At 41.3% G+C, this 288,358-nt stretch overlaps 1 protein-coding gene across 2 annotated transcripts; it reads left to right on the forward strand.

Moving 5' to 3' along the window:
- The first annotated feature begins 5,352 nt into the window (after positions 1-5,352).
- On the forward strand, positions 5,353-241,337 carry LOC110492721 (chemokine-like protein TAFA-5). Of its 2 annotated transcripts, none has more exons than XM_021567187.2 (4): positions 5,353-5,924; positions 107,413-107,562; positions 175,602-175,729; positions 238,333-241,337. In XM_021567187.2, the coding sequence occupies exons 1-4, from the start codon at positions 5,813-5,815 to the stop codon at positions 238,339-238,341; spliced, it is 399 nt and encodes a 132-aa protein (XP_021422862.1). In that variant the 5' UTR covers positions 5,353-5,812; the 3' UTR covers positions 238,342-241,337. The 2 variants fall into 2 exon arrangements, with proteins under 2 accessions (XP_021422862.1, XP_036807809.1); XM_036951914.1 differs by lacking the exon at positions 5,353-5,924 and adding an exon at positions 63,640-64,559 and having other exon boundaries at positions 238,333-241,336.
- The last annotated feature ends 47,021 nt before the right edge of the window (positions 241,338-288,358 follow it).

Below are 288,358 nucleotides of genomic sequence, written 5' to 3' on the forward strand. Positions count from 1 at the left end.
GGACTTCCTGACAGCAGAGGTTACTCGACCAGTCAGCAGCTGATATGCTAGTTAAATAATTGGTGAAATGTAGCTTGACTCTAAATTGTTTAATGTTAATATCAGTAGTGGGTAGGTCCTCAATATATATAATCAATATCCTACAACGATGTTTGTGATTTAGTGTCAGTATCAGACTAACTTTTCTTATTTTGTTTGCAGAGCATACAGGATGGCAGTTTATCGCCAGTTAACCCTATTGGCTCTAAGCGAATTGGACGCGGTGTACGGCATCTCATCCCTGCATGTGTTGTTTCTTCCATAAGGCGCGCATAGCCAGAGGCAAAGGCAATGAATAAAAGTTTGAATAAAAACAGTTAACTTAGTAAATCTAGCCTAACGTAAGACATAGACCTAATAGTATTAGATAGCTTGTCCACTATAACAACAGGTTCAAGCGTAACCAGATAAACTTGCTTTGAAGATAACACTACTTTCAGTGCGCACTTCTCCCGTGTCCCTGTCGCTAGAGTAGTGACTTCAACTAGCTTTGGCTGCCATCTATTGGAAAGGAACGGTAACTACACTGGGCAACTAGTTGGCAGAGTCAAAAATAGACTTTAATAATATATGCCATTTAGCAGATGTGTCACGGTTTTCTTCCTCCTCTTCCTCTGAATAGGTGAAACAGGGATCGGACCAATACGCAGCGTGGTAAGTGTCCTGGGTTTTAATAGGAAAACTCAAACATGAACACAACTACAAAACAAGGAACGTGAAAACCCAAAACAGTCCCGTGTGGCACAAACACTGACACAGGAAACAATCACCCACAAAATACCCAAAGAATATAGCTGCCTAAATATGGTTCCCAATCAGAGACAACAATAAACACCTGCCTCTGATAACCAATCTAGGCAACCATAGACTTACCTAGACACCTAAACTGAACACAACCCCATAAATCTACAAAAAACCCTAGACAAGACAAAACACATAAATCACCCATATCACACCCTGGCCTAACCAAAATAATAAAGAAAACAACGATAACTAAGGCCAGGCCGTGACAAGATGCCTTTATCCAAAGCGAACTGGATACATGGTAGTGGAAACAATTACAATTACAATTTTGATATCATGGATGGTCAGTCCTTGCATCTATAACTCTGTCTGAATTTGTGAGTGGTTACATTTCTCCGGCCCTATCCCTCAGCTTTTTACCAAAAGAGGAGCAGGGAGCCTGTATGTTATTGTTTCTACTGCTGATTGCCACTTTAAATTAAGATGCAGATTAAATAGACACCATGTTACAGATACTATAAAAATGTCCCATCACTCAGACAGTTAGTGAATACACAGCATCCAGCACAGCAAACAATCAATCAATCAAATATATTTGTACAAAAGCACGTTTTACATCAAAAATAATAACCACAGTGATTACAGAGGGTGTAACAGTTCAACACCTCAGGAGCAAATGTCAATTGGCTTTTCCTAACTGAGTGTTCATAGGTTGAGAGAGAGAGTCGAAAAAGCAGAACTGGGACAAAGTAGCACATCCATTGAAATGGGTAAAAAAAAATATATATATATATATGTGGAAAAACCATTCCACTCGGATTCCTTTTATGGATGGGTGTATCTTTGAATTGGCTGTTGAATGGCCTGCTCCTTCTCCATTTTCAGAACACCATCCTGCTCCCCCAAAGTGATCGATAGTATATCTTGGCTCACACTGAGATGATTGTGATTCTGAGCTCTCAGGTCCATACAGCGAGTTATGGTCTTCACTGATCTCACTCTCCGTCAGCTCCATCTGTGGCGTATAGGGGAAGGACTCGATTGTATACTGATGGTTCTGAGCGCAATCTAGCTGGGCCCAGAGCTCTTTGGTGATGGTCCCGCTGGACCTCTTCTCCACCGCAGCACAGGAACACTCTGGCACCAGGTGGTCAGTTTGGCATGCTGCACTAACCGTTCTTTCCTGTTGGAAGAAAACAATTAAGGCATCAATTAGGTTATAGTTATATTCAAGAATCACTGCATATGCTTGAAATAAACAATAGCCTTGCAAATCCATGTACCACCTGCCTCCTGCACAGTCTCCACCAGGATGAAAACATTTTCAGGGATGAAGATGTCATCCTGAAAACAAACAAATCAAATCAAATCAAATCAAAAGCCCTTCGTACATCAGCTGATATCTCAAAGTGCTGTACAGAAACCCAGCCTAAAACCCCAAACAGCAAGCAATGCAGGTGTTGAAGCACGTTGGCTAGGAAAAACTCCCTAGAAAGGCCAAAACCTAGGAAGAAACCAAGAGAGGAACCAGGCTATGAGGGGTGGCCAGTCCTCTTCTGGCTGTGCCGGGTGGAGATTATAACAGAACATGGCCAAGATGTTCAAATGTTCATAAATGACCAGCATGGTCAAATAATAGGTCTGGGACAGGTAGCACGTCCGGTGAACAGGTCAGGATTCCATAGCCGCAGGCAGAACAGTTGAAACTAGAGCAGCAGCACGGCCAGGTGGACTGGGGACAGCAAGGAGTCATCATGCCAGGTAGTCCTGAGGCATGGTCCTAGTGCTCAGGTCCTCCGAGAGAGAGAAAGAAAGAGAGAAAGAGAGAAAGCGAGAGAGCATACTTAAATTCACACAGGACACCAGATAAGACAGGAGAAGTACTCCAGATATAACAAACTAACCCTAGCCCCCCGACACAAAAACTACTGCAGCATAAATACTGGAGGCTGAGAGAGGAGGGGTCAGGAGACACTGTGGCCCCATCCGATGATACCCCCGGACAGGGCCAAACAGGAAGGATATAACCCCACCCACTATGCCAAAGCACAGCCCCCACACCACTAGAGGGATATCTTCAACCACCAACTTACCATCCTGAGACAAGGCCGAGTATAGCCCACAAAGATCTCCGCCACGGCACAACCCAAGGGGAAGCACCAACCCAGACAGGAAGATCACATCAGTGACTCAACCCACTCAAGTGACGCACCCCTCCGAGGGACGGCATGAAAGAGCACCAGTAAGCCAGTGACTCAGCCCCTGTAATAGGGTTAGAGGCAGAGAATCCCAGTGGAAAGAGGGGAAGACAAACATTTTGTTAAGACAACTGAACCCAAATATCAGTTGGCATTAACAAGCTACCTGTCTTGTATGCTTTCTCAACACACAAATACACCAAATACAGGGACATTTATTTTTCTGCAAACATTAGCTATGTCAACTTCAGTGGAGCTAACAAAAGATTACAAAAACAAATCTGTCAACAAAATGTATTACAGTACTTGACTATATGAGGAGGAAGCTAACTACAGTAACTAACGTTACCTAATAACAGGGGTACACAGATAAACTGTGTTGCAGTTGAGTTGCTTGCTAACGTTATTTGCTGGGGCGCGTTACACGGCACTTCAGACGCAATTAGCTAGTTAATGTAAACTCACCCCATTCCATACAAATGTGCGCAACCGCAACATTCGAACGAGGCTACAAAGAAAAGTAATGGGACTGTAGCGACTGTGTTGACGTCAAAATCGGGGGCGGGGTGAACTAGGTTTCTATTCAAGTGTTGATCGACATGGTAATGGCTCTATGGTGTTGGATAAAAGTTGAAAAAAACTGACCCTCCGTTACATCTTGACGTGTCACGTCGTAACGTACAGCACGCATAAAGCAACTATTTTCTGTCTCACAATCTCTCTCCACCAGGTGTAGCACTTCTATCATAATTTAAAAACAAGAAACGGACAGTGACGGGGGTAAGGGGGGATACCCAGTCATTCTTTTCGTCATCATTGCATGCGATCATCATTCTCAAAGCCGCTGTTTACTTCTAAGATCACTTTATCACCGCCCTAAAAACCCGGTTTATGGTATGTAATGACACATTATATAAACTCTTTATAGTGTTTTATTTATATTTTAGAGGCGATAACGTGATAAGTTGGACAGATCAAGTGAAAATAAGCTATTTTCCCAAACAACATCTCCCCTTCTCACTATCACGCATTAGTTTCGCTTCCCCACCCTCCATTTTTAAAAAGACCCGACGGGGCTCATTGCCTGCTTGAATTATGCAGAAACGGGCAGCGTTTAGGTCATGTAATTGATTCTGTTGGAAAGGGGAGAAATTGTGCTTTACAATGTTATTGACATTACAGTTGAACTGGAAGTATTACGTTTTTGGGGAGCTAAAATAAGGGTAATTGTACAGACCAAGGCGGTGTACGAGTTTACGTGAGTTTGCGTTACTTTCAATTAGAGTTGCAACAGTGTCTAATGCTAGCCTAGTCAACAACAGTCATGACCGGTTAACGTTACCTCGGGCTCCATTGCATTGACTCGCATTGCCTCCTCCGTTCAGTTGCTTTTGCTTGACTCCAAGGTCAGCGATGTTGATAATGGTCGGTCAGTAACCCCTACACCAAAACCCTCAATGTCAAATGGAGGCACAAGCAGAGGGCTTCAACATAGGCCTATGACTCCTTTCCATTCGGAAACTCCCGGTTGCCTCGAAAGTGCCCTACACCCCGTGAAGTGCTATTTGCCGATCCTGCAAGCTCGAGCTGGCAAGTCCTTCCTCTTCAGAACATGGAGCCACTTCTTCAAAAGTTGTAGGTCCTTGGGCAGTCGATGGTAGTTTACAGAGTTTTTTTTTGTTGTTGAGCCAATTCATTACAGCCTGACGCTTTACAGTTCATGTTTGAAATATTACTTGCTGTTGCCATCTTTATTGTCCTCCCCTAAACTCACTCTCTTCTATTCACTCTACACACAAACTCAATACCACAGACAATTTGCTGATTCCTGCCAGTTACGCACTGGCATCAGTCATTAATATGGCAATTTAAAATGGCGCTGACCATAGCTCAAATAAACCTTGTGGTTCGATCAAAATACTAAATATAGAGATGTTTTTATGCTAATTGCTTAGATTTACTTCCAAAGTATTTCCATTCCCCTTTAAGGATTTGAACAGATACAGAGTTAATCTAACACCTGAATCAACATTTTACACTGAAAAATCTACACTAGGTAACACTGGACAATTGACTGTGCATGTGCGCAATCAACAGCCTTTCTGTGTGCCCAACGGAATGTATTACCATAGAGTGGAGACTGCCATATTGAAGCATTTGGTCAGAAATTAAGCAGTTTAATAGGCACTTACAATTATGGCAGGATTATGCTCTTTCCCATGTGCCTGAAGTCAAAACTTCCCCGATACCACAGGGCGGAAGAAGACCTTTGCTTTGCACATTATTTTAAAAAGCATGTTCTCTCGCTTTTCATGTTGCACTGTTTTCACACGCACTGTTGTGCCAATCTGTCGTCATTTGAATATCACTATATTTCTTCCCTTTCTTACTTCAAAGTATTCTACAAGATTTCTCCACTTTGTTTCAATCTCTGTGACCAAGATTGCCTCGAGTGAGTGGCACGAGGTTGCGGGAATATTTCCTCCTCCAAAGCATTTTTTGGGGGAAATGTCAACGACCTGCTTTGAATACATTGTATCCATTCTCAGAGAAGGATACGTATAAGACTCAGCTTGGAATCATTTATGTCCAATTTGTGGTTAGATAATATGCTATCTAAAGAACATTTACCATCGTAACGGATACTCATCACGAACTAAACAGCATTCCGTTTCACAGTGCATTACGTTTACTCGGACACAGGGGTATATCTGGGACTAGTGCGCTCTGGAGATTGTTGGCGGATTACTCGTGGCGAGAGCCGTTGCCTTCGAGGGTGACCTGGCTGGTGAATTGTTCAATTTCCTTTCACTCTGGGGAACTAGAACTCAATGGCTTCGTCTTGTAAACTGGGTCGGTGGAGGAATGTCACAGCCTGGCCAAGAATGTCTTCAACTTTCTGGGCTGTGGTGCTACTGACCAGCCTGCTGATAATTTACTGCGGTAAGAATGGTCGGTTTCAGTAGGCTATAACCAGTTTCAGTAGGCTGTAACCATGTGTTTTGTTTTTATTGGATTTATGTTCAGAACGGTTTTTGATTGGCTGATTACAGTCTTGGGTAGAATTTATGCAGATTGTGTGGATGTGAACACACACACACACACACACCTCCATTACTTTGAATCTAGTTCTGAATCTAGTGACATGGTCTTATTAGTGCAAATAAAAACGTTATAACCTACTATCAATTTGCTGTATGAGGAGTGTTATACAGGTTGTCTCTTTACTTTCTAAACCAGATTAAAACCAGATTAAAATGTAAATCTGTGACATTTGGTGATGAGAATAACGCTGTGCTGATGCTGGGTTTTGCATTCTGTATGTCTCCCTGAATCTGAATGTTTCATCGTTCCCTGTCCGCAGCTCTAGTGCTGAAAGATGGCCCAGTGGGAAATTCCTCCCAAGTCCTAAATCTGACTTACCTTGTCAGCACCAGCTCACGATTCCACTTGAGGATTGCTGCTGTTCAGCTGAGCGTGCAGAGTTTAGGAACAGCAGTCACTCTCAATACAATTCTTTGTCACACATTGTTCCTTAAAAAAAGAGTTATAAATCATAGTCTGCAATGTTAGGGTATAGCCAGCCCAAACTTGCGATAGGTTATCAATGTGTATAGTCCATAAATACAGAGGGGTTTTGAAATGTCACAGGTTTTTATTGTGCAAACATTAAGTATGGCAGGCAAACTGAAACAAATGGAGAATGGTATGACCTAAGACAGAGAGACTTCTAGAATGTGGGTCTCATTCAACCTCTGACAACTGTAAGCTCTCTCTTGCTCTCTCTCTCTCTCTCTCTCTCTCTCTCTCTCTCTCTCTCTCTCTCTCTCTCTCTCTCTCTCTCTCTCTCTCTCTCTCTCTCTCTCTCTCTCTCTCTCTCTCTCTCTCTCTCTCTCTCTCTCTCTCTCTCTCTCTCTCTCTCTCTCTCTTCGCTCTCCTTTGCAGTCTGTCTCAATGAATGCTGTTGGTTGCGCACCTCCTCGTGTACTTCTGCTTTGTCCACTGGGACCTGCAGCAGAGGTCTTTCTGCATCATTTCACACAAACAAAGAGAACAAAAGTCTATTTGACAGAGTGGTGGCACCAGGCATGGCTTTTATCTCTGGGTACCAATGCATTTGTTTCATCACCAGATTCGTATTCAGTATGGTACAGCTGGATCTTGATTGGTATTTCATCCATTGTTTATCCTGGGGCTAGAGCTTTGTTCAAATCAAACGATATTCGTTAAATGCTTCGTAAACCACAAGTGTTTAGTGATAAAATGATACGATGTAAATAGTAGCAGCAATGTATGGGATGAGTAAAAAAAGTTTGTGCCAAACGTGTCAATGCAGATAGTTAACCAAATAGCTACCCAGACTATTTAACTAACTTTTTCGCAGTCTTATGGCTAAACGTAGAAGCTGTTCTGGGTCCTGTTGGTTCTTTGCTGTTGGATGCCAAGCAGTTGCCATACCAAGTGGTGATGCAGCCAGTCAAGATGCTCTCAGTGGTGCAGTTGTAGAGCCTTTTGAGGATCTGAGGGCCCATGCCAAATCTTTTCAGCCTCCTGAGTGGAAAGAGGCATTGTCATGCCCTTTTCATGACTGTGTTGGTGTGTTTGGACCATGATAGATCCTTATTTATGTGGACACAGTGGAACTTTCGCTGTAAAGCATTTTTGAAATCGGACACGATGGGTAGATTAACTTGATGTTTATCTTTCATTTTCTGTATTGGACTTGTTCATGTGTGAAAGTTACATATATTTCTAAAAAATATTTTGGAATTATTTTCAGCAGAATGCTGTCGAGGGGTTCCGCTAGCAGAACGCCTGCACTAGAAAGGTTAAATGTCTTGGCCTAGTCAAAGCACAGACCTCAATCCAATTGAGAATCTGTGGTATGACTTAAAGATTGCTGTACACCAGCAGAACCCATCCAACTTGAAGGAGCTGGAGGGGAGGGATACAAATGATACAAACCCCCAAGAAGTACATTTTTATTCCAGGTTGTAAGGCAACAAAATAGGAAATATGCCAAGGTGGGTGAAAACTTTCGCAAGCAAGCCACTGTATATACACACAGTGGTGTTAGAAAACCCCTAGAATACAGGCATATGAGGTCTACTAGGTCTACACATTATACTGGCTTGCAAAGTGATCTGTAATAACTAGCATAATCCACACAACCCTGCATGTAAAATAACTGCCAGGATAGGAAATATTTATCAATGAGTCTACCTAAATCATCTAAACTGGAACAACCATCTCAGGAATGGGTGCAATAAGTACAACTAACAGATATGATGTTTAGAAAAATGTATTATTTATGTGTGTAGCATACAGCCAATCAATGTACATGCAACAACACAGATATTGAAACAAACAATTCTGAAAATCAACCTGTAATAGTGTATTGTGAGAAATATAAGTATGCATGGTTGAGTATTTCTCCACACAGAGTAAAAAATAAATAACACAATCATACTCAATTCTGGTTATTCACAGCACTGAGTGTTAGGTTAATTTAATCAACACTAGAAATGCTACACTGAAATCAACCCCAGGTACAACTGGCCAGTTTGATGTGTATCATACAATACATTGCTGGTTCACATATATTCCCCTTCCTGCTCTCTGCTCAATAAAATGACAAAAAATATTATTTTGAAAGACAGAAATCATGGCAAAGATATCAACTATGTCAGTACTGTATATGTAACATGATCAAGGGAATACCAGGTACATGCACAAATATTCACACACAGGTAGTTTAAATCATTCTCACCTACTGTACATGTTAAACTTATCACATTACTCAAATGCCTGATGTTAAAGTTGAAACACTAACGTAAACATTAATGCTATTTAAAATAATGAAAAAATATTATTCAGATTCAGAAGAGTTATGTTGAACCTTCTTGCCTTCAAATAATATATCTTGCTTTCCAAAGAATCATCAAAGAACCCTTTTATCCAAAAACTGTTCTTAGGATGGGTGAACGGATCAGCTCGTCCGAAACACCCTAACACAGACGGGAGGCAAAAAAAAATGAACAGACCAGAGCCAGTGGGACTGATTCCTTTTCTTGTAAATGTTTACTAAACAGTTTTCCTTTTGCCCAATAAAAGAACTCCAGTACACGGTAACATTCAACGCTGAAACACCAGCGTACCAAAACAAATAAACTTAAACTAAGCCTTTGACCTAAAAAATTTAAACTAAAACAACAAATGACTACTATCGTCTACAAATAACAGTAACAGGAGGAACACTTATCTACCTAAAGCCTTCCTTTGTTAACAGAGAGCCAAGGTGACCCAGTAAACAAAGCTTTCTCTCTAAAAATCCGCATCCTCCCAGGTCCCCATCTCTATTCCCAATTCTCCCACAGCTCCTCTCCTGGCACACCTATATAGAGTTAGACACAAAGCAATTATTGGGCCCAGGTGTGTACCAATTGGCTTTACACTGAGTACCTATTTCCTGAGGAGGGTGCTGTCGTGTCGTCTTCCTCCGGCTGGTCACTGAACTCTCACAGATGTTAGATGTTCTAGGTAGATCCCTTTGCCATACAAATAACCCTTGTCTTCCAACAAGGGTCCTTCAGATGAAAATGGTTCATGGTAAATGTTTTTTTCTAAGAGTGTACCTATGAATAGTGTACCAATGGCTTTAGGCTGATATAAACAAAGCCTTGATCTACAGTGCATAGTGTATGTCATTAAAGATACGTTTAACAAGTGTCTGAGAATTATGTTAGTGGGTGACAGTGAGTTTGAACTTATGTAATTTATAGAAGAATATCAAGAGTATGGTTGGAAGCTACCCACATGGTCAGACACATGGTCAGCCCGCCAGCCTGCTAACACTGTACCTTATGCCCTGGTGTCAGCCGCAGTAAATTGGGTGAGTGAAAAGGGCTGTTAGGTTCCACTTGGATGTCTTTGATGCTAGGATACAGCAGCAAACCATTTTCACAGCTGTCTGAAAGCAAAACCACCTCTGCTCTGTTTGGGATTATTTTAGCCACTGCTCTCAAAATGGCACTGAAAACACATCTTATCCATGAGACCTGTCAATATGGAGCAAAACCACGCACGCACGCACACACACACACACACACACACACACACACACACACACAATCCACCTCTATCCCTTAAAATGCATTATAGTTGCTCTGAAAAGCAATGGGAGGACTGTCAGCTTGTTAGAGAGAAGGGTTCTATTGATTTAAGTGACTTCGGCTATTTCAGCCACACCCGTTACTGACAGGTGTATAAAATTAAGTGCATAGCCTTGCAATCTCCATAGACAAACATTGGCAGTAGAATGGCCTTACTGAAGAGCTCAGTGACTTTCAACGTGGCACCATCGCAACACCACAACAATTTTATTTTATTTACAATGACATACTAGATGATTCTGTGCTTCCAACTTTGTGGCAACAGTTTGGGGAAGGTCCTTTCCTGTTTCAGCATGACAATGCCCCCATGCATAAAGTGATGTCCACACAGAAATGGTAGGTCACACAAGCTCACAGAACAGGACCGCCGAGTGTTGAAGTGTAGCGCATAAAAATAGTCTGTCCTCAGCTACAACATTCACTCCTGGGCTGTTTTTATGGTTCAGGCTAGGGCCCTTAGTTCCAGTGAAGGGAAATCTTAATGCTACCGCATAGAATTTGGCATAGGTCCTCAGGTCCTCCAAAAGTTCTACAGCTGCACCATCACCGCCTTGTATGGCAACTGCTAATCGCACAACATCATTGCCCGACCTCACTAATGCTCTTGTGGCTGAATGGTAGCATGTCCCCGCAGAAGAATGGAGTGCTGTTATAGCAGCGAAGAGGGGGACAAACTCCATATTAATACCCATGATTTTGGAATGAGACGTTTGAAGGGTACATACTCTTGGTATTGTAGTGTATTTGACAACTTTAGGTGTGAATGAAATACATTTTAGAATGCCTTAGAAATCAAAGCATATACAGTGGTTCCTCCTTTAAAAGTTGCTAGCTTACACCGCGGGACTTAGAGGTACCCAGCGTCATGACTTCATTGCTCCAGACCACCACAAGAGTTAGCACACTCATTATACATTTGGGTCCCAAGGTTTTTATATGACCAATCATATCGAGTGGTTCCAATGACAAATTTGACACGAGCCACCCGTCCCTGGTGACTTTCTTCAGCAAAGATGCCTGACAAAACATTACGAGGGAATCAAATGTAAGTAGTTTAAACTCATAACGAGTCAAGCTGAAAATGTACAATTGAGAGGAATATGTTAGTTAATGTAGAGACAAACGATTGTGCATATTTTTTTGTCATAAAGTTAATTTACAAAAATCGCTATTTAGCAAGTTAACTGACAAGCTAACATTAGCCAGCTAGCTAGCTGGTGTTATGACATGGGTACAGTATGACATTGTTATTTGTGTTGTTTAATGTTTTAGGGACTCTTGAGAAAACCAGCAAACCAGGCTGTCGTCTTGGGAAACAGTGGATGTAAAGAATCTAGCTAGCTAAAGCAGTTACTGCAAATTGAATGTACAATTGTGTAAATGTGCCGTGCAATGCAGCTGAAGAAACATAGCTAGCTATGTAGTGGAGGATAAAAATAACTGTATGCCTATGGATGCTAGCTACAAAATGTAGCCGATCTCTGTATGGACCCTAAAACGTTAGGTTCTGAACTAATATTCATACCAATCTATGAACCTCAGCTATCATAGTTGTTGTATCAATTTCAAGTCTGAATGGCATTAATGAAGCCTATGGATTGAATAGAATATAATAACTATTGTGCCAAGGATGCAAGTCCTATATACATTTACTGTAGTTATTACCACGCATGAGATCCCCGCATTGTAGCCTGTACATTGAATATATTCACTGATCATGTACTCTTCCTTGGCAAATATGGGCTGTATGATGAGACTATAGGCTATTGATGATTTGAGAAAGTCGCGAAAAAAGCTTGCACTCTCTTCCTTGCCTCATGCTGCACACACTGTTCTCTCATCAAGTGATGACATTCTCTCGCAGACTCATGGATATACATTTTTGGAGACCAGCATAAGGTAACCAGTCCATCCAGTATGCCTAATAATACAGTCCACACTCAACGGCGAATGATTACTAGAATTTGTTTAATTTTGGAGAAGAGGCTTGACCAATTATATACCAAAGACCGTTTAAATCAGTTTTCTTTCTGCTTTTCTGCTGAGTGTAATATGTATAACACCACAATCATTATTTGAATTCTGTTTTTTTTTTCTGGGCTTGGATATTGGCTTACAGTATGTATAACCTCTAATATGTGTGTGGGTGTTTCAAATTAATCATTACTTTAGAAAGCGCTGTCCATTTTGTTGTGTTACATGCTGAACCACACAACGTTCGTGCACATGTTGATTTTGTCCACCCACACCAGACGCGATCACGACACGCATAAAACAAACTCTGAACCAACTATTTTAATTTGGAGACAGGTCGAAAAGCATTAAACATTTATGGCAATTTAGCTAGCTAGCTTGCTGTTGCAAGCTAATTTGTTCTGGGATATAATTGGGTTGTTATTTTACCTGAACTGCACAAGGTCTTCTACTAATTAAGACAAAGATAAAAAGGTCAACCGAGTTTGTTTCTAGTACTCTCTCCTCCGTCAGGCTTCTTCTTCTTTGGACTTTATGTGGCGGTTGGCAACCAACTTTAAGGTGCATTACCATCACCACTTAATCTTTCAATCACCCATGTGGGTTTGTGCTTAAAAAAAACAATGAGGAGATGTGGGAGGACTTGCAGCTCATCAAGCGCCACAAATAGAATCAAGTTCTATTTTAAAGCCTGGCTACGCAGATACGCGCGAGCAGTGTGGGTGCAATGATTGAATAACACCGCGGGCGGTGTTAACACAACGCAGGCGGTGTGGTCAGCATGTTAGTCATTGTGCATGTTGTTTCAAAGCCTATGTTTTCCACTCAGTTTCAACCTGTTGTTGAACTTCTTTTTTACAAATGGATCATTCACAGTGAGGTGAGTTTTAAAAGCAAGATACTGTTTTGATGACAATTATTTTATGTGATTTTGGACTGCATTTATGTCAGAGTGGTTAGTTAGAGGGACAATAGAATACCAGGCCACTGACTACCTGATGGTTGTTAGTGAGTTGGGTACTACCAGTGCATGTCCAGAATGCATAAGAGGACATTCTCTCAACGGTTATGTGGAATTTTACTGCGGTCATGACTCATGACTGCCGGTATGGTGGCAATAAGGTCACTGCAACAGCCTTAGATGTGACAATGGCCATGGATTAAGAATATGACATTTTAAACATTGACAAGCTTGGCATTGTGGCCTTGTGTGCTGGCTCCCTCCCCTGGTTGATACCCGTCAGGCAATCTTATCATTCCATTGTGTTCTCCTCGATCATGTTAGCGGCAATGAAGGACCTGCATTTGTTTTAGATCTGGAAGTTGATGAAGAAGTGTTAGACAATTCTGTCATAAATCTAAAGTTTATCCTGAACCCACAATGAATGGAAAGACATTCATTGACACAATAGTTAGGGCTTAAGGGTATTTTATGACATTGTCTTAATTTTGTCCTTATCATTTTTCAGGATAAGACCAAATGCCTTGACACTGAATTAGTTGCAATACTCTAAATGGCTGGCTTCCATTCTTAGGGTGAAATGTGTCTTCAATCAAGTGCTCACAGGGAGCAGTGTCCAGTCATTTGTCAGACTGTACCATTCCTCAGTTCACAATCATTTGCTTCTGTTGCTGCAATGTAATTGGTTTTCTGAAATCAGAAAAAGAGATTCCACAGTGAAAAAAGCTCTCACCATACAATGACCATGAGCCCCTTGAGGAAATGATACCGGATGTATAGAATCACCATTGTCAGGTGGTGTTGGATTTTCTATTTCACACCTGGCAATAGGCTGGAAAATCACCTTCAGATATGGCCATATTTACTTTCTCCTTCCTTATTCTCTGGCCTGTTTTACTCTAACCCATTCAGACAGAGGCGGTGTAAAGGGGCATTGATGTAAATCCTTAACCCCGACTTTTACCTCAGAGGCATGAACATAATGTTCCTTTGGGCAAGACGAGGATGTAGCAGAGTTATTCAATTAATGTTTTATCAGCTTGGAACACTTTATGGCCAAAGATGCCATTTTTGGAACAAACTGTTCTCTCCACTGAGAGGTGCACTGAGTGTACAAAACATTAGCCTGCTCTTTCCATGACAATGACTGACCAGGTGAAAACTGACACTATCATGCCCAGACCATAGAGAGCTTTTTATTCTCTATGTTGGTTAGGTCGGGGTGTGACTAGGGTGGGACATCTAGGTGATTATATTTCTATGTTGGCCTGGTATGGTTCCCAATCAGAGGCAGCTGTTTATCGTTGTCTCTGATTGGGGACCATATTTATGCAGCCATTTCCCCTTTGTGCTTTGTGGTATCTTGGCTATGTATAGTTGCCTGTTAGCACTATAGCAGCGGCACGTTTCGGTTTGCATTCATTGTTTTCTTTGAGTTTCACTTCAAAATAAAGAGGATGGAACCATACCACGCTGCATCTTGGTCCACTCATTGTAACGATCGTGACAGATACCTTAGTCACTTGTTAAATCCACTTCAATCAGTGTAGATTATGGGGAGGAGACAGGTTAAAGATGGATTTTTAAGGCTTGAGACAATTGAGACATGGACATGGCACAGCGGTTTGAGTGTGTCAAGAACTGCAATGCTGCTGGGTTTTTCACACTCAACAGTTTCCTGTGTGTATAAAGAATGGGTTTTGGACCAAAGGACATTTAGCCAACTTGACAGAACGCTGGGAAGCATTGGCATCAACATGGCCCAGCATCCATGTGGAATGTTTTCACACCTTGTAGGGTCTATCCCCTGATGATTTGAGGCTGTTCTGAGGTCAAAAGGGGGTGCAACTCAATACTAGGAAGGCACTGCTAATGTTTTGAACACTCAGTGTATATTATTGTCACATACACCAGATAGGCGCAGTGAAACGTGTTGTTTTACAGGATCAGCCATAGTGGTATGGTGCCCCTGGAGCAAATTAGGGTTAAGTGCCTTGCTCAAGGGTACATGGACAGGTTTTCACATTGTCAACTCAGATATTTGACCCAACACTCTAAACACTAGGCTACCTGCCTCCCTAACGATATCTGCCCAATGTGGGATTAGAACCAATTATTTTAGCTGACTGCACCACCAATCAGTCATAGATGTCACTGAAAGAATATTAAATGTACTGAGGTAAATGGAATGTGAAAAACAGTTGTGTTCCATATAGAGTCAAAATGTTCTGGTGTGAGTGGTATTTGGTTAGTGTTATTGAGCATTTTCAGGATGGTTGAACATCATTGTGGTCTGTGCACTTGTAGGTATAGTTTACTCATCTGCATTGTCCAAGACGTGAATGTCTATGCTCAGACAACCTTGCACTAAATCAAATCATCCAGATGTATCACTCAATTAGCACGCCACCCAGCTTAGTTCTTTATTTCTTTTGTTAGATTGCTTCCTTTTTCAGTGTGTCACCCTGATTACGTTGAGGAACACCACAGGGACGTGTTTGATGATGTTCCCTGGCACACCATCCATCTGTGGACTGGGGTAAACAAAAGAGCAATAACAGCTCAACAAAGATAAGATTTGATTTACTACTGTTCCCTTTTATCACTAGATATTACAATTACCTTACATCAAGCCATTATATTTTAGAAGTCGTTGTTGGTCCTCTGTATACGTCATAATACTTATCTTTCTCAAAGTGCTGACAGTTTGTTTGCTCTACCAGGGTGTGTGGATCGCAATCATTTCAGGTTTCCAAGACAGAATGATGCATGCTCAAGTAGGGTTGGGGTCAATTCCATCTGAACTCAATTCAATGCGTGAGAGTCGCAAAATGGTTTGAAACATTGTTCATGATTAGGAAGATAAATGGTTACCCTACTTACTGATTTTAAGTACATCCTCTCCCTGGAGATGATGCCTGATGTTATGTTATATAATATACAGTTGAAGTCGGACATTTACATACTTAGGTTGGAGTCATTAAAACTAGTTCTTAAACCACTCCACGAATTCAGGATCGGTGTCCCGTCCACGGGATGGTTGAGTTAACGTAGGCTAATGCAATTAGCATGAGGTTGTAAGTAGCAAGACATTTTCACAGAAAGTTAAAATTCTTGTTAATCTAACTGCACTGTCCAATTTACAGTAGCTATTACAGTGAAATAATACCATGCTATTGTTTGAGAAGAGTGAACAGTTTGAACATGAAAATATATTAATAAACAAATTAGGCACATTTGGGCAGTCTTGATAAACAATTTTAAACAGAAATGCAATGGTTCATTGGATCAGTCTAAAACTTTGCACATACTCTGCGGACATCTAGTGGCCAAAATCTAAATTGCAGCTGTGCTGGCCTTTCTCTTGCATTTCAAAGATGATGGAACAAAATAATGTTTTTTTTTTTCGTATTATCTTTTACCTTTCATATTTCCACAAACTTAAGTGTTTAATTTCAAATGAACCAAGAATATGCATATCCTTGCTTCAGGGCCTGAGTTACAGGCAGTTAGATTTGGGTATGTCATTTTAGGCGAAATTTGAAAAAAAGGGGCGGATCCTTAAGAGGAGACACTAATGTACTAGTCTTCTTGCTTAGTTGTGCACCAGGACCTCCCACTCCCCTTTTTGCGCTGTTCTGTGAAGGGAGTAGTACACAGTGTTGTACGAGATCTTCAGTTTCTTGGCAATTTCTCACATGGAATAGCCTTAATTTCTCAGAACAAGAATAGACTGATGAGTTTCAGAAGTAAGGTCTTTTGTTTCTGGCCATTTTGAGCCTGTAATCAAACCCACAAATGCTGGTTCTCCAGATACTCAACTAGTCTAAAGAAGGACAATTGTATTGCTTCTTTAATCAGAGCTACAGTTTTCAGCTGTGCTAACATAATTGCAAAAGCGTTTTCTAATGATCAATTAGCCTTTTAAAATTATAATCTTGGATTAGCTAACACAACATGGCATTGGAACACAGGAGGGATGGTTTCTGATAATGGGCCTCTGTAGATATTCCATTAAAAAAATCTGCCGTTTCCAGCTACAATAGTCATTGAAGAGGATCCGCCCTTTCTTTTCAATTTTCACCTAAAATGACATTCCCAAATCGAACTGCCTGTAGCTCAGGCCTTGAAGCAAGGATATGCATATTTTTGGTACTATTTGAATGGAAACACGTTGAAGTTTGTATAAATGTGAAAGGAATGTAGGAGAATATGACACATTAGATATGGTAAAAGATAAAAGAAAAAAACAACCGTTATTTTGTATTTTTGTGTACCATTTTTTAAATGCATTATTCCAGCCCAGATGCAATTTAGGTTTTGTCCACTAGATGGCAGCAGTGTATGTGCATAGTTTTAGACTGATACAATGAGCCATTGCATTTCTGTTCAAAATTGTCTATCAAGACTGCCCAAATGTGCCTAATTTGTTTATTAATAACTTTTAATTTTCAAAACTGCACTCTCCTCAAACAATAGCATGGTATTATTTCAGTATAATATCTACTGTAAATTGGAAATTGTAAATTGGACAGTGCAAGAATTAAGATTTCTGCCAATATTGGATATGTCTCTGTCCTGGAAAATGTTCTTGTTACTTACAACCTCATGCTATTTGCATTAGCATACGTTAGCTCAACCATCCCGTTGACGGGACACCGATCCTGAAGAAGTTGTTAAACAATGTCTACACTGTATTTCATATCACATTTCATGTATTTTTATTGGATACAAAATTTGCGTTTCTTTCAAAAACAAGGACATTTCTAAGTGACCCCACTCTTTTGAACAGTAGTGTACAGTGAGGATTTTTTTTTTTTGATCCCCTGCTGATTTTGTACAGTTTGCCCACTGACAAAGAAATGATCAGTCTATAATTTTAATGGTAGGTTTATTTGAACAATGAGAGACAGAATAACAACAACAACAACAAAAAAACACATGTCAAGAGATCAGACTTTTCTTGTAGTTGGCCACCAGGTTTGCGCACATCTCAGGAGGGATTTTGTCCCACTCCTCTTTGCAGATCTTCTCCAAGTCATTAAGGTTTCGAGGCTGACGTTGGGCAACTCGAACCTTCAGCTCCCTCCACAGATTTTCTATGGGATTAAGGTCTGGAGACTGGCTAGGCCACTCCAGGAGCCTAATGTGCTTCTTCTTGAGCCACTCCTTTGTTGCCTTGGCCGTGTGTTTTGGGTTATTTTCATGCTGGAATACCCATCCACGACCCATTTTCAATACCCTGGCTGAGGGAAGGAGGTTCTCACCCAAGATTTGACGGTACATGGCCCCGTCCATCGTCCCTTTGATGCGGTGAAGTTGTCCTGTCACCTTAGCAGAAAAACAGCCCAAAAGCATAATGTTTCCACCTCCATGTTTGACGGTGGGGATGGTGTTCTTGGGGTCATAGGCAGCATTCCTCCTCCTCCAAACACGGCGAGTTGAGTTGATGCCAAAGAGATCCATTTTGGTCTCATCTGACCACAACACTTTCACCCAGTTGTCCTCTGAATCACTCAGATGTTCATTGGCAATCTTCAGACGGGCATGTATATGTGCTTTCTTGAGCAGGGGGACCTTGCGGGCGCTGCAGGATTTCAGTCCTTCACGGCGTAGTGTGTAACCAATTGTTTTCTTGGTGACTATGGTCCCAGCTGCCTTGAGATCATTGACAAGATCCTCCCGTGTAGTTCTGGGCTGATTCCTCACCGTTCTCATGATCATTGCAATTCCACGAGGTGAGATCTTGCATGGAGCCCCAGGCTGAGGGAGATCAATTTATACCATTTTTGACATGCGTTTTTTTGTTGTTGTTATTCTATCTCTCACTGTTCAAATAAACCTACCATTAAAATTATAGACTGATCATTTCTTTGTCAGTGGGCAAACAAACAAAATCACTGTATGTACATTTAAAAACATGAACATGTAGTGTGTGAATATGTGTGCATGTATCAGTTATACATACTGTACATGTCAGTACATACAAACAACAAGTAGGTCACATGACGAGAGGTGTTGTGCCATGAGGTGTTATTTTTAAATTAACGGCACCCATGCCAATATATCGTCCAAACACTGTTTGGATGCTGGTCTGATACTCCTTCCATTTCAATATTATCGCTTGCACAGTGCTCCTTGGGATGTTTAAAGCTTGGGAAATCTTTTTGTATCCAAATCCGGCTTTAAACTTCTTCACAACAGTATCTCGGACCTGCCTGGTGTGTTCTTTGTTCTTCATGATGCTCTCTGCGCTTTTAACGGACCTCTGAGACTATCACAGTGCAGGTGCATTTATACGGAGACTTGATTACACACAGGTGGATTGTATTTATCATCATTAGTCATTTAGGTCAACATTGGATCATTCAGAGATCCTCACTGAACTTCTGGAGAGAGTTTGCTGCACTGAAAGTAAAGGGGCTGAATAATTTTGCACGCCCAATTTTTCAGTTTTTGATTTGTTAAAAAAGTTTGAAATATCCAATAAATGTCGTTCCACTTCATGATTGTGTCCCACTTGTTGTTGATTCTTCACAAAAAAATACAGTTTTATATCTTTATGTTTGAAGCCTGAAATGTGGCAAAAGGTCGCAAAGTTCAAGGGGGCCGAATACTTTCGCAAGGCACTGTAGTTGGCTAGCTAGCAAAGGAGAAGTAGCAAGCCTGCATAACTTTTGCCAATTATTTGTTTAGCATAGCAACCATTGCAAATAGAATGGATAGAATGAACAACCAGGCCATTTGGCGAGCAACTTCAGAATCTCAGTACTAGCAACTGGCTTATGCCCAAACTATTTTGCATGGGGAAGGATGAAATACAACAAATTTACTCAATATAATAATGTTTTTAATGAAATAATGTTGATAATATTTTTTTATATGTTGGAAACCATTTTATAAAAGCAATAAGGCCATGTAACCAGGGAATATCACCCTCCCAAGGGCTGTTTCCCTGGTCCTTGTCTTTAGCTTGGGTCTAAGAACAGCCCGTAGTCTGGTGTTATTTACACAATAATTCCTGAGTTCTCATGCCTTATTGCTTTAATAGTTCAACCTCAAAGGATGGAGGTGGTGGTGTACATTGGACCGGCAGGCTAACAAAAGCAGCTTTTTATTTTGACCAGTATATTCCCCATTGTCATCATGACTACAATAATCTGACTTAAAAGACACACGCAACATTTGATTGAAATGCATTTCAACTTTGTTTCTGAAGTAAAGTAATCTTCTGTAATGGTGTTGTTACGTGATGAGAAGTAATTGTGTGTTTCACAAGGAATGGTTGGCTACTCCATGACTCAGCCTCCTATAACCTGCAGACCTACCATGTACACCAACCACGTAATTACCTCCAGGTTACAATTTCTGCATTTTTCATACAGAATGTGAACACATTGTTAACATTGTACTATGTTGTTTTTGTGGTGGTCAATAGTAAACAAATCAAATCAAATGTATTTATATAGCCCTTCTTACATCCGCTAATATCTCAAAGTGCTGTGCAGAAACCCAGCTTAAAACCCCAAACAGCAAGCAATGCAGGTGTAGAAGCACGGTGGCTAGGAAAAACTCCCTAGAAAGGAACCAGGCTATGAGGGGTGGCCAGTCCTCTTCTGGCTGTGCCGGGTGGAGATTATAACAGAACATGGCCAAGATGTTCAAATGTTCATAAATGACCAGCATGGTCAAGTAATAATAATCACAGTAGTTGTCGAGGGTGCAGCAAGTCAGCACCTCAGGAGTAAATGTCAGTTGGCTTTTCAAAGCCGATCATTAGGAGTATCTCTACCGCTCTTGCTGTCTCTAGAGAGTTAAAAACAACAGGTCTGGGACAGGTAGCACGTCCGGTGAACAAGAAATGCTCATTTAAATTGATATTGTTAACAGAGCAATGTTTACAGTTGCCTTCCACACACACACACCACACACATGGGTGTAACGTGTGCCTATGGTTCTATTTAGTCATTTCCTTTTCCCTTGTGTGCTTTATTTATTTTTTTACGTAGAAGTGCTTTAAAATGTATTTATTCCTAGCATGTGCTATTTTGGTTTACTTATTTACCCGGAGTGACTTCCTTTTCTTTGAATTCGTTAACCCCTTTTGAGCGCTCCTCTCGTTGTGTGAATGAGGGAATGAGTGTGCTAATTAGGGACCTGAGCCACACCCCCCACACCTGATGAGTATTGATGTTAATGAGCTGCCTCTGCACAAAGAGAGCTCTCATACAATGTTCAGGAGATTCAAGCAAGTTCAGCCACACTGCTACCACTGCGTCTGTGGAGAAAGGACATGATGAGTGTGACCCTGATCGGGATGAAGCGGCGAACGATGTGCGAGGGCGTACCAATGATTTCCAGTATGATGACGTTACTGATGAAGCTTTTTCCACCCTCTCCGGACTTGGCCTGCTATGATGAGGCTGCGACTATCGCATTGAACCCCATGATGCCAATGCCGACGCAACGAACGCTCCATGCCAATCAGCTATGGATTTGATCGTGTGTGTTCCCGAGCTTCTCTCTGTGTTTTGTTGTGTTGCTTTTATCCTGTATACCTTTTTTTTATGCTAGGAAAAAAATGTTGATCTTAAAGAACTATATAAACTGACTGTGCTATTGGGATTTAAATAACTTTTTTGACACAGGCAAACAATCACTCATGGAGAGGGAAGGCTTTATTCACATTGGAGGATGCATGTTAAACACATTCACACACCCTTAGACATTTATGAATTGACTCATTCAATATGAAAAGGCAAAACCATTTGCTTGGAAGAATCCAGACAAATGCCACTCATAATTCCTAGAGGGCCACATCAATGGGATAGGAAACTGCTTTTGCTGCTGTGGCAGTTTCTAAAGGAGCAGATGAGGCGGGGAGGAGAGAACAGGACATAACCCGTCAGAGGAAATTGTTTAGTCCACTGATCCAACAGCCAAGGGAATTAACACATGTAATACAATAAATAAATGAGGCTCAAACATTCAAAGAAAAACATAGCCTCATTATATTTGAGCGGATGTGTCACAATGGGACAGATGCCAACCATATTTTATATTAATTCAACTTTCTTGTATGCAGTAGACCTTGAATATGGAGATTTTACCTGAATGTAAGGTAAGTTGTAGTGAAACCTAAACTAAATCCATCAGTGGTAGGCTAGTAACACATCTCTTTAAAGAATACAAATTTGTCAATGGATAACTGACCCTATATATCAGCATTGAATTAATTTACGTCATTCATTTCAATGGAGTGAATCCACTGTCAATGGCAAGTCCTATATATGGTATTTTTAAAAATATATTTAATGGATAGGACTGAGGGCATGCATACCATCCTGCCCACACACATATGTGCACACCTAAGTTATTTTATTGCACAGAGGATTTTTTTTGTTCTATATTGGTGTTTTCATGGTTAATTTGTACACCAAAACATAAAAAATAATACTCTACGTTAATTAGTAATATAATTTTTTCATCTGTTTAATGGAAAGGTGGAAATTGCAATCCTCCTGGCATACATTTGGGGGACAGAAAGCATAATACTGAAGTGTTTCATGCGGGAACTGTGCCATAGACTGCATTAACCCCCTCCCAGGGCTGTTACTGTGGTCGTATTACCGCCACACAAGCAGGCTTGAGGGCAGTCAAAACACACATGCACGTTGTAAGGCGGCAGGTAGCCTAGTGGTTAGAGCGTTGGACAAGTAACCAAAAGGTTGCAAGATTGAATCCCCGAGCTGACAAGGTAAAAATCTGTCTTTCTGCCCCTGAACAAGGCAGTGTTCTAGGGCTGTCATTGAAAATAAGAATTTGTTCTTAACTGACTTCCCTAGTAAAATAAAAGTCATGGTAATTAGGCTTCTCCAAGCTCTGATGCTGCTGATGGTCATTAGTAGCATACCAAACTTGCTAACTGCCTGGTACTCAGCATGCTAATCACTCTGACATCAAGGCAAATGTAATTAAAAATCTAATCAAACACTTCATAAGAGCTCATGTTGCGCAACATTTAGGCCATGCAATTGTGTGAGAAACAGAGTGATGGCCTCTTAAAAATAGGTTCCCATCAGCTTTCTATAGGCTAGGCCTACTATATTCTCAAATGTTCTAATATTAAACACATTGGCTCTCTTTACAGCAGTATAGCCTACCTATTTGGCATAAAAATGAACCACGGGAAAAGTATCCTCCATTTACTATTTAAGTACATAGATGACATGTATTTTTTTCCCACCGCCTCTGTTTCGAGTGCATGATAATAGTCCATTCTAAGTCAAAACATATTTCACACATATTATTTAATATGTAAAGACGAGATTAAATCAAGAATAGCGTGATGGGTGACAATATTAGCCTATCACTTGTGAATAATACCCAGTTTAAGGCAAGAAACAGTGCATGCCTCATTGTATGATGAGGAATGGAATGTATGATGAGCCTAGGGAGAACCTACCTCAGAACAGTAACATGCAATAAATGGACATTGGGACAATATGTTTTGTCAGCCAAAATGGTGGTAATAACGATAGATGGAGTATGAAAAGTTATGTCATTTTTGTTATGTTATTAAAAGTTAAATGACAACATTAAAATGAAAACACCAACTTGAAGAGTTTTTACAATATGTACCTGATGTTTGCATACTGTACGTTGTGTGGAAAATGTCCAGATCAAAAATAATGTTTTTGTGAAGATTATGTGAACTTAGTTGTCTAAATTGGATCTGAGTAAAATCTGGACCTTGCCTCGTAACTATCAACGCCCAGAGAACGTGGCATGAAGACGGAAACGCCCTTTTCGGACCTACAAATGAGTTGACCACGCGCTGCAGCTAAGGTCTGAGTTAGTCATGACGCAACACAAGGTTGAAGAAGACAAAGGAACCTTTTAACAATCTATGCTACATATAAGTAGTTGTGTCTAAGAGGGTGAACTCAAGCAGGACCACCTGGTTACCACTCTCCAAGGAATCGTGTGTCTACACTGCTTTCATTCCTATGCTGGAGCCCTGAGCTACATGGCTGACCGTACTCAGAAGACTCCCTTTCAGAACAAGGGCGAGGAAACCGACCACTAAGAGAAAGGACACTAACATCGTGTGGACAATCGGAGAGTTACACCCGGTAACGAAAGAAGTGCCGTCATGAGAGGAGTAGGCGAACTCGAACCGTGAGGAGATGTCCCATCGGAGACATTCAATACGTAATTACATATATGAAGGCTGCTTTTCAGGTTTTGATGTATGATCAATGAGGATCTCCATATTGCAAATGTACGGTCCCTTACTAGACGTATGGCGATGGACTCGGGCCGTGCTCCAGGGTCAGATCTTCCGGGAAGTCTTTGAATGAAGTTTCTCAGACATCCGGTTTCCGTTTTATAAAATGTTCTAATTTTGGTCATTTATCTGCTGTCCCGGTAAATTCCACCAGATGGCTTCTTATTGCAAATGTACACAACATCACCAATAATGACATGTCCATTTCTCCTAAACGGAAAAGACTTTGAAGACGAAACTTGGTGAGCATAGGTTTGGCCTAATGGGCTGTTGGCCCGGAAAAAAGATGGCATCGAGGCCTTAACGTCTTTTGAGTTAAGGCCATTTTCTGGGATTAAAGGTCAAAAATGAAAATAGAGTGCTAATTTGACCACTTCCCATCAAAGTACATGAACCGATGGTGCCAGATAAATGGCTGGTTCTTTTTTTCCTACCGTATTTTACGAGAAATCGCAAAATGTACAATTGCGGCATGTTCAGACAAATCTGTTAAGGTTGGTTTCGAAGCTCTACGTGATTTCTGTGATTTTCTCTGTAAATAAGTCAGTTCTTAACGTAAAGTCTTAAAACTCAAAAGTCTGTAAGAGCCTACCCCAAGGAGGATATGTGTTTACTTTCAGCTTCCTGTGTTAGCCAGCAGTTCCCTAAATTGGGGTCATAGGGGCTGTTTCGAAGGGTTAAAAAAGTCACATCTTTCCAAAACTTCATAAGTGTGGTTAGGCAACCCTCATGAACTGTAAATTAGCCATTTCTCCCATCAGATTTCCAAGAGAAACTCACACACAGCAAGGATGGAGTGACACAGTGTGGGAATTACAGACACATAGAGCCTGCAATAGTTACTTTTGTTCAAACAATCAAAGAACCGTCAGACCTAGAGCTCTGAAACGTTAGAAACCCATTCTAGAGCGCAAGACTAGGTGCATTGAAACTGCCTCGGCCCATAGAGACGGACCCTAATGTTTCTGTCCGATAGCTAATTCAAGGGCCCTGTAGCAACGGCTGGAAAAAATGGATTTTCAGCACCAACTAAGGTCGACGCTCAGGCTCCAAATGGCCTATCGAGCCGAAACTCGGGATTCCGGGTCGCCTCAGCTAGGCCTACACATAATGTCAGAACTGGATCCGCAGCTAGAATGTAACTACGTGTTTTATGTTTCATTATAGTTTACAAAGAAGGCAATGGGAATTTTGGGCCTGCTCTGAAATATGTGATAGTTGGCTTCTAAACGAGTTGGAAAAAGCGGGTTTGGTGTCATTTTGGAGTCAGAAGGATATCTAATTGACTGATGGACGCTGACTTGCTGGCTGACTTTTGTCCATTTGCAATATGTTTAAACAGTGATAAACCATCAACAAATTGACATTCTGATCAAATCGACACCAACGAGCGATGGAGACAAACCAGAATCACTGCCCGGCCATCCCGAGCTCATTGGGCCAGTCAATTTTGCATTTCTGCAGTATTTTTGAGCATGTCAAATTCGTGATGGTAAATGCCCATTGAAACATATTGCAAATGGATAGCCGTGCGCCTGGTGATTGGAGCAGGTTACCAGGGGCACATTTTTAAAATGTTTTTTAATGCCTTTAGGGGCGTGCAATGGGTCCACGGTTGGGTAGGGAGCACCCCCCACACGTGGCAATCCAATAGCACCCCTGGTCATAGTCCCACTTCTCTCTATCATACATGACAAATATACCTTCTAGGTTGATTCAGGGCTTAACATAGTTATATATCATTTGAGCAATATGAATGCCATTTGGACATGGTTCACTGACTTTTGGGTTCGGAAGCCGACTTCCTATGATCATATATGCACTTTCAATACTTACTTTTGACTTTGACTTCCTATGATATCATATTGCAAATGGCCATAACATGCTGATTTGGCACTTTAAATACTTTTATATATTATATTTGGACGTTTCTGATTGCATTTGGCAATGGTTCACTGACTTTTGACTTCGACATTTTGACTTCCTATGATAGCATATTGGAAATGGACAAAACATATGCCTCATGGACAACTCAATAAAACATGATAAAGGTATGTTCATACAGTTCTTATACATGTATAATTGACAAAAAAATCGACCAGAAAGCACTTTTTTAGAGTGATACATTTTTCATTTTTTTCAAAATGGATATATTAGGCTTTTTAGACATGTAGATGTTCCAAAGGTCTGTGTCAGTGGCTTGTAGGCTGTGCGTGGAAGGTGGGGCGGCAGCGTAGCCTAGAATCTGTCATTCTGCCCCTGAACAGGCAGTTAACCCAGTTAGCTGTCATTGAAAATAAGAATTTGTTCTTAACTGACTTGCCTGGGTTAAAAAAAAAAAAAAACGTATTTATGCTAATTGATGACCGCATCCTGATTTTTTAAAATTGTATCTTTATTTAACTAGCCAAGTCAGTTAACAACAAATTCTTATTTTCAATGACGGCCTAGGAACAGCGGGTTAACAGCCTTGTTCAGGGGCAGAACGACAGATTTTTACCTTGTTAGCTCGGGGATTCAATCTAGCAACCACGAGGGCAGGTAGCCTAGTGGTTTGAGTGTTGGACTAGTAACCGTACTAGTCCAACACTCTAACCACTAGGCTCCCTGCCACCCCTCAATAATCATGATTAACCATTTCCTAAGGTATTCACTAAGTTTGACTTAGGCTTGCAAGTACATTTAATTTGTTGCCCCTCAGCAATCTGGCAGACAGGCGGAGAAAGGTAGACAGCAAAGCATAGGCTATTTACTTTTCTTAGTCAGCTGGCTGGATAACTTCTGTAGTCCTTTGCTAGCTAGCAAATCTTTCCTTGACCTTTTTACCATCAAACCGCCACATTACTTACAAAAGTAAAACAAGAATGCCAGAGAACAGGGACTACTGAGCAGTTAAATCCTTGCATTTTTTGAGAAACTGTTGTTTTCCAGCTGTTGTGTTGTATAGCTTACTGGGCTCTCTGTCCCAACTGCCGAATGGAAAGTTGATGGATGTGCTCAGGCAGGCTGCTTGCACGCGGAGATCTATTGCTGCTTAAACAATAGGTGGGTCTAATCCTGAATGCTAATTGGTTAAAACCGCATTCCAGCCGGTGTTTATTCCACAAGTTACTACAGGCTAAGTATATGATGTTAAAATGGCTATTTACTCTGTTCCATCTGACTGCGCAATCCAATGTCTCATCAGCCCAGCTAGGCTATTTATAAACTTGATCTCCACTATAAAAATCAGCTAGACATTATCTCATATTTCTTTTAGTTTTCAACAGCAGCTATTTGTATAAAACTTGCTGTCTGTCGCTCCGACATTTGCAACATTGTGTCAATATTCAAATTCGTTCAAATTCGCTGTCCCATAGTAATGAACGTGTCGGGACGAGACAGACAGGCAGGCTGTAAGGGGTGTGTAACTGGTGGCAGGGAAGTCAGACGCAGGAGAGAAGAACTAGGTAATAGCCGGAGCAGTTTAATTGTAAAACCAACGGCATAACGAAATAAACAAACATGGGTACAAAACCCGACGCGCATCAGTAATATGTGCACAAGCACTTACAATAAAAAATTTCACACAACGGCATGGGGGGACCAGAGGGTTAAATACACAACAATAAATGAGGGAAATTGAAACCAGGTATGTAGGAAAACAAGACAAAACAAATAGAAAATGAAAAATGGATCGACGATGGCTAGAGGACCGGTGACGCCAACCGCCGAACAAGGCCCGAAAAAGATGAGGAGTCATGACAGTACCCCCCCCCCCCCCCCCCCTGTAATAGCTGTGTTATTGCATGTACATTGCTTGGTTGATTAATTTGATGCTACACAAATATAAATAACATACCGTTTTCTAAACTAATCCAATATGTTAGTAATTTGATTTATTCCACCCATTGCTGAGATGGTTGTTTCAGTTTAGATTATTGAGGGAGTCTAAATATTGATGATTACCTACTGGCAGTCAATCTGAATGCAGGTTGCAGATGATTAACAATTCCTCTTGTTGGATATCCTAACTCTGTCTGGATTCCAATAGGAATTACACATCACTTTGCAAGCCAGTTTAATGTGACCTGCAGGCCTGATGAGGTCATTGAACTAGGAATTCCTAACAGTCCTGTGTTAGGGTATAATTAGGTCCTCAAATAAAGGCCTTACTATGATATATGTAATCTATTGCTACAAATACACGTTATAGGCCAATAAGGCTGGTGGAACCATCCAAAGATTAAAGGGTTCTCGGTAGAACCCTTCACAGACAGTTCCAGGAACAACCTTTAGATGATAAAATGGTTCTAGGTAGAACCATATATAGGAGGTTCTGTAAAAAACCCTGCATAGAAGGTTCTTGATCAAATCCTCTGCAAAGGATTCTACCCAGCACCAAAAAGAGTTCCCCTATTGGGACAAACCAAAGGACCCGGTTCAACTTATCATCTTTTTTTTCTAAGCTTGTATCTTATTCTTTTCATCTGCCCACAGAGTTTATCCTGCTAATGTAATGGGCATATTATCCAACCTACATCGATTTAAAGGCACACACTCTTGGATTTATAGCCCAGGTTTAAGTTTATTGTTAAGGAACACCTTAGGCAGATGATTTTGCAGTATGTGGGATGATTAGAATAGAGGGGGAAGGCTGGCTAAATTAAATGCAAGGCATTGGTTATACATCAACAGGTTCCTCGAGCAGTCCACTTACCCTGGACTGGTCTTATACCAGGTAGCTGCAGGCTGATGAAATTTCAAATACTTTTTTGTAAATAATAAATACAACTCCAAGCCTGAGGTTTTACATTGAGTAGCTGTGGCTGCTAAGTGGCTAAATCTCAGACTTTGTGGAGTGTTCCTGAAAACCTAATCTTTCAATCAGAATAGCCTTATTTGGCAACTACATTTACACATACCCAGATTTTGCCTTAGTATGATGGTGCTGCCAGCAATAGACAATATACATGCATAATACAGACATAAGTCCACCTCAAACAGAACATACAATATCAGTACATTAAACGTAAAACAAAACTCTGGAGTATAGACTGAATGCAGTTAGAATATACAATTTACAGAGAGGAAAGCATGCTGCCTTAACGAATACATACAATGCATATACAGTATTTTGTAGACGTGTACATAGTGCAAATGCAGCATAGTGCAGATTAGTATTTGAGGTCATTAATGACAAGGTGCAGTAATTGACCCAACAACCTCAAGTGGGAGGAAAAAAATCACAGCAGTGACCAAGATGGCTCGACAGAGGATGTACTATCTGTGCCAGCTGAGGAAACACAAACTCTCTCAGACAATTCTGGTTTGGTTCTACACGTCCATCATTGAGTCCGTCCTCACCTCTTCTATCATCGTCTGGTTCGGGTCTGTGTCTGCCCTATGCAAGGCCAAACTGCAGCGCATCGTCTATTCTGTGGAGAAGTTCATCAGCTGTCACCTGCCCACCATCAAGGACCTGCAAATCTCCAGGTCTTGGAAGCGTGTCGGTTTTCCGTCTATCTGTATGTGGGTATGAATTGGAGCATCACATGGTCAGAGTTCCCAAGTTACGGCTGGGGGCAGCACGGTATGCTCTTTTGATGGTGCCGTATAAATGATCCAACGAAGTCTGCTCTCTAGTCTTGCATTTCACCAGTTGTTTGTATCTGGGCAGCTCGTCGCTCAAAAAGGTGTAATTAAAATCCCCCAGGATGATGAGTCCGTGTATTTCTTTACACTTCCGTGATCTGGTCAGCCAATATTGTAATGCTGTATGGTCACATACACTAGGAGGAATGTAAACACCCGCCAGGATTAAGGAGACAAATTCTCACGGAGAATAGAAGGGCTTGCAGTGGATAAAAGGATTCCAGATCAGGACAACATCATTTAGAAAGTTCAGTGACATCATTACACCATCGCTGATTGATGTAGAAGCACACACCACCATTTTTACACTATTTTTTTACTGAGTTCAGGGATGTGATTAGCTCTGTACACTTGAAATCCGGGTATATGTATTGCTTCGTTCGATGTAGTGTCATACAATCAGGTTTCCAGAAAGCAGAGGTGAGAGAAAAGTATTTATTTTGCAATTTCATCAGTTTTGATGACGAGTGAATGCATGTTGGAGAAGAACAAGCCGGGAAGCGGAGCACAGAGCCCCATCTCCTAAAGCGCACACGAGTGCGTCTCCTCCTCCCGCGTACAGTCCCATTTTCTTGGATAGTATTCCAACTCGTAGTCGAGGTGTCCTTACATAGTATTCTGTTGTCTGGGGACAGAATTTAGGGGGGATGAAGCCGGTCGGACGCAACCCAGGCAACATGGAGATGCAGGGATTCAAGGTCGGGCGAGAGCCAAAGCAACCCTCCCGACCCTCCCAGCCCAGCCCCTGCGCCGAGGGAAGGGAGAAGCGGAGGGCGTGGGTTCGTTACCGTACCCAGTCCTCAGAGAGTCATAGATACTCCCGCCTTCATCGGATGAACGGCAGCATGTCGGCTGAAGCAATTTAATTAATTAATGCGTTTGAAAGTTTTTAATAACGTGATAGTGAAGAGCAACATTCCTCTCAAGAGAATTAACATTACAGTTACACCAACTGGTAGGTTAATCACACATTTGTACAAAATGGTAAGAGAACTTGTGAAGAAAGTTATCGAAATGAAAATACTGGCAGATCCAAAGAAATTCCTTGTACAGTAGAAGATCTAATTACATTTAGAGGATTCAAAATTGATATCTAAAGGACTTTTATACAATTTTAATGCAGGGTTAATAGAAAAACTGTTTTAAAACGTATATGTTTATTAAGTAGTCTTGCTTGTCTCAGAGCAGTGCATAACGGTGTTGAAATAGTTGTCCACACTTTGGTAGACTATTGCTTGTTGGGGGGGGATTTTCTCACAGTAGCCAGGCTATTAAACTAATCATTGGATAACAGATTGGCTCTCGGAACTCATTGACATGCGTTAGTGTGTGTGTTTTGATATTTTCTCTCTCTCAATGTCTTGCTCAGCTATGAAAAGCCAAATGACATTTACTCCTGCACTCTAAAAATAAAAGTTTTCTGGAGTATCCTTTGGGTCTTCTTCAAATAGAAACTGTGGGGGAACCTCTATAAGTTCTTTGAAGAGCCCTTGAAAAGGTTCTTCGAAGCAACCCTTATAATGGTTCCTCAAAGAACGTTTTTGGAGTTGATGTTTTTAACTCCCTGTCCACCCAAAATATTGGCATTATTGATTTAAATAATTCTTTATTTATTTAGTGGAACCACAAATGTTAATTAATATTTACAAACAATTTACCAAACAATTTATTTAACCTTTATTTAACTAGGCAAGTCAGTTAAGAACAAATTCTTATGTACAATGACCGCCTACACCGGCCAAACCTGGACAACGCTGGGCCAATTGTGCGCCGCCCTATGGGACTCCCAATCACAGCCTATTGTGATACAGCCAACCTAACTAAGAAATACATTTGATGATACAATTCTCCCCCTACCCTCCTCGGCAAGAGTCTAATGTCCTGCTAAAATCCCATAACGGCACTGTACAATGTGACCAGTTGGGAGTAGGCTACAGTACCACAGTAAGAGCAAACACATTTTTTTACATTTCCACACCCTAATTGAAGTCTAACCAATACCCAAACGGAAATTCAGAATCTCATTGATTTATAAAGACCTGTCCCCATGCTTGTCTTGCTCTCTTTTCCACCTTCCACTTGGATGGACTGCTAAATTCTTTTAAATTATTTTGGAGGCAGTTTAAGGTAGAGATATTAACATTCAATTCTCTGGCCACGGCGCTGGTGGATATTCCTGCAGTCAGCATGCTAATTGCAAGCTCTGTGGCATTGTGTTGTAACAACTGCACATTTTAGTGGCCTTTTATGGTACCCAGCACAAAGTGCACCTGTGTAATCAGCATCTTGATATGCCACACCTGTCAGGTAGATGGATTATTTTGGCAAAGGATCAATGCTCACTAACAGGAATGTAAACAAATGTGTGCACAACATTTGAGAGAAATAAGCTTTTTGTGCGTATGGAACATTTCTGAGATCTTTTATTTCAGCTCGTGAAACATGGGACTAGCAATTTACATTTGATATTTTTGTTCGGCATAATGGACAAATTAGTGAACAGAGTACTTTCAAAAATAATTTTGTTATCCAACCATAGATTATTCTTGCTGTCAAAACTGAGAGGACAATACAGTGCTGCTGCGAGTCATTACGTTTTTTGGGGGTCAAAGTGGTTCCATTCATAATATGGAGCTGGCGCCCATCTCGAGATTATTCAATTTGAAGATTCCCTTCAGAGTTTACCCACAGTATTGTTTTGCACCCGCAGGCCGCTACAATTTCAACACTGTAACCCTTGTAAATTGTGTCCCTTACAGTGAGCAGAAGTGATATTGCCGAAAATGTATCAGTATGATGGTAAAGCAATAGAAAAAAGCAACATACCTTTGCCCTACAATAGGTCGTTCATCAAAATGAGGAATTGTCAAAGCAGAGCTCTATGACTTCTTCCTATCTGCAAGGCATTTGTTGTGTAGGATATCACTGTTACTGAAATTGTTTTTCCCCATACCGTGTGCAGCCAGCCATCATGCCCTTTGCTCTGAGCTTTTCTTGTAAACTAAATCAAGTTAAAGTTAAATGTACGAGGCATGCCAAAGCGGAGTCTTGAGGACCCTGAATAATGTAAAGAAATGGTTCATTTGGCTTGTTCAAGAATCTGCTAGGGGTTGAACTAATTTATAGAATGCTTTCAAAACAGTCACATAACCATAATGGCTGTATGTGCATGCTTTTCCAAAGTTCTCAAAAACAAGTTACCGAATGCAGAAGACCAGACCTTATATCCTTTCATTTATTTACATGAATCTTTTTCATGTCTATTTTGCAAGCCCAGATTGCTTTGTGGTTTAGCTGTAGCCCGTTTAGCTGTAGCCAATCACGTAGGCATATTTTACACAACAATAGGCTTTTAAGATCAAGTGGAACTCTGAACCCTGTCCATTGGGCTCACTCTGAATACACTGGGCCAGCAATGTGAGCTGTGTGTGTGTACTTCTACATTACATATTATAAATATAATTTTTTTTTTATAACTCGGTTATAACTCTCCCAACATTGGGACGTTCATTGGCATTTGAGGAACTCACACTCTTGGATACCCCTTATAAAAGTCTGTGCTCAAAATATAGACAACATATGAACTGGGATGACGTTTACTCTCACGGGTGGCTAAAATAACTTTCTGAAACCACACCTCCAGTCTTCTGCTCTGACCCAGCATCCCTAACGCAACAACCAAACTGAGTGACCCAACTGGCTGGGTCAAAATAGTGCAACTTGTTTTCTGTCCAATATTTACCCCAATTGGGTTGCTTTTAACCCAGCATGTTTTAGAATTTAGCATTTTTTTTAGATTGCCCCCATGAGATCCATTCAATGCAGTAATAATTAGACTATGGGGCAAAAAGCCAAAGTCCTAGTGTCACTTTCTAATCATTTTCCCTTAAGTATTCTAAACAATTTGCAGCCTTCTACACACTCCAAAAAAATGCTTGTTTAAAAACAACCCAATTTGTGTAAATACTGGACAAAACACAAAGGAAGTTCAGTCACAAACAGACCATTGTTTTTAAATTGGGTTGTTGATGCTGGATTATTGAGCTATGATCCACCAGGTCAGAACAGAAGACTGAAGGTGTGGCGTAGTTTTTAGATAGTTATTTTTGGCCACCCGTGAGAGTAAATATAATTCTGGTTAATCTGTTTTGTTGTATTGTCAGTTTATTCTTTAAGCTGTGCACTGACCCTTTTGTTGCTTTAATAAGGGTTACACAAGCCTATGAGTTCCAATGTGTACCCCAATGTTAGAATATAGTTAAGGGATTTTTTTTATCAATAATGACTAATTTTGTATACATTTCAATCAGGACTGACTAATCAGAATACTATCATGTTACTGTATATGTATGGATTTTCTTTGAATCCTAGTACTGAATATAATGTGTGTAATTATAATCAAGAATTAGAACAATGACTGTCTGTTCCTTGGTAGAAATTAATTAACTTATCGTCAGACTGGCTAGAATGCTTATCTACACAGGAAGACCTTGGCTCAGTCATAAATTATCTAAATTGGTGGGAGACTATGTGGGAAGGCTTGAGAACTATACTGCCATTGTACTGGAGTGGGGAAGAGACGGGACAGTTCGAAAAATAATGATGTCATTTTCAGTTTATAACCTGTGGTAAATTGTATCGTGTTCAGTACTCTTGAGAATAAACGCTACTGATTGATTTTGAGACTGGTCTCTGTCCATTTTATGCAAATAAGGGTCTTACAAATTCTTAGGAGAGGGCAGAGTGCTTAATGGAATTGGTTAAATAAAACATAAAGGAATTTAATTCCTGTAACAAATAGTCACTGCTTTGCTATAAGATTATATTAATGGTGATTTCAGTACAATTTTCCAAATATCAATACAGATTCAAATGTTTCCTCAATTTAAAAGGAAATTCACATAATTTAATACACCATTAAGGTCAAATTCAAAATAATACACAGACTAATAATAATAATACACAGAGTAATCAATCCAACTTAGGCAAATCAAATGCTATAAAACATATTTTTTTAACAACAACAAAAAACCAAATGCAATCAATCAAAAGGGAGTGGTTGATGGTGTATGTGTGTCTTACTGTTGGGAAAGGGGAAAGGGGCTGTGTCTGGGCTGGCAGTTGTTGGATTGAGGTGGCAGTTGTGATTGGTCGGTGCAGTGTCCAGGTTTGGCGCTGGTGTTGTGGCTGGGACTGAGAACCTGGGTTGGTACTGGTGTTGGGACTGAAAGTCGTACTGGGAATGAGACTGAATACCAGGGTATGGAGCTAGGTCTGGTGCAGGGATCGGGAAACAGGAACTGCGGCTTCTGCAGGTGTTGGATCAGGATCTATAGAGTGGAGGAAGGACAACCTGAGAAGCAAGCCGATACACAAGGAAGACCCGGAGGTCAGTGGTAGCACGCCCTTGTGGCCTGCTCACTCCAGGTGATGGTCTGGTGTGCTGATGAATGGTTCCTGGTTCTGGTTTGGTTCTGTGAGAGAGATGGGTGTAGTGTGAGGAAGGGGAGAGAGTTAGAGAGGGAGAAGGGGGTGGGCGCGGTGGAGGGTATGTCCATCAGCCTGTGCTGGAGAAGGAGCAATGTGACGGAAAATTTGGGCGGTGCCTGTGTTAAGGTCTGGGTCTGGTTCTGGGACTTCGTTGTTGTTGTTTTTTATGGAGGAGGTAAGGGTTTGGGATTTGGGTTAGTGGGGCTGACGTTGGCGTTGGCCCTTGTCCTGCCGGCACAGGAATTGGTGCAGGTTTTAAAGAAGTGCCTCCCAGGTCATGGTTTCTCGTCTGGAGGTTGTTGATGCTGCTCCCCGGCAATTTGCGGCTCCATCCTCGGCAGCCTCCTCAATGGGGATTAGTGTCAGCCTCACCGCGTTGTAGCGGCGCATCGCTCCTGGGCTAATCCTGGACGGTGGTGGCCAAGGATGGAGAGTGTAAGGCTGTTATTATTAAATGTGTGATGTGTTTGGGTTTTTCATCTTCCTCAAATTAAGGGAATGATGACGCAATTATTTCAAGAGGGAATCTTATTTCATTTGTCTTCAACGTACGGCTCAGTCATTTCATTCAGGGTAAGTGGAGTTAGCCTGCCCTGGAGCAGGTTAGTTCTGAAAAATTCATTGCCATAGAAATTTACCTGGTTGGATGGTGAGCCACTTTCCTATGACTAGTTATCACGTGTTGAATCAGAGTTGACCAAAACGACCTTACTAACTACTCAAACCTGCTTTGTAGGATACCCCTCTGGGTACCCAACATGTGTTCTGTCCACTATTTACCCAGCACTGTTGGTAAATAGTGTTGATTTTTCAGTGCCAACAACTCTAGTGTTGATTCAAGTGTTAAATTAACACTCATTGGTGTATAATAACCAGTGTTAATCCAAATAATGCCCATCATTATCATATTTCCCAGCATGCTCTATTGCATGTTCTCTACAGCTAGCGACTGGAACGATCTACAAAAATAACATGTGTTACTGAAATGGTTGTTCCTGTTTAGATGCTTTAGCTAGTCTCATATTTTAGACTACCCCACCTGGCAGTCATTCTGAATGCTGGGGGTGGGTGAATTAAAAATTCCAACTATTGGCTATGCCCACTCTCGCTGGATTCCAATAGGAATTACACATCACTTTGCAAGCTAACATAATATGACTTGCAGGTCTGAATGCCATGAGTTTCAGGTCACTGATTTAGGGTAAAGCTATGCTTTCCAACACCAACTTTTTCTGTAGAGTTTAGTTCAGTGAGATTGTTTCTCGAGGTCGGTAGCCACTGGAACAGGTGGTTTATGGCTTGCCTTGAGAATGTCCTTGTGTTCTTTGCATAGCAATGACTGGAAACATATATAAATTCTGAGCTGAATTTGGAATAAATGTATCCCATCCCATTTGACCTCCGGCAGTAAAATTCATTAACGTGTCCTATCTTTAATGGGTACATTAACTTTTTCCCCTTCGACTCTCAATGCAGTGTGTGATGTTAGAAAAGGAAACTTAACTATCTTCCGAGGAATGCTATGTCATTACATCTCTGGCCAAAACAATATTTTAGCCAAGGCAATATCTCAAAAGGATAAAGGACTTTTTTACCTATTCACAACCTCTGCTGAAATCCACTGTTAAAATGTATCTGAGGATCAGATTTGCAATTGGATTGTTAAAACACACAGTTGAGATTCTCTGCAATATGTTTCCTGATATTTTTATATGGCATTACCATAAAAAGTCTTAGTTACTACATATTTGAAGTTAGGTAGGTGTAAGCCAGACAGTTCCAATCTTTGGAGCAGACACTCCAGATGCTCTACTCCAAGAGGCAAAGATTTATTTTATTGAGCTACATGCTGATTGAAGCATATTTCTTCAGCAGTGTGATTTACTGTGCTGTCATGATTGTCATTGGTTGAGTGATGACAGAGGCGATTTATCATCCAGGTGTTTGGATTGGTTGTTGCCTCTTGTCTCTATGGGATCTTTGGTTAACATAGTGCGGTTTGCGCTTGTGAGGATTGCGCTTGTGGAGACAGGAAGTAGGTACAGGGAGAACATTTAATAAATAACGGACTTGAAACAGGACAGGAACAGCGTCTGGACAGGGGACAAAATAACAACATCAATGCTGACACGGGGATGAAACAGAGGGAACAGACATATAAAGGGGAGGCAATCAAATAATGGTGGGTCTAATGAGGTGCAGGTGCGCGTAACAAAGGTGACAGGTGTAATGATAGGCAGTCTGGCACCCTCGAGCACCAGAGAGGGAGAGCTGGAACAGGCGTGATAGTACCCCCCCAGGGACGCAAGCCGGGCGTCCCACCTGAGCGAGCCTGACGGGCCGGCAGAGACATTGGCACTGGACAAGCTGGCTGGGGCGTGGGAGCCAGATGAACCGGCTGAGGCTTGGGAGCCTGGCGAATCGGCTGAGGCGCGGGAGCCTGGCGATCCGGACGAGGCATGGGAGCCTGATGACCCGGCTGAGGCGTGAGAATCTGACGATCCCGCTGAGGTGTGGGAGCCTGATGGCCGGCTGAAGCATGACGTGGGGGTTCCATCGACAACGGCACCCGGAACCGTTGTCACCAACAAAAAAACATGCCTCCCTGATGCTTCCAATTTTGGTGACAGCATTCTGAGAGGATCGACGCTGGAGACAGGAAGCAGGTACAGGGAGAACATTTAATAAATAACGGACATGAAACAGGACAGGAACAGCGTCTGGACAGGGGACAAAATAACAACATCAATGCTGACACTGGGATGAAACAGAGGATACAGACAGATAAAGGGGATGCAATCAAATAATAATAGCATTCAGGTGGGTCCAATGAGGCGCAGGTGTGCGTAAAGAAGGTGACACGTGTGCGTAATGACAGGCAGTCTGGCACCCTTGAGCACCAGAGATGGAGAGCGGGAGCAGGCGTGACAGAGCTTGCAGTTGACTAGTTCAATTTATAGAAGAAAAAGCATGGATCAGTTTAGTTGTCAGTCTTTAGCTATTACTGTGTAGCCAAATCTCAGAGCCCATGGCCAAATCTGCCACTAGCTAGCTAACTCATTTAACTTATTTACTTCTTGGAGCAAAGGTTGCTGTCAAAAATATAAATAGTCAAGGAAAGGAGCAAATACTGTTACTCATCCTTTGGAAAAAAGGATTCATTTTGTAATTCTGTAAAATAGCCTAATCACGCATGCTTCCCTGCCTCTGTCTCCATGGCAGCATTGTAAATGTATTTGAATAACATTATAAAGGTAATTCTCCAGAGCAAAGGATATGTAGTTTAGAGATCTACAATTTTGGCCAAAATCAAAAAACTTGTAGCTAATTCTACATATACACGATACTAGTAACAAATCAGCATTTACTTTTTTAGGTCATAGGAACGTTGTCAAAGATCAGGATCAAAATGTCAACACAATTGTTTTCTCAAGAAATGTAATCGTGATGATACCTTGCAGAAAATGTCTCCTTGTGTGGGGCAGTTTCAGTTACAATCAATGTCTACTGTTGGTTAAATTATTGTCTTTATTCCCAGGATTTTTTTAAGCAATTGACTATTGAATACTGTAGAGTGTAGATGTTCTCTAAGGCTTACACCACTACGGTAGACTGAGTAGTCTAGTGATAGTTGTAAATTCATAATGCATTTTTTATCCCACACCAACCTGTGTCCAATAACGTGTGTATGGATTTACAAGTTGTTGGGTCAAAAGAAAATGACAAACATAAATGCATATTCCCTTGACATACATCCTATATGTCTAACCACTACTATTGCCAAACAGTCTGCTTTTCTGCAGAACCAAGAAATAGCCACATAGCTAGCAATAGAGTGTGACTGTTTCATTAGGCTCATCACATTACCATATGTTCCAGTGCTGCCCCTCTGTCCCTTGTGAGTCTTTGCTACAGGCCAGGCTTCGCTATCCCCACAGGAACCGGAAGGGGCCCAATCAGCTTCCTGGGAGACCTCTGATCTGCCATCCCACAAAGTCTTATGTTGATTCTGGATGGCTAAAACTATCTGGCCTTGCCCTGATAAAGTTGAGTCTGGGGTGCCCTGCGGGAGACAAGGAGGCAGACAGGGTTATGGGAAAGGATGGCTACAGTAAATAGACAGTGGGGTCAATTATAGTTCAACACGTTAAATACAGAATTTAAATTGGAATTCTATTAACGTATTGGGAAGAGTCCATACGTTTCAATTATGTTTTTTTCCATGAAGTGAATTTCATCTTACCACATTAAAATGGATAATGATTGCAATGCTGTTAGATGCAGAGCTCTCTGTAGGGTACAGGTAGGGGACAGTTGATGAGCCCCAGTAGTCATATCTCCCTCTATGACCACTGACTACAGACAGGACTGGATAGGCCTCCACCAGATAACACTCACCTCTCTAATCCTGTCTCAGTAGTGGCTGTGATGGAAAGGACACAGGGAAAGTAAGCGTGGAAAGAATTCTAGCTACAGACTCTTGGGGCCCATCTCTACAGATTTAACCACCAGCCACTTTATCCAACCACCTCCTGCTATTCCTAAATTAGAGCAGGAAGATTGATCACAAAGCTTTTCAGGACAGGAGATTTAAGAGAGGCCCAGACGCTTATCGAATCCTTCAACAGTTCCGGATCTGTCGCAGAAACTCCATCAATGTTCCCAGCCACCCTTTGATTGTGATCTTTTCTATCAACTAGTGTCCGGGCTTGCAGGAGTTATTATTGCCTGTGCTTTTTTCTCATTGATTAACTCTAACTCTGCTGTCCATCAATGGCCTCTTACTTCTTGTGAAGGAAAGTGAGACATCAACCTGGACACTTAGACATCATCCATCTTGAAATCATGAAGGAAATGGAACTGTCCAACCCTCCACATGTTGGTGCTATTTTATTGCATTCCATGTCTCTGACATTTACAGATTTCTTGGCATGAGGAAACCGAGGCAGTTTTCAGAGCAGTCGACTTGAACTAGATTTGAGTGTCCTACACTTACTGCAGAAAGTTTCAAGGGTAGACTATGTGTGAGGATGAAATGATTAACTGCATGGAAATGTGTGATATTTCACAGACCATATTGCTGATATATTGCTGAAAGAATCCACTGCATAATTTGCTCAATGGAATATGCAAACAATCTGCATACACTTCCATCACCATAAAATGTATGTAAATGTGAGTGTATTGCACACAGTAAATTAGTGCGGGTGCTTTGCGGAAAAACTGGATTTATTGAAATGGGGAGCATGGTGCATTTATTAAAATTATCCCAGGCACCAACCAATGGGGAGGTTTAGAGTAAGGCTTTGTAGAGGCAGTAACAGTACACTGAAGATTAGAGTACACCTTTCTTTCCTTTCCTTCTTTTCTGCCTTTTGTTCCTCTAGGCACTATGCAATTAATTTGTGGCAGTGTGAGAATCCTCTTGACTAATGGCATTTAATTGGCATGTGGTTTTCACCGGGAGGCCTGGGAGCCGGTGGAGAGAACACCTGCATTTAACTGTAATTACAATGGATTGGTGCAAGCAGGTTGGTTGCTAGGTAAAGTGTTTACACATTACAGCATATTAATGAATATTTGGTGTTTTCACTTGCACTTCTTGAGACATTATTAAAAGCTTCCACACTGGCAGTGACTACAGGGCAAAACAGACCAAAAGGACACGCAAAATGCTCAACCTTTTAAGGTTTGAGGTTATTTTATTTGGTTATTCTCAAGTCAATACAGAATTCAAATATCAATCAAGTTTAAAAGAAACAATCATTCATGAGGGTCAATAAATATGAAGCAATTAAATCAAGTCATCAACTCAAGAAATCATCATCTCATAGCTAGAACACACAGATCAAGTCAAATGGAAAATAAAATCCAATAGTTGATAGAAGAAGAAAGAAAAAACGAATAAAAACGAATAATAACTTCAAACTAAAATTAAATTAAATGTAATTTGTTGCATTACCGCCCTCAACTGGACTATGAATCTTGAAGGATTTCAAACATATGCTCAGCACTTGTTGGCTGCCTTTCCTTCACACTGCGGTCCAACATATCGGGTGATTGTGGTCGGGTGATTGTGGAGGCCAGGTCATCTGATGTAGCATTCCATCACTCTCCTTGGTCAAATAGCCCTTACACAGCCTGTTGTCCTGTTGAAAAACAAATGATAGTCCTTTTAAGCTCAAATCAGATGAGACGCATATTGCTACAGAATGCGTCTTACAAAGACACGGCGGTTGTAACCAAAAATCTCAAATTTGGACCAAAGGACAGACTTCCACCGGTCTAATGTCAGATTCATCATAGCTCTTGATGGTTGACTGACCTTCATTTTAAAGTAATGATGGACTGTCATTTCTCTTTACTTATTTGAGCTTGCCATAATATGAACTTGGTCTTTTACCAAATGACTACTTTGAAGAATCTCAAATATAAAACATATTTTGATTTGTTTAATTTTTTTGGTTACCACATGGTTCCATGTGTGTTATTTCATAGTTTTGATGTCTTCGCTATTATTCTACAAAGAAAACCCCTGCAATGAGTAGGTGTGTCCAAACTTTTGACTGGTACTGTATATCACTCTTTGGCCTATCCCTCTGTCCTGGCACAGATCTAGTACTCACAGGGATCCTTTCAGGATCCCTCAACCTTGACCCATCATTCACTACTTTCTTCACTGCTTCAGCATAAGACACCTTCTGCACGACTCTGAGTCATGCCACCTCAACCTGCCTCTCGCACCGGAGACTTCCGATTCCCAGCAACATGGGCACCCCTACAGTTTACTTTATTCACCGAAACTACACAGTCCTCTATCCCATGCCTTCCTGGACACTTCTCACATCTTGGAACCTCCCTCCTACAAACTGCTGCAACATGACAATAAACGTTGCACCTGAAACAGCTCAGTGGATTCGGCACAACGCTCTAACAGGATAACTGATATATCCTAACATGTCAGGTAAAGACTGACTCAAAACACAAAAGGACTGACAGTGACTCACTTTGTTTCACCACGCTCACCTCCGGGTCTGCTTTGCACCAGGAATCTTCCATTTCAATTGCGCCACCTCCACACTTAACGCTACCCCAGAAATCACTCCTTTCAAATGGCAAAAGCAAATGGCAAGCAAGAAACAGATCTTGACCCAAAAACACATGCAAATATCACAAGTCCACTACAGGTTACCTTACCTTATTTATCTGCACCCAACTCCTTTCCCACCCACCGTGAAACCACAATTGGTCCGCAAAAAGGCAAGGATCCACTTTCTCAAAAAATATCACTTCTACTGGACCAGATTCTACTTTGTCATGTCCATTGATACTAGGCTCGGGTTCCGGGTTCCACCTGACTTAACTCGCCCTCATTCACTTCTATTTCACCTCCAGAACTCAGTCTGCGCAAGGCTAACTGTTTGCACTTGACACCAATCTTCTTCAACACCCCCATCTACATTTGTATCGCCATCTTCCTCAAATTTAAATCCAACCTCTGTTTTCCTCATTCTCGTTGACTTCTTCTTCCTCTTTTTCCCCTCCATTCCTCCTCAGAAATCCCCCTTTCTATGGCCCTGTCCCAATTTCCACTTCTTAAGGTCTTTGCTTGTGGCCCGGTGGCATCCCGACATAAGTCCATCTCATAAACTTCCTGCTCACCTCAGAAATGTTTCTTCTCCGGGAGCCAACATTTTGAGAGCATGAGCAGTGGCCACACACAGAAAAACTGCCCCCAAACTCAACTCTGTTCTACTTCCGTCGCAGAGTAAAACCTTCAGATCTCTCTTAGTTCACAGCTCAACCACAACTCTTTTCCTGTTACTGTTTAAGGTCAATTTATCTGGTTATTCCAAAATTCATTACATGTAAAAATGTCAAATCAAATGTTGTTAAAATTTCAAATCAGAAAAAATTCAGACAATAAATATTCAATCCAACTTAATTAATGAAATCGAAAGAAAAACAAACAATTACCCCCTTGAAAAAAATATACAAATGCATTCAATCAAACAACATGTAACAATCATCAGTCCATCAAATAGTGACTGCTTCATTTCATTTGGTCATTTCAAAATTAATTACAGTTTAAAATGTTCAACAAGTAAAAATTCAATTAGTTATTCATTTAAAATCCCAGATATTAAACAATAAGTGTACAATTTAAATTAGGCAAAAACAAACAAACAAACAGCCATCCAATCAAACAAACAATCAAAAACAATCAATTAATCCCAAAATAATCGAAAAAAATCTATCAGGTAATTCAGTCAGTCCACAATGTATCTTGTGAAGGGAATTGGCACTTGTGGTTGTTTGGTCCTGTGTCGGGTTGGTGCTGCTGTTGTGGCTTGGTCTGGTGGAGTGTTTTGCGGTCTGTCTGTGTTTCTGGAGGGGAAGGGGTGGGGTCTGGGATGGCAACAGTTGGATGGGGTGGCAGTTCTGGTTGGTCGGTGCTGTGTCAGGGTTTGTGCTAGTGTTGGTACTGTAAACTGGGAACTGTGCTGGTGCTAGGGCTGGGACCGTAAACCATGGGTTGGTGCTGGGCCTCGGGACTGCGAACACTGGGGCTGCTGCAAGTACTGGGTTGGGATCTGGAACTGTAGAGGAGACTGGACAGAGATCAATGTTGGCACTCCACTGTAGTCTGCTCGCTCTGGGTGAATGTCTGATGTTTGGTCCCTCGTCTGGTGGTCTGGCATTGTACAGGAAACCGCAAACTGGGTTGGTGCTCGGGGAGGAAGGACAACCTGAGGAGCGAGCACACACACACTTGGAAGACCTAGACCCGGGGGTCAGTGGTGGTGCTCCCCTGTGGTCCGCTCACTCTGGGTTTAGTCATTTTATTTGGTTATACATAAGTCATACATAATTCAAATGCTATTCAGTATTTTTTTTAAAGATCAAAGCAAGGTATTCAATCAATTCAATAAATGTTAAGTCAACAAATCATACGAAATCAAATCAGTTGTTAAATCAAAAATAGACATGAAAAAAGGCAACAAAACTAAGCATAAACAATCAATAAGCAACTTCAAATAAGGAATTGTAACTTTTACTCTTTTTCTACAGTTTGCTTATTTGCTTTTGTTTGACAGTGTTAGAGAATAGATCTTGCCCTGTGTGAATTTTGGTGTTTTTGGTTGAGTGGTTGGTCTGGTGGAGTGGTTGATGGTCTGCATGTGTCCTTTTATTCAGGGAGGGGAAGGAGCTGGAAGCCGTTGTCTGGGTTGACACTTGTGGTGGCCGCTGCTTTGTCCATGGTTGACAGAGGGGCTGTTGCTGGGACTGGAATGTGGGAACAGTGCAGGGGCTGGGACTGAAAACCATGGGTTGGTGCAGGGACTGGTGTTGGGACTGGAGACCGTGAAACTTGGGCTGCTGCAGGTGCTGGTTCTGGATCTGGGTCTGTAGAGGGGAGGAAGCACAACCTGAGGTTGCAAGCAGACACACAAGGGAGCCCTAGACCCGAGAGGTCAATGGTGGACTGCTAGCACCAGTTGAAGGTCTGATCTTTGATCCCTCCTACACGCCTCATCTGGTGGTCTCGGACCGGTGCTGGAAACCATGATCTAGATTGGTGCTGTTGCGGGGACTAGTACTTGATCTGCAGAGGGGAGGAATAAAACCCTGACGAGCAAGCAGTCACACAAGGGAGCCCTAGACCCAGGCGTCAGTGGTGGCACTCCCCTGTGCTCCTCTCTCTCAGGGGGGAAGGTCTGGTGTTTGGTTCCTCCTCTTGACCTCGGGCCGGTGTTCTGGTGCTGTGACTGGGTCTGGTTCTGTAACTGGGACTGGTGTTGGATCTACAGAGGGGAGGAAGGATAACCTGAGGAGCAAGTAGACACACCTGGAAGCCTAAGATGATGATGGTGATCGTACTCCGCTGTGGCCTGCTCGCTCTGGGTGTAGGTCTAGATATGTGGACCTTCCACCGTGCCTCTTCTGGTGTAATGATTAATGGTTCTTGGTTCTGGTCTGGTTCTGTGAGAGAGATAGCTGTAGAGGAAGGGAGGGGAAAGGGATGGAGAGAGAGCAGGGTGTGGTGGAGGAGCTGGAAACTCAAACTGGACCAAAATGACCAACCGGAAAAGACTAGATAAACAACAGACCAAGAAAAGACCAGACCAGAAAACCATCCCAGAATCTTTTTCGTTTGGTCATTTTGGTCCAGTTTGGGTCGCTGTCTAACAACTGGAGTTGTGAGCCGTGCATTTCTTCCAGTTATATGGCCTCTTTCCAAATCAGAGGGGGAGGGGGGGGGGGAAGAGGTGGAGGGGCCAGCAGGGGTGGCGGCTGTTTCTGGGACATCTTGGGTGGTGGCAGGGGTGGGGAACATTTCTGGTAGATCTTGTGTGGTGCCTGTGGAAATGTTTCGGTCTGGTTCTCGTTCTGGGTCGGTGGGTTTGGGATGAGGGTTAGTGGGGTTGGTGTCCCCCTTTCCCGCAAAGGTTGCAGGGAGTGTGAAGGTACAGTCTAAGGTGGGATGGTTGTCTTTACAAATCTTACAGGTTATGGCTGTGCAGGCTGCAGCCAGAAGAGTCAGTTGTTTGCAGTTCCTGCACAGTTTGGGCATGCCATAGTAGTGGACGGAGCCCATGTATTTCTCCAGCGTGATTGTACTGGGCAGATGTTGGACTCCGCCCTCTCGGGTCTGGTCTTAACTGAACCAGCCATTTACGTTCCCAAGTCCAGACATCATCTTCATCCAGGACCCTCCTAGCCGCTGACTTCTATGTCATACTGTTGGATGCTGTCATTGTGAAATTGAACTGTAATTGTCTGAGAGTGGAATTACTGTAAACTTTACAATTTTTGTATTTTAACCAAAACTGTTCTAGTAACTTGAAATTGGCTTCAAATGATTTGTGGCACTGGGGGTTTCACTAGGCAGTTCATGCCAGATGGCACAAAGCCCATACCTCTCTAGAGAACTGCCCTGCTGAATTCCAGGCTGGTCATGATTTCTGGTTTGGCGGTTGTTGTTGTTGTTGCGTCTCCTGCTGCTCCCCGGTGATTGGCGGCTCCATCCTCGGCAGCCTCCTCATTGGGGATTAGCGTCAGCCTCACTATGTTGTAGTGGCGCACCACTCTTGTTCAGATGGAGGGTGGTGGTTTTGGTTCTGGTCTGGTCATTGGTCTGCTTTGGTCCTGCAGGGGGAGGAAGGACAAACCTCAGATTTAGCAGACACACCTGGGAGCCCGTGACCCAGAGGTAAATGGAGGCACTCCTCTGGGGTCTGTTCGTTCCAGGTGTATGTTGGTGTCTTTGGTCCTTCCTTAGCGCTGCTGGTTTGGGTGGGGAATGTGTCTGGTCTCTCCTTCTGTTGGTCTGCTCTGGGTGGTTCGCGGTCAGCTGGTCCTGGTCTGGTCGGTGGTGGCCTGAGGAGGGCAGATGGAAAAAAGAAAGGCAGGGGAGGAGGGTTTCAGGCCAAGGGTAGATGGAGTAAGACTCGTCTCGGCAGCACTCTACTCGCCTCAAAGGCTGCAGTCTGTCGTCTCCTCAGGCAGCTGAGTGCTGGATGCTGGGGTCCTTGCAGGTCTGTGGACTGGGGAGTCAGGTTGGGCCGCAGTCAAGCCACTGTTACACTTCCCCAGTGATTCCGGCATTGTCCGCTGGTCAAGCCACCGTTACCGTTGCTGCCTCATTTGTCCAATGAAAAGGATAGCTAGAGAGAGTAGAAAGGGGGACACAACCCCCATAAATCTCCACCACATATGGTTATGTATATTGAAGAGAAACTAGAGTCATAACCTACCAGGTAATGGGCTGGTGTTTAAGACTTCCTGTCAATTCAATCTGTCCACTATACATCTTGATTGTACACTATAACCACATATCAGTTAAATTGGTACAGTTCTCACTCATGGGTGCAGCAAATATAGCTTCTTACAACACACACCTAAAATATGTTAATGAGCCAGAAACAACAATACTTTGCACTCACTATTGGTCAAAACGTTTTTGACACTCCAAAGATATGGTCTGGTACTTGGTGGTCTGGTCATATTTGTTCTTTGTTTAATCACTAACTGGGGCGTAGGTTTAACTGCTTTCAAAAAACAGATACTTCAGCTATCAAAATCACTGTGTGCCCATGCAAGGCATACTTTCCCCCGACCACTGCATTGCCTCCTGGGTAACATACTCTTAATGCCATTAACAAAACAACACAGTACTTTATTCTGTGGGGTGGAATTACAGTACCATTCGAAATAAAGCAATATTTTCCCCACCCACCATAATTTACTATATGCTGCAGTAAAACACTTCAGAGTATTTTACTGTTGATAAATACCCACAATTACTGTATAATTTACAGTTTTCCATTACAGTGTACAGTTGCACATTTGTGACTGTAAACCTTTAGTTAGGCACAAAACTTCAAAGATGTTGTAGGATCTTAATTTGAGCCAGTTCGCTAGAGCAGGTAAATAATCCTGCAGCTACAGGAAATGTGCATTTTTACGTGGTTTATAATTAATACAAATTTTGTAGGGGTTGATACATGTTTTGTAATGAAACATTTATTTTTTTATTTAAACTATTTAAACCTAAAATACACTACACTTTTAAAATGTACTGCATTGCAGAAAAGTTCTCCTGCAACAGCATGATCAAATTAAAATCCTACACCTGTACATAAGCATTATGCCCAACCATTCACCTCCCCTCTCTGGACAATTCTAAATGTATTTCCAGTGCACGTTGATGACAGGCCTCATCTTTATGGTGTATTATAATATTATGGCCATTGGCAAAACTACTATACCTTATGCAGTACTTGGCACTCTGGGTGTCTCATTGTCAAAATGAATTAATGATATCCAGCCTAGACATGGGCAAAAAACTGTTGCATTTTATAGTTTATTTTTAAATACCACCTTTTCAAATACTCAAGGTAGTCACATATAGTTAATATAGAGTTTCAACTAAAATGCAAGTATTTTCTTTGATATTCAAATAAAAGTCTCAGAAAAACAAATAATATTTGAAAGTATTTTGAATACCTTTCAGAAAACCCAGTAATATTTGAAGGTATTTCAATATAATGTCTGCAAGTAATTTGATGGCTGCCAAATGATGAAACTAAAACAGTTATTTGAATTAGTATATTTCATAATGAGTGAGACATAAGGTAATACTTGACATCAAGTTCTTATACATGTGTAGTAACTCTGTGATTATTACAATAGCAACATTGTTGTTACAAAGGACATAGGAAATTGCAGAAGTGGATTAAGGAACAGTCACTATACCTACATTCAAAAACTCTCAGCTCATTCCTATGCAATTAAAGTACAATTACCAAAGTATTATGTAACCACTTACTAATAAAACATTGCTCCAAAAGTAATTACAATTTTATTGCACAGGCACAATCACAGTTTAACGGTAAGTGTTACTGAGAATACTAACAGTAACAAAATATGGCTATTAAGTATTAAAGGGAACTAAATATTCCAAAACTACCTTCTTGAATCAACTACATCCAAGGTAGGTGGAAAGTCAGAGTAAACTATCCCTTTAAAGATGGTATGGTGTGTATCTGAAACAAGAACACTTACCCTCAGATGGACTAAAGTTCAAAGTAGTTTTTTTAAGCATCCAACTACATTTTTGCAAATAGTTTCAGGTATCATAAAATTAATTGCAGCTTTTAATTGCAGCTTTCAACCTTTCCAATTGGCGACAGATTTTCATGTGAATATTCTAAAAGCCACATATACACTGCATTCGGAAAGTATTCAGACCCCTTGGCTTTTTCCACATTTGTTACATTACAGCCTTACTTTGAAATGCAGTAAATAATTTTTTTTCCACATCAATCTACACACAATACCTCATTATGACAAAGTGAAAAACTGTTTTTTGGAAATTTTTGCAAATGTATTAAAAATAAGAAACAGAAACATATTATTTACAAACAGTAAGTATTCAGACCCTTTGTGAGACCTGTGTGCCTTTTCAAATCATGTCCAATCAATTGAATTTACCACATTTTTTAAATACAAAGATAGGACAAAACACACATCACGACAAGAGAGACACCACAACACAACATAAAAAAGAGAGACCTAAGATGACAAAATAGCATGCCAGCAACACAACATGACAACAACATGGTAGCAACACAACATAGCAGCAGCACCACATGACTTAATGCACACAATGTAATTTTTTGCTTCAGCTTTCATGTACCGAATATAAATCATATGTTCAACTCTACCTATAGTTTTGTCACATAAACTGTTGCGTTAAATATAAAATGTGCCTACTCAGGTCTTGAAACATCCACTCTAGTCTACATGATGAGATTATTGTGGATAAGAGTTGATAAGCATATTTGTATTTATACAACTGGTGGGTATAATCCTGAATGCTGATTGGTTAAAACCTTATTCCAGCCGCTGTCTATTCCACTACCAACTAAATCTATGATGTTATAATTCCTATTTATTCTGTTCCATCTGACTGAGCGTTCCACTGTCTCATCAGCCCAGCCAAACAATTTACAGTGCCTTGCAAAAGTATTTATCCCCTTTGGCGTTTTTCATATTTTGTTGCATTAAAACCTGTAATTTAAATTGATTTTTATTCGTATTTCATGTAATGAACATACACAAAATAGTCCAAATTGGTGAACTGAAATGAAAATGAAATATATTGTTTCACAAAATTCTAATAAATAAAAAACAGAAAAGTGGTGCATGCATATACAGTGCCTTGCGAAAGTATTCGGCCCCCTTGAACTTTGCGACCTTTTGCCACATTTCAGGCTTCAAACATAAAGATATAAAACTGTATTTTTTTGTGAAGAATCAACAACAAGTGGGACACAATCATGAAGTGGAACGACATTTATTGGATATTTCAAACTTTTTTAACAAATCAAAAATTGAAAAATTGGGCGTGCAAAATTATTCGCTATAAAAGCTATTGCTTAAGAAAAAAATAAGTGTTTGGTGTTCACCAAAATGCATGTTTGAGACTCACCAAACATAAGGAAGAAAGTACTCTGGTCAGATGAGACTAAAATTGAGCTATTTGGCCATCAAGGAAAACGCTATGTCTGGTGCAAACCCAACACCTCGCATCACCCTGAAATCACCCTGAAGTGAAGCATGGTGGTGGCAGCATCATGCTGTGGGGATGTTTTTCATCGGCAGGGACTGAGAAACTGGTCAGAATTGAAGGGATGATTGATGCCGCTAAATACAGGGAAATTCTTGAGGGAAACCTGTATCAGTCTTCCAGAGATTTGAGACTGGGACGGAGGTTCACCTTCCAGCAGGACAATGACCCTAATAATACTGCTAAAGCAGCAATCGAGTGGTTTAAGGGGGAACATTTAAATGTCTTGGAATGGCCTAGTCAAAGCCCAAACCTCAATCCAATTGAGAATCTGTGGTATGACTTAAAGATTGCTGTACGCCAGCGTAACCCATCAAACTTGAAGGAGCTGGAGCAGTTTCGCCTTGAAGAATTGGCAAAGATCCCAGTGGCTAGATGTGCCAAGCTTATAGAGAAATACCCCAAGAGACTTGCAGCTGTAATTGCTGCAGAAGGGGGCTCTACAAAGTTTTGACTTTGGGGGGGTGAAAAGTTAAGCACGATCAAGTTCAGTTTTTTTGTCTTATTTCTTGTTTGTTTCACAATAAAAAAATATTTTTTATCTTCAATGTGGTAGGCATGTTGTGTAAATCAAATGATACAAACCCCCCAAAAATCTATTTTAATTCCAGGTTGTAAGGCAACAAAATAGGAAAAATGACAAGGGGGGTGAATACTTTCGCAAGCCACTATATAAACTTGATCTCCACTATATAAAGCATCTAGACATTAACTCACATTTCTTTTAGACTAACATTTTGTTATCAGCAGCGGAGATTTTTATAAACCTTGCTGTTAGTCTCCGACATTTGCAACATTGTTTCAATATTCAAATTCAATCTCCAGCTGTCCCGTAGTAATGAACGTGTCGGGACGAGACAGACAGGCAGGCAGAATTTCTCATCCAGTCGAAATCATGAATTAGCTGGCATCATTTTTATGGATATATACAAAGAAATGTAAATTGAAAAAAAGACAAATTAAATAAAGATGCAGCTAGTTTGCAATCTGTCCAGCTTCAGTTTGAAGCGATTGTGTTAGCTGTATTGTTTGTCAGCTCCTCTGAACAATAGTGTCCTGATGAGTTAGCACATTTTCTATGCCAGGCAAAATCATGCCTCATTAGATCTTTGATATGGATATATCCAAATAAATGTCACTAGAAAACATCTTAAACAAATGCAAATGCAGCTACTTTGCTGTTATTCTGGCTGCACTTTTTGACCTGACTGTAAGTTAGCCGTAGTTGGCTAGCTAGCAAACAAGGGATAAACGAACGTTGCCATTCGTTATGGCAATGGAACATTTAGAATGACTAGGTCATGTCCATAGATACAGAACAAAAAGACAGAATGACTGGGTCTTGTCTCCATCAACCAAACCGAAAGAACGAATGACCAGCCCGCTTGGGTAGCAAACCCTACTTTTGTGTCAGGACTATATCTTGTGGAAGGTTGTAATAGTATGAATACATTTATCAAAATAAACATTTGAATGAAAATAAATTATGTCAATCATTATTTCAATATGTTGGGAACCCGTTGTATAAAAATTATAATGCCCTCAAAACCAGTGTTTGGAGGATATTATCACTTAATTGTCAAACGGCAGTCAAGCATCGATCACCATGTCACCAGACTAAGACCCTCAAAATATATTGGAAGGAGCATCAAGATCACCATGCACTTTCACCACCCTGTAAAGTTCTTTGTAGCTTATTTCATTTGTATCCTAATAAACTGCATGGTTTCCAGAGTCGTAGTGGGAAGACCACACCATATAATTTAGTGAATACAAGTTAACTATTACTTTGGTTACATCAATATTTGTACATACAGTTGAAGTCGGAAGTTTACATACACTTAGGTTGGAGTCATTAAAACTTGTTTTTCAAACACTCCACACATTTCTTGTTAACAAACTATAGTTTTGGCAAGTCGGTTAGGACATCTACTTTGTGCATGACACAAGTAATTTTCCCAACAATTGTTTACATACAGATTATTTCACTTATTATTCTCTGTGTCACAATTCCAGTGTGTCAGAAGTTTACATACATTAAGTTGACTGTGCCTTTCTAACCGTGAAGCATGGGGGTGTAAGCATCATGTTATGGGGGTGCTTTGCTGCAGGAGGGACTGGTGCCTTTCACAAAATAGATGGCGTCATGAAGAAGTAAAATTATGTGGATATATTGAAGAAACATCTCAAGACATCAGACAGGAAGTTAAAGCTTGGTCACAAATGGGTCTTCCAAATGGACAATGACCCCAAGCATACTTCCAAAGTTGTGGCAAAATGGCTTAAGGACAACAAAGTCAAGGTATTGGAGTTGCCATCACAAAGCCCTGACCTGAATTCTACAGAAAATGTGTGGGCAGAACTGAAAAAGTGTGTGCGAGCAAGGAGGTCTACAAACCTGACTCAGTTACACCAGCTCTGTCATGAGGAATGGGCCAAAATTCACCCAACGTATTGTGGGAAGCTTGTGGAAGGCTACCCGAAAAGTTTGACCCAAATTAAACAATTTAAAGGCAATGCTACCAAATACTAAATGATTGTATGTAAACTCATGACCCACTGGGAATGTGATGAAAGAAATAAAAGCTGAAATAAATAATTCTCTCTCCTATAATTCTGCCATTTCAAATTCTTAAAATAAAGTGGGGAACCTAACTAGGATTAAATATCAGGAATTGTGAAAAACAGAGTTTAAATGTATTTGGCTAAGGTGTATGCAAACTAACATCTTCAACTGTAAATGCATTTCCACTACCGTTTCTTGTATAATTAACTTTACCGACACAACAAGATCCCACTGTTGAACAAACAAATTATCTGTAGGCATTCATTAAAATGAGTTTTGCATATGGTATGACTTTATTCGCATAAAAACTGTTGATGGAAACGTGTTGAAAGAGTCATACAGTAGTTGAGCATCACAACTTATTTATACTTATCTGTAAAAAATCTTCAACATGCAGTTCCAGACACAGCCCTGCAATTAGTTGAAGGCAGCCAATTCAATAGTTTCTGAAAAATAGTAATTTCCTAAAATATGTATTCACTTTCTCCAATCTGGATTAAATATTGTTCAAAAGTAGTTACAGAGGGGCAAAAAAGTATTTAGTCAGCCACCAATTGTGCAAGTTCTCCAACTTAAAAAGATGAGAGAGGCCTGTAATTTTCATCATAGGTACACTTCAACTATGACAGACAAAATGAAGAAAAAAAATCCAGAAAATCACGTTGTAGGATTTTAAATTTATTTATTTGCAAATTATGGTGGAAAATAAGTATTTGGTCAATAACAAAAGTTTGTCTCAATACTTTGTTATATACCCTTTGTTGGCAATGACAGAGGTTAAACATTTTCTGTAAGTCTTCAGAAGGTTTTCACACACTGTTGCTGTTTTTTTTTGGCCCATTCCTCCATGCAGATCTCCTCTAGAGAAATTATGTTTTGGGGCTGTTGCTGGGCAACACGGACTTTCAACTCCCTCCAAAGATTTTCTATGGGGTTGAGATCTGGAAACTGGCTATGCCACTCCAAGACCTTGAAATGCTTCTTACGAAGCCACTCCTTCGTTGCCCGGGCGGTGTGTTTGGGATCATTGTCATGCTGAAAGACCCAGCCACGTTTCATCTTCAATGCCCTTGCTGATAGAAGGAGGTTTTCACTCAAAATCTCACGATACATGGCCCCATTCATTCTTTCCTTTACATGGATCAGTCGTCCTGGTCCCTTTGCAGAAAAACAGCCCCAAAGCATGATGTTTCCACCCCCATGCTTCACAGTAGGTATGGTGTTCTTTGGATGCAACTCAGCATTCTTTGTCCTCCAAACACAACGATGAGTTTTTACCAAAAAGTTATATTTCGGTTTCATCTGACCATATGACATTCTCCCAATCTTCTTCTGGATCATCCAAATGCTCTCTAGCAAACATCAGATGGGCCTGGACATGTACTGGCTTAAGCAGGGGGACACGTCTGGCACTGCAGGATTTGAGTCCCTGGTGGCGTAGTGTGTTACTGATGGTAGGCTTTGTTACTTTGGTCCCAGCTCTCTGCAGGTCATTCACTAGGTCCCCCCGTGTGGTTCTGGGATTTTTGCTCACCGTTCTTGTGATCATTTTGACATCACGGGGTGAGATCTTGCGTGGAGCCCCAGAACGAGGGAGATTATCAGTGGTCTTGTATGTCTTCCATTTCCTAATAATTGCTCCCACAGTTGATTTCTTCAAACCAAGCTGCTTACCTATTGCAGAATCAGTCTTCCCAGCCTGGTGCATGTCTACAATTTTGTTTCTGGTGTCCTTTGACAGCTCTTTGGTCTTGGCCATAGCGGAGTTTGGAGTGTGACTGTTTGAGGTTGTGTCTTTTATACTGAAAACATGTTCAAACAGGTGCTATTAATACAGGTAACGAGTGGAGGACAGAGGAGCCTCTTAAAGAAGAAGTTACAAGTCTGTGAGAGCCAGACATCTTGCTTGTTTGTAGGTGACCAATACTTATTTTCCACGATAATTTGCAAATAAATTCTTTAAAAATCCTACAATGTGATTTTCTGGATTTTTTTTCTCATTTTGTCTGTCATAGTTGACGTGTACCTATGATGACAATTACAGGCCTCTCTCGTCTTTTTAAGTGGGAGAACCTGCACAATTGGTGGCTGACTAAATACTTGTTTGCCCCACTGTACTTTCTGAGGTTCCTGCCAGTGTTAGTGTAGACTACATTAATGACACCATGACATTTGAGCGTCTCAGAGATAACAGGAACAGCCATCAGTGCCCTTGGTATTCTAAGGAGATAATACATGGTGAGTATATGAAGATGAGGCAGGTGGAGGGAACTTAAATATGTTAACCAACACTATCTGATAAATAGGGTGCTTTACACATAAATCACCTTGTGCAGGGTGGGTTATTATTTTTTGATGCATAAAGGAGAATCATGTGGTTCGATACAATTTAATAAATTATAACAGTTGAAACATCTGTCTGTGATACTTGCTGAATCTCATATCACCCTTAGAAAAAAAGGGTTCCAAAAGGGTTCTTTGCGGAGGGATAGGGATCTACCAAAAAAAGACAAGAAGACAAGAAAGACGACAGTTCTTTGTATGGCAAATGGTTCTACCTAGAACCTTTAACATTCTAAAGAACTATTTTTGGTAGAAAGGGTTATTTGATTATTCTTAGGAAGGCAAGCCAGATTCTTCAGAAGGCAAGAAGGGTTTTGCATAGAACCATATATAATATTTCCCAGCATGCTCTATTGCAGCGAGATTTTCAGAATCGCTTGTTTTTCTGTAATATCTCTGTTTTTGCATGTACATTGTTTGACGGATTAATTGTATGCTACAAAAAGAAAAACAACATACAGTTTTCTAAACTAATCCAATCTGTTGGTAATTGGATTCATTGCACCTGTTACTGAGATGGATATTCCAGTTAAGATGATTGAGGTAGTGCCTGTATTCAATTTTCCCTACCCTGACAGTCATTCTGAATGCAGGTTGCAGGTGATTAACAATTCCACTTGTTGGATATCGTAACTCTGTCTGGATTCCAATAGGTATTACAGATCACTTTGCAAGCTGGCATGTTGTGATTTGCAGACCTGATGAGGCCTGTAAACCAGGAGATTCCTGACACCACTCAAATAAAGGCCTTATGATATACACAACCGGTCAAAGGTTTTAGAACACCTACTCATTGAAGGATTTTTCTTTATTTTTACTATTTTCTACATTGTAGAATAGTAATGAAGACATCAAAACTATGAAATAACACATATGGCATCATGTAGTCACCAAAAAAGTGTTAAACAAATCAAAATATATTTTATATTTGAGATTCTTCATATAGACACCCTTTGCCTTGATGACAGCGTTGCACACTTTCGGCATTCTCTCAACCAGCTTCACCTGGAATGCTTTTCCAACAGTTCCACATATGCTGAGCACTTGTTGGCTTTATATATGAGTGTAGCGTGGTGGTGAAAAGCAAAGCATCATTGAATATTTTTCCACAATAGACAAACATAGGCTCATTCTGTTCAGAACAACTCCGGATATAACTTTACATCAAACATAGTGATCATAAACGTTGACACTGTATATGACATGAGTTTAATGATATAGAAATGTTAAGTGCACATTTGGAATTATGGGCATTTGGCTTGTTTGTATGACTTCAAAACAGTGTTTATTATAATCCTCAACATTTCATCTATCAAATCATGTCCTCTTAATTTACAGCATTTACCTCACATAGACAACAAAATACAGTGCCTTGCGAAAGTATTCGGCCCCCTTGAACTTTGCGACCTTTTGCCACATTTCAGGCTTCAAACATAAAGATATAAAACTGTATTTTTTTTGTGAAGAATCAACAACAAGTGGGACACAATCATGAAGTGGAACGACATTTATTGGATATTTCAAACTTTTTTAACAAATCAAAAACTGAAAAATTGGCGTGCAAAATTATTCAGCCCCCTTAAGTTAATACTTTGTAGCGCCACTTTTTGCTGCGATTACAGCTGTAAGTCGCTTGGGGAATGTCTCTGTCAGTTTTGCACATCGAGAGACTGAAATTTTTTCCAATTCCTCCTTGCAAAACAGCTCGAGCTCAGTGAGGTTGGATGGAGAGCATTTGTGAACAGCAGTTTTCAGTTCTTTCCACAGATTCTCGATTTGATTCAGGTCTGGACTTTGACTTGACCATTCTAACACCTGGATATGTTTATTTTTGAACCATTCCATTGTAGATTTTGCTTTATGTTTTGGATCATTGTCTCGTTGGAAGACAAATCTCCGTCCCAGTCTCAGGTCTTTTGCAGACTCCATCAGGTTTTCTTCCAGAATGGTCCTGTATTTGGCTCCATCCATCTTCCCATCAATTTTAACCATCTTCCCTGTCCCTGCTGAGGAAAAGCAGGCCCAAACCATGATGCTGCCACCACCATGTTTGACAGTGGGGATGGTGTGTTCAGCTGTGTTGCTTTTACACCAAACATAACGTTTTGCATTGTTGCCAAAAAGTTCAATTTTGGTTTCATCTGACCAGAGCACCTTCTTCCACATGTTTGGTGTGTCTCCCAGGTGGCTTGTGGCAAACTTTAAACAACACTTTTTATGGATATCTTTAAGAAATGGCTTTCTTCTTGCCACTCTTCCATAAAGGCCAGATTTGTGCAATATACGACTGATTGTTGTCCTATGGACAGAGTCTCCCACCTCAGCTGTAGATCTCTGCAGTTCATCCAGAGTGATCATGGGCCTCTTGTCTGCATCTCTGATCAGTCTTCTCCTTGTATGAGCTGAAAGTTTAGAGGGACGGCCAGGTCTTGGTAGATTTGCAGTGGTCTGATACTCCTTCCATTTCAATATTATCGCTTGCACAGTGCTCCTTGGGATGTTTAAAGCTTGGGAAATCTTTTTGTATCCAAATTTGGCTTTAAACTTCTTCACAACAGTATCTTGGACCTGCCTGGTGTGTTCCTTGTTCTTCATTCATCACAGTGCAGGTGCATTTATACGGAGACTTGATTAAACACAGGTGGATTGTATTTATCATCATTAGTCATTTAGGTCAACATTGGATCATTCAGAGATCCTCACTGAACTTCTGGAGAGAGTTTGCTGCACTGAAAGTAAAGGGGCTGAATAATTTTGCACGCCCAATTTTTCAGTTTTTGATGTGTTAAAAAAGTTTGAAATATCCAATAAATGTCGTTCCACTTCATGATTGTGTCCCACTTGTTGTTGATTCTTCACAAAAAAATACAGTTTTATATCTTTATGTTTGAAGCCTGAAATGTGGCAAAAGGTCGCAAAGTTCAAGGGGGCCGAATACTTTCGCAAGGCACTGTATGTGTGTAAGGCTTCGAAGAGTAATGGGTGTGGAGTCAGGCGCAGAGAGCAGAGGATTCTGAAAAAACATTTATTCTGTAACAATCACAGCGAACAAAAGAGGGTAACACCGCACACAGGCGTAGAACACTCCAAAATGTACAACACCGGTACATACGCTGTACAGCGGAAAATACAGCACCCCCATACCTCTCCCAGTCCACGAGGTACTGCAGGCACTTCACCCGGCGTCGAGAGTCCAGAACGGCCCGCACACTGTACGCCGGGGACCCCTCGATGTCCATAGGGGGCGGAGGGACCTCCCGCACCTCACCTTCCTGCAAGGGACCAGCTACCACCGGCCTCAGGAGAGACACATGAAACGAGGGGTTAATACGATAATATAATACGAAGGGAGTTGTAATCGATAACACACCTCGTTTATCCTCCTCAGGACTTTAAATGGCCCCACACACTGCGGACCCAGCTTCCTGCAGGGCAGGCAGAGGGGCAGGTTTCGGGTCGAGAGCCAGACCCTGTCCCCCGGTGCGAACACAGGGGCCTCACTGCGGTGACGGTCAGCGCTCCTCTTCTGCCGTCCACTCGCCTGTCTTAGTGATTCCTGGATGGCCCTCCAGGTCTCCTTAGAGTGCTGCACCCACTCCTCCACCGCAGGAGCCTCGGTCTGGCTCTGATGCCACGGTGCCAGGACCGGCTGGTAGCCCAACACGCACTGAAACGGTGACATGTTGGTGGAGGAGTGGCGGAGTGAGTTCTGGGCCATTTCAGCCCAGGGGACGTATCTCGCCAACTCCCCTGGCCTGTCCTGGCAATACGACCGCAGAAACCTATCCACCTCCTGGTTCACTCTCCCCACCTGCCCATTACTCTCTGAGTGATACCCCAAGGTCAGGCTGGCCGAGACCCCCAGACGTTCTATAAACGCCTTCCACACTCGGGATGTGAACTGGGGACCCCGATCAGAAACTATGTCCTCAGGCACCCCGCAGGTTCCCCCCTTAGCGCCCGCTCGATGTCTGCATCCACCTCCCATACTACCGGTGCCACCAGCCTAGCAGCCGGAATGATGGGAGTAGGATCGATGGACCGATCCTCGGTGTCGTAGTGGTCTTTTCGAGTTCGTAAATCTGAATCTGATGTAAAACATGGCCAACCTTGTCTGACAAGGATTCAGTCTCCTAGCTGCTCGGATATACTCCAGGTTGCGGTGGTCAGTCCAGATGAGGAAAGGGTGCTTAGCCCCCTCGAGCCTGTGTCTCCACACCTTCAGGGCTTTAACCACAGCTAACAGCTCCCTGTCCCTCACATCATAGTTTCGCTCTGCCGGCCCGAGCGCTGTGAGAGCACAGCTCCAACCCCAGCCTCGGACGCGTCCACCTCCACTATGAACGCCAAAGAGGGGTCCGGATGTGCCAACACCGGAGCGTCGGTGAACAGCGCCTTCAAACAGAGGAAAGCTCTGTCCGCCTCTTCCGACCACTGTAAACGCACCGGCCCCCCCTTCAGCAGTGAGGTAATGGGAGCCGACACCTGACCAAAACCCTGGATAAACCTCCGGTAGTAATTGGCAGACCCTAAGAACCGCTGCACCTCCTTTACCGTGGTCGGAGTCGGCCAATTACTCACAGCCTTGACGCGGTCACACTCCATCACCACCCCCCGAGGTGGAAATGCGATAACCCAGGAAGGAAACGGCTCGTTTGGAAAACTCACATTTCTCAGCCTTAACGTACAGGTCATGCTCCAGCAGCCGCCCAAGTACCTTGCGCACCAGAGACACATGTGCGGCGCGTGTGGCGGAGTAGATCAAGATATCGTCAATATACACCACCACAACCTGTCCGTAAAGGTCCAAGTGAGGTTGGATGGAGAGCATTTGTGAAGAGCAGTTTTCAGCGGAAACGCAGGTGAATCGATAAGGAACAGACTAATCAGCTCCTTATGATCCCACTGTGTAATCATCTCCAGTGGAACCATGGCCTCCCTGACCAGCCCTGACCCTTATGGTCGGCTATTTAAGGAGTGCACGGGGAAGGGGGATCGATCTGTACTAACGGAATCCTCAACCTCTGGGCGAGTCCGCGATCCATAAAGTTCCCAGCTGCGCCTGAATCGACTATCGCCTTATGCTGGAGAGAAGGAGAAAATTTGGTGAAACAAATTTTAAAAACATGTGACCAACAGGAAGCTCTGGGTGAGTGTGGTGCTGACTCACCTGGGGTGACCGAGAAGTGTTCTGCCTGCCCTCTCGACTTCCAGATGGACTCCTCCAGCACCGACCGGAAGTGTGCCCTCTCCGGCCACAGCTGGTGCAGGGGGAGCCTCCTCCTCCGGTCCCCCTTGATGCAGCAGTGCGCTGGTTCCGGATACCGCTGGAGGAGGTTGTAGCATTGTAGGTGGGGGGGTTGGAGGGGAAGTAGGGAGACCCCTCCTCTCCCATCGGTCCATCGTCTCCATCATCTGATCCATCTCCGATGCGATGGAGGATGGACGTATGATGAAGGACATGCTCCTCCATCGTTGGGAGGGGGGTGGTCGCTGCTCCTGCTGACTCCAGAGTTGATGGTGCGGCTTCTGTAAGGCTTCGAAGAGTGATGGGTGTGGAGTCATGCGCAGAAAGCAGAGAATTCAGATTTTTTTTATTTATTCTGTAACAATCACAGCGAACAAAAGAGGGTAACGCCGAACACAGGCATAAAACACTCCAAAATGTACAACACCGGTACATACGCTGTACAGCGGAAAATCATTGACAGGACACTCCTGAACCAAAAACAGCAAACAAGCCCGCACGAACACAGGTGGGCTAACTGAACTTAAATAACCCCAACCCCAACCCAAACCCTCAAACAAGAAACAGGTGAAACCAATTAGACCAAACAAAATTAAAAGGGGAAAAAGGATCGTAGCAGCGACAACCGTGGAGCACCACCCGAAAGGTAAGGGGAGCCACCTTTGGTGATAGTCCTGACAATGTGCAAATTTTGCCCAATTAGCGAGAGAGATGGGGACAACTTCATGTTGCATGCGGTGCTCAAGTTCAGAGTAACTGTCAGTCAAAACCCATACAGTGTAGAGCCTGAGCTCTGACATAATTTATAGCATTTTGTTAGACACAGTTCCAATTTATCCGTGCGCAAATATGCCCTTTTTCAACCCTATATGGGTATGTGTGTAAAGGGCTACAATAACCAGTAGCTTCGGACAAGAGCGTAAAAACATGCAGTAGTGCAATAAAAGAAAAGAGCCTAACAATACACAGTAGTGCAATAAAAGGAAAGATCCAGAGAGACCATCCAAAGTTTGAATTACCACTTCATGAACCAATACATTGTGCAGCAGACCAATTCATTATATCACATTTTTGCTGAGACAAGATGAAGTGAATATTAACTCTTAGGCCAGTAAAATCTATATTATGTGAGGAATTCTTCTGAATATTGAAAATAAAGTATTGCTGATGAATAGGGCAAACTTTTTAATGTCCAGCTTAACGAAGAGCCTTTGTGGCAGGTGTTAATTTACATAAATATGGAATCAAGCATATTCTGAGAAAGTACAGTGTATCCCATTGTGTGACGTACTGAAAAATACTTTCCAATATGCACTCTTAGAATGAGTGGTGACTTGAAGAACCCTTGAGATCCTTTGAGTTCCTAAAGAAACAATTGCTAGTCAATGGTTCATATTTGCACCTTTGGTTAGTTGAGGGGTTCTTGAACTAATCTTTAAAGATGTCATCTGGTGATTTTTTTACTTTTAATTTTGAAAAGCAATATCCCAAGTATAAATGCACACAGTACATTCTCAGGTGTTAAAATCTCGGTGTTGAGGTAAAAAGTGTTGTGAGTTTTATATCTGAATGTTGATTTTAGTGGGGTTAACACCACTGGCATTGAAATTGATGCGACCTGAGATAAATACATGTTTTAACCTAAGGGGTATCCAATGAAGCAGGTTTGAGCAGTTACTGAGGTAACTTTGGTGAACTCTGAGTACAACTCGGGATAACCGGTCATATGAAATTGGCTTACCTTTTAGACAGGTAAATTTCTTTGGCAACAAATGCTTCAAAACGAACCTGTTCTCGGGCAGTCTAATTCACGGCTAACTCCACTTACCCTGAAAGAAATGACTGAGCCGGAAGTTGAACACCAATGAAATAATATTCCCTCCCTCTTGCAAAGATTGTGTCATCATCCCCTTCATTTGAGGAAGATGACTAATTCAATATTATATTAATCAAATGGTGGTTTTTGGTGTTACATTTATTTTATGTTTCTTTTATGTTAAAATATATCACGACACATTACAAATTAATAATGACAGAATGCCTTTTAAATTTCATGCAATGTAAAGCTTTTATATTACTTAAAAAATATATAGATAGGAATGGGGGTAAAATGCTTGTGCATTGATAAGCACACTAAAGCATACCAAAGATGGCATTAACGATAAAATGAAGGCTGCAATTTTAAAAGAGGAAGGTCCTAAAAATTGTCAAAGACTCCAGCCACCCTAGTCATAGACTGTTCACTCTGCTACCGCATGGCAAGCGGTACCGGAGCTCCCAAGTCTAGGTCCAAGAGGCTTCTGAACAGCTTCTACAGCTAATCAAATGGCTAACCAGGCTATTTGCAACCCCCCCCCCCCCCCCCCCTGACATACAAACTGTATGAGTAATTGTTAGTAATGACTTCATACATTTGTCCTTCCCTGATTTTCATATGTTCCAACCCTTATCTTACCCCCTCTTTCACCTGCTCCATGTTTGTCCTTGTTGTCCAGGATTCTGGCAAGGTTGGTTGGTCTTAATCTGTGTGTTTGTGAGTGTGTGTGGATTTTCTCAAAATCCTGACTTTGAATTAGTGTGTCCTTCTGCCCATTTGTATGATACTGTTTAATTAAATCTTTCTCATATACATACCATTTTACAAGTCAAAATATAATTTTACTGGCACTACAGTAAATATTGTTCAAATTAGTTGTGGTTTGCATTAAACGTATACACATATCTATGTTTAAATCGGAGCCTGCACCGTTTATACTTGCAACAGCTAACTGTTGTATGCCCCCCAATGTGCCATCAATCGTAAACGGTCTGTGGAATTGCTCGGAGATAAACACTTTAAATTGCGTGGACGTCACGGTCAGGTAGAGCGCAGTGAAAGTCGCTCGTGAACCTAGAACCGGGCAAACCTAATAGGTACAGTGAACAGCATAGTGACGCAGCAATGTCTCGCACGAGCTTCCCATCATTCATTTCACAAGTTATCAGGGGCTTAGCATTGAATAGCACTGGACCTGATGCTCAGCGTTGTCGGTGAGCAATGAGGTCCTATTAGATGTGGTTTCATCTCGACTTCATATCTATCAGTTGTGGGAATTTACAAGGAAGGTTGATCTAACTTGGAAACAGCGAAGATGGACGTATCGCAAACCAACTACTGTCTATTTAGTGATATCTCAAATTCGGTAAATATCGAGACAAAATTAATTTTACCGAATTGCTGCAAAGTGGTCCGGTGGCGCAGCCGTGTCATATAGGCATCCTGGAGAGTGTGGCTAGCCGAGTCACTGCGTTCGAACCTCAGAGAAGAATTTGCGGTGACAAGCAGGTTAATTTGAATAGCCCGTGAGAAAATCCCTCACTTGTAATTATGTGAGTGATGGTCCAACGACTTGAACTTTTCTCTCCGCTATCTTTATTAAAGAACGAAAAGGTTGCATTCATTTGGAATTGAAGGGATCATATCAAGTCTCTCTCATGGATTGTGCCGATGTTGTATTTTACTTTGAATTCAAGCCCACAGAGTCGCCTTAGGGACTTGTCAACTGATATTTGTTTCATTTTTAATTTTTCAACACCGCTGCATTGGATCAAAAATGGATTTGTCATTGTAGACTACTCCTGCTGCTGAAGACCGCGCTCTCCTTTGGGTGTTTTTGACTTTTCTTTCTCAACGATGCAGCTCATCCGACTAGCGTGGGCTTTAACGGGAGCTGCAATCTGCTGTTTCGTTATCCTCCTTATTCACTCACATGTTCTAAAAGAAGGTAATTCCTTATTTATCTCTTCTTGCCTTTGTATACCATTATTCTGAAACACATGTTCTATTTTACAAAGACTATGGCATCCTTTTCAAAGACTTTGTATTCATGCCATTTTATTGCATACCGTTTGGTCTGAGTACTTGGTTTGTGAAGATGATTGGTGGTCTGTGTTTCAGCTATAAGACACCTCTATGTCCCCTAAAATAATGATTTTAAGTATGCATAGATTTGTAAGCTGTAGTTAATAAAATATACACATTTCAACAGGTAATATTACAGTAAATAGCATGCCTGGTGCATATATATGACGTGTGTGTGTGAATGATGAGAGAGAGACAAAATGAGGAAAACAGATAGAAAGACAGAGAGAGAGAGAGCAATGTTTTAGGGCAGTGGGTTGAGAGCTAGAAAATATAGGTCTTTGTTAAAATGATTGATTTAGCTATTCTTCAATAGATGACACCAGAGTCATACTGATGTGCAATGCCAGGGGTCAATTGTAATGATATGTTATTAGATTTTTTTTTTTGGGGGGGGGTGACTAATACATACAGTACTCAGTTCGATACACACAGTACATGCAGTTCGATGTTGCAAATTACATTCACATTTGCAGAGAATGCCAGCCACATGTTTTGGCTTTTGAAAGAGTATGCTGTAATCATACGTTTACAGACAACAGTGGTTGCACACACTTAATGGTCATCATTTTAATTCACAATAAGATTGGTGTCCACTAATGAAATTGTGCCAGAAAATAATTACATCAAATTTGGAGATTGGAGTCCAAAATGAATGTGATGGCGAGAGCTGTTGCAAACAATTAACTTGGCTTGTTCCTGGTGAGTGGGTAATCCACTGCTTTGTGACGGGTGCCTGGAATGGAAGAATGGGTGACGCACCGTGTCTCTTTCCCCTGCAAGTGGGCTTTGTAGGAATAAATGGCACAACCATCCCTTCATCCCCCTTCACCCCATGTTCCTGCTGAATGTTTGTGAGAAAAGCACACTGGTAAAATGAAGTGCTTTGTAACACCAAAACTAGTGGCAACTGAGCTGCCACTGACTTGAAGGAAATCAAACCTTAACTTTGCTGGAGTATTGATACACATCGTGCAGAGATGTTTTGAAACATAACATGGTGTGTTGTAACACCACTTAATCAAGTGTTGTGCAACACCTTGCCAGAAACTGGGAGCACTACTGGAAAGGCTTGAAAACATTATGTTGGTGTTTCGAGTCCTGTGCAGTGCCGAATTAGATACCTTCTTTAGTGGTGTCTTTTCCTCTCTCTGAAGCTTCTAAACACCGTTATAATGTTTTGAACAAATCATTGAAACGACTTGCATACATTTAAAATATATTTTGGGGGTATTTTGTCACTGTATTGAGACAGTTATGAAATGAGAGAGGGGATAAACAGATTGAAGAGATGGAGTGGTGAATTGAACCCTGGTTGACGGTGGAGAGAGGGGGTGCCGTGTCTAAGCCGTTTGCTTTCTCACTTGACCATGGGTTCTGCACGACTTGCATTTTTATTAAGTATATGTTGGTTGTTTTTTTTGTTGTTGACAATTTCATTTCACCCCAAAATTAATTTCTTACAGTGTGGCTGTGTGGGTAAAATTCCAACGAAATGTACAGCCGTACTGGCCCTTCCGTTTATAATCTGTCTAAATAAAGCAGAATAAATAAAGGTGAAATATTCTCAGTGGGCCCTTAAATCATCAATCAATATTTAAACCATTAATTGTATGAGAAATACAGTTTTTGTGTTTTGATGCTACATTTTACCCTCAGTGATTTCACAACACTCTTAACAACACCCATATTAAGGTTGAAGAACCACTTTGGGTGTTTCAGGGTATGTCATTTCTATTTTAAAACACATTCTGTGCATTAAAACACGTACTTTTGGTTTATATTCAAACACCAGATCTCATCTTAAGTGCACTACTTTTCATTAGCAATCATGGTGTTTTGAGACCATTCTATTTTTACAGTGCAGAACGACCCATTGTGAACAGTAACTGCTCTCCCATGCCTGCTCTCCCATGCCTGCTCTCCCACGCCTGCTCTCCCACGCCTGCTCTCCCACGCCTGCTCTCCCACGCCTGCTCTCCCACGCCTGCTCTCCCACGCCTGCTCTCCCACACCTGCTCTCCCATGCCTGCTCTCCCACGCCTGAGATTAAGTGCGAGTTCCCAATTTTGTTTACGAGATTAGAGACATTTCTTTATAAAATTCATTTGAATGGACGAGGTTAGTGGGTAGTTTCCATAATGGCCTAAGGTCATTTTCATATAAAAGGACACATGAGCACTAACATGGGAAGTTCATGGGAGCATGTCAAATGAAAGATTAGACTATATTTTTCATAAATTAAGAACCCTGCCAACTAATGAACACATATTAAGTATATGATATATTTTCTGCCTTCTGCAAGTTAAAAAAATATTGCCTTGAAATGTCATTACAAAAACCCCACATATATTTAAGATATTTTCCAGTTACTGTAATGTCAACTGTAATGATCTTCCCTCTTGAGGAGGCAAGATAATGAAAGTTCAGATTACAGTAACTGTTTTCGTTCTCTTTCTGTCATCTGGTGGTCAATGCAAGAGTGTGAAAAGTCTGGACTGTCTCTCTCCAATTGTCACATTTTCTGTCGCTTTCTGACAACTACTAACACTGATCACCGACCGACAACGGTCAATCTGAACCAATCATAGATGTATATATTTCACAGGTTTGGACAGCACAGTGCAGTACATTCTAGTACAGTAGAGCACAGTAGAGTACAGTAAAGAAAAGTCCAGTAGAGTTCAGTACAGTACACAGTAGAGCATAGTAGAGACTGTAATGTGCTGTATTGAACTATACTCTACTGCAGCGTTTCCTAAAGTTGGTCCTGCCCCCCCCCCCGGGTGCACATTTTGGTTTTTGCCCTAACACTACTAGCGCTGATTCAAATAATGAAAGCTTGATGAGGAGTTGGTTATTTGAATGAGCTGTGTAGTGCTCAGGCAAACACAAGAATGTGCACCCAGGATCGACTTTGGGAAACCCTGCTCTACCATACTGTACCGCATGGTACACTGCACTATACTCTACTTGACTATACTGAACTCCACTCTACTGTTTTGTGCTGTGCTGTACCATACTGTACTCTACTAAGCTCTGTGAAAGGTGAAACATAGACGTTGATGATTAGTTCAGATTTGGTCCGGTCTGGACCAACCAAAATGTTGTTTTCTTTGGTGGCGGAGCTGATTCAAACAATAGTAGATTGATACCCAAGTATGCAAAGGAGGATATTGCATATTTCTACCTTTCTACCTTTGTTTTTGACATTCATATCCATAATTATGCATTTCTGTGTAGTACAGATCGGGGACCCAAGATTAAATGCCATTACTGCAATTCTGTTACCAGGTGTAAATCCACTTCACTTAATGTAGTTCAATATCCAAAATATTAATTTCATAGCTGACACCAGATTCTTTCTGCAGACATCTTTGAATCCTAATTCGGAGTAGATATTTAACTGAGTTTTTGGAAAACATGATCACATAAATAACTTGAGGGAAATTTACAGAAATTCTGTTACCAAATGTTGCATCAGCACAGTTCTTCCAGTAAGTGTGTTTTTGTAACATTTTCTGTGTAAATTGTTAAAAGTAGTCTATTCATAGAGTTTGAAAACAACATTTAAATCAATGGTTTTTGTTTGTCTCAGCGCACTTCCGTTACTGTGGAATTTTCCACCAAACCAAAAGACAAAATATTCTATAATTAAGGTAAAAATAAATAGTTGGAAACAATGTCTAAAGAACTCAAAATGTTATGTGGCCACCATCAATTTTAACAAACCATTTCATGCAATAGTGCGTTGAATTTGTCCTCTGGTGTGACATCATTATTAATGTCAAAATAAAGGAAAGTTAATGATTCAGAAAAAGACAAAAAAAATATTTGTACACATTATTAGTTACTTCTGTATATAAATCAGTCCTCATATTCCAGAATTTCAATTGAAAAACACATAATTTCCTTGTACAATGACGGTAACGAAGTGTTTCCATATTAAATTATGTGTAAGATTATTGAGAATTTAACCAAACGTAGATAAAAAAAATGAAATAATAATTTACTTGTGTATTATGATGATGTTACCTGTCATATGCTTAACAATTATTTTTACATTTTGTCCAAGACAACACATTATTTTCCTTTTCATTTATCAGCGTCTCTACATAGGACAATATGTCACACTGTTGGACAATACACAACAGGCAGTCAAATTTTACAGTTAAAACATAATGATACTTTCAGAAGTTTCTGATCACTGTAAAAGACAACTTCTAAACATTAGAAATGGATCCTCGTCAAATATTTTAAAGTGTACTCATTCCAATTACAGAGCCACGAGAGAGAGTGCTGTTTTGTTATTTTTAGTAAACTTCCCAGTCGGCTGTGGGTAATTTGCACGCCTGCTGCCTTAATCCTTGGGTATTGTAGCCATTTCTCAGGCTTACACTCTGGAATCGAACCCTGATTCCCCATTTCCTGTGGTCACCACAGTATCACAGAATTAGCGTCAAAAGTTGATAGGGATGCCACAAAGGGCATGCAATCAGCTTGAGGTTATCTAGAGTCAGAAACAATTTTGGGAAACCCAAGACGACCCCACAAGGGTTTTGGGTTTGATAAATGCACCCATCATCGAAGGTCATTGTTCTTTGGCATGTAAAGCTCTAGAATTGCCACAGTTAATGTTGGAGTGATGAAAGGATCCATAACTGATGAGCCATTAGCAGTTTCAATGTACTGGTCATGTGATTTCAGACTTGCATGGCATAATCTTTGAGATAAGCATATGCTACTGGTAGGATCAACCAGGTAGCCCCTAGCAGCATTGATGTTAACCTGGGGGCACAGCAAGGTGCAGGGTACTGTGTGAACCCTGCAGGAGGCCTCGACCTGCCCACAGCCGAAGCCGTGGGAACCAAGTCGCCCCTTGAGAGGTGATATATTAGAGAGTTGGTAAAGGAGTATACCACACTATGGAGCCAACGACAGAGTTTTAGAAAAGTAATGTGTCTCTGATGCTGGTATGTACTGAACTTTACTGCCCTGCCCTGCCCTGCCCTGCCCTGCCCTGCCCTGCCCTGCCCTGCCCTGCCCTGCCCTGACTTAGGAATCGCTGCCTGGGCGTGCCATGCCCTGCACAGATATAACATCGGAGGACCACAAAGATAGGCGGGTTGACTGGGTCTCGCTCGGAGTGAGGTCGGTCAGGGCATATTGGAGGCGGGGTGAACATTCTCCAAAAGAGGCCTTTTCGATGGGGGCCCTCCCAGGGTGTATCACATATGTCAATTGGTCAGGAGAAGTGAAGCTGTTGGGACAGTCAGAGTGGTACCAAGGAGATGGTTTGTCAAACGCAGGACGTGAGAACCAGGGGTGTGAGCAGCACAGCCAGGCCCCAATATCCACCTGCACAATCAATAGGGCCAGGTAAAAGAAAATTGAACGTCCCCAGGTGGCAGAGACATTTCCCTAAGGTCGCTGGAAGATTAGTCACCTGCATGGAGTGAGAACCAGGCACGGGAGAATAAGACAACTTAAAAGGATCAAAATTGCAAAAGGATATGAATAGGTATCATACTGTAGATTTTATTTGATGAATAATAAGCCTAAAAAGGTAATTTTATACGTTTTCTGATGGGTTATGTCCAGAGTGACAGCAATTTCCTCTGGCGTGAGACCATCTTCATGTTACACCAATGAAAGAAAGCTGTCACACCATTGGACATCTCATTCTGTAAGGTCCACTTGGGTTTTATTGTGAAGGGATGAATCGAAATGTACAGAAACTGTACCTGGAGGAAATTGAGGGAGAGTCATGCTTTTTACATTTCAGTCAAGGAAAAGGTTTAGTATTTTTTTCAGTCTAGTCCAGGGGAGCGTCATGTAAATTGTAATTGATGAAATGTCAATATTTCTCAGTGTTTTAGAATTAGTTGCTTATTTGGCTACATCGATGTGCCCCTCATCTCTGATTCTCTACTGGGTGTGCAATATCAAGTGTGCCTATAGGCTCTATAGTGTGGTCTCAATTAGAAGTCGACCGATTATGATTTTTCAACACCCAGACCGATTATTGGAGGACCAAAAAGCCGATACAGATTAATCGGCCAATTTTTATTTATTTATTTGTAATAATGACAATTACAACAATACTGAATGAACACTTATTTTAACTTAATATAATACATCAATACAATCAATTTAGCCTCAAGTAAATAATGAAACGTGTTTAATTTGGTTTAAATAATGCAAAAACAAAGTGTTGGAGAAGAAAGTAAAAGTGCAATATATGCTATGTAAGAAAACTAACGTTTCAGTTCCTTGCTGAGAACACATGAAAGCTGGTGGTTCCTTTTAACATGAGTCTTCAACATTCCCAGGTAAGAAGTTTTAGGTTGTAGTTATTATAGGACTATTTCCCTCTATACCATTTTTATTTCATTAACCTTTGACTATTGATGTTCTTATAGGCACTTTAGTATTGCCAGTGTAACAGTATAGCTTCCGTCCCTCTCCTCGCTCCTCCCTGGCCTCGAACCAGCAACACAACGACAACAGCCACCATCGAAGGAGCGTTACCCATGCAGAGCAAGGGGAACAACTACTAGAAGGCTCAGAGCGAGTGACGTTTGAAACACTATTAGCGCACACTAACTAGCTAGCCATTTCACTTCGGTTACACCAGCCTCATCTCGGGAGTTGATAGGCTTGAAGTCATAAACAGCGCAATGCTTGACGCACAACGAAGAGCTGCTGGCAAAACGCATGAAAGTGCTGTTTGAATGAATGTTTACGCGCCTACTTCTGCCTACCACCGCTCAGTCAGATACTTGTATGCTTGTATGGTCAGTCAGATTATATGCAACGCAGGACACGCTAGATAATATCTAGTAATATCATCAACCATGTGTAGTTAACTAGTGATTATGATTGATTGTTTTTTATGAGATAAGTTTAATGCTAGCTAGCAACTTACCTTGGCTTACTGCATTCACGTAACAGGCAGTCTCCTTGTGGAGTGCAACGAGAGTTGCGTTGGAGATTGTTAACTGTAAGGTTGCAAGATTGGCATCCCCGAGCTGACAAGGTGAAAATCTGTCGTTCTGCCCCTGAATGAGGCAGTTAACCCACCGTTCCTAGGCCGTCATTGAAAATAAGAACGTGTGACTTACCTAGTTAAAAAATAAATAATAATAATCGGCAAATCGGCGCCCAAAAATTCCGATTTCCGATTGTTATGAAAACTTGAAATCGGCCCTAATTAATCGGCCGACCTCTAGTCTCAATCAAACGATCCATAGCCTATAGGCTATAATCTACAAAGTGCATCCTAGGAGAAGCACAGAGCAAAGTTATATTTCGAAGACAAGTATTTTGGTGTAAATAAAACTGGGCTGCATTACACACTGCAATGGATATTCTCACCCTGAGCCCTGGCCTGCTCTACTCTTGTTGATCCAAACTTTTTTGGCAATTCAGGAGTCAAATTTTTAATTAGGCCTATTTCCAAAATAGTATCTTCCACTTAGACTAATCTATAGCCTATGTGCGGTTCAGTTTGAAAAACAGTGTGCGAAGATGAGAAGAAGGACCGGAGGTTAACTTTGATAGCTTGCTACTATTATAATTGCTTTGAATAAAAACTATATGTTTCTTGCCCATGATGTGTTTATCAGAGTTATTGAGTAACTTACATTGTCGTGCTGAAATATTAAGCAACTGCCACGGCACAATCAATCAGAAATGGACAGCTCATGGTGCGGAAAGTAGGCAAATTCGAGGAAGCATAATTCATTTAAACTGTCTTCATTTTAATGAGACTTTACTAACAACAAGAGGGCTTTGTGTTGGCACCTAATTCTTCATATTTAAGAAATAAGAGGTAGGCCTACCTGTGAAAGAAGAACATGCTGAAAATCTGGTGCTCTATTTCAGCGGTTTTGTAATATTTCAGTCTTCTGTGATGTATATAAAGTGTAATATTGGGGTGCAAACTCAAAATTGAATACATTTCAACTCCATATCTGACATGGTACAGGTGTCTTCTTTTTTAAAGACCATAACCATGTGTGTGAGTTGTATACTTTTGTTTCAAACCACCAAGAAACACTGTGTGACCCTGATTTAGCCCACTGCAGTAAAAGGTTCTTAAGTTAAAACCAGGATTCGAATTGAGGTGGTATGAGAGGGTATGCCATAGGCCTACCTTTTATTCAAGAAAAAAGGTAAAAGGCACAGGCCTACCTACTTAATATTTTGAAGAATTTAAAACAGGGCTGGTTATATAAAGTGATCTATAACAGTGCTTCAGTCCGTGATGCTTTATGCTAGAAATAAGCTGTCAAATACGTGACTCCGATGCATATGGGGATATCATTGTTTAGTTTCTTTGACATTCAGAAGCTGCACTTCAACCTTCTATAGCCAAGGAGACAAACAATAGACTTGGCTTGGGAAGTAATCTAATGCTGTCACTATCAATTGATTAAGCTATTCACTTTCTGTACAATAGAAGATCTTTAAACCCAGACAGCTTTTAAGGAAACTCTTGTGACCTTCTCTCATTGGGTTAAGCCAGGGATATCAAGGCACAAGGCAAGACCCAGATGCAGACACAGGAGGCAGATGGTTGGAGTCTTACAATGTTTACTAATCCAAAAGGAGTAGGCAAGAGAATGGTCATGGACAGGCAAAAAGGTCAAAACCAGATCAGAGTCCAGGAACAGAGTGGCAGACAGGCTCGTGGTCAAGGCAGGCAGAATGGTCAGGCAGGTGGGTACAAAGTCCAGAAACGGGCAAGGGTCAAAACCAGGACTAGAAAAAGAGAAGCGCAAAAGGAGTACAGGAAAAACACGCTGGTTGACTTGACTAAACATACAAGACGAACTGGCACAGAGAGACAGGAAACACAGGGATAAATACACTGGGGAAAATAAGCAACACCTGGAAGGGGTGGATACAATCACAGGTGAAACAGATCAGGGCGTGACAAGGGAAGCAGAGTAGCCAACAGTTAAAGCTTCCATTTTTCTGCATCTGTGGGCATATGGGGTGGAAAGCTAGGCCTTTGAAAGTACCATGCTTGTGTTCCTAATTACATCTCAGATGTAATTGTTTGCAAACATGTACAGTTGCATTGCAAACAAGAAGTGAGGGTATACAGTAGGCGTGTTCTCTGCTATCCACTTTGTTTAAATTATATAGTCACACCAAAGGACCAAGAAACTAACCCCTTTTATGGAACTGGCAGAAAAATGTAACATTTTGATTCATATTTCTAATAAAGCTTAGTCTGTTCAGACCATGTGCTCCAGCAGTGTCTTCTGTACTTCTTCATTGCAAGGGAACCCTCACAGTGCAATGTTGCACAAACTCTTTTTTTTTGTCACACCATTTTGTGACAAAACCAAATCAGAACTATTTTTGAAATATCATGAATTGACTTGAACATTTCATGAATTGATTATTTCTTGAAAAATTCTAATGTGTTTTGATTAACAGAGCAGAACAGGGGAATTGTATTTGTTTTTTAATTCATATGAAATGAACAGCATTGGAAAAGTATCACATTTGGTTCAACATTTGGGAATATTTGTGCAAATATCTGGTATTCCCTTGATCATTTTACATAAACAGTACTGACATAGTGGATATTTTTGCCATGATTTCTGTCTTTCAAATGAATATTGTCTGTGATTTTATTGAGCAGAGAGTGAAGAATAGAAGGGAATATGACGTAAGCAGCAGTGTATTGTATGGTGCACAGCAAATCGGTTAGTTTTACAGTGTGGATTTTTCAGTGTAACATTTATATTGTTGATTCAGGAGTTAAATTAACAATCAGTGGTATTAAACAACCCCAGTGTTGGTGTTAATAACCAGTGTTAAACCAAACCACGCCCATCATTATCATATTTCCCAGCATGCTCTTTAGCATGTTGATTTTCTGAATTGTTTGTTTTAATATCTGTGTTTTTGCATTATACATTGATTGGTTGATTAGACTTATGCTACACAAAGATAAATAAAAACACTAAGCTATTCCAATCTGTTAGTAGTTGGACTTATTACACCCATTACTGAAATGGTTGTGCCAGTTTAGATGATTTAGGTAGTCTCATTCAGCAATTCTGGTGCTACTCCTGAATGCAGATTGTGGGTGATTAACAGTTCATGTTTTCTGGATTTCATTAGGAATTACGCATCACTTTGAAAGTGAGAAAAATGTGATTTGCAGGCCTTTTTTTAATCAAAATGTTTTTTTTGGCAGAAATGCCTTCTGGAACATTTAAACTTTGATGGGCCTTAATAATAAACTTGTATGCCATCTGTAAATACGAATAAAATTGTTAAATAACAAACAGTTGGTTTAGCTACAGAAAAAGCGAGCAACCTTCTCGCTAGACATGATTTACTGAGATAATGAGTGGGCTGGACATGCTGAGAGATGAGTTCAAATTGGTCTGCCATGTAGATCAATTCTGTCTATAACATGAGCTGGTCAGTATGTGTAGGTAATACATTCTAACACAGCTTTTTTGAAAGATATTACGTGGTAGAACTGCATAAGTGTTGCTCTCCACTTTCTGAAGGAACGAGTTTTGAAATTAGTGGAATTTGTCACGAACCGGCTCAAAGCCCGTAACAAAAGGGAGACAACGTGGAGATAAGGAGTAACAAAACATATTTATTAAATGAGTAACTAAGTACAATATACAATGGTGTGTGTAATTAGTAATCAGTAGTGTAAGTGAGTGTTTTGCATGGATGAATGTGATAATGCACTGTGTTGAACGGTGCCAAAGCAAACAACCAAAAACCACCAAGATGCACAACAAAATCTATAAAGGTGTCTGCATGGAGAGTATATCTTCCATGAATGGGGAAGTGGTGTATTTATCCTGGGCCACACCGGGCCCAGGTGTTTCCCATGTAGCTGACGACCCTCCCAACTCCGCCCACCGGCATCCTAATAAGGAAACAAGAACAAAGAGAGAATACTGCATACAGAGTTGGCGGGTCCTCACAAATTAGACTATGATAGAGGAGATGGAGAAACATTCTGCAATTTGATTGCAAATAAGCAGACAGAGTTGAAAAGAGAACACACAGAATGCTGTTGTATAAAACACCTGTGTCTGGATTACATCTTCAAAATAAGGGCAACCATGGCATCCGTGACAGAGATTGAGAAGCATCCATCCATGTATACAGGTAAGAAAGTATAGCTAGTTACATTTTCAGATATTACGCGTTTCTATTTTCATTTCCAGCTAAAGTGTACTGTTAGCTAGCTGGCTAACGTTATGTGTATGACCTGTGTAGTTATATTATTCGTATCTCAGAGACATTTGCATTGCTAGTTATAGCCTAATGTTAGTTAGCTAACAATGAACCTGGTTGGTTAGTTACATGTAGATTCATTCAGGGTAGTAACGTTATGAGTTGGGATTAAGTTTCATGGTTTGGCTAGCTAGCTACATGTCTAAGCAAAAGACTCCACTAAGCAAGTAACCATTTCAATAGAATGTTCATAGACATAGCTGGTAAATTCGCTCTGGCTATCTACTCCAATTTCAGAGCACTCTCTTCTGAGTGTGTCAAAGCGCAGAATAAATGATGAATTTACGAATGCTCAACACCCGTTGAATATGGTTATTCAAACATGGGCAAAAAAAGCATAATTAAATTGTTGCCAGCAGCACAATTGCAGTCACCAATGCTCTGGACAACATAAAAGCAGCCTAACCAGCTCTGCTAGGGCAAGTAAAATGGTCAGTGTGCTGTTCTCTTATTTCTGTCTGGAAGTAGCTAGCAAGCTAGCCAACGTTAGCCAGTTAGCTTTGGTGCTTGTCTGCTGTTGTTCGGTCAGAACGGTCGGATCAATCCTACTCCTCCAGTGTGCACTCTGAACGCCCCGAGAGTGAAATGCTCTGAATTTACGAACTGACAATCCTGAGAAAACTCTGAGTTTACAAACCCCCAGAGCTCACTCTGAGCACACTATAGCACTCTAAAATAAATTTACAAAAACAGTATCAGTAGTATCAGCCTTTAGTCTTAAACTTTGGTTGTTTAGTACATGGCCTCACATGTGAATCCTTAAAGAGATGGGTAGGGCTAAGACTTAAGATGGTGTGAATGATGCTGAGTGGGTTTAGACAAAGAACTCTCCAGTAGATGCACCAAAACATTCAAGGGCCATTTCCTCAAAGGTTTAGCCACTTTCAAAGCAGAATTACTTTCCCATAGTTCCTCAACTGTAGTGTATGATATACCATTGTTCTAGCTCTGAGTTTCTCTTTTATCCAATGTAAAAAAGCACAATTTCAAAATGTTCTACATAAGACCACATTGAGCCGGTCGGTCACATATGGACTGTGCAATGCTTGCTTAGTAAAAGAAGAATGTGGCAATTTGTTCTGGAGTAGATCTTATGTTTAAGTGACATACTGATAACACTTCATTTAGAGCTTTGGCCGTATGCTTTCTTCACACTCCAACAACTTTGGTAACCAATGCCTCAGTTCAAGGACTATATCAGCTTTAAGGATCTTTAATGGCCCTCCATGATGGAGAAAAGTGGCATAGCTGAAAACTGGTTTCTTGTTGCAGCTGTGTTAGCTTTCCTTTTAGGATCCATTTAGTTGGCAGTCCCCGTCTTTGTAGAACATAGGTAATTTGCTAAGCTGCTACCAATTATTTATGTTAAAAAACTGGGTTGACAACCTGTGATCTGTCCTGATACTACAAAGTGGCTTCCTTCCCTTGTCTCTTCCTGCACCGATCATAAATAATTGGGCAGTTAAGTTAGTGCCTTGGTAAATGTATGATATATTTAATTCACCATTCCTGTATTTTAAGACCACTAGACCAGTGCACATGTGGGAAAGGAGATTCGGAGAGAATGCCATACACTGTTGTGATATGACAGGGCTATGTTCCACACTATGCTGTGAGTAGAGTTGGCACCACAGGTCTCAGAGTGGTGTGGCAAAACAAAAATTCTGGGACCCATAGATTTTCCTGATCTGGTAACCTTAACAAGTAAAACTCTGGACATTATACGGTATGACATAATTAGTCTGTAAAAAGGTTTCATGTCAGCTATGATGGGACCAGAATGTTTCTAATCAGGTCACATGGTTTAAAAAGAAATCCTCAAATGACTCCTGGAGGATGAAAACCCTGTCAAACTGTAGCAACCTTGTACTTGTTCATATGAATTGTATTTTGAAGAAGGACTGGGGGGGGGGGGGGGGGGGGGGGGGGTCTATACACAGACACAGAGAAAGCAACATGGTTGGACAATAAATGCATCGTTTAGTCCTGCCCTATGCAAGTGTAGGCCTAATTACAAGTTAAATTACAGTCTGTCTGCTATTGTGTTTATTGATTAATTCCAGTTAGTCATTTTGGATTTTAAAAGTCTAGGATTTATGAAGTCTAGGTAGTCTAGTCAGCCCAAGTTTCTCACAAACATTTTCTCACAAACAAATGGGCTATAACTAAATACACAATGTTACTGCTTCGTTTTCCCTGACCAGAGCAACAGGGTGCATAGCAGGCAAGGCTATGCAGCTGCTGTTAGTATGCCAACAGTTGATCAGACTGAAATATAGTCTTGTTTCCACGCAATGTTTCCACGTAGCATGTCAGATCGCTAATGTTTAGGTGTTTGGCTGCTACATTTATGTAAGAGTTTTTGTTTGTGTCTATCGGGAGTGATGTGTTATCAGGTTTGCGCACCTTGAGCTTTGTGCGTTGTGCCTGTCATGCAAGACTTGTGGTTTCCCATGAATCTGATGTGAAGGACAGAGAAATTGTGCACGAGTTGACAAATCATGAGGCAAATCGAAAGAAGGCAAGCAGCCCTTTGCCCTTCTTTTTCAAGCTTTTTATCAATATATTATATTAAACCAAATCAAGTGGTGTGGAGCTGCCACACTTGATTGAAAAGTGCTGTGGCAAATGCCGCCTCACCACACATATTACGGCAGCGAGGCTATGTTGAACTAGTTGTGTGAACCTTTCTTAAGTTGCAGTTACACCTCCAAAACGCCTGACTTTCCATGTGTTTCCACTTTCCAAACTGCTTTGACTTTGGGATCAGGAAGCATCATGACATAGATGATAGGGTCTGGGTTTGTTTATACGCCATGATAATAGAGATATTAACCATTATAAGAAGAACAGCAACCGACGATGCATGATGTCAAAAGCAATTTCAACCTAATCATTTTTTTCCCGGTCTTGATTTAAAGGCCAAACCAGGGAACCTTAATTTGTGGCATGGCCATGTAATGCAGAGCGTGATTGTTATTCTTATTTTCAATTTGGAGGGAATAAAAAAAAAAAAGAAGCTGTTTAATGAATATCCCGTATCAACTAATGTCACTTTCTCTTATTCCCTCATCCTTGAATAAATTGCATGCCAGTTGCAATTGTATTATGATGTTATGATTCAGGCTAAGTGAAAAGCAATATCATCATTTATCACTATTCATTATTTGTGATAATGAGTGGGCCTGGCTATAGCTGAGATGTTCATTCCACAATGTAGAGCATCACATTTAGTTAATTTGCTCTCATTGCCTTTTGCATTTCACCAGTTGTCTTCCTAATGGATCATGGGCGCCATGAATCACATCTCTCTACCTGAAATAGGAGAAATGGAAATGACAGAAAGTGGACCTGATTAGGATTTGTAATAACTAGCAGTTGGTGTAGATCCTCAATAACCACCTGGAGCCTCTTTGGATCCTTAAAAAAAAGACCTTTTTAGTTGGGTTGCACTGAATATTTTTTATATTGATAGCAAAGTGACCTTCATTTGAATGAATTAATATACCATCAGACCTTAGTTGGTGGAAATGCTTGAATTTCATTCTTAAAATATCCTTTGTACAGCAAATTATTTTGTCTCTTTCTCTTTGCGTATCTGTACATAAACTTTACTTTTTATCTTACATTTAAGATCTATATAAAGTAGTGCATGCGCAATGTTAGATAGTTCCTATATTCAAGAATAAATCAAAGGCTTTCTCTGCTAGTAAATGTCACACTAAAACAAACTAGACAAGGAAGTGCCCTTGACAAATGGCTCTGAATTGCATAGCTGTATTCACTTATCTATCCTGCGTATCATCTATCCACCCAACTTTTTTTGCCATACATCTTTCAATCATCCACCCATCCAACCTTCCTCCATCCATCCATCCATCCAAGAAACCACAACATTTATTAGGAAATGCTATCTTTGTTAATGGTGGGGAAACATGCAGGTGCACATGTACAGTATACACCCTGTATTGATTGTGTAAAGTTTAAACTCCACGGTCCATTTGTCAAAATTATTGTCATACTGTTGCCCACAAATGGTTTGTGGTAAAATGTAAACAAATGGTCAGATTCTTGCTGAATGATCTCAACAGTGGCTCACTTTTATAATGACGTTCACACCATAAACAGAAATATGCCAGGTTTGCATATTCTAACAGAGTAGATTACTTACTGTACGCTGCACAATACAAATTGTTATACTCAACAAAAACTCAGAATATGTCTTTGGAGATTAAGTGAATGTGCCCTTGTCAAACAAGCAATAAATGTAATTAAAAAAAACAGTACAAATGATAGACTTTAAAGTCATATGGTCAGTCAGTAAATACAGGCGCATACGCAAACACATACATCAAATGCAAAAGTGTTTGTGTTTATTCCAAGTTCAATGCAGTCTTGTTGCTTTTCTTGATTCTCAGTCCTCTGAGAACTCTTTCTGAATGTCCCTACAATATAAAGGCTAGCCTTTAATGAAACGATCACGTGATGAAGAAAGTGACTTGCCAAAAATCACACGCAACATTTTAACTTAAAGTGGTTGTGAATGTGGGCTTTAGCATTTCTTCATTAGCTGCTGCCTTTCTTTTATCTTGTTTACACCTCCCTATTGAATGCGTCTTTTTTCCCCCCCTATATTTATTGTCTGTTTAGACTTGGAGACAACAACTCTTGGTTTCTAGCTGTGCAGCATGGTAGATGGAGGAGTGAAGGACAGCAATGAACTGGAAGTAATGAGCAGACAGAGCAGAGAGAGATGGGCAGATAGAAAGAACGCTACTGCCATTCTCTGTGGTTACCATGGGATACCCATTACAGACTTTCATCTTTGGCTCTCTGACGCATCTTACATCATCTAAATGTTGACAGAATGCCAATTACTGCAAATAACTACCTTTCTCTTGGGCTTCAACTGGTGCTGAACCAGGTCTTTTCTGCGACATGTGATGCAATATAATTGAAGTAAAAAGATCTGCTTGTAGCATTCAGAAATGTATGGGGTATAGAGCTTGGTATAGACAGCAATTTTCCAATATGTCTGTTGACGCCAATTCCTTTTGGATGGCAGCTGGTTCTGGAGATGGCAGACAGGTTCTGGGTAGTATAAATAAAGGTTTGGGTGACCTGGTAGGTCACAATACATTTTCAAAGCTTTATAAATGTCACAATATGTTTATGCAAAAAATAAAGACATTTCTGTCAATTTAGATTTCTTCATTGAAACCATGTATTGGTAGATGGAGTGCATATTCTGATGAAACATCTTTCATGTTTACCTTTAGCCATGTACACACAAGCTACATGAAAAATTAATTTTCACTCGAATGCAACCCTTTTGAAATGTTGACCTCTATGTCACTTTTCTTCATGGAAATAAGCTGTCAAGCTTTGATATCTCCATGTGAGCAGTGAAAAGAGGGAGATGTGATAACCGCTATCAGACTCTCTTTCACTGGCCGCCTGAGCAGTGGGAATTAGAGTGATAAGATACACTACATGGTCAAAAGTATGTGGACACCAGCCTCCACTCGTCTGGGATAGCATTCCACTAGATGTTGGAACATTGCTGCAGGGACTGATGCTAGGCGATTAGCCCTGGCTCGCTGTCAGCGTTCCAATTCATCCTAAAGGTGTTAGATGGGGTTGAGGTCAGGGCTCTGTGCAGGCCAGTCAAGTTCTTCCACACCAATCTCGACAAACCATTTCTGTATGAACCTCACTTTGTGCACGGGGGCCATTGTCATGCTGAAACAGGAAAGGGCCTTCCCCAAACTGTAACAAAGTTGGAAGCACAGAATACTCTATAATGTAATTGTATGCTGTCACATACATGAAAAACAGCCACAGACCATTATTCCACTGCAATTTACAGGTGGCACTGCATTCAGGCAGACAGGTTTCTCCTGGCATCTGACAAACCCAGATTAGTCTGTCGGACTGCCATATGGTGAAGAGTGATTCATTACTCCAGAGAATGCGTTTCCACTGCTCCAAAGTTCAATGGCGGTGAGCTTTACACCACTCCAGCCAATGCTTGGCATTGCGCATGGTGATCTTAGGCTTGTGTATGGCTGCTCGGCCATGAAAACCAATATCATGAAGCCAACGAACAGTTCTTGTGTGACGTTGCTTCCAGAGGAAGTTTGGAACTGGTAGTGAGAGTTGCAACCAAGGACAGATGCTACGTGCTTCAGCACTCGGCAGTCCCGTTCTGTGAGCTTGTGTGGCCTACCACTTCGCCGCTGAGCTGTTGTTGCTCCTATATGTTTCCACTTCCCAATAACAGCACTTACGGTTCACCGGGAAAATGTTATGAACTGACTTGTTGAAAAGGTGTCATCCTATGACGGTGCCTTGTTGAAAGTCACTGAGCTCCTCAGTAAGGCCATTCTACTGCCAATGTTTGTCTATGGAGATAACATGGCTGTGTGCTCGATTTTATACACTTGTCAGCAACGGGTGTGGCTGAAATAGCCGAATCCACAAATTTGAAGGGTTGTCGATATACTTTTGTATATGTACAGTGGGGCAAAAAAGTATTTAGTCAGCCACCAATTGTAAGTTCTCCCACTTAAAAAGATGAGAGAGGCCTGTCGTTTTCATCATAGGTACACTTCAACTATTACAGACAAAATCAGAAAAAAATACAGAAAATCACATTGTAGGATTTTTGAGGAATTTATTTGCAAATTATGGTGGAAAATAAGTATTTGGTCAATAACAAAAGTTTCTCAATAGTTTGTTATATACCTTTTGTTGACAATGACAGAGGTCAAACGTTTTCTGTCAGTCTTCACAAGGTTTTCACACACTGTTGCTGGTATTTTGGCTCATTCCTCCATGCAGATTTCCTCTAGAGCAGTGATGTTTTGGGGCTGTTGCTGAGCAACACGGACTTTCAACTCCCTCCAAAGATTTTCTATGGGGTTGAGATCTGGAGATTGGCTAGGCAACTCCAGGACCTTGAAATACTTCTTACGAAGCCACTCCTTCGTTGCCCGGGCGGTGTTTTTGGGATCATTGTCATGCTGAAAGACCCAGCCACATTTCATCTTCAATGCCCTTGCTGATGGAAGGAGGTTTTCACTCAAAATCTCACGATACATGGCCCCATTCTTTCCTTTACAGGGATCAGTCGTCCTGGTCCCTTTGCAGAAAAACAGCCCCAAAGCATGATGTTTCCACCCCCATGCTTCACAGTAGGTATGGTGTTCTTTGGATGCAACTCAGCATTCTTTGTCCTCCAAACATGACGAGTTGAGTTTTTACCAAAAAGTTATATTTTGGTTTCATCTGAGCATTTGACATTCTCCCAATCTTCTTCTGGATCATCCAAATGCTCTCTAGCAAACTTCAGACGGGCCTGGACATGTACTGGCTTAAGCAGGGGGACACGTCTGGCACTGCAGGATTTGAGTCCCTGGCGGTGTAGTTTGTTACTTTGGTACCAGCTTTCTGCAGGTCATTCACTAGGTCCCCCCGTGTGGTTCTGGGATTTTTGCTCACCGTTCTTATGATAATTTTGACCCTACGGGGTGAGATCTTGCGTGGGGCCCCAGATCGAGGGAGATTATCAGTGGTCTTGTATGTCTTCCATTTCCTAATAATTGCTCCCACAGTTGATTTCTTCAAACCAAGCTGCTTACCTATTGCAGATTCAGTCTTCCCAGCCTGGTGCAGGTCTACAATGTTGTTTCTGGTGTCCTTTGACAGCTCTTTGGTCTTGGCCATAGTGGAGTTTGGAGTGTGACTGTTTGAGGTTGTGGACAGGTGTCTTTTATCCTGATAACAAGTTCAAACAGGTGCCATTAATACAGGTAAAGAGTGGAGGACAGAGGAGCCTATTAAAGAAGTTGTTACAGGTCTGTGAGAGCCAGAAATCTTGCTTGTTTGTAGGTGACCAAATACTTATTTTCCACCATAATTTTCAAATAAATTCATTAAAAATCTTACAATGTGATTTTCTGGATTTTTTTTCCTCATTTTGTCTGTCATAGTTGAAGTGTACATGTGATGAAAATGACAGGCCTCTCTCATCTTTTTAAGTGGGAGAACTTGCACAATTGGTGGCTGACTAAATACTTTTTTGCCCCACTGTATATTAGCTACCATGTAGCCCCGAGGCTGGGGAATCACAATAGAAAGGACCTGCACCGATTGGAGTGGCCCAGAGTCATATCTTAATACAGGCTGACAAACACAACTACGAGGTTAGTTAAGGTTATGGCAAGACAGACACTCACACTGCAGATTTCGACATGCTTTTTGGGTTCGTATTGGAAGGAATATTATGAAAGCCAGGAAGATTGCTCTCTGACATCGAAATATATGTTTTGCCACTTTTGCTGTGGACTCATCCTGCTGATTAATTTATCGTATAATGTATTTTTTATGCTGCATTTTGCTTAAGAATTTGATTTGAAGGCTGACATCACTCTTTTCAAATGTGTCTTGGAATAGCAGTCAGTATTGGCTATAGACCCTAGGAGTAACAATAGATGGCTTTTTTTAACTCTCTAGTCTGCAGTCTGTCCACCAAGTCCTAACCAATGTCTACCTCTCCTTGTTAAATATCTACTCAACAAAGCTTGTTAGTTGGACATTGGCATTGCATCTCCTTGGCCTTTTCAATAGGAGTGGGACCTATCGGCAAATAACTGAAGTACTCAAGTGATGTCACTCTCCATTGCAGAGTATGTCACATCTCTCCCTTTCACATAGATATTCAATGAATTTGAATATACCTTTTTTTTTTTAAATAAACAAACCCTGATTTTGTGCTTGATTAACCTCAAAGGACAAGCTACTTAATGTCCTAAATCATCATGAATGCATACAATCTTGGTGTCCTTGCTGTTCTCCATACGTCCACACAATACAGTACATTTTATACTCAACAAGTGTGTATGTGGGTACATGCATACATACTTTATATGTCTATGTCCTTTGGAACAAAAATATAAACGCAACATGCAACAATTCCAAAGATTGTGCTGAGTTACATTTCATATAAGGTAATCAGTCAAATTAAATAAATTCATTAGAGCCCTAATCTCTGGATTTCACATGACTGGGCAGGGGTGTAGCCATGGGTGGGCCTAGGAGGGCACCCACTGGGGAGCCAGGCCCAGACAAGCAGAATGAGTTTTCCCCCCACAAAAGGGCCTTTATTACAGACATAAATACTCAACTGTATGGGTGGCTGGTCGCAGACAATCCCGCAGGTGAAGAAACCACATGTGGAAGTCCTGGGCTGGAGTTCTCACAAGTGGACTGCGGTTGTGAGGCTGTTTGGACATACTGCCAAAATCTCTAAAACAAAGTTGGAGATGGCTTATGGTAGAGAAATGAACATTAAATTATCTGACAACAGCTCTGGTGTACATTCCTGCAGTCAGCATGCCAATTGCACGCTCCTTCAAAACTTGAGACATCTGTGGCATTGTGTTGTGTGACAAAACTGCACATTTCAGTGTGGCCTTTTATTGTCCCCAGCACAAGGTGCACCTGGTTAATGATCATGCTGTTTAATCAGCTTCTTGATATGCCACACCTGTCAGGTGGATTATTTTGGTAAAGAAGAAAATGAAAACATTCTGAGATTTTATTTCAGCTCATGAAACATGGCACCAACGTTTTACATGTTGCGTTTATATTGTTGTTGGGTCTATATATATTCGAACACTTTACTGTGTTAATTTTTGCAATCCACTTCTGTGGGAACTAGTATCACTGTCAGTGCTGGCTTATGGCTGTGGTAGCCCACGGATGTCTGCCAAAATGATCTGGCAAGGGGAAAGATAACCGGCAGACTCCCGCAACAGTATACCCAGGCCTCCAAGGGGTCACCACGGAAACGTCCTCTTCTACGCAGCCCTCTCTATATCCCAGCAGTCAAATCAGGAAGGCTGGTTTGGTTTTCAAGCTTTATGAACTTCCTGTAGCATCCATGTTCGATTGTTGTATTCCATCCCCATGATTGTTGTTGTGTCAGATGAGGCTATTGGAGTGTATTTTCTGTCTGTACCTCCGTTTCATATAATTGTCCTTGACTATTTCAGTAAGCGCTTTACAATGGATCAGACACACTAACACACATGCACACAGTCAACACTGCTGTTTTATTACGTACTATTTAGTCCACTGCGTGACCAGTTCACTACTAACTTTATATTTGTAAATACAGTTCAAATACAGTCCAATATTACTATGCATACTACCTCTCTTATTTCTTCTGTTACTTATTATTTTTTACTTTACTCTATTGTTATTATTGATATCAAATCACATTTTATTTGTCACATACACATGGTTAGTTAATGCAAGTGTAGTGAAATACTTGTGCTTCTAGTTCCGACCATGCAGTAATATCTAACAAGTAATATAATCTAACATTTCCACAACAACTACCTTATACACACATGAATAGGAATATGTACTTAAAAATATATAAATGAGTGATGGCCGAACTGTCAGGTGCGTGAATGAGGACCCAAAAGCGAATTAACAAAACAGAGTTTCTTTAATAACGAAACACACGTAGGCTCAGAAGGACAGGCAGATTCCGACAGGACAGGACAAGGTTAGATGAACAGGCAGATTCCGACAGGACAGGACAAGGTTGCAGCAAACACGACGATAGTCTGGTTCAGGCATGAGTAACACAAACGAGAATCCGACAAAGACAGAAGCAGAAACAGAGAGAGATATAGAGACCTAATCAGAGGGAAAAAGGGAACAGGTGGGAAAAGGGGTGAACGAGGTAGTTAGAGAAGACAAGGAACAGCTGGGGGAAAGAGGGGAAGAAAAGGTAACCTAATACGACCAGCAGAGGGAGACAGGGTGAAGAGTAAGAACAGGAACAGGACACAACATGACAATACATGACAGTACCCCCCCACTCACCGAGCGCCTCCTGGCGCACTCGAGGAGGAAACCTGGCGGCAACGGAGGAAATCATCGATCAGCGAACGGTCCAGCACGTCCCGAGAGGGAACCCAACTCCTTTCCTCAGGACCGTACCCCTCCCAATCCACTAGGTACTGGTGACCACGGCCCCGAGGACGCATGTCCAAAATCTTACGGACCCTGTAGATAGGTGCGCCCTCGACAAGGATGGGGGGGGGGGGGGGGGGGAGACGAGCGGGGGCGCGAAGAACGGGCTTAACACAGGAGACATGGAAGACCGGGTGGACGCGACGAAGATATCGCGGAAGAAGAAGTCGCACTGCGACAGGATTAATGATCTGAGAAATACGGAACGGACCAATGAACCGTGGGGTCAACTTGCGAGAAGCTGTCTTAAGGGGAAGGTTCTGAGTGGAGAGCCAAACTCTCTGACCGCGACAATATCTAGGACTCTTAGTTCTACGCTTATTAGCAGCTCTCACAGTCTGCGCCCTATAACGGCAAAGTGCAGACCTGACCCTCTTCCAGGTGCGCTCGCAACGTTGGACAAAAGCCTGAGCGGAGGGGACGCTGGACTTGGCGAACTGAGATGAGAACAGCGGAGGCTGGTACCCGAGGCTACTCTGAAAAGGAGATAGCCCGGTCGCAGACGAAGGAAGCGAGTTGTGGGCGTATTCTGCCCAGGGGAGCTGTTCTGACCAAGACGCAGGGTTGCGAAAAGAAAGACTGCGTAAGATGCGACCAATAGTCTGATTGGCCCGTTCTGCTTGACCGTTAGACTGGGGGTGAAAGCCGGAAGAGAGACTGACGGAAGCCCCAATCAAACGGCAAAACTCCCTCCAAAATTGAGACGTGAATTGCGGACCTCTGTCCGAAACGACGTCTGACGGAAGGCCATGAATTCTGAAAACATTCTCGATGATGATTTGTGCCGTCTCTTTAGCAGAAGGAAGCTTAGCAAGGGGAATAAAATGAGCCGCCTTAGAGAACCTATCGACAACCGTAAGAATAACAGTCTTCCCCGCTGACGAAGGCAGTCCGGTGACAAAATCTAAGGCGATGTGAGACCACGGTCGAGAGGGAATGGGAAGCGGCCTGAGACGGCCGGCAGGAGGGGAGTTACCGGACTTAGTCTGCGCGCAGACCGAACAAGCAGCCACAAAACGACGCGTGTCATGCTCCCGGGTGGGCCACCAAAAACGCTGGCGAATGGAAGCAAGCGTACCCCGAACGCCAGGGTGGCCGGCTAACTTGGCAGAGTGAGCCCACTGAAGAACGGCCAGACGAGTAGGAACGGGAACGAAAAGAAGGTTCCTAGGACAAGCGCGCGGCGACGGAGTGTGAGTGAGTGCTTGCTTTACCTGCCTCTCAATTCCCCAGACAGTCAACCCGACAACACGCCCCTCAGGGAGAATCCCCTCGGGGTCAGTGGAGGCTACTGAAGAACTGAAGAGACGAGATAAAGCATCAGGCTTGGTGTTCTTAGAGCCCGGACGATAAGAAATCACGAACTCGAAACGAGCTAAAAACAGCGCCCAGCGCGCCTGACGCGCATTAAGTCGTTTGGCAGAACGGATGTACTCAAGGTTCCTATGGTCAGTCCAAACGACAAAAGGAACGGTCGCCCCCTCCAACCACTGTCGCCATTCGCCTAGGGCTAAGCGGATGGCGAGCAGTTCGCGGTTTCCCACATCATAGTTACGTTCCGACGGCGACAGGCGATGAGAAAAATACGCGCAAGGGTGGACCTTGTCGTCAGAGAGGGAGCGCTGAGAAAGAATGGCTCCCACGCCCACCTCTGACGCGTCAACCTCGACAACGAACTGTCTAGAGACGTCAGGTGTAACAAGGATAGGTGCGGATGTAAAACGATTCTTGAGGAGATCAAAAGCTCCCTGGGCGGAAACGGACCACTTAAAGCACGTCTTGACAGAAGTAAGGGCTGTGAGAGGAGCTGCCACCTGACCGAAATTACGGATGAAACGACGATAGAAGTTCGCGAAGCCGAGAAAGCGCTGCAGCTCGACGCGTGACTTAGGGACGGGCCAATCAATGACAGCTTGGACCTTAGCGGGATCCATCTTAATGCCTTCAGCGGAAATAACAGAACCGAGAAATGTGACGGAGGAGGCATGAAAAGTGCACTTCTCAGCCTTCACAAAAAGACAATTCTCTAAAAGGCGCTGGAGGACACGTCGAACGTGCTGAACATGAATCTGGAGTGACGGTGAAAAAATCAGGATATCGTCAAGGTAAACGAAAACAAAGATGTTCAGCATGTCTCTCAGGACATCATTGACTAATGCCTGAAAGACAGCTGGAGCGTTAGCGAGGCCGAAAGGAAGAACCCGGTATTCAAAGTGCCCTAACGGAGTGTTAAACGCCGTCTTCCACTCGTCCCCCTCCCTGATGCGCACGAGATGGTAAGCGTTACGAAGGTCCAACTTAGTGAAAAACCTGGCTCCCTGCAGGATCTCGAAGGCTGAAGACATAAGAGGAAGCGGATAACGATTCTTCACTGTTATGTCATTCAGCCCTCGATAATCTATGCAGGGGCGCAGGGACCCGTCCTTCTTCTTAACAAAAAAAAACCCCGCTCCGGCGGGAGAGGAGGAGGGGACTATGGTACCGGCGGCAAGAGCTACAGACAAATAATCTTCGAGAGCCTTACGTTCGGGAGCCGACAGAGAGTATAGTCTACCCCGGGGGGGAGTGGTTCCCGGAAGGAGATCAATACTACAATCATACGACCGGTGTGGAGGAAGAGAGGTGGCCCTGGACCGACTGAACACCGTGCGCAGATCGTGATATTCCTCCGGCACCCCTGTCAAATCACCAGGCTCCTCCTGTGAAGAAGAGACAGAGGAAACAGGAGGGATAGCAGACATTAAACATTTCACATGACAAGAGACGTTCCAGGAGAGGATAGAATTACTAGACCAATTAATAGAAGGATTATGACAAACTAGCCAGGGATGGCCCAAAACAACAGGTGTAAAAGGTGAACGAAAAATTTAAAAAGAAATGGTTTCGCTATGATTACCAGAGACAGTGAGGGTTAAAGGTAGCGTCTCACGCTGAATCCTGGGGAGAGGACTACCATCCAAGGCGAACAAGGCCGTGGGCTCCCTTAACTGTCTGAGAGGAATGTCATGTTCCCGAGCCCAGGTCTCGTCCATAAAACAGCCCTCCGCCCCAGAGTCTATCAAGGCACTGCAGGAAGCTGACGAACCGGTCCAGCGTAGATGGACCGACAAGGCAGTGCAGGATCTTGAAGGAGAGACAGGAGTAGTAGCGCTCACCAGTAGCCCTCCGCTTACTGATGAGCTCTGGCTTTTACTGGACATGAAGTGACAAAATGACCAGGGGAACCGCAATAGAGACAGAGGCGGTTGGTGATTCTCCGTTCCCTCTCTTTAGTCGAGATGCGGATACCTCCCAGCTGCATAGGCTCAGCACCCGAGCCGGCAGAGGAAGATGGTAGTGATGCGGAGAGGGGGGCAACGGAGAACGCAAGCTCCTTTCCACGAGCTCGGTGACGAAGATCAACCCGTCGCTCAATGCGAATAGCGAGTTCAATCAAGGAATCCACGTTGGAAGGAACCTCCCGGGAGAGAATCTCATCCTTTACCACTGCGCGGAGACCCTCCAGAAAACGAGCGAGCAAAGCCGGCTCGTTCCAGCCACTGGAGGCAGCAAGAGTGCGAAACTCAATAGAGTAGTCTGTTATGGATCGATTACCTTGACATAGGGAAGACAGGACCCTGGAAGCCTCCTCCCCAAAAACAGATCGATCAAAAACCCGTATCATCTCCTCCTTAAAGTCCTGATACTGGTTAGTACACTCAGCCCTTGCCTCCCAGATTGCCGTGCCCCACTCACGAGCCCGTCCAGTAAGGAGAGATATGACGTAGGCGATACGAGCAGTGCTCCTGGAGTAAGTGTTGGGCTGGAGAGAAAACACAATATCACACTGGGTGAGGAACGGGCGGCATTCAGTGGGCTCCCCAGAGTAACACGGCGGGTTATTGATTCTGGGCTCCGGAGATTCGAAAGCCCTGGAAGTGGCCGGTGGATCGAGGCGGAGATGGTGAACCTGTTCTGTGAGGTTGGAGACTTGGGTGGCCAGGGTCTCAACGGCATGTCGAGCAGCAGACAATTCCTGCTCGTGTCTGCCTAGCATCGCTCCCTGGATCTCGACGGCTGAGTGGAGAGGATCCGAAGTCGCTGGGTCCATTCTTGGTCGGATTCTTCTGTCAGGTGCGTGAATGAGGACCCAAAAGCGAATTAACAAAACAGAGTTTCTTTAATAACGAAACACACGTAGGCTCAGATGGACAGGCAGATTCCGACAGGACAGGACAAGGTTAGATGAACAGGCAGATTCCGACAGGACAGGACAAGGTTGCAGCAAACACGACGATAGTCTGGTTCAGGCATGAGTAACACAAACGAGAATCCGACAAAGACAGAAGCAGAAACAGAGAGAGATATAGAGACCTAATCAGAGGGAAAAAGGGAACAGGTGGGAAAAGGGGTGAACGAGGTAGTTAGAGAAGACAAGGAACAGCTGGGGGAAAGAGGGGAAGAAAAGGTAACCTAATACGACCAGCAGAGGGAGACAGGGTGAAGAGTAAGAACAGGAACAGGACACAACATGACAATACATGACACGAACAGCATAGGCAAGACGCAGTAGATGGTATAGAGTACAGTATATACATATGAGATGAGTAATGTAGGGTATGAAAACATTATATGAAGTGGCATTGTTTTAAAGTGGCTAGTGATACATTACATCAAGATGGCAAGATGCAGTAGATGGTATACCGTACAGTATATACATGAGGTGAGTAATGTAGGGTATGAGAACATTATATAAAGTGGCATTGTTTGAAGTGGCTAGTGATACATTTAATTACATCAAGATGGCAAGATGCAGTAGATGGTATAGTGTACAGTATATACATATGAGACGAGTAATGTAGGGTATGTAAACATTATATAAAGTGGCTAGTGATAAGTTGATTACATCAATTTTTCCATTATTAAAGTGGCTGGAGTTGAGTCAGTATGTTGGCAGCAGCCACTCAATGTTAGTGATGGCTGTTTAACAGTCTGATGGCCTTGAGATTGAAAAACAGCTTCTATCTCGGTCCCGCTTTGATGCACCTGTACTGACCTTGCCTTCTGGGATGATAGCGGGGTGAACAGACAGTGGCTCGGGTGGTTGTTGTCCTTGATGATCCTTTTGGCCTTCCTGTGACTTCGGGTGGTGTAGGTGTCCTGGATGGCAGGTAGTTTGCACCCGGTGATGCGTTGTGCAGACCTCACTACCCTCCGGAGCAGCTGCCATACCAGGCGGTGATACAGCCCGACAGGATGCTCTCAATTGTACATCTGTAAAGGTTTGTGAGTGTTTTTGGTGACAAGCCAAATGTCTTCAGCCTCCTGAGGTTGAAGAGGCGCTGCTGCGCCTTCTTCATCACGCTGTCTGTGTGGGTGGACCATTTCAGTTTGTCTGTGATGTGTACGCCGAGGAACTTAACTCTCAACCCTCTCCACTACTGTCCCATCAATGTAGATAGGGGGCTGCTCCCTCTGCTGTTTCCTGAAGTCCACGATCATCTCCTTTGTTTTGTTGACATTGAGTGTGAGGTTATTTTCCTGACACCACATTCTGAGGGCCCTCACCTCCTCGCTGTAGGCCGTCTCGTCGTTGTTGGTAATCAAGCCACTGTAGTGTCGTCTGCAAACTTGATGATTGAGTTGGAGGCGTGCATGGCCACGCAGTCGTGGGTGAACAGGGAGTACAGGAGAGGGCTGAGAACGTACCCTTGTGGGGACCCAGTGTTGAGGATCAGTGGGGTGGAGATGTTGTTACCTACCCGATGTTAATGACGAGTGTGGAGGGTACTATGGTGTTAAATGCTGAGCTGTAATCCATGAATAGCATTCTTACATAGGTATTCCTCTTGTCGAGATGGGTTAGGGCAGTGTGATGGCGATTGCGTCGTCTGTGGACCTATTGGGGCGGTAAGCAAATTGGAGTGGGTCTAGGGTGTCAGGTAGGGTGGAGGTGGTATGGTCCTTGACTAGTCTCTCAAAGCACTTCATGATGACGGAAGTGAGTGCTACAGGGAGGTAGTCATTTAGCTCAGTTACCTTAGCTTTCTTGGGAACAGGAACAATGGTGGCCCTCTTGAAGCATGTGGGGACAGCAGACTGGGAAAAGGATTGATTGAATATGTCTGTAAACACACCAGCCAGCTGGTCTGCGCATGCTCTGAGGACGCGGCCTGCAGCCTTGTGAGGGTTAACACGTTTAAATGTTTTACTCACGTTGGCTACAGTGAAAGAGAGTCCGCAGGTTTTGGTAGCGGGCCGTGTCAGTGGCACTGTATTGACCTCAAAACGAGCAAAAAACTTGTTTAGTCTGTCTGGGAGCAAGGCATCGTGATCCGCGACGGAGCTGGTTTTTCTTTTGTCATCCGTGATTGACTTTAGACCCTGCCACATACCTCTCATGTCTGAGCCGTTGAATTGCAACTCCACTTTGTCTCTGTACTGATGCTTAGCTTGTTTGATTGCCTTGCGGAGGGAATAGCTAGACTGTTTGTATTCGGTCATGTTTCCGGCGGGGGAGGGCCTTATATGCGCCGCGGAAGTTAGAATAACAGTGGTCTAGGATTTTGCCAGCCCTGGTAGCACGATCGACATGCTGATAGAATTTGATACTGACTAATGTACTGCATTGTTACAGGAGCTAACACAAGTATTCCGCTGCACCTTTTATACCTGCTGTATACTGTGGATGTGATGAACAAAATGTGATTTGATAAATACATATAATGTTTGAGTGGGTAGCATTAGCCCTTTAACAGTAAGATGGCTTTTCATACTGTAACGTCTTTTGAAATACATGACATTGTCAGGGGCAAAAGCCTCTTTTGGATGACACAGTTCTGTCAGTTTGACGTCCATGTGAACGATGGGCTAACTGAAGTGGAGTGTGGTGGTTGAGGTAGCAAGCAGTTTCACTGTCACTCGGTACGTACACACACCCAAGACACGTTTGTCTTGTCGAAGTTGCCGTTATCGTCCATCAGGACTTTGGGGTACTTAGTAGGGCTCAGCTTTATCACTCCAAGCCATTTGGGTGGATTAGTGTCTGTTTGATAAGCTACATGGTTGGGCTTATTTTCCCTTCCAAACAACATGGTCCTTGACATCTATTTCTACAAAAGAACACAACAGCTTTTTTTTCTGTGGAAGAGTGAACAACTGAGTGTTTGCCATTTTTAATATAAAATACTTGGTGTGTTTCCTTCGTCATTCTTACGTACATAAACTGTACAATAGGGACATCTTAAGGGGTTTGATTAGGTAAGCAGCTCTTTTCACCAGTGCCACAAGATAAATAATACATTTTAAGCATCTTACATGTTTCAAATAAGACCCCCCAAGCAACTTAAACCCTGAAGTTTAAAGCCTGTCCTTGGCAAGCACTTCAGATCTTTCCCAACGTTATGTAGAGGGACGCTTTATTTTAGGAGCCTATACAAGGTCAGAGCTCACCAAATGTTCTTAATACATGCTCTTCACATGAAATGCTTATGGAGTGTTGCTCTTTGGTCTCTTACTGCTTTGCACTGTGATTTTTCTATCCAGAGTTATAGGGAGAGAAGGGATTGAACAGTGAGAGAAAAGGGAAGACAGGGAAAGTCACACGGGAGAAAGTACTAAGACAATGTGTGGAAAAGAGTTAGAGATGGGGAGTAAAAGAGGAGGGGCAGAGAGAGAGGAGGAAAGAGGGAGGATGTGTTTGAGTATATTTACCATACAGCTGAGCCAAAGCACCATGGCTGAGTCTGAATGAATGGATGAAGGCGAGATGAGAGATTAAAGGCATGGGGAAGTCTGCATTCAGTCACTGCAGTGACCGCAGGTGCCCTCTCGCATGCTGATGAACTCCCATGAATGGCCCCATGGACTCTCCCCACTCCAATATCTACCAGGCCCCAACAGCTATGGCCTATATGCAGCAAAGGACAACAAACAATTGGCAGTGTTTCTCTGTAGAGAGACCACGGTTCCCCAGGATCCAAATAAGGTGTTGGAAAAAGCGAACAACAACATTTCTCATGGAGTTCAGTCATTGTTCTTCTTGTCCCGTCTTTAATGGTGTTTGTAGTTGTATAGCTGTTTCTTAAAATGGAAAGGTATGCTGGGTTGTTTGGTTGACCGAACTGCTGGGTTACTTAGTTGGACTGTTTTTTTTTAAGAGCAAGGTAGGGTTGTTGATGCTGGGTTATTGGAGCTATAGTATTGTGATATGACCCAGCGGGTCAGATCAGATGACTGGAGGTGTAGTTTAGTAGGGGCGTGGCATTTAGATTGTTCTTTTTAGCCACCCGTGAGAGTAAATATCCTTCTTGTTCATCTGTTTTGTTGTATAGTTATTACATGTGAAGGTTGAACATTGACATGATTATAGCTTAAATGAGGCTTACAGACGTGTTTCCTAAAAGTCTATCTGAAAGACACACCCCTAATACGCCACTCCTGAAAATAACCTAAGGATTATGTTAAAGTCCTAGCTGCTAGGGTCAACCCAGCATGAAAGTAAAAAATACCCAACTAGGTGGTGGGCTGAAGCATTGCATCTGCTTTAGTTTTCGAGATCAGTCCCTGGCAAGGGAGGAGCTGGTTTTTAACATATTGTGTATATTTATTGATTCTGAACACTTTTGTTGGCAATTATTTTTATTATTTTTATTTTTCAGGGGGTGGATCAGTTTTAATATTGGGAATAGATTATCGCTTCCATCAATGTAATTGTCTGCATCGTTTCCAATCCCCCATGTATTTTTTGGGTATATATATATTTATATACAGTTGAAGTCGGAGGTTTACATACACTTAGGTTGGAGTCATTAAAACTTGTTTTTCAACCATTCCACAAATTTCTCGTGCTAGGGGGTAGTATTTTCATTTTTGGAAAAAAAAACGTTCCTGTTTTAAACAGAATATTTTGTCAGGAAAATATGCTAGAATATGCATATAATTGACAGTGTTTTCTATCCAAAGCTAACATTTCCAAAACTGTAAAGATATTGTCTGTCTGTGAGTATAACAGAACTGATGTTGCAGGCGACAGCCTGAGAAAAATCCAATCCGGAAATGCCCCAGGTTTTGAAAGCGCTGCGTTCCAATGACTCCCTATTCAGCTGTGAATGTACCATCAACGAGCTTACACTTTCTACGTATTCCCCAAGGTGTCTACAGCATTGTGACGTAGTTTTACGCATTTCTGTTGAAGAATAGCCGTAGGCGGCCACATTGCGTAAGTGGTCACATGGTAATTTCAAGTGTACTGTCTGGGTAGCTAGCTAACGTTAGCTGACTGGGTTGCTAACTAATGTTATATGTATGATCTTATTCTTCGTATCTCAGACACATTTGCTTGACTAGTTATCGCTATAGAACCTGGCTGGTTAGCTACCTGCAGATTCATGCAGGGTAGTAACATGATGAGTTGTGATTATGGACCATTGTTTAACTAGCTAGCTAGCGACATGTCTTAACAAAAGACTCCACTCTAATTTTGACAAAGTATTTTCATTTCAAGTTAGTGTACTGTTAGTTAGCTGGCTCGCTAACTAACGTTACATCATGTGTTGGGATTCATTGTTTACCTAGCTAGCTATCTAGCTACATTTCTTAACAAAAGACTCTCTCCTTGGTGTGCCAAAGTGCAGAATAACTGATGCATTTGTGAACTCTCAACAACTGAGTATGTCCGGTGTCAGTAAATGTTGGCAACAAAGCATAATTCAGTTGTTGCCAGCAGCACAGTTATGGTCACCAACACTCTGGATAACATGACAACTGCCTAATCAGCTTTGATAGGGGGCTCATTATGTGTCTGGAAGTAGCTAACCCATGTTAGCCAGTTAGCTTGTGTGCTTGACTGTCGTTGTGAGGTCAGAGTTTTTGGAACAACCCTACTTATTGGCCAGAACATCCACTGTGCGCTCTGAACGCAAAACGCTCTGAATTTGCAAACGGACAATCTGACAGCACAGTTGCAGTCACCATCGCTCTTGATAACATAACAGTCTAACCAGCTCTGCTAGGACGAGTAATGTTGAGTGAGCTGTTCTCTCTCTCTCTTAATGTCTGGAATTAGCTGGCAAGTTAGTACAGAACGCACAGATCAACCCTTAAAGAAGTAAAATTGGAAGCAAGTGAACATAGTTATTTCAATGAGAGATACTTGGTTTAGGTGAAAGGGAAAGAAGAGAGAGAAATCAAATCACCTCTTTGAAAATCTTTCAATAATCACTGAAGTGCTGGAGAAACTCAGCCTCCCAAAATAGATTGGATTGAAAGTACTTTCAGTTTTATGATGAACAGTTGCAACAAGGTTTGTCCAGAGAACGTTTTAGATTTTCTTTGGCAGCTCTGATAGAGGTGTATTATTTATTAGCCGTTGTGAATGTTGGCTGAATTATGATGAGTAACAAACTCTGCCTTGGATTAAGCAGAATGGTTGATGAGGCAAACAAAGACATCAGGAACTTTATTTGTTGGGTTTTGGGATTTATATGATGTATGTATCATATTGTTACTGACATTGTGCACCATTGTGGAAATGGGCAGTAGTGAATGCAGCCTCTGACAAAAATGATTTAACATTGAACTATGAGATATGGGCAATTCTACAGTAACGGAATTATGCAGATCGTCCAATTTTTCATTTTAAAATGTATACCAAACCAAAAGCAGTGATTTTAAAAAGTTTAACAAACCATATTTACAAGGACCTCTTTTAACAATTTCCATTTCCATTTTTTAACAATTTCCAACAGTTTACAAAAACACATTTACAGGACGAACTTTGTATCTGCACAATTTTTACAGTAAATGTGTATTTTTTATTAACTGTGTAAATTGTTTAATGTAGTCATTGTACATAGAGTTGTATGATTTGTTAAACTTTGTTTTTGTTTGGCATACATTTTAAAGTGAAAAATCTGAGGCTCAGGGTAATTCCGTAACTGTGAAATAACCCATATGCCATTGGGTTGCATGATTTACCAAACATTGCTATTGCAATTTGACTTGCGATAGAGAGAAAGGGAAAAAAAATGTATGCATGTATATAATGATTTATAAAGTGGAAAAGAAGCAAATTGGAGAAGAAGCATCATTCTTGTTTGGAACAATCTGTTGACTGTATTTGACCTAACAGAACAGCATGCAAATATAGAGTGAATTTAACAATGAGGAGCTTGAGTGACAGGGGGCGAGGCTTGGTGTGTGTGTGGGAAGCAATCACAAGACACAAGGCTGAGTGGAGTTTGAAATATTGCATGCTATATGCAACACAATCTCCAAAGAAAATGCAGTCGACCTCTGTAACTGTAACAACAGAGATATGACATCGCTGGCCATTTTAATTATGACATGTAGAGCCCTCTGTGGTAACGTCTGTAGATTATGTACTGTGTAGCAAATTTTAATTACTGAATATTTTGCCGTAGGTTAGCTGTTAGTCAAATTGCGCAAAAGTGAAACCGAAGCTTACTTCGACAGTTACATTTTGGAAATCATTCCGAGATTTTGGTTAAATTTAGGCATCAGGGTTAACCTGTTTAAGGTAATGGTTAAGGCTTGAAAAAAAATCTATGCCTAGCACTAAACCCACTATCCTCTGAGCGTTAGCTCACAGTTCAAACCTATCCTCGACCCCAGCCACAATACCTTTGCTCGTCGGGAGCCCACTAGATGGTAATAAGCACCCACGTTGCCGCTAGTGGACGGTAAGAATTACACATAATGCAGTAATTTCACCAATTCAGATATGCAGAAAAATCCATAATCCAGTAGAGTCTGGCCTGGCGATATGGAGCTCTTGCAATATGGTTATTACACATAAAAAAAAAACTTTGTTTAACAATGTTTGTTGAGGTGCTCAGCAGGCATAGGACAGAAATAGACAGCAACAATGGAAAGCAGAAATTGCGCACCTGAAAAAGAGCCTATTGGATCAATGCATGGAATGATAAAAATGACATACCTTTTCCCCAGTGTGCGGCCTCTTATTTTCAATTTTGACTTTTGATAATGTTCCAGCTCTGGAAAGTAAGCATGTGAAGCATGGTCATAATGGTCAAATAAATGTAAGCCATTACATTAGATCTAAACTGTTCATGATGCGACAGGGATTTTTGAGCAATATTGAATACAGTTACTCCCGAAGGTTTAATATCCATATGAAATTGGATAAGATAATGGCCTTTTGTGGTTTATGATTTAGTCGATTAACAAGGTAGAGTTAAAATGGGAGCAGTATTTTACTCAACTGTACCTCAGAACATGTCAAAGACCTAATACGAGATTGCTAACCAATGTTTTCTTATTCTCAATTTGAACAGCAAAAGGACAAATCAACCCCTTTTTGTAGATAGGCATGCTGTGATACTAAATAAAATAATCTGCTTTCATTGCTGAAGGCTGTTTTTTTTTGAAGCCTTGAGAAGGAGAAACAGTATGCAGCATAAAACAATTTTCATGGACAAGAATGGTAGTTTTTATTTGCAATCTACCAATCAATCCAAATGAGAATGAAAGAAAAACAAGGCAGGGAATGTAGACATACCCACAAAGCGCCCGAGTAAAATGTCAATAATCTAAATGACAGAGTTAAAAGGAAGCCTGTACAGAATAAAAAAATATTCCAAATCATGCATGTTTGCAATAAGGCACTGAAGTAAAACTGCTAAAATGTGGCAAAGAAGTTAACTTCATGTCCTTGATTCAAAATGTTATGTTTGGGGCAAATCCAACACAACACATTACTGAGTACCACTATTCAAATTTTCAAACAATGTGGTGGCTGCATCATGTGATGGGTATGCTTGTCATTGGCGAAGACTAGGGAATTTTTTAGGATAAAAAGAAACAGAATAGAGCTAAGGTTGAGAGCTTCAAATTCCTTGGTGTCCACATCAACTACAAACTAGATTGGTCCAAACACACCAAGACAGTCGTGAAGAGGGCATGACAAAGCCTATTCCCCATCAGGAAACTAAAAAGGTTTGGCATGGGTCCTGAGATACTCAAAAGGTTCTACAGCTGCAACAGCTAGAGCATCCTGACCGGTTGCATCACTGCCCCGCCTCCGACCGCAAGGCACTTCAGGACCTCTACGCCATCCAGGACCTCTACACCAGGCGGTGTCAGAGGAAGGCCCTAAAAATTGTCAAAGACCCCAGCCACCCCAGTCATAGACTGTTCTCTCTACTACCTCATGGCAAGCGGTACCGGAGTGCCAAGTCTAGGACAAAAAGGCTTCTCAACAGTTTTTACCCCCAAGCCATAAGACTCCTGAACAGGTAACCAAAAGGTTACCCGGACTATTTGCATTGTGTGCCCACCCCCAACCCCTCTTTTACGCTGCTGCTACTCCCTGTTTATCTTATATGCATAGTCACTTTAACTATACATTCATGTACACACTACCTAAATTGGCCCGACCAACCAGTGCTCCCGCACATTGGCTAACCGGGCTATCTGCATTGTGTCCCACCACCCGCCAACCCCTCTTTTTACACTACTGCTACTCTCTGTTCATCATATATGCATAGTCACTTTAACAATACCTACATGTACATACTACCTCAATAAGCCTGACTAACAGGTGTCTGTATATAGCCTTGCTACTCTTTTTTCAAATGTCTTTTTACTGTTGTTTTATTTCTTTACTTACCTACACACACACACACACACACACACATACCTTTTTTTTGCACCATTGGTTAGAGCCTGTAAGTCTACACCTGTTGTATTCGGCGCACGTGACAAATAAACTTTGATTTGGTTTGAAGCACAGGCAAATTTCCAGAGGAAAACCTGGTTCAGTCTGTTTTCCAACAGACACTGGGAGACAAATTCAATTTTCAGCAGAACAATAACCTAAAACACAAGGCCAAATATACACTGGAGTTGCTTACCAGGATGACATTGCATGTTCCTAGTTACAGTTTTGACTTAAATTGGCTTGAAAATCTATGGCAAGACTTGAAAATGGATGTCTAGCAATGATCAGAGCTCTATGAGCCTTACTCAGAAAGACTCACAGCTGTAATCTCTGCTAAAGGGGATTCTGACATGGGTGTGAATATTTATGCAAATGAAATCTGTATTTAATTTTCAATAAATTTGCAAAATGTCTAAAAGCATGTTTTCACTTGGCAATTATTATATAATCCATATTTCATCCGTAAACACAACATGCAACAATTTCAATAATTTTACTGAGTTACAGTTCATATAAGAACATCAATCAATTGAAATCAATTTTAGGTCCTAATCTATGGATTTCACATGACTGGGCAGGGGTGCAGCCATGGTTGGGCCTGGGAGGGCATAGGCCCATCCACTGGGAGACAGGTTCAGCCAATCATAATAAATTTTTCCCAACAAAAATGCTTTATTGCAGACATAAATAGTTCTCAATTTCATCAGCTGTCTGTGTGCTGATCTCAGATGTTCTCGCAGGTAAAGAAGCCGGATGTGGAGGTGCTGGTTTAACGTGGTTACATGCCGTCTGGGGTTGTGAGGCAAGTTGGACGTACTGCCAAATTCTCAAACAGCGTTGGAGGCAGTTTATGGCAGAGAAATTAACATTACATGCCTTGTCAACAGCTGGACATTCCTGCAGTCAGCATGCCAAAAATTACGACCCCTTGAAACGTGAGAAATCTGTGGCGTTGTGTGACAAAACTGCACATTTTAGTGTGGCCTTTTATTGTCCCCAGCACAAGGTGCACCTGTGCAATGATCATGTTGTTTAATCAGATGCTTGATATGCCACACTTGTCATGTGGATTATCTTGGCAAATGATAAATTGTCACTAACAGGGATGTAAACAGCTTTTTGTGTGTATGGAACATTTCTGGAATCTTTTTTTGAAACATGGGACCAATACTTTCCAAATTGCATTTATATTTTTGTTCAGTATATATTTTTCTTAAGGGTAGCTTTAGTGTAACTTAACTTCTTTCATTATTAAGTAATTGGTAGCTTGGTAAACTATATTTTCAGAGTAGCTTCCCCAACACTGATGACTACTGTATTGAGTATTGGTCTAAATACCAGTGAATCTACATATTCAGGTACTTGGATCTAAATGTAATTGAACTACAAAGTAACGTATCTAATGAATATGGCACATACAGTACACTGTAAAAAGGGAATTGTTCTGTTAACAATTTCAAGTAGTAAGTAGTTCTGATTAGTAATTTGCAGTGGTGGTGTATCAATGTTTAGCATTGTTTTATTTATTTGGTGATACACCTTAGCAGGCATTGTTAAGCGTATTTCTCATTCCTCTAACAATAACTGGTGGTAGAACTGTAAGTGTTTTAGAGTGATGCGTGAGGCTCTATCATTAAGAACGTCTCATTATTGAACATCGGTTTGTCCAAACGTTTTTATATATCTGTTCCCATTGAGCAATTGCACCTCATCACGCAATAAACGGCTTAATACTCTTTTAGAAATATACTTTTATTTCTTCAAAACGTACATACAACATTGTGTACCACGTGACACTATTACGTATTCATAACTTGCAAAAAAAGAATACCTCTATCAGCACAACCAAATCAGGTGTTTATGACTACTACCTTATGATTTTAAGTAAAGACATAAAACGTAATAGAATCAAGTAAGAACAACTTGTTAATAAATGTTACATTGCCTATTAAATAATCATAACTTGTAAAAACTCAATCATTTAGATTAGCAGAACACAAATACAAAATGATTTCCTCAATAACCTAAAAGTTGTTAACAGTACTCAAAAACATTAAGTAATAAGAAATCTTATTGACATAGTACCACTTTTTTTTTTTTTTTGAGTTCTAGTGACCTTTGTAAATGTAGCACTAGTCAATTTCTTTAATGAGTTAGGCATTGATTTTTTTTACAGTGTACTAACAGGTGTAAAACAAGTCAAATACAATGTCTTGGAACTGCGTTGTATGGAAGGCCAATTCCAATGTATTTACAGTGCATTTGAAAAGTATTCAGACCTTGACTTTTTCCACATTTTGTTACATTAGACTTATTCTAAAATGGAATAAATCAAACATTTCCTCAGCAATTTACACAGAATACCCCGTAATGACAAAGTGAAAACAGGTTTTTTGATTTTTTTTGCAAATGTATTAAAAATAGAAAACAGATACCTTATTTTCATAACTATTCAGATCCTTTGCAATGACACTTGAATTTTAGCTCAGGTGCATCCTGTTTCCATTGATCATACTTGAGCTATTTCTAACTTCATTGGAGTCCACCTGTGGTAAATTCAATTCATTGGACATGATTTGGAAAGGCAAACACCTGTCTATATAAGGTCCCACATTTGACAGTGCATGTCAGAGCCAAAACCAAGCATGAGATCGAAGGAATTCTCCTTAGAGCGCTGAGAAAGGATTGTGTCAAAGCACAGCTCTGGGGAAGGGTGACAAGAAATGTTTGCAGAATTGAAGGTTCCAAACAAACACAGTGGCCTCCATCCCATCATTCTTAAATGGAAAAAGCTTCGAACCACCAAGACATTTCCTAGAGCTTGCTGCCAGGCCAAACTGAGCAATTGAGGGGAGAAGGTCATTGGTCGGGGAGGTGACCAAGAAGCTATGGTCACTCAGACAGAGATGGGAGAAACTTCCAGAAGGACAGTCATCTCTGCAGCACTCCACCAATCAATACTTTATCATAGAGTGGCCAGATGGAAGCCACTCCTCAGTAAAAGGCACATGATAGCCCGCTTGGAGAAACAAGATTCTCTGGTCTGATGAAACCAAGATTGAACTCTTTGGCGTGAATGCCAAGCGTCATGTCTGGAGGAAACCTGGCACCATCCTTACGGTGAAGCATGGTGGTGGCAGCATTATGCTGTGGGGATGTTTTTTCGGTGTCAGGGACTGGGAGACTAGTCAGGATCGAGGCATAGATGAATGGAGAAAAGCACAAGAGATCCTTGATGAAAACCTTCTCCAGATCGCTCAGTACCTCGGACTGTGGTGAAGGCACACCTTCCAATGAGACAGCGACCCAGCCAAGATGTCCCAAAGTCACTTCTGCGTTAAGTCTCTGAATGTCCTTGAGCGCCCCAGCCAGAGCCCGGACTTGAACCCGATCGAACATCTCTGGAGAGACCTGAAAATAACTGTGCAGTGAAGCTCACCATCCAACCTGACAGAGTTTGAGGGGATCTGCAGAGAAGAATGGGAGAAACTCCCCAAATACAGGTGTGTCAAGCTTGTAGCATCATACCCTAGAAGATCAAGACTGGAATCGCTGCCAAAGGTGCTTCAACAAAGTACTGAGTAAAGGGTCTGAATACTTACAGTACCAGTCAAAAATGTATACACAAACCTACTCATTACAGGGTTTTTCTCTATTTTATACACTGTAAAAAAAAATGTGAATACATAAACTATGAAATAACACATATGGAATCATGTAGTAACCAAAAGTGTATTTTATATTTGAGATTATTCATAGTAGCCACAGCTTTGCGCACTCTTGGCATTCTATCAACCAGCTTCCTGAGCTAGTCACCTGGAATGCATTTCAATTAACAGGTGTACCCTGATAAAGGTTCATTTGTGAAATGTCTTTCCTTCTTAATGCGTTTGAGCCAGTCAGTTGTGTTGTGACATTGTAGGGGTGGTATACAGAAGATGGCCCTATTTGGTAAAATACCAAGAACAGCTCACATAAGCAAAGAAAAATGACACTCCAACATTACTTTACTTTAAGCTGAAGGTCAGTCAATAAAGAACATTTGAAGAATTTTGAAAAATTCTTAAAGTGCAGTCGCAAAAACCATCAAGCGCTATTGTAATGGTTCTCCTCGTCATCTGAGGATGAGTAGTCAAGATCGGACCAATATGCAGCGTGGTATGGTGTCCATGTTCATATTTGTTAAACAGAGAACACTAAACAAGATAACAACGGCGAATGAAAGGAAGCAGTTCTGTAAGGTGACATACACAAAACAGAAAACAAACACCCACGAAACACAGGTGGAAAAAGGCTACCTAAGTATGATTCTCAATCAGAGACAACTAACGACACCTGCCTCTGATTGAGAACCATACCAGGTCAAACTCAAAAACGAACATAGAAAAACGAACATAGACAACCCACCTAACTCACGCCCTGACCATACTAAAACAAAGACCTAAATAAAAGAACTAAGGTCAGAACGTGACAGCTATGTAGAAACTGGCTCTCATGAGGACCGCCACAGGGAAGGAAGACCCAGAGTGACCTCTGCTGCAGAGGGTACGTTCATTAGAGTTACCAGCCTCAGAAATCGCAGCCCAAATAAATACTTAACAGAGACCAAGTAACAGACACAATTCAACATAAAATGTTCAGAGGAGACTGCGTGAATCAGGCCTTCATGGTGAAATTGCTGCAAAGAAACCACTTCTAAAGGACACCAATAAGAAGAAGAGACTTCCTTGGGCCAAGAAATGCAATGGACATTAGACAAGTGGCAATCTGTCTTTTGGTCTGAGGAGTCCAAATTTGAGATTTTAGGTTCCAACCACCATGTCTTTGTGAGATGCAGAGTAGGTGAACAGATGATCTCCGCATGTGTGGTTCCCACCGTGAAGCGTGGAGGAGGAGGTGTGATGTGCTTTGTTGGTGACACTGTCAATAATTTTTTCAGAATTCAAGGCACACTTAACCAGCATGGCTACCACAGCATTCTACAGCGATACACCATCCCATCTGGTTTGCACTTATTGGGACTATCATTTGTTTTTCAATAGGACAATGACCCAACACACCTTCAGGCTGTGTAAGGGCTATTGGACCAAGAAGGATAGTTTAAAAAAAAATGTTTTGCTTTATTTAACTAGGTAAGTCAGTTAAGAACAAATTCTTATTTTCAATGACAGCCTAGAAACAGTGGGTTAACTGCCTGGTTCAGGGGCAGAATGACAATTTGTACCTTTTTACCTAGATTTTTACCTTGTCAGTTCGGGCATTTGATCTTGCAACCTTTCGGTTACAAGTCCAACGCTCTAACCACTTGGCTAGCTGCCGCCACAGGAGTCATGGAGTGCTGCATCAGATGACCTGGCCTCCATAATCACCCAACCTCAACCCAAGTGAGATGGTTTGCGATGAGTTGGACCGTAGATTGAAGGAAAAGCAGCCAACAAGCGGTCGGCATATGTGGGAACTCCAAGACTGCTGAGAAAGCATTCCAGCTGAAGCTTGTTTAGAGAATGCCAAGAGTGTGCAAAGCTGTCATCAAGGCAAAGGGTGGCTACTTTTATGAATCTAAAATGTAAAATGTGTATTGATTTTTTTGACGCTGTTTTGGTTACTACATGCTTCCATATGTGTTATTTTATAGTTTTGATATCCTCACTATTATTCTACAATGTATAAAATAGTAAAATAAAAATAAAAAGGGTGATCCAACTTTTGACTGGTACTGTATATAAATGTGATATTTCCGACTGGGTTTTTGTAATATATTTGCAAAAATGTCTAAAAAAACAGTTTTTGCTTTGTTATTATGGGGTATTGTGTATAGATTGATTAGGGAATAAATACATGTAATCCATTTTAGAATAAGGTCTTTAACATAACAAAATTCTGAAAAATGTAAGGGGTCTAAATAATTTCCGAATGCACTGTATATGTAGATCAGCTCTTGCTTTGTGGATACTGGCCCACATGTGTTGTGCTCCTTTTTTAACTTGGAAACCTGTGAGAGACTTGAACATTTCTCTCTGTACTTTTGAATCACTATCCTAGACAGCCCACTATTACTCCGAATGTGTCTCTGCAGTAAACTTAATTAACTCCCCCGAACCTCTACACTGTGACTTGGGGCCAGATTAAATTACCACACCACGGTGCTTGCAAATTATAATCACTGACTCTGAGAACCCACTGAGTCCCTATGGAGAATGCCCCAGGGCCAGTCCACTCACACAGGTTAATGTCCAATCAGGAGATAGGTCAAAAGGTCCCAGGACTTAGATACATCAACATCTCTGGTGTCTAATCAAACAACTGGTCCACCTCATCCATGCACTGAGGAAGGGAAATTAAACAGTCTGAAATATGACTGGGATGTATAAATGGATATCTAGGGAATCCTCTATCAGCAATGTTATCACGTGTGACGTTGTCAGAGATGGTGTTAGCCTATAGGAGGTGAGGGGAAAGGTAACTGGAAAGGACCTTTGTTATTAGTTGGTGGTGAATGGTTGATTGGTGGTGAATGATTGGTTGGTTAATGTTGTTGCTTTGTATCTATTCAATGCAACCTTTCACTTAAATGTTTCTACACTGGAAATATTTTTCTTGAAATGGTAATTCCACCATGTAGAATAGACTTCACTTACAATTGTTATCTCTCTCTTACATCATTTCCTTTCGCTCTTCCTGTCTTTAGGTCAGTTGGCAGCAGGTACTTGTGAGATAGTTACTCTGGACCGGGACAGCAGTCAGCCACGGCGGACCATAGCACGACAGACGGCGAGGTGTGCCTGCAAAAAGGGTCAGATTGCAGGCACCACGAGAGCCAGTCCGGCTTGTGTAGACGGTAAGAACCAAGATCCACCTCCATCCTTAACTTTCAGAGAGAACCCCGAAACATGGGTTTTGAGGGGCTTAAAGAGCTTTCCTCAAGGGCCTCTTGGGCCACCACCCCCTATGCATCTAAGACCATTTCTGATGTTGTGGTTTACTCCGTTATCTCTGTTAAGGTGGTTTAGGCATCTCGAATGGAGTGTTGCATTGCATTTCATCACCTGCTGTCCTTGTCCTGGGTGCCATCTGGGGAGAATTGGAAAGCAGCTGCTGGATGCACATCGAATTGCCTCTCTCTGTGGGGTTGCATTGTGCTTATATTACTTTTTGTGCTTCAGCGGGAACACTTGGATGTTTTATCAAGTTGAAATACCTTCTCTCCCTTTGCGCAATACTTACAAAGACTATTGACAAAAGCCCTCATGGATCAAAAAGCCCCCATGGATCAAAAAAGGCTGACATTTGCATTTTTCCAGTGATTTGTATCCTTTCTATAATGTTGCCTGGCACCATAGCGATTATTTTAGGCACCCTCAACTTTGTTTTGGCATTTTGTGAACGCTGTGACCTGTTTTTCCTGCTTTACTGTTGACAACTTGCCTTTGACACTCTTCCTGCTGCAGTTGTTGCTATGATACCCATGTACCTGAGTGAAGCACATAACACAACATCCTAATAACAGGTTTAACACCTGAGGTGGCTGGTGGTTGTCATTGCGTTTAAAAAGATGTTGGCAATACATCTTGGGTGACCTTTACTTACCTAGAGCATGGCACATCTTTGCAGGCTTGGTATTTATGTCAGGTCGCATCTTAGCTCGGGCACTCACTTTCTTTTGTTGTTTGTTCCAGAAATAAACATTGGTGAGCCATAGAGCAGTGTTTACTCTATCAGTAGAAAAACAAGTGAGATTTCAGTTATTTTTAATCTTCCCTTCAGTTCTCAAAGTCCTCAGGCTGCAGTACCAAATGCTACAAATGTCTCTTTCCTCTATCTCCATTCCACAGAGGTCACATCTCAAACAAGATAATCCATATATCCATCACAGTTTAAATCCTCTGCTTCAGCCAAACTGCAAGGATCTGGGCCAAAATTTCACAAAAATGTGAAAAAATGTGTCATCTTTCATGCAGTGTTGTCTTTTGCTCATAATGAGTTGGATTATATTTAGAAAGGCTCAATCAGAGAGTAGATTGCTTCTGCCTTTGTAGAAATGTTGCCATGGAATGGTTTCACCTGTGACCTCGATCTCATTGAAAGACCCTCAAGGTATTTTTTAATCACACAAGGAACAGCTCCCATTTGCAGTCGCAAATTACTCTAACGAGTGAAACATTCCTTCAGTGTATAAGTTCAGAAGGAACTAGAGAATTCAACAGAATCAACTAAAAGCAGTGGTTGGTATACACTCTTGGTAATAAAGGTACGCTTAGGGTACAGTATTGTTCCCTGGGGTAGAACAAGATTGAAATACTGTCGTGACATGACTCATTAATGTGATGACTGTTATTTATCGAATTAACTAACTGTGTTTTGTTGCTCGATTAAATTAATCAAGAAGAAGTTGTTTAATGAGTTACCATCTCCCAAATTAAACTCGAAGATATATAAATTATATATCAATAACAGGCACGTATTAATCATTACCTCATATCAGTCTCATTCTGAATGTTGCAGACTTCTTGAATCCGCAAGAACCCCGTTCTACACAAATGTATTTCATATTTTTTTTTCTAACTAAATAATAACACACATACACACTTACATGAGACAAAAGTCCCTAGTGGACTGACAAGATATGACCACGTGTTACACATATGGAGAGGGAGAGGCAAAGAGTCAAACTTATCGTACATTTAGGAACTACCCTCAAAGTAATTATAATACTTTGCTCACGAACTGCCGCCCGTTTGGGTAATAAATGCAATGTAGTTACGTGTCTTTGTTCGTTGTCTCTCTGTTGAAACCAACCAACCCTTCTATGAGGAAGGGGCTGGATGTGTGCAAGGTTCTGGTTGTCCATCAGAGGTCACAATGTCCTCCTTAGTTTTTCCAGCTTATAGGGGATGTTTCTTCAGATGCACCAATGATTGTCTGAGATGGGATCTTCTGCTTCCTTTCTCGGGTAGATAGTCAAGTTCTAGATCCTTTTACATGCACAGCTGTAAACTGTCACATTTTCTTGTCTTTATCTTCACTTGTGTTGAGAGGTTCAGAGTTTATAACCATTTCAACGTGTGGCCAATGCTCCACACTTTTCTGGTCTGATAGGTGAGGTTATCTTCTCACCTCATGTTGAGTCTTTGAGATTCAACCATTCGTAACTTTCAGCTCATGCTGTCCATCTACTGGACTCAGCATTTCAAACGTGTCGACTACCTTCTCACGTTTTCTGGTCTGAATGTAAATGTCGTTACCAAGGCTTTTATCCTCGGGTAAAAAGGCTGGTGCTCCATCACGCCGACACAATGTTTGCGCTCACTTGGGCGTGGTTACCGACTGAGCAAAGTTATGAGAAACTATCTCATTTAGAAGACTAAAATCGCATTTCTATCTTAACCAAAATACTCTCATACTTAATCATATATTTTATACAACATTTAGATATAAACTTGACAAATAGAATTTCAGAGTTACCGTTATTTTGTTACACCATCCTTACTTGCGACTAGCAATCCCGGATCCGGGAGCGTAATCATAGCCTCAAACGAATTAGCTTAACGCAGCGGACATAAATACCCCTAAACTTTTCCTATTCATGAAAATCGCAAATGAAATATATTCAAACACAAGCTTAGCCTTTTGTTAATCACACTGTCATCTCAGATTTTCAAAATATGCATTACAGCCAACGCTAGACAAGCATTTGTGTAAGTTTATCATGGCATAATGCTATGCTAGCTCTGCTGGCAGCAGGCAACATTTTCACGATAATAAGAAAAGCAACCAAATTAAATAATTTACCTCTGAAGAACTTCGGATGTTTTCACTCAGGAGACTCCCAGTTAGATAGCAAATGTTCCTTTTTTCCAAAAATATAATTTTTGTAGGCGAAATAGCTCCCGTTTCTTCATCATGCTTGGCTGAGAAATCGACCGGAAAATGCTACAACTATAACGGCAAACTTTTTTTTCAAAATTTGCTCCATAATATCGACAGAAACACGGCAAACGTTGTTTACGATATATATCCGTCGAGGCAATTGGTTTCTCATAAGAAGCTATTGGAAAAATGGCTACCTCCAGTATTTTACGCAAGATTTTCTGCGGGAGACACCTTGTGACCACTTGCTAAATATGGTCCCTTACGGCTATTCTTCAATGGAAATGCCTAAAAAGACTTCACAATGCTGTAGACACCTTGGGGAATACGTGGAAAATGTAAGCTCATTCGTGGCCCATTCACAGCCATATAAGGAGTCATTGGCATGAGGCGGTTTTAAAAAATGCGGCACTTCCTGGTTGGATTTTTATCTGGGTTTTGCCTGTAACATTAGTTCTGTTGCACTCAGACAATATATTTGCAGTTTTGGAAACGTCAGCGTGTTTTCTATCCAAAGCTGTCAATTATATGCATAGTCGAGCATCTTTTCGTGGCAAAATATCTTGTTTAAAACGGGAACGTTTTTTATCCAAAAATTAAAATAGCGCCCACTTTTAATGACATCACAAAATAATAACCAATATCTCATGATTATTCTTTAGATCCCCACTCACCATTCCAAACATTTGGATGTCAGAAATAATGTTCCAATGTTCACTTTTTTGAGAAAAAAGTTTTGGCGGCAAGTCTCTCTCTACACACAGCACAGGTCTGGCTATCTGTCAACCATTTGCCAAGCTGATCTAGCACTTTTTGATCCTGACGCAGGAGAGTCATGACAAGAGGTACAGTACACATAATGATCTCACATGGTACAGTTTATTGCCTTTTAGGGTACATAAAGAGTATAACAGTACATTTTTGGAAATAATTATTTTGAATATAAATGTAAAATAATCACTCTCACTCGCAAAAATAGGGGTACGGTTTCAAATCAAAAATCTAAGTTAATTGGTCATGTACACACATTTGCAGATTTTATGAAAGGTGCAGCAAAATGCTCACGTTGTTTATCTCCAACACTGCAGGGGTATCTATCAATACAATAACAATACACGCATTATCAACCAAAAGATAAATAACAGAACAAACAATATCAGAACGAGCAATGTCAGAATGAGTTCTGGGTGTTGCTAAAATCATGATTTGGTCAAACAGTAAAAGTGCATTATCTCTAGGATTCCTTTAATGAAAGTGTCTGCCCTGCCCCTGTACCTGTGCCTTTGCTGGGACCTGTTGCTCTGATGAGCGAGCCACTCTCTTCTCCCCCATGTGCTCGAGAGAAAAATGTATTCTGATTGTATAGCATTTAAAAATTGAAGTAATACTTAATCTCTATTGAACACATTTTTTGTAAGATATTCTAGAGTCTGATTTTGACATTAAAATGTAGCAAATATAGCCCTGTAATATTATTTTCCACTTAGGGTAGATGTTGTTTTACTTTTTCACACGTGAGTTCCAAATATCTCTAATGGTCGCCCCAGCATCAGTATTTTAATAGACGTGACATCAGAATGCAATCACTGTTCCAAAATGTGATTGTTACGCAACAGGACTGTTAACCTGCGCTGCCTGCAAACCAAGTCACAAATGATTTTCTAACAAGTTTAAGTTTCTAACAAAAGTTTGAATTGAGGTGTGTTCCGCCTCCTCATTAATTCACTTAGAAGTAGCCCATTTCACTGTTGCGGAAATGTGTGTTTGAGGCTTTACTGAACTGGACAAACTTATCTCTTCAATGACAGCCCTATCACCTCCCCAGTGTTTACACAGATCAAATATGCAGACATTAGTGCAGTCTAGCACAAACTTTTTTCCCCTGGAACATTTTCTGGCTGGCGCTCACATTGCCTTCATTGTTGTTTTCCTTACAAATAATAACTTTGGACATGTGTGCATTCCAATCAAAGTAAGTGCCTTATTTTCTGTATATTGTGTTGTCATTTCTACTGTAGTATGTATGTATGTATGTATGTATGTATGTATGTATGTACAGTTGTAGTCGTACGTTTACATAAACAAGTTTTAATTACTCCAACATAAGTGTTTCAACCTCTCCACAAATTTCTTGTTAACAAACTATAGTTTTGGCAAGTCGGTTAGGACATCTACTTTGTACATGACACAAGTCATTTTTCTAACAATTTTTTAAAGACTGATCATTTCACTTAAAATTCACATTTCCAGTGGGTCAGAAGTTTACATACACTAAGTTGACTGTGCCTTTAAACAGCTTGGAAAATTCCCGGAAATTATGTCATGGCTTTAGAAGCTTCTGATAGGCTAATTGACAACATTTAAGTCAATTGGAGGAGTGGATGTATTTCAAGGCCTAGCTTCAAACTCAGTGCATCTTTGCTTGACATTATGGGAAAATCAAAAGAAATCAGCCAAGACCTCAGAAAAGAAAATGTAGACCTCCACAAGTCTGGTGCATCCTTGGGAGCAATTTCAAAGGTACCACATTCATCTGTAAAAACAATAGTACGTAAGTATAAACACCATGGGACCACGCAGCCGTCATACCGGTCAGGAAGGAGACATGTTCTGTCTCCTGGGGATGAACGTACTTTGGTGCAAAAAGTGCAAATCAATCCCAGAAACACAGCAAAGGACCTTGTGAAGATGCTGGAGGAACAGGTACAAAAGTATCTAAACCCACAGTAAAACGAGTCCTATATTGACATAACCTGAAAGAGCGCTCAGCAAGGAAGAAGCCACTACTCCGGTTTGCAACTGACAAAAATCGTACTTTTCTGAGAAACAGAAATAGAACTGTTTGGCCATGATGGCCATCATTATGTTTGGAGGAAAAAGGTGGAGGCTTGCAAGCCGAAGAACACCATCGCAAATGTGAAGCACGGGGGTGGCAGCATCATGTTGTGGGGGTGCTTTGCTGCATGGGGACTGGTGCACTTCACAAAATAGATGGCGCCATGAGGAAGTAAAATTATGTGGATATATTGAAGCAACATCTCAAGACATCAGACAGGAAGTAAAAGCTGGGTCGCAAATGGGTCTTCCAAATGGACAATGACCCCAAGCATACTTCCAAAGTTGTGGCAAAATGGCTTAAGAACAAAAGAGTCAAGTTATTTGAGTGGCCATCACAAAGCCCTGACCTCAATCCTACAGAAAATGTGTGGGCAGAACTGAAAAAGCGTGTGCGAGCAAGGAGGCAACAACCCGACTCCGTTACACCAGCTCTGTCAGGAGGAATGGGTCAAAATTCACCCAACTTATTGTGGGAAGCTTGTGGAAGGCTACCCGAAACATTTGACCCAAGTTAAGCTATTTAAAGGCAATGCTACCAAATACTAATTGAGTGTATGTAAACGTCTGACCCACTGGGAATGTGATGAAAGAAATAAAAGCTGAAATAAATAATTCTCTCTAATATTATTCTAACATTTCACATTATTAAAATAAAGTGGTGTTCCTAACTGTTCTAAGACAGGGGATTTTTACTTGAATTAAATGTCAGGAATTGTGAAAAACCGAGGTTAAATGTATTTGGCTAAGGTGTATGTAAACTTCTGACTTCAACTGTACATGTACAAACCATGCATGTTTAACGCTAGCTACACGTTGTTAGTGCCGATTTGGACATATTTGTATAAAAGACAGAACATACAGAGCTCCATTTACGTTTGTGTAAATATATTAAATATGAATGTATTTGATGAAAAATTAGGTACGTACCTTTTATGATTTATATTCACTTGATTGAGATATATTCATTTGTTATTAGTGCAACTTAGTTTTTGCCCCCCAACTCTTGCACCTTCATTGTACTGCTGTAAGTGTGTTAGGATAAAAGCAGGAAGTTGGGCCTTCGAGGGTAGAAGTCCTAGCTAGACACGGGAGCGGTATAGTCTTTTGACCATACAGACAGGTCATATTATGTATTTTCCATGCCAAGCAATCTATGCTTTTATTTGAAATATAGAATCTTTTTTTTGTTAGATATAAGAAGAATAAACCTTTGCACCATATCCCTGGATCTCATTGAATGTTTTGGCCGTTTGGAAACCTTGAATGTGGACTGTATGCGTACAAAAAAAAAAAAAATGCTTTCAGGCTAGGACAGTGGCTATGGTAAAGAGGAAAGGAAGCCACTACACACGTGTTTCCTCTTCATTATTATGCATGCCTCAAGCGACATGCAAGCAACCTTCTTTCTGGAAGAACCTACCATACTGATGAATGAAGTGATGACTAAAGGATTTCCTCTTTGAATAAATGTAGTTATTTACATGGAGTATGCTTCCTAAGTATTTGCACAAAGCAACAATTAATCTACACAATGATAAAGTGTTTGCAGGTGTTCAGGTGGGTTCAGACCAATTTATATATACTGTAAGATTAATCAAATGTGGATGCTTGACTGCAGTTAATTAGTTATGCAATTGGAGAAGGTTGCAATGCATTATTATGCAGTGTCGTCAACACATTGTTTACCCATTCTCTTTCATTTCTTTCACTCTATTTTCCTCCATATTACAATTATTATTGTCTGTAGTGATATTAGTCTCACATCCTCTACCACACAGCAAATTGGCCAGTGTAACATTTATAGTGTTGATTCAGGTGTTAAATTAACAGTCATTGTTGTAAAAGAACCCAAGTGTTGGTGTTAATAACCAGTGTTTAACCAAAACCACGGCCGTCATTATCATATCTCCCAGCGGGTAGATTTTCAAAATGTGTTTGTTTTAATATCTATGGTTTTGCATGTACATAGATTAATTAATCTTATGCTACTCAAATATAAATAACATATATTTTTAACTAATCCACCTGTTACTGAAATGGTTGTATCAGTTTAGATGGTATAAGTAGCCTCATGTCATCATCTTTCCAACCTGGCAGTCATTTTGAATGCAGGATGTGGGTGAGAAAAATTTTGCATATCCAAACCCTGGTTGATTACAATAGGAATTACACAAGTTTGCAAGCCATCGTAACTTGCAGGCCTAATAAACATGAGTTTTAGGGCACAGATTTAGAGTAAAATAGTGATGGGTCATTCGCGAATGATTCGGCTCTAAGAGCCGGCTCTTGTAGGTGAACGTTGGGAGCTGGCTCGCATATTAGAAGAGCCAAATCTATTTATAAAAATATTTTAAAAATGAGATATGAATCATATTTAAATTAATAGAATGAACTAATTCAAAGAACGAAAAAATATATAAAACAATATAGGTCTAAATGCTCAAGCGCACACATTCATTCTGTCTGCTCAGACTAACAGCCTCACCTGTTGTTCCTGTCAATCAGACACGCAGTGCCAACCAATGAACCAAAGATGCGTGAGGGAGGGCCGAGCCAACTCACTGTCACACACTTAACAGCTGTGAAAACAACAGCTGGAAAATGAGTCAGAAGCACAATAGCATTTGGATGCATTTTAATAATGTAGACAATGTTAGAGCACAGTGTAGAATTTGCCAAAACCAAATCTCATATATAGCCGGTTCTACGTCCAACCTACACCGGCATATGCGAACTGTGCACCCAACTGTGAAGCTTGCTGTAGCGGAGCTTCGAGAAGCTAGCGGGCCTGCTAGTGATAGTGGTGGTGGAGATGTATCCACTCAGCCAAGTAGACCTACTCCGCGACCCACAGCAACGCAGTCTTCTATGGACCAGTTTATGCCATAGTCTATGTCTGTAGCAAAACAAGGCTAAATTGATATTGCATTGACTAAAATGATTGCCACCGATTTCAAGCCATTTTCGATCGTGGAGGACAGAGGTTTTAGCAATAATCTAAATCCAAAGTGCACAATTACAAGCAGGAAAACCCTTTCAAAATCACTAATTCCACAACTGTACAAGAGCACACAGGCTTCAGTGCGGGAAAGAGTCCAAAAAGCAACTGTTTGCCTTAGCACTTACTGCTGGACATCAAGGGTAACCACGTCTTACATGTCGGTTACATGTCACTTCATTGAAGATCTTTCAATGTTTGAGTTCAGCGACAGACACACCTCATAACTTGGCAGAGGAACTGTTGAGTGGCCAGAGAATGGAAAGTATATGGAAAATTGATCTGTTGTGTTAGCGACAATGCAGCTAACATAACCAAAGCCATTAAAATATTTAAATGGACCCAGTGATGCCAGAGCGATTGATGAGGCTCTTCAAAGAATAACCTCAGCAGCAGGGAGGGACAGCCCCAGCAGTCAGCTGGCTCAGCTACCAGGGCAACAGGAAGAAGAGAGATCAGATGGAGCAGAAGCACCAGAAGCAGTGCCACAAACATCTGCTGTTTGTATGCTGTTTGAGGAGAGAGCAACTGGGGATGCAGCATGAAGGAATCCCTCAGCAGATGCCATAATGGAGGTCCGATCCTATTTGGAGGAGGTCCTCCAAAGATCTGCAGATCCTCTGAGCTGGTGGAGGAGCAAGGCCTCTGTCTACCCACGGCTTACTAAAGTCATGACAGGGAGACTCTGCATAGTGGCCACAACCATTCCCTCTGAGAGGGTCTTCTCGAAAGGCAGCTTGCATTTCTGAATGCAAATCTCTCACAAAAGCTAAATATGGTCAGCATTGCTGTGTGCTGCTGGTTATAACATGGCAATAAAGAAGAGAGAAAAGAGGGACCAGTTTCATGTTTTAAGTGGGATGCTGCAATTTTGAACATTGTTATTTATTTTTCTTTGATATGGTGCAAAATTATATTATTATGTTGTTGTCAATCGGGTGTATAAGAGGCGAAGTCAAGTGCAGGAGAGTTCCGTGAGGTGAACAGGTGCACTTTTATTTTAGTTCCAAAACGAGACCACTACATAAATCAAATGTGCTCAAAACACGGTACATAACAAAAGTAAAGAGCGTAATAAGAAAGCACAATAACATGAAACAATTACACACAAAACATGATGGGAAACAGAGGGTTAAATACAAGTATATTGATTGGGGAAATGAAAACCAGGTGTGTATGGAAACAAGACAAGACAAATGGATATGAAAAATGGAGCAGCGATGGCTAGAAAGCCGGTGACGTCGATCGTCGAACGCCGCCCAAACAAGGACGGCGGAAGTCATGACAGTAACCCCCCCCCCTGTAATCTATAACATACCTCGTTCACCCTCCTCAGGACTTTAAATGGCCCCACAAACTGCGGACCCAGCTTCCAGCTGGGCAGGTGGAGGGGCAGGTTACGGGTCGAGAGCCAGACCCGGTCCGGGGTCTCACTGTGGTGACAGTCCGCGCTGGCTTTCTGGCGACGCGCGGCTTGCTGGAGATGGACACGGGCCACCTCCCATGTCTCCTCCGCACGCCTAAACCAGTCGTCCACCACAGGAGTCTCGGTCTGACATCCGTCTGGTACCCCAATACGCACTGAAAAGGGGGAGAGGTTAGTCGAGGAATGGCGAAGCGAGTTCTGTGCCATCTCGGCCCAGGGCACAAACGCTGCCCACTCCCCCGGCCGGTCCTGGCAATAGGACCGCAGAAACCTGCCCACATCCTGATTGACTCTCTACCTGCCCGTTACTCTCTGGGTGAAAACCTGAGGTAAGGCTAATCAAGACCCCCAGACGTTCCATGAACGCCTTTCAAACTCTCGACGTGAACTGGGGACCCCGATCTGACACCCCGTAGTGACGGAAGACATGCGTAAACAGGGCCTCAGCAGTCTGTAGGGCCGTAGGGAGACCAGGCAGAGGGAGGAGATGACAGGACTTAGAAAAACAATCCACAACGACCAGGATCGCGGTATTTCCCTGTGAGGGAGGAAGTTCCGTTAGGTAATCCACTGACAGATATGACCAAGGTCGTTGTGGAACAGGTAAGGTATGGAACTTACCTCTGGGCAGGGGTCTCAGAGCCTTACACTGGGCACACCGAGCAGGAGGAGACATAAGAGATCAACTGGTCATGGACAGCAGACGGAACGTACATACGCTCAACGGGACACTGGAGGGGAGCGGGCTCTATGTCCGCATCCAGATCCCACACGACCAGCTCTACCAGGCAGGAGGCCGGGATTATGGGAGTCTGATCTATGTGCCGCTCCTCTGTGTCATACAGCCGGGACAGTGCGTCTACCTTCTTATTCTGGGAACGTGGTCTGTAGGATAGGGTACACACAAAACGGGTAAAGATCATGGCCCACCTTGCCTGACGAGGATTCAGTCTCCTCGCTGCCCGGATGTACTCGGGGCAAATCCTAAAAATTGCTGCACCTCGCAAATTCCGTTCGGCTGCAATGCAGTCACTCTCCATCTCCACGCCTAATGTGGAAATGCGATACCCTAGGAAGGAGACGACCTGCTGAAAGAACAGACATTTCTCAGACTTGACGTACAGGTCATGCTACAACAGTCGTCCAAGTACCTTGCGCACCAAGGACACATGCTCGGTGCGTGTAAATCAGAATGTCATCAATATACAGTGCCTTGCAAAAGTATTCGGCCCCCTTGAACTTTGCGACCTTTTGCCACATTTCAGGCTTCAAACATAAAGATATAAAACTGTATTTTTTTGTGAAGAATCAACAACAAGTGGGACAGTGGAACGACATTTATTGGATATTTCAAACTTTTTTAACAAATCAAAAGCTGAAAAATTCGGCGTGCAAAATTATTCAGCCCCCTTAAGTTAATACTTCGTAGCGCCACCTTTTGCTGTGATTACAGCTGTAAGTCGCTTGGGGTAAGTCTCTATCAGTTTTGCACATCGAGAGACTGAAATTTTTTCCCATTCCTCCTTGCAAAACAGCTCGAGCTCAGTGAGGTTGGATGGAGAGCATTTGTGAACAGCAGTTTTCAGTTCTTTCCACAGATTCTCGATTGGATTCAGGTCTGGACTTTGACCTGGCCATTCTAACACCTGGATATGTTTATTTTTGAACCATTCCATTGTAGATTTTGCTTTATGTTTTGGATCATTGTCTTGTTGGAAGACAAATCTCCGTCCCAGTCTCAGGTCTTTTGCAGACTCCATCAGGTTTTCTTCCAGAATGGTCCTGTATTTGGCTCCATCCATCTTCCCATCAATTTTAACCATCTTCCCTGTCCCTGCTGAAGAAAAGCAGGCCCAAACCATGATGCTGCCACCACCATGTTTGACAGTGGGGATGGTGTGTTCAGCTGTGTTGCTTTTACGCCAAACATAACGTTTTGCATTGTTGCCAAAAAGTTCAATTTTGGTTTCATCTGACCAGAGCACCTTCTTCCACATGTTTGGTGTGTCTCCCAGGTGGCTTGTGGCAAACTTTAAACAACACTTTTTATGGATGTCTTTAAGAAATGGCTTCTTCTTGCCACTCTTCCATAAATGCCAGATTTGTGCAATATACGACTGATTGTTGTCCTATGGACAGAGTCTCCCACCTCAGCTGTAGATCTCTGCAGTTCATCCAGAGTGATCATGGGCCTCTTGGCTGCATCTCTGTTCAGTCTTCTCCTTATATGAGCTGAAAGTTTAGAGGGACGGCCAGGTCTTGGTAGATTTGCAGTGGTCTGATACTCCTTCCATTTCAATATTATCGCTTGCACAGTGCTCCTTGTGATGTTTAAAGGTTGGGAAATCTTTTTGTATCCAAATCCGGCTTTAAACTTCTTCACAACAGTATCTCGGACCTTCCTGGTGTGTTCCTTGTTCTTCATGATGCTCTCTGCGCTTTTAACGGACCTCTGAGACTATCACAGTGCAGGTGCATTTATACGGAGACTTGATTACACACAGGTGGATTGTATTTATCATCATTTGTCATTTAGGTCAACATTGGATCATTCAGAGATCCTCACTGAACTTCTGGAGAGAGTTTGCTGCACTGAAAGTAAAGGGGCTGAATAATTTTGCACGCCCAATTTTTCAATTTTTGATTTGTTAAAAAAGTTTGAAATATCCAATAAATGTCGTTCCACATCATGATTGTGTCCCACTTGTTGTTGATTCTTCACAAAAAAATACAGTTTTATATCTTTGTGTTTGAAGCCTGAAATGTGGCAAAAGGTCGCAAAGTTCAAGGGGGCCGAATACTTTCGCAAGGCACTGTACACCACTACACCCTGCCCGTGCAGTTCCCTGAAAATCTCGTCTACAAAGGATTGGAAAACTGATGGAGCATTCATCAACCCGTACGGCCGGACGAGTTACTCATAATGCCCTGTGGTGGTACTGAACGCTGTCTTCCACTCGTCTCCCTCCCGGATATGCACCAGGTTATACGTACTCCTGAGATCCAGTTTTGTGAAGAAGCGCGCCCCATGCATTGACTCAATCGCTGTGGCGATACGAGGTAGCGGGTAACTGTACCTCACCGTGATTTGATTGAGACCTCTATAGTCAATGCACGGGCGTAAACCTCCATCCTTCTTCACAAAAAATAAACTTGAGGAGGCGGGTGAAGTAGAGGGCCGGATGTACCCCGACGCAGGGATTCAGAGACATATGTATACATAGCCACCGTCTCCGCTTTCGACAGGGGATACACGTGACTCCTAGGAAGCGCAGCATCTGCCAGGAGATTTATCCTACAATCACCCCGTCGAAGAGGTGGAAATTGAGTCGCCTTCTTTTTACAGAAGGCGAGAGCCAAATCGGCATATTCTGGGGGGATGCGCACAGTGGAGACCTGGTCTGGACTTTCCACCATAGTAGCACCAACGGAAACCCCTCACACCTCCCTGAGCACTCTCGCGACCACCCCGTGAGAGCCCTCTGTTGCCAGGAAATAGTGGGGTTATGCAGAGCCAACCAAGGAAGGCCTAGTACCACAGGAAACACAGGAGAGTCAAGGAGAAAGGGACTAATTCTCTCCCCATGATTGCCCTGCATAACAATGGCCTTAATTAGCCCGGACCTTAATGTTCGACTATCTAGAGCGTGTACCGGGAAGGGACTAACTATAGGAAATATGGGGATCCCTAACCTAATGGCTAATGCTCTGTTGACAAAATTCCCAGCTGCGCCTGAATCGACGAGCGCCTTTCTGCTGGGATTGTGGTGAAAACTCAGGGAAACAAACAGGCACAAACAGTTGATCAACAGAGGACTCTGGATGAGTGTGGTGCAAACTCACCTGGGGTGACACCAGAGTGCCCTACCTGTTGCCTCGACTCCCAGGGGAACCAACACGGCACCGAATGGCAGTGTGTCCTCTGCGGCCACAGATGGCGCACGTGATTGCTCCTCCTCCAGTCTCTCTATGAGCAGCCCCTCCTAACTCCATAGGCACCGGAACGGGGGTGCCTGACGATGGAACCGACAGAGCCCCCTCTGGACGTCCGCGGGTGACCAGCAGGTTATCCAACCGGATGGACAAATCCACCAGTTGGTCAAAGGAAATGGTGGAATCCCTGCAGGCCAGCTCATGTCGGACGACCTCTCGTAGACTGCATCGATAGTAGTCGATGAGGGCCCTGTCGTTCCAGACTGATCCGGCGGCCAAGGTCCGGAATATCCATGGCGAAGTCCTGGGCCCTCCTCGTCCCCTGTCTCAAATGGAAGAGCATCTCCCCCGCTGCTCAGTCCTCAGGTGGATGGTCGAAGACAGCCCTGAAGCGCCGGGTGGACTCCTCGAAGTCGTCTGGCGCCGTGTCTCCTTCTCTCCACACGGCGTTTGCCCACTCCAGCGCTCTTCCTGTGAGGCAGGAGACGAGGGCGGCCACTCTCTCCCCTCCTGAGGGAGCTGGGTGCACAGTGGCCAGGTAGAGATAAAGTTGTAACAAGAATCCCTAGCACTGTGCTGCCGTTCCATCATACTCCCTGGGAGGGGAGAGACGGATCCCACTGGAATTCTCTCCGGATGGAACGGGTGGAGACAACCCCAGTTGTGCTGGTCGAGGCACTGGAGAGACTTCCTGTCTCTCCCAGCGGTCCATGGTCTGGACAACTCGATCCATCATGGCACCAAGATGATGTAACATGGCCGAATGTTCCTGGACGTGCTCCTCGACTCCTCTAACTGGGGTACCTGCTCCTGCTGACTCCATTGGAGGTGTGTAATTCTGTCAATCGTGTGTATAAGAGGTGAAGTCAGGTGCAGGAGAGTAGCGTGAGGTAAACAGACATACTTTTATTTTAGTTCCAAAATGAGAGCACTACATAAATCAAATGCACTCAAAACACGGAACATGACAAATGTAAAGTGCATAATAACCCAACACAATTACACACAAAACATGATGGGAAACAGAGTGTTAAATACAAGTAGATTGATTGGGGAAATGAAAACTAGATGTGTATGGAAACAAGACAAGACAAGTGGATATATGAAAAATGGAGCTGCGATGGCTAGAAAGCCGGTGACGTCGATCGCCGAACGCCGCCCGAACAAGGAGAGGAACCGACTTCGGCGGAAGTCGTGACAGTTGCTCAGATTGTATTTGTTTGAATTGTTACATTTATATGCACTTTGTTTATATACATTAAAAAAGTTATACTTTAAATGCACATGTGTAATAACATCCTGTTTTACATTTATTTCAATTTGTGGGATGCTGCAGTTTTGCATATTGCACTGCATAATGTAGTACAGTAGATGCCAGGCACACCGGTTTGAGTGTGTCAAGAACTGCAGTGCTGTTGGATTTTACAAGCTCAACAGTTTCCCATATGTTTCAAGAATGGTACTCAACCTAAAGGACGTCCAGCCAACGTGACACAACTGCAGAAAGCATTGGAGTCAACATCATCCAGAATCTCTGTGGAAAGCTTTTGACACCTTGTAGAGTTCATGACCCAATGAATTGAGGCTGTTCTGGGTGCAACTCAATATTTTGAAGGTTTTGTACACTCAGTGTATATGTTTCCCCTTTCATATGTGTCTGGTGTTAGCTAGTGACTGACTAGCTAGGTCTTCAGCCAGCATGGAACAAAATGAGGACAAAACTCTGATGCAATTTTCAGGTCAACACATGCATCTGTGCTGCTGTGAACAGCATCATCAGTGACATGCCAAAACTGGAGATGTATATGTATTTTTAAAATTATATAATTGATGACATTTTGATGTTTGAGTTTCTTTGTGTATCACCAAATGTATTTTAGATGATTTACTGCATCACTGTTCGCTGCATCCAAGTTGCTTGACATAGGTGTTTCAAAGAGCTGTCAGTCGAGTTTATGCATGTAAGCTTCCCGACCACTCCGGCCTGTCTTTTCAAACTTCTTGGTAGTTACCCATGAGAGAAAAAGTACTTTTCAGAATGACTCTTCAGGACCTTTAACACTGAAAGTGTGGACCCATATAGACATTGGACCAGTATTACAGTACATTTATCACTTTAGATTTTGATTTAACCATGGATAATTTGCTGTATAATTTCTCTGCTAAACCAGTGAGCATAGATGCAAAAAAGTAATGTACAGACATATACTCTAACATCTGTCTATAAGAATCCCCACCATATTTTATTTACAGGCAAATTGTCATACTGAATAAAGCGTTAAAAACTGAACAACAATTGAGCATTTAAGATGAGTGAACCTTGAGCATCGATAGCAGTGATAGCATTTTTGGCTTTCAAGGCCAGGGTTTCAATGACGTCATCCCCACAGTGACCGTACGTACATATCCCAACCAGAAGTCATGGATTACAGGCAACATCCACACCGAGCTAAAGGCTAGAGCTGCCACTTTCAAGGAGTGGGACACTAATCCGGACGCTTATAAGAAATTCCGCTATGCCCTCAATCGAACCATCAAACTGCAAAGCCTCAATACAGGACTAAGATTGAATCCTACTACACCGGTGCTGACGCTCGTCGGATGTGTCAGGTCTGGCAAACTATTACATACTACAACGGTAAACCCAACCACGAGCTGCCCAGTGACACAAGCCTACCAGATGGTCTAAATGCCCTTTATGTTCTCTTCGAGGCAAGCAACAATGAAGCATGCATGAAAGCACCAGCTGTTCTGGACGACTGTGTGATCACGCTCGGGGCCAGACGGATCACCAGGACGTGTACTCAGAGCAAGCGCAGACAAACTGGCAAGTGTCTTCACTAATATTTTCAACTTCTTCCTGACTGAGTCTGTAGTGCCTACATGTTTCAAGCAGGACCACCATAGTCCCTGTGCTCAAGAAAGCGAAGGTAACCTGCCTAAATGACTACCCCCCGTAGCACTCACATCGGTAACCATGAAGTGCTTTGATAGGCAGGTCATGGCTCACATCAACACCCTCATCCCGGAAATCCTAGACCCACTCCAATTCACATACCGCCCCAACAGATCCACAGATGACGCAAATTAATTTGAACTCCACACTGCCCTTTTCCACCTGGACAAAAGGAACACCTATGTGAGAGTCCTGTTCATTGACTACAGCTCAGCGTTCAACATCATAGTGCCCACAAAGCTCATCACTAAGCTTAGGACCCTGGGACTAAATGCCTCCCTCTGCTACTGGATCCTGGACTTCCTGACGGACGATCCCCAGGTGGTAAGGATAGGTAACAACACATCAGACATGCTGATCCTCAACACGGGGGCTCCTCAGGGGTGCGTGTTTAGTCCCCTCCTGTACTCCCTGTTCAACCGTTGACTGTATGGCCAAGCACGACTCCAACACCATTAAATTTGCTGACAACACAACGCTAGTAGGCCTGATCACTGACAATGATGAAATAGCCTATAGGGAGGAGGTCAGAGACCTGGCCTGGTGCCAGGACAACAACCTTTCCCTCAACGTACGCAAAACAAAAGAGAGGATCGTGGACTACAGGAAAGGGAGGGCCAAACATGCCCCTATTCACATTGATGGGGCTGTAGTGGAGTGTGTTGAGAGTTTCAAGGTCCTTGGTGTCCACATCTCCAACAAACTATCATGGTCTAAACACACCAATAGAGTTGTGAATAGGGCATGGCAACGCCTTTTCCCCCTCAGGAGACTGAAAAGATTTGGCATGGGTCCCCAGATCTTCAAAAAATTCTACAGCTGCACCATCGATAGCATCCTGACCGGTTGCATCACCACCTGGTATGGCAACTGCTCAGCATCCAACCTTAAGGCGCTACAGAGGGCAGTGCATACAGCCCAGTACATCAATGGGGCCAAGCTTCCTGCCGTCCAGGACCTACAGTATATACTAGGCGGTGACAAGATTTTGGGCCTTCCTCTGACAAAGACTCCAGTCATCCAAGTCATAGACTGCTCTCTCTGCTACCACACGGCAAGCGATACCAGAGCACCAAGTCTAGGTCCAAAATACTCCTTAACAGCTTCTATCCCCAAGCCATAAGACTGCTGAACAATTAATCAAATGGCCACCCAGACTATTTGCATTGACATCCCCCACACTGTTGCTACTCACTGTTTATTATCTATACATAGTCACTTTACCTACATGTACAAATGACCTGAACTAACCTGTACCCTCGTTGACTCAGTACTGGTAACCCCTGTATATAGCCTCATTATTGTTATTTTGTATAACTTTTGTTATATTTTTCACTTTAGTTTATTTAGTAAATATTTACTTAACTCTATTTTCATACAACTGCATTGTTGGTTAAGAGCTTGTAAGTAAGGATTTCACGGTAAGGTCTTGTATTTGGTGCATGTGACAAATAAAATTTGATTTGATTTTATTACAAAGCTACACATGCTTGCGCTTTGGGAAAGATTACACACATGCACACTTGTATTGCTGTCATTTGTCATTTTGACATGTTTTTTCAATTAATTTAGCAATCTTCAGAGAGGATCTTTGGAAGTGCTTAAAATGTGACATGGAGAGAAGCATGTTGACTCTTCGGGGCAGTAAGATAATGGTCTGATAGCACTGCACACAAGGCAGGATTTGAGGATTTTATCTCTCTATTGAAAATAAGCTAAGGTCTTAGTCCTTTCATGTGATTATGTTTAGACAATATGAGGAGACTCCCTACAGTTTCTAGTCATTTGGAATATGGAACGATATTGTTTGTTAGGCCATTAGCGACATCACAGAGATGGTATTTTTCAGAAAAAGCCTAGTGTACAGCTAAATGATGTTTACATATGGATCTCATTCAGCAGGCACTCTGCTGTAACACAAATAGCCAAATTATGACCTGCCTTTTGATTACTTTCTGTGTTATTGTAATGTAGTGGACTTTTGACATTTATTTAGTGTTGTTGTTTAGTGAAGTTTCTGGGGAAACTATTTTCTTGAATATCTTACTTTTACTGTTGCCAGTATTCAATCAATTAAAGATGTATACAGCATTGTATCCCAGGGAGGGAGTTGACACTTGATTGAAAAACTGGCAGTCCCTTGTCCTGTCCTTTTCAGCTCTGATGGCAAACCTGTCTGCAAAGTCACACAACACGACTGTTTCAACCAGCTGTGTAACTGGGAAGTTGTTGCCTGTACTTTTGTCTTTACAGCCTACAATTATGCTCTTTTGTTATCGGCAAATTATGTCCCAAAACACGTTGGAATATTAGGTGAGCAGACCTTCGTCCTTGGGAATGTTGACAATGAGGACATATACAGTGCCTTGCGAAAGTATTCGGCCCCCTTGAACTTTGCGACCTTTTGCCACATTTCATGCTTCAAACATAAAGATATAAAACTGTATTTTTTTGTGAAGAATCAACAAGTGGGACACAATCATGAAGTGGAATGACATTTATTGGATATTTCAAACTTTTTCAACAAATCAAAAACTGAAAAATTGGGCGTGCAAAATGATTCAGCCCCCTTAAGTTAATACTTTGTAGCGCCACCTTTTGCTGCGATTACAGCTGTAAGTCGCTTGGGGTATGTCTCTATCAATTTTGCACATCGAGAGACTGACATTTTTTCCCATTCCTCCTTGCAAAACAGCTCAAGCTCAGTGAGGTTGGATGGAGAGCATTTGTGAACAGCAGTTTTCAGTTCTTTCCACAGATTCTCGATTGGATTCAGGTCTGGACTTTGACTTGGCCATTCTAACACCTGGATATGTTTATTTTTGAACCATTCCATTGTAGATTTTGCTTTATGTTTTGGATCATTGTCTTGTTGGAAGACTAATCTCCGTCCCAGTCTCAGGTCTTTTGCAGACTCCATCAGGTTCTCTTCCAGAATGGTCCTGTATTTGGCTCCATCCATCTTCCCATCAATTTTAACCATCTTCCCTGTCCCTGCTGAAGAAAAGCAGGCCCAAACCATGATGCTGCCACCACCATGTTTGACAGTGGGGATGGTGTGTTCAGCTGTGTTGCATTTACGCCAAACATAACGTTTTGCATTGTTGCCAAAAAGTTCAATTTTGGTTTCATCTGACCAGAGCACCTTCTTCCACATGTTTGGTGTGTCTCCCAGGTGGCTTGTGGCAAACTTTAAACAACACTTTTTATGGATATCTTTAAGAAATGGCTTTCTTCTTGCCATTCTTCCATAAAGGCCAGATTTGTGCAATATACGATGATTGTTGTCCTATGGACAGCGTCTCCCACCTCAGCTGTAGATCTCTGCAGTTCATCCAGAGTGATCATGGGCCCCTTGGCTGCATCTCTGATCAGTCTTCTCCTTGTATGAGCTGAAAGTTTAGAGGGACGGCCAGGTCTTGGTAGATTTGCAGTGGTCTGATACTCCTTCCATTTCAATATTATCGCTTGCACAGTGCTCCTTGGGATGTTTAAAGCTTGGGAAATATTTTTGTATCCAAATCCGGCTTTAAACTTCTTCACAACAGTATCTCGGACCTGCCTGGTGTGCTCCTTGTTCTTCATGATGCTCTCTGCGCTTTTAACGGACCTCTGAGACTATTACAGTGCAGGTGCATTTATACAGAGACTTGATTACACACAGGTGGATTGTATTTATCATCATTAGTCATTTAGGTCAACATTGGATCATTCAGAGATCCTCACTGAACTTCTGGAGAGAGTTTACTGCACTGAAAGTAAAGGGGCTGAATAATTTTGCACGCCCAATTTTTCAGTTTTTGATTTGTTAAAAAAGTTTGAAATATCCAATAAATGTCGTTCCACTTCATGATTGTGTCCCACTTGTTGTTGATTCTTCACAAAAAAATACAGTTTTATATCTTTATGTTTGAAGCCTGAAATGTGGCAAAAGGTCGCAAAGTTCAAAGGGGCCGAATACTTTCGCAAGGCACTGTATGTATCATTATCCCACACAACATCCATCTGGTCTGGGGCCATATAAAAAAGTGCACCTCCTTTCCTTCTGTCACTCCAGGCAATTTTCATAAGGAGGTGTTCATGGCATATACAGAGTTGGGGGGCTCACAAAGTGTGTTTCATTACCGCAGCGACAAACCCATAAGGAGAAATAAGTGAGGGGTGGCAAAAAGACAAATTATTATAGATGATATCTACAAGTAGAAAGGATAAATGATGTGTGAATGAATATGTACTGTAGCATCATGGCAGATTATTTCCCCTGTGACCCCCTTTCCCAGAGAGACCTCTCAATGGATCCAAATCAATCAGCATAGACTCATGAGCCAAGCGCTATAAACAGACGCCAACATTTTCACTATCATAACACAGATGAGCTTAGCTTCTTTGCATGGGTAACAGGAATTAGACACAAACAAATGGCATGAATACAAATCAATAATTGAAAAGGTATTGTGTTAAAGGATTTATTCAGTGTTGCAAATTATGTATGCCAATTAAGTGTATATACAGTACTTAGTGAAAGTCTGCACACCCCTTACAGAGTCTACATTTTGCTGCCTTACAATTTAATCTAAAAATGGATTCATTGGATTTGCTTTCATACAGGTCTACACAACCTGCTCCACATTTTCAAAGTGAAATATAATTATAGAAAATTGTCCAAATAAATAAAATAAAAACCTAAGATTTCATGATTGCGTATGTCTTCACAGTTAATACTTAGTGGAAGCACTTTTGGCAGCCATGGCATCTGTGAATGATTGTTACATTTTTAACATAAGATTCTACCAGCTTTACACCAATCTTACGGTAACAATACTTTGTTTTTGTAAAAATGTCTCAAACTCAGTAAATTGGTTGGCAATTTTTTATTTATTTTTTATTTTACCTTTATTTAACTAGGCAAGTCAGTTAAGAACAAATTCTTATTTTTAATGACGGCCTAGGAACAGTGGGTTAACTGCCTGTTCAGGGGCAGAACGACAGATTTGTACCTTGTCAGCTCGGGGGTTTTGAACCCAGGGAATCATTGATGGACCACAATATTCAAACCTTGTCTTTGTTTTTCAAGCAAACGTAAGTCATGACTGAGACTGGACCACTCAGTATCACTCAACGCCTCTTGGAAAGCCAATCTGGTGTGTCTTTTAGCATTAGCATGTGTTTAATTTTCCCTCTGATAAATACAACTCTATCCCAGTGTTAGGTATTCAGAGGATTGATGCGGGTTTTCCTCTAACATTTTACCTGGGTGTTGCTCCTTTCATGTTTCTTTTGATCCTTACAAACTCCCCTCCCAGTGACAAGCATACCCATAACATGATTCTGCCAACACAAAACAGAAGTTTTCTTTGTGTTGTGTTGTATTGGATTTGACCGAAACATGTCGTTTTTAATTTGGGCCAAAAAGTTTATTTCCTTGCTATGTTGTCTTCCAGTATTACTTAATGACCTTGATGCAATTAGAATGGATGATTTGGAGTGGATTTTTTTTAAACACAGGCTTCCTCCTTTTCACTTTGTCTAAAGGCCAGTAATGTGGAGTTGCAATGTTCTTGATCCTCTTTATTCTCAAGTATTGTGGTGGCAGCATCATGTTATTGGTATGCTTGTCACCGGCAGGGACTGGTGAGTTTGGTGGGATCAAAATACATTTAAAAGGAGCAAAGCCCAGGTAAAAAGTTAGAGGAAAACCCACCATAGTCTTCTGAAAACCAAACCCTGGGATAGTTTTATTTTTCAGCGGGACAATTACACAAATTGAAATGCCAAAGACTTCCAATAGGTGTTCCTAAACAGTCCAGTTTTAGTCCTGACTTGAATTTTCTTGAAAATCAGAAACAAGCTTTGAATATTGATCTCCATCAATGATTCCCAGCCAAACTTACTGAGTTTGAGCAATTTTGATAAAAACAATGGATATATGTTGCCCTAGAGGTATGGGAAGTTGGTAGAATCTTATTCAAAATGACTCCCAGCTGTAATGGCTGCCTAAAGTTCTTTCACCGGGGTATTAACTCTGGGATGTGAACACATACGCAATCAATACATCTTAATTTGTATTTTTTTATTAACTTCGACAATTCCATAATTGTTCTTTCACTTTGAAAATGTGGACCAGGTTTTAATTATAGTAGCTTTTCTTGTGCTTCAAATTGAATCAACGAATACATTAGTCAAGGAAGGGTCTTTCTTCTTCCTGGATAACTTTGATTTTAATTTGTACGTCTATTAGAAACATGAGATTTGAAGCCCGAGCCCTACCCATGCCCGCTTCGTTCAGGCCTTACTCTACCCAGGTTCGATTGCTTGTGCAAAATTTAAGGCCCTGCCCGAAACCTGAAGTAACTTCCTTCGTTAGTAACTCCATTAGCTGCTCCAATCTGTCTGTCACTTGCTTCTGTGCACTGCTTGCTCTGTATGCGCTCTGCGTTCATAGCAACGGCTCCGCTTGGGCTGTTCTGCTCAATAACAAGATATTAGAGAGCAGTTAGCCAATAACTACTTTTCGTCACTCCAAACTCGGACAAGGAATATTATTTTTTTCTGTGAAATAATCTCTCCTGTCTTATATTTGACGAGGAACTTCTTCTGACATAAACGTTTCAGCTTCGAAATGTTAGTGATCAATTTAGTGATACCCGAGCCCTCACTGTACCATAGTTATATATTTAAAAAAACAGCTCAACCTGTCCCTAACCTGATGTACAATGTTGGGGCCTGTCGAGCTCAGCTCGGGTAGCAGAGCTCTAAGGTGTATGAATGTTTGCATATTTGTGTGATGAGTAACCTTGCCTGACATCTGATGACTTGTGTTAGTTCTCTGAGCTAATACCTAGGCTTTAGATCAGTCTTTTGACGCACAAGAGACCCTGGTTCAAAACCAGTCGGACACACCACTGGTGTACCGGGTACACCTCCGTAGCCCTCGCAAGCCGGTGGGCCCACGTGCCTGTCATTGATGTCTATTTTATTTAATAACCTCCAAACAGTAATTCATAAACCTTTTTTAATGTTCATATATACTAAGTGTTTGCTTCTTGGGCCTCAGGAATGTGACTGAACAAGTGCCTCAGTCCTTCAAAAATGAAACATTCAACTGGGATATCAGTGAACAAATGATGTGGTGAAGGCTGCGACGGCGCCAGTGCAATGAGTGGGGCTTACTCTGGTGTTAAAAATCGCATATCAGACTGAGAGCTGTGATAGAAAAAGTATGTATTTACCTGATTTATTTGATATTAATGATTAACAGTTAATATTTAACTAATAGTAAGATATTTCTGTTCTACTAATGCTGTGTCTTTATGATCTCTACTCTAGCTTCCTACAGGTAGTCTGGGCATATGGTCAATGAAAACCTTTTTTTCTCGCGGTAGCTTGAGCTGACATTGACTTGCTGATAAAAACCTAAAGCTGGCATTCCATAGACAAGATGTGGTGTGTTTCACCCAGATAGAGAGAGCCTAGAAGAGTATAGAACAATCGCTCATTGTCTCATCTACCTGGCGTCAGGGAAACTAAGACGGGTTGGGGGTTAAAACAACACCCCCCCCGTGCAAATGACCACAGGATAAACCCAAAGTGGTGGTGCCCCCAATTGTCATGGGAGGGGTGGAACCAGCCATGACTAAGTATTCTTAGTGTCAGCTTTAGAAAAACTTGCATTGTCTGTAAAGGTTAGGCTACTCGGCCCAACAGTCAAGAGTGTTGGGTTGACTGGTCTCATTATTGCAATAATTAATCCAAATTAAATCAAGTTGATTGTTTGAAGAAATGACAAAGTCTCTCTCAGTATGAATTTCCACAACATTTTTGGTGACGAGGATGTAATCTGCAACTTGACCGCTCTGGGTAAACTGTGCACAGGGGATCAAAAATGGTAAACTCTGGGAAAACCACACATATTACTGTGCAGTTGGACTAGCCTAAGATCTGAGAGGAAGCGTGCAGATTACATCCTCGTCACCAAAAATGTTGTGGAAATTCATACTGAGAGAGACTTTGTCATTTCTTCAAACAATCAACTTGATTTAATTTGGATTAATTATTGCAATAATGAGACCAGTCAACCCAACACTCTTGACTGTTGGGCCGAGTAGCCTAACCTTTACAGACAATGCAAGTTTTTCTAAAGCTGACACTAAGAATACTTAGTCATGGCTGGTTCCACCCCTCCCATGACAATTGGGGGCACCACCACTTTGGGTTTACCCTGTGGTCATTTGCACGGGGGGTGTTGTTTTAACCCCCAACCCGTCTTAGTTTCCCTGACGCCAGGTAGATGAGACAATGAGCGATTGTTCTATACTCTTCTAGGCTCTCTCTATCTGGGTGAAACACACCACATCTTGTCTATGGAATGCCAGCTTTAGGTTTTTATCAGCAAGTCAATGTCAGCTCAAGCTACCGCGAGAAAAAAAGGTTTTCATTGACCATATGCCCAGACTACCTGTAGGAAGCTAGAGTAGAGATCATAAAGACACAGCATTAGTAGAACAGAAATATCTCGGACATAGTCCTGAGAGAGGTAGACTTGACAAATCTATCAATAAGTGATGCAATTATAAAGACAAAATGTAAATGATAAAAACGTAAAAGTCCCTGTTGAGGGTATGCTCAGAGTGAGGTCTTCCTTTACCTTTTTGGGATAGGGGGAAGCATTTTCACTTTTGGAAGAATAGCGTGCCCAGAGTGAACTGCCTCCTACTCTGTCCCAGATGCTAATATATGCATATTATTATTAGTATTGGATAGAAAACACTCCGACGTTTCTAAAACTGTTTGAATGATGTCTGTGAGTATAACAGAAATCATATGGTAGGCTAAAACCTGAGAAATATCCAACCAGGAAGTGGGACATCTGAGGTTTGCAGTTTTTCAAAGCTTGGCCTACCGATTACACATTGAGATCTGGATAAAGTTGCACTTCCTACGGCTTCCACTAGATGTCAACCGTCTTTAGAAACTTGAATGAGGATTCTACGATAAAGGAGGGGCTCATGAGACCTCTTTGAGTCAGTGGTCTGGCAGAGTGCCTTGGACTCATGACGCGTGCTCCCAACAGTTACCTCTCGTTCCAGTGCTTTTCTGAAGACAAAGGAATTCTCCGGTTGGAACTTTATTGATGTTTTATGTTAAAAACATCCTAAAGATTGATTCCATACATTGTTTGACATGTTTCTAAAGGACTGTAACAGTTTTTGTCTGGAAGAAGTGCCTGCGCCTCATAAAGATATATTACTGGGCTGAACACGCTAACAACAAGTGGCTATTTGGACATAAATGATGGAACATTATGGAACAAATCAGTCATTTATTGTTGAACTGGGATTCCTGGGAGAGCCTTCTGATGAAGATCCTCAAAGGTAAGTGAATATTTATGGTGTTGTTTCTAACTTTGTTGACTCCAAAATGGCGGATATTCCTCTGGCTGTTTTGGGTTCTGAGCTCCGTTCTCAGATTATGCTTTTTCCTTAAAGTTTTTTAAAAATCTGACACAGCGGTTGCATTAAGGAGAAGTCTATCTTTAATTATGTGAATAACACTTGTATCTTTTATCAAAGTTTATTATGAGTATTTCTGCAAAATCACCGTATGTTTTGGAATCAAAACATTACTGCACGTAAGGCGCCAATGTAAACTGAGATTTTTGGATATAAATATGCACATTATCGAACAAAACATACATGTATTGTGTAACATGATCTCCTATGAGAGTCATCTGATGAAGATCATCAAAGGTTAGTGATTAATTGTATCTATATTTCTGCTTTTTGTGACTCCTATCTTTGGCTGGAAAAATGGATGTGTGTTTTTTCGACTTGTCTATGACCTAACATAATCATATGTTGTGCTTTCGCTGGAAAGCATTTTTTAAATCGGACACAATGGGTAGATTAACAAGATGTTTGTTTTGATGTTATTTTTTTGCTGTATTGGACTTGTTAATGTGTGTAAGTTACATACTTCTAAAAAATATTTTTGAATTTCGCGTGCTGCCTTTTCTACGGAATGTTGTCGATTTAATTTTATCTCTATTTCTGACTTGTGTAACTCTTCTACTTGGCTCGTTACTGTTTGTAATGATTTGTCTGCTGGGCGATGTTCTCAAATAATCGTAAGGTATGCTTTCGCCGTAAAGCCTTTTTGACATCTGACACCGTGGTTGGATTCACAAGAAGTTCACCTTTAAACCTATGTTTTCTGAATTTTTATAATGATTATTTCTGTATTCTTATTTGGAGCTCTTCAATTTCACTGGATGTTGGCCAGGTGGGACGCTAGCGTCCCACATACCCTAGTGGGGTTAATGTGGAGTGAAGGACTAGAGCGCGGGTAATCTTGCGAGAGAACTCTGCTTGGTGAAGCTCATTGAACGAGGGACTAGAGTGCAGGTGACGCCTTGCGAGGGCATCCGGCTTGATGAAGTTCAAATTATAACGTGTAATGTATTGATAAAAAGTTTTGTTAAGATGTAACTGTTATCCCAGGAACTAACCCTGAGATAGAATTTTGAAATTATTCCTGCAAAAATATTTTAGAAAACAACGAATTGATTAAGTATGTTTTGGGAACAGTACTCTCTGTCCTGTGAATGTGATGTGTGAGTGTGGAAATAAGTGTTCACCTGACATTTGGATAATAATATATAGAAATGTGTATAATAAGCTGATTAAAATGTTGGATAATAAGTTTCAATATGTAGAGTTATCTTGGGGTTCTGTCCATCACTGCCCATCATAGACTATCATGGAGTGGTATTGAGAGCGGGATGCTATTTTAGAATGTAGCTGCAAGTCTATAATTTCTGGAAGTCTAGGGAACCATTGAGGATAAGTAAGGAGCATTATTCCTATGACCCACCGTGCAGCGTCCGGGGTTCCGCTGGGAGCATGGATGCATGGATGCACAGCTGACACTTTGTAGCAGTTGAGAGTCGTTGAAAACGCACCTGGAGTGGTTAATTATTGTGATTACCTAAGATTTCCTATGTTATGCATGGATTCTTTGAAGATATGAGAAAAAAGTGAAGTTGTATGCGTATAATCGTTTACTAGAGATTTAATAACTTAATACTGCGAATAATTATATGCAACTTAAACAACCCCTACGTAGACGTACGTGGGTTCAGAGTGGTCTCTTTATGGATAATTTGTTAGAGCATTATATGATTGTCTACAGGATCTGGGAGATAGTCTCAAAAAAATATTGGCATATATTAAAACTGCGAGGAGAGAGGAACAGAAATAACCATCATAGAAGTGATAATTATAGCAAAGCCATAGAGGCACTAAGAGAAGTGCATGAGCATTCTACCAATTCCCCTCGAATATGGGAAAAAGTCTATATCATGGATAAAATTCGGCAGCATTTCCAATCTAATAGAGAATTCAGGGATGCTGTTGTGACTTATCACAATGACATAAAATAACATCAAAACCCATAAAATCAAGATTAGTAGATGTACCGCACTAACTATTTGTTAGGTAAATTGAGGTATGAGAAACGTTCTTTGACAGTTTCAGATTATTGTTGCTTGGTTTTGTAGTTTAGCTAACACAAGTAAATTGGAGCAGGAAGGCAATGTCATTTAAAACGATAATCTGTTTCCATTACGTGGAACAGTGACAAGTATTTAAAGAATGTTTTACTATTGAATATTGAGCTGATTGAATATTGAGTTGACGGGGCCAACTTTTTGTAGTTCCTAGATTTGTTAAAACAGGTTTTATATTTTCACTAAATTAATGAAACAGGTTAAACTGATAAGATTCCCAGAAAGGGGCTCTGCGTTTGTTTACTTTAGAAGGTGTCTATTCCACTTAATGGAACACTGTATTATCTGATGTGTTTGAGTAGGATTCATTCTTCCAGGACTGATGGAAGTCCACTACAGTATGTCTGTTAAGGGAGCTTCCACATTAAATAGAGCCTGGCAACTTTAGTTTGTGTCTACCCTACGTTATGAAGATGTGGTAGCGTTTTTAATGCTATGTCTGATTTATTGTGAGTGGTCTATTGTCATTTGGTTCTATTGGGTATTTCACAGTTAGAGAAAATGTATCTTAAAGGGGCACACACATTATATTTTCTGAAGTTTTTATTTTCGGATTTTTCACTGAACACATTAATTATTTTGATAAGAAATGTACTGAAGAAACTTACTATGGACCCAGGATATGAAATATATGACATGTTTGACTGTTTTTAAATACTGATAGAGAAAGAAACACATTTGAAGGTTTTGAATGACCTCTGACCTTCGTCCTGGCTTTCTAGTGTGGTTTGATCGCCCTCACTGGGAAGTTGAGAGATGGTCGAGTGATGGTTTAAAGGTCATATACTGATAATAATACTAATTAATAATACTAATACTGATTTGAAGGACATTTGTAATACTGATTATTAAGGAAAAGTTTATAATGAATATGTGTGATTCCGACTACGAGAAGGACAGACCTTTCTCTAGTCTATTTTTACTATGAATTTATAGGTAAAAAAAACAATATTTATGGAGTTATTAATGGTAGTACATCATTTGATTTGCGGTGTTGTTTTTTTACACATTGATCACATTGTGAGTCATGTATCAAAATAGGGGAATGACCAGTCCTTTGAGGTTTTTGGATTGAAGTTTACACACCTTGAGTGATATGTAGGAATGTATCAAGTGATATATGAAGGAGTGTATTGTTGCTCTGTTTGTTTGTTTTGTTTGATAAATCTCACCAGATTGGGTGTGCTGAATGATCGAATAATATCCTGACCCTGTGACTCTGCGAGGAGGTTGACAATGTGATAAGGGGAGTATAAGCCAATTTGGGGAAAAATTAAACAGATTATGTTACTCTCTTTGACGTGTGTTTTAGAGATTTGCATTGGGAATGTTGGTAGTAGTAATCATTTGTCATACAGTCAATGCTTCTCTGGATTTCCTGAATCAGAAATTAACTGAACTGAATTGTTGTTCTGATCTGTCCTTTCTCGAGGTTATGGTGAAAATGACTACAGATTCATGGAAGGGATAATTTGACCACACATTGTGGACCTCAAAACCCCATCTAACCGGCTGAAGAAATGACATTCAATACGACCCTGTCCTGCACCACTTCTACCTACAGAACTGAGTCCGAGCCAGCAACCGGTGTACAGCATCCAGTTGAAGCTATCAACTGCCTTTTCTATCATGCTTTTCACTCAGGAATGTAACAGGAGTCCACGTGGAGTGAGTATGAAGAGAGATCCGTTCCAAAACTTCTCTCATGTTGCTGGTATACTGGTTGGCAAATGAACAAGACATAATAGGCATTGTGGTGGGGCTCAAGTGAGACGTTAGTCTGTTTGCGAAAATCAAATTATTCCTGAAACATTGAAATTGGGACATTATAATTGGCCATCCACTTTGAACTGTGAAGCTATCTGAAGAAGAAATGAAGAGATGTCAGAAGATTGAGTGCCAGGGAAGGAAGGGGTTGGTCATCTGTGCCTGTATTTGATTTACACTTGTCTAAAATTGTTATCTGGGGTATCAGGTTGATTGTGGAGGTTTACACACTGCTAGATTTATAGTAATTTAGGCTAAGAATGCATTGAGATACTGATCTGTAATTATAATTGAGATGAGAAAGTTAATAGTGGAATTATAGGATAATTATATTGTATGTTAATATATATGTAATACATTCTACCAGTATTGATGTGTGTTAAGTTGAGGGTTTTAATTTTGAGTGATATAATCAATGTCAAATCAAATCAAATCAAATTTTATTTGTCACATACACATGGTTAGCAGATGTTAATGTGAGTGTAGCGAAATGCTTGTGCTTCTAGTTCCGACAATGCAGTAATAACCAACAAGTAATCTAACTAACAATTCCAAAACTACTGTCTTGTACACAGTGTAAGGGGATAAAGAATATGTACATAAGGATATATGAATGAGTGATGGTACAGAGCAGCATAGGCAAGATACAGTAGATGGTATCGAGTACAGTATGTACAAATGAGATGAGTATGTAAACAAAGTGGCATAGTTTAAAGTGGCTAGTGATACATGTATTACATAAGGATACAGTCGATGATATAGAGTACAGTATATACGTATGCATATGAGATGAATAATGTAGGATAAGTAACATTATATAAGGTAGCATTGTTTAAAGTGGCTAGTGATATATTTACATAATTTCCCATCAATTCCCATTATTAAAGTGGCTGGAGTTGAGTCAGTGTCAGTGTGTTGGCAGCAGCCACTCAATGTTAGTGGTGGCTGTTTAACAGTCTGATGGCCTTGAGATAGAAGCTGTTTTTCAGTCTCTCGGTCCCAGCTTTGATGCACCTGTACTGACCTCGCCTTCTGGATGATAGCGGGGTGAACAGGCAGTGGCTCGGGTGGTTGATGTCCTTGATGATCTTTATGGCCTTCCTGTGACATCGGGTGGTGTAGGTGTCCTGGAGGGCAGGTAGTTTGCCCCCGGTGATGCGTTGTGCAGACCTCACCACCCTCTGGAGAGCCTTACGGTTGAGGGCGGAGCAGTTGCCGTACCAGGCGGTGATACAGCCCGCCAGGATGCTCTCGATTGTGCATCTGTAGAAGTTTGTGAGTGCTTTTGGTGACAAGCCAAATTTCTTCAGCCTCCTGAGGTTGAAGAGGCGCTGCTGCGCCTTCTTCACAATGCTGTCTGTGTGAGTGGACCAATTCAGTTTGTCTGTGATGTGTATGCCGAGGAACTTAAAACTTGCTACCCTCTCCACTACTGTTCCATCGATGTGGATAGGGGGGTGTTCCCTCTGCTGTTTCCTGAAGTCCACAATCATCTCCTTAGTTTTGTTGACGTTGAGTGTGAGGTTATTTTCCTGACACCACACTCCGAGGGCCCTCACCTCCTCCCTGTAGGCCGTCTCGTCGTTGTTGGTAATCAAGCCTACCACTGTTGTGTCGTCCGCAAACTTGATGATTGAGTTGGAGGCGTGCGTGGCCACGCAGTCGTGGGTGAACAGGGAGTACAGGAGAGGGCTCAGAACGCACCCTTGTGGGGCCCCAGTGTTGAGGATCAGCGGGGAGGAGATGTTGTTGCCTACCCTCACCACCTGGGGGCGGCCCGTCAGGAAGTCCAGTACCCAGTTGCACAGGGCGGGGTCGAGACCCAGGGTCTCGAGCTTGATGACGAGCTTGGAGGGTACTATGGTGTTGAATGCCGAGCTGTAGTCAATGAACAGCATTCTCACATAGGTATTCCTCTTGTCCAGATGGGTTAGGGCGGTGTGCAGTGTGGTTGAGATTGCATCGTCTGTGGACCTATTTGGGCGGTAAGCAAATTGGAGTGGGTCTAGGGTGTCAGGTAGGGTGGAGGTGATATGGTCCTTGACTAGTCTCTCAAAGCACTTCATGATGACGGAAGTGAGTGCTACGGGGCGGTAGTCGTTTAGCTCAGTTACCTTAGCTTTCTTGGGAACAGGAACAATGGTGGCCCTCTTGAAGCATGTGGGAACAGCAGACTGGTATAGGGATTGATTGAATATGTCCGTAAACACACCGGCCAGCTGGTCTGCGCATGCTCTGAGGGCGCGGCTGGGGATGCCGTCTGGGCCTGCAGCCTTGCGAGGGTTAACACGTTTAAATGTCTTACTCACCTCGGCTGCAGTGAAGGAGAGACCGCATGTTTTCGTTGCCGGCCGTGTCAGTGGCACTGTATTGTCCTCAAAGCGGGCAAAAAAGTTGTTTAGTCTGCCTGGGAGCAGGACATCCTGGTCCGTGACTGGGCTGGATTTCTTCCTGTAGTCCGTGATTGACTGTAGACCCTGCCACATGCCTCTTGTGTCTGAGCCGTTGAATTGAGATTCTACTTTGTCTCTGTACTGACGCTTAGCTTGTTTGATAGCCTTGCGGAGGGAATAGCTGCACTGTTTGTATTCGGTCATGTTACCAGACACCTTCCCCTGATTAAAAGCAGTGGTTCGCGCTTTCAGTTTCACGCGAATGCTGCCATCAATCCACGGTTTCTGGTTAGGGAATGTTTTAATCGTTGCTATGGGAACGACATCTTCAACGCACGTTCTAATGAACTCACACACCGAATCAGCGTATTCGTCAATGTTGTTGTCTGACGCAATACGAAACATGTCCCAGTCCACGTGGTGGAATCCCTGAGCAATGTCATTCAACATTTTGGTTGGATGATTAATTGGGTTTTAATTATGTTCTGGAAACTTAATTATTTTTAAAACTGACATATACTTTTTGTATATTAAAAACTATCTGAGTGCAGCAATTAATGTATTATGGATTGATTGTTTTGATTGTTGTTATGCTGACATGTGGAAAGAAGTTGTGTACCAAAGAGATATATACTATTTTCAGCATGCCCTGGTGAATGGAGAGGATGAACTCTGATCCTGAGAGTTAAACTGATCCTAATCTATTTGATTTATATCCATTACCAAATTGCAATTTGTAATAATAATAATCAGGAACTATGGCAGGTTTGTGCCAATGGCACATAGACATAGGTGTGTTGCCTTATACTTAGTGGGATCATGATGCTTGTACTGGGTCATGTTCATTCGGCACAAAAAAGAAGATATGTTACTTAAACCGGGAGTCACTACCTGGATTTGTCCGACAAGATATATTAATTTTAGTTTCTACCATGCTGGCCAATGGGGGTGTGATCAGTATCAACATGATGATTTGTTTCATGCTGATGAAAAATGCACTCTGATTTAGATTGCTGAGAATTTCTTAACAAATATTTGAATGTCTTTTTAAACCTTGGAATTATTTATTTTAAGTTGAGAGAAATCTCAAAATGGGTGGAATGTGGTAGAAAAAGTATGTATTTACCTGATTTATTTCATCTTAATAGTTAACAATTAATAAATAACTAATAGTAAGTTATTTATGATGTACTAATGCTGTGTCTTTATGGTCTCCACTCTAGCTTCCTGCACTTAGTCTGGGTGTATGGTCAAGGAATATGGGTTTTGCTAGAGATAGCTTGAGTCTATCCTGCTCATTGGTAGCCACAGATTTCAGCAAAGCATTTGACAAGGTCAGCCATAGTACTGTCATCAAAAATATCCTGTCAATGGGGGTGAGACCTGAAATAGTCCCATGGATTTGTGACTGTATCTCGGACAGGAGACAACAGGTGCTCTATCGTGTTGCCCTATCTGAATGGCAGTCCCTCACATGTGGGGGACACTCCTTGGCTTTGTCCTTTTCCTTGCCCTAATCAATTATGCTGTACATTAAGCCGCCAACCCTATGTGGAAATATGTTGATGACATGAATCTGCTTGAAACCAGGAAACTGAACCAACCATCATCAATGCAAAAGCAACTTGGCGAGCTCAGCACCTGGACCTCTACCAATGACATGCTCCTCAATGACAAGAAATGTGTAGTGATGCATGTCACCTCTAAAATGACTCTGTCCCAGCCTGGCACCCTAGTCTCACTCAAACCCTGACTGCTCAGCTGGATTATGTCCAGAACAATTCTGGGCGGGTCGTACACCAGATACCGGGAGCCCTCGGAATCATGTCCTTGTAGAGCAGACAGGAGCATATCTGCCTGACATTTGTTAAATCCATAGCATCTTTCTCTGTTTGAGCTGGGTGTTTGAGTAGGCTAAACTAGATAGCTAGTGAATGCAGCGATGTAAGCCAAATCTTTTCAGCCTCATGAGTTTTTTTTGAGTGAGATCTTAGTGCCAGCATCATTTGGGGTGTTAAATAGACAGTTATGAAACATAGAGATGAAAACTCTCTTGGTAAATAGTATGGTCTACAGCGTATCATGAGATATTCTAACTCAGGCGACCAGAACTTTCAAATACTTCCTTAATATTAGAGATCACTCACCAGTCTTTGTTGACAAAGAGACACACCCCACCCCTACAGATCTTACTGGATGCTGCTGGTCTGTCCTGCCGATGAATGGAAAACCCAGCTAACTGTATATTATACATGTCCTTGTTCAGCCATGACTCCGAAAAGCATAGTATAGTACAGGTCTTCAAGCCCCGTTGATAGGATAGTCTCAGACAAAGCTCATCTAGTTTGTTCTCCAGCGACTGCATGTTCGGCAATAGGACAGAGGGTAGGTGCGGCCTATTCACTCATCGCCATAGTCTCATAAATGTGTCCGCATGGCGTCCTCTATAGCAACGTTTTTTCTTCTTCCGAGTGTCAGGGATTAGGGCCTGGTCTGAGGTGAGCAGTTTGTCCTGTGCTGAAAAATAGTTAAGATCAGCCCCCCCCCCCCCCCAAAAAAGAAATAGGTCAGGAGCATGTAAAACAGCGGCTTTGCATCCCAACGCCATCTTAGAACCCATTGCTGCTACTACTATCTTTAATTGAGCTTCTCATTCTCCTTAATTGCCACGTTGCATTATCAACAGTCCCTTATCTCTGGTATATCTTAGCGTGCATCATTCAAGACTAAGATTAAATTGTGTGCCGCGCAATCGACATACACTACATTGCCAAAAGTATCTGGACAAAGCAACACTCACTGCCGAGCAGCCACACACAAGCCTAAATTCACCATGCGCAATGCCAAGCGTCAACAGGAGTGGTGTAAAATTTGCCTCTATTGGACTCTGGAGCAGTGGCGTTCTCTGGAGTGATGAAACACGCTTCACCATCTGGCAGTCTGACGGCCTAATCTGAGTTTGGCGGGAGAACAAGAGAACACTACCTGCCCGAATGCAAAGTGCCAACTGTAAAGTTTGGTGGAGGAGGAATAATGGTTTTGGGAAATCTTAACGCTACTACATACAATGACATTCTCGATGATTCCGTGCTTCCAACTTTGTGTCAAAGGTTTGGGGAAGGCTCTTTCCTCTTTCAGCATGACAATGCCTCCGTGCACAAAGCGAGGTCCATACAGAAATGGTTTGTCGAGATCTGTGTGGAAGATCTTGACTGACCTGCACATAACCCTGATCTCAACCCCATCAAACACCTTTGGGATGAAATGGAATGCCAACTGCGAGCCAGGCCTAATCGCCCAACATCAGTGCCCGACCTCATTAATTGCTCTTGTGGCTAAATGGTAGCAACCCATCAACAATGTTCCAACGTCTAGTGGAAAGCCTTCCCCGAAGAGTGAAGGCTGTTATAGCAGCAAAGGGAGGACAAACTCCATATTAATGCCCATGATTTTGGAATGATATGTTCGACGAGCATGTACTTATAATGCATAATGTCTCAGGAAGAGCTGTCTGGGTTGGCAATACTCAGTAGAGAAAAGAGTCAGGGCTGAAACCTGGACCTACAGGACGTGGTGAAAACATTTGCTCACAAAAAAGCAAGCGACACGGTCGCATCCTGAAGCAAGCATAAGTCTCTACATAGAAAAAAGAGAGAGAGACACAGACACAAAGAGACTTTCCTTTGAGAGGAAGAAAGAGAAAATGAGGCACAGACAGAGAGAGAAGCAGCAAGGAGGACTTCAGGAGACCAGAGTGTCTCAAGTTAGATTGAATTCACCTTGAATATTGCAGCCAATTTGTGTAGGGTATTAGCCAGAAAAACCTGCTGAGTTCAACAATAAAGCCAACTACTTTTTCTTCATTGTTAGGCTATTTGATGTGTAATTTTTATAGAAATGTATAAATAGCAGCTAAATATTGTAGGCTACATAGCTATAGATAGTAGACTACAATGCATAATTAAACAATCCCTAGTAAGCTCATTGTTTGGGGTGTATTGACTGTGTTATTTGTTATTAATAGACCGGTTTTATGTACAACAACTTTCTATCCAAGCTGGGAGAGAGCGCTAGGATGGCTTGTCATGCAGGTTCAGGTAGGCTATACAGGATAGTTGGTATATTAAAATAAAACATAAATTGGTAGCTGATTAGTATGCTGTTGCATTGAACATTTATTTTACAATCTGCAATGTTTGAATTCCCAACATTAATTACTGAACAAGTAATTACATTATTACCGCCAGCATTGGCAGCATTGCCACACCACGTATAGCTTCGGGAAATGTTAGGCTTAGCATGAGAAAATGACAACCAAATAGGCTTATAAACATTTATCCATTAGCTAAAGCGAAGCTAAAGGCTACATGCCCTGCCACCACATAAAGCCTATCCTTGATTTGATACGTAGTCACACAGACATGTCGCACTTTCAGCACCATGGACAGCGATCGGTAGTCTAGTTTGTGAATGGGGGCCCGAACTCCAACCTTGCAAGGGTGTCCAGAGAAACTGTGTTACGCCAGTGACACACACACTCAACCCTTGTAATCTGGAAACATTACAACCACCATCAATATGAATGAAGCTCATTTACATGGATGCCTCTATTAATATTGAAGAAGCCTACGTTTGCTGTCAAGCAAATTTTCGAGAAGAAGCAAGAGGGCCTGTTATTGCTGATGTCTGTAACTTAGGGTCGAGTGCAGCCACACGACTTTCCCAGCGAAATGTGGGTCATAAAGGAAAGAAAATTGGGGCGCCAGTTATGTTTCACATTTAGCCATGGTAATTGTCATACTATATTATTTCAACAACATTCAGGGATGATGTTTCATTTTATGATGTCTAAGATCAACGTTACAATTTGGGCAATTTCAGACAGAGTATAGGAGATATGGAAAGCTAGCCAGTTCAGACTAAAGACGCATCTGGACTGTTGACTTACCCAGTGCAATAAGACTCCATTGTACACTCTTAAGTTTGAGATCAATGTACTCAGGCGCAAATTTAGAACAAAAAAAAGCAACACAAAATTCAGTGAAACTCAACTTGGTGAGCCCTGGAGACTCGGAACACTACTTGAAATGTTTCAATACTGAACAGAGATATGTGTTAAGAGGGCACTATAGCGGCTGCAGCACCTTTTTGAAAGATTTGAATTTGTCAAGGGAACGGGAAATAATACATTGACCGGTTTCAGTCATCTTCAGGCTGTGACAGGGAACACGATGCCAACAGGGCATAGCAGGACTCCTACGCCCCCTTTTTAAAATGTTTTGCTGAGAAATAGAGTTTTGGGCATGTGGAGCAATCAACGTTCAGTTGTGTTGTAGCCCCTTTTCTCTTGATAGTCTCACTAAACTGGAAACTGATTGGCTCATTAGTTATGGAAAAAGCTGGAATTCCCCTAACTTGCTTTCTCATGACTCCAATGACAAATTAAATATTGATTAGTTGTTTCCCTTTGGGTGAAGATATATCTTGGACTTTGCTGTACAAAGTTTCTGAGAGGGTGGCTCTGTTGAGGCAGTTACTGTATGTGTGCAGTGTTGAGGCCTTTCTTCAAACCACCTTTTTCTCTTGGCAAGACTTTCTGCTCTTGACGTGTGGCAGTGCAGGATTTGGTAACACTTTATCTTACAGTCCTGTTTCTGATGGAATTTACAGAAAAATCGATGTGGTTGCAATGATTTTTACTGGGACCTCCTTTCAATAATTTAGCAAAATGAGGAGCTCATTGAAACCAGTGTTTAGATTAACTTCAATAAAATGTGATGTTTTTGTTTTATCCATATTTGACCCCTAAACTGTCTGAAAGGGCATCAAGACATTTTGCCCATGATATGAGAGAATTAGCTGGAAAGAACACTTATGAGCCACTGGAATTCACAGTTAATATCTGTCCTCCCCAAACACAACAAAACAATCCCATTTAATTTCCATCAGAGCAAAAACAAGTACATACCTCAAAATGCCCTTAATGTGCATGTCTGCCACTTTTCAACCTCATATTCATTATCTCCAGCTCCAAACTAGTGTTTATAAACTCAGCAAAAAAGTAAATGTCCATTTTTCAGGACCCTGTCTTTCAAAGATAATTAGTAAAAATCCAAATAACTTCACAGATCTTCATTGTAAAGGGTTTAAACACTGTTTCCCATGCTTGTTCAATGAACCATAAACAATTAATGAACATGCACCTGTGGAACGATCGTTAAGACAGTAACAGCTTACAGATGGTAGGAAATTAAGGTCACAGTTATGAAAACTTAGGACACTAAAGAGGCTTTTCTACTCTGAAAAACACCAAAAGAAAGATTCCCAGGGTCCCTGCTCAACTGTGTGAATGTGCCTTAGGCATGCTGCAAGGAGGCGAGGACTGCAGGGCAATAAATTGCAATGTCCGTACTGTGAGACGCCTAAGACAGTGCTACAGGGAGACAGGACGGACAGCTGATTGTCCTCGCAGTGGCAGACCACGTGTAACAACACCTGCACAGGATCGGTACATCCGAACATCACACCTGCGGGACAGGTACAGGATGGCAACAACAACGGCAACACAATCCCTCCATCAGTGCTCAGACTGTCCGCAATAGGCTGAGAGAGGCTGGACTGAAGGCTTGTAGGCCTGGTGTAAGGCAGGTCCTCATCAGACATCATCGGCAACAACGTTGCCTATGGGCACAAACCCACGGTCGCTGGACCAGACAGGACTGGCAAAATGTGCTCTTCACTGATGAGTCACGGTTTAGTCTCACCAGGGGTGATGGTCGGATTCAAGTTTACTGTCGAAGGAATGAGCTTTACACCGAGGCCTGTACTCTGGAGCGGGATCAATTTGGAGGTGGAGAGTCCGTCATGGTCTGGGGCGGTTTGTCACAGCGTCATCGGACTGAGATTTTTGTCATTGCAGGCAATCTCCACGCTGTGCGTTACAGGGAAGACATCCTCTTCCCTCATGTGATACCTTTCCTGCAGGTTCATCCTGACATGACCCTCCAGCATGACAATGCCATCAGCCATACTGCTCGTTTTGTGTGTGATTTCCTGCAAGACAAGAATGTTAGTGTTCTGCCATGGCCAGCGAAGAGCCCGGATCTCAATCGCATTGAGCACACCTGGAACCTGTTGGATCGGAGGGTGAGGGCTAGGGCCATTCCCCCCCCAGAAATGTCCCGGAATTTACAGGTGCCTTGGTGGAGGAGTGGGGTAACATCTCACAGCAACAATTGGCAAATCTAGTGCAGTACATTAATGTAGCTGGTGGCCACACCAGATACTGACTGTTATTTTTTCAGGGGCACATAATTAAATTGATTTTGGTTACATGTCTGTGGAACTTGTTCAGTTTCTGTCTCAGTTGTTGAATCTTATGTTCATACAAATATTTACACAGTTTACAGTTTTCTGAAAATAAATGCAGTTGACAGTGAGAGGATGTTTCTTTTTTTGCTGAGTTCACATGTGAAAACAGCGCATTTCTATGTTTTGTAGAAAAACATTTAATGAAAAAGTTATATCCAATGACATCAAAAGTTAAAACATTACATTTTTTTTTTTTAAAACAGTGATTTTCAAACACTGAGATTCGCTGTGAGGTGAAGAGCAAGAAAATACCCTCCCTCTTGCTAGAAATACGTTTCAGGTTTTGAAAATCACTGTTTTTCTTACTTTTAATCATACCATGTAGGAGAGAAAAGTGAGAAGCAGTTATTTGGACATTTCTACTTATCTTTTTAAATACAGATCATAGAAATTAGCCATTTTCACATATGTAGACACTGGTTTGGTTCTGGAGATAATGAATATGAGGTTGAAAAGTGGCAGAGTTGCCCTTTAAGGGGCTTCCAGCCTGTTTGGAGCAGCTTATGCCATTTCCGATCGTTTGTGGAAGGGAACCTGCTCAGAGACGGTCAAGCATTTTTATTAGATGGGGATCAGCGCCAAGCAGACTGACTTCATATAGTAGGACCGGAATGTTGCTGTCATAACCTTTGCTATTGATTTGAGCTAATTTGTTTATAATGTCAAGTACAACACCCGGGCAGTCAGTGCTCACAGATGTTAGCTCTCTGACCTTCTGAGCTATGAACTGCACAGTGTAACTGACGGTTAGCCATGCCAGTTTGTCATTATTTCTACTGACATTTTCATAAATTGCTAATATTCTCTGCATTTGAATAAACTATATTACACAAATAGCATATGCTGTATTATAGTATGTGCTGCCATAGAGAACAACACTATCTATTGTCAACAGCATTTACTGAGGGAAACCTGCTAACAAGACAGAAATAATGGGACTATAAAGGAAACAGACTTGTGAAGTTGCACTAGCCAAAGCTCTCCAAAAGTGTGTTGCAGTGTCAACAAGAGTTTGATTCATCTTTTTGTTTGTTTTCTCGTGTCCGTGTCTCTGAGGAAAGCCCACAGGCGTAGGCCCTTTGCTTTCCATGCAAATGAACACACTACAGACAACAACGCAAGGCTGTGTGGCGCTTACCAAAAGTATTTATCTAAATATATAAATAATCTCTCGTCCAATGCAACACAAAGCCCTTTCTCATTTATCGTCTCAATAAATCTTGTCGGCAGGTCTCTTGCATCGGTCATCAGTCATTGCCTACCTTAACTGGGTCAAGACCGCCAAAGCTCCAGAGACCGTTTCTCCCTCTTTGTCTGAGGAACATTGGCGGAACACAGCTGGGATCGGGCCATCGCTCAGGCCTAATAGGGACCTGCAGAATGCAGGAGGAATTCAGGGGAATGTGGTGTGGCCGTTTGGAGAAAAGAAGGGCTCGCTGCACCTTTAGTGCAGCTCCACTGTGCAATGAATGGTATTTTTTCATGTGAACATCTTTTAATGGCAAGATTTGTGCAACAAGAGGATTTTTCTTTGCGGAAACGTTTTTCTCTATGTATAGTAGACTTTTGATCTTAGCTACCTGACCACCACATGCTACATACTTCAGGTGCCTTTAAGGTAAGGGAGACCCGATGCCTTCTTTCAGTGCTCTTCAGATAGAGCTTGAAGTCGGTCAGTGCATCATGCTGCAGAGCAAGGATCCCTTCGAGAGCCTGGTGCTTGTAGTATACATAAAAGCATGTCCATGAGCAGCAACACCATGAAAGCTCGCTCTTTAGGATCTAGCTGCAAGGCTTCCAATAAAAGCCGCTGCGAGAACTAGCAAGGACAAGCGACGGAATTATCAAGGGAGGCGTGTGGCGCACGCACTTATAAAAGGTGTCCTGGGATGATGGAGGATAGAGATGTAGCTCCAGACGTTCTCAGGGAATTAGATTAAGGAACAATGACCCTGCAAGAGCTCACAAAGAAAAATTACCTCTATTTTGCAGAGTTTAATATACTCTTTGCTTGGAAATAACACGACAAACAGCCTTTTATTTATTGGATCTGTGATAAAATCTTACATGGAAAACAGGTGGCTGCTGTGTTCTCTCTTACCTTGTTTATTTAAAAAACGTTTTGCCCCTGACACTTCTCTTTACACGTTTAAATAACAATACCCATACATATTACAGAGTTTATAAGGGTATGTTTTCAAATAGGGGAATTCTGTACATTCTCCATGAAACTCAAACATTTCCCCATAATTTCCTCAGCAGGGGAGATTTGGGTATGTTGAGCCATTTTTTTCATTACCGTTACTGCATCAAAGGAAATATAGTGTTCTTTCTAACAAATATATCTATATGTTTTTCAGGATGGAGTGCATCCCTGTAAATAATCAGAATTTGTATAAACATAACAGTTTTGAAAATATAGCATGTCCAAAACAATTGGTCTCTTAGCACAACTTATAGGTATGGGGTAAATTGAGACTAAGGACAGGGTAAGTTGAGCCACCTTGGGGTAAGTGGGTGCTGGTAGTTCAAAGTTTAATTCATGGAATGGGGGTGTGATGTATTGTATATCATAAACGTATGCCTACATTCAGACATAGATCTCTCTGTACAATATCACTTACCCTTCCATTTTGTGACTAGATGTCTGGGACGGGGATTTTGTTTCGATGTGCCAATTCTCTGCATTTGAGGCTACTAATCACATTAAACTGGTCCGTGAGATTCACAATAATTTTAGCAAGCTCAGACAACATATCATCAGATAAGACCTTGTGTGCCTCTGCTCCTCTATCACAGCCTCTCATTTGCGCAGGTACATGTTTGTCTATTTGTCTCTTGCTGCTGCTCAAATGGACTTCATCCCTTCTCCCGCTTCCTCGGCTGCTCTCTTAAGAACCTCAAGGGGGGCTAGAGCCCTGCTTATTGTATGTGTATATACACGGGCATGATGATGTCTGCTCTGTAACAAAACCAATGCATGACACATGGCAAAAAATATTATGCAATATTATGCAAAAACTGTCTAAATGTAATCATCATTTGAATGAGGTATGGTTGAACTTACTCCATGGCTGAACTTACTCCATGGCCATTGGCTCAACTTAACTCAAGATAAGCATGTAGACTCTATTAGCTCACACAGCTACAAGGATGCAATTTCATGCTAGTTTTATTATATTGTAGCCCATAGAGACCCAGACTGATGTACAGAACAATCTTGAAGCTATCTGCTGGAAACAAATATAAACGCAACATGTAAAATATCCCAGACATATTCCATATGCACAAAAAGCTTATTTGTCTCAAATTGTATGCACAAATGTGTTTACATCCCTGTTAGTGAGCATTTCTCATGTGCCAAGATAATCCATCTACCTGATAGGTTTGTCATATCAAGAAGCTGATTAAACAGCATGATCATTACACAGGTGCAACTTGTCCTGGGGACAATAAAAGGCCACTACGCTGAGTGCAGAATTTAATGTTAATTTCTCTACCATAAGCCTCCAATGTCATTTTAAACAATTGGCCCTTACAACCGCAGACCATGTGTAACCACTCCAGCCCAGGACCTCCACATTCGTCTTCTTCACCTGCGGGATCATCTGAGACCAGCCACCCGGACAGCTGATGAAACTGTGGGTTTGCACAACCCGAAGAATTTCTGCACAAACTGTCAAAAAACATCTCAGGGAGCAGGTGGCAGTGGGGTTATGCTATGGACAGGCATTAGGTACAGACAATGAACAGAATTGCATTTTATCGATGGCAGTTTGAATGTACAGAGATACCGTGACGAGATCCTGAGGCCCATTGTTGTGCCATTCATCCACCACCATCACCTTATGTTTCAGCATGATAATGCACAGCCCTATGTCTCAAGGATCTGTAAACAATTCCTGGAAGCTGAAAATGCCCCAGCTATTCCATGGCCTGCTTATTCACCAGACATGTCACCCATAGAGCATATTTTGGATGCTCTGAATCGCCGTATAGGACAGCGTGTTCCAATTCCCGCCACAATCCAAGAACTTCGCACAGCCATTGAAGAGGAGTGGGACAACATTTCACAGGCTACAGTCAACAGCCTGATCAACTCTATGCGAAAGAGATGTGTCGCGCTGCATGAGACAAATGGTGGTCACACCAGATACAAACTGTTTTTTTGATCCACGCCTCTACTTTTTCTTAAGGTATCTGTGACCAACAAATGCATATCTGTATTCCCGGTCATGTGAAATCAATAGATTAGGGCCTAATGAATTTATTTCAAATGACCGATTTCCTTATAATAAATGTAACTCAGTAAAATATTTGAAATTGTTGCATGTTGCGTATATATTTTTGTTCAGTGTACTTTGGTTAAGATACAATCATCATGAAACATGGAACACAAACACATTTGACTTTGTGAAAATCAGTTTTTTGGGTTAGGGTTAACCCTAACCCTAACTTGCTTACTACTTTTTCCATGTGGTTTCTTCCTTCACAGACTCCATTAAATTATGACCTCTTCCTAAATATTTGGTCACGTGATTCATTTTGTGTATGGTTTCCTGGAAAAAAGGGGTGGCACAACTAACCCTTTGGCTCAACTTACTCAGCCAAAGAACTTCCAGCCAAATGCCCACAAACAAACAGGCTTGTGACAAATCAGAGGAACCAGCACAGTAAGTAACTGGGATCCTTGAATACCTTTATTCTCAGGGCACCTACCAGAGCCACCTCACATTGCCTTAACTTACCTGGCTGACTAGTCAGTTACTTACTGTACTGGTTCCTCTGATTTGTCACAAGCCTGTTTGTTTGTGGGCATTTGGCTGGCAGTTCTGGGTTCAGGCGAAGTACAGCGCTGTGATGTATTGATTTAGAAAAGGCTGCACTGAGAACAGCTGCGTTCCTCCATAGACTGAGTGCTGAGTGACAGGCGCTCAGAGCGGCAGAGACAGCGGCCGTCTATTTAGAGAGGGAGTCTTAGTGCGTGGCTCTGTAGCCATGACAGCTAATAGGGGTGGGAGTCTGTTTGTTTGTTTCATTAAATCCTGCTTGCATTAATCCCATCTGAGAACATTTGGAAAGAATATCGCAGATGACTGAAATGACTGCATTGATATTTCAATGCCTCTCAAAATATGCTATTAGGCTATGGCTTGACACATGAACTGTGCTATCAGCGTAACTCTGTCATCAGAAGGAATACAAATAAATTGATATAATCATTCATATTTACCTGATTTCAAGTTATCAATTTCACATTTTGGACTTGAGAACCTGCTCAGTACAGTAGGAAAGATGTGTGTTGGTGCAGAGATACAGCCCGTTAGATCATCTTCAAGGTCTTTGTTGTTTAATGACCTGGGACATCACAGAAATACCAGAACATCCATGGGACATTGATGCTATGTCATAGATGCTCAGCTAGACTAGAAATGTAACTTTCTACAGAACACCCAGTAGCTTCAAAAATATTTATATATTTTCATCTCCTTCATTTTGGGGACCCTCATCAATCCCACCAACTGAGTGGAATCATCCCATTAAAACAGGGGCCATGTATGAGTAATTAGGTAGTAGGACTTTGTTCCTATCGCGAACACAGCACTGCATAGTAACCCCTGCAATTTGGTGAGAAAGAGAAGTGAATCGCATCAGTGAGCTGATGAATAGAGAACATTGTTAATTAAGCAAATTACTGTGTGCAGCACAGAAATAGAAAGCATGGATGTCTGTGGCATTTTCTAGGCTGAACTCTTCAGGAACCTGTTATTGCATCGAAGCAGATTGCAATTTGATATACGTTTAACCTCTAAAAAGCTTAAGCAGTAGGCCTATATACAGTTTAGGAAAGCAAAACATCATGACTGAGCAAATTAAAGACTTTTAGGTATTTTGAGATTTTACTTAATCCACAAATAAGGGGAGCAGTGAATCCTGGAATGTTGTTGTCTCTGTTGACTGTTTTGTAGCTATCCCTCTTATGTGGGATGTGTTTTCTTAATGTGGCCTTAATGACCCTAGCCTCTGAGAGGAGTTGACAGAGTCTTAGCATCAGAGGCTACACTGTGAAATTAAGACGCATTGAATAAGCCTAAAAGGCTCATTGAGCTGTCATTACAGTATTTGGTGGTGAATGCTAATGCATTTTGGGCGACTGGCAGGCTTTAACCCTATAGGGGTCTGGTTATGCTACTCTTGCAACTCTGCATGTACTCCCAGACTGAAACAAGCAGCAGCATTTACAAAACTCACAAATGACTCACTGACATCTGGCTACAGTCACAATGAGAAGGAGTATTCACTGTCCTACAATGAATCAACAGGAAGGGCTGCAAAATGAATATGATATGCTCACGGTTTATAGACTGCCTATACCATGAAAGTAAAATATGAGTTGCACCTGTATAATCAGTTGCTTTGTGAGAAGATGTTAAAGTTCACAGTTGGTTATGTAAATGATAGCTGAAAAGTACCAGTGGCCTGGCTTTGGCCCTAAGTGAGAGCAGATCCGCCATAGCCCATTGAGGGAAATCCTGTATGGAAATGCGCTAGTACAGTACCAGTACCATGTGAGTACCTAACAGTGTATGCCATAAGCGTATTTGAAGTATCCTATGAATATAACTGTAGAACCTGTCATTGGTTCCAACTGGTACCACACAGCAAAATCGATGGTTACATTTAACTCAAAGTGTTAATCCAGGATAAACTAATGTATGGAAAATTCACAAATTCTACAGCACAGCAGCAATGTCTTAAGTGTAAAACTGACAATGACTCAATAATCCATGTCTTCTGGGAATGCTATAAAGTCCAAAAGTTATGGGCAGTGTTAGGAAGTTGGTTGTCCGAAGTATACAATGTAAATTTACTTTTAATCTGTCTGTCTGCATATTTCAAGGCATGGAATATGAGGGTACAGTGAGATATCTGATGGATTGCAAGATTTTTTCCTCGCCAATCATCTTGAAAAAATGTATACTTAAAAACTGGAAATCAACCAATCATTGGAAAGGTCAAATGCGTTATTATCTAAATGTTGAAAGTGCATGGATGACGGAAAGAAACAAAAAGGTAAAGTTTGAGGCCATGTGGCGGAGAGTAATGCGGAGTTGGAGATTGGGACATAATTAGCCTATTTCCCAGGGTGCCTTTTCTTTGAGTGCATTGCAGATTTACAACCTATGACTGTATTTGCTAGTGACAGAGACATGGCAATCAAAGTCTTTCCTTTTAAAAGCCTGTGGTGTTTACCAAGTGAGCACCCAGGTGAAAGCCATCATCAACAACTTACTCTAAAACAATACATACTGTATATAGTGGTGTTAGGAAACTTCTGGTTTATAGGCCACATCAGGCCTTCAAGTCACATTATTCTGGCTTACAACTTGATGTGTAGTGATGGGGAAATGAAAGCTTCCTGATGCATTGAGGTTTTCCAGCCAATTGTGTTGAAACTAACGGTTCATTATTCAAAGTTTTGACCAACACTATTGGCACCTGCTGGTCAAAACAATTTATAGACGACACCCCACATCCCATTGCACGTGCTCAGTGTAGCCTTTTTTGTTTTCTTCCAAACCAATACCAAACCAATCAGGTGGTTGTTCGATAAAACAAAGCTTCGGACATCATTGAACATGTGTTTCTGATAAAGTGATACAGGCATCAGCATACTGCTTTGAAGTACTTCAAAGCATTCATCGGAACTCTGGCATCAAACATAATATCGCTAGTGATGTGTAATTCCTACTAGAATCCAGACAGAGTTAAGATATCCAAAAGTTTGAATTTTTATTCAATCAATCAAATGTTTTTATAAGGCCCTTTTTTCATCAGCAGTTTTCACAAAGTGCTTATACAGAAACCCAGCCTAAAATCCCAAAGAGTAAGCAATGCAGATGTAGAAGTACAGCGGGTAGGGAAAACTCCCTGGAAAGACAGGAACATAGAAAGAAACTTAGAGAGGAACCAAGATCTGATGGGTGGCCAGTTCTCTTCTGGATGTACCGGGTGGCGATTATAAGAGTACACGGCCATTAAAGACAGATCGTTCTTCAAGATTTTCAAACGTTCATAGATGACCAGCAGGGTCAAATAATAACCATAGTGGTTATAGAGGGTTCAACAGGTCAACGCCTCAGGAGTAAATGTAATTTGGGTTTTCATAGCTGAGGATTCAGAGGTCGGGGCAGCAGATGCTGGAGAGATAGAGAGATAGGGGGAGAGGGAGAGAGAGAGTTGAAAGAGCAGGTCTGGGAAAAGGTAGCACGTCCGGTGAACAGGCAGAACAGCAGAAACCGGATCAGCAGCACAACAAGGTACAGTGGTTCCTCTTTTAAAAGTTGCAAGCTTGAACTACCCAGCGTCACAGCTTCATTGCTCCAGAGTACTCATTATGCATTTGGTTCCCAAGGTTTTTATATGACCAATCATATTGAGTGGTTCCAATGGCGAATTTTGATGCGAGCCATCCTTGCCAGGTGACGTTCTTCAACAAAGATGGCTGACAAAACATTACGGTGAAACCAGATGTAAGTTGTTAATAACGTCATAATGAGTTAAACAAAAAAAATTACAATTGAGAGGAATATGTTAGTTAATGTAGAGACAAACGTTTGTGCGTATTATTTTGTCATAAAGTTAATTTACGAAAATCGCTATTTAGTAAGTTATCTGACTAGCTAACATTAGCTAGTGTTAGGAGAATACATTTGTAATTCATGTTGTTTTATGTTTTAGGGACTCCTGAGAAAACCAGCAAACCAGGTTGTCGTCTTGTGAAACAGTGAATGTAAAGAATCTAGCTAGCTAAAGCATATGGATGCGTAGCTAGCTACAGCATGTAGCCGATCTGTTTATGAACCCTGAAATGTTAGGTTCTGAACTAATATTCATATCAACCTATGAACCTCAGCTATCATAGTTGTATCAACTTCAAGTCTGAATGGCATTAATGATGCAAGTCCTATATACACATGTACTGTAGTTTTTACCACGCATGAGATTCCCACATTGTAGCCTGTACATTGAATATATTCACTGATCATGTACTCTTCCTTGACAAATAAAGGTGCGGTTCAGGTATAAATCTCTGAGACATTATTTTTCAGTCATATCAAACTCCATTATTTGAATGATGCTGTGTCTGCATGTCCAGTATGTATTACAATTATACACTTCAACAGTGTTTACCACTCCTGCTCCTGGGACATCAATGATTACACATTGTAACTATGCAATAGACTAGAAACATGATTGATTTGTAATTCATATATACAGAAAGAAACTATGCATTTCTAATTCCCTTCATCTGCATTATCTGATTACACAGGGTAGTATTTCAGTGAGATACTTAATTTCAACCAGTGGAGAATGTGAAACGCTTTATTGAAAGAAGATCATTATCCAGGTGTTATAAATACATAAATGCATTATAATTACAAGTTCATTCTGTACTTCAATGCCCATATGGTGTGCATTATTAAACAAGGAAGAAAGACGAGGTGGGGATAGAGGTGTGGAAGACAGAAAGGAAAAGAGGTAAGAACAGCAGCAGACAGCATGTGATTCAAGAATTACAGTGCTACCCTAATATTCTCTCAGTTCATAACAAATGCGGTGTCTCCTATCCAGACTTGGGACCCCAGTTGGCCCGAAGGTTATCTTAAGAGCGGGTGAGGTGGCGATGACGAGACTGGCTTCCTCTCTCACATCAAAACATTCTTGTAGACGAGAGCATGATGAAGCCTTGTTTTTTTTTATTCTACCACGGTCAGTCATCTTAAATCAGGAGGTGAAATGCAAAACTGACCTTGGATCATTAACTCTGGTTCTACTACATCTCTATCTGTATTTCAATGTAAAGCATCTCTTTAATAATACTTCCTGTTGACCCGACCAAGTGACATCTCACCAATGATCATGCTGTGCCCTCTGTGTCAGCCAGTTCAGATGCAGGAGGGGTTCACCAAAACAGCTGATATAACCTAGAGGATTTAGGGAGAAGGTGGGAGAGGGATGAAGTGAAGAAGAGAGACTGCTATTGTGTGTGTGTGGTCTCACCTGGTGTCCACACTAGTTGACTACAGAGTACTTTATGCTGAAAAACAGACACGTGAGGACAAACAATACAAGATAATGTCAATAGAAGATACTATATGTGACGCAGACACCTATCAGAGTGTACCTGAAACATTTAAATATTGAGGGCTATGTGTCAGGGAAATCATGACTTGGCAGCAACAGATAGTCCAGTGAAAATGGCTCTGTTTATGTGGTGTAAATCTGAAAATTAAAGCATGTGAGACAGGTTCCATGTACAGCAAGACAGGCAGAGATGGAGAAAAAGAACACAGAACAGTTTAATTACCTCTAGTTATGGACACTTTTGCCAGCAATAAAGCTTCAACGGCCTGTTCCTCGGACAGTGAACATCTGGCAATATCTACATTTTTGACCCCTTGGTCAGCTTGCTCCCTGAAAGTAAATATATATATTTTTTTATTTGAAAATAATACCTGAGATATGACTGTTCAATCTAAAGCAGCAGTCATTTTTAGGATACGTCAATACAGCCTAGTGCTGCTTACCTGAGATGCCATCTTCTTAGGTGTCCACTTTGACTTCCTTTGTGTCGGGAAAAAGTTTATTTCAGAATTTTTTTTTTAAATTGAAAATAAAAACGTTTTTTCTCTCGACAAAAAGACACAAATGTACCTCCATAGCATATAAGAATTTGCCTGTGAATAACCACACCTTCATACAAACGTGCTACTGTATGCAGAATTCTTGACGAGCAACCGAAGATGCTGCCATATCCTGCCAGCATGCCCACAAGCGAGCCACTGAGAATGATGACGTGTGGAAGAGGGAAAGGAATGAGTTGGGAACAGCAATTTATTGCAAGTTGGGGAGGAGGGCTAATAGCTGAACAATAGACTTTTCAACCTTTTCTAAATCACAGACCAGATTTGACCTAATGACCAAGGGGTAGCTTGCTACTCAATGTATTAAAGTAATGACTTTTCAAATAAGTTACCTTACACGTTATGTTGGCTGACAATTTGTTAGCTACGCTGTCCTTACAGCAGTATGTACCAGTATGTTAGCTAGCTACCTAACATTAGTAGTTATGCATTAAATTTGCCAGTATATTAACTATAGGCTATCCAACTACCCAACGTTTATTGACTTGATTATTCTCGTCATTCTTAGTTTAGCTAAATGTTATAGTCATTGTGCTTTCTCAATGGACATTCGGGTGCTTTCGTAAATTCGCTCTATATAGGCTGGACAATAGAACAAATCAAAATTCCCCCAAGGCTGAAAAACGACTTAAGGATGTTGGCTAAACTGGAACACTAGCGTGAGCCCATAGCACATTGATCGAATGGAATGTTTGCAGAGCCTGTTTTGAATGGAGTGATGCTTAGAATTCCATAAAAAATGTATCCCTTTTTATTTTACCACTACAATCTGTTTGTCAGACGAAACTGGGAAAAAACTACTTGTGTGGAACGTAAACATTCGCACCGCAATGGTGTCAACTGTGCTTATGTCTGCGTAATGAAAAAGTAGGGAAGAAATGTAAAACTTCTGACTATTTCTGGTCTAGGAGATTCTCCTGATTAAAATGTTGCCCATGTAACAGTTTTGCTTCTGTCCTTCTCCTCTCCCCTACTTGGGCTTGAACCAGAGACCCTCTGCACACATAGACAACAGCCACCCTCAAAGCATCATAAACCATCGCTCCACAAAAGCCACAGCCCTTGCAGAGCAAGGGGAAGAACTACTTCCAGGTCTCAGAGAGAGTGACATCCCCGATTCAAACTCTATTAGCGTGCACCCCGCTAACTAGCCATTTCACACTGGTTACACCCAACTTGAAAACAATAAAATATACACATTGCGAGATATTTGGCGACAGACAGACATGCCTGTATTTCCCCCATAGCAAACAATGGGAAGAACGCGTTCTAATATTAGTTTTGTTGTTTACATTTTGTCGTTTACATTTTAACTATAAAACAATGCGAGCAGGTCTCATTGCCAATAATACCGAATCAGGGATTGTGACGTTGAACATTAAACTGGGATTAGAACGTTCGAAAGGCGAGTTGGTGCCACGGTGCTCAATAGAACTAATAGGAGCTGGCAGGGTGAAAAATTCACTAAAATGAGGCCTGTTTTTTCGCGATTACTTCAAAACGACGGCAAGCAGCTAGGAAATATGGTCATATTCTGAAACTTGACTCCACAGCGGTAGCAATGAAGTAGTTCTCATCAGAAAATAACTTTGTTAAAATATCATGTGTCCAGCTTACTATCTACATGGATTTCAGAGCACTCTGTCTGAGTGTACCAGATTGCAGAATAATTACTTTACTAGACATCAACATTCGTTGAATATGGTCGGTGTTAGTAAACATTGGAAAAAAACACAATTAAATTGTTTCCAGCAGCACATTTACAGTCACCAACGCTCTGCAACCTGCATTCAGAATGACTGTCAGGGTTAGGAAAGTTAATAAGAAGACTACCTTAACCTTTTATACTGGAACAACCATTTCAGTAATGGGTGCAAAAAAAATCTAACTAACTGATTGGATTAGTTTAGTAAAATTAAATAAAAATAGTCGCACTATCACATTTCAAGTATGACCCAGATACAGACCGTGTCGAAGAAACAAAAGTTTATTTCAAATACAGGGGCAGGCAAATGACAGGTCAAAGGCAGGCAGAGGTCAGTAATCCAGAGAGGGTGTAAAAGGTCCAGAATGGCAGGCAGTCTCAGGGTCAGGGCAGGCAGAGGTCAATAATCCAGTGAGGTGGGGCAAGGTACAGAACAGCATTCAGGCTCAGGCTCAGGGTCAGGGCAGGCAGAATGGTCAAAACCGGAAAGCACAAGAAAACAGAAGCAAGAAACAGGCAGAAGCAGGGGAACAAATGCTGGTAGGTTTGAGGAAACAGGAGATAAGGGGCTGTGAGACATGGGTTTAACTCTGGACACATGAAAGGTGGGATGTATACGGAGGGTACGGGGGCAACAGAAGACGAACAGCAGAGGGGCTAATAACCTTAGAGATCGGAAAAGAGTCAATAAACCGTGGGAAGAGTTTGCGGAATTCCACCCGGAGGGACAGATCCCGGGTGGACAGCCATACCTTTTGCCCGATACGATACCAGGGAGCTGGGTTCCAGTGGCGATGTGCTTGTCGTTGATACCTGGAGGTTGTCCGACCGGGCTCTCCTCCAGGTACGACAACAGTGGCGGACAAACATCTGGGCCGAAGGTATGCCGACCTCTTCTTCCTGCTCAGGGAAGAGCGGGGGCTGATACCCCAGAGAACACTCAAAGGGTGATAGGCCTTAATGGTTCGCTCCTACGCGGGTCAGGATGAACCAAGATGGGAGGCTGGATGGCTGTTGTGAAGCGGTGTTTGAGATCCCCGAACGCCCGGTCAGCAGCTGGGGACCATGTGAATGGAACCTTGGGAGAGGTGTTTGCAGACAGGGGGAAGCCAGGGTGCTGTAGCCCTGGAAAAAGCAACCATATAAGTTAGCGAATCCCAGGAAAGGTTGCAGCTGTACTTTGGACGTAGGCTGGGGCCAATCCACCACCACTCTCATCTTCCCGGGATCCATCTGTACGCTCCCTGCAAAGATGATGTAACCCAGTAAGGGGATGGTGGAGCGATGGAATTCGCACTTCTCTGCATTTACAAAAAGCTGGTCCTCCAAGAGGCGTTGGAGAACCTGTCGGACGTAGAGCACATGTTCTTGGGTGGAGCAAGAGAAGACGAGGACATCACAGAGGTAGACGAAGATGAACCGTTTCTACATGTCACGGAGAAAATCATTACCAGAGCCTGGAACACAGCATGGGCGTTGGTAAGGCCAAAGGGCATGACCCGGTACACGTAGTGACCACTGGCCGTGTTGAAGGCGGTCTTCCACTCGTCCCCTTCCCGTATCCACACCAGGTTGTAGGCGTTCCGTATGTCCAGCTTGGAGAACACAGTGGCCCCCTGGAGCGACTTGAAGGCCGAGGAAATGAGAGGTAGCGGGTAGCGGTTCTTCACCGTGATGTCGTTGAGACCTCAGTAGTCGATGCATGGGCACAGGGTTTTGTCCTTCTTCTCCACAAAGAAGAATCCAGCGAAGTGGCCCTAGCCTTACTGAACACCTCCCGGAGGGGATGGTGGAGGGGACCGGGGCAACTTCCGAGCACCCAGGAAGACGTCCCTGGGCAGGCTGCGCTAACTTCAAGCAATGGGCGTAGCAGAACGTTCTCCAGCCCATGGTGGCACCAGCAGACCAGTCAATGAGGGGATTGTGTCGCTGGAGCCAGGAGAATCCCAATACCACAGCAACCTGAGTAGACTTAATGAGCAGGAACTGGATCGTCTCGCTGTGATTACCTGACACACGTAGGTTGATGGGGGTGGTATTGTGGGTGACCCAGTCTATAGAGTGCCCATCCAGTGCTCTAACATCCATGGGAATGGAGAGGGGCTGAGTGGAGATATCCAGCTCGGTAGCCAGGCTAGCGTCCATAAAGCTCTCATCGGCAAACAGAGTCGATGAGTACCCTGAGAGATTTTGACTGGTTTTCCTACAGCAACATGGCTTGAAAAGGGATGCGAGTAAGGGGAGAGGAAAAGTTATCCATATGGCCCACCCGAGTACTCGCTCCTACCGGTAATCCTGGTCTTTTAGTGGACATGTGGAGAAGAAATTACCAATAGTCCCGCAATACAGGCAGCTCTTCGTGTGAAGCCTTTATAGCCATTCAGCTGGAGACAGCCTAGCTCTGCCTAGTTGCATGGGCTCGGGAAGAGGTGAATCGGTAGTCTTCAGAGGCTCCCGGGGAACCTCGGGTAGCCTCGGGTTCTCGCGGCAGTGGAGCCATCAGGGACTTCCAGGATACCTGGGAGACGAGGTAGAATCCTTGAACGGGCGAGTGAATTCGAGTCTCCTCTCCTTCCTTCCTTCCTTCCTTCCTTCCTTCCTTCCTTCCTTCCTTCTGTCATTCCTTTGCTCATTCTCTCCTTCCCGTAGTCACCCATAAATCCGAATTGTCAAGGCGATAAGCGAGTCGAGAACACAGGTACTGTATAAATACACAGGGGATAATGGGGAAGATGGGTGACACCTGGAGGGGGGTGGAGACAAGCACAATGACAGGTGAAACAGATCAGAGTGTGACACGCACTCTCTACATACAAGCTCCGAGTAATTTATTGGGTAACCACTAATGTTTTGGCATCACTGTCCATAGGAATAATCAATCAATCAATGTACATGCAAACACATAGACATAACACAGAGCATGCTGAGAAATATAATAAGCATCTGGATGATTTTGATGGGACTTTTTTACTCTCCAAGGAGTTAAACAAGAACTCTGGTTACTAACAGCAACACTTGGGGTTCTTTTACACCACTGAGTGTTAATTTCACTCTTACAGGGTGAATTTAACTGCTGAATCAACACTAGAAATGTTCAACTGACAATTTAACACTAGCCAATTTGCTGTGCAGAAAATTCTGTATGAGAGGGTTCTAAATGGGATTGTAAGGACAAAACAAATATCCCACCTAGGGTTCCATGTGAGAGGGTTCTAAAAAATCGAAATGTTCTACAGTGCCCTCCACTAATATTGGCAATCCTTGGTAAATATGAGCAAAATGGGCTGTGAAAGAAATGTGCTCTTGGTTTTTCATTCAAAATATTCACAAAAATTGCACCTTTAATTGAAATAAAATGATTGAAAAAAATAAATGTGAAATAAATTAAATAAATATGTTTCTCCAAAACATGTGTGCCACAATTATTGGAACCCCTAGAAAGTCTCATGAGTAAATCCACCCACACAAGTTGCTGGCTCCAGGTGGTGGGGTTGGCAGAGACGAGGCAACGAAGAGTCTTCTTCAGGTCCTGATTGACTTGCTCCAACTGGCCGCTAGATTGGGAATGAAATCCGGAGGACAGTCTGGCCGATAATCCAATGAGGGTGCAGGACCACGATCGGAGACCATGTCGACCGGAAGTCCATGGATCCGGAAGACGTGCTGTACCATGAGCTGGGCCGTCTCCTTGGCGGAGGGTAACTTTGGAAGGGGAATGAAAAGGTTGGCTTTGGAAAACCTATCCACTACCGTAAGAATGGTGGTATTGTCATTGGACAGAGAGAGACCAGTAACAAAGTCCAGGGATATATGGGACCTGGGGCGATGAGGAATGGGGAGCAGTTGAAGAGGCCTGCCAATGCTTGCCGCAGAGTCTTATTTACGAATGTGGAAACGTCATGAACCATGTTGGGCCAACAAAAACGTTATCGGAGGAAAGCCAGGGACCAACGGGAGCTGGGATGGCAGGTAAGGTTATTAAAGGAATGAGCCCATTCCAGGACTGGGGTCGGGCAGAATCTGTGACAAACATCCAGTTAGCCGGGTTCCCCCTCCGGACTAAGGCAAATGGTGGATTGTTACTCCCACACCGATGTAGCCAAGGCGAGCGCCCTCCTGGACATCAGCATTATAAGACACGCTTTCTTTGAGCGATCCGAAAGAAACAAAGAGGGCTATAGCTCGAAGATCAGGGAGCGCTAGAAGAGAAACATCCGGCAGGTTCCAGGATCCCCAGCGTAGCACTATGGAGGAGGTAAACGGGGTTCTCGGGAAGCCGGGGTAGGCTGGAGAGCAGCACCCCTGGTAGCGGCATTACTGATAGTCTGGAAGGTCACCGTTGTGTTCTGCCTAGTAGATAGTTTACAGAATTGTTCCAACAATGCATTGAAGGCATGGTCATTGCAGATTCAGTCTTCCCAGCCTGGTGCAGGTCTACAATTTTGTTTCTGGTGTCCTTTGACAGCTCTTTGGTCTTGGCCATAGTGTAGTTTGGAGTGTGACTGTTTGAGGTTGTGGACAGGTGTCTTTTATACTGATAACAAGTTCAAACAGGTGCCATTAATACAGGTGACGAGTGGAGGACAGAGGAGCCTCTTAAAGAAGTTACAGGTTGTTTTGATTTAGAATGGACCATTATCATGCATCTGTCTCAAAACAGGGGCAGTGGGAAAAAATACATGTCATCTATACACTACCGGTCAAAAGTTTTAGAACACCTTTTCAATCAAGGGTGCTGCATCAGATGACCTGGCCTTCACAATCCCTCGAACTCAACCCAATTGAGATGGTTTGGGATGAGTCGGACCGCAGAGTGAAGGAAAAGCAGCCAACAAGTGCCCAGCATATGTGGGAACTCCTTCTAGACTGTTGGAAAATCATTCCAGGTGAAGCTGATTAAGAGAATGCCAAGAGTGTGCAAAGTTGTCATCAGGGCAAAGGGTGGCTATTTGAAGAATCTCAAATATAAAATATATTTTGATTTGTTTAACACTTTTTTGGTTACTAGATAATTCCATGTGTTATTTCATAGTTTTGATGTCTTCACTAATATTCTACAATGTAGGAAATAGTAAGAATAAAGAAAAATCCTTGAATGAATAGGTGTTCTACAACTTTTGACCGGTAGTGTATAGTTAAATAGCGAACGGAGGACGCTCTTCCCGTGGTTCATTTTCATGCCAGCCAGGTAGGCTATTGCCCTGTTGTAAAGTTAAACAATGTGCTTAATATTAGGAAAGTTGAGAAATAAATCTTGCATAACATGAGCTCATGGGCAATCATGAAGTGATTGATTACAGTTTTGAAGACATTTGCATTAATGTCCCAGTGATTAGAGGGACAATAGAGTGCTGAGTACTAGGCATTTAGCATGTTTGGTAGGCTACTAATGACCATCAGCAGCATCATAGCTTAGAGAAGCCTAATTACCGTGACTAAACAGTCATGTGGATTTTGACTGCCTTCATGACTCATGACCCCCGGTGTGGAGATAATACAGACACCGCAACAGCCCTAGTTACATCCCTTTTTGGGCTTGCAGTATATAGAACACTTTTTGGGGGTTCTTTATAGAACCTTTATGGAGATTGGTTCTATAAAGAACCTTTCTAAATCTCAAAGGATCTTTGTGAATCAAACAGGGTTTTTTATTCTGGTTATGTTATTTTGTTAAAGCACACTTTTAAAGTCTCAGTCACAAAGTGCACAAGTGCACAAGTGCATGCTCTGGGCATTACTTACTCAAATAAATGAAATTAGTCAAAAGATTCGTTCTTTGGACTGAACCAGTCAAAAAGAGACAAACTTCCCATCACTAACACTGGCAATAGTCGTATGCTGAATAACATATACTAGCATAACACAACAGATTAGATCAAGTGGAATGACAATCTCATTCAAAATTGCACAAAACAAGCTCAGTAAACCATGCCCCAAAATATTTTCATGAGCCGTCACCCCTACATTTGAATTATGACTAAAAGAGCAAAGAACCGTTTAGTGAACTGCAAAGAACCATTGAACGGAAACCATTGTTTCCACATTGTACCATCATCCTTCCCAAAGAACCCTTGAAAAACCCTCTGTGCGTAGCTGGTGTAATGAAGAACCATGCAAAGGGTTATTGAAATAACCAATACAGTGACAAAATGAAGAACACTTTTTTGGTACTAACTAGAACCTTCTTTTGAGAGACAAGAGCGATGCTCTCAAACCTTTTTCCCGGAGAGCTACCCTGGAGAGGCATTTAAGTTGATGACTGATAATCAATAAATATAGAGTGTTATATGAAGAGCAGAGGCATTTCTCTCAGTATTCCCTGTCTTGTCCTTCGGGCATATTAGCAGCCCCAGACCCTCTCTTTCCGGACCCCTAGCTTCTGCCGTTTTTTTATCTCAATTTAAAATAATTTATGTGGAACAGTAAAGTACCTTACTGTGATTGTTTTCAGTAAAAAAGAAAATGAAAGAAAAAAGCTTAGCACAGAGCTATTTCTCAAGAAAGGACTGTCTGGGAGTGGTCTGAGTGGGGAGCGGAAAACTGAAAACGAGCTGTTATTGGCAGAGAGGTTTGTAACTCTCTTTCGTATTGGTCCATTTACTAATTTACCACCTGGTGATGTCACCAGGCAGGCCAAAACCCTATCCCACCAAAAGAGGCAGAAATTTCAGCCGGTTCTTTTCAAACAGCTCTTCCACACCTCAAAAGTGTACACAGAGTGTACACAGAGTGTACAAAACATTAGGAACACCTTCCTAATATTGAATTGCACCCCCTTCTCCCCCAAGAACAGCCTAATCTCATTTTAAGCAGTATTTATCACCCAGGGTGGCCAGCAGTTGATAGCTCATTGACATGCTATTTCACAGACATACTGCCCCTCTGGTGAATGTAATAATGTTATTTCTGTCTTATCTCTGAAAGTTAAACAGTGCCCCCATCCGCCCCCACCAACTCTCCATCTGCACTCACACACATTCATGAAGGTAGATTATATCCAGTTTTTTTCCTTGGTGCTTTGGTATTAGTGATATACGTATCACTTCCACAAACCCCCTCCCCATCAGATAAAAGTATGGGAAAATGTAAGAATGTAATTAAGTACCTTTTGTGTTGTTCAACTCAAAATGTTATTGATAATTGAGACTATTACAGTCACTATCAAATTGCCAGTTTCAATAGGCCACTGGAGAATATATTACCTTATTAAGCAGTCCGTATACAATTTACTTTTCTTTGTCATCCTCTGGTCACCCTACCGGATTGTAATTTTGTGCAGGTTATCCAAGTGCATTTTGAATAGTATAAATGGTTTTGCCTCTCTGTGTTATCTATATCTCTGGCTTTCACATTTCTCCCCATGTGAATTGTTCATTTTCAGAAGGATACCTACTGCACCCCTGGCAAACTTCAATTTCATTGAGATTGAGGTGATGTGAATTTAAATTGCATGTCATTAATTAGATATTTTTCACTCAAAGTTAATCTTTTGATCTTTTTTTCCTTCACCCTTTTACCTTGTCTAGTTCCTTTGTGGTTGCATATGTCCCCTTTAAGAACATTGGCATCAGCTGTTCCCATTACAACATCAAAACACATTTGGTATAGGTTGTTGCACCAACAATAGCCCTGATGTAGAGGGCTGACAGATATCATTTTTCATGCTGCGGGCAGAAGTGACAGAGCTCAAGAGAAAGTGCAAGTGTCCGCTCTCTCTCCTCCTCTGCTCTCTTCAAACTATGTCTAGCCTATTGGCTGATATAGCACAGTAATCCCACTAGCCTAATATAATGGTCCACGTGAGAATCTCAGGTAATTTAACATATTTCCTAGGTTATTTTTGCTCATTTTGATATTGCCTTTAGGACCCAAAATTGCTGGGACCGTGGCTGGCAAGCGACTGTTACATGGGCCTAACTTAACATTCAGGACTGCGGTTGGGTTGGGGACCAGTTCTTGCTGGAACAGTTGGGAGTGGACAGAAAGCCAGTGGGAGCGGGGTGAAGAAATCAGTCCTGCACAGACCTCTACCCTGATGTTTCTGTTGTGATCCTCTGTTGGAGGAAAACATGTTTTTTTTTATCTCTCCATTACAGCTTAAATCTACTGTAACTTGATTGAGTTTGTACAATGGATTTTTTTTGCAATGCTTGTGGAGGTAATTGAGATTGCTTCCTTGACATTGCTCTCTGTGTGAAAACAATAACATTGCCCTTGGCTTTAAGTTCGTGCAACAGTGATTTGTTCCTCTTCTTTGCTGTATGTGCTGACATTTGCATAGTTTTATTTTTGTTTGTTATCATATATTCTGCTAAATTATTAATTTCCCCTTGACCTAAATATGTAACTCTCTCTCTCCCCCTATCCCTCTCTATCCCTCTCTATATCCCTCTCTCTCTCTCTGAGGGCCAATTGGGGTGTCATGATATGCAAATTCAAGTGTGCAAATGCCCTACTTTCTTATGAATAGCCATTTGTGTATGATCAAGTATAAAAACAGGTCTACATCAAGAGAAGACAGCTATTTGTAGAGCTAAAATGATCTGTTTCATAATACAGATCTAATTATTCATTGGCGGGTTTTATTCTGCCATTTTTCTTTCCCTTTGTCATTACGGATGCCCTTTCTGTGTGTTGTTTTCACTTCTGACCGTGCAAGTGAACAGGAATTGGCTTTAGGGGCTTGATAATAACGCCTGAACACACCCTCTCCCAACATGTGGTATTGTGGTGGAAGGTTGCAGTCTCCAGTGTCGAGCAGGTGTCGGGCACACGTGCGCGCACACGCATACCAGTGTTGTGTATGTATTCATGGATGCCGAGGGAAGCCAGGCTTCCCCAAAAATTTGACACATTTTAAATGTTTTATTTATGATAAAACAAAATTGTCTGTACCTATCTCACCCGAAAAATAATCTAAGCAAGGGAAACAGTGCCCCTCTGTCTCAGTATGTCTAGCCCATGTATCTGATGCTGTCATAGAGAATGATATAGGCCACTAGATGCCAAAAGGCTGTATTAGCATGGGCAGCGCCATTGAGGGTTTCCCCCATTTAAATTCATAAAAAATCCTACAATGTGATTTTCTGGATTTTTTTTCTCATTTTGTCTGTCATAGTTGAAGTGTACCTATGATTAAAATTACAGGCCTCTCTCATCTTCTTAAGTGGGAGAACTTGCACAATTGGTGGCTGACAAAATACTTTTTTGCCCCACTGTACATGTAGAAATCAGTAGGATTTCTATAGGATTGAGGTCAGGGCTTTGTGATGGCCACTCCAATACTTTGACTTTGTTGTCCTTAAGCCATTTTGCCACAACTTTGTAAGTATGCTTGGGGTCATTGTCCATTTGGAAGACACATCTGCAACCAAGCTTTAACTTCCTGACTGATGTCTTCAGATGTTGCTTCAATATATCCACGTAATTTTCCTCCCTCATGGCGCCATCTATTTTGTGAAGTGCACCAGTACCTCCTGCAGCAAAGCACCCCCACAACATGATGCTGCCACCCCCGTGTTTCACAATTGGGATGGTGTTCTTTGGTTTGCAACCCTCCCCCTTTTTCCTCCAAAAATTACGATTGTCATTATGGCCAAACAGTTCTATTTTTGTTTCATCAGACCAGAGGACATTTCTCCAAAAAGTACGATCTTTGTCCCCATGTGCAGTTGCAAACTTTAGTCGCTTTTTTATGGCAGTTTTGGAGCAGTGGCTTCTTCCTTGCTGAGCGGCCTTTCAGGATATGTCGATATAGGACTCGTTTTTACTGTGGATATAGATACTTTTGTACCTGTTTCCTCCAGAATCTTCACAATGTCCTTTGCTGTTGTTCTGGGATTGATTTGCACTTTTCACACCAAAGTACGTTCATCTCTAGGACACAGAACGCATCACCTTCCTGAGCGGTGTGTCGGCTGCGTGGTCCCATGGTGTTTATACTTGCGTACGATTGTTTGTACAGGTGAACGTGGTAGCTTCAGGCATTTGGAATTTGCTCCCAAGGATGAACCAGACTTGTGGAGGTCTCCAATTTTTTTTCTGAGGTCTTGGCTGATTTCTTTTGATTTTCCCATGGTGTCAAGCAAAGAGTCACTGAGTTTGAAGGTAGGCCTTGAAATACATCCACAGGTACACCTCCAATTGACTCAAATTAGACTATCAGAAGCTTCTAAAGCCATGACATCATTTTCTGGAATTTTCCAAGCTGTCAACTTAGTGTATGTACATTTCTGACCCACTGGAATTGTGATACAGTGAATTATAGGTGATATAGTCTGTCTTTAAAATATTTTTGGAAAAATGACTTGTGTCATGCCCAAAGCAGATGTCCTAACCAACTTGGCAAAACTATAGTTTGTTAATAAGACATTTGGGGAGTGGTTGAAAAACGAGTTTTAATGACTCCAACCTAAGTGTATGTAAACTTCTGACTTCAACTGTTGTCTAGTTGATTTGATGATGTTTAAATGTTTAAGTTGAAATGGCGCTGGAATAGCGGAGGCAGTGCTCCCTTTGTCTTTGTGCTGATTTTCTGTAACTCTCTGTGGTTCTAAATCAGTAGTTGTTTAGTAAACTGTCTGTCACGCTCTGACCTTAGTTCTTTTGTTATGTCTTTGTTTTAGTATGGTCAGGGCGTGGGTTGTCTATGTTTGTTTTTCTATGAGTTGGTATTTCTGTGTTTGGCCTGGTATGGTTCTCAATCAGAGGCAGCTGTCAATCGTTGTCCCTGATTGAGAACCATACTTAGGCAGCCTGTTTTCACCCTTGATTTGTGGGTGATTATTTTATGTGTCTGGGTGTTCCACACGGAACTGTTTCGGTTTTTGTTATTTCACATTGTTATTTTGTATTTTTCTGTGTTCTATTAAAAGTATCATGAAGACTTACCACGTTGCGCATTGGTCCTCTGATCCTTCCTACAACTCCTCGTCAGAGGAGGAAGAAGACCGTTACACTGTCAGAAACATTAAAATGCTTGACCACGCTGTAGGTCATGAAACTGTTTGTTACATTCAATATTTGCTTTGTGGACTTCACCGGATAGATACTGCTCTCCAGTTTTGTGATGAAACAAACATGTGGTTGAATTTATTTCGGCACTCTGTGATTGTTGTCTTTTTATTACCTCGGCATTATTATATATCATATGGAGTAGGTCTAATCTCGGTTACCCAGAAGTTAAATTCTCACGAAAGTTGTCATTCCCATTTAACTTATGTGGGGAATGACATTAACAATTGTGATTTCCATTTTGTGAAGGAAGGAAGCAAAGTCTCCTCCCTCGCAAAAGGAACTCTCGGCCAAATCCCTCCCTTTCGCTAATTTCACCTGTGTTTCTGATCCGTGTGAACACACGTGTGAAGCAGTAAACATGGAAGAAGTGATTGAGGATGTTTTCAACCTAGCTATTTTGAATCTTAGCAGTGTCCATTCCATAGTCCCAGTCGGTATTAGAACGGGAAAACAACCTGTGGTTACCTCGTTTACCCCATTGGTTCACAGCAAAATCTTGACACCTTTCAAACACAATTTGATTGTTGTTGGGGTTACAATAACTACCGCTCACAGGGCTTGAAATCACCGCCCCAGTTTAAATTCCGCCTTTGCGTAATCCTGATTCGTCCAAATAATCAATTAAGAAAACCCCAAACGAAGAACTACTGCTGCTTGTAATCGCATAATTCTACAGATTATTGACAGATTCTTGCCGTTCACACGTGAATCTGACCATGACGGATTTGATAAGGTCGAGGAAGCCTTGCCGCAAACCACCGTGAGATCTATGCCCATGCATTGGTTGGTTCCCTCCAGTGGTCTGTGCATAATTACAACCAGAGCTCAGATGGTGTACAGCAGTGTACTGATCATTAGAGTGTTCCTGTTTCATAACTTTAATGATCATGGTATTTCATGCATAACATGTCCCTTGTCCATCCATGTGCTGCAAATCCTACATTCTCATGTTTATCACACACTTTATCTTGCATCCTTTATTAAGGACACCGAAGTCTCTGTGTCGGTGTATATAATAGATTATTCTCTTTCTCTCTCCTCTCTTTGTCACTTACTCTTTCTCGCTCCCCCTCTCTCCCCTCTGTCTCTTTCTATTTCCTTGTCTGTACACAGGTGTTTTTCTAGTTTCCCAGCTAGCACATAACGTTCTGAGAACCTTTCCTAGAGCTTGGTGAGAGTGTGGTTGTCCTATGGTTATTTTGCATACAACCGTCCCACAACATTCTGGGAATGGTGCAGAATAGTTGCTTGGCTTTGGTACATCCTCAGCAAATTTAAGGAAGTTGACAAAATAATGTTATTTTCATGGCCTTTCATTACTTTAACAGAACTTTTCCTAAAAGTTCAAACATGATCACATTTAATTGCATTTTTGGTAAGTTGGTTCTCCAACTGGTCTGCCATTGGGAATGTTCTCAAATAGTTCCGAGAACATTAAGGAACAACGTTATTCTGTGGTTATTTCAGTACTTCAGCAAAACTTATTCCTACAGGTTTTCCTCATGGTTCTATTTAAAGTAATGTTTTCAAATTGCTCACAGAAAACATTAAGAAACAACGTTATTCTGTGGTTATTTCAGTACTTCAGCATACCGTTTCCTACAGGTTTCCTCATGGTTCGATTTAAAGTCATATATTTAGAACATTAAGAAAACTTTACAGTTAAAAACGGAACGTTCTTTGAACATGACTAATGTTTTCATCTAAGAATGTTATTTAAAAACAAACACTAAGTATACCAAACATTAGGAACACCTTTATAATATTTAGGTGCACTCATGTTGACTCCAATGCTTCCCACAGTTGTGCCAAGTTGGCTGGTGGACCATTCTTGATACGCAGGGAAACTGTTGAGCATGAAAAGCCAAGCAGTGTTGCAGCTTTTGACACAAACCTGTGCACCTGGCACCTACCACGATACTCATTTCAAAGGCACTTCAATATTTCGTCTTGCCCATTCACCCTCTGTATGGCACACATACACAGTCCATGTCTTAATTGTTTTAAGGCTTAAAAATACTTCTTTAACCTTTCTCCTCCCCTTCCTTTTCACAAGTGACATCAATGACCACGTTTACATGCACACAGTATTCCGAATAGTAGCCCATAACACCGCTTAAGAAGACCGTGAATGTTCCTGAGTGACCAAGTTACAGTCTTAACTTGTCTACTTGACCTCAATTACATTCGCACAGTATTCTGGATATTAGCTTATTTCCCGCTTAAGGTCTTATCCCACTCATGAGTATCCCTGTTTCCATGAATAAACACAATATTCCTAATTTAAGTTCATATGGGTTAAATTGAATATTAACTGTCATCTGGACACTGACTTGTAGGCCTATAACCTCTCACATGTAGCCAAATATAATTTTAACTCCTGCAGAATATTGCATTTCTTTCAGTGAAATTATACAACAGATGTTATATTTGTCTCAGAAACAGAAGTGGAGAAATATGATTTCTTTCTGTCAGCATCTCTTGAGAAAATGTGAATGCACATGTAATGTGGTATCTTTGACACTGTGATGCAAGCAGACAGTATTTCAACCACATAAAATATACACCCAAGACAAACTGAAGTCTTATCAGAAACGTGTTTAGTCATTTCCTCATATTTTTCATTTCCTTCAAACCCGTCAAACTGATGACATTTGGACACTTTGCACAGGACCAATCTTTACACTGTTTTGGAGTTATGTTTTCTCCATGGTCCCTAAATGAAATAGACAACTTTAGTGGTGTTAACTAGATTACTAATGCATTCATTCATATGATGTAAGACATTATTCTGGTGAGTACTGCTTTATTTAGTCTTCTGGGGCTAAAGTTGACAGAAGAGTAACTGCATGTATCAAACCATAGTTGACAAACAAATGGCCTACCAAAAGTCGTCATTATAATGTGGCCTACCAAATGGCGGAAATTACAAGTAGAAACTTAATTTAAATGATAGTAAATTTATTATAGTAGGCTGAATTATTATGGTGGATCACACTGCACTTTTTGAAGTGATTTGTTTGACAATCAGATGAAAACATCATCCCACAACACCCATGATATGTAAAACTGAGCCTGCGCAGACCACAAAAACAACAGTAAACCTAGATAAGGTGTTTATATGCGTCAACTTGAATAACAATTGGATATTGGTATACATGTAAACGCGGTCAATAAGGGATCATAGCTTTCACCTGGATTCACCTGGTCAGTCTATGTAATGGAAAGAGCAGGTGTTGTTCATGTTTTGTATACTCAGTGTATACATTCCGTTCCCAGCATCAACAAAACTCTATCTATCCTCCTATCGTGTTAAGTGTGTTGGCCACAGCCACTAATTGGGCACATCTTAATCAGTGCCTGTTTCCTTTGAAATGGGGTCTGTTTGAAAATAAAATGAACAGCTTGGTATGAGTGAAAAAAACATGCTAGCTCCATCTTGGTGGTGCAGTGGACTAATTCCATGGATAGAGAATAAAAGATCATAGTTTGAATCTCACTCACGCCATGCCACAATAAAAAATAAATGTGTTTGCATGATTAATGCCTAAGTAAATACATTTCCAGGGTGTCCTATCTGTGCGTTGAGTTCAAAACACAAAATAAGCTAGCAGTGTTATTAAAAGTCTTATTGAAACATTCAGTTCAAGTTAAGTAGGTTAATCAAAACCCTCAAAATAACCCGAAAAGTAATTCAAAAAATGCACTATATAACAGAACAAATAAAACATTAAAAACATTTAGAGAATGTTCTTAAAACCTTATTTCATTACCTTAAAATAACCCTTAAATTTTGTTCTCAAAACGTTAATAAAACCTCCCACGAAAAAAATTCCGGGAACCATTGTGAAACATTGTCAGAACCTCCCTGCAACCTAAAAATATACATTCCCAGAGCAGGCAAAATGTTGACTTCCATTGTCAGAACGTTTAAAAAAATGTTCAGTTTTACTGGTCAGAAAAATGTATGGCTTTGTTTTCCGAGAACCAATGGGAAACCAAAAACATACGTTCCCACAACTTCCAAGGACCCAAATGATAGCTGGGCAGTTTGCAAAAGCAGCCTGCAAACTTCCAGACTGCCATACATTTTGAAAAAATTTCTCTCACATATGTTGTGCAAAACATTCTGCATCTGACTGGATGTAATTTGGATTTTGTGAATTGATACCATTTTGTGATTTTGTCACAGTAGTAAAAAATATTGGATTTAATATATTAACCATTGACTTGTAATAGATAGATAGATAGATGAGCTAATGGTACATCCGCCAAAGAGCCACGGCCATAACGAGAGTAAACCGTCCCTCTTCCTCTCCTGTCCTCTCCCCACAGCTCGCATTGTGAGGAGCCGGCAGTGGTGTGATATGATGCCTTGCTTGGAAGACGAGGGCTGTGACCTCTTAGTAAACCAGTCGGGCTGGACCTGCACACAGCCTGGGGGCCGGGTGAAGACCACCACGGTAAGACAAGACTGCCAAGCCTCGTAACCACACAATCTGTCACAGTTAGAGTGACCAGAGGCCATAAGACCTGTCCAGGGACCATTGTTTGGCCTTGATGTGTTTCTGGGAATGGCGTAGAGGCCCCTGTAGAAACATTCAGAGCTACAATACCATTAATTTGCTGGAGAATGTAATTTAATGTGAGCCTTTGCCACCTATGTCTATGTGGTCATTTCCTGATATAATCAGTTGTTTGTATGACTGCATCACTTAGCTATTTGAATGTGTTACAGTATGTGTTATTTTTGTCTATATGTGGTAACATAAAGAAAACCAAAGCTTAAGTTTGTTGTTGAAATAATTCTCACTCATGCACACTTAACGTCACTCACTGAATGGTGCTTCCGTCGCTATCTTGTCAGGGCATCAATTTCACCGCTGATTAAAGAGCTCCATTTCAATAGCTTCATTATGCAGCATTAATTTGCATCCTCATCATTAGCATGTTGTCTGATGTTCATAAATGTAGCAGAAGGTTGTGCATTTAAATCTACGGCACATGCATTGCAGCTAATCAACCTAATTTACACTACCGTTCAAAAGTTTGGGGTCACTTAGAAATGTCCTTGTTTTTGAAAGAAAAGCACATTTTATGTCCCTTAAAATAACACAAATTGATCATAAATACAGTGTAGACATTGCTAATGTTGTAAATGACTTGAAACTGGAAACGGCTGATTTTTTTATGGAATATCTACACAGGCATACAGAAGCCCATTATCAGCAACCATCACTCCTGTGTTCCAATGGCACGTTGTGTTAGCTAATCCAAGTTATCATTTTAAAAAGCTAATTGATCGTTAGAAAACCCTTTTGAAATTATGTTAGCACAGCTGAATCCTATTGTCCTGATTAAAGAAGCAATAAAACTGGCCTTCTTTAGACTAGTTGAGTATCTGGAACATCAGCATTTATGTGTTCGATTACAGGTTCAAAATGTCCAGAAACAAATAACTTTCTTCTGAAACTCGTCAGTCTATTCAAATTCTGAGAAATGAAGGCTATTCCATGTGAGAAATTGATAAGAAACTGAAGATCTCATACAACGCTGTGTGCTGCTCCCTTCACAGAACAGCACAAACTAGATCTAACCAGAATAGAAATGGGAGTGGGAGGCCCCGGTGCACAACTGAGCAAGAGGCCAAGTACATTAGAGTGTCTAGTTTGAGAAACAGACGCCTCACAAGTCCTCAACTGGTAGCTTCATTAAATAGTACCCGCAAAACACCGGTCTCAACGTCAACTGTGAAGAGGCGACTCCGGGATGCTGGCCTTCTAGGCAAAGTTCCTCAGTCCAGTGTCTGTGTTCTTTTGCCCATCTTAACCTTTTCTTTTTATTGGCCAGTCTGAAATATGGCTTTTTCTTTGCAACTCTGCCTAGAAGGCCAGCATCCCGGAGTTGCCTCTTCACTGTTGACGTTGAGACTGGTAATTTGCTGGTACAATTTAATGAATCTGCCAGTTGAGGACTTGTGAGGCGTCTGTTTCTCAAACTAGACACTCTAATGTACTTGTCCTCTTGCTCAGTTGTGCACCGGCGCCTCCCACTGCTCTTTCTATTTTGGTTAGAGACAAAATAGAAAGATCTGCCGTTTCCAGCTACAACAGTCATTTACAACATTAACAATGTCTACACTGTATTTCTGATACATTTTGAAGTTCTTTTAATGGACAAAAAAACAGAACATTTTTAAGTGACCCCAAACTTTTGAACGATAGTGTATATATTTTTTTAGAACATTTGTACATGCTTAAAGAAGGCATTACCCGAATCTGAATAATTTACAAATGTGTTATGGCATCTAACATAAACATCCTCCTAACATGCATATTTTAGGGTCTGCCGACTATTGTAAAAATCTGTGATATTCTTCTGCATTGTAAAGAATCAGGCAGAATTAGCTGAATTTCCATCCAGAAGTGTCTTGAAGGCTGAAGGGTAGTCATGCATGCTCAGGTCTTCAGTGCCATGGTTCGCAGGCTGAGACAGGAGGCTGGTGGGCTGTCAGTCTAGTCACTGAATAATGAAACCTGTCAACCCGAGGATCGCTTTCAAAGTCAAGCATTTTATGTGCAGAAATCCACTGTTCAGGTACCATTGCTTTTAATGAGTCTTCTTTTAAAGATGGACAGGGGGGGCAAGGGAGCTGCTAACCCTGTAAATTCTGTTTCAAATAACTCAGTTGTGTCTTGGTGGACAATTAGAGCCATCTCCTGTATGGCGGCAGCAGACTCCATTCTCTGCCAATTGTGGACGATGCTAAGGGATTCAGCTATTTAACCACAAGGCTTTAACAGGGACAAACAAACAAGCCCATTTTTCTAACTTGACTACGAACAGACCTCCAAGGTTAAGCCCTGCCTTGGATGTTGTTATAGAATAAATTTGACTCAATTGCATTGAACCCCTTTGCCAAAGGATTGTGCAAGTCACAGTAATGTAACCAGCGACATTTTCAACAGATTGTCTCAAAACTATGGATTTGTCTTGACTGCATGCAATTTATCTTATAAACACATACAGGACATTAACACATTACAATCAGGTTACCAAAATGTTTATGCATTTTCCGTGTGTTACTACACTGTAACGATGTGCGCTGAGAGTCGGGAAGCAAGTTCAGTGAGTGAGGGTTTTAATAAATAAACGCAACAAAACAACAAACAAGAAACACAAACAGACTTAACACTGGAACAGAAACAATGACGCCTGGGGAAGGAACCAAAGGGAGTGAGTCCAGGTGAGTCTGATGATGCGCAGGTGCGCGTAATGATGGTGACTGGTGTGCGCCATAACGAACAGCCTGGTGACCTAGAGTCCAGAGAGGGAGCACATGTGACATACACATTTATTTGATTATACAGTACTAAGTAGCACACAATGATTCTTGGACCCAGAACAATCAGGAGTGGTTATGTCAAACCGCCCTTACATACTTAAAACATGTCTGAGTCATGGAGCTCCACAAGGGCTGTGCATAATTAATTAAACAGGCAGCCCAATTCTGATATTTCTTCCACTAATTGGTCTAGGTGAGCAAGCTTCTGAGCCAACCCCATGGTAACACACCTACTATAGCTAATCAAGGTGCTGGTGAGCAGCTAATTAGTAGAATCTGGTATGCTAGGTTGGAATGAAAGTGTCCAGGTTGGAATGAAAGCCTCCAGGAGGGTATAGTAGCTTAGCAGTAGGGTTTCCCAAACTCTGTCTTGGGGCCCTCTCTGGGTGCACGTTTTGTTGTTTGCCCTAGCACTACATAGCTGATTCAAATAACCAACTCATCATCAAGCTTTGATGATTTGAATCAGCTGTGTAGTGCTAGAGCAAAAACCAAAAATGCATTTACAGGACCTTGAGGTCATTAAAGACCATAAAAAATGGCACAGACGGGCAACATCTTATGAGTTCCAACCTAACTGCTATTTAGTTACTTTTTTGGTGTTTATATTCACTTTTTTGTACAGCAAGTTCATACTATTATCAAATTGACTGTTGACAGTTACTAACCTCAATTTGACTTCAAATCCAAATTCAACTTTGATCAGCTGTTCCCTTGTTCATACCGGACCCCATTTCTTTGTTTCATGGGCTACCAAAGCGCCGCAGGCGTAGACGCGGTAGATGTGCCGGCATCCTGGTGAGGTTGAGACGAAGAGAAAGCCATCCGGCACCCCCCTCAGTCCTATTGGCAAATGTCCAGTAACTGGATGATCTTTGTTCAAGAGTCTCCTATCAGAGACTTGAAAAGCTACAATATTCTATATCTTGCAGAGACGTAGCTGGATGGCTCTATGTACGTAGAACTCTGTGGTTTCTCGATGCAGCAGCTCGATTGGATGAAGGCAACCTCAGACAAGTCCAAAGGGGGAGCAGTGTGCCTCTATGAATATATCTTTCATCTACTTCGGTTTTATAGCAGAGCTGTGCCTAATATGAGCAGCTGAGAAATAAATATAACACTTATTTCACTCCACTCATCAACCACTGTTTGAGGAGCATGCTTTCGCTGCGCGACAGGTGATATTCAGCCCAAACTCAGTATACCCAGTGCTTAATTTGGGAAACCAAGTGAAATCTGTTCAGGAACATCGATAGTAACATGTTTTCGTAACCAAACATATTTCATTAAACTCACAGCCCCTCTGCACGCTCGAGAAATTAATAAAGAAGAGAGAGGAGGAGATGGAAAAGCATGGTGGTGAGATATTCTGTACCACCCAGTTAATTATACAAATATAATACATCTCCTATTACTAGGTTATTCAAAATCAAATACAAATTCACTATAATTGTAAGCTATCTGTAAGCCGCCCAGCACAATCAATTAACCAACTGCATCGCCTAGGTCTTTACAATATCTCCCAAACTAATGAGTAGACATTTTGGGACAGCATACTCCATCAAGTATGCATAATAATATAGTCCACACTCAAAGGCGATTACTTGAATTTGTTTAATTTTGGAGTATAGGCTTGACCAATTAACATCTTAACTCAGTTCTATGCTTTTCTGCACAGTGTAATATGCGATAGGCTATGCATTGTATAAGGCACAATCATGATTTAATTTTTTTCCCCCGGGCTTGGGCTCACAGGACTATGCGTATGCATAAGCTCTAATATGTGTATGGGTGTTTTGAATTCATCATTATCTTAGAAAATGCTGTCCATTTTATTGCATTAGGCTTTGAAACAACATCCTCAATGACTGTGTTTTACACTTAGAAGTTCAACAGCAGGTTGAAACTTTCTTCAAATTGATCATCACAGTGAGGTGATTTTTAAAAGCAGGATACTGTTTTGATGATGTGTTTGATATGATTTTCATTTGCATTTACTTTTACGTCAGAGTGGTTAGAGGGACAGTAGAGCCCTGAGTACCAGGCTATTAGGACATTATGGTCGTAAGCAAGTTGGGCACAACCAAAGCGTGTCCAGAGTGCATAAGAGGAGATGACCATGACTAAATGGTCACGTGAAAGTTTATTGTGGTCATGACTGCAGGTGTGGCAGTAATACGGTCACCGCAACAGCCATAGGCACGACAGAACCTCTTCCCCCTCAGGAAACTGAAAATATTTGGCCCTCGGATCCTCAAAAGGTTATGGAGCTGCACCATCGAGAGCATTTTGACTGGCTGCATCACCACATGGTATGGCAAATGCACCTCCCTCGAATGGCATAGTGCTACAGAGGGTGGTGCGGACAGCCCAGTACTGCACTGGGGCCGAGCTCCTTGCCATCCAGGATGTCTATATCAGGCGGTGTCAGAGGAAGGTCTGAAATTGCCAAAAACAACAATGTTCTTTATTTTACTACTATTATTATCACTTTAATCACTTTAACCTGCATACATGTACATATCTATGTCAATTACTTCATACCCCTGCACATTGATCTGTTAATGGTACTCCCTGTATATACAAACCACCTAGATTCGGTCGTATGTAGCAAAATGTGAAATTGTGTATTTTTACAGCGGATAAAAGTAGAGACTCAGAGCTACAAAATGGTATTCTGTCTTGAAAGATGATCGACTTGTAAGCTCACTTTTGAGAATATCGTCTTTGAATGTTAAAGTATATAGTGAAGAGCTATTCTTTGTCTCTTGTTATACTATTTTTACTGCAGCTCACTGCAGCTCACCATTCCTTATTCATGGCTGTGTCCTTAGGCAAAATTGTGAGTGAGCCCACTATCATGGCCGAGAAGCAACCCCACACATGAATGGTCTCAGGATGCTTTACTGTTGGCATGACACAGGACTGATGGTAGCGCTCACCTTGTTTTCTCCAGACAAGCTTTTTTACGGATGCCCCAAACAATCGGAAGGGGATTCATCAGAGAAAATGACTTTACCCCAGTCCTCAGCAGTCCAATCCCTGTACCTTTTGCAGAATATCAGTCTGTCCCTGATGTTTTTCCTGGAGAGAAGTGTCTTCTTTGCTGAGAGCCACCAACATTCCGCTGAAAAGGCAGCGCGGGAAATTCAAATTTTTTTTTTGAAATATTTAACTTTCACACATTAACAAGTCCAATACAGCAAATGAAAGATAAACAAACATGTTGTTAATCTACCCATCGTGTCCGATTTAAAAAATGTTTTACAGCGAAAACACAACATATATTTATGTTAGATCAGCACCAAATCCCAAAAAACACAGCCATTTTTCCCAGCCAACGATAGTCACAAAAGCAGAATTGGAGATAAAATTAATCACTAACCTTTGATAATCTTCATCAGATGACACTCATATTACATCATGTTACACAATAAATTCATGTTTTGTTCGATAATATGCATATTTATATCCACAAATCTCGGTTTACATTGGCGCCATGTTCAGAAATGCCTCCAAAATATCCGGAGTAATTACTGAGAGCCACTTTATATAACAGAATAACTCATCATAAACTTTGATGAAAGATACATGTTTTACATATAATTAAAGATACACTGGTTGTTAATGCAACCGCTGTGTCAGATTTGTTTTTTAAACGTTCTGAAAAAAGCATACCATGCAATAATCTGAGACGGCGCTCAGAAGTAAATATATTTCTCAGCCAGGTTGGAGTAAACAGAAATACGAAATTACATCATAAATATTCCCTTACCTTTAATGAGCTTTCATCAGAATGCAGTGCAAGGAATCCTAATTCCGCAATAAATCGTTGTTTTGTCCAATTAGCTACTTTTGCTAGAACGTTTAGTTCACATCTCTAAAAGCTGGTGCTGGTCCAGGCGAACTCGGACGAAAACTTCAAAAACGTATATTCCAGGTCGAATAAACTGGTCAAACTAAGTAGAGAATCAATCTTCAGGATGCTATTATCATATATATCCAATAACCTTCCAACCGGAGCATTAGTTTTTGTCTACAGAGTAATGGAACGCAAGGTGATATAATGACTACTGCGCGTAACCAGGAACTGGCATTCTGCCAGACCAGTGACTCAAAAAGCTGCCATCCGGTCCCACATCACACTAGAGGCTTCATTCCACGTTCTACTGACTGTTGACATCTAGTGGAAGGCGTAGGAATTGCTAACAGATCCATATCTTATTTGGATTTGAATAGGCGATGAGTTGAAAATCAACCAGCCCCAGAATTTCCACTTCCTATTTGGAAGTTTGCCTGCCCTATGAGTTATGCTATACTCACATAGATAATTCAAACAGTTGTAGAAACTTCAGAGTGTTTTCTATCCAATAGTAATAATAATATGCATATATTAGCATCTGGGACAGAGTAGGAGGCAGTTCACTATGGGCACGCAATTCATCCAAAGTGAAAATGCTGCCCCCCATCCCTAAAAGGTTAATGACACCAGGCCATCCTCCAAAAGTCTTCGCCTCACTTTGCGTGCAGATACACTCACAGCTGCCTGCTGCCATTCCTGAGCAAGCTCTGTACTGGTGGTGCCCCGATCCCACAGCTGAATCAACTTTAGGATGGTCCTGGCACTTGCTGGACTTTCTTGGGCACCCTGAAGCCTTCTTCATAACATTTGAACCGCTCTCTTTGAAGTTCTTGATGATCCGATAAATGGTTGATTTAGGTGCAATCTTACTGGCAGCAATATCCTTGCCTGTGAAGCCCTTTTTTGTTCAAAGCAATGATGACGGCACATGTTTCCTTGGAGGTAAACATGGTTGACAGAGGAAGAATAATGATTCCAAGCAGCACCTTCCTTTTGAAGCTTCCAGTCTGTTATTCAAACTCAATCAGCATGACAGAGTGATCTCCAGCCTTGTCCTCGTCAACACTCACACCTGTGTTAATGAGAGAATCACTGACATGATGTCAGCTGGTCCTTTTGTGGCAGGGCTGAAATGCAGTGGAAATGTTTTCGGGGGATTCAGTTCATTTGCATGGCAAAGAGGGACTTTGCAATTAATTGCAATTAATCTGATCACTCTTCATAACATTCTGGAGTATATGCAAGTTGCCATCATACAAACTGAGGCAGCAGACTTTGAACATTTATATTTGTGTCATTCTCAAAACATTTGTCCATGACTGTATATAGCCTCTTTATTCTTATTCTTATTGTCTTCCTTTTTATTTTAGTCTACTTGGTAAATATGATTTTCTCCTTGAACTGCACTGTTGGTTAAGGGCTTGTAAGTAAGCTTTTCACGGTAAAGTCTACACTTGTATTTGGCACATGTGACAAAGTTTGATTTGAAGTTCATAAATTGCATGGCTGGGCTGATGAGACAGTGGGTTGTGCAGTGAGAAGGAACAAAGTAACTTGTGGAATAGAAACCATCTGGAATGTGGTTTTAATCAGTCAGCCTTCAGAATTAGAACCACCCGTTGTAGAAAAGCAGATAATTAAATCTCTTACAATATTCAATGATGACATTACTCTAAAACAGGGTATAGGCTACATGTACACCACCAAGTCAGAACAATAGACAAAATTAAGAGGGGTAAATAGACCAAATTATTAGGGTGAGGCACATGGGCTACTAACATCTTACTACACAACATAGACTTAATATTAATTTCTTAGATACAGTATACATATCCTGGTATATTACATAATTTATGTAGCATACAATACACATTTTTGGACTCACTGTTGTGCTCACTTAATAAATAAACTGGAAGGTGGTGTGGTGGTTCTTCTTGTCGGAAAACTTTGTCATCATAGTCTTGCATTCTCTGGTTATATGGTGCTTTCAAGACAATTCGGGAACGCTGAAAAAAAACCTAAGTTGAATCATAACTCCAGTGATCTTCAGGTCGGAAAGTCGGAGCTATAGAAAGTGGCCCGAGTTTCCGACATGGGATTCCATGTTGGATGACCATTCAAAACGTATTTTCCCAGTCGGAGCTCTTTTTTTTGAGTTCCCAGTTGTCTTGAACGTGGCAGAAGTCATGCTGTATTGACAGCATGGCTTATGTATTCAACCTTTTCTGGCCTATGGTGTTGCATGTGAATGTTTATCCTTTTAAGCTTGGAAAAGAGACCCTTTCAGACAGATGTTTTAACTTCTTCACGCTACCCATCCTTTAAGCGGGATAATTGTCATCAGCAACTGCTGAATAGCATAGCGCCACAGTCAAATAATATTACTAAAAATATTCATATTCCTGAAATCACAAGTGCAGTATTGCAAAACACAGCTTAGCCTTTTGTTAATCCAGCTGTTGTCTCAGATTTTGAAATTATGCTTTACAGCGAAAGCAATCCAAGCGTTTGTGTAAGTTTATCGATCGCATGACAAAACATTAAGTACACTTAGCATCAGGTAGCTTGGTCACAAATCAGAAAAGCAATCAAATTAATCATTTACCTTTGATGATCTTCGGATGTTTTCACTCACGAGACTCCCAGTTACACAACAAATGTTCCTTTTGTTCCATAAAGATTATTTTTATATTCAAAATACCTTAGTTTGTTTGTCGCGTTATGTTCAGAAATCCACAGGAAAGAGCGGTCACGACAACACGAAAATTCCAAATAATATCCGTAATGTCCACAGAAACATGTCAAACGTTTTTTTTATATTCAATCCTCAGGTTATATAAATATGTAATCGATAATATATCAACCGCAACGGTCTTGTTCAGTAGGAGAGGGAAAGGAAATGGCTGTCCGAACTCTGTTGCGTGAGCAAAACTCATGTGACCACCTGACGCGATGTTATCTTTCTGGCTCATTTTTCAAAAATAAAACCCTGAAACTATGTCTGAAGACTGTTGACACCTTAAGGAAGCGATAGGAAAATGAATCTGGTTGATATCTCTTTAAATGGAGCAATGGGAGGCTATGGAACTTTTTTTTTACATTTTAATTTTACCCCCTTTTCGTGGTATCCAATTGTTAGGAGTTACTATCTTGTCTCATCACTACAACTAACGTACGGGCTCAGGAGAGACAAAGGTCGAAAGCCATTCGTCCTCCAAAACACAACCCAACCAAGCCGCACTGTTTCTTAACACAGCGCGCATCCAACCCCGAACCCAGAGTCTCTGGTGGCACAGCTTGCGCTGCGATGCAGTGCCCTAGACCACTGCGCCACCCGGGAGGCCAGCACCAATACGTTTTATCTATAATTTCTCTTGTTATGACAAGGAATGAAAAGGATTTGCCAGTAGATTGTCGACATGATTCATGATGATGACTGCTCATCTAGCTAGCTTGCCTACTAATGTTTTGAAAGTATGATGATGACATGATCAGCCCAATCAAAGGTACAGTAGATATAACGTGATTTGACATCATTTTATCTGTGGCCAATGACCTTGAGCCTTCTTGGCACTTCTAGTGTAAATCTATGGCAGCACAGTTCAAGTGGGCTTGAAATGCCGCGCTCTCCCGGTAGATTCTGCGGCGACATGGTGTCCCCATGAGTGACACAACACTGAGCCACTCACGGCGCAACTAGAAAGGATTACCAACGCCTACGCTCTGTGCTTTTGCTGGCTGCCCCTCCACCACAGGAAGCACTGAGCTATAGGCTGAAACACCTGCATTTTGGAGCTGTCCAAGAAAGATACCATGTTTGTATGCAGCTTTATTAACTCAAGGATTTTGTTTTCTACAAACTGATATGTAAAAATAACATGCAAAACAGTCAAATAGCTAAACATCTGGGGCTCAAAACAGAATGATGGGTCACCACTGTAATGTACACTCGCTGTATGTGACAAATATTATTTTATTTGAGGTTTAACGTATAGTTTAATACAAGACAGAGAACTATGTGCAGCTTAAATGTATGTGTATAAAAGTTACTCAGTTTTATGAGACTGCAAAGATGAATTTAACAGCCTCAATATATGATTAACAACATACTACTGTATTTTATCTAAAAGGCTTTTTACAGTTGAATGTTATAATATTGGACTCATTAAACTGATCTTCCTACAACAACATTCTCATATCTGCTGCCATTTGCCTTTTTGTGTTAAAAATGTTGGGGTTTGAACTAGTGAAAGGGTGGCAATAACTTATCTTTTCATTATTCACAGATTTACTTATCTGATGACATGGCAGGCATGCAGGCAGGCAGCACACCTGAATTTCAGCCAAGCTAATGCTCTTTTAAGAAATATCATTTATTTAAAAAAGCTAATTTTCAGTGTTTGTGTCCAGTGTATGTGCTTTTTTGTTAAGGGGGTGTTACTTTGGCACATAATGTCATGAACCTAAATAATAATAATAATAATAATTAACTGAATGTATGGTGTTTTTGGTTCATGCAAATTGGCCATAAGTTTTATTGTTTATTGTTATGCTATAAATTATTATTTCATGGTTGTAAGTGATAAAAATAACTAGTAAATATTTAATATTTAGCAAATCTGAGTAATTGCTACTTCAGTAAGGATCTACAATTTATTCATTGACCTTAGTTACAGAAACGTTTTAATGGTCTGACGACAATGTTTAAAAAAATCTATTAACTGCAATTGGTAAATACTTCCAATAGATGGAAGCATAAGATCATAAATGAAATTTCAGAAGATTTGTTTTCTCCCTGCATACACCACTCTTCATCATAGGAAATCTTACGCGCTCTTTTTCCTGTCCCTTTTCACACTGCTAACGCCGAGGAACGACTGAAACATTATTTTAACAGATTACTGTGAATTACTATAATGATGATTCATGTTTATAACTACCTATTTTCGTGCTCATGTTTTGAAATTGTTTACAATTTCAATTACGATTATCAATAATGCTGAACATTAATTCAGTCACCTCTGGTCGAGAAATATGTGTTTTCCTAGTATATTTATTCATGAATTTACCAATTCATCAACCAGCATTGAGCCGCTCTGCCTTCTCTGCCAACTCAACAAGCTCCTGCCACCAGCAGCGGCAACTCACACTGCATCCTCGCACAAGTGAGGGGCATGTTGAGGTAATTTACTAACTGCAAATGTTGCACGATGTAATTACTCTGCAAGCTGTGGAAGATGCACTCTTTTGCCTTTTCTATTTCGAAGCTGTTCACTTGCACTGCCATATGAGATATTAGCTCTTGCGACAAGCAATCCCGTATCCGGGAGCGTAATCATAGCCTCAAATGCATTAGCATAATGCAGCGGACATAAATACCCCTAGAAACTTTTCCTATTCATGAAAATCGCAAATGAAATGAAATAAATATATTCAAACACAAGCTTAACCTTTTGTTAACAACACTGTCATCTCAGATTTTCACAATATGCGTTATAGCCAACGCTAGACAAGCATTTGTGTAAGTTTATCATGGCATGATGCTATGCTAGCTCTGCTGGCAGCAGGCAACATTTTCACGAAAATAAGAAAAGCAACCAAATTAAATAATTTACCTTTGAAGAACTTCGGATGCTTTCACTCAGGAGACTCCCAGTTAGATAGCAAATATTCCTTTTTTCCAAAAACATTATTTTTGTAGGCGAAATAGCTCCCGTTTCTTCACCATGCTTGGCTGAGAAATCGACCGGAAAATGCTGCAACTATAACGCCAAACTTTTTTCAAAATTTGCTCCATAATATCGACAGAAACACGGCAAACGTTGTTAAAGATCCATCCTCAAGGTGTTTTTAACATATGTATTTGATAATATATCCGTTGAGGCAATTGGTTTCTCATAAGAAGCGATTGGAAAAATGGCTACCTCAGTATTTTACGTGAGATTTTCTGCAGGAGACACCATGTGACCACATGCTATATATGGTCCCTTACGGCCATTCTTCAATGGAAATGCCTAAAAAGACTTCATAATGCTGTTGACAGCTTGAGGAATACGTGGAAAATGTAAGCTCATTCGTAGCTCATTCACAGCCATATAAGCAGTCATTGGCATGAGGCGGTTTCAAAAAATGCGGCACTTCCTGGTTGGATTTTTATCTGGGTTTCGCCTGTAACATCAGTTCTGTGGCACTCACAGACAATATCTTTGCAGTTTTGGAAACGTCAGAGTGTTTTCTTTCCAAAGCTGTCAATTATATGCATAGTCGAGCATCTTTTCGTGACAAAATATCTTGTTTAAAACGGGAACGTTTTTCATTCAAAATGTTTAATAGCGCATTAGGATGCATAACTGGTGTTTTCAAACTTAGTGTATATTAGGGTTGAGGTTAGTGCATTTGACTAGTAATTATTTGGATGGAGTTCAATACCTGCTACTGTTATTTTTTTGCTCTCCCAAAAGCAACACAGGCCTAATACGGTATATATCTGACTAACCAACTAACTAACTAACGATAATTTTAGAAAATCATGGGACATATAGTCTTCGGTTGCATGTCAATCATATTGTTGCTTGTAACCTATAACTGATGCTGCGTGGTCTTATGCTGCCATCTGTTGGAAATATTTAGCAATAAAAAGTTATTAATTCACATAAAGACCGTGGTGAGGCACCTGAGAAATAAAGTGTATTTTATTATTAATTCCTGAGATCAGTCTCAAGCCTGCCCCACCTAGAAAAGCCAAGGCTAGCTTTTTCAAGCAGAAATTTGCTTCCTGCAACACTAACTCAAAAAAGTTCTGGGACACTGTAAAGTCCATGGAGAATAAGAACACCTTCTCCCAGCTGCCCACTGCACTGAAGATAGGAAACACTGTCACCACTGATAAATCCACCATAATTGAGAATTTCAACAAGCATTTTTCTACGGCTGGCCATGCTTTCCACCTGGCTACTCCTACCCCGGTCAACAGCACTGCACCCCCCACAGCAACTCGCCCAAGCCTTCCCCATTTCTCCTTCTCCCAAATCCGTTCAGCTGATGTTCTGAAAGAGCTGCAAAATCTGGACCCCTACAAATCAGCCGGGCTAGACAATCTGGACCCTTTCTTTCTAAAAATGATCTGCCGAAATTGTTGCAACCCCTATTACTAGCCTGTTCAACCTCTCTTTCGTGTCGTCTGAGATTCCCAAAGATTGGAAAGCAGCTGCGGTCATCCCCCTCTTCAAAGGGGGGGACACTCTTGACCCAAACTGCTACAGACCTATATCTATCCTACAATGCCTTTCTAAGGTCTTCGAAAGCCAAGTCAACAAACAGATTACCGACCATTTCGAATCTCACCATACCTTCTCTGCTATGCAATCTGGTTTCAGAGCTGGTCATGGGTGCACCTCAGCCACGCTCAAGGTCCTAAACGATATCTTAACCGCCATCGATAAGAAACATTACTGTGCAGCCGTATTCATTGATCTGGCCAAGGCTTTCGACTCTGTCAATCACCACATCCTCATCGGCAGACTCGACAGCCTTGGTTTCTGAAATGATTGCCTCGCCTGGTTCACCAACTACTTCTCTGATAGAGTTCAGTGTGTAAAATCGGAGGGTCTGCTGTCCGGACCTCTGGCAGTCTCTATGGGGGTGCCACAGTGTTCAATTCTTGGACCGACTCTCTTCTCTGTATACATCAATGAGGTCGCTCTTGCTGCTGGTGAGTCTCTGATCCACCTCTACGCAGACGACACCATTCTGTATACTTCTGGCACTTCTTTGGACACTGTGTTAACAACCCTCCAGGCAAGCTTCAATGCCATACAACTCTCCTTCCGTGGCCTCCAATTGCTCTTAAATACAAGTAAAACTAAATGCATGCTCTTCAACCGATCGCTACCTGCACCTGCCCGCCTGTCCAACATCACTACTCTGGACGGCTCTGACTTAGAATACGTGGACAACTAAAAATACTTAGGTGTCTGGTTAGACTGTAAACTCTCCTTCCAGACCCATATCAAACATATCCAATCCAAAGTTAAATCTAGAATTGGCTTCCTATTTCGCAACAAAGCATTCCTTCACTCATGCTGCCAAACATACCCTTGTAAAACTGACCATTCTACCAATCCTCGACTTTGGCGATGTCATTTACAAAATAGCCTCCAATACCCTACTCAACAAATTGGATGCAGTCTATCACAGTGCAATCCATTTTGTCACCAAAGCCCCATATACTACCCCCCATTGCGACCTGTACGCTCTCGTTGGCTGGCCATCACTTCATACTCGTCGCCAAACCCACTGGCTCCATGTCATATACAAGACCCTGCTAGGTAAAGTCCCCCCTTATCTCAGCTCGCTGGTCACCATAGCATCTCCCACCTGTAGCACACGCTCCAGCAGGTATATCTCTCTAGTCACCCCCAAAACCAATTCTTTCTTTGGCCGCCTCTCCTTCCCGTTCTCTGCTGCCAATGATTGGAACGAACTACAAAAATCTCTGAAACTGGAAACACTTATCTCCCTCACTAGCTTTAAGCACCAACTGTCAGAGCAGCTCACAGATTACTGCACCTGTACATAGCCCACCTATAATTTAGCCCAAACAACTACCTCTTTCCCTACTGTATTTAATTTATTTATTTATGTATTTTGCTCCTTTGCACCCCATTATTTGTATTTCTACTTTGCACATTCTTCCATTGCAAATCTACCATTTCAGTGTTTTACTTGCTATATTGTATTTAATTTGCCACCATGGCCTTTTTTTGCCTTTACCTCCCTTATCTCACCTCATTTGCTCACATAGTATGTAGACTTGTTTATACTGTATTAATGACTGTATGTTTGTTTTACTCCATGTGTAACTCTGTGTCGTTGTATGTGTCAAACTGCTTTGCTTTATCTTGGCCAGGTCACAATTGTAAATGAGAACTTGTTCTCAACTTGCCTACCTGGTTAAATAAAGGTGAAATAAAATAAATAAATAAAAGGTTATACCTAGGTATAGGGTTAAGGCTAAAATAGATTATACCGAGGGATAGGTTTAGGGTTAAAGCTAAAATAGGTTATACAGTGGGGCAAAAAAGTATTTAGTCAGCCACCAATTGTGCAATTTCTCCCACTTAAAAAGATGAGAGAGGCCTGTAATTTTCATCATAGGTACACTTCAACTATGACAGACAAAACTATGACAGACAAAATTATTATTTCATGGTTGTAAGTGATAAAAATAACTAGTAAATATTTAATATTTAGCAAATCTGAGTAATTGCTACTTCAGTAAGGATCTACAATTTATTCATTGACCTTAGTTACAGAAACGTTTTAATGGTCTGACGACAATGTTTAAAAAAATCTATTAACTGAGTAATTGCTACTTCAGTAAGGATCTACAATTTATTCATTGACCTTAGTTACAGAAACGTTTTAATGGTCTGACGACAATGTTTAAAAAAATCTATTAACTGCAATTGGTAAATACTTCCAATAGATGGAAGCATAAGATCATAAATTAAATTTCAGAAGATTTGTTTTCTCCCTGCATACACCACTCTTCATCATAGGAAATCTTACGCGCTCTTTTTCCTGTCCCTTTTCACACTGCTAACGCCGAGGAACGACTGAAACATTATTTTAACAGATTACTGTGAATTACTATAATGATGATTCATGTTTATAACTACCTATTTTCGTGCTCATGTTTTGAAATTGTTTACAATTTCAATTACGATTATCAATAATGCTGAACATTAATTCAGTCACCTCTGGTCGAGAAATATGTGTTTTCCTAGTATATTTATTTATGAATTTACCAATTCATCAACCAGCATTGAGCCGCTCTGCCTTCTCTGCCAACTCAACAAGCTCCTGCCACCAGCAGCGGCAACTCACACTGCATCCTCGCACAAGTGAGGGGCATGTTGAGGTAATTTACTAACTGCAAATGTTGCACGATGTAATTACTCTGCAAGCTGTGGAAGATGCACTCTTTTGCCTTTTCTATTTCGAAGCTGTTCACTTGCACTGCCATATGAGATATTAGCTCTTGCGACAAGCAATCCCGTATCCGGGAGCGTAATCATAGCCTCAAATGCATTAGCATAATGCAGCGGACATAAATACCCCTAGAAACTTTTCCTATTCATGAAAATCGCAAATGAAATGAAATAAATATATTCAAACACAAGCTTAACCTTTTGTTAACAACACTGTCATCTCAGATTTTCACAATATGCGTTATAGCCAACGCTAGACAAGCATTTGTGTAAGTTTATCATGGCATGATGCTATGCTAGCTCTGCTGGCAGCAGACAACATTTTCACGAAAATAAGAAAAGCAACCAAATTAAATAATTTACCTTTGAAGAACTTCGGATGCTTTCACTCAGGAGACTCCCAGTTAGATAGCAAATATTCCTTTTTTCCAAAAATATTATTTTTGTAGGCGAAATAGCTCCCGTTTCTTCACCATGCTTGGCTGAGAAATCGACCGGAAAATGCTGCAACTATAACGCCAAACTTTTTTCAAAATTTGCTCCATAATATCGACAGAAACACGGCAAACGTTGTTAAAGATCCATCCTCAAGGTGTTTTTAACATATGTATTTGATAATATATCCGTTGAGGCAATTGGTTTCTCATAAGAAGCGATTGGAAAAATGGCTACCTCAGTATTTTACGTGAGATTTTCTGCAGGAGACACCATGTGACCACATGCTATATATGGTCCCTTACGGCCATTCTTCAATGGAAATGCCTAAAAAGACTTCATAATGCTGTTGACAGCTTGAGGAATACGTGGAAAATGTAAGCTCATTCGTAGCTCATTCACAGCCATATAAGCAGTCATTGGCATGAGGCGGTTTCAAAAAATGCGGCACTTCCTGGTTGGATTTTTATCTGGGTTTCGCCTGTAACATCAGTTCTGTGGCACTCACAGACAATATCTTTGCAGTTTTGGAAACGTCAGAGTGTTTTCTTTCCAAAGCTGTCAATTATATGCATAGTCGAGCATCTTTTCGTGACAAAATATCTTGTTTAAAACGGGAACGTTTTTCATTCAAAATGTTTAATAGCGCATTAGGATGCATAACTGGTGTTTTCAAACTTAGTGTATATTAGGGCTGAGGTTAGTGCATTTGACTAGTAATTATTTGGATGGAGTTCAATACCTGCTACTGTTATTTTTTTGCTCTCCCAAAAGCAACACAGGCCTAATACGGTATATATCTGACTAACCAACTAACTAACTAACGATAATTTTAGAAAATCATGGGACATATAGTCTTCGGTTGCATGTCAATCATATTGTTGCTTGTAACCTATAACTGATGCTGCGTGGTCTTATGCTGCCATCTGTTGGAAATATTTAGCAATAAAAAGTTATTAATTCACATAAAGACCGTGGTGAGGCACCTGAGAAATAAAGTGTATTTTATTATTAATTCCTGAGATCAGTCTCAAGCCTGCCCCACCTAGAAAAGCCAAGGCTAGCTTTTTCAAGCAGAAATTTGCTTCCTGCAACACTAACTCAAAAAAGTTCTGGGACACTGTAAAGTCCATGGAGAATAAGAACACCTTCTCCCAGCTGCCCACTGCACTGAAGATAGGAAACACTGTCACCACTGATAAATCCACCATAATTGAGAATTTCAACAAGCATTTTTCTACGGCTGGCCATGCTTTCCACCTGGCTACTCCTACCCCGGTCAACAGCACTGCACCCCCCACAGCAACTCGCCCAAGCCTTCCCCATTTCTCCTTCTCCCAAATCCGTTCAGCTGATGTTCTGAAAGAGCTGCAAAATCTGGACCCCTACAAATCAGCCGGGCTAGACAATCTGGACCCTTTCTTTCTAAAAATGATCTGCCGAAATTGTTGCAACCCCTATTACTAGCCTGTTCAACCTCTCTTTCGTGTCGTCTGAGATTCCCAAAGATTGGAAAGCAGCTGCGGTCATCCCCCTCTTCAAAGGGGGGGACACTCTTGACCCAAACTGCTACAGACCTATATCTATCCTACAATGCCTTTCTAAGGTCTTCGAAAGCCAAGTCAACAAACAGATTACCGACCATTTCGAATCTCACCATACCTTCTCTGCTATGCAATCTGGTTTCAGAGCTGGTCATGGGTGCACCTCAGCCACGCTCAAGGTCCTAAACGATATCTTAACCGCCATCGATAAGAAACATTACTGTGCAGCCGTATTCATTGATCTGGCCAAGGCTTTCGACTCTGTCAATCACCACATCCTCATCGGCAGACTCGACAGCCTTGGTTTCTGAAATGATTGCCTCGCCTGGTTCACCAACTACTTCTCTGATAGAGTTCAGTGTGTAAAATCGGAGGGTCTGCTGTCCGGACCTCTGGCAGTCTCTATGGGGGTGCCACAGTGTTCAATTCTTGGACCGACTCTCTTCTCTGTATACATCAATGAGGTCGCTCTTGCTGCTGGTGAGTCTCTGATCCACCTCTACGCAGACGACACCATTCTGTATACTTCTGGCACTTCTTTGGACACTGTGTTAACAACCCTCCAGGCAAGCTTCAATGCCATACAACTCTCCTTCCGTGGCCTCCAATTGCTCTTAAATACAAGTAAAACTAAATGCATGCTCTTCAACCGATCGCTACCTGCACCTGCCCGCCTGTCCAACATCACTACTCTGGACGGCTCTGACTTAGAATACGTGGACAACTAAAAATACTTAGGTGTCTGGTTAGACTGTAAACTCTCCTTCCAGACCCATATCAAACATATCCAATCCAAAGTTAAATCTAGAATTGGCTTCCTATTTCGCAACAAAGCATTCCTTCACTCATGCTGCCAAACATACCCTTGTAAAACTGACCATTCTACCAATCCTCGACTTTGGCGATGTCATTTACAAAATAGCCTCCAATACCCTACTCAACAAATTGGATGCAGTCTATCACAGTGCAATCCATTTTGTCACCAAAGCCCCATATACTACCCCCCATTGCGACCTGTACGCTCTCGTTGGCTGGCCATCACTTCATACTCGTCGCCAAACCCACTGGCTCCATGTCATATACAAGACCCTGCTAGGTAAAGTCCCCCCTTATCTCAGCTCGCTGGTCACCATAGCATCTCCCACCTGTAGCACACGCTCCAGCAGGTATATCTCTCTAGTCACCCCCAAAACCAATTCTTTCTTTGGCCGCCTCTCCTTCCCGTTCTCTGCTGCCAATGATTGGAACGAACTACAAAAATCTCTGAAACTGGAAACACTTATCTCCCTCACTAGCTTTAAGCACCAACTGTCAGAGCAGCTCACAGATTACTGCACCTGTACATAGCCCACCTATAATTTAGCCCAAACAACTACCTCTTTCCCTACTGTATTTAATTTATTTATTTATGTATTTTGCTCCTTTGCACCCCATTATTTGTATTTCTACTTTGCACATTCTTCCATTGCAAATCTACCATTTCAGTGTTTTACTTGCTATATTGTATTTAATTTGCCACCATGGCCTTTTTTTGCCTTTACCTCCCTTATCTCACCTCATTTGCTCACATCGTATGTAGACTTGTTTATACTGTATTAATGACTGTATGTTTGTTTTACTCCATGTGTAACTCTGTGTCGTTGTATGTGTCAAACTGCTTTGCTTTATCTTGGCCAGGTCACAATTGTAAATGAGAACTTGTTCTCAACTTGCCTACCTGGTTAAATAAAGGTGAAATAAAAAAAATAAATAAAAGGTTATACCTAGGTATAGGGTTAAGGCTAAAATAGATTATACCGAGGGATAGGTTTAGGGTTAAAGCTAAAATAGGTTATACAGTGGGGCAAAAAAGTATTTAGTCAGCCACCAATTGTGCAATTTCTCCCACTTAAAAAGATGAGAGAGGCCTGTAATTTTCATCATAGGTACACTTCAACTATGACAGACAAAAGGAGAAAAAAAATCCAGAAAATCACATTATAGGATTTTTAATGAATTTATTTGCAAATTATGGTGGAAAATAAGTATTTGGTCACCTACAAACAAGCAAGATTTCTGGCTCTGACAGACCTGTAACTTCTTCTTTAAGAGGCTCCTCTGTCCTCCACTCGTTACCTGTATTAATGGCACCTGTTTGAACTTGTTATCAGTATAAAAGACACCTGTCCACAACCTCAAACAGTCACACTCGAGCGGCATTACTCACCCATATATACATATGGGTGAGTAATGCAAGATTTGTAAAGACTATTAAAGTGGCACTATTAAAGTGACTAGTGATCTATTTATTAAAGTGGCCAATGATTTCAAGACTGTATGTTGGCAGCAGCCTCTCTGTGTTAGTGACGGCTGTTTAGCACTCTGATGGCCTTGAGATAGAAGCTATTTTTCAGTCTCTCAGTCCCAGCTTTGATGCACCTGTACTGTCCTCGCCTTCCGGATGATAACGAGGTGAACAGGCAGTGGCTCGGGTGGTTGTTGTCCTTGATTATCTTTTTGACCTTCCTGTGACAGTGGGTGCTGTCGGTGTCCTGGAGGGCAGGTAGTTTGCCCCCGGTGATGCGTTGTGCAGACCGCACCACCCTCTTGAGAGCCCTGCGGTTGTGGGCGGTGCAGTTGCCGTACAAGGCGGTGATACAGCCCGACAGTATACTCTCAATTGTGCATCTGTACATTTTTGTGAGTGTTTTAGGTGACAAGACGAATTTCTTCAGCCTCCTGAGGTTGAAGAGGCGCTGTTGTGCCTTCTTCACCACACTATCTGTGTGGGTGGATCACTTCAGTTTTTATGTGATGTGTACGCTGAGGAACTTAAAAAAAAATCCACCTTCTCTACTGCTGTCCCGTCGATGTGGATAAGGGGTTGCGCCCTCTGCTGTTTCCTGAAGTCCACGATCATCTCTTTTGTTTTGTTGACGTTGAGCGAGAGGTTGTTTTCCTAACACCACACTCCGATTGCCCTCACCTCCTCCCTATAGGATGTCTCGTTGTTGTTGGTGATCAAGCCTACTACTGTTGTGTCGTCTGCAAACTTGATGATTGAGTTGGAGGCGTGCATGGACACACAGTCATGGGTGAACAGGGAATACAGAAGGGTTCTGAGCACGCACCCTTGTGGGGCCCCAGTGTTGAGGATCAGTGAAGGGAGATGTTGTTTCCTACCTACACCACCTGGGGGCGGCCCATCAGTTCATTGCAGATGGCGGGGTCCTCAAGCTTAAGTCCTCAAGCTTAATGATGAGCTTGGAGGGTAATATGGTGTTGAATACTGAGCTGTCGTCAATGAACAGCATTCTTACATAGGTATTCCTCTTGTCCAGATGGGATAGGGAAGTGTGCAGTGTGATGCTGATTGCATCGTCTGTGGATCTATTGGGGCGGCTCTCCTGGTCCTCCCTGTGGACTTCTATGGGTATACATACCTCATTCACGACACTTGCTATGCTCATCATCTGCGGTAGTAACTGAGTCAGACCTACAAATCACTGAACTAGACCTATCCATTTGGTTTGCAACTCAGTGAACCTTCTGCATCCGCTCAATTCGGTGTCTGCGAACAAACAGATTTTGACGCATATTGAATTACCCAGCAGCCATTTAGAAACAATAAATAGTAAAAAATAAAATAAAAAAAATAAAAAAATCATCAATAAAGAAATGTCTCCTGGCCGTTTAAATCAGCCACATCTTGAAAACGAGGACGGGAACATGCGTTTTGTTTAGGTCTTGCACCTTTTTCTGAAAATAAATATGGTTAACCATGACCAGAAAATGTTTAACGTTTTATGGCTATGTAGCAGGCAGCTGTAGCTTGAATGTTGTCCTAAAATAAGGCCTGGTGTCTTGCAATTTCTTCAAAAACTATGGCAAACAGCTGGTGTGTAAGGTAATATTATGAAACTGGGCTACATGACAGATGCAATGAACTAGTTTTTATCTGGAAAAAAGCATAGTTAAAACGAAGAGCTAGGAGAGACAGATTGGTTAAGGGGGAGAGGGAGGTTGATAGTGGGGTAATTACTGCTGCTAGCTAACTTTTGACGTAAACAATGTGGCCATCACCATTTAGTTATATTGTTGGCTGTTGTGAGATAAATTAATCTATATAGCTGGCTAACATGGTAAGCTGAGCATTCTCAACCTTCACTTCACGCTAGCTCTGTTATTTGCTATGCTCGCCAAATGTAACACCACCAAAGTATACGGATAACAAACTGAAAATAAATGTTGTCTGATGATTTTGTTTAGTGGATCTGGTGCAACAAGTCAATGTGTGTATATAACTCATTTGTTCTGTTTTTTTGGTTGGATAAAGAAATACAAACTTGTCATTTTGTGCTAGCTAGCTAGCAATTATGGTGTGCTGCAGCAACGGATGTTTAATGGGGAATCTCTTGACTGCACGTGCATATTGAACATGTTATTGCTTTGATAGTTGAAAAGGTCTATAGTGGCAGATACGGGTAATTTGGCTTGCAACCATATTGTATCCTTTTTGGTGCTATATTGATCCTTTTTTTGAAGGTTCTATAAAGAACCATGCTCATAAGGTTTTTGCTCGAATGTCCTGGTACATGGTCAAGTTAAAGCTGCAAAATGTTACTTTTTGTGTATCATAGATCTGCCGTTCTCATTGAAAGCAAGTCTAAGAAGAGGAAGATCTGTTCTATGTGCGCTATTTCTATGCTTCCTGTTCTTACGTTTTGTTTTGTTCAGCAGCTTCAAACAGCTGAAAATGCAATATTTTTTGTTTTTTTAAATATATTTAACAGCGGTTTAGCTGTTACAATGATTCTCTACAGTATATTTGTTCATTTTGTCACATAAACTGAAATTAGGCGAACTATTCAAATTTTAGCAAACAGGAAGGGTGGGAGCGATTTTTGCATAGTGCATCTTTAATGATGCTGTTGACCTTGGAAGCAAAATAGCCCCATAACATCAAAAATCCACCACCATATTTTACAGTAGGTATGACTGAGGTACCTTTCTGAATATGCTTCCTTTTTCTGACACCAAACCCACCACTGGTGTGCGTGGCCAAAGAGCTCTATCTTCATGTCATCTGACTATGGGGCTATTTTGCTTCCAATGGTCTTGGGGTCCTTGTTATGGTCAACGGCATGATTACCTTTACCCAGTACCAGGACATTTTAGCCAAAAACCTGGTTGGCTCTGCCAGAAGGCTAACACTTGGCTGCAAGTGGATCTTCCAGCAAGACAATAAACCCGAAACAATTCTCCAATCTCATAAAACATTTTAGAAAAGGCTCAGTGTCATTGTTCTCGCAAGGGGAGGGTGCTGAAGTACTGAAGATAGAGGTGTCAATAATTTTTTATTTTGGGTGATCTAATCCTGATTTCTGATTGGTTAAAATCACATTCCAGCTGGTATATATTCCACAAGTTACCACCAGCTAAATCTATGACGTTAAAATGCTGTTCCATCTGACTGAGCAATCCACTGTCTCATCAGCCCAGCCAAGTAATTTACAAACTTGATCTCCACTATAAAAAGCATCTAGTCATTATCTCCCTTTTCTTTTAGACTAGCATTGGTTTTCAACAGTATAAACCTTGCTGTCTGTCTCCAACATTTGCAACATTGTTTCAATTTGATCTCCAGCTGTCCCATAGCAATGAACGTGTCAACCAGTTGAAATCATGAATCAGCTGGCATCATGTTTATGGATATATGAACTCAGCAAAAAAAGAAACGTCCTCTCACTGTCAGCTGCGTTAATTTTCACCAATCTTAACATTTATATGAACATAAGAAGATTCAACAACTGAGACATAAACTGATCAAGTTCCACAGATGTGACTGATAGAAATGGAATGGGGTGTCAAAATAAAAAATAACAGTCAGTATCTGGTGTGGCCACCAGCTGCATTACGTACTGCAGTGCATCTCCTCCTCATGGACTGCACCAGATTTGCCAGTTCTTGCTGTGAGATGTTACCCCACTCTTCCCCCAAGGCAAGTTCCCGGACATTTCTTGGGGGAATGGCCCTAGCCCTCACCCTCCGATCCAACAGGTTCCAGAAATGCTAAATGGGATTGAGATCTGGGCTCTTCGCTGGCCATGGCAGAACACTGACATTCCTGTCTTGCAGGAAATCACAACCAGTATGGCTGGTGGTATTGTCATGCTGGAGGGTCATGTCAGGATGAGCCTGCAGGAAGGGTACCACATGAGGGAGAAGGATGTCTTCCCTGTAATGCACAGCGTTGAGATTGCCTGCAATGACAATACGCTCAGTCCGATAATGCTGTGACACATAATGCTGCCTTACAACAGGCCTACAAGTCCTCATGCCTCCCTGCAGCATGCCTAAGGCACGTTCACGCAGATGAGCAGGGACCCTGGGCATCTTTCTTTTGGTGTATTTCAGAGTCAGTTGAAAGGCCTATTTAGTGTCCTAAGTTTTCATAACTGTGACCTTAATTGCCTACCGTCTCTAAACTGTTAGTGTCCACAGGTGCATGTTCATTAATTGTTTATGGTTCATTGAACAAACATGGGAAACAGTGTTCAAAACCATTACAATGAAGATCTGTTTAGTTATTTGAACTTTTACAAATTATCCTTGAAAGACAGGGTCCTGAAAAAATGACTTTTCTTTTAAGAGTTGAGTTTATATATTGTAGTATCGTCTTTGTAGCTCAAAATTGTTTAATTATTCAAATTTAAAATATTAAATTCATCCAGAGTGCACTCTAAGATCATGGGGAAAGTCCTCACATGACTGTCTCACTTGAATCATTCCCACGGTGAATGGCTTGGCCTGCTACGCTATGATATTACCGTCCACAATTGATATGATGGAAACAATGTGTGGGGCACAGAAACTCACATCTATATATTTGTCAGATTACGCTGTTAAACAAAGATTTATGCTCTGACTGAATGCCTCAAAAATCCCCAGTTTATGCTCTCCTAATGGACGTTAGTTTTAAGGGCCAAGGTGACCATGCATTGACTTTTCTTCGCTATACATGTCGGGGGATGCTATTCACGAGGACGTATTGTTCTGTCTCACAATTCCCGAGCATGAAATGGCATAAGGGATGTTCAGTGTGCTGCGTGGCTATATTGATGAAAACAGATTCCATAGGGGTTCAAATGGTGATATTTTGCACAGATGGGGCTTCATCTATGGCGGGCATGCCTCTGCATTCTAGTTTCCCAATCCATTTGACTGTGTTCCTGGCTCAGTTGATATACCGTTAAGTGAAATCGAACAGCTGATCGAGCTGTTATGTGACCGAATGCTGCAGACAACGCATTCATGGGTCCCGATGGAGGAGTTTTGGTTCCTGACTCAAATGGAATACCCTGCCATCTCTCTCTGAGTATTAATGCCACGTTCAAAACAACTGGGAACTTGGAACCGGGAACACAGAAGACTCCGACTTTAGTGCATTACAGATAACTGGGAACTTGGAAAGATAGTAGCTCCAACTGAGAAAAATAATTTTGAAAGGTCATTCAACTTGGAATTCCAACTCGAGAACTCTGACCTCTTTCAAGAGCTCCGACTTTCCGACCTAAAGATCACTGACACCATGATTTGACCTTGAGTTCCCATTTGTTTTGAAGCACATACAACTCATGTTAGGCTACCCTTTGCCAGCTCATATCTGTGTGAAGCTAGATTCAGGGATCCCGTCTGCATTAAAACCAAATATCGATCCAGGTTGGATGTGACAGCACTGTCGACCACGCTCCCTGACTCTGACGCGACATGCATGAAGCACACCCATCTCATTATTGGTGGTGATTTGCAATTGACTGTCATAGCCCCACATTAAATGTGATGGTGAGTTGAGAAGAAAATCAGAAATACTGTTAGAATGTTTTTCAATTGACTGCCATAAGTCCAAATAAAATAATTTTAAGAATATGGCACCACAAAAAACCTGCCAAGAGAGGGCTGCTCACCAAAACTCACAGACCAGGCAAGGAGGGCATTAATCAGAGAGGCAAGAAAGACAACACAGATAACCCTGAAAGAGCTGCAAAGCTCCACAGCGGAGATTGGAGTATCTGTCCATAGGACCACTTTAAGCCTCATAGATATCATCCTAACCAACTTGCCCTCTAAATACACCTCTGCTGTCTTCAACCAAGATCTCAGCGATCACTGCCTCATTGCCTGCATCCGTAATGGGTCAGCGGTCAAACGACCTCCACTCATCACTGTCAAACGCTCCCTGAAAAACTTCAGTGAGCAGGCCTTTCTAATCGACATGGCTGGGGTATCCTGGAAGGATATTGATCTCATCCCGTCAGTATAGGATGCCTGGTAATTTTTTTTTAATGCCTTCCTAACCATCTTAAATAAGCATGCCCCATTCAAGAAATGTAGAACCAGGAACAGATATAGCCCTTGGATCTCCCCAGACCTGACTGCCCTTAACCAACACAAAAACATCCTATGGCGTTCTGCATTAGCATCGAACAGCCCCCGTGATATGCAGCTGTTCAGGGAAGCTAGAAACCATTATACATAGATAGTTAGAAAAGCCAAGGCTAGCTTTTTCAAGCAGAAGTTTGCTTCCTGCAACACTACCTCAAAAAAGTTCTGGGACACTGTAAAGTCCATGGAGAATAAGAACACCTCCTCCCAGCTGCCCACTGCACTGAAGATAGGAAACACTGTCACCACTGATAAATCCACCATAATTGAGAATTTCAACAAGCATTTTTCTACGGCTGGCCATGCTTTCCACCTGGCTACTCCTACCCCGGTCAAGAGCACTGCACCCCCCACAGCAACTCGCCCAAGCCTTCCCCATTTCTCCTTCTCCAAAAACCAGTCAGCTGATGTTCTGAAAGAGCTGCAAAATCTGGACCCCTATATATCAGCCGGGCTAGACAATCTGGACCCCTTCTTTCTAAAATGATCTGCCGAAATTGTTGCCACCCCTATTACTAGCCTGTTCAACCTCTCTTTCGTGTCGTCTGAGATTCCCAAAGATTGGAAAGCAGCTGCGGTCATCCCCGCTTCAAAGAGGGGGAAACTCTTGACAAAAACTGCTACAGACCAATCTCTGTCCTACCCTGCCTTTCTAAGGTCTTCGAAAGCCAAGTCAACAAACAGATTACCGACCATTTCGAATCTAACCATACCTTTTCTGCTATGCAATCTGGTTTCAGAGCTGGTCATGGGTGCACATGGTAGGCTACATCCACGCTCAAGGTCCTAAACGTTATATTAACCGCCATCGATAAGAAACATTACTGTGCAGCCGTATTCATTGATCTGGCCAAGGCTTTTGACTCTGTCAATCACCACATCCTCATCGGCAGACTCGACAGCCTTGGTTTCTCAAATGATTGCCTCGCCTGGTTCACCAATTACTTCTCTGTTAGAGTTCAGTGTGTCAAATCGGAGGGTCTGCTGTTTGGACCCCTGGCAGTCTCTATGGGGGTGCCACAGTGTTCAATTCTTGGACCGACTCTCTTCTCTGTATACATCAATGATGTTGCTCTTGCTGCTGGTGAGCCAAATACAGGACCATTCTGGAAGAAAACCTGATGTAGTCTGCAAAAGACCTGAGACAGGGACGGAGATTTGTCTTCCAACAAGACAATGATCCAAAACATAAAGCAAAATCTACAATGGAATGGTTCAAAAATAAACATATCCAGGTGTTAGAATGGCCAAGTCAAAGTCCAGACCTGAATCCAATCGAGAATCTGTGGAAAGAACTGAAAACTGCTGTTCACAAATGCTCTCCATCCAACCTCACTGAGCTCGAGCTGTTTTGCAAGGAGGAATGGGAAAAAATGTCAGTCTCTCGATGTGCAAAACTGATAGAGACATACCCCAAGCGACTTACAGCTGTAATCGCAGCAAAAGGTGGCGCTACAAAGTATTAACTTAAGGGGGCTGAATAATTTTGCACTCCCAATTTTTCAGTTTTTGATTTGTTAAAAAAGTTTGAAATATCCAATAAATGTCGTTCCACTTCATGATTGTGTCCCACTTGTTGTTGATTCTTCACAAAAAAATACAGTTTTATATCTTTATGTTTGAAGCCTGAAATGTGGAAAAAGGTCGCAAAGTTCAAGGGGGCCGAATACTTTCGCAAGGCACTGTATATCTCTCTGGTCATCCCCAAAACCAATTATTTCTTTGGCCGCCTCTCCTTCCCGTTCTCTGCTGCCAATGACTGGAACGAACTACAAAAATCTCTGAAACTGGAAATACTTATCTCCCTCACTAGCTTTAAGCACCAACTGTCAGAGCAGCTCACAGATTACCGCACCTTTACATAGCCCACCTATAATTTAGCCCAAACAACTACCTCTTTCCCTACTGTATTTATTTTATTTATTTATTTATTTTGCTCCTTTGCACCCCATTATTTTTATTTCTACTTTGCAAATTCTTCCACTGCAAATCTACCATTCCAGTGTTTTACTTGCTATATTGTATTTACTTCGCCACCATGGCCTTTTTTTTGCCTTTACCTCCCTTATCTCACCTCATTTGCTCACATCGTATATAGACTGCTTATACTGTATTATTGACTGCATGTTTGTTTTACTCCATGTGTAACTCTGTGTCGTTGTATGTGTCGAACTGCTTTGCTTTATCTTGGCCAGGTCGCAATTGTAAATAAGAACTTGTTCTCCACTTGCCTACCTGGTTAAATAAAGGTGAAATAAATAAAATAAGCCGTACACTCCACAGAGCTGGGCTTTACGGAAGAGTGGCCAGAAAAAAAGATATTGCTTATGAAACAAATAAGCAAAGACGTTTGATTTTCGCCACAAAGGCATATGAGAGACTCCCTAAACATATGGAAGAATGTACTCTGGTCAGATGAGACTAAAATTGAGCTTTTTGGGGAAATGGCCTAGTCAAATCCCAGACCTCAATCCAATTGATTGCCGTACACCAGCGGAACCCATCCAACTTGAACTAGCTGGAGCAGTTTTGCCTTGAAGGATGGGCAAAAATCCCAGTGGCTAGATGTGCCAAGCTTATAGAGACATACAGTACCTCAAGAGACTGCAGCTGTAATTGCTGCAAAAGGTGGCTCTACAACGTATTGACTTTGAGGGGTGAATAGTTACGCACGCTCATGTTTTCGGTTTCATCTTCTTATTTCTTGTTTGTTTCACAATAAAAAATATTTTGCATCTTCAAAGTGGTAGGCATGTGTAAATGAAATGACAAAAAAAAATCAATTTTAATTCCAGGTTGTAAGGCAATAAAATAGTAAAAATGCCAAGAGGGACCCTGCTCTTCACTGACAAGTCACGGTTTTGTCTCACCAGGGGTGATGGTCGGATTCGCGTTTATTGTCGAAGGAATGTGCATTACACCGAGGCCTTACTCTCAAGCGGGATCTATTTGGAGGTGGAGGGTCCTTCATGGTCTGGAGCGGTGTGTCACAGCATCATCGCACTGAGCTTGTTGTCATTGCAGGAAATCTCAACGCTGTGCGTTACAGAGAAGACATCCTCCTCCCTCATGTGGTACCCTTCCTGCAGGCTCATCCTGACATGACCCTCTAGCATGACAATGCCACCAGCCATACTGCTCGTTCTGTGCGTGATTTCCTGCAGACAGGAATGTCAGTGTTCTGCCATGGCCATTGAAGAGCCCGGATCTCAATCCCATTGAGTACGTCTGGGAACTGTTGGATCGGAGGGTGATGGCTAGGGCCATTCCCTCCAGAAATGTCCGGGAACTTGCAGATGCCTTGGTGGAAGAGGGATGCCTCTGCAAAACCTGAAAAAGCTGGTGCAGTCCATGAGGAAGAGATGCACTGCAGTACTTAATGTAGCTGGTGGCCACACCAGATACTGACGGTTACTTTTGATTTTGACCCCCCCCACCCCTTTGTTCAGGGACACATTATTCAATTTCTGTCAATCACATGTCTTTGGAACTTGTTCAGTTTATGTCTCAGTTGTTGAATCTTGTTATGTTCATACAAATATTTACACATGTTAAGTTTGCTGAAAATAAACGCAGTTGACAGTGAGAGGATATTTATTTTTTTGCTGAGTTTGTCTTTCAGAGGGGTTTGGTCAAGTGTGGATGGAAGCCTTTGGTTGGTCCTTGTGTTCAATTAACCAATAAAGTGATCTTAATCATCTCTTAATTTTTATAATGTATGGCAAAGATACTTTTAGGTTTCCACTTTCGTCTGTGTCTTTGTAGTTACTGGCTACCTAGGACTTGGAATAAAACTGGGGGAGTTGTCATGTCAACACATCTGTGAGTGCTGCTGCGAACTGCAACAGAAGAGACATGCCAGAAGTTGTATAAAACATTCTTGACATCAATGCAGTCAATATGTACAGTATATATTAAGGGATTTACCCAGACCCCCCCCCCCCCCCCATCTAGTTTCAACTGAAATTGTCCATCTAGCTTGATAGAATTCCATTTCAGCTAGTTATATTAATTATTCAGACAGCATTTTGTCTATATTGATGCTGTTTTAAAGGGAAAAAAAGTTGGATAAACACATTTGTGAAACCATTATGTGATGTATGACAGGATTGAGTGCAATTTCAATGTTGTTTGAGTTGCTTTGTGTATTCCCAAGCTTTCTTGAAATGCTCTCACTGCACAACTGCTCACTGCATCCAAGATGATTGACATAAGCATTTTACTAAGCCCATTAGCTCCCCACCCACTCAGCCTGTCTGTTCAGCCTCACTAAAAGTAGATTCGCAAAGTCTGAGTATGTTTTTTGAGGAAGAATTATTATTGGTGATGTTTGGTTACTCAAATCTACTTCACATGGGAATCAGGATGACTGTGCGTGCTTTTAAAATAGTCCATTAGATACTCTGTGTAACTTCATAAAATCAATTATCAGGTAAAAGTACACATCAGCTTTAAAGTGAAACTGACAGCATTTTAACAACATGAAATCTTATTCAAATCTGTTCATATACAGTGTGTTTGGGAAAGGATTCCGACCCCTTGACATTTTCCACATTTTGTTACGTTACAGCCATATTCCAAAATGGATAAAATAAAACATCTCCACACAATACCCCATAATGACAAAGCGAAAACAGGTTATTAGAAATGTTCACTAATTTTACATAAATATTCAGACCCTTTGTTTTGAAACTCAAAATTGAGCTAACGGTAACTGTATTACCGCCATACTGGTGGCCATGAGTAAGGAAGGCAGTCAAATTCCACGTGACCGCTTAGTCATGGTAACTAGGCTTCTCCAAGCTCTGATGCTGCTGATGGTCATTATTAGCCTACCAAACTTGATAACTGCCTGGTACTCAGCCCTATATTGTCCCTCTAATCACTCTGACATCAATGCTAATATAATCGAAAATCTAATCAAACACTTCATGAGAGCCCATGAGCAACTTTTAAAGGACAAACTACTGTAGGCTAGTGCTTTTGTTGTTTGTTAGGCCTACTCATCTTGTTGGCTGAATAAAAGTAAATGTGGACAGTTGTTCCAATATCTTCAATATGCACCTTGGAATTGAATAAGGACATCCACAGCTGCGTTCCCGATGCATCTGTCTTCAGTGGTAGCCTGTGAGAAAGACTCAATCAAGTGATGGAGAGCGGTGTGAGTGGGGTGAGAGGTGCTTTGGAGCGGGCAGCATTTAGAGAGAAGGGCTGCAAAAGCCATGGATTCTTTCAGGGTGCATTATGGCCACACACATGGATGCTGCCGGGAAATGCCTTTCAAGCTACTTTAAAAAAAATCATCATTAGAGTTGCATCATGCAGCCTTAAAATGTATTAAAAATGAAAACATATACCCCAACGTATGTAGAACAACTAAAGTTACATTAATAACTCTAAATGATATATACTTATTTTAGATTTAATGTAACTTTAGTTGTTCTACTACTAACCCGAAGCATATAGGAGTATCTATTTCTTTGTTTACCACTCAACACAGAATAGCCGCATGTGCGCACTCCCTCAAATCGTTTGGAGAAAATATCCTGATGATTTTGAAAGACACTGACCTGTCTATAAAAGGTCTCACAGTTGATAGTGCATGTCAGAGAAAAAAACAAGCCATGAGGTCGAAGGAATTGTCCGTAGAGCCCCGAGACAGGGTTGTGTCGAGGTACAGATCAGGGGAAGGGTACCAAAACGTTTCTGCAGCATTGAAGGTCCCCAAGAACACAGAGGCATCCATTATTCTTAAATGAAAGAAGTTTGCAACCACCAAGACTCTTTCTAGAGCTGGCCGCCCGACCAAACTCAGCAGTAGGGGGAAAATGGCTTTGATGAGGGAGGTGACCAAGAACCCAATGGTCACTCTGGCAGAGCTCCAGAGTTCCTCTGTGGAGATGGGAGAATCTTGTAGAAGGACAACCATCTCTGCAGCACTCCACCAAACAGGCCTTTATGGTAGAGTGGTGTCGTGGAAATTGCACACAGGGACACTCAAAGTCAATCTTAAATGAATTGTTCTTTAATATCAGCATGCTACAGAGGTTCCAACCAATTCAATGCACCAAGTACACATGTCGATCAGGAGCTCCACCAGGACAGTCCAGTTAGCTCTCTTATATACTGTGGCGTACAGCAGGTCAGCTACCAGGGGTAGACTCGTTGAGGTCTGGTGACAGACGGAGTGTACATCACGAGGCGATGGCTCCATCTGCTGGACGTGCCAGGTCTCGACGGGCTCGCCGCCCAGGACTAATTGGGGCTGATTGGGGAGTTGGTGAGTAATCAAAGGCTGATTGCTCACCAGCTGTACAAGCCCCATAAAGCTGCCAGAAGGCCAGCACACAGGAGAGGACTGGGGGATGTAAGGTGACTTCCGTGTAGTTGGAGACGGTACCCAAGCTAAGATCAGGGAGTTTGAGTTTGTGTGCCCGACAGCAAGACCCGGAGCCCAGAAGACGGTATCCCGGAGAGGGTCTCATGGGGGAGACCTATCCTTTTCTGTTGATTTATTATTCAATAAACACCCGCGAAACCAAGCTAATCATACTCTGTCCGTGTCTGATCTGTGTACAAGTCTTGACCAAACCCACTGGTCTGCCACAATACAGACAAGTTATGATATAGCTTATTCATCATTCATAATTAATGAATCATTAACATTTGCTTCATTCATGTGACAGACCAATATCTCACGAGGCTTCTTCTCCCAAACCCACACATTTATCTCTTAATACTCCTTGTCTATCTTCAGCAATTCTCTTGTCCTTACTTGCTATACACCATATGTATCTTCAACCATTCTCTTGCCGCTACAGTAATCTCCCTTATTACTCCATGTGCATTTTCAATGATTCTCTTGTCGTTAGTTACTATGAACCAAATGTATCTTTCTATACAAATATAGAATAGGACCTCGTGCTATTATATCCGTAATCTCCCTTATTACCCCATGTGCATCTTCAATGATTCTCTGTCATTACTTCCTATGCACTATTACTTCCTATTACTTCCTATGTATTTTTCTATACATATAGAATAACACCTTGTGCTATTATCACACTGCAGACTCTGTAATCTCCCTTATTACCCCATCTGCAAATGTAATATTTCAGTTTTTATTTCAGTAAAAAACTGTTTTTGCTTTGTCATTATGCAGTATTGTGTGTAGATTGATGAGGGAAAAAATGATTTAATCCATTTTAGAATAAGGCTGTAGTGTAACAAAATGTGGAAAGTCTAGGGTTCTGAATACTTTCCGAATGCACTGTACACCCCCACTTTTAAAACATTTTCTGACAAGCGAGCACTTATATGGCCATTTTCAAGTTTTCGTAACTTCTTATAATGTTTTGGAATTAGGAATACTAAAGCCTTTGTGAAATTGTCATAGCAATGTTGAGTGTAAAAGCTTCCATGCGTTTGGACAATTAATAAATACAACCTATTAAAAACATGTCTCCTCCAGGAGCAGAGTCTACCAGACCGGTGTGCCATAGTCAATCAGAGCTACAGTCGGCATTTATACAAACATCTATTTGCACACAGGCCTGCCATCATTCACTTTGCACTGGACTGTGTGTTTACAAGCAGTTGCAACAGCGACTTTAGATCATTAGAAGGCATTTGCCAAAAGCCACAAAGTACACCTGAATGGATTTCTGCAAATATATGACCAACGGGCTTAAATCGGTCTTATGTAGCAAAATTTGAAAGAGTTTTTTACATTGGATAAAAGTAGAGACTCACAGCTACAAAATGGTATGTCATACATAGTTGAGGAACTATGGAAAAGTAATTTTGCTTTGAAATTTGATAAACTTGTAAACTCACATTTGAGAAAATGGCCTTTGAATATTTTGGTACTACTATTGGAGAGCCCTTCTTTGTCTACACCAGCCAAAGAGAGGAGTCACAAAAATCAGAAATAGAGATAGAATTAATCACTATCCTTTGATGATCTTCATCGATTGACACTCATAGGACTTCATGTTACACAATACATGTATGTTTTGTTCGATAAAGTTCTTATTTATATCAAAAAATCTCAGTATACATTGGCGTGTTATGTTCAGTAGTTCCAAAAACATCTGGTGATTTTGCAGAGAGGCACATCAATTTACAGAAATGCTCATAATAAATGTTATGCATGGATCTTTAGATACACTTCTCCTTAATGCAACCGCTGTGTCAGATTTCAAAAAAGATTTACGGAAAAAGCAAACCATGCAATAATCTGAGTACTGCGCTCAGAGACCAAACAAGCTGGAATCCCAGTTCCCATAATAAATGTTTGTTTTGTTCGATAATGTCCATCATTTATGTCCAAATAGCTACTTTTGTTAGCGCGTTTTGTAAACAAATCCAAACTCACGAAGCACGTTCACTAGGAGCAGACGAAATGTCAAAAAGGTCCGTTACAGTCCGTAGAAACATGTCAAACGATGTATAGAATAAATCTTCAATAATGTTCCAACGGGATAATTCCTTTTTCTGTAGGAAAGCAATTGAACGCTCTTATGTGAACGAGCGTCATGAGTTTGTGGCACTCTGCCAGACCACTGACTCAAAGAGCCCTTATGAGCCCCTCCTTTACAGTTGAAGCCTCAAACAAGTTTCTAAAGATGGTTGACATCTAGTGGAAGCCTTAGGAAGTGCAACATGACCAATATCCCACTCTATCTTCAATAGGGAATGAGTTGAAAAACGACCAACTTCAGATATCCCACTTCCTGGTTGGATTTTTTCTCAGGTTTTTGCCTGCCATATGAGTTCTGTTATACTCACATACATCATTCAAACTGTTTTAGAAACTTCATAGTGTTTTCTAACAGTACACTTTAAGTTGACATTAGGTTTATGCAGTTTTACTACGTGATACATTTTTTTGAAAGCATCGTTAGACAGGATTACCTACACATACTGACCGCCTCAAATAGACAGAAGCGTGCTATATGGCAGACCAATCTAAACTTCTCTTGGCATGTCCAGCCTATTCATTATCTTAGCCAATCATAATTTAACAATGTTATTTGTATTTACAGATGGCATACACGTTTGTTATTAAGACACATGAAAGTTCATGTTCCAGAAGCCAAAAAAACAGATTTTGATGAAAAGTTCAAACGACTCTCAAGTGAAGTAGTGATTTCAGTCTAGTTTCCTGAAACGGGTCACATATGTTAATACCACTAGGGAGTCCTCTTACATTTAAGAAAATACAGTCCTATTGATCAAATAACCATGAAAAGGTAGGCTCTCACTCCCTCAGTTATGCACCTCAGCAACAAAAAGATCAGCGACTAATGCTAGCCAGAGAAAGATGAGCCAGCATCTAATGAAGGAACATTAGATAAGCCCTCTAAAACTTGTTCAGCTAGTTGACCATCAAACTTGCAAAGATAAACGATGAGGAATTGTAGCATACTCATCCTTTTGCAGCTTGCCTGCCAACAATGCATGCTTGTCCCAACCAAGCACCCAAAACTAACTGGTTAAAGTTGGCTAGCTTGAGAGAACACCTTACTCTGACTATTTTACTTACCCTAGCAGAGCTGGTTAGGCTGTTTACATGTTATCTAAAGTGTTCATGACTGATGATTACTTTATTTTCTTACATTTATGGACACCGTTCATATTCATTGGATGCTACTCATTCATAAATTAATCAGTTATTCTGCACTCTGGTACACTCAGGCAAGAGGGCTCTGAAACCAGAGTGAATTTACTAACACAAGAGATATGCTAAATGGATAACAGTTGTTCAAGTTCTTGCTAGCTAACCAAATGACACCTGCATCACAAGCTGTGTATAGCCACCGAAAAATGATGAGGGGAAAAGTTAGTCATTTACCCACTCCTCCAAGGACATGACATCCTCCTAGCAGCTAGCTAGCTATCCAGATAACATTAGGCTCAGTGTTTTTAGCTGGTTGCTACATAAATAGATACACTAGCCTATTAGCCATGTTATGACTGACTTGTGATCATTGCCCTTGCTCATTTATTGTCATTCCCAGCCTTAGTTACATTTGTCCGTTTTGTCCAAAATGTTGAGCCATTGAAACTGAAACAGTGTATCCCGAATAGAGGCAGGAAACATTGTACCAGGCCAGCTGTGATTTACAAGCTGATAGCAATATTTTTTGGACAACCAAAAAATGTATTGGTGAATGAAATTAATAATGCATTGAACTGCAGCAATCTATTCTGCCAACAATGCCTTAATGTACATCATGGAATGTTGAGGTAAATATAACCTATTTTTAAAACCTCTTATAAAGTTGGTTTTGTAGCATAAATTGAGAATTGAATATTTTTAACTGATATTATGTTTGTTTTATAGTCGCAAAGTAGTTATTATTTATTTTTATTTTTCACCTTTATTTAACCAGGTAGGCAAGTTGAGAACAAGTTCTCATTTACAATTGCGACCTGGCCAAAATAAAGCAAAGCAGTTCGACACAAACAACAAACAATAATACAGTAGAAAAATAAGTCTATATTGCAATGTGAGCAAGTGAGGTGAGATAAGGGAGGTAAAGGCAAAAAAGGCCATGGTAGCGAAGTAAATACAATATAGCAAGTAAAACACTGGAATGGTAGATTTGCAGTGGAAGAATGTGCAAAGTAGAGATAGAAATTATAGATGGGCTATGTACAGGTGCAGTAATGTGTGAGCTGCTCTGACAGCTGGTGCTTAAAGCTAGTGAGGGAGATAAGTGTTTCCAGTTTCAGAGATTTTTGTAGTTCGTTCCAGTCATTGGCAGGAGAGAACTGGAAGGAGAGGCGGCTAAAGGAAGAATTGGTTTTGGGGGTGACCAGAGAGATTTTCCAGCTGGAGCCCGTGCTACAGGTGGGTGCTGCTATGGTGACCAGCGAGCTGAGATAAGGGGGGACTTTACCTAGCAGGGTCTTGTAGATGACCATTGGCGATGAGTATGAAGCGAGGGCCAACCAACGAGAGCGTACAGGTCGCTGTGGTGGGTAGTATATGGGGCTTTGGTGACAAAACCAATGGCACTGTGATAGACTGCATCCAATTTATTGAGTAGGGTATTGGAGGTTATTTTGTAAATGACATCGCCAAAGTCGAGGATTGGTAGGATGGTCAGTTTTACAAGGGCATGTTTGGCAGCATGAGTGAAGGATGCTTTGTTGCGAAATAGGAACCCAATTCGAGATTTAACTTTGAATTGGATATGTTTGATGTGAGTCTGGAAGGAGAGTTTACAGTCTAACCAGACACCTAGGTATTTTTAGTTGTCCACATATTCCGAGTCGTCCAGAGTAGTGATGTTGGACAGGCGGACAGGACCAGGCAGCGATGGGTTGAAGAGCATGGGAGGAGGTGTTCTTATTCTCCATGGACTTTACAGTGTCCCAGAACTTTTTTGAGTTTGTGTTACAGGAAGCAAATTTCTGCTTGAAAAAGCTAGCCTTGGCTTTTCTAACTGCCTGTGTATATTGGTTTCTAGCGTCCCTGAAAAGCTGCATATCACGGGGGCTGTTCGATGCTAATGCAGAACGCCATAGGATGTTTTTGTGTTGGTAAAGGGCAGTCAGGTCTGGAGAAAATCAAGGGCTATATCTGTTCCTGGTTCTAAATTTCTTGAATGGGGCATGCTTATTTAAGATGGTGAGGAAGGCATTTAAAAAAAATAACCAGGCATCCTCTACTGACGGGATGAGATCAATATCCTTCCAGCATTTCCCGGCCAGGTTGATTAGAAAGGCCTGCTCGCTGAAGTGTTTCAGAGAGCGTTTGACAGTGATGGGTGGAGGTCGTTTGACCGCTGACCCATTACGGATGCAGACAATGAGGCAGTGATTGCTGAGATCTTGGTTGAAAAGAGCAGAGGTGTATTTAGAGGGCAAGTTGGTTAGGATGATATCTATGAGGGTGCCCGTGTTTACGGCTTTGGGGTGGTACCTGGTAGGTTCATTGATAATTTGTGTGAGATTGAGGGCACCAAGCTTAGATTGTAGGATGGCTGGGGTGTTAAGCATGTTCCAGTTTAGGTCGCCTAGCAGCACGAGCTCTGAAGATAGATGCGGGGCAATCCGTTCACATATGGTGTCCAGAGCACAGCTGGGGGCAGAGGGTGGTCTATAGTAGGCGGCAACGCTGAGAGACTTGTTTTTAGAGAGGTGGATTTTTAAAATTAGAGTTCAAATTGTTTGGGTACAGACCTGGATAGTAGGACAGAACTCTGCAGGCTATCTTTGCAGTAGATTGCAACACCGCCCCCTTTGGCCGTTCTATCGTGTCTGAAATTTAAAATGTTGTCAGTTCCACTTTAAATGTCTTGCTAGCTACAATTGTGCTAGCAAGTTACCTAGCATTACTCATTTGCTAGGGCAACCAGCGACCCTGACCAAAAATGTCTTTGCATATGACCAACTTGAAAACAGTGGGGCCAGAAGGTTTGGCACAACAAAGAATAAGACAGAGGTGTTGACTTAAGCACAATTAAGCCAACTCTTCTGTCTTATTCTTTGTTGTGCCAAACCTTCTGGCCCCACTGCTTCCAAGCTGGGCATATGCAAAGAGATTTTGGGCAGGGTTGCTGGTTGGTTGCCCAGGCTAGTTTCTTTGCTTTGAAATATTTGTCAGTTGCTTGCCTATTCACCTAAATCAAAACACATTCCTTTAATGATTTATCAAAAAGTGATTATGTTCATACCCAGGAAACACAGTCACTTTTGTTTTCCAGTTAACTTTAGCAAGTCTATTTATCCCCCCAAAATGACAGATAACAAAATGTATTATATTAAAACCCAAGAATTGGTTATTGTAAACTCACATTCACACTATTTTTTAGATGCAATGACATTACATGATCTTTGGCTATTACCTCTCTCTTGAGCATGTGGCAGGCTAGAAATTATTATGTGGTATATCATCATTGAGGAATGGGATTACTTTAATCAGTCATATTTGGCAGCAGACATGAAGAGTCCATGTGAAGAACCAGAAAGAAGCAAGCTTTGTTCAATCTCATACACTTTTCAGCAGCCCAACTCTTACCCTATGTCTGCAACACCTTTTTGATAAAGATTATTGGCATGAACTGTGTGTGTGTGTGTGTGTGTGTGTGTGTGTGTGTGTGTGTGTGTGTGTGTGTGTGGCTATGCTATCCATTAATATTTGACCAGAAATGTGTGTGAACACATTTGCATGGATATGTTTTTATTTTCACTGTACATGTACGTGAGTTTATGCACACTTGTGTTTGTTGCCTTTTATGTGTACATACAGTGTGTGTTTGTTTGTGCCCAGTGACGTGTTAAAAAAGCTCCTCCAATTGAGTGAATGCTTGAGTGGACAGCACGGAGATCTACAGATGACAGGCAGACTGGGCTGTGGTGTAGCCCTTTCCCTAATTGATCCCATTGGGCAGCCAGGCTTTAACAGGTCCAATCAAAACACAAGTTGAACACAGCCACCATGGAGTGGCCAGCTGCTCGTCTAAGCACTGTACAGTATGAGTAAAGGTTGTAGGAATAGCCTACCCATCACAAATCCTGACATTGAGCATTATAGGAGATACAATGCTAGACTGGCAATAGGTCAGAACATACTGTGCATTCGGAAAGTATTCAGACCCCTTGACATTTTCCACATTTTGTTACATTACAGCCTTATTCTAAAATGGATTAAATCATTTTTTCCATCATCAATCTACACACAATACCCCATAATTACAAAGCAAAAACAAGCTCTAGCTGGACCACTCAAGGACATTGAGACTTGTTCCGAAGCTACTCTTGTGATGTCTTGGCTATGCAATGTGGAGCAGGTTTTCATCAAGGATCTCTCTACTTTGCTCCGTTCATCTTTTCCTCGATCCTGACTAGTCTCTCAGTCCCTGCCGTTGAAAAACATTCCCACATCATGATGCTGCCACCACCATGCTTCACCGTAGGGATGGTGCTAAGTTTCCTCCAGACGTGACACTTGGCATTCAGGCCAAAGAGTTCAATCTTGGTTTCATCAGACCAGAGAATCTTGTTCGAGTCCTTTAGGTGCCTTTTGGAAAACTCCAAGCGAGCTGTTATGTGCCTTTTACTGAGGTGTGGCTTCCGTCTGGCCATTCTACCAGAAATACCTGATTGGTGGAGTGTTGCAGAGATGGTTGTCCTGGATGTTTCTCCCATCTCCACAGAGGAACTCTGAAGCTCTGTCAGAGTGACCATCAGGTTCTTGGTCACCTCCCTGAACAAGGCCCTTCTCCCCCCGATTGCTCAGTTCGTCCGGGTGGCCAGCTCTCTTGGTGGTTCCAAACTTCTTCATTGTAGTACATTGTGTTCTTGGTGACCTTAAATGCTACAGAAATGTTTTGGTACCCTTCCCCAGCCAGATCTGTGCTTCGACACGATCCTGTTTTTGCATTTTCATTATAGTGTATTGTGTGTAGATTTATTGAGGAAAAAAATTAATTGAATACATTTTAAAGTAAGGCTGTAACTTAACAACATTTTGAAAAATTCAAGAGGTCTGAATACTTTCCGAATGCACCGTAAGAGGCAGCAATAATCTCACCTCAGCATTGTCAATACTATGTCTCCTTTCTAACTATGAGAAACAATGACGTTGTTCCTCATATTACTTCCAATGTTTTAACTATGCTGCTTATTGAAAAAAAAAAGTATGTTTTCTAATCATAATACGACTGGAATTGAGCATGGGATTCACCTTGCCTCATTATCTTTATCAACAATGTATCCTTAAGCATCTATTATTTATACCTATATTCCACTATGTTGTGTCACTGTGCTTTACTGTGTCTAAAATTCTTCCCCATTCTTCCAAATATCACTATGCGTCATCCTGTACTGTCCCATGCTACATTACCATGAGTACAGTGCCTTGCAAAAGTATGAACCCTCTTGGCGTTTTTCCTATTTTGTTGGATTACAACCTGTAATTTAAATATATTTTTATTTGGATTTCATGTAATGGACATACACAAAATAGTCCAAATTGGTGAAATGAAAAATAAAACTTATTTCAAAAAACTTTAAATTATAAAAACGGAAAAGTGGTGCGTATAATTAGTTAAATAAAGTACACCTTTGTGCAATCTAAGTGTCACATGATCTCAGTACATATACACACCTGTTCTGAAAGCCCCCAGAGTCTGCAACACTACTAAGCAAGGGGGACCACCAAGCAACCGGCACCATGAAGACCAAGGAGCTCTCCAAACAGTTCAGGGACAAAGTTGTGGAGAAGTACAGATCAGGGTTGAGTTATAATAAATATCAGAAACTTTGAACATCCCACGGAGCACCATTAAATCCATTATTAAAAAATGGAAAGAATATGGCACCAAAACAAACCTGCCAAGAGAGGGCTGCCCACCAAAAATCACCGACCAGGCAAGGAGGGCATTAATCAGAGAGGCAACAAAGAGACCAAAGATAACCCTGAAGGAGCTGCAAAGCTCCACAGCGGAGATTGGAATATCTGTCCATAGGACCACTTTAAGCCGTACACTTCACAGAGCTGGGCTTTATGGAAGAGTGGCCTGTTAAAAGCAAATGCCTCTTGATGCACCCATCCTGTTAGCGGGATCTTTTTCATCAACATCCGCTGAATTGCAGAGCGCCACATTCAAATTACATTACTAAAAATATTAAATGTTCATGAAATCAGAAGTGCAATATAGCAAAACACAGCTTTGCTTGTTGTTAATCCACCTGGCGTGTCAGATTTCAAAAAAGCTTTTCGGCGAAAGCATACAAGCGTTTATGCAAGGACATCTCTCTCAGTAGACAAAACATTACAAACAGCTAGCAGCCAAGTAGATTGGTTATGAAAGTCAGAAAAGCAATAAAATGAATCGCTTACCTTTGATGATCTTCGGATGTTTGCACTCACGAGACTCCCAGTTGCACAATAAATGTTCCTTTTGTTCCATAACGATTATTTTTATATCCAAAATACCTCCATTTGGTTGGCGCATTATGTTCAGAAATCCACAGGCTCGAGCGGTCACGACATCGCAGACGACAATTCCAAATAGTATCTGTAAATTTTGTAGAAACATGTCAAACTTTTTTTATAATCAATCCTCAGGTTGTTTTTACAATATATAATCGATAATATTTAAATGTTAGCTTCTTCAATAGGAGAGAGAGAGAAATGTCTGCTCCAAGCTGTTGCGCATGCAAAACGCTGCTGGCACCCAGCCATACAATGACGCGATGTGATCTTTCTCGCTCATTTTTCAAAATAAAAGCCTGAAACTATGTCTAAAGACTGTTCACATCATGGGGAAGCCATAGGAAAATTAATCTGGTTGATATCCCTTTAAAATGGAGCGAAGGCAGGCAATGGAACAGAGAGCTTTCAGGATAAACAGCACCTCCGGGTTGGATTTTCCTCAGGTTTTCGCCTGCAATATCAGTTATGTTATACTCACAGACAATATTTTGACAGTTTTGGAAACTTTTAGAGTGTTTTCTATCCTAGTCTGACAATTATATGCATATTCCAGATTCTGGGCCTGAGAAATAGACCATTTCATTTGGGTACGTTTTTCATCCTAACATCAAAATACTGCCATATACTCAAGAGGTTAAGAAAAAAATATGCAAACACGTTTTGTGTTCACCAAAGGCATGTGGGAGACTCCCCAAACATATGGAAGGTGGTACTCTGGTCAGATTAGATTAATATTGAGCTTTTTGGCCATCAAGGGAAACGCTATGGGGGGGGGGGGGGGGGGGGGGTTCAATTGCAGGGACTGGTAAACTTGTCAGAATTGAAGAAATGATGAATGGAGCTAAATACAGGGAAATCATTGAGGGTAACCTGTTTCAGTCTTCTAGAGATTTGAGACTGGGATGGAGGTTCACCTTCCAGCAGGGCAATGACCCTAAGCATACTGCTAAAGCAACACTTGAGTGGTTTAAGGGGAAACATTTAAATGTCTTGGAATGGACTAGTCAAAGCCCAGACCTCAATCCAATTGAGGATCTGTGGTATGACTTAAAGATTGCTGTACAACAGCGGAACCCATCCAACTTGAAGGAGCTGGAGCAGTTTTGCCTTGAAGAATTGGCAAAAATCCCAGTGGCTAGATGTGCTAAGCTTATAGAGACATACCCCAAGAGACTTGCAGCTGTAATTGCTGGGAAAGGTGGCTCTACAAAGTATTGATTTTGGGGGGGGGAATAGTTTTCAGATTTTTTGGTCTTATTTCTTGTTTGTTTCACACCCAAAAAATATTTGGCATCTTCAAAGTGGTAGGCATGTTATGTAAATCAAATGATACAAACCCTCAAAAAAACTATTTTATTTCCAGGTTGTAAGCCAACAAAATAGGAAAAATGCCAATGGGCTGAGTACTTTCGCAAGTCACTGTGTGTATCTAAACATTGTGCAATCACAAATCATGTTTTTCTTCTATCAAAACATATTGTGAATTCCTGGAGACACAATATGGGTATAGCACTGCAATAGAGTAGAATGTTTATATTGCTACAGTTGAGTTTATTTTGTTCACACAAGAAAACTTTATATTGAACTCAAGTTATACATTTTCACAGCACAAAAAAGTGTTTAAGCTAGCCAAGGAAAATGTAATACCACTCTTAATTTAGTATAGGATCCATGCTTCACTTCATCTCTATGCATATGACCAAACCAACTCTCCCTGTGATTTCAGGCCCTTTGACAACACACACAAAGACAGAAGGCATTTCCAGACAGACAGACAGCAAAAGTCAACCTCTTTTCAAGGACAGATAGGAGAGAAACAACAAACTGCAGATCCTGGCAGGCTAGAGCGACACAGCAAGGTACAGATGAGTTCCGTTTCCCCTCATTGTCATATGCATGATTACTCCTTTGTGATGGCAAATTGCACACTTGTTTTCTCTTCCGTAAAGATGTAACAGTATCCAATGAAATATTGAACACATTCAAAAATGAACAGTGAATTCTCAGTGATGAACCTGTAGAGTTTCAATGTTAATTAACATATTAATGATATCTGACATGATTAGTGTATTTGGTCCCCGTCTAGTCAGCCTTAGTCAATAATAGAGGGGAGATTCAATCTTCATGTTTTCTTCAAAGGCAGAGCAGGCAGTGGGATAAAATAAAAGTCTACATCACAGGTTGAATTATTCTTACCTCACTGTTTTGTCTCTTGAATTCCTATTACAGATGTACAAGATGTCATGAATTATTCAATGCATACTTGCCCCAAAGGTACATATGTTCAAAGTATTCACCTGGAAGCAATTATGAAACTTCCTTTTAACAGACAAAAATATGTATTTTACTAGAAGACCTGCTATCTGGAAATATATATGTACTATTTCAGGGCAAAAAATTATAGTCTGTGCTACATATCCACTGTAGTCTGGCTCGGAGTCATGCTCGGAGTGATGCTATGGCTAAAGAAAAAAGAAACACAAAAAGAAACCATGTGTATGTGCTGGGTATTCATACATTTCTACCATGGTATCTTTGTTTGTAGTCTGCTTGTGGATATCTGTCAGTTAAATGTATGATTTAATGTTAACCTGTGATCCAGTGGGCACACTACGTCATTTCAATGTGGATAACAGGGTAATATTTGGTTGAGATGTTCATCAATAAGATTACAACCTATATTCACCCACTCAAAAATACAGCCAAAAGTTAGTTGAATTTCCAATGTGTTATCACTATGCTTTCAATCGTCTAAAAGCACAACCAAAATCCAATGGGTTTAGTTGTCACAGAAAAGTCTCACGGCATTTTCAACCATTTAAAAGCACAGCAAAGTTCAAATGGGAATTGTCATATGATTTATTTATACAACTGATATAACTGTGCTTCATCTAATAGCAGAACCAAATGACCTGGATTGCAGTTGATCAATGCCGTTCGAGATTCTGTGAGATTATTACAGCAATTGTGAAGATCTCCACAGAGATGCAACAACCTATACATGCTATCTTGAGCATCCACACTTTTTATGATTACATAAGAAGAAAAGTATAGTTCTAGTAACCTCAAAATGTGGCCATGTACTGTATGTGTTACTCATTTTAAGATTGAATGTTACATTGGAAGTATGACTGAAAAAAGCTTCTGGATATCAGAAGAGTGATTACACTCCTCAAACTTTTTCTTTTTTCGAAGTTTTTTGTTAAATGAGTCCGACGCGAAGGTTATACTGCTTCACCAGGCCCAAAACCCAAAATTCGCGTGAAGAAAAAAGACAGAAATACAGGGAGCGGGGACCGGGTTGCCTTATGAGAATTTGTCGGTGAGTGGGTAACCTGCCTCTAACATCCGTTCTCTTGGCCAACCCGGAATCATTGGAAAATAAACTGGAAGATCTCCACTCCAGACAATTCTACCAACAGGACATTAAAAACGGTAATATCTTATGTTTCACCAAGTCGTGGCTGAATGACGACACGGATAATATTCAGTTGGCTGGATTTTCTGTGCATCGGGCAGGACAGAACAGCTACATCTGGTAAGATGGGGGGAGGTATGTCTCTTTGGCAATAACAGCTGGTGCGCAATATCTAATATTAAGGAGGTCTCGAGGTATTGCACCTCATGATAAACTATCACACTATTTACCAAGTGAGTTTTCATCTATATTTTCGTAGCTGTCTATTTACCACCACATACCGATGCTGGAAATAAGACCACACTTAACAAACTGTATAAGGCCATAAGAAAATAAGAAAATGCTCACCCAGAAGCAGCGCTCCTAGTGGCAGAGGACATTAATGCAGGCAAACTGAAATTCATTTTAGCTCATTTCTACCAGCATGTCACATGTGCAACCAGAGGCAAAACAACTCTAGACCACCTTTACTCCACAAACAGAGACGCATACAAAGCCCTCTGTTATCCTCCATTTGGCAAATATGACCATAATTCTATCCTCCTGATTGCTGCTTACAAGGAAAACTAAAGCAGGAAGTACCAGTGACTCGCTCAATACGTAAGTGGTCAAACGACCCGGATGCTCCGGGATTCATCCAATGACAATGAGGAGTATACCACCTCTGTCACTGGCTATATCAATAAATGCATCGACGACGTTGTCCCCACAGTATACATATCCCAACCAGAAGCCATGGATTACAGGCAACATCCTCACCGAGCTAAATGCTAGAGCTGCTGCTTTCAAGGAGTGGGACACTAAACTGGACGCTTAGAAGAATTCCCATGATGGCTTCAGGCAAAACGTCAATATAGGACTAAGATTGAATCCTACTACACCAGTTCCAAAGGATATGGCTGGGCTTGCAAACTATTACGGACTACAAAGGGAAACCCAGCCTGGCGAGCCTATCAGATGAGCTAAATGCCTTTTATGCTTACTTCGAAGCAAGCAACACTGAGGCATGCATGAGAGCACTAGCTGTTCTGGATGACTGTGTGATCACGCTCCCCGTAGCCGAACAAGACCTTTAATTAAACAAGACCTTTAATTCAACAGGTCAACATTTACAAGGCCACGGGGCCTGTCGGATTACTGGGACATGCCCTCAGCATGCACAAACAAACTGGCAAGTGTCTTCACTGACATTTTCCACCTCTCTCTGACCGAGTCTGTAATACCTACATGTTTCAAGCAGACCACCATAGTCCCTGTGCCCAAGAAAGTGAAGTTAACCTCCGCCCCATAGCATTCACGTCCGTATCAATTAAGTGCTTTAAGGGCTGGTCATGGCTCACATCAACACCATCATCTCGGAAACCATAGTCCCACTCCAATTCGCATACCGCCCCAACAGATCCACAGATGACGCAATCTCCATCACATTCCACAATGCCCTTTCCAACCTGGACAAAAGGAACACCTTTATGAGAATGCAGTTCATTGACTACAGCTCAGAGTTCAACACCATAGTGCCCACAAAGCTCATCATTAAGCCAAAGACACTGGAACTATACACCTCCCTTTGCAACTGCATTGTTCACATCCTCTTAAGCCTTAGCTCCACCCATATCTTTAAGTTATGTTTCAACTGTTTTGTACTAACTTGCCAGCTACTCCCAGACATCTACAGTTTAAGTCGGAAGTTTACATAGACTTAGGTTGGAGTCATTAAAACTTGTTTTTCAACCACTCCACAGATTTCTTGTTAACAAACTATAGTTTTGGCAAGTCAGTTAGGACATCTACTTTGTGCATGACACAAGTAAAATTTCCAACAATTGATTACAGACAGATGATTTCACTTATAATTCACTGTATCACAATTACAGTGGGTCAGAAGTGTACATACACTAAGTTAACTGTGCCTTTTAATTAACAGCTTGGAAAATTCCAGAAAATGATGTCATGGCTTTAGAAGTTTCTGATAGGCTAATTGACATAATTTGAGTCAATTGGAGGTGTACCTGTGGATGTATTTCAAGGCCTACCTTCAAACTCAGTGCCTTTTTGCTTGACATCAAAATGAAAAGAAATCAGCCAAGACCTCAGAAAAGGATTGTAGACCTCCACAAGTCTGGTTCATCCTTGGGAGCAATTTCCAAACACCTGAAGGTACGACATTCATCTGTACAAACAGTACAACCAAAGTAAGGATAAACACCTTGGGACCACACGTACTGTCTCCGAGATGAATGTACTTTGGTTGTTCCCAGAACAACAGCAAAGGACCTTGTGAAGATGCTGGAGGAAACCGGTACAAAAGTATCTATATCCACAGTCAAACTAGTCCTATATCGACATAACCTGATAGGCCACTCCGCAAGGAAGAAGCCACTGCTCCAATACCGCCATAAAAGAAGCCAGACTACGATTTGCAACTGCACATGAGGACAAAGGTCGTACTTTTTGGAGAAATGTCCTCTGGTCTGATGAAACAAATAGAACTGTTTGGCCATAATGACCATCATTATGTTTGGAGGAAAAAGGGGGACGCTTGCAAGCCGAAGAACACCATCCCAACCGTGAAGCACGGGGGTGGCAGCATCATGTTGTGAGGGTGCTTTGCTGCAGGAGGTACTGGTGCACTTCACAAAATAGATGGCTTCATGAGAAAGGGAAATTATTGGATATATTGAAGCAACAATCAGGAAGTTAAATCTTGGTTGCAAATGGGTCTTCCAAATGGACAATGACCTCCAAGCTTACTTCCAATGTTGTGGCAAAATGGCTTAAGGGCAACAAAGTCAAGGAATTGGAGTGGCCATCACAAAGCCCTGACCTCAATCCTATAGAAATGTTTTGGGCAGAACTGAAAAAGTGTGTGGAGGCAAGGAGGCCTAGCTCTGTCAGGAGGAATGGGCCAAAATTCCCCAAACGTATTGTGGGAAGCATGTGGAAGGCTAACCGAAATGGTGAAATAAATAAAGGCTGAAATAAATCCTTCTCTACTATTATCCTGACATTTCACATTCTTATAATACAGTTGTGATCCTAACTGACCTAAAACAGGATTTTTTTACTGGATTAAATATCAGGATTTGTGAAAAACTGAGTTTAAATGTACTAGTTTAAATGTAAACTTACGAATTCAACTGTAAGAAAGGGAGAACCGCTCACCGAACATTACTCGCACTGTCCCTTTATCTGTGGTTTAGTGTTGAGAGTGCACACTGGATGCTCTGGCCAATAAGTAGGGTTGTTCCGAAAGCTCTGACCTCACAACTATAGTCAAGCTCCCAAGCTAACTGGCTAACATTGGCTAGCTACTTCCAGACACATAATTAGAGAACAACCCAAGCTGACCATTTTACTCACCCTAGCAGAGCTGGTTAGGCTTTTTTCATGTTATCCAGAGCGCTGGTGACTGTAACTGTTGAATTGAATAACGCGTTGTTGCCGACGTTTATGAACACCGGACATATTCAACCGATGTTGACCATTCAAAAATACATCAGTTATTCTGTGCTCTGGCACACTAAGATGAGAGTCTTTTGTTAAGAAAGTTAGCTAGATAGCTTGCTAGGTAAACAATGAATCCAAACGCATGATGTAACTTTAGTTAGAGAGCCAGACGGCTAACGTTAGCTAGCTAGCTAACAGTATACTTTAACTTGAAATGAAAATACTTTGCCAAAATTAGAATGGAGTCTTTTGTTAAGACATTTTGCTAGCTAGCTAGCTAAACAATGGAGCATAATCACAACTCATGACGTTACTACCCTGCATGAATCTGCAGCTAACCAACCAGGTTCTATGGCTATAACTAGTTAAGCAAATGTGTCTGAGATACGAAGAATAAGATCATACACATAACGTTAGCTAGCTAAGAGTACACTTGAACTGAACCCACTTTCTGTCAAAATTAGAAAAGTGTAATATCAGAAAATCTTACCAGTATACATCATGTTTGGATGCATCTCCTGTCCGATGCCATGCATGGTTGCCTTAGTTTGACGATGTAATCCAGACTGGTGTTTTCTCTATCTCCTTAGCTATCATACTCAAATTCTACTGATTTCAAAACTCAGTCCTCCAGAAAGTGGAGAGCATACACATAACATTTGCTTGCGAGCTAACTGTACATTTTAACTTGACATTAGGTTTATGCAGTTTGACTACGTGATAAAAAATGTTTAAAGCCACAATCAACACGATTACCTAAACATACTGACCAGCTCCAATAGACAGATTCGTGCTATATGGCAAACCAATCCAAACTCATCTCTCTGCATGTCCAGCCCCCTCATAAGGTTGCTGCTATTTCTGTGGCTAAACCAGCTAGGCTCGTAATTTAACAATTTTCTTCGTATTTTCAGATGGCATGAAAGTTCACATGTTTGAGAAGGCATTTCTGCCACACAAAAAAGCATTTTGATAATAAAAATATATTTTTTACGTTCAAACAGCTTTCCTGTGAAGTCATGACTTGCGACATATGCCTAGTTTCTTGAATCGGGTCACATATTGAATTGTGTTTGGTTGACAACGCAGCCAAATATCAACATTTAAATAAGATGGAACTGTCCAAGCAGTAGATACATCTGAGCCAATGGCTTAATCCCATTATTTAACCTATATTTTTGGTAGAGTTGGAGACATGAATCCAACATATCATTAGTTAACTTGTCAACAAGTTAATGGAAATTTATTGCATTTCAAAAGGGATATTAAATTGTGAATTAAAGCATCTGCAAAATGACATATACAGTACCAGTCAAATGTTTAGCTTCACCTACGTTTTTTTATTGGTGGGGCATATTATTCTGTTTTAATTACTCCTGAATCCATAAGTGTGGGACTACGGTTGAAATCAGTTACTGACGTGGATATGGTGGTGTAGCAGGAAGAACGGAATCCTGTGAACCAATATGTTATGAGTTCAAATTAAGTAAGGGTATGTTGACCCTTTAGCTCAGTGCAGATGTTGCCTGTAATCCATTGCTTCTGGTTGGGGCATGTACGTATGGTCACTTTTGGGACAACATCATCGATGCATTTACTGATGTATCCAGTGACTGATGTGGTGTACTACTCAATGCCATCTGAAGAATCCCGGGAACACATTCCATTCTGTGCTAGCAAAACAGTCCTGTAGCTTAGCATCTGCTTCATCTGACCACTTTCTTATTGACCGAGTCACTGGTGCTTCCTTCTTTAGTTTTTGTTAGCAGGAATCAGGAGGATAGAATTATGTTCAGATTTGGAGGGAGAGCTTTGTACAGGTCTCTGTGTGTGGAGTAAAGATGGTCTAGATTGTTTTCCCTCTGGTTGCACGTTTAACATGCTGGTAGAAATGAGGTAAAACGGATTTCAGTTTTCCTGCTTTAAAAATTCTGGCCACTAAGAGCGCCTCCTCTGAGTGAGCGTTTTTCTGTTTACTTATGGCCATATACAGCTCATTGAGTGTGGTCTTAGTGCCAGCATCAGTTTGTGGTGGTAAATAGACAGCTATGAAAACTCTCTTTGTAAATAGTGTGGTCTACAGCTTATCACGTGAGCAAAACCTTGACTTCCTTAGATGTCGTGCACCAACTGTTGTTTACAAATATACATAGACCGTCACCCCTTGTCTTACCAGAGGCCGTTGTTCTATCCTGACGAAAAGCTTCAAACCTGCCAGCTGTATGTTATCCATGTTGTCGTTGAGCCACGACTTGTGGAAACATAAGATATTACAGTTTTTAATGTTCCGTTGGTAGGGTATACGTGATCTCGTTCGTCTATTTTAATTGATTGTACGTCTCAATTGATTGTACGTTGGCTAATAGGACCGATGGTAATTGTAGATTACTCTCTCGGCAATGGATCCTAACAAGGCACCCAAATCTTCATCCACGATACCTCCTTCTCTTTCTCCTGCGAATTACCGGGATGAGGGCCTTTGTCGGGCATCTGAAGTAAATCATTCCCGTCCAACTTGTTGAAGAAAAACTATTCCTCCAGTATGGGGTGAGTTTTCGCTGTCCTGATATCTAGAAGCTCTTTACGGTCATAAGAAACAGTATGTATAAAATAACGTACAAATAACGTGAAAAAACATGGACAAATTGGTTACGGGATCGTAAAACGGTAGCCATCTCCTTCAGCGCCATTTCAGATCCTTTGAGGAATGGTGTTTTCCCGCTAATTGATTTTGTAACATTCACGCTTATAGGCTACTGCCATGTGCACATTGCTGTGTTTATCAACATTTTAAGTTGCATCAGACTCATTGCTTAAAAAAAAATGGATGCCAGTGGTTGTATTTATTTGGGATCTATCGCATTCCACAAATGTCCCAGACTATGTTTGGAATATTTATTTATCGTACAGAACAGGTCAACTTTTGTACTATGGGGATAGTAGATTGACATAGGCTAGTGATTTTGCAGTTCATATGGCCTACTCATCTTGTAGGTTGAGGATAAGTAAATGTGGAAAGTTCTTCCAATATCTTCAATATTCGCCTCGGAATTTGATAAGGACACGTGCAGTTGCATCCCCGATCTGTGTCTTCACTTGTAGCCTGTGAGAAGGACCCGATATTGGCTAATAAGAATTTAGATATCTGAGAGAGCCATGTGAGTGAGAGTTCCATCGGAGCACACATCCGGGAGAAAGGAATTATAATTATTATATTCAGCCCAATAGTCACTGGCCGCAAAAGGCATGTTTTTTTTTTTTGGCGGGGGGGGGGGGGGGGGGGTCATTACGACCACACAAAGGGGATGCCACCGGGAAATTCAAGGCATTATCAAGTGCTTGTCAAATTGGCAATGGGAGACTGATGAAGGGTGTGCAGCCTGCGCAAAAAAACTATGCAGAGCTCATGCCCTTCATGTAACTTTTTTCAAATGTAAAATGTGTATGTTTCAAGGGTCTGTGTCAGTGGCTTGTAGCCTATGCGTGGAAACCAGTGTGTTTATGTTAATTAACGGTCAATTACCGTGGAACTGGCAGTTATAGGCTTGACAATCACTGGCTGACAAAGTTTCATGACCACCACAGCCCTACTTATGGAACAAACTGTTTATAAAAAATCCTGTAAATAAGTCAAACTGAATTTTGTTAGTAAATATACAACAACAAACTATATTCAGGAAGTACACAGAAATTATCATTATAATTAAATTATTTTCCATGCTGGAAAATTACAAAGTAGAATTTGTTCTACTTTTAGAATTGACTGGAGTTTAAATGGAATTTACCTCAACATTGGTTAGCACACTTGGGACACAACCACACCTGGGATTTGAACTCATAGCATCTTGGATGCATTCAATAACCTCTGGATTTGAGGCACACTGTCTGTAGCATTTCCATACACATTCAATACCTATAATATATCTCTGCACTTAGCAAAAGCGTGCCATCTGCACTGCTATTTTAGTTATCAGTGATTACACTTACTTGTTTCAGCAATTTCAGGGTTTTCAGTATAGTTGTCTCATGTTGGTGGGGCATATTATTCTGCTTTACTGTTACACCTGAATAACTATAATAAATATAATCGTTTTCTTGAGTGGTGGTGTAGAAGGATGATCGGAATGCAGTGAACCAAAATGATGTGAGTTCAAAACTCAGGTGAGGACATGTTGAAAATAATTGTGTAAATTAACATACACAATGAATTCATGTGTGTCAAAAATGTAAGTTGAAAACAGGGCATCACCTGTGAAATCTCGTGAAAATTTAAATCCACATGTAAAAGTTTAAGCAATCAAATATTATCAAGTGTTCCAAATACACATGATTTCACATGTGAAAATCCAAATTTGAAACTTAATGTGAAATTCATCAAGTGAACTGTCCAAAAACACATGGTTTCACGTGGAAAATGTCACATGTGAAGGTTTCCAAAAACACATTTGAAGGTTTCCAAAAACACATGTTTCTTCCAGCAACAACAATGGCAGCAAAAGACGATTAAAGATATATACAAAGCAAACGTATTACTTCATAATTATCAGCTAGATATGGGAATCTTAATAGTCTAGCTAACCATATAGTTTAACCAGCAAAAATAACCTAAAACGAATGTCAATTTGTTGTGGGTAGCTAGCTAACAAATATTTGTGGCTATCTCATTAGCTAACAGTACTAGTAGCTAGCCAGTTAGCTCTATTGACTTATTACTTGCGATCTATGGTACATAGGCAGGTAAACATGCCAAAATTAACACAGCATGTATTAACATAAAGATTAAATATTATACTCAGGCAAAATATGAGATGTGAGTAGGCAACATATGGCGACGACAGACATTGCAGCTCTGCTACAATCTCCTAAGCAACTTTGCAATATTATGTTTTTTGGTGTGTTATTTCTCTCAGATATATTTACAGTACCAGTCAAAAGTCTGGACACCTACTCATTCAATATTTTTTTTATTTTTTAACTATTTTCTACATTGTAGAATAATATTGAAGACATCCAAACTATGAAATAACACATATGGAATCACGTAGTAACCAAAAAGGTGTTAAAATTTCTTAGTGAACCCTTCGCGCGCCAATCCCGTTAACCTCTTGAAACTAGGGGGCACTATTTTCATTTTTGGAAAAATAACGTTCCCAAAGTAAATGGCTATTTCTCAGGACCAGATGCTAGAATATGCATATAATTGACAGCTTAGGATAGAAAACACTCTAAAGTATTGTCTGTGAGTATAACAGCACTGATATTGCAGGCGAAAGCATGAGAAAAATCCAATCAGGAAATGACTCTTGTTTTGAAACCCTGTCTTTCTATGCATCCCTATTGCCCATTGAAAGGGATATCAACCAGATTCCCTTTTATATGGCTTCCCGAATGGGTCTACAGCCACTAGACATAGTTTCAGGCTTTTATTTTGAAAAATGAGCGTGAACGACAACATTGCGTCAGTGGTCAGGTGGTGGCTCTCAGAGTGATTTGTGTGTAATAGACAAAGGTGGCCACTGTTCCTCTCGCTCCCACTGAAAAGCCAATTGTCCTGGTTGATATACACTGCTCAAAAAAATAAAGGGAACACTTAAACAACACAATGTAACTCCAAGTCAATCACACTTCTGTAAAATCAAACTGTCCACTTAGGAAGCAACACTGATTGACAAGACATTTCACATGCTGTTGTGCAAATGGAATAGACAACAGGAGGAAATTATTGGCAATTAGCAAAACACCCCCAATAAAGGAGTGGTTCTGCAGATGATAACCACAGACCACTTCTCAGTTCCTATGCTTCCTGGCTGATGTTTTGGTCACTTTTGAATGCTGGCGGTGCTTTCACTCCAGTGGTAGTATGAGACGGAGTCTACAACCCACACAAGTGGCTCAGGTAGTACAGCTCATCCAGGATGGCACATCAATGCGAGCTGTGGCAAGAAGGTTTGCTGTGTCTGTCAGCGTAGTGTCCAGAGCATGGAGGCGCTACCAGGAGACAGGCCAGTACATCAGGAGACGTGGAGGAGGTCGTAGGAGGGCAACAACCCAGCAGCAGGACCGCTACCTCCGCCTTTGTGCAAGGAGGGGCAGGAGGAGCACTGCCAGAGCCCTGCAAAATGACCTCCAGCAGGCCACAAATGTGCATGTGTCTGCTCAAACGGTCAGAAACAGACTCCATGAGGGTGGTATGAGGTCCCGACGTCCCTAGGTGGGGGTTGTGTTTACAGCCCAACACCGTGCAGGACGTTTGGCATTTGCCAGAGAACACAGAGATTGGCAAATTCGCCACTGGTGCCCTGTGCTCTTCACAGATGAAAGCAGGTTCACACTGAGCACATGTGACAGACGTGACAGTCTGGAGACGCCGTGGAGGACGTTCTGCTGCCTGCAAAATCCTCCAGCATGACCGGTTTGGCGGTGGGTCAGTCATGGTGTGGGGTGGCATTTCTTTGGGGGGCCGCACATGTGCTCGCCAGAGGTAGCCTGACTGCCATTAGGTACCGAGATGAGATCCTCAGACCCCTTGGGAGACCATATGCTGGTGCGGTTGGTCCTTGGTTCCTCCTAATGCCAGACAATGCTAGACCTCATGTGGCTGGAGTGTGTCAGCAGTTCCTGCAAGAGGAAGGCATTGATGCTATGGACTGGCCCGCCCGTTCCCCAGACCTGAATCCAATTGAGCACATCTGGGACATCATGTCTCGCTCCATCCACCATTAGATTTTGGATAGGTATTGCTTTTCCCTCTCCTACTGTGAAAGACATTTGCGGTTGCACCACAGACTGTCCAGGAGTTGGCGGATGCTTTAGTCCAGGTCTGGGAGGAGATCCCTCAGGAGACCATCTGCCACCTCATCAGGAGCATTCCCAGGCTTTGTAGGGCGGTCATACAGGCACGTGGATGCCACACACACTACTGAGCCTCATTTTGACTTGTTTTAAGGACATTACATCAAAGTTGGATCAGCCTATAGTGTGGTTTTCCACTTTAATTTTGAGTGTGACTCCAAATCCAGACCTCCATGGGTTGATCATTTTTGTGTGATTTTGTTGTCAGCACATTCAACTATGTAAGGAAAAAAGTATTTAATAAGAATATTTCATTCATTCAGATCTAGGATGTGTTATTTTAGTGTTCCCTTTATTTTTTTGAGCAGTGTATTATCGAATAGATATTTGAAAAACACCTTAAGGATTGATTACAAAAAACGTTTGCCATGTTTCTGTCGATATTATGGATCTAATTCGGAGTTTTTTTCGGCGTTGTCGTGACCGCAATTTCTGGTGGATTTCTCAACAAAACGTGGACAAGAAACAGAGGTATTTTGGCTATAAAAAAATCTTTATGGAACAAAATTAACATTTGCTGTCTAACTGGGAGTCTCGTGAGTGAAAACATCCAAAGCTCATCAAAGGTAAACGATTTAATTTGATTGCTTGTCTTATTTTCGTGACCAAGCTTCCTGCTTCTAGCTGGACATAATGCTATGCTAGGCTATCGATAAACTTACACAAACACTTGTCTTGCTTTGGCTGTAAAGCATAATTTCAACATCTGAGATGACAGGGTGATTAACAAAAGGCTAAGCTGTGTTTCACTATATTTCACTTGTGATTTCATGAATATGAATATTTTCTAGTAAGATTTCTTGTAGTTGATGACAATTCTCCCGGATCTGGGAGGGGTAGTTCTAAGACGTGAACGGGATTGATTTGACAACACCCAGGGAAATAGCAGCGCGCCAAATTCAAAAGCAGAAATACTCATAATAATAATTCATAAATCATACAAGTGTTATACACAGGTTTAAAATGAACTTCTTGTTAACTTTTTATGGCTGCAGGGGCAGTATTGAGTAGCTTGGATGAAAAGGTGCCCATTGTAAACGGCCAGCTCCTCAGTCTCAGTTGCTAATATATGCATATTATTATTAGTATTGGATAGAAAACACTCTAAAGTTTCCAAAACTGTCAAAATATTGTCTGTGAGTATAACATAACTGATATTAGAGGCAAAACTCTCAGGAAAATCAAAACAGGAAGTGGCTTCTATTTTGAAAACTCCATGTTCCATAACCTCCCTTTGCTGGATTTAAAGGGATATGAACCAGATTCCTTTTCCTATCGCTTCCTCAAGGTGTCAACAGTCTTCAGACATAGTTTCATGATTTTATTTTGAAAAATGAGCCAGAACGATAACATCGCGTCAAGCGGTCACATGAGTTTTGCTCGAGCAACAGAGTTTGGATAGGTATTGCTTTTCCCTCTCCTACTGCAACATTTGCGGTTGATATATATCGACATCCAGTGGAAGCGATAGGAACTGCAAGCAAGTGCCTTAGAAATCTAGATTCCCATTGAAAACCCATTAAAAAGAGAGTGACCTCAAAAACAAAATCCTGGATGGTTTGTCCTCGGGGTTTCGCCTGCCAAATAAGTTATATTATACTCACAGACATCATTCAAACAGTTTTAACTTCAGAGTGTTTTCTATCCAAATCTATTAATAATATGCATATCCTAGCTTCTGGGCCTGAGTAGCAGGTAGTTTACTTTGGGCACACTTTTCATCCGGACGTGAAAATAGTGCCCCCTAGCCTTAAGTAGTTTTTATTAAACAAATCAAAATATATTTTAGATTCTTCAAAGTAGCCACCCTTTGCCTTGATGAGTTGGCTGGATGTACTTTGGGTGGTGGACCATTCTTGATACATACAGGAAACTGTTGGGGGTGAAAAACCCAGCAGTGTTGTAGTTCCTGACACACTCAAACAGGTGCGCCCTCCACCTTCTGCCATACCCCATAACAGGTTAACCTGTTAAATATTTTGTCTTGCCCATACACACTCATGTCTCAATTGTCTCAGACCTTAAAAATCCTTCTTAAACCTCTCTCCTCCCCTTCATCTAGACTGATTGAATTGATGGAAGTGGATTTAGCAAGTGACATCAATAAGGGATCATAGCTTTCACTTGGATTCACCTGGTCAGTCTATATCATGGAAAGAGTTTTAGTACGCTCAGTGTATCTGGGGAAGCGTATGAAACAATTTCTAGAGTGTTGACTTTCCAAGAGCACAGTGGTCTCCATCATTGGGAAATGGTAAACCTACGGAACTAACCAGACTCTGTCTAGAGCTGGCCATCCGACCAAACTGAGCAACTGGGGAGGAAGGCAAGAACCCATTGACTACTCTGAGAAAACTACAGAGTTCCTTGGCTGAGATTGGCGAACCTGCCAGAAGGACAACAATATTTACAGCACTTCACCAATCTGGGCTTTCTGGGAGAGAGCCAAGACAGAAGCCACTCCTGAGAAAAAGGGACATCACAACACACCTGGAGTTTGCAAAACGGCACGTGAATGATTCTTATATGATAAGGCAAAAGACTTTGTGGTCTGATGAGACAAAAATGTAACTCTTCGGTTCCTGAATGCAAATCTCTATGTATGGAGAAATCTAAGCACAACTCATCATCCGTCTAACACCATCCCTACCATGAAGCATGGTGGTGGCAGCTTCATGCTATAGGTATGCTTATCAGCAGCAGGGAGTGGTAGACAGGTAAGGATAGAGGGAACAATGAATGGAGCCAAATATAGGCACATCTTTGGTGAGAACCTGCTATAGTGCAAACGACCTTAGACTGGGGCACAGATTTACATTCCAACAGGACAATGATTCCAATCATACAGCCAAAGCAATCCTGGAATGGTTTAAGAACCAGAATGTGAAAGTCCTTGAGTGGCCCAGCCAATTCCCAGACTTGAATCCCATTGAATATCTGTGAAAATAATTGAAGATTACTGTTCACCGCTGCTCTCAATCTAACTCCACAGAGCTTGAAAAAAATCCCAAATCCACATGTGCAAAGCTGTTACAGACATACGCAACAAACTAAACACATAGACACATTGGGGAAGACACCCTGGTTCCCGTTTTTACAGTATTTGGTATGACTCAGACAGTGAACAAACTCCCAACCTTCGGACTGACACTCAAACTACAAGGCCACTGAGTTGGTCATAATAAATACTGCAACTATAATTTTGTATAATTGTATGCACAACCAAATCGATTGAGTGCAATGTGGAGCCCCACACTATCTTTGGTACAGTAGGGCTGTGGCAAATCGCAGTGAATTTGGAACAACCCTGATTATATTTAAAAGCTTTATCTGTGTATGGAGAAGATCCGTCACACTCTTTAACTCCTGTAATGTTGGGTCATCATAGGATTTAACACAACTGTGGCAGGGCTGGTATTTAATTGAATTAAGGCTCAGTCAGACAGTGAGGTCTGCATCACGCCACAGTATTCTCCAAGTCATTTACATCTTTTGCGTGTCTAATCTCGACCTGAGAAACAGCTTGGCATCTTAAGAGAGAGTTCATTCACTGAAATGAACCTCACACAGTCAGAGAATAAAGAACATTCAATCCCTTGATCAAATGAAGAAAGAGCTCTAACTCAAACAGATGGTAGGAAGTTGGCAGTTTTTTTCCACTGTGCAATTTCATATACAGAATTGAATGCATGTATATGGAGAAATAGTTAATATTGTAACACATTTGCGTCTCAGAAAGAGAGAGCACCACATTGTAAATGTACAGCAGTGGTGTAAAGTACTTAAGTACCTTTTTGGTGGGTATGTGTGTTTTACTTTACTTTTTCTATTTTTCATTATATTTTTGTATTTCTTTTTTTACCCCTTTTTCGCCACAATTTCGTGGCATCCAAATGGTAGTTTACAGTCTTGTCTCATGACTGCAACTCCTGTACGGACTCGGGAGAGGCGAAGGTCTAGAGCCGTGCCTCCTCCGAAACACCAAGCCAACGAAGCCGCACTGCTTCTTGACACAATGCCCACTTAACCCGGAAGCCAGCCGCACCAATGTGTCGGAGGAAACACAGTACACCTAGCTACCATGTCAGCGTGCACTGCCCCCGGCCTAGTAGTTGCTAGTGCGCGATGGGACAAGGACATCCCTACCGGCCAAACCCTCCCCTAAACCAGATGACGCTGGGCCAATTGTGCGCTGCCCCATGGGTGTCCCGGTCACGGCCGGCTGAGACAGAGCCTGGACTCAAACCCAGAATCTCTAGTGGCACAGCTAGTACTGCGATGCAGTGCCTTAGACAACTACATTTTACTGGGAGACTTTCACTTTTATTTGAGTAACTTTCTATTACGTTATCTATACTTTTTTATGATAATTGGGTACTTTTCCCACCACAGATGTACAGTATCTGCAGTTAGAAATATTGGGGAGTAGTCAAATAGTAATTCCACTACAATTTGCAGTAGCTTGGTGGTAGTTGAACTAAAGTCACATCTAAGTATTCTTTCCATGTAGAGGTGTAGGTAACTACTGGAACTACACATGACCTTTTGCAAAAATAAAATGTGGGTGAAGTAAGCAATCATTTTCTTTCTTTTTGTGGCATCAGACCTGCCAAAATTCTCACATTGTTTTTGTTTATAAGTGGCTAAATTACACAAGACCCAAAGGGATCTGTTCTTGCAATTTGTAGTCTGACAATACAGATTTACAATTTATTTTCACAAAGTAGTTTGGATGTAGTGAACTACTTTTTTCAAAATAACTTTAGTCAAGTAAAATTAATTTTTCTGAAGGGAAGCTTTAGTGTAGCTTAACGACTTCCAGTGTGACGTAATTGGTAGCTTACTCAAGCCACAAGGTTTTCTGAGTCACACATACAGTGGGGTCCAAAATGAATGACATCCTTGATAAAGATGAGCAATAATGACTGTATAAAATAAATAATTAAAATACTGAGCTATATTGTATGATTAAAAAAAGTAATATGTTATTACTTACCAGAATTACGGATAATTCTAAATTAATTGTGCGTAATGATGAGTGAGAACGTTACAGAGGGTAAAATATCATACCCCCAAGACATACTAACCTCCCCTGTTATTGGTAATGGTGAGAGGTTAGCATGTCTTGGGGGGTATGATCGTTGACCCTCTAACTCTCTCACTCGTCATTATTCACAATTCATTCAGTGTTTGGAAACATATTATATTCTTATTTACAATAAAAGTGACTCCAAAATGACACAATACATTATTTACCATGTAATTTTCTATTGGACACAAAATAATGTGAAACACAATCAAAACTAATTGACAATGCATCCACGAGTTTGTAGCGTAACTGCTTCATGTAGTCATTGCATGCTATAGTAATATGGGACTTTATTTATAAGAATCTTGAGGGGTGTCAATAATTTGACCCTAATCTTTTTTGAGAGAAAAAATATATTACCTGTTAAAAGAAATCTCTTTCTTTAAACAGTTTTCTTAGTATAAAATAAATAAATAAATGTTGCATACAATAATAGCTCAGTATATGAATTATGCATTTTTATGCAGTCATTATTGCTCATCTTTATCAAGGGCGCCATTCATTTTGGATCTCTCTGTAGATGTAACATGCTGCATGCATTGAGTTGCCTGAATTGATGGGATGGCCATTTTATTGATGGTGGCCATCACCATCAACACACTGCTGACACAAGCAGAAGAGCTCTCATTGCAGAGCCAGATGTAGCGTGTCGTTATGGTTTCTCTGCTCCCCTGATGGCTGTTGTGTTCCTATCGATTCTCAGGTCTCCTGACGATGGCGGGGAATGACTCTCCGGAAAGAGAGAAGGAATGGTGTGTGAGCTGCTTCCCATGGTCAATCGCCTGTGTGGATCATACGTTGTCTTATCATCAGCTGTCCGTCCATTGTCCTGTGCAACAGAGTGAAACCACATCAAATCTACGGTGCCAAAGGCCCGGACTCCGAATACAGGAGCTGGAGCTAAACATCGAACCGATGGACTCTGCAATACTGTATTATTCTGTGGGAGACCAAACTTATTTTTCAGTGGGTCGTCTTGAAGTGGGTCGTCTTGAACTTCTGGATATGACCCAGGACGAGATTCTCTTTTGGAGTTTACACTTGGCAACTCCTCTGCAGTGTTTTTACAGAATACAGACCAAAGTTAAAGACCATGTTATGGAGGACACAGTGGACTATGGGATAAGGGGTTTAGAGACGTATTAAAGTTGATAAAACATGCAATCCTGTATTCCCACTTACACTTTGATAGACATACCCACAAATGTACCCACGGTGACTTATTTCGCAGAGTAATTGTGTACAAATTAATGACAATAATTGGAAGGCAAAAGAAATAAGTCAAAGGACATTGTGTAATTTGTCAATGACATTTATTTTAGACTACTAAACTGTACTTGTGTACTCACTGCTCTATTTTGAACATTAATTAAATCAGATTTACATTTTCCATTGCTATAATATTTTGAAAATTTGCAGTCAGCATGGCTGGTTATAGTGAAACAAGCAAATCATTTCTCACCAGGAAAGAAGAGGAGGAAAAGAGTAAATCCGTCATATCTGTTTGGGGGAAAGAAACATTACATGTATTTTCAAAAGCCTAAAGTTATATATTTAACAGTTTTATATGTTGTATCTTTGTAGAAAACCTTATTTAGCACTGGAACTGTGGTCACATTGCCAATCATAAACTGTGCATACACAATGAGCTATGTCCAGCTACTGGTCTGTCTTGTTCATTTGAACAAAGTCAAGTGGCTCTGCCTTTCCATTCTGTTGAATTATTTTTTCATCATAAAATCAACTATTTAACATGAAATGAGGTGGAAATTACAATATTAAAGCAACCAGACAATTGTACAGAACCCGTTTATGAAGAAAGGTTATATTTTCTAAATTTGTAGCCCACAGTTACCTTTGAAAATGTTGCACAATTTCAGGTTTTAATTTTCAACCCACCTTTACTACTTTAAACAACCAAGCTACTGCCATATTTAATGGAAGGGGGAGACACAACGAGACATTTCATGATTTTCAAACTGGTGACTACAGAGTTTGCAACTAAAGCTCAGAAAGTTATAACTTTATGTACATTTCAGCAAGTTAACTTTACGGGAAGCTCTTGAGCTAGTAAGCTTTGACCCTGCTGGATAAGCTACCACCAACATGCTGTTTTGCATGCTGTTCAGAAGAAACACCACTGAAGGTAGTGACCGTGTGAGCACCATTTTAGCAGTGCAAACCTCGTGTTGGGATTATGCCACAGCAGTTCAGAGTATTCTTCTTTGATCAGAATTGGTTCAAAATTAGCGACAAATACAAATAGTATATGGGCCAATTTTATTAGAGAGACTTCATGGGAATATCATTTGAATAGGTAAACGTTGATTTACATCATCCTACAGTATGCACCAGGCAAAAATTGATTTAATTAATTGTTTCCTCATTATTTTAACTGACATAATCCGGTTGCATCAATGTGGCTGGCTGGTAGAATGTGGAAAAATGCGTGTGTCTCAATAACATGCAGTACATCGTATGCATGGTATACGTTCGCAATATTTCCTTCTTAAAGATTTTAAGGCTGGAAGAACACTTGAACAACAATTCATGAGCATAGTATTCTGTTCTCAAATGGCCATTTAAAGGGAGGTTGAACAGACTGATTTCTCCTCTGTTTTCTTCATCATCATTAAGAGCAGTATGATTTGATGTGGGTGTGTTATGTTCTCTATACAATGTGCAAGTGACGCGTCAATGTTACTTCTGCTAAGAATGAGCCTCAATTTTGCATCATCAAAGTCATGAAAACATGGCCGTTTAATATATATAAAATTGTATAGGTGTTTCTGAGTGAATTAACTTACTATGTTCCGTTTTTTCAAAGTATTTCATTAGAACCACACACATGAACTATAAATATTTCTAGAAATCTGTCCTAGATTTTTTTGTAAATGCTGGCTGGAAATATTCAGTTAAAAAAACCTGACTAATATAATTTAAAAAAACACATAAAATGGCCTGTAACTAACAACTTCTGACCGTTCTGTAAGTCCTCAGCTCGATATGGGAAAGCTCCGGAATGGTATACAGCAGGAGATTTCTCTAACTTTCTGCGACTTGTCTTATTTCTTGAGTGTCAAATATTTTGATAAAGGCATCCGGTACAAATATTAATATCATTTTACACACAGTCAGGTCCAAAATTATTGGCACCCTTGATAAAAATGAGCAAAAAAGACTATAAAATAAATAATTCAAATACTGAGCTATATTGTATGCTCAAACAAATGGGACAATTATATTATGTAAAACTAATACAATTGCTCAGAGAAATATCTTTTTTTTAACAAAACAATATATCCTTTGTCTGTGCTTTTGTACAGCCCTCTTCAATTCAAACCACAGGTTTTCAATGGGGTTCAAGTCCGGAGACTGAGATGGCCATTGCGAAATGTTGATTTTGTGGTCAATTAACAATTTCTTTGATGTGTGCTTGGTTTATTGTCTTGCTGGAAGAACCATTTGACAGTTGTGTTTGTGATGCTAACTTTAGCTCACGAATGTGAGGATTTTAAATGTTTAAAAAAACCAAAGCTGTTAATTAATAACAAGTCTTGTTCTTTCAACATAACATTGGAGACAATGTATTGTATCAATATCTTGTTCGTTGTCTCATGTCAATCAAACAAGTCCCGAGGCTGTGCATGCTAATGACAATTGGGTACTTCTGCTGTCTGTAAAGAAATGAGTGGATTGTAGGTTGATTCTGCTGCTACGATTGGATAGTGTGTAGCTGTGCAGCATGCTCAGATAATTTGGGGTGCTGCCAGCTGCCCTGTGGGCACAGGGGTGTGATTGAAATCCCAACCCAACACTAAAATATCCAAGGAAATTGGCATCATCATTAATTTCCTAAATCTTGCACATCTCAGTTTTGAAAAAATTCTGACTTTATGACTAAAGTTATCAAACATACACCTTTCAGTCAATTTTGGCACTATAGTTGATGTTTATGACTACTATCGACGCTCCAAATGGCGTCATCAAACAAACAAGTAGTTTTTTTTGGTTCAGCTGCTTTTTAAATGCATTTGTGCCACCAAATGAGAGTATCAAAGAAAATATCAAGTCACTTGCATTAGGTCTTATGACATACATTACGTGAATATATTAACTTAATAAAATAGTTTGAGACTTTCTAAAGCACAAAATATATGGGAGGGTCAAAATGTAGACTTTAGTCTGAGGGGCTGCGGTTTTCTTTATTCTGGCCAAGTTTTTGAAAAACAGACCATACTGTGAGACTTTCTATATCTTGAAAAATGGATTGCTATCATGTGAAACATTTTGGGACTGTGTCAACAGGGTATCATCTAGTGGCATTTTCCTTTTAATGTGGGCTATTTTTAGGCCTTTTCTGGTGTCTTGTTTGCTTTTGGGTCTTTACTGGGAGGCTTATCAAATGTAAACAAGACAATTAAATGTACATTCGAACTGATAGTGCTCACAGTGGGCTTCCTACTAGGGCTAACCGTCTCAGTGCTAGCAGTGTACATCAGGCTCGTAGACACATGATTACTGCTGACAATGGGATTTAGAGGAACATAAAGTAGGTTACTTACATTAGGACTGAAAACACCCCTAGAAAAATCTACAGCAGCACGACAAGAACTCTGCCGACAAAATGGTAGGGATTACCTGAGCAAGGCCTGCTGATAAGTCAATGTCTCCAAGCGGCCTTGAAACGAGAGGCACCAAGATTATTTGGATGGACTCCATCGTTCCTGTAGAGGATGTTGTGTTTCCATAAAGGTGTCAAAGTTATCTACAAATGTCACGCCAACAGAGCTACAGTAATCTTTTAGGCAGATGTGTAATGCCAGTAGCCTGCTGAATTGTTCGCAGTTCCTGCAGCCCAGCGATGGCACAGGAACTGAAATAATCGGCCACTTTTTGGAGACTTTTAGAGCTCAAATCAGTTCTTTTACAATCCAGTTTCGGCAGTTCCGATCTTAGCCCTCATAATGTCGTTTGACCCAACATGGACTATGTCAGCGTCAGCCATCGGCAGCTGTCGTAGAACAATCGGAAGCAGTTTAGTAATGTTCTGTACTTGTGCCCCAGGATAGCACAAGTTTTTGCCCCGGGAAACAAGATGTTTCTCAGCAGAGAGCTGCCGGTGTGTGTGTGTGTGTGTAAGACAGAAAGACAGAAAGAGCACAGGAGAGAGAGAGAGATTCTTCCTCCAACACAACACTGATTTTCTATGTGCGATGGAGTTCAAATCCAAACCTTTTCAGGAGGATAAAAACATCTGACCGTGGACCAGGGTTAAAGGGGCAACTTCTACCAAATCCCAAATGAAACATGCTTTACATTATGGCACACTGTTATGTACGCTTATCCTTGACACATTCGGTTGACTGTATAAGATCTGTGTGGGGTTTTGCAATGTGCGGTAACAAACAGTGACAGACCATTGTTCTGATCTCCACCTTTAGGTCCCCCACCAAAAAAAGTCTAGTTGTTAAAGAGAGCAGCCACACACATCAGACACAGAACCTGATGTTTTAATTTGATTGATACGTGGCATGAACGAGCAATACAATTGTCACACTGTACATCTTTGTTTGGATTACATACAGTATATCATTTTTTTACTGTGCCTGCAATGGTGAAAGTACAATCCATATGTTATAAACCTTCCACAGCTGCTTTCCCTAGTAGAGCTAAGGCAGCTATTATTTCCCCTCAAGCAGAAAATATGTCAGGGGAAGAAAACATACAAAGACTACAAAGTTCCTGTGGTGTCAGAAGTGTGTCAATATTTACAGTGTTTTATCTTCGACCTGTTGATCTGATATGCAAAATATGTCAGCAAAACACAATTGCCATCAGCCCAAATCATTGCATATAATGCACAACTCAAAATAAAAATAAATATTGTAAAATTTCACCTACATTTTTCCAAATTACCCGGCAACAGTTTATGTCCTTCTCACATTCAGTGAGGAACTTTGTATTCGGAGCTGCTTGGTACAGTAGATTACTTTTTGTATTTTTTTTTGTATTTTACTTTTATTTTCCAGCTTAGTCTCATTGTGTCACACGGGACTGGGTGTGTGAGGTAAGAATCAGGCGCAGAGAGCAGAGAGTTCCAAAGGGAAAAGTGCACTTTAATCTGGCACCAAAATACAATATCCAAAAACACAGAAAATTCTGACCAACCCAAAACACAGGGTACACGGTCCGGAGCACAAACAATCCCAACGACACAACACGTAACACAAAATTAATCCCGTACAAAACAAGGGCGGGTTTACTAGGCTTAAATAGGGAAGCACACCAGGAAAACACAATTAGACACAGGTGCAACTAATAAGACAAAACAAACAGAAAAAGGAAAAGGGATCGGTGGCAGCTAGTAGGCCGGTGAAGACGACCGCCGAGCACCGCCCGAACAGGCAGGGGAGCCAACTTCAGCGGGAGTCGTGACACATTGAGAAAATACATTTCAGCACATAAAGTTTCATACTCATTTACGACATAAAACACAAAGCACTACAGTTTAAATCCAAACTATTAAAATGTTTATTTTAATATATTACATGCATACTAAAGTTGACTTAAATATCCCCAAAAATTGAATAATATACTTCAATCACGAGATGTATTTTTCTAGTATATCTTAAGTATACTATAAATATAGTATCATTACACTTCAACACACTAAAAGTGTACTTTATATATAAAAAATATAAAAATTCAATTGTTTAGCATAATGTACAGAGGCTTCGGAAAGTATTCAGACCCCTTTACTTTTGACATTTTATTAGGTAAAAAACTTTTTCTAAAATGGATTAAATCGTTTTTCCCACTCATCAATCTACACACAATACCCTACAATACCCTACAATTTGCTAGTTCATTAAAAATAAACAACAGAAAAATCACATTTATATATAGTACCAGTAAAAGTTTGAACACACCTACTCATTCAAGGGTTTTTGTTTATTTTTACTATTTTCTACATTGTAGAATAAGAGTGAAGACATCAACACTATGAAATAACACCTATGGAATTATTTAGTAACCAAAAAAGTGCAAATCAAAATATATTTTAGATTCGAGATTCTTCAAAGCTTTGATGACAGTTTTATAAGTTAGTCACCTGGAATGCATTTCAATTAAAAGTTAATTTGTGGAATTTCTTTCTTAATGAAACTGGCTCATGAAGATCACCACAGGAAAGGAAGATGCAGAGTTACAGTACCTCTGCTGTAGAGGATAGGTTAATTAGAGTTAGCAGCCTCAGAAATTGCAGCCCAAATAAATGCATCATAGAGTTCAAGTAACAGACACAACTCAACATCAACTGTTCAGAGGGACTGCGTGAATCAGGCCTTCATTGTCGAATTGCTGCAAAGAAACCACTACTAAAGGACACCAATGAAAAGAAGAGACTTGCTTGGACCAAGAAATAAGAGTTAGACCGGTGGAAATCTGTCCTTTGGTCTGAAAAAGGAAATTTTCAGACCCAAAAAATGTGAGATATTTGGTTCCAACCGCAGTATCTTTGTGAGATGCAGAGTAGGTGAACAGATGATCTATGCATGTGTGGTTCCGCATGGAGGAGGTGGTGTGATGGTGCTTTGCTGGTGACACTGTCAGTGATTTATTTTGAATTCAGGGCACACATAACCAGCATGGTTTGCGCTTAGTGGGACTATCATTTGTTTTCCAACAGGACAATGACCCAAAACACCTCCAGGCTGTGTAAGGGCTATTTGACCAAAAAGGAGAGTGATGGAGTACTGCATCAGATGACCTGGCCTCCACAATAACCCGACCTCAACCCAATTGAGATGTTTTTGGATGAGTTGGACCGCAAGGTAAAGGAAAAGCAGCCAACAAGTGCTAAGCATATGTGGGTACTCCTTCAAGACTGTTGGAATAGCATTCCAGGTGAAGCTGGTTGAAGGAATGCCAAAATTCTGCAAAGCTGTCATCAAAGCAAATTGTGGTTGCTTGAAGAATCTCAAATATATTTTGATTTGTTTAACACTTTTTTGGTTAATACATGATTCCATATGTGTTATTTCATAGTTTGTCTTCACTATTATTCTACAATGAAGAAAATAGTCAAAGAAAATTAGTAGGTGAGTGAGAGGACCTGAGCCCTAGGACCATGTCTCAGGACTACCTGACATGATGACTCCTTGCTGTCCCCAGTCCACCTGGCCGTGCTGCTGCTCCAGTTTCAACTGTTCTGCCTTATTATTATACGACCATGCTGGTCATTTATGAACATTTGAACATCTTGGCCATGTTCTGTTATAATCTCCACCCGGCACAGCCAGAAGAGGACTGGCCACCCCACATAGCCTGGTTCCTCTCTAGGTTTCTTCCTAGGTTTTGGCCTTTCTAGGGAGTTTTTCCTTGCCACCGTGCTTCTACACCTGCATTGCTTGCTGTTTGGGGTTTTAGGCTGGGTTTCTGTACAACACTTTGAGATATCAGCTGATGTACGAAGGGCTATATAAATACATTTGATTTGATTTGAGAAGGAGTGTTCAAACTTTTGACTGGTACTGTAAGTATTCAGACCATTTACTCAGTATTTATTTGAAGCATCTTTGGCAGTGACTACAGCTTTGAGTCTTCTTGGTTATGATGCTACAACCTTTGCACATCTGTATTTGGGGAGTTTCTCCCATTCTTCTCTGCAGATCTTCTCAACCTCTGTCAGGTTGCAGGGACAGCTGTTCAGGTCTCTCCAGAGTTGTTAGATCTTGTATAAGACTGGGCTCTGGCTGGGCCACTCAAGAACACTAGAGCTCTGTCAGAGTGACCATTGTGTTCTTGGCCACCTCACTGATCAATGCCCTTCTCCCTTGATTGCTCAGTTTGGCCGGACAGCCTGCTCTAGGAAGAGTCCTGGTGGTTCCAAACTTCTTCCATTTAATAATTATTGTTTTTCAGTCTTTTAGTATACTACATGCTCACTATCATTACACATAAACACACTCATTAAAACTGTACATCAATTTCAATAGCTTTATTTGTAATTTACTCTATTGGAGCACTGTAAATCATTCAAAATACACTTGGAGTTATTCCTAAATTGAAGCATCCATTTTTTTAAACGAAACTGCTTGTGAGTGATCAAGTACACTATAAGTATACAGTGCCTTGCAAAAGTATTCATACCCCTTGTATTTCTTCAAATGTTATTGTGTTAAAAAGTGGGATTAACATTTATTTAATTGTCATTTGTTATCAATTACCTCAAAATACTCTAATGTCAAAGTCAAAATATATAATACAAATTAGATCACTAAAATATAGTCATTGCATAAGTATTCAGCCCCGTTGTTTAGGCAAGCCTAAATTAGTACATTTGGTTTAACAAATCACAGAATATGTTACATGGACTCTGTGTAAAGTAATAGGGGTTGACATTCTTTTTTTTATGACTAACCCTTCTTCTGTCTCCCATACAACATCTGTAAGGTCCCTCAGTCAAAAATTGAATTTCAAGCAAAGATTCAACTACAAAGACCAGGGAGCCTTCCAAAAGCCTAATAAAGGGGCGGTGATTGCTAGATCGGTAACAATATCAAATCAGACATTGAATATCTCTTGAAGCATGGTCAAGTTAATAATCATGTTGTGGATTAAGTATTAAAATATATTGAAGTATACTTTCAAAAACTAATGTGCACAAACATTTGTATATTATCCAGCATTCTTTTCAGCAGCTAAAGTTTTGATTTATAATACATTGTTCCTCATGTTTAGCTTATTCAAATGCTTTGAAGTAAATTTTCATATATAATGTTGTACTATATAATGTTGTACTTTTAGTTACCAATTGCATATTACAAATTACACATTTTATATAAAGGTTAATTGTGAACAACTAAAGTGTGAAATCCCAATGGTACACAATTTTCAACAATGTTAGTTGTGCATTGCTGCTCCAGCCACTACTGCTTTGTAAATAGCATATTGACATTGACTGAGAAGATGCCTTGATCAATCTTTTGACCTTTAGATGGCTAATTACAATAGCTAAAGTGGTTGATGAGTAGAAGTGTATTTGCTAAAGTACAGTGCATTCGGAAAGTATTCACCCCCCTGGCCAAGGCCCTTCTCCCCTAATTGCTCAGTTTGTCCAGGTGGCCATCTCTTGGAAGAGTTGGTGGTTCCAAACTTCTTCCATTTCAGAATGATGGAGGCCACTGTGTTCTTGGGGCAATTTTTTTGGTACTCTTCCCCAGATCTGTGCCTCGATGCAATCCTGTCTCAGCACTCTACTAACAATTCCTTCGACTTCATGGCTTGGTTTTTGCTCTGTCATGCACTGTCAACTGTGAGACCTTATATAGGCAGGTGTGTGCCTTTCCACATTATGTCCAATCAATTGAACTTACCACAGGCAGACTCCAATCAAGCAGTGGAAACAGCTCAAGGATGATCAATGGAAACAGGATGCACCTGAGCTCAATTTCGAGTCTCATAGCAAAGGTTCTGAATACTTATGTAAATAAGGTGTTTCTGTTTTTATTTTTAATAAATTTGCAACAATTTCTAAAAACCTGTTTTTGCTTTGTCATTGTGGGGTGTAGATTGATGACAACTTTTTTTCCATTTTAGAATAAGCCTGTAATGAAACAAAATGTGGAAAAAGTCAAGGGGTCTGAATACTTTCCGAATGCACTGTATACTTGAAACACATTATAAATACTATATTTTGTAAAGAAAATACAGGAATTTAAATTCCAATTTCGTACATTTCTTATTCATGAGAAATATACATAAAATGTACTTAGTGTATTCAAAGTACATTTGTTTTGCTCTTTGTCTAGCATACTAAGAATATAATCAAGTACCAAAAACGTGTTCTAATTTAGATCATTTGAAATGTATTTAAACTTTTTGACTGCTTAGGCACTATCTTTAAAACTCTACACACTAACCACAAAACCTTACACCAAACCAGCAAAACATTATACATCTCTTGCAAATGTCTTCACTCTTTAAAAAAATGTGTTTTTGCTTCAACACAGTACACACAAACCATCATTTGAATAAACACACAAAGCACCAACTACGCATTGATAGTATATATGAAAAATGCTTTTTATTTTTCTGTGTGCAGTGCATAGCAGTTTGCAATAAAGTTTTGTCATACATGTAGTAAACACACATACACACAGATATCCAAATGTGTAGAGTATGGATGTGTATTCCAAACACAACACGCTATCAATACAAATAAGGGAGATTTTTTTTTTTTCTCAAAATGTTCTAACACTCATCAAACAACAAAAGCGCAGTAGAAGAAAACAAAAAAAAAATCTTCTCTTTCCCTTCACTCATTCTCTTCTTTGCCGACATCCTCCAAGGGCTCAGAGGAGATGTACCTGTGTCGGCCAGGCGTCAAGCGTCTAGGTCCATTTAACATCCCTAACAGTCTACATAAATTGCACCTCCTATTCCACGGCCACCTTGGGGCCACTCCACCTTCGATGCAGCAGGACCCTGGGATGTGGTGTGTGTGTGCGTGTTTGCGTGAAACATGCTAGACTGCTAACACACCTCCCTTCTTGCCAATCATCAGAGTGAGAAAAAAAACCCAGCTGAATTTATGAAAATTGCGGCAATAGGGTGCATTAAGTCATGTGTAAGTAATTGAACTTATATTTTCAAATTGTTATTATTTTCTCTACTGTGACTCTAGCAGTGTTGAATTCCTCAGGCGGTGTTATAGAGACTTTTTTGCATTCCATTCATGAATTTGAGAGTGCTTACATTTCCCGAGACCAATCTCTCACTTTTATACTGGAGGTGGCTTGGCTGTCGTTGAGCTTAAACACCAAATCCGGATTGTGTCCTTAGTATTATTCTATGTCTTTTAAAACTGGTCCAGCAATTCAGGCTGTGATGTTGCAGAGGCTGACATTCCCTGAAACCAAGTTTAGAAAGGCTAGTGGTAACGAGCCCTGTCATATTCTGGGTATCGGGGAACAAACACAGCTACCTAATCACCCTGCCTGTGATTGCAAACAGGCCTTAGCGAGGCCAGAGAGGGTCGATTAAAACCTACTAGCTTCAATGACTGGATGCCATTAAAATATTACCAATGTCTTGAGCAGAGAGTGGCCCCTCTTCCCCCCTTTAATTTAGTCTGTAGAGCTTGTGTTTTACATTAGCTAGCATCTGCCCAGACATAAAGACCTATCTGTGACGTAACATACAGAAGGTTTGGATAATGATTCTGCTTCTAAAGCCCCCCTCCCCTCCCTCAGGCTGCACTAACCCAAAATCTTAATTCCATTCCTCCATTCCAAAACTCCATTCCTTTCTTGTTTCTTTCAAAGCTGCCAATGCAAAGCCAAACAACAGTGAGGAAATAAGGGAGCCGTTCAAGACCTTCATAATCAGGTCCTGGTGTGTTTGATTTTAGCCCCACTGCATACAGATGAAGCAAAGCAGCTGGAAGCCCGGCCTGCTCATCCACAGCCTAAATTAGAAAATTCACCACCTTTGCCAGTTCCTTTTAAAACCCCATTTCCATCCTGTCAACTCTTATTAGGGACAGAGAGAGTTGACAATAGACCAAAACTATGCATGTGAGGAAGCCCATCCTGTCTCATCACGGTAATTCTGCCCCCCACTTACCAAGCTGTCAGCTGATTTTCTGGTTTCAAATCCCCTTTTTTCACTCCCTCTGCTGAAACTATAGGTGACCGACTGCCTTGATTCGTCTTAAGTAACAAAATTTAAAATGGTGTATTTTACATTGGATAAAAGCAGAAACACAGAGCTACAAAATTGTATTTCATACACTACACTTTAGGAACAATGGAAAGTAATTATGCTTTGAAAGTTGATAACTTTGAAACCTCACTTGAGAAAATGGCCTTTGAATGTTTTGGCACCTAGTGGAAAGCTCTTATTTGTCCACACCCATTCAGCACTGTTCACACCCTCTTAAGCTTTAGCTCCACCCATATCACCCAAGCTAACTGGCTAACGCTGGCTAGCTTCCTCCAGACACAAATGAGAGAACGGCTCACTGACAATTTTACTCAGCCGAGCAGAGCTGGTTAGGCTGTTTAATTTTATCCAAAGTGTTGGTGACCGCAACTGTGCTGCTGGTAACAATTTATGCATTTTTGCCAACATTTACCGACACAGGCCATATTCAACAGGTGTTGAGCATTCATAAATTTGTCAGATATTCTGCGGTTTGGCACACTCAGACGAGAATGCTCTGAGCCAGTGCGAATTTACCAGCTACAGTGGGGCAAAAAAGTATTTAGTCAGCCACCAATTGTGCAAGTTCTCCCACTTAAAAAGATGAGAGAGGCCGGTCATTTTCATCATAGGTACACTTCAACTATGACAGACAAAATGAGAAAAGAAAATCCAGAAAATCACATTGTAGGATTTTTAATGAATTTATTTGCAAATTATGGTGGAAAATAAGTATTTTTCCGTTCGCTTCTGATGAGAAAACAACAGTCACGACTGATATATTATCGAATAGATATGTGAAAAACACCTTGAGGATTGATTCTAAACAACGTTTGCCATGTTTCTGTCGATATTATGGAGCTAATTTGGAAAAAAGTTTGGAGTTGTAATGACGGAATTTTCGGGTCTTTTTCTTAGCCTAACGTGATGAACAAAACGGAGCTATTTCACCTACACAAATAATATTTTTGGAAAAAAACATTTGCTATCTAACTGAGAGTCTCGTCATTGAAAACATCCGAAGTTCTTCAAAGGTAAATTATTTTATTTGAATGCTTTTCTTGTTTTTGTGAAAATGTTGCCTGCTGAATGCTAGGCTTAATGCTATGCTAGGCTATCAATACTCTTACACAAATGCTTGTGTAGCTTTGGTTGAAAAGCATATTTTGCAAATCTGAGATGACAGTGTTGTTAACAAAAGGCTAAGCTTGTGTTTGAATATATTTATTTCATTTCATTTGCGATTTTCATGAATAGGAAACATTGCGTTATGGTAATGCGCTTGAGGGCAGGGACTATGGTGGTAGGCTTGAAATATGTTGGTATTACAAACTCAGACAGGGAGAGGTTGAAAATGTCAGTGAAGACGCTTGCCAGTTGGTCAGCGCATGCTCGGAGTACACGTCCTGGTAATCCATCTAGCCCTGCGGCCTTGTGACTGTTGACCTGTTTAAAGGTTTTACTCACATCTGCTACAGACAGCATCAACACACAGACGTCCGGAACAGCTGATGCTCTCATGCACGTTTCAGTGTTACTTGCCTCGAAACGAGCATATACAGTTGAAGTCGGAAGTTTACATACACTTAGGTTGGAGTCATTAAAACTAGTTTTTCAACCACTCCACAAATGTCTTGTTAACAAACTATAGTTTTGGCAAGTCGATTAGGACATCTACTTTGTGCATGACACAAGTCATTTTCCCAACAATTGTTTACAGACAGATTATTCACTTATAATTAATGCACTGCATCACAATTACAGTGGGTCAGAAGTTTGCATACACTAAGTTGACTGTGCTTTTAAACAGCTTGTAAAATTCCAGAAAATTATGTTAGGGCTTTAGAAGCTTCTGATAGGCTGATTGACATTTGAGTCAATTGGAGGTGTACCTGTGGATGTATTTCAAGGCCTACCTTCAAATTCAGTGCCTCTTTGCTTGACATCATGGGAAAATAAAAATAAATCAGCCAAGACCTCAGAAAAATAATTGTAGACCTCCACAAGTTTGGTTCATTCTTGGGAACAATTTCCAATCCTCTGAAGGTACCAGATTCATCTGTCCAACAATAGTACGCAAGCTTACCATCATGGGACCACGCAGCCGTCATACTACTCAGGATGGAGATGCTTTCTGTCTCCTAGAGATGCACGTACTTTGGTGCAAAAGTGCAAATCAATCCCAGAACAACAGATGCTGGAGGGAACATCTCCACAGTAAAACAAGTCCTATATCGGCATAACCTGAAAGGCTGCTCAGCAAGGAAGAATCCACTGCTCCAAAACCGCCATAAAAAAGCCAGACTACGGTTTGTAACTGCACATGGGGACAAAGATCGTACTTTTTGGAGAAATGTCCCCTGGTCTGATGAAAGAAAAATATAACTATTTGGCCATAATTACCATTGTTATGTTTGGAGGAAAAAGGGGGAGGCTTGCATCCCGAAGAACATCATCCCAACCGTGAAGCACGGGGGTGGCAGCATAATTTTGTTGGGGTGCTTTGCTGCAGGATGGACTGGTGCACTTCACAAAATAGATGGCATCATGAGGGAGGGAAATTGTGGATATATTGAAGACATCAATCAGGAAGTTAAAGCTTGGTCGCAAATGGGTCTTCCAAATGGACAATGACCTAATGACATACTTCCAAAGTTGTGGCAAAATGGCTTAAGGACAACAAAGTCAACGTATTGGAGTGGCCTTCACAAAGCACTGACCTCAATCCCATAGAAAATCTGTGAGCAGAACTGAAAAAGCATGTGCGAGGCCTACAAACCTGACTCTTTTACACTAGCTCTGTCAGGAGTATTGGGCCAAAATTCACCCATCCTTTTGTGGGAAGCTTGTGGAAGGCTATCCGAAACGTTTTACCCAAGTTAAAAAAAATTAAGGCAATGCTACCAAATACTAATTGAATCTATGTAAACTTCTGACCCACTGGGAATGTGCTGAAAGAAATAAAAGCTGAAATAAATAATTCTCTCGTCTATTATTCTGACATTTCACATTCTTTAAATAAAGTGGTGATCCTAATTGACCTAAGACAGGGAATCTTTACTAGTATTAAAAGTCAGGAATTGTGAAAAACTGAGTTAAAAAGTATTTCGCTAAGGTGTATGTAAACTTCCAACTTTAACTGTAAGTAATTTAGCTTCTCTGGTAGGCTCGTGTCACTGGGCAGCTCTCAGCTGTGCTTACCTTTATAGTCTGTAATAGTTTGCAAGCCCTGCCACATCCAACGAGTGTCAGAGCCTGTGTACTATGATTCAAACTTATTCCTGTATTGATGATTTGCGGGGTTTCTTATAAGTTTCCGATTTAGAGTCCCGCTCCTTGAAGCGGCAGCTCAACCCTTCAGCTCAGTGCGGATGTTGCCTTTAATCATGACTTCTGGTTGGGGTATGTACACACAGTCACTGTGGGGGGGGGGGGGGATTATTGATGAAGCTATCTGTAACAGTTTTCTTGCGGTGAAGGAGAGGCGGACCAAAATGCAGCGTGGTTTCTATTCATGGTTCTTTAATATAGCAACTCCACATGAACAAACTAACAAAACAAGAACCGTGAAAACCTAAACAGCCATATCTGGTGCAAACACAGAGACAGGAACAATCACCCACAAAACCCAACACCAAACAGGCTACCTAAATATGGTTCCCAATCAGAGACAATGACTAACACCTGCCTCTGATTGAGAACCATATCAGGCCAAACATAGAAATAGACAAACTAGACATGTAACATAGAATGCCAACTCAGATCACACCCTGACCAAACAAAACGTAGAAACATACAAAGCAAACTATGGTCAGGGTGTGACACTATCATACTCTAATTCCACTGATTTCAATTCCCGGTCCTCCAGAAAGTGGAGAGCGTCACTTATGCAGTTCTACTATGTGAAAAAAAATAATTAAATGCCGCCTTAGACATGATTACCTACACATTCTGACCAGCTCAAATATACAGAAGCGTGCTATAGGGCAGACCAATCTGAACTCATATCTCACAATGTCCAGCCCACTCAATAGCTCAGCCAATTATGGCTACCGGAAACGTTGCTGACTTTTTCTGTGGCTAAACCAACTAGTCTCATAATTGAATAATTTTATTTGTATTTACAGATTACATACATGTCTGTTATTAAGGCACACAAAAGTTCACGTTCCAGAAGGCATTTTGATTACAAAAATAACTTTATGTTCAAATGGCTCTCCTGTGAAGTAGTGACCCGCGACATGCGCCTAGTTTACTGAAACGAGTCACTGTAGATGGTAACAGCAATTTTCTGAAATCCTCCTTTTAGCAATTGTATACAATTATGTGCACCAGTAACAGTATCAGCAAAGGAGTGGAGTTGCTAAATGCTGAACAATTAATAAATTACCCCAGGGTTTGGCCGGTAGGGATGTCTTTGTCCCATCGCGCACTAGAAACTCCTGTGCTAGGCCGGGTGCAGTGCACGCTGACACAGTCTCCAGGTGTAGGTGTTTCCTCCGACACATTGGTGCAGCTGGCTTCCGGGTTAATTGGGCATTGTGTCAAAAAACAGTGCGGCTTAGGTGAGACAAGACTGAGTACCAATTGGATACCACAAAATTGTGGAGAAAAAGAGGTAAAAGGAAGAGAAGAAAGAGCTAGATGACTCACAGATAGAAAAAAGCTTTGGAGGAAAAGTGGTGGTATACTGACACGGGAGATTAAGGTACTACATATCTATTATGACTTATTAAGTATGTTTTTGTAACTTGATAATTACCAATGCTTCCTAGATTCATTTCCCACAACCGTGTTCCAACTGCATGCATGCCTGAGAATGTTGTTTATTGTTTATTGATGGGGATGACTATCAACATTATTTTTCATACCTGGTGGCAATTATTCAGTCACCATCATGTCCTTTGCTACAGCCCTCACATTCGTGTGAGGTAGGTGATCTGCAATTCAAATCAAAACAATTAGAAGATGCTCAAATGCACAACAATGATTGAGCATTGTCGCATCTGCAAAACGTCACAATAATATGCTTGGTCTCAACTGTGTCTACGGGCAACAAATTCCCCTTTTATAGTTGAAGGGAGAGATTTTGAAAAATAATTCCTCTCTTTTTATAGTGCAAATTTATAATTGCAGGCCATCTGACAAAGATCCACACATTTATAGGTAATTTGTGTGTGGGCAATTATCAATTACCATGACAAAACCTTAGCTCACATGAAAACCCACATGTTTCCCAGCTAGCACATAATGTCCTGAGAACCATGTTTCTTAGAGCTTGGTGAGAGTGTTGTTGTCCTATTGTTATTTGTATATAACCTTCCCACAACTTTCTGGGAATGGTGCAGGATAGTTGCTTGGCTTAGGAACATTCTAAGCACATTTAAGGAACTTGACAGTTTTTTTTTTTTTTACATTGGATAAAAGCAGAGACACAGTGCTACAATATGGTATATCATACACTGCATTTGAGGAACAATGGGAAAGTAATTCTGCTTTGAAAGTTGATAAACATGAAAGCTCACTTTTGAGATAATGGCCTTTGAAAGTTTTGGTACCTAGTGGAGAGCTCCTATTTGTCTACACCCATCCAGCATCATTCACACTCTCTTAAGATTTACTCTCACTCATCTCTTTAAGGGTTGATACAAGCACTCTGTCCTACAACAACAGTTATGCACCCAAGCTAACTGGCTAACATTGGCTAGCCGTCTAGCTACCTCCAGACATAAATGAGAGAACAGCTCACTAACCATTTTACTAACCATAGCATAGCTGGTTAGGCTGTTTTTATGTTATCCAGAGCGTTGGTGACTGCAAATGTGCTGCTGGCAACAATTTACACTTTTTTTGCCAATGTTTACTGACACTGGCCATATTCATCGGGTGTTGAGCATTCGTAAATTCGCCAGGTATTCTGCGGTTTGGTACACTGATACCAGAGTGCTCTTAAATCAGAGTAGATAGCCAGAGCGAATTTACCAGCTACTTCTATCAACGGTTATCGCAGTGACATTCTATTGAAATGGTTACTTGCATAGTGGAGTATTTTGTTTAGACACATAGCTAGCTAGGTAAACAATGAACAATAATCCCAACTCATGACGTTACTACCCTGCATGAATCTGCAAGTAGCTAACCAACCAGATTACATTTTATAAAGCTAACGTTAGGCTATAACCAGCAAAGCAAATGGCACTGAGATACAAATAATAAGACCATATACATAACGTGTGCCAGCCAGCTAACGTTAGCTAGCTAGCTAACAGTACACTTTAACTTGAAATGAAAATTACTTTCTGTCAGAATTAGAAATGTGTAATATCTGAAAATGTAGCTAGTTAGACTTCTCCCTGTCATGGATGCCATGGTTTCCCTTAGTTTGAAGATGTAATCCGGAGACAGGTGTTTTCTCCATCTCCTTAGCTATCATACTCGCTGATTTCAAAACTCGGTCCTCCAGAAAGTAGAGAGCAACACTTACACAATACATTAAAAAAGCTGCGTTAGACAGGATTATCTACACATACTGACCAGCTCAAATATACAGAACTGTGCTATATGGCAGACCAATCCGAACTCATCTCTTGGCATGTCCAGGCAACTCATTATCTCAGCCAATCATGGCTAGCCGGAAGGTTGGTTTCTTTTCTGTCTAAACCAACTAGTCTCATAATTTAACAATTCTATTCGTATTTACAGGTGGCATACAAGTTTGTTTTTAAGACACATGAAAGTTCACATGTTCCAGAAGACATTTCTGCCAAAAAGGCATTTTGACACAAAAATAAGATTTACGTTCAAATGGCTCTCCTGTGAAGTAGTGACCCACAACATACGTCTAGTTTCCCGAAACGAGTCACATATATTGAAATGGCTTGCATTGAGCGGTATATCTGGTACCCAAGAGCACAGGAGTATATCGCTTCCACCTGTGTGAAGTAGGATGTGAAATCTGACACCACTTAGCCTCTGCTGAGTCCCCAACACCTGGATGTTCCAGTTTTCAGGGGACATGGAAAGAGAGCCTGTGACTCAACTTCCACTTTTGGAACATAAGAAGGCTACACTCCATTTTAACTCCTCCACATCTACTGTATTGGTTGAACAGTGCAGATGAGAACCTCCACCAAAAGTTTTTTTTATTCTTGTAAAGACCATTCTCTTGTCATTCACATATCTAATGTGAAACCAACGACATACTTTCCCACAACTTCAAAGGGACCAAATGTGCAAACTAGGTTGCACCTGAAATGAACAAACCTGTGAAGCGAAACCTAAAGGTATCAGAAAAAAACACATGAAGAGATCTATTTTTACCATGCTTAGACAAAACTGGCAAAATGAGAAACATCACATCCACCACTATCTTCATCAATAAATTAAATTATTGATAAGTTATTGACATAAGCATATTCTAATATTGTTTTCCCACAATGCAATTGCATGTATCTGCTGTTGTTGATGCTAAATGTGTTTCAATTGTCATTATCTACTCATGGTTAGAAAGTCACTTGAATACAACTGTATGTTTTCGTGGTTTATCCATTACTGAATAAGCAACATAGATATACTTGCCTATCTCTCAACGTCTTCCTCATCTGTACGAGGTGTGATTGTGTATGACTGAAAACGGTCTCTGTGCAACATTGAGGACCAAATGGTGTTTGAAATGTTTTTAAATCTACTCCCGTCTCCCCATTAGTGTAATAATGCCACTCTGGGGGTGAAATCTTTCTGAAGTTCCTCTTCTCACTATCCCAGAGAGCAGAGTTTTATAAGTACTGCATGTGAGGGAGAAACGTAAAGCAGTGCTGTTTCCATACCGTTCCTTCTTGACATTGTGCCTGGTTGTTATCATTTGCCGTAATTCAGGGAGAGTAGCTGCATTAAAGGCCCAGTTAAGCAGTCCTCATTTCTGGGTAACAATACTGTTACTTACTATAATTGTTTTCAGTCTACATTGTAATAAAAATAATGTAACATTTTTGGGGGGCAAGCCATCATTTCTCCATGACTGTTAGAGGATGAATACTGTATATGTTGGGTGGGGCAGGAGTGGGGAGTGGAAACAATTGTCTATTTCGCTTACATAAATTGTGGACAACTACGTTTCAGACAGCCCTGGTATAGAAGAAACAACGTTTGTAATTTTCAATGACAAATCTATAATTCACTTTTCTATGTGAATTTGGTCTAGTCACGAACAAAGCTACTTATTGCACCTTTAAACAACACCTTATGTTAAAGCAATTCTCAGCAAATTATGGGCTGCAGCCATTTTTCTGTCAATGTCAAATGTGCAAGGGAAAATTCACTTCATAACACTTTATCTTTCTGTTTTGTGACAGCGTATATCATATCACATGAAGACAAATCAGTCGTTCATCTAAATGACTGTGGGAATTGCATTTGTTGTTTTATATCATCTTGTAAAATCTACGCAAGTGAAACACATAATTTAAAACACACACAGTATCTTCTAAGTGCTCAGGGATTATATGTGTGAAACAGCACGATTTGAAAAAAGTAATTTCATGCATGGAGAGAAAGGGGAATTCAGGAGAATTGAGCAAGACTTGGCTCTCAATCTGTCATGGGGGAGTTGGGTATACTCTGCTAAAAGAGTCAGCGAGGTATTGTCCTGTCCTACTGCTAATGCCAGGGGCATCTTTGGGACTGTGTGTTGAATCCTAACCTGCCCTTCAGGCAGTAGCTCTGACCCAGTCATAAATCATCTGCAGGCAGCATTCCTCTGTGGACTGGTGAAGTCATCCCCACTGCTATCATCATGTCCATGGAGACCTTGTCCATTGTAACACCTGTCCACCTCAATCCCGGGGGGAGCCACACATTTCGACTCCAACTTTACCAAAAGTCACAGTCATTCAGGGACACAGAAACCTCATCCTTTCCTCATATAGTACACCTGACCTCACCCTTCCTATCACTTTATTATATCACCTATGGTAAAGACATGCGCAAACAGGAGACTCCCATACACAGCCACGTATTTACACATTCACATACAGTATACTGTATGAATCATCTACAAAGTTTTGAGAATGACACAAATATTAATTTTCACAAAGTCTGCTGCCTCAGTTTGTATGATGGCAATTTGCATATACTCCAGAATTTTATGAGGAGTGATCAGATGAATTGCAATTAATTACAAAGTCCCTCTTTGCCACACAAATGAACTGAATCCCCCCAAAAAAAACATTTCCACTGCATTTCAGCCCTGCCACAAAAGGACCAGCTGACACCATGTCAGTGATTCTCTCGTTGATGAGGACAAGGATGGAGATTACTCTGTCATGCTGATTGAGATTAAATAACAGACTGGACGCTTCAAAAGGAGAGTGGTGCTTGGAATCATTGTTCTTCCTCTACCGTCTCTTAAAGTTGATTCAGCTGTGGGATCGGGGCACCACCAGTACAGAGCTTGCTCAGGAATGGCAGCAGGCAGGCGTGAGTGCATCTACACGCACAGTGAGGCAAAGACTTTTGGAGGATGGCCTGGTGTCAAGAAGGGCAGCAAAGAAGCCACTCTCCAGGAAAAACATCAGGGACAGACTGATATTCTACAAAAGTACAGGGATTGGACTGCTGAGGACTGGGGTAAAGTCATTTTCTCTGATGAATCCCTTTCCGATTGTTTGGGGCATCCGGAAAACGGCTTGTCCGGAGAAGACAGGTGAGCTCTACCATCAGTCCTGTGTCATGCCAACAGTAAAGCATCCTGAGACCAATCATGTGTGGGGTTGATTCTCAGACAAGGGAGTGGGCTCACTCACAATTTTGCCTAAGAACACGGCCATGAATGAAGAATGGTACCAACACATCCTCCGAGCAACTTCTCCCAACCATCCAGGAACAATTTGGTGATGAAGCACCTTGCCATAAGGCAAAAGTGATAACAAAGTGTCTTGTGGAAAAAAACATTGATATTTTGGGTCCATGATCAGGAAAATCCCCAGACCTTAATCCCATTGAGAACTTGTGGTCAATCCTCAAGAGGTGGGTGGACAAACAAAACCCACAAATTCTGACAAACTCCAAGGATTGAATTTGCAAGAATGGGCTGCCATCAGTCAGGATGTGGCCCAGAAGTTAATTGACAGCATGCTGGGGCGGATTCCAGAGGTCTTGAAAAAGAAGGGTCTACACTGCAAATATTGACTCTTTGCATCAACTTCATGTAATTGTCAATCAAATCCTTTGACACTTATGAAATGCTTGTAATTATACTTCAGTATTCCATAGTAACATCTGACAAAAATATCGAAAGACACTGACGCAGCGGACTTTGTGAAAATTAATATTTGTGTCATTCTCAAAACTTCTGGCCACGCCTGTACAGTGCCTTTTATAAAGTATTCACACCCCTTGACTTTCCACATTTTGTTGTGTTATGTCCTAAATTTAAAATTGATTAAATTGAGATATTTAGTCACTGGCCTGCACACAGTACCCCATGGCGTCATAGTGGAATTATGTTTTTCAAAATTTTTACATGTTAATAAAGAATGAAAAGATGTCTTCAGTAAATAAGTAATGTCAAGCCTAAATAAGTTCAGGAACAGAAATTGCTTAACAAGTCACATAATAAATTGCATGTGTGCCATAATAACTTTTAACATAATTTTTGAATGACTACCTCATTGCTGTACCCTACACATACAATGATCTATAAGGTCCTTCAGTCGAGCAGTGCATTTCCAACACAAATTCTACCACACAGACCAGGGAGGTTTTCCAATGTCTCGCAAAGAAAGGCACCTATTGGTGGATGGGTAAGAATAAAAAAACAGACATGGGATATACAGTACCAGTCAAAAGTTTGGACAAAGCCACTGATTCACGGGTTTTCTTAATTTTAAACTATTTTCTACATTGTAGAATAATAGTGAAGACATCAAAATTATTGCTTTCATGTAGTAAGAAAAAAAGTGTAAACATATAGTTTATATTTGAGATTCTTCAAAGCAGCGACCTTTTGCCTTGATGACAGCTTTGCAAACTCTTGAAATTCTCTCAACCAGCTTCACCTGGAATTATTTTGCAACAGTCATGAAAGAGTTCCTACATCTGCTGAGCACTTGTTGTCTGCTTTTCCTTCATTCTGCTGTCAATTCGGTTGAGGTTGGGTGATTGTGGAGGCCAGGTCATGCAGCACTACATCATTCTCATTCTTGGTCAAATACAGTGCCTTGCGAAAGTATTCGGCCCCATTGAACTTTGCGACCTTTTGCCACATTTCAGGCTTCAAACATAAAGATATAAAACTGTATTTTTTTGAAGAATCAACAACAAGTGGGACACAATCATGAAGTGGAACGACATTTATTATATATTTCAAACTTTTTTAACAAATCAAAAACTGAAAAATTGGGCGTGCAAAATTATTCAGCCCCTTTACTTTCAGTGCAGCAAACTCTCTCCAGAAGTTCAGTGAGGATCTCTGAATGATCCAATGTTGACCTAAATGACTAATGATGATAAATACAATCCACCTGTGTGTAATCAAGTCTCCGTATAAATGCACCTGCACTGTAATAGTCTCAGAGGTCCGTTAAAAGCGCAGAGAGCATCATGAAGAACAAGGAACACACCAGGCAGGTCCGAGATACTGTTGTGAAGAAGTTTAAAGCCGGATTTGGATACAAAAAGATTTCCCAAGCTTTAAACATCCCAAGGAGCACTGTGCAAGCAATAATATTGAAATGGAAGGAGTATCAGACCACTGCAAATCTACCAAGACCTGGCCGTCCCTCTAAACTTTCAGCTCATACAAGGAGAAGACTGATCAGAGATGCAGCCAAGAGGCCCATGATCACTCTGGATGAACTGCAGAGATCTACAGCTGAGGTGGGAGACTCTGTCCATAGGACAACAATCAGTCAGTCGTATATTGCACAAATCTGGCCTTTATGGAAGAGTGGCAAGAAGAAAGCCATTCTTAAAGATATCCATAAAAAGTGTTGTTTAAAGTTTGCCACAAGCCACCTGGGAGACACACCAAACATGTGGAAGAAGGTGCTCTGGTCAGATGAAACCAAATTTGAACTTTTTGGCAACAATGCAAGACGTTATGTTTGGCGTAAAAGCAACACAGCTCATCACCCTGGGAGACTGGGACGGAGATTTGTCTTCCAACAAGACAATGAACCAAAACATAAAGCAAAATCTACAATGGAATGGTTCAAAAATAAACATATCCAGGTGTTAGAATGGCCAAGTCAAAGTCCAGACCTGAATCCAATCGAGAATCTGTGGAAAGAACTGAAAACTGCTGTTCACAAATGCTCTCCATCCAACCTCACTGAGCTCGAGCTGTTTTGCAAGGAGGAATGGGAAAAAAATTCAGTCTCTCGATGTGCAAAACTGATAGAGACATACCCCAAGCGACTTACAGCTGTAATCGCAGCAAAAGGTGGCGCTACAAAGTATCAACTTAAGGGGGCTGAATAATTTTGCACGCCCAATTTTTCAGTTTTTGATTTGTTAAAAAAGTTTGAAATATCCAATAAATGTCGTTCCACTTCATGATTGTGTCCCACTTGTTGTTGATTCTTCACAAAAAAATACAGTTTTATATCTTTATGTTTGAAGCCTGAAATGTGGCAAAAGGTCGCAAAGTTCTAGGGGGCCGAATACTTTCAAAAGGCACTGTAGCCCTTACACAGCCTGGAGGTGTCTTGGGTCATTGTCCTGTTGAAAGACACATGATAGTCCCACTAAGCGCAAACCAGATGGGATGGAGAATTGCTGCAGAATGCTGTGGTAGCCATGCTCGTTAAGTATGCTGTGAATTCAAAATAAATCACTGACAGCGTCACCAGCAAAGCACACCCACACCATTACACCTCCTGCTCCATGCTTCACTGTGGGAACCACACATGCGGAGATCATCCGATGATCTACTCTGCGTCTCACAAAGACACAGTGAATGGAACCATAAATCTCCAATTTGGACTCGTCAGACCAAAGGACAGATTACCATTGGTCTAATGTCCTTTGCTCGTGTTTCTTGGCCCAAGCAAGTCTCTTCTTCTTATTGGTGTCATTTAGTAGTGTATTCTTTGCAGCAATTCGACCATGAAGGCCTGATTCACGTAGTCTCTTTTGAACAGTTGAAGTTGAGATGTGTCTGTTACTTGAACTCTGTAAAGCATTAGTTTGGGCTGTAATTTCTGAGGCTGGTAACTCTAATGAACTTATCCTATGCAGCAGAGGTAACTCTGGGTCTTCCTTTCTTGTGGCGCTCCAGTTTCTTCATAGTGCTTGATGGTTTTTGCGACTGCACTTGAATAAACTCTCAAAGTTTTTCATATTTTTCTGGACTGACTGACCTTTATGTCTTTAAGTAATGATGGACTGTTGTTTCTCTTTGCATATTTGAGGTGTTCTTGCCATAATATGGACTTGGTCTTTTACCAAATAGAGACTATCTTCTGTATACCACCCCTACCTTTTTGGCTCAAATGCATTAAGAAGGAAAGAAATTCACAAAACACCTGTTAATTGAAAAGCGATATATTTCTATATATATATCAAATATCTTTGGATTTGTTTAACACTATTTTGGTTACTACATGATTCCATATGTGTTATTTCATAGTTTTGATGTCTTCACTATTATTCTACAATGTATAAAATAAAGAAAAACCCTTGAATGAGTAGTTTTGACCAAACCTTTGACTGGTACTATATGTTTGAGTATGGTGAAGTTATTAATTACACTTGGATGGTGTATCAATCCACCACCCAGTCACTACAAAGATGCAGGCGTCCTTCCTAACTTAGTTGCCAGAGAGGAAGAGATTTCCTCAGGGATTTCACCATGAGGCCAATGGCGACTTCAAAACCAGTTACTAATTGCTGTGATAGGATACAACTAAGGATGGATCAACAACATTGTAGTTACTCCACAATATTAACCTAACTGACAGAGGGAAAAGAAAGAAGCCTGTACAGAATAAAACATATTCCAGAAAATGCAACCTTTTTGCAAGAAGGCATCTAAATTGATGCTGCAAAACAAATGTGGCAAAGCAATTAACTTTTTGTCCTGAATACAAGGTGTTATGTTTGGGGCTAATCCAATGTAACACATTACTGAGTACAACTCTCCATATTTTCAAGCATAGTGGTAGCTGCAGCAAGTTATGGGTATGCTTGTAATCGTTAACAACTGTGGAGTTGTTCAGGACAAACATAAATGGAATGGAGCTAAGCACAGTCAAAATCCTAGAGGAAAAACTGGTTCAGTCTGCTCTCCACCAGACACTAGGAGATAAATTCATCTTTCAGCAGAACAATAACATAAAACATGAGGCCAAATCTAGAGTTGCTTACCAAGAACACAGTGAGTGGCCATTAAAGTTTTGACTTAAATCTGCTTGAAAATCTATGGCAAAACCTGAAAATGGTTGTCTAGCAGTGATCGACAACTGATTTGTTCACAACCACTTAAGCCTTTGCCCCACCCATCTCTTTACGGATTCACGTGTGAGGCCATGTGCTAATCAACCAAAGGTTTCAAGACATCATGAACCTTCTATTGTCGTCTGACATCAAACCTGTCGTTATCATTATGAAAAAATATAAACCCAAAATCTACAGACTGCATGACTTCACCGATAAACAAAAATACAAAAATGTATTTAGTGTATGTCAATTTAGCAAATCAGGCAACTGAAAGCATCTTTCTAAACAATGTTTTGGTTTGTTTCTATCTTGCTGGCTAGCCAGTTTAAATAATGACCATAACAAAATAGCTGACAATGTCAACTTGACAACTTTAGCTAATTTGTATGAATTATTACAGTATGAAAATAAAAGCAAGGCATTCCACAGGTGCATGTTGTTCACATTACCATCTCTGATAAATACACACTATATCAAATAAAAACAACGTTTATTTTTCACATGCACAGGATACAGAATGTGTAAATGGGACAGTGAAATGGTTACTTGAATAGTGGAGTCTTTTGTTTAGACATGCAGCTAACCATAATCCCAACTCATAATGTTACTACCCTGCATGAAACTACAGGTAGCTAACCAACTAGGTTCAATGTTAGCTAGCTAACATTAGGCAATACATAGCAATGCAAATGGCTCTGAGATACAAATAATAGTACTGCACAGATCATACACGTAACATTATCTAGCTAACAGTATGCTTTAACTTTCTGGCAAAATTGGAAACATCTGTAGCTAGCTAGACTCTCTTACCCGTGTGTATGGATGAACACTTCTCCCTCTCTGTCACAGATGCCATGGTTGCCCTTGGTTTGATGATGTAATCCGGAGACTGGTGTTTTATACAACAGTCTTCTGTGTGTTTTCTATTCAACTTCCAGAATTTTCTCTATCTCCTTAGCGATCTGCTTCCACTTGGCATTCCACTGAGTTCAATAGACAGTCTTCCAGAAAGTGGAGAGCCACTATTGCAGTTCTTTGTGATATCGTTCAGAAAAGCTGTGTTAGAATGGATTACCTACACATGCTGAGCAGAGCATGTTATAGACAGAAGCGTGCTACATGGCAGATCAATCCAAACTCATCTCTCAGAATGTGCCTCAGAATATCCCTTATCTCAGTCAATCATGACTAGCAGGAACATTCTTGTCTTTTCCCGTGGCTAAACCAACAAGGCTCATATTTAACCATGTTATTCATATTTGCAGATGGCATACAAGTTTGTTATTAAGACACATGAAAGTTCACGTTTATGTTCAAATTTCTCTCCTGTGAAGTAGTGATGCGCGACATACGCATAGTTTCCTGAAACAAGTCACATTTTATGTAAGATTAAGAAAGTAAGATCTTCTGTCACATCAGGAGAGTGAGAAAGGCACAAATAGAAAATCGGATCCACTATGTTGATGTAGCAGATGTAGCCTATATAGAATTATATGTAACTTTACAACATAACATGGATTCAATAAATGATTGAACTTCAAAATTAGCTACATAGCACAATTCGTTTGTAACCTTTATTTACACTACTCAATGCAATTTGAAAAATACAATTCAAAGAAAGTATTGGGTTGGAATCTGTGCCCGCAAATAGTAATGCAATTATGACATATACATGTAAACTAAAAATGTGCTCTAAGCCAATACAACATCTACAAAACATTGACTTTGTGATAACTCATGGGAATTTGTCTGACTTTATTGAACAGATACCGGATTTGAACACCTATCCCCTAGACATGCGTGCCGGAGGCTACATTATTACAGCTAGACCAGCCAGGTGACAGTCACAATGTTAAACAATGTTAAAAGTTGTACTGAGAGTCTGGTATCAATCATCAACCAGGGCTCTTTAATGACCATTGAATATTTGTCACTTTTGCCTATTTCCATTGTCATACAGGTGTCTGAACCATGAATAGAGCAAAGGAGTTTCAGTGTCCCCTGTTACTTTGTACAATGATAATGGTAGACATTTGAAGCTATTACCACCAACTTCTTTTATAGTGTTGGAATTCCTTGAGGAGAGACAGAGCAATGTGAAAACCAGGTCCGGGCAACACAAGTCAGACCAGCCCTATCTCTGGCTGTCCAAAACAACAGGCATCATCACAGGAAGTCAGACCTCACAGGGAGGAAGTCCATCAATGCTGCTAGTTTATCACTTGACAGAGGAACTCTCTGGACACAAGAGGCAACGTCCATTTTACAACAACCCCATTTGAGAAACTCTGTACTTCTGCGGAAGAAACAAAATGCACCTTATGCAAAGGCAACACATTTGAACCCTGCTCATGGGTACAGTAATAAAAATGCAGCGCAAAGCAGTCATTCATCAAAATGATTCACTGGCTATTGCTTATCCTTTGAATATAATCAACTGTTATATTTCTGCACAGTACATGGGTATGCAGTATGTACATATCCATTTGCTTTCGTTTCCGTTCGCTTATCTATGGTCCTGAGTGACACATCTCATTTGTTATTCAGGAATCAAGGGTGAAATATTTTTATTTTATGTTCCTGACAGGGAACACATAATCTGGATTATGATTATCAGTCAGGTGCTGGCAACCCAGAGGACAATGTGGGAACATTGTGGCTCCATGAATTGAATCATCCTTCACCTTGGATGACGAGACATCCAGGAATAGAAGGGTTCGATCCACCTTTCTTCATGACATTCACATTTAATGCATCTCCTTGGCGTGAGCTTGTCTATGATGTCAGTTTGACAAATCTGTCAGTATCGACCGGCGGTAGAGGGTCCTTAGAGGAGTCGATTTGTGTAGAATAAGATGGATAAACATCGTTCAGACACCCGTAGAGTGTATCATGTCACTGTTGAGTGATTTTAGTAGATGCGTAAGCATGCATCGAAGCCATTGACAAGAGACCTGAACAGAGAGTTCAGGTATAGTTAAGCAATACGGCTGGAGTATATGGCCAATAAAACACTGCTAAAGGCTGTTCTTATGCACGACACAGTGCGGAGTGCCTGGATACAGTCCTTAGCCGTGGTAAATAGAACATACAGTATACCACAAATCCCAAGGGTTGCTAAGTAGTTGCAAAGTAGCAAAACGTTTGTAAGGAGTTGAAAAGTTGCTAATTACCTAAAATTGTCCGTGATGAGATTGGAACGTGTTTAATGTGCGTCTCACTCTTTTATCACTGGTCAAGAGTAGTATTGGCTATTCTAGCTCGTGATGTTGAGATTAGGGTATGAGGCAAGCTGAGAAGAAAGCATCTGAAGGATATCACCAAAATGTCCACCATAGAGCCTCATATTGACTCTCATGCCTCGTAATTCATCAACACTTCACAATCACCAATGATCTCTGAAGTATTTTCTCTATCAGCCGCTGCCCTATAGACACAATAAAAGTCATGTCTCACTTGTCCACACTTCAGTCAGTATAGTTAGTGACCTTCTGCATGGTACATTAGCGGTGTCCTAAGTCAGAGTCCAGCCCTGTGGGCTGGGAAGGGGAAAAGCCAAGCAGTGTAGTAACAGGATTACTGGAGCAAAGAGGAAGCTGGGGCTTTGTTGACCGACAGTTATTCTGGATTGCTGTTACCGAAACTGATTGATTTACATCGGTGGTGACCCGCCAGAGACACCTGAATGTGACCTTTTCACATCAGTGGAAGTCACTTCACTGGAAGCCTGGAAATAGAGTGGGAAACAAAGACGTAGAGAGAGAGAGATGATCGAATAGTGAAGGTTGGGATATCGCGGAAAAAGACATGGAGAAGGAATGGGCAAGGGGGAAGGAGAGAAGACTAGAGTGAAAAAATTAAACAGAGAAGGCTGGAAATAGAATGAGAGACATGGGGATAAACACAGACGGGATGAAAGGAGGAGTATGCCGAATCTCCCCTCATGAATCGCTAGCGTTATGACAGGTGACAGGCAACGCTAACAATAGCCTGACTGGACAGACAGCCCAGCGTTAAAGACCGCCTCATGATAAATTACCCTCATCAGCCCTCTTCTCCGCCAGACCCTTTAGGTCAGCGCAACGTGACTTTTTCCTGTACTGTATATGCAAATCAATTAACAAATTGCTTTGCATTCCCACAGCTGCACATTGAGATTGCAAGAATCGATTGGGGAGCAAAACATAACATTACAGCCTACCAAGAGTCCAGGGTCATTGGGACAAAATGGAAACCAAACAAGTTATCACTACGATAAACTCTCTTTTGTGGCTGCTTTGACATATCCAGCAAATACCAAGAAACTGCATACGAATCCATTTAGTTCAATTGACCAAAGAATTACATAAATTTAAGCACCAAAATAAATTTTAAGAACGTTTTCAGCTAGAATGGGAAATAACGCAGAATCAGGCTATAAGGTTCTACCCAGATACAATGAGTTGGTTATGTGGTAAGGTGGTTAGAATGTGGGAAGGCATGTTTTGGGACACACTGGAGTGGTATGAGGATTAGGAACAAATGATAAATTCATGCATAACATATTGTTCAACCAGAAGTGATCAAATTGTTCAACCAGAAGTGATTCTACCACAGAGGCCTGGAAATGCACCTTTGTCCATGCAGGTTCTCCCTCAAAGGGTATGGAATATGAGTGTGAAAATAAGAAATTTGATAGGTCTCCAATTAATGCAACTAAAGACACAGTTCTGAGAGAAGGACAACAAGAGATATTAATTTAAACGTGAGGTGAGAGAGAAGGTGAGACAGGGATATATGGGTGGGAAGCAGAGGGAGGGAGACTGTGTGTTTAGGAAAAACACAGATGTGGATATATATCACATTTATGTCTGTGGTAGGACATGGGTGCATATTGCATTCAGGAAGCATACGACAAGCATTTGACAGAGGAGGGATCTAGCATTTGAATTATTCGGACTGCAGAGCTCACACATCACCAGCGAGAGCATCAACATGTCTCATACACACACTCATGTAATTACATCTAATTCAGGCCAAGGGAAAATATCACCAGCCCTCTAACCTGAAATTGCAATGCAGCAGAGTAATCCTACAGCTGGCTGCCTATGTTTGATAAGCAGACTATTTAGGGATGGAAAACCTAGCGGCAGGAAGGTTTTATTTACCTGCATGCATCCAACATTAATCTCAATTCACTGAAAATAATGAAAGTCAAGGCACAATTTTTCATAAGAATTGGGACAGTGACAATTTTTGTTGTTGTTTTGGCTCTGCACTAAAGATTTGAAATGAAACAATGACAATGCAGTTAAAGTGCAGACTGTCAGCTTTAATTTGAGGGTGTTTTCATCCATATCGGGTGCGCCTTCTAGAAATTACAGCACGTTTTTGCACATAGTCCTCCCATTTCAGGGGACCAAAAATATTGCTACAAATTCACTTACATTACATGACCGAAGGTATGTGGACACCTAATTGTCGAACATCTCATTCCAAAATCAGGGGCATTAAAATGGAGTTGGTCCCCCTTTTGCTGCTATAACAGCCTCCACTCTTCTGGGATGGCTTTCCACTAGATGATGGGACATTGCTGCGGGTACTTGCTTCCATTCAGCCACAAGAGCATAAGTGAGGTAAGGCACTGATGTTGGGCGATTAGGCCTGGCTTGCAGTCGGTGTTCCAATTCATCCCAAAGATGTTCGATGGGGTTGAGGTCAGGACTCTGTGCAGGCAAGTCAAGTTCTTCCACACTGATTGCGACAAACCATTTCTGTATGAACCTCACTTCGTGCACAGGGGCATTGTCATGCTGAAACTGGAAAAGGCCTCCCCCATACTGTTGCCACAAAGTTGGAAGCACAGAATCGTCTCGAATGTCATTGTATGCTGTATTGTTAAGATTTCAATTTACTGGAACTAAGGGATCTAGCCTGAATTATGAAAAACAGCCCCAAACCTTTATTTCTCCTCCACCAAATGTTACAGTTGGCACTATGCATTGGAGCAGATAGCGTTTTCCTGGTAACCGCCAAAACCCAGATTCTTCTGTCAGACTGCCAGATGGTAAAGTGTGATTCTTCACTCCAGAGAACGCGTTTTCCCTGCTCCAGAGTCCAATAGCGGCGAGCTTTACACCACTCCAGTCGACGCTTGGCATTGCACATGATGATCTTAGGCTGCTCGACCATGGAAACCCATTTCATGAAGCTCCCGACTAGTAGTTATTATGCTGATGTTACTTCCAGAGGCAGTTTGGAACTCGGGAGTGAGTGTTGCAACCGAGGACAGACGATTTTTACGCGCTGCGCGCTTCATCACTCGGCCGTCCCGTTCTGTGAGCTTGTCTGGCCTACCACTTCACGGCCCAGCCGTGGTTGCTCCTAGACGTTTCCACTTCACAATAGCAGCACTTACAGTTGACCGGGGCAGCTCTAGCAGGGCAGAAAGTTGACGAACTGACTTGTTGAAAAGGTGGCATCCTATGATGTTGCCACTTTTTGAAAGTCACTGAGCTCTTTAGTAAGGCCATTCTACTGCCAATGTTTGTTTAAGGAGATTGCATACACCCGTCAGCAACGGGTGTGGCTGAAATAGCCAAATCCACTTATTTTAAGGGGTGTCCACACACTTTTGTAGATATAGTGTATATTGATCCACTTTTGTTCCTACATTATCTTCTTCACATCACTGTTTATTTTCTTCGATCAGGCTAAGATCAACATGTGGTCTTGCATAAAACCACGGTCGCACATTTCCTATTGCCACAGATGGCCCTTTATCAAGGTCGCAGAGTCCATATTCAACCTTTTTCCTAATATCTGGACCAAAACCCCTCTTTTGATATTGTTCATATTTCCAGCAGTCTTCCAATACTGTCATTATAGACTGGCTAATTCTAAGAAAAGGGAGGCTAGTTGATTGAACACTGGTTTATTCAGCAATGGTGAGAAAGGATAAGCACAACTCTGAGAGAGGCGTTAAAGGAATAGTTCACAAAATCTAGACATGCATGTGATGCTTTTACTTAGGCTGTTGTTGATGAACCCAGATAGTTGTACATCTTCAGTTGTTTAGTTACTTTCAGCAGTATCTGGTTATCTTAGCATGCTAAACTACATCCCCTTACATCAATAGTTTTATTCCCTGCAATGTGAGTATAGTGGGTACACTGTAAAAACATGAAACAGCATTTAGATTCGCCAATAAGTGTTCTCATCTTAAACACAACCGTTTGAATGCACGATTAAACAAGACAGTCAGCTTATTCCAGTCAGTTGCCAACCATATATCCTAAGGGTTTTAAACAAGAGATTTTAAACAATAGTGTTTACTTTCCCATCTTTCTGTTTCGAGTGCATTTAGTTTAAAAATATGTGGGTGGGGCCTCACTATATTTTCCAGCATGCTTTGTTACTGGTTGAGTTTTAGAATAATTTGTTTAAATATCTATGTTTTCTCATGCACATTGATTGATTAATTTATCTTATACTGTACAGAGATAATAAATAAAACAATTATAAACCAATCCAATCTGTATGGGGTTGGACTTATTGCACCTGTTACTGAGATAGTTGTAGGTAGTCTTGTTTATGAAGTCCTTCACCATAGCAGTCATTCTGAGTGGAGGTTATGGATGATAAAACATTCTAAATTGTTCGATATCCTCCCTTTGGCTGGATTACGATAGGAATTACTACACAAACTAGTGTATTGTAACTAAAATGTTTAATTTAACCTTTATTTAACTAGACAGTTAAGAACAAATTCCTATTTACAATGATGGCTAAACCCGGACGACGATGGACCCATTGTGCTGCGCCCTATGGGACTCCCAATCAAGGCAAGTTGTGTAACAGTCTGAATTCAAAACCAGGGTGTCTGTAGTGACACCTCTAGCACTGAGATGCAGTGCCTTAGACCACTGTGCCACTCAGCAGCCCGAGTGTCCTTGAGCTAGGATGTTCAGACTATACATTTGAGAGGAACTAGGCAATAACTAGAAGCATATTGAAGTGTATCCTTAGATGGTCTTAAAGGAAAATATTTAAATATGGGAAATATTTAAATATGGCTTTACACGCTACAGTGTTAAAACAACACTCATAGTGTTTGAGAACCTAAATGCCTGGTGCTTAATAAAAGGTGTTCATGGGTTTAAAAAGATTTACAGCAAATTAACATGTTCTGGTGTTTACAATCTTAACACTGACACATTTTCATTGAAATTCTAAATGCCTCGACTCAGAAAATTGTTTAGTTATGTGTTCAGATCCTAAACACTTGGTTTTACAGTGTATAGATGAACAACCAAATAAACAGTTGTTCACAAAATATTAAAATGTCTATATCTTTTTTTTCATTAATTGACTTTCAAATCACTTATGGGCCGATTCAGATTCAGGAAATATGTGACTTTCCTATGCACTTCTTAGAATTTGGTTGTCACACCCTGGCCTTAGTTATCTTTGTTTTCTTTATTATTTTGGTTAGGCCAGGGTGTGATATGGGTGATTTATGTGTTTTGTCTTGTCTAGGGTTTTTGTAGATTTATGGGGTTGTGTTCAGTTTAGGTGTCTAGGTAAGTCTACGGTTGCCTAGATTGGCTCTCAATCAGAGGCAGGTGTTTATTGTTGTCTCTGATTGGGAACCATATTTAGGCAGCCATATTCTTTGGGTATTTTGTGGGTGATTGTTTCCTGCACCAGATAGGGCTGTTTCGGTTTTCACGTTTATTGTTTTGTAGTTTGTTCATGTTTGAGGTTTCTTATTAAAGAACCATGAACTATAACCACGCTGTGTTTTGGTCCGCCTCTCCTTCCCAGGAAGATAACCGTGACATTGGTATTCAGACTTACCTTATTCAGTCGCGTAACAATCTCTGCAGGTGTGGCTACCTTTCATGCTGTAAATACATTTCATTCAACTGCTGAAAACCCTCCCACTTGCTGGCCAACATATTTTATTCATTCAATAGGGGTTTTCAGTACATTTATCTTAAGCCATCTCTTTAAAAACAGTGTAGCTTTTAGTTCGATATTTTTCGACCGCCATCTAAATACAGTACCAGTCAAAAGTTGGGACACACCTACTCATTTCTACATTGCAGAATAATAGTAAAGACATCAAAACTGTGAAATAACACATACGGAATCATGTAGCAACCAAAAAAGGGTTTAACAAATCAAAATATATTTTGGATTTTAGATTCTTCAAAGTAACCACCCTTTGCCATGATGACAGCTCTGGGATGGAGTGCTGCAGTCCAACTCATTTGGGTTGAGGTCAGGTGATTATGGAGGCCAGGTCATCTGATGCAGCAAAGATACAGTGGTTGGAAACTAAAATCTCAAATTTAGATTCATCAGACCAAAGGACAGATTTCCACCAGTCTGATGGCCATTGTTTGTGTTTCTTGGCCCAAGCAAGTCTCTTCTTCTAAATTGTGTATTTTCTTTGCAGCATTTTGACAACGAAGGCCTGATTCCCTCAGTCCCCTCTGACCAGTTGATTTTGAGATGTGTCTGTTACTTGAACTCTGTGAAGCATTTATTTGGGCTGCAAACACAGAGGCTTGTAACTCTAATGAACTTTTCCTCTGCAGCAGAGGTAACTCTGGAGCTGTGTTCGAATACCCAAACCAACATACTGCATACTACATATATATATACATACTATGAGTTCATTTTAGTATACAGTAAATTAATAGTATGCTTTCAGTTGAGCGTACTAGCCCTTCGCCTGTCTACCGGAAGTTGATGCTGTTGATATACAACATCTTGTTAGCTAGTTAAACATTTTACAACTTCAGGTGTGTTCTTAAATTCAATGTGGAGTGCCAGAGTGCCCTCGTATATTCAGAGCGTTGTCACAGTGTTCGTTTGTAAATTCAGAGCGTTTCGCTCTCGGAGCAGGGTTTATTTGAGTGTTCTGTCCTTACAACAGCAGTCAAGCCCCCAAGCTAATGTTGGCTAGCTTGCTAGCTACTTCCAGACACAAATGAGACCACTCTGACCCTTTTACTCGCCCTAGCGAGGCAGTTTTCATGTTATCCAGTGCGTTGGTGACTGTAACTGTGTTTGTTCCTGGCAACAATTTAATAACGCTTTTTTTGCTGACGTTTACTGACACCGGACATATTCAACGGTGTTGAGCGCTCGTAAATTCATTATTTTGCGCTCTGAAATCGGAGTAGATAGCGAGAGCGAATTTACATAAACACCCAAATGTTAATTGCACAATGACATTTATCTAAGAATGATGGGAATAATCAAGTCAATAAACGTTGGGTCTATAGTAAATATACTGGCAAGTTTGATGTATAAGAGGTCAACTAACATTAGGTAGCTAGCTAACATACCGGTACATACGACTGTAATGATTTGCTATGTGGTTCGTAAGGACAGCGTAGCTAACAAAATGTCAGCCAACATAACAAGTAAGGTAACTTATTTGAAAAGTAATTACTTTATTACATTGTTCAACATTTTCTTAACATTTGCCATCATTATTTAAGGGAAAGAATTTGCATATGCTATAGTTGTACTCGTTGGCTTCATATTTTCCACCATTTTCTTCAAATCTGAAAACGACGTGAAGCCACGCCCATTTCCTGAAGAATTGCATTATGAGCCCTAAGGTATGGAAATAGTGTCCTCTGCATGTATACTTCATATTTTTGCAAATGTAGTACGACATCCAGGAACCTTTGTCATACTAATTATATCCATACTATGACTAATAAGCATACCATATACTCAATTCACATCACGGTTAGTATGAGTATTTGAACACTACTTGGGTCTTGCTTTCCATGAGAGCCACTTTCGTCATAGTGCTTGATGGTTTTTACGACTGCACTTGAAGAAACTTTCAAAGTTCTTGAAATGTACTGACCTTCATGTCTTAAAGTAATAATAGACTGTTGTTTCTCTTTGCTTATTTGAGCTGTTCTTGCCATAATATGGGCTTGGTCTTTTACCAAATAGGGCTATCTTCTTTGTACCCCCCTAACTTGTCACAACACAACTGATTGGCTCAAACGCATTAAGGAAAGAAATTCCACCAATTAACTTTTAACAAGGCACACCTGTTATTTAAAATGCATTCCAGGTGACTACCTCATGAAGCTGGCTGAGAGGCCAAGAGTGTTCCAAGCTGTTATTTCATAGTTTTAATTTATCTATTTTATTTTTAAGTTCTCATTTATAACTGAGATCTGGCCAAGATAAAGCAAATCAGTACGACTAAAACAGCATATAAAGAAACGTACAGTCAGGAACACAATAGAAAAATCTATGCACAGTGTGTGCAAATGTAGAAGATAAGGGAGGTAAGACAATAAATAGGTCATAGAGGCGAAATAGTTACAATTTAGCATTAACACTGGAGTGATAGATGTGCAAGTAGATATACTGGGGTGCAAAAAGATAAATAACAATATGGGATGAGGTAGTTGGGTGTTCTATTTACAGATTGGCTGTGTACAGGTACAGTGATCGGGAAGCTGCTCTGACAGCTGATGCATAAAGTTAGTGAGGGAGATATATGTCTCCAACTTCAGTGATTTTTGCAATTCATCCCCGTCATTGGCAGCAGAGAACTGGAAGGAAAGGTGGTGTGGTGTGGAAAGGTGGTGTTGGCTTTGGGGGTGACCAGTTAAATATACCTGCGGGAGTGCTTGCTACGGGTTGGTGTTGCTATGGTGACCAGTGAGCTGAGATAAGGCAGGGCTTTACTTAGCAAATACATATAGATGACCTGGATCCAGTGGGTTTGGCGACGAATATGAAGCGTGGGCCAGCCAACGAGAGCATACAGTTCGCAGTGGTTGGTAGTATATTGGGCTTTGGTGACAAAATGGATGGCACCTTGATGGACTACATCCAGTTTGCTGAGTAAAGTGTTGCAGGTTATTTTGTAAATGACATTGCCAAAGGCAAGGATCGGTAGGATATTCAGTTTTACGAGGGTATGTTTGGCATCATGAGTGACGGAGGAATTGTTGCGAAAAAGGAAGCTGATTCTAGTTTTGATTTTGGATTGGAGATGCTTAATGTGAGTCTGGAATGAGAGTTTACAGTCTAACCAGGTATTTGTAGTTGTCCACATATTCTAAGTCAGAACCGTCCAGAGTAGTGATGCTAGTCCGGCGGGTGGGTGCAGGCAGCAATAGTTTGAAGAGCATACATTTAGTTTTACTAGCATTTAAAAGAAGTTGGAGGCCACGGAAGGAGTGCTGTATGGCATTGAAGCTCATTTGGAGGTTTGATAACAGTGTCCAAAGAAGGGTCAGATGTATACAGAATGGTGTCGTCTGCGTAGTGGATCAGAGAATCACCAGCAGCAAGAGCAATATCATTGATATATACAGAGAAAATAGTCAGCCCGAGAATTGAACCCTGTGGCACCCCCATAGAGACTGCCAGAGGTCCGGACCACAGGCCCTCCGATTTGACACACTGAACTCTATCTGAGAAGTAGTTGGTGAACCAGTCGAGGCAGTCATTTGAGAAACCAAGGCTATTGAGTCTGCCGATAAGAATGTGGTGATTGACGGAGTCGAAAGCCTTGGCCAGCTCGATGAAGACGGCTGCACAGTACTGTCTTTTATCTATGGCGGTTATGATATCGTTTAGGACCTTGAGCGTGGCTGAGGTGCACCCGTGACCAGCTCGGAAACCAGATTGCATAGTTGAGAAGGTACGGTGGGATTCGAAATGGTCGGTGATCTGTTTTTTAACTTGGCTTTCGAAGATTTTAGAAAGGCAGGGCAGGATGGTAGGCATGGCAGGATATAGGTCTATAACAGTTTGGGTCTAGAGTGTCTCCCCCTTTGAAGAGGGAGATGACCGCGGCAGCTTTCCAATCTTTGGGGATCTCAGACGATACAAAAGAGAGGTTGAACAGGCTAGTAATAGGGGTTGCAACAATTTCGGCAGATCATTTTAGAAAGAGAGGGTCCAGATTGTCTAGCCCAGCTGATTTGTAGGGATCCAGATTTTGCAGCTCTTTCTGAACATCAGCTGTCTGGATTTGGGTGAAGGAGAATCGGGGGGGGGTGGGGCTTTGCTGCAGGGGGTGCAGAGCTGTTGGCCAGGGTTGGGGTAGCCAGGTGGAAAGCATGGCTGCCGTAAAAAAAAGGCTTATTGAAATTCTCGATTATAGTAGATTTATCAGTGGTGACAGTGTTTCCTAGCCTCAGTGCAGGGGAAGCTGGAAGGAGGTGCTCTTATTCTCCATGGACTTCAGTGTCCCAACACTTTTTGGAATTAGTGCTACAGAATGCAAATTTCTGTTGGAAAAAGATAGCCTTAACTTTCCTAACTGACTGTGTATATTGATTCTTGACTTCCCTGAAAAGTTGCATATCGCGGGGGCTATTCGATGCCAATGCAGAACGCTACCGGATGTTTTTGTGCTGGTCAAGGGCAGTCAAGTCTGGGGTGAACCAAGGGCTATATCTGTTCTTTGTTCTAAATTTTTTGAATGGGGCATGCTTATTTAAGATGGTGAGGAAAGCACTTTTAAAGAGCAACCAGGCATCCTCTACTAACGGGATGAGGTCAATATCCATACCAGGATACCCGGGCCAGCTTGATTAGAAAGGCCTGCTCGCTGAAGTGTTTTAGTGAGCGTTTGACAGTGATGAGAGGTGGTCGTTTGACCGCGGACCCATTACGAACGCAGGCCATGAGGCAGTGATTGCTGAGATCCCAGTTGAAGACAGGAGAGGTGTATTTAGAGGGCAAGTTGGTCAGGATGATATCTATGAGGGTGCCCATGGTTACGGATTTAGAGTTGGACCTGGTAGGTTCCTTGATAATTTGTGTGAGATTGAGGGCATGTAGCTTAGATCGTAGGACGGCCGGGGTGTTAAGCATATCCCAGTTTAGGTCACCTAACAATACGAACTCTGATGATAGATGGGGGGCAATCAATTTACATATGGTGTCCAGGGTACAGCAGGGGGCTGAGTGGAGTTTATAACAAGCGGCAACTGTGAGAGACTTGCTTCTTGAAAGGTAGATTTTTAAAAGTCGAAGCTTGAATTGTGTGGGCACAGACCTGGATAGTATGACACAACTCTTCAGGAGATTGCAACTCCGCCGCCTTTTTCAGTTCTATCTTGTTGGAAAATGTTGTAGTTGGGAGATGGAAATTTCAGGATTTTTGGTGGCCTTCCTAAGCCAGGATTCAGACACGGCTAGTACATCAGGGTTGGCGGAATGTGCTAAAGCAGTGAATTAAACAAACTTGGGGAGATTTCCTGGGGAATAGGAGTGGTGCTGGGGGCTGCATGGCCTGGGTTAACCTCTACATCATCAGAGGAATCCTGGAGGAGTAGGACAAGGGTATGGCTAAAAGCTATTAGAACTGGTCATCTAGTGCGTTCGGAACAGAGAGTAAAAGGAGCGGATTTCTGGGCGTGGAAGAATAGATTCAAGGCCTAATGTACAGACAAGGGTATGGTAGGATGTGAGTACAATGGAGGTAAACCATGGCATTGAGTGACGATGAGAGACGTTTAGTCTCTAGAGGCACCAGTTAACCCAGGTGAGGTCACTTGTGTGGGGGGTGGGACAAAAGGGCTATCTAAGGCATATTGTGCAGAGCTGGGGGCTCTACAGTATTATATTGACATTAGGGAGAGGCATGTGTAGCAGAGTTGAGTAATAATAGGTGAGTCAGGGCGCCGTTCAGAAGTCGCTAGTACGCTAGGCGAGCTGGAGACAAGGCGATTCAGACAGCTAGCGGGCCGGGGCTAGCAGTTGGGCCTTCGTCAACGTCGCAACGGAAGAGCCTGTTGTAACCACCTCGGACGTTTATGTTGGCAAACCAGTCGTGATGGATTGGCGGGGCTCCGTGTCAGCAATTGGTCTAGGCCAATTGGCAAAAGAGGTGTTATAGCCCAAGAATTAGCTGGTGGATCTCTTCAGCTAGCTGGGAGATGGGCCTAGCTCGAGGCTAGTTCAAGGCTAACTGGTGCTTGCTTCGGGACAGAGAAGTTAGCCTGGAGTAGCCACTCGGATTGCAGCTAGCTAGCTGCGATGATCCGGTGTAAAGGTTCAGAGCTTGCGGTAGGAATTTGGAAATATGGTAAAGAAAAAGAAGTCCAATATGCTCTGGGTTGATATCGCTCTGTTTAGACTGGTCAGGTATTGACCGAGCTGAGGCTGGCTGATGTCTGAGTTAACAGTGAAGACCACTAGCAGTGGCTAACTGACTTCTAGCTAGTTAGCTGGCTAGCTTCTGATGGGGATTCTGGTTCAAAAGTATAAAAATAGAAGATCCGTACCACATTGGATGAGGCGGGTTGCAAGAGAGTATATTCAGTCCGTAGATGGAAAGTGAGATTAAAATAAATACCGGGAAAAAACGAGGAAGACGATATTTACATAGGACAGGACGGGACAAGACAAAGCACACGGCTACGACTGCTACGCCATCTCGGATATATTTGATGTCTTCACTATTCAATTTTCGTTGTAGAAAATAGTAAAAATAAAGAAAAACCCTTGAATGAGTAGGTTTGTTCAAACTTTTGGTACTGTGTATTCATTTTCATCACCGTTTCAACACCAACTGGTAAATTTAGAAATACACTTATTTTGTAGATTATTTAGGTTTAGGAACATATTTATGAATCATAAAAACAGGTTGAGAGCCTTTATGCTCAAAATAAATTTAACAATTGTTTGATTCTGAAAATTGCCACATTCAGATCTTCAACCCATGGTAATGTTGGAAGATTAATATACATACAATTATAATAGGGAGCATAGTGTGCAGTAGTAGACTATATCCTCATCTATTTCCTTCACTAACCATGGAACTGTGTGATGACACAGCAAAGTATTGCACCATGTGTCAGGTTCAAACTGTTATGGCTTGGTCTGTGCTCTGCTCCTTAATGATTTAAATAACCCACATGTCTTCTTTTATATTATCAACTGTTACTAACGATCCAGAGCAACAACCACACGGCTGTGATGGCGTTTACAGAGGAAGCAAATTATGGTAAACAAAATAATGTAATTTATATTATCAACTGTTACTAATGATCCTCAGCAGCAACCACACGGCCGTGCAGTGTTTACAGAGGAAGCAAACGAAGGTAAACGAAACAATAATGTCGGCCCGGGATGGGCAACTCCAATCCTAGGCGAGTGGTGTCACACTTTTTCCCCATCCCTCGTAAACACAGCTGATTAAACTAATTGCATTCTGAAGTGAAGATCATGAATAGTTGCTTATTGGAGTCAGGTGTGTTATCTGTGACTAGGGCAAAAGTTTGACACCAGTCAGGCCCCCTAGGACTGGAGTTGCCCATCCCTGATGTAGGCCCCACAAACTCAACTCTGGACCCCGAAGCCAATTCCACTGTGTTTTTTAATTATTCCCCTCATTTCAGGGACTGATTTTGACCTGGGACACCAGGTGTGTGCAATTAATTATTAGGTAGAACAGAAAACCAGCAGGCTCTGGACCTCGTAGGGTAAGAGTTGAATACCCCTGATAGGCTATACCAAATAAAGGGAACTACTAGTCAATTAGCAGTTGAATATGTGTGGTTATTAGGCCTACTGGCTGTTCATACTGATATTGGATAATATTTAAAATGCTAGAAATATGAAACAGAGTGGTAGCCTACAACTTAAATTCTTCATAATGGATCAACATTTCATAAACCTCAATGTGGCAAAGTTGATATGCTTCAGTTTTCTGCCATATGACTGGTTTCACATTTGTCTCCAGCGATTGATTATAAGGTGAAATAGATCTAAAATAAGTGTAATTATATTTCGAATTCCCTCATTCAAATCGATGACTCATTTACCTAGCTCTTATCAAGTTGTAAATGTTATTTCTATTGGAAGGTTGGGGTCTGAATTCCTCCTTACTTAATAGACAGAGTTGAAATGGAATTGGCCCCAAGCTTGTATGCGATTGAATGCCACAAGTGATATTCGTCATCTGAAATAACTAGTGTTCAGTGACAGGATGAGTTAGAGAGTAGAGAGAGTGACAGGGTGCGAAGGATCGGATACTATGACACCATCACCACCTAAAAATTATATTTCTAACTTGTACTATTGTCCAGGGGAATTGGAGATAATGAAACACATGTTGAGAACAGATCACTCCTTCAAGTTGTAAATGAGATGTATTGGATACAATAGGAATGACTACAATGAATATGCAGGTTTGGAGAAGTCTCAAGGTAAAAGGATGGAACATCATGGAAAGACTGACCTATCTATCAAGCACTTATCTTAACCCTGGTGGCTATAGGCCTAGACTTGAGAAAATATATTGATGATTCGGGATTATGGATGTACAGCAAGTGACCCAGGTGAACCAGTATTTCTAACAGTAATGTTTAATAATGGGGTCTCACTATTGACATCCTTCATATTAGAAAGTCAGTGATGAGAGTGCATAACCATAACTCAGATCTCTCAAATTCCGAAAGGGGAACATTGCAAGACACCGTTCCACATCAGGGTCAAACAATTTACATATTTATCTGTAAAATTACACTCCTCAAGAGGTCTGCTTCTTTTCTGAGGAAAAAAACTGCTAAAGAAAGAGTGCCAGAGTAAAATAGCGCGTATGCCCTCTAAACCCATGACAGAGAAAAAACACCACATTTTGAATGGGAGATTTGCTCATCGAATGCAATGAGTTTTTTTTCTCCATTCTGTGTCTCTCTCCCTTCATTCTGTGTCTTTCTCCCTTCATTCTCTGGCACTAAGTGAAGAACCCCCTTGGTTTATTGGTGCTGAGTCTGGCGAGAGGCAGATGGACATGGAATAAATGTATAAATGATTAAATTCACTCCCTCTTTAAGAGAAGTTCACAGTGGATGCATGATGGAGTGAAGTGGAGGCCCCTCCACCGAGAGCTAGCGGGGCCAGCCTGTGTTAAAAGAGAAATATGTTGCTTTCAGCAGACAGTATGGTAATGTGAATTGATGTCATGCCATGTCATATTGCATATGGAAATCATTTTAATGAATAAATAAATAAAGTTTACATAGAGGGTCAGGAGAAGCCACTGGGTGGTCTGGCAGAGAGAGAAAAAAGATATGGAAATATGGCAACTAAAATGAGTGTTTGGGTGTTATTTCATCTCCCTTTGAGCAGGATAACACAAGGTCCCACTCTTTCACATGTCGCTTCCTGATGATACACTGCCAAAGTACTCAACATGCACTGAAGCTTCTGTCTTATTCCCTTTCATTTCTTAATTGAGATGTTTCTCATGGAATATAGGATGCACTGTGTTTTTGAGCAAGGTAAAACTATTCAACTGCATTCTGTGCACCATTTGATATCCTAGCTAACACAACTACCTTTTTGCTGAAAATCCAACTACTCTTGGATCTATGAGTTTCAATTAGTTTGATTTGTCCACAATTCGTAGTTAAGACCTAGCCACGTGATCTGCTCCACACGGTGGCCCTGTCTGACCTATAAATGTGTCCCAGGTACAGGGGCGGACTGAAACAATAATTCAGGCAGGGAATTTGACTCCATCCCAGGCCACCCTGTTCACACAAACTACCAGACCGCTAATTGTGTAGGCTAACCCTATTTGTTGATGTAACAGGTACCAAACTAGTTAGAAATTTGGACACTACGTTCATATGGGAAGAAAGTTATCCACATTACAAAATACAAACATTTGTATTATCAAAAAACTTCACACACACACATTCACGGAACTTGAACATAAGCTGCAACAATGTAAGTAAGTATAAAGCCGAAAAAGCACTCCTCTACAAATTTTTTTTAGATTACAATGTTCCCTCACTGGTGCCCATAAAGCCAACAGCACACAATACACACATCTATACACTGTGTCAATGAAATTGAACATTGGCTACATAACTGCAAGTATAATATGAAAGTCCAAAAATCATGCCTCTGTACTAAAGCTTTAATTCACAGCAAATGTTCTTTGTCAGCCTGTTAAGGAAGAGTCATAATATAGTTACTTCAGAGTAACCAGTAAGTAATTACCACTAGTAACAATATAAACTCAAAAAACTAGCCATGATACGCAGCTTCGTGTTTGTGTCCTCTGTAGCTAAGCCCACATTTACCAATAACTTTAACTACATCAATCACACATTCCATGACCTGCCTCCTCTTTCTGACCTGGTCTCGTTGAACTGACATTTGCTTATCACTCAGAAGGGTACAGATGCAACTTGTCTAAAATGTTATCTGTAGTGAGGCAGGTAGACGGTTGCTATGTGCGTCTCGGAGAGACCTGATGTCATTTTTGGTGCGCGCACCCTCGTGCGGGGACACTGCAGCGATGAGTGAGGGTCAGGCCTGATGCGTGGATTCTCCGTCAACTCATTCCTGCTTGCTATATTATTGCCGGTCAAGTTGACTATTCACCGCAGGCCAAAACGGCCCTCAGGTGCTCCCAACAGCCAGTCCACCATTGCTCAGGTCCCTCAAGCCTATTCGTTTGGAATGCTGCTATAGGCCACCACATGCTAACATCCGTGCAATGGCTGATAATGTGTTTGATGTTAACAGAAAGGTCTATTTTCTGGGAAACCTGAATAAATACTAGTTTTCATCAAGCTGTCCCCTTACCGTAACCAGTGCCTATAAGAGTCTAAGCCTTATCTATGTATAGGGTCATACCAAGGATAATTTTGCTATTTGATTTAGAAATGTAAGACCCCTTGTAGTATGCCGAAAAATGTATTTAGCCTTCTATTAGCCCAAATAAACACATCTAATAACATATTCACCTCAGATAGTTTTTTTTACACGTATTTAACCCCTCATTTCTGGCACTAAACAGTCTCCATATCCAATGCCAGTCAAAAGTTAAGATACACCTACTCATTCCAGGGACATTCTTGAACAGGTACCGCTCTGGCACAAGGTAGCAGGTTTTCCCTTAAAAGGCACTGAGTGAAGCTTTATTGGCAGAATGTAGAAAGAAGTTACAGGATTTTGAGACAACTAAGAAAGGCAAGGCAAGAAAAATAGACTAGGATGATTTTAGGAATTGGGAAAAAGAAGCAGAGAGAAGGGCAGACAGGAAAGTTAAAGGAATAATGGTGAAAGAAAGTAAGAAGGAGAAACAGATGGAGGATGACGAGAGACGAAGGAGGAACAGGGATGATGATGACAATGAGTTTCCACCCCCCTATTACACCTCTGTATACACTGCACCAGAACCTGCCCTGGTTGCCCAACAGCAGCCCGCTCCGCCGCCTCCCCCGCCTCAGCTCTACCCCCAATAAGATCTGATACAACAGTAGGAACAGCAGACCCCTTGGAGGGGCCCATGAGCAATTGGAATCCGTTCCATACATCGCCCACATTGACTACCGCCTCTGGTGTTGATGAACTCTGGGAACTTAGTCCACCGTCGACCCCAACCACACAGCTAAGTCCCTCACCCACAATGGTCACGACTGGTTGTGGATTGAGGTAACATTCCCCAATCCACAACCCGCGGACGGGCCATGATGAATGTCACCCGCTCGTTGACATCCAGAAGACTTGGAGACAGGATGAAATGAATGACATTGCTAAAGAACTACCAGATCCTACAAAAGACGCTTGTAACATTACCACACAGTTCTTCAAATTGGTGAGAGTGTACAAACCATCAGCGGCCGAGGTCACTCATATTTGCCTTATCAAGATGAGGTTGCAATGGGCAGACATGGATGGGGGATATGATGAAAATGACCTTTGGGGAGAACATGGAGCCTATTGGACTACACTAATAACATTACCTGCCTATGACTGATTGTGCAGCTATCCATAGTTTCACTCAGAAAGCAAAAGAGTAGCAGGCTCAAACCAATGACTAATGGCCACTGCAATGATGACTATGACAGCCTCTTGAAGGCTGCCCTAATGACTGGACTTTTACCAGATCTTGGTAAACAGGTTAAATTACCTGCATTAGCTTGGAAACTACCAGTCTAAAGATGGTCAATGAACACGCTGAGGCAGCAACTGTCTCAAGAAGACAAGATGAAACAGAGAATGGAAAAGGAAGGCGTGAAGTTACAAGCTGCACAGCTGGCTTTTTATCAAGGACAAGGCCAGCATCAGCAGGCTCAGGGAAGACCACAAAATGGTGGATATAGATATATAAATAAAAAGTAGAGGCAGAGAAGAAAGTGCTGACTAGTGGGACGGGCAACAGCAATAACAGGACAGGATCTTTGCTTGTTACAACTGTAGAAAAGAGGGACATTTTGCTAGAAAGTTCCAAACCCAAGTGAACAGGTAAGCAGCAAATGGCAGTTGGAAGACGGGGCCCCCACCAGCAATAACACTCTACAAACCACAACCAGAATTAAGTGAGGTGGAGACAGTTGACCACTATGAACTTAGTAGACAGCATGTGAAGATCTTTTCAAAACCCCATGAAATCCCAACAATTGTCATCCTCGTCTGTTGAATTTCTAGTTGATGTCGGTCATAAATTCTAAAACCATGTCTCACCCTCCCATGTCAAATCAATCAGTCAGCACGGTGGGGGCTTTGGGAGTAACTATGAAATAATTGCTCATGATGCCCCTGCAGGTTAAAATAAAAAAATATGTGCTTGACACAAATTCTCCCCCAGCACACATACATTGTCTGTACCCCTTTTCTGGACTGCGCCTGTTCAAAGAGGCGTGCGTGGTTTAGATAATGCCAAACCAACTAAACAGATGGTACCACAACCAGCTACAAAACAGCACATGATGACACTCATAGGAATGGCAGGCTATTGCAGAGCCTGGCTACCTGATTATGTTGAAGTCACTCAACCGCTTTTTGATCACATTCACGGCCACAAGATGGTGATGAATGATGAGATAAAGTGGACTGCTTATCACTCAGAAGGGTACAGATGCAACTTGTCTAAAATGTTATCTGTAGCGAGGCAGGTAGACAGTTGCTATGTGCGCCTCGGAGAGACCTGATGTAATTTGCTTGCTATATTATTGCCTGTCAAGTTGACTATTCACCGCAGGACAACGTCTCATGTGACTCTTGACAATGATGGAGAACCCCACGATTGTGCTGTCCTTTGGACCAGGTGCCATGTTGATTGTCTCCACTCTCCAAATGGTTTCACTTCCTGTTTCTGCTGCAATTATGTTCTCTGTACAAGATGTTTCTGACCTACAGTCTGGAGCAGGGCCTGGAGAAGTGAGACAGTGGGAAAAGAAGTGTTCCTTTGACACACAGATGTGTTCTTTGTATGACTAACAATGCAGCCAGGGGCATTACAATGCCTATGTCAGCCCATTCAAGGCCTGAAGGACCTTTGAACACATAATGATGGATTTCATTGAATTAACTCCATGCCAGGGATATACGTACTGTCTGGTTGTGGTAGAGGCATTTCCTTGTTAACATGCCACAGCAATGGCTGTAAGCAAAGAACCAACTGAGAGAAATCATCCTCAGGTGGAGCCTGTCATCTAAATTGACTCCCATTTTGTAAGTAGCATGATTCAGAATATTTCTGAAAGTTTGCAGATTTACCCACGAACACATTGCAGCTATCATCTGGACAGTGGTGGTCTCGTAGAGAGAGTCTACCACAAGTTGAAAATTAAATTAAACAAACTGATGACTGAGACCGGGCTGCCATGGGTAACAGTAATGCCTTTGGCTCTGTACATGTGTTGACGTGCACATCGTACCTCTGGTTTAGCACCTCATGAGATATTCACAGGCAGACCCATGAGAATACTAAAAACTCCTTTCCCACAAAACATGTTGACATTGATGGGTTGCAAGGACAAATTGTAAGTTACTGTGCTGCATTTAACAAAGATCTGAAGTTTATTTTCCCAGGGTGAAAGCGGCCTTACCTGACCCAAAGGGAGGACCAGTCCACAGACTTCAGCCAGGTGATTGGGTGGTCGTTAAGGACCTCCGTAGGAAAACTAAGCACCAACAGTGCTGGACTTGTCCATTCCAGAAGCTTTTGACGACCCAGGCAGTGGTGAAGGTTGCAAAGGTGTCTATGTGGTTTCATAACAGCCACCGCAGGAAGGTGTCCCACAACCCAGGCGACGATGTATCAGCCGATGAATCATCGTAGGCGACCCCAGTGGCCATGGGAAGACCAGGACTGGTCTATACATCATGTTTGTTGCTTTCATGGTCAGTCTTGTCATTGCAGCTGTTGTATGGGCCCTGGGAGGAGCAGAACAGCACAGAGTGAGAAGTGGCCACAATGCATCACCAGCATAGCCCCACTAACAGCCGCTCCAGCTCACGGCAGGCTCAGAGCGGCAAACAATAGCCGCCCCAATACCAAAAGAAGCAGGTGGTCAATGCATCCAATTGACGAGCATCACAGCCGAAATCCCCAGGGAAACACTTGCTGGTCACTGCTTAATATCACTTGTGGACGTGGGACGATAGCATCCCAACTGGCTAACATCCAGTGAAATTGTGGAGCGCCAAATTCAAAAACAGAAATACTCATTATAAAAATTCAGAAAACATACAAGTGTTATACATCGGTTTAAATATTAACTTATTGTTATTCTAACCACGGAACTGTACAAACAGTTACCAGCCAAGTAGAGGAGTTACAC

The sequence above is a fragment of the Oncorhynchus mykiss genome, chromosome 2 (genome assembly GCF_013265735.2).
Source record: "Oncorhynchus mykiss isolate Arlee chromosome 2, USDA_OmykA_1.1, whole genome shotgun sequence".
Lineage (NCBI taxonomy): Eukaryota > Metazoa > Chordata > Actinopteri > Salmoniformes > Salmonidae > Oncorhynchus > Oncorhynchus mykiss.

Bases quoted from the DNA above. Each gene is read 5' to 3' on its own strand.
- LOC110492721 (XM_021567187.2), top strand. From the start codon at position 5,813: ATGGCTTCGTCTTGTAAACTGGGTCGGTGGAGGAATGTCACAGCCTGG. The intron at 5,925-107,412 runs GTAAGAATGGTC...TCCTGTCTTTAG, and splicing joins CCTGCTGATAATTTACTGCG to GTCAGTTGGCAGCAGGTACT. The intron at 107,563-175,601 runs GTAAGAACCAAG...CTCTCCCCACAG, and splicing joins CAGTCCGGCTTGTGTAGACG to CTCGCATTGTGAGGAGCCGG.